The sequence below is a fragment of the Cetorhinus maximus genome, chromosome 2 (genome assembly GCF_964194155.1).
Source record: "Cetorhinus maximus chromosome 2, sCetMax3.hap1.1, whole genome shotgun sequence".
Classification (NCBI taxonomy): Eukaryota; Metazoa; Chordata; class Chondrichthyes; order Lamniformes; family Cetorhinidae; genus Cetorhinus; species Cetorhinus maximus.
Genome location: NC_135880.1, coordinates 115,317,637 through 115,605,994, shown reverse-complemented (window position 1 = coordinate 115,605,994; position 288,358 = coordinate 115,317,637). Strand labels below are relative to the sequence as shown.

The 288,358-nt window shown below is 44.2% G+C and overlaps 1 protein-coding gene and 1 pseudogene across 4 annotated transcripts; one reads left to right on the top strand and one right to left on the bottom strand.

Annotated features, from left to right (window-relative positions):
• Nucleotides 1-62,281: 62,281 nt before the first annotated feature.
• On the bottom strand, nucleotides 62,282-240,278 carry syk (spleen tyrosine kinase). Of its 4 annotated transcripts, none has more exons than XM_078568677.1 (14): nucleotides 239,954-240,278; nucleotides 176,678-177,143; nucleotides 150,935-151,095; nucleotides 139,325-139,463; nucleotides 132,586-132,667; nucleotides 128,121-128,170; nucleotides 115,923-115,991; nucleotides 100,400-100,490; nucleotides 91,814-91,991; nucleotides 90,915-91,118; nucleotides 87,846-88,035; nucleotides 86,583-86,723; nucleotides 80,543-80,655; nucleotides 62,282-62,737 (listed from the first exon to the last, which is right to left on the bottom strand). In XM_078568677.1, the coding sequence occupies exons 2-14, from the start codon at nucleotides 177,077-177,079 to the stop codon at nucleotides 62,662-62,664; spliced, it is 1,896 nt and encodes a 631-aa protein (XP_078424803.1). In that variant the 5' UTR covers nucleotides 177,080-177,143; nucleotides 239,954-240,278; the 3' UTR covers nucleotides 62,282-62,661. The 4 variants fall into 4 exon arrangements, with proteins under 4 accessions (XP_078424803.1, XP_078424819.1, XP_078424811.1 ...); XM_078568693.1 differs by lacking the exon at nucleotides 239,954-240,278 and adding an exon at nucleotides 225,060-225,140; XM_078568685.1 differs by lacking the exon at nucleotides 239,954-240,278 and adding an exon at nucleotides 203,646-203,736.
• On the top strand, nucleotides 146,252-146,741 carry LOC144696997 (small ribosomal subunit protein eS10 pseudogene; annotated as a pseudogene).
• Nucleotides 240,279-288,358: the final 48,080 nt, after the last annotated feature.

Here is a 288,358-nt window from a genome sequence, read left to right as displayed (position 1 = left end):
TCCCCTTGGCATTCAACATCACAATCACTGATAACTCCACCATCAACATACTGGGGCATACCTTTGTACAGAAATGTAATTGGACCAGCTACATAAATACTGCAACTACAATAGCAGGCCAAAGGGAATTCGGCAGTGAGTAACTCACCTCTTGATTTCTTAAAGTTTGCCTACTATTTGTAAAAATAAAAGTCAGAACTGTGAATACTCCCCACTTGCCTGCACAAGTGCAGCTCCATCAACACCCAAGAAGCTTGACACCATCTAGGTTAAAGCAACCCACTTGATTGGCACCCTGTCCACCACCTTAAACATTCACTCCCTGCACCATTGGTGCATAGTGGCAGCAGTGTGTACCATCTACAAGATACACCACAGCAAATCGCCAAGGAACCTTCGACACCAACTTGCAAACTTGTGACCTCTACCACCTGTTACATTCTTCTTCCCTTCAATGTAAACATGCCAACCATACACAAGGATTTGTGAAACAATAATGTGGGTTCTTTATTTGAAAATAAGACTATATACAGACAATCTTAACTGGGAGAATGTGAGTCACACATCTGACCTCAACCACTGCTGATGGAAGACTGACCACAAGTCATGGGATTAATACATCACATCCTGTCGCGGTTGTAATAATTGACAGCAATTTAAGATACTCCCCCTTAAAAGTGCATGTCATCATATCACAACATTCCCCCCCTTTTTTCTTACTAAAGTTTTACCCATAAAGAATCAAACTATTTACATTATTATGGCCTAGTAGCTGGTAAATGCTGAGTTGTTCAAATCCCAGAGGGAAATTTGAAACAACTGCCACAACTATTCTACAATTTGTATTTATTTTGAGATGCATGTCTTGAATTCAGTAGTAATAAGACCACTGAGTCTTATAGGTTTCTTACAAAATTAAATTAAACCTTTATTAATCAAAAAATTATTTTAAGCATATACATAGGTTTACAAATTATTACTATGATAACTCTTAGCTCCCTAGTTAATCTAACTCCCAGTTACACCTCTGTTAATGCGACAGTAAAACACATAGATTTAAACAGACTCAGGAAAAGCACACACCCTGGACCGTTGAATTCAAAATCAGTTTTTCTCAGCTTCAGTTTCTTGTAGACAGCAGCTTGAGGCTTAAGTGCTGGAGGCTTTTCACATTTGGGTTAGATCTTAAAATGCCTTCTTCCCTTACACATAACCTCATCGCCTTTATACAAATTTCTCCCTTTAAATTGTAAATCCCATTGTTTTGATATGTCTTTTCAACTCTGCTTTTCTAATAATAAAAATCTTTCATAGTACCAAATTTATCAGTAAGCTTTGGGAAAAATAAACACACTGTTTAGCTTAGCCTCTGTTGGCTAGTTGTAACACCTTACCACCTTGTTGAAATTCACTACTCTAATTTATCTAAATATTCCCTTTACACCTCACATTCTAAAACTCCAGTCATGTTTACCTATTTAACATTTCAAACCGAGCTTCTCTTCTTGATACATCAAAGCCTTCAGACCAGCTATCTCTAATTCAATTAAACCACACACACAAACACACACACACACACACACACACACACAATTTCTACTTTACAATAAATTCCAATAACATTATGAAAATTATTGTATTTTCATGACAACATGAAAGCAAAAGAAAATAACATTGTGTCTGAATTTATTTTAACACAGGGCAATTAATTTACGTGTCTGAAATGTAGCGGTAGTTTGTTTATCCATCCAGCTTTAGTCACAGTGATCTTTGCTGGTGGCTGCTGTAGTTGTCAGAATGCTGGTTAGGGTTACTTTGTTTGTGTTGCCTCTTAGTCCATGTTCTAGTTGTAATTGGACTGCTTGGTATTTCTGGTTGTGGTATTGTTCAGATTTGGCATCTGTTGTGTTACACTGATATGCCACTTGATGTTCTTACTTAATATGATACTTGTTTGGGCCATATCCTGTTTATTTCTGCTGGATTCCATGTACCATCAGTTGGTGTTGTTCTCGAACTTTCTGTCCAATGTTCAGATTGGGTAGTTACCTATATGCTGGTCATGGGCATCTTTCATCTTCTCCTGCTTTTTGAGTAATGCATCACATACTCCTGGGAGTCTTGATGAGTGGTGACTGGGGAGGTTTGTCTGTCAAATAGTAATACTGCAGGTGAGGGAACGGTCACACGGAGTGGTGTCACTCTAAGATACAACAAAGCCATGTGCAGATTGTGTTTTGTTTGATGGCACATCATGATTAGGGATTTTACAGTTTGAACCATACACTCTGCCATTCCATTGGTCCTGGGGTAATGTGGTGACGAAGTGGAATGGTTGACTCCCCACTTTCTACACATCGCTTTAAAGGGTCGTCCAGTGTATTGGGGTCCATTGTCGGAAATAACCTCCTGTGGTGTCCTGTAGGGACTAAAAGTCAAACGTTATGTGTCTGCAATGGTTTCACTAGATGTGTTGTGTAATTGATGGACAATGCAAAATTTGGAGAAGTAATCCATTACAATCAAGAAATCACCTCCATGGATGCTAAAGAGGTCAGTTCTGAGTCTGGTCCATGAAGGTATAAGCATCTCATGAGGCAATAGTGGTTCTTCCTGGTTGCCAGGTATGAAAGTTTGACATGCCTCACATTCCCTCACAGCCTTTTCGATGTCTTGGTGTATTCCTGACCAATATACCATCTCTCTGGCCAATCTTCTGGTTCGATCAATTCCTATGTGTGTCTGATATCCTATTAAAGAATATCAAGTCTCATGGGCCCTGGGATGACAACTTGATTTTTCTTAAAGATGACTCCTTGAGATATTCTGAGTTCAACTCTGTAGTGGCAAAATGGTCTTATAGTCTCTGGAATGTCCTGGAAGGACTCTGGCCATCCACTAGTCACTGTCTTCCATAGTTGCTGTAGTACAGAATCATCAGATGTTTCCTGCACTTGGATTGGCCAAAATACATAAGGTCATCGTGCAGAACATCTTCCACTTCAATGTCCACAATGTCCAGTTTTTGATGGCTTAGGTAGACGACTTAGAGTGTCAGATGTGACAATGGATTTGCTCGGCTTGTAGCATGCATCACAATCATAATCTTGTAGTTTTACCAGTAGGCACTGTAACCTTGGTGGTGCATGAGTTAGGGGTTTGTACCCGATCATTTCATGTGGCTTATAATCGGTTTCCACAAAAAACTTATTTCCAATTAGGTACGTGTGAAACCACTGGATGCCAAATAACAGTGCCAAGGTTTTGAGTTCTATATTTGAATAATTAGCCTGGGCAGTGGACAAACTCTTGGAGGCAAAAGCATTAGGCTTCCCTTTCTGGTGAAAACATGCTCCAGATCCTTTTTGGGATCCATCAACCTCAAGTGTAGTTTCCTCAGTTGGGTTGTATAACTGAGGAGTCAACAGCCCTTCAGTTAATAACTTTTAAGGTAATTAAAAACATGTTGATGGTCCTCCTGCCAAATAAAAGGTTCTTCTTTCTTCAGAAGTTCCTGAAGAGACGAGGTTTTCTGTTGGTAGCACTGTGCCACTACATTCTTTGATGTACATTCTTTGAATGTTGGCTCACTTTGTGTGTCAATGTGCTGGTCATCCTCATCATCTGACTGTATAGCTTGTGGATCTTGTCTTTATGCTGTTTGGTATGAGCTCTTGGATGGTTAGAATGCTGTACCTGTTTGGCCTCTGTTTGTGGCTTCTCATGACATTAAAGCACTTTTCCCTGCTTTTGCTTTCTGTATTGGCACTTCCAATGTCCTCAGCTGCCACACATCTTACATACAGCATTAAAAGCTAGGCAAGTTCTAGGTGCATGTGTGAGGCTGCAACACCCACATTGCTTTCTAGGCTTGCCTGCATTGGCAATCATGCCAATCGTGGATGAATTATGCATGGCCTGTAGATTTTGTCTACCTATTAGTAAGGCTGAAGGCTTGCATCCGCTTTGCTTCCATGCTGCAACATTTGGGTGGGTCCAAGGCGTCTTTTTGGAATGTTTCCATTGTAGATATCATGACAAGCTTGGTTATTCTACCAGCTAGCTCTGCTGTCATGAAGTCACAGTCATACCCCTTGTCTCTGCATAACTTATGAGTTGGTCAATGGTTGCCGTTGGTTGTTGCTGAAAGAGATGAATTCCAGATGGTGTATTCTGAAGTTGAGCTTCACTCATATTTGATCTTCGAGTATTGACCATATTTTTTCTGGATTTTTTAAGATTGTCACAGGACAGACTTAACATGTTCAGTATGTGGAGGCCTTTATCACCTATAGGAATTTTAATTTTACTGGCTTGTTTATCTAGTTTGGAAATATTAAGTTCCCAAAAACATAGTCCGACGCTTTGTAGGAACACGGTAAATTCAGACAGGAGATCAGTTGCTTTCCAGTTGAGCATTGGAAGCTTTGTGGTCATCTTTTCACTTTTTCTAGAATTTTTAATGCTATCTGGAGCTGTTTACAACTATCTGGATCCTCCACTTTTTTAGGGTTAATTTAGCTTTGAGTTGCAATACCTTTAGTGGCCCCTGTCTTAGCTGGGCAAAGGTTATTGCTTGACTGCAATGGTGGCACTGTTGAGCTCTTTCTGATTTTTTTGCAGGTTAAGCTCCTCTCCATGATTTAGGCAGGAAAATGTCTGCAGGACTACAGTGAAAAAACTTTTTTCCTTCTGTCTGATAGGAGCTGTCAGTGGCTGGATTCTTCTTCTCCCCAGAATCATGGGATGTGGGCATTACTGGCTGGGACAGCATTTAGTGCCCATCCCCAATTGCCCTTGCTCAGAGGGCATTTTAAAGAATCAACTACATTACTGTTGGTTGTTGCTGAAAAAGATGAATTTCTGATTATGTATTCTGAAATTGAGCTTCACTCATATTTGGGTCTGGAGTTGCATATAGTCCACACCAGGTGAGGACAGCAGATTTCCTTCCCTAAAGGGCATTAGTGAACCAGATGGGTTTTTATGACAATTGTCCCATAGTCACCATTCAACTTTTAATTCCAGATATGCCATGGTGGGATTTGAATGCTGGGTCCCTAGATTACCAGTCCAGTGACAATACCACTATGCCACCGCCTCCCCTTAACAATAGGTCCTCGCTTCTGCTTACAGTAAGACCCTCCAGGCTCCGCTATTTAATTTCTGTTCCTGCTTGGACTTCACAACAGATTTGAACATTCTTACTGGGACCCAATGCCTGCTGGCTGGAGTGAGGCCCAATCCCAGAATGGAGGTAAGGTGTGTGGAATTCCTACAAAGCTGCAGAATCCTGACACATGGTAAGTCTTGATAGCTATTTAACTTTCACACTGGCTCTTTTTATTCTGTTGGATGTGAAGCATTTGAGGCTTGTATCCTGCTCAGCCAAGTCTTCACAAACACACTGCCACCGTGTTTGACGTAAATGTACCAACCATACACAAAGAAAACAATAATGTGGGCTCTTTATTTGAAGACTATATATAGACAATATTAACTGAGAGAATGTGAGGCACATGTCTGACCTCAAGTACTGCTGCTTGCAGACTGACTACAAGTCGTAGGACTAATACATCACATCCTGTCGAAGTAGCAACGATTGACAGCTGTGTAAGATACGCTCCCTTAGAGGTGCATGTTGTTATATTACAACACCACCTAGATGGACAAGGGTATCAGGGGGATGGGAACATCAAAACCTGCAATTTTCCTGCCAAGTCACACACAGAATCACAGAAGCTTTACAGGCAGAAGGAGGCCATTCTGCCCATCGAGTTTGCACCGGCTCTCTGAAAGAGCATTCTACCTAGTCCCACTGCACTGCCTTATCCCTGTAGCCTTGCATGTTCTTTCTTTTCATTTAGCAATCCAATTTCCTTTTGAATTTCTCGATCAAACCTGTCTCCACCACCCTTTCGGGAAGTTTGTTCGAGACTCCAACCACCCTCTGGGTGAAAAAGGTTTTCCTCACATCACTTTTACTCCTTTTGCCAATTATTTTGAAACTGTGCCCTCTAGTTCTTGATGCTGTCTTGAGTGGGAACAGTTTCTCACTATTTACCCTGTCCATACCCCTCAGGGTCTTGAATACCTCTATCCCATCCAGAAGACAGCAAGGAAAATACATGTCCACATCAACCTGGCTACTTTATAAAATTATTATTTATTTTCAAAATGGACAAAGACTTTACCCTGACATGCCTGACTATCCATAACTCATGCCAGAGGAAATTCTAACCTTCAGAAACAAGCAGGAACCTCATTACCTTTAAAGAGGCACTAATGTGTCCTGTGACTGCAGAAAATCAAATTCCAAAGAAATGAACCAGCAACCTTTACATTTCTGAGGCAGAGCTGTGGTCAATGGAGTCGGTATGCCTGCAAGGACAAAAGGAACCCATGACTCATCTATTAAACCTCTAAAGATTCCAAACCTGGAAAAATACATTCTTTGTCCAAAATCCAGCAGAAGTGGGAGATTTGTCACATGACCTCCCCTCAAGCTGCTAGAACTTGTAACATTGCCATGTGGAACTGAGCCCAGGGCTGTCTACCATTTTACCACCTAACAGGTAACAGCAGAAAGAGCTCTGTCCAGGTAAATTGCCTAGTCCTAATCTACGCTGTAAACTACTGGACAATTGGAACTCCTGTATCTGGGCCTAGAAGGCTAATTCATCTCTACATGTCCTCTGCCATCAGGGAAGTCTTCGGTTCTGCAAAGATGGATCACCCTGCAACAGTTTCAGCCTGGTAACCTCTGAAGGAATATACCATTGGACTTTTGATTCTGGACTCTGGGACTCAAGTGGAACCATAACTCTTATTTTATCATAGTGTTGCCCCGTATCTCTTTCTTTTCATTATCCCTCTTTTATTGTATGAGTGCAAAAGGGGTGGATGGTGCGAAACCCCTTCCTGCGTTTTGTGTGTGTGTAAAATAAGCCAACCCTCTTATTTTATCTTATCTCGAGTATGCTGTGGGGATTATTAATAGAGGATTGGATCACTTAAAAATTGAAAAGGGTTGAGGAAAATATGCCACCACTTATAAAGCGGGAAATCAGAAATCAAAAGCATCTTCCTGTTTATGGACAGGTAGTGAGAGGAAAAATCAGAGCTGTTTAAATTAATCCCCCTCCTGTCCATAACACCTCTATCAAGCCTCCTCTCAGCCTTCTTTTCTCCAAAGAAAACAGTCCAAACTCTCCAATCTATCCTAATAGCTACAGTTCTTCATCCCGGGAATCATTTTTGTGAATCTCCACTGTACTCTCTCCAATGCCTTCACATCCTTCCTCAAGTATGGTGCCCAGAACTGGACGCAGTACTCCAGATGATGCCTAACTAGTGTCTTATACAAGTTCAACATGACCTCCTTACTCTTGTACTCAATGCCCTTATTAATAAAGCCTAAGATACTATATGCTTTATTAACTGCTCTCTCAACCTGCCCTGTCATCTTCAATGACTTATATACATATACACCAAGGTCCCTCTGTTCCTGCACTTCCTTAAGAGTTTCTCCCTTTATTTCATACTGTCTCACCATATTCTTCCTGCCAAAATGAATCACCTCACACACTTCCCTGCTTTGAACTTCATCTGCCATTTGTCTGACCAATCCCCCAACATGTCTATGACCTTTTGAAGTTCAAGACTATCTCATCACAGTTGACAATGTTTCCAATCTTCGTATCATCTGAAAATTTTGAAATCATGCCCTGAACACCACAGCCTAGGCCATTGATATATATCAGGAAGAGCAAAGGTCCCAACAGTGACCCCAGGGGAATTCCACTACAAACCTTCCTCCCATCTGAAAAGCATCCATTAACCATTACTCTCTGTTCCCTGGAAATGTATTGCCGCTCCTTCATTGTCAATGGATCAAAATACTGGAAATCCCTCCCTAATAGCACTGTGAGTGTATCCTCACCATAAGCACTGCAGCAGTTCAAGAAGGCAGCACAATGCCACCTTTTCAAGGGCAGTTGGGGATGGTCAATAAATACTGCCCTTGTCAGTGATGTCCACATCCCATAAACATAAAAATGAATCAGGGTCAAGTACAGTTCTGACTTTGTGAACAGTCTGGCTCATCCTGACATTATTGCTGGGGAGAGGGAAAGAAATGGTGGCAAGGGTACAGAACTTGTGATACAGAACCAATTTATATGCCTAAGGGGCAAAAGCTCTACTTGTCAAAAAGAAACAGCCATGAACGACTAAAAAAATAAGAGACAACATAAAACTAAAAAGAACGTTTACAAAATGTAAGAAGTATCACAGATCCCAATGAAAGGGAAAGATACAAAGAACAGCAAAGGGTGACAAATCAGGTAGTAAGAGCTACATCAAGAGAATAAGAAAAGAAACTTGCAAAGGAGGTCAACATTAGCATAAAAAGATTTTTACAATTATATTAGGAAAAATAATTGCCAGGAGCAATGAAGTTGCCTAGAAAACTGATAACATTGATATTGTCAATGAAAATAAGGGAATGGTGAACACGCTGAATAATTACTTTGCATCAGTATTTACACAAGAGGAGGTGAATAACATGCTGGACATCCTAAAGAAATTAATGTTTAATTAGGGCTAGGGATTCTCCAAAAATTATGGAAGCAAAATAGTGTGAGGAAAACAATGGCACCAAAGAGTGACAAATCCCTGGGCCAGGTGCTTTCCATCCCGGGTTTTAAAGAAAGTAAATGTTGCCCTAACTACATTGTCTTATGAGGAAAAACTGAGAAGGTTGGGCCTATACTCACTGAAGTTTAGAAGAATGAGAGGCAATCTTATTGAAACATATAAGATTCTGAGGAGGCTTGACAGGGTAAATGCTGAGAGGATGTTTTACCTCATAGGGGAATCTAGAACTAGGGAGCATAGTTTCAAAATAAGGGTTCTCCCATTGAAGGCAGAGATGAGGAGGAATTTCTTCTCTCAGAGGGTCATTAATCTTTGGAATTCTCTTCCTCAGAGAGCATTGGAGGCTGGGTCATTGAATATATTCAAGGCTGAGTTAGATAGATTTTTGGTCCACAAGGTGGTCAATGGTTATGGAGGGCAAGCAGGAAAGTGGAGTTAAGGCCACAATTGGTATAGCCATGATCTTTTTGAATGGCGGAGTGACCTCAATGGGCCGAATGATCTGCTCCTATTTCTTATGTTTCTTATAATCTTCCAAAGTCCTGCTGATTCTGGAACTGTTCCTTTAGGTTGGAAAATAACACATGCCGCTCTACTATTTAAAAACGGTGAGGGGTGAAACCAGGGAATTACAGAGCAATTAGGCTAACATCAGAAGTTGGGAAATTACTAGAGTCTATTATTAAGAAGAGAATGACGGAACAACTTGAACATTTTCAGCTGATCTGAGAAAGCCAGTGTGGATTTGTAAAGGTCATGTCTGGTATCCCTGATGGAATTTTTTAAAGAGGTGACTAAAGTAGTGAACCGGGGCTGTCTACAGATGTTATCTACATGGATATTCAAAAGACACTTAATAAAGTTCCTCATAATAGATAGTTGAAATTGAAATTCACGAAATTGTAGGCAAATTATTGAGCTGGCAGGAGAAAGAGAGAAGGGATAACAGGTAGTTAATTGAAATTGCAGGATGTAATTAGTGTGTCCCACAAGAACCTGTGTTGGGTTCTCAATTATTCACTTTATTTATTAATTACTTAGGTGATGGGATAGAAAGCCACATGGAGTCATTTCAGCACAGAAGGCCATTTGGCCCATCAATTCCATGCCGAGTCTCATAATCCAATCAGTCCCATTTCCCCACTCACCCTTGGAACCATTCTGGTGAATCTACTCTGCACCTTCTGAAAGATCCTCACATCCTTCTTAAAGTGTGGTGACCATAACTGGGTGCAATGCTCTAGTTGTGGCCTAACCAGAGCTCTATAAAGATTCAACATAAAGTCTCTATTTTTGTACTCAATAATTCTAATTATGAAACATAAGATCGCATATGCTTTGCTAACTACCCTCTCAATGTGACCTAACACCTTCAAAGGTCGATGCACACAAATGTCCAGGTTGTTCTGTCCCTGCACAGCATTTAAAACTGTGCCAGTAGGTCCATATTGCCGCTTCCTATCCTTTCTGCCAAAATTCAACACCTCATAATTTTTTGTATTAAATTTAATCTGCCATTTATCTGCCCATTCTGCTAGCCTATCTATGCCCTGTCAAAGTCCATTTGTAACATCCACGCTGAGTGCCACACATCTACATTTGGTATCATCAGCAAATTTTGAAATTTTACTCTGCATTCAAAAATCCAAGTCATTTATATACATCAGAAAATCAGTAGTCCTAGCACTGAACCTTGGGGGACACCACTGTCTACCATCTTCCAGTCTGGAGAATTCATTGTTTCCTGTCCTTAAGCCAATATTTTATCCAAGCTGGCACTTGCCCTCCTATTGCATGAGGCTCAGTTTTGTTGACTAGCCTTTTATGTGGTCCTTTGTCAAATGTTTTCTTAAAATCCACATAGACAATATCCATTACTTTCCCTTCATCAACCTTCACTATAACATCACCAAAAAATGCAACTAGATTAATCAAGCAGGGTTTGCCCTTTACAAATCTGTGCTGCCTCTCCTTAATTAACTCAAATTTCTCTCAGCACCTGTTGATTTTTTTCTCTGTTTATTCTTTCTAAAACCTTACCCATCACAGATGTTAAAGTGACCAACCTAGTCACTAGAAATGTCCTTATGCCTTTGTTGGATAGATTGGACAAACCAAACTAGCAATAATACTGTGGAGGAGGATTTTCTGGTGTGTGAACATGATGGGTTTTTTTTAGACCAATACATTGAGGAATGAGCTAGAGAGCAGGCTATCCTAGACTGGGTATTGTGCAATGAGAAAGCATTAATTAACAATCTTGCTGTGCACGGTCCCTTGGGGAAGAGCGACCATAAAATGATAGAATTGTTCATTAAGATGGAGAGTGAAGAAGTTGAATCCAAAACTAGGGTCCTGAATCTAAATAAAGGGAACTACGAGGGTATGAGGTGCGAGTTGGCAATGATGGATTGGGGAACCTTATTAAAAAGGTTGACAGTGGATCGGCAATGGTTAATATTTAAGGAATATATACGTGAATTACAACAATTATTCATTCCTGTCTGGTGCAAAAATACAACAGAAAAGGTGGCTCAACCTTGGATTATAAAATAAATTAGGGATAATATTAGATCCAAAGGGGAGACATATAAAATTGCCAGAAAAAGCAGCAAGCCGACGGATTGGGAGCAGTTTAGAATTCAGCAAAAGTGGGCAAAAAGATTGACCAAGGGGAAAATGGAATATGAGAGTAAACTTGCAGGGAACATAAACACTGACTGTAAAAGCTTCTATAAATATATGAAGAGAAAAAGATTAGCAAAGGCAAATGTAGGTCCCTTACAGTCAGAAATGGGGAGAATTATAATGGGGAATAAAGAAGCGGCAGAAATATTGAACACGTTTGGTTCTGTCTTCACAAAAGAGGACATAAATAATTTCCCAGATATGTTAGGGAACCAAGGGTCTGCTGAGAGGGAGGAATTAAAGAAAATCAGTATTAGTAAAAAAAATGGTGCTAGAGAAATTAATGGCTGAAAAATCCCCAGGGCCTGATAATCTACATCCCAGAGTACTAAAGGAAGTGGCCCTGGAAATATTGGATGCATTGGTGGTCATCTTCCAAAATTCTATAGACTCTGGAGCAGTTCCTACAGATTGGAGGGTGGCAAAATGTAACTCGACTATTTAAAAAAGGAGGGAGAGGAAAAACAGAGAATTATAGACCAGTTAGCCTAACATCAGTAGTGGGGAATATGCTAGAGTCTATTATAAAAGACATGGTAACAGAACAGTTGGAAAGCATTAACGGATTAGACAAAGTCAGCATGGGTTTATGAAAGGGAAATCATGCTTAACTAATCTACTAGAGTTTTTTGAGGATGTTAACTAGTAGAATAGATAAGAGACCAGTGGATGTGGTGTATTTGGATTTCAAGAAGGCTTTTGATAAGGTCCCACACAAGAGGCTAGTGGGCAAAATTAAAGCTCATTGGATCTAGGGTAATATATTGGCATGGATTGAGAGTCGGTTGACAGACTGGAAACAGACTGGGAATAAATGGGTCTTTTTCCGGATGGCAGGCGGTAACTAGTGTTATATCGCAGGGATCTGTGCTTGGGCCCCAGCTATTCACGGTATATATAAATGACTTCGATGAGGAAACCAAATGCAATATTTCCAAGTTTGCTGATGACACAAAACTGGACAGGGTTGGGAGTTGTGAGGAAGATGCAAGGAGGCTTCAGGATGACTTCGACAAATTGTGTGTGTGGGCAAACACATGGCAGATGCAGTATAATGTGGATAAATGGGAAGTTATATGCTTCGGTGTGAAAAACAGAAAGGCAGAGTATTATTTAAATGGTGGTATATTGGGAAATGTGGATGTACAAAGGGATCTGGGTGTCCTTGTACACCAGTCAATGAAAGTAAACAGGCAGACGCAGCAAGCAATTAGGAAGGCAAATGGTATGTTGGCCTTCATTGCAAGAGGATTTGAGTTCAGAAGTAGGGGTATCTTACTGCAGTTATACAGTGCCTTGGTGAGACTGCACCTGGAGTATTGCATGCATTTTTGGTCTCCCTGCCTAAGAAAGGATATACTTGCCATAGAGGGAGTGCAGCAAAGGTTCACTAGGCTGATACCGGGGATGGCAAGACTGTTGTATGAGGAGAGATTGGTTCAACTGGGCCTGTATTCACTAGAGTTTAGAAGAATGAGAGGGGATCTGATTGAAACTAATACAATTCTAACAGGGCTAGACAGACTAGATACAGGGAGGATGTTTCTCCTGGTTGGGGAGTCTAGAACCAGGGGCCACAGTCTCAAGATACGGGGCAGGCTATTTCGGACTGAGATGAGGAAAAATTTCTTCACTCAGAGGACGGTCAACCTTTGGAATTCTCTACCACAGAAGGCTGTGGAGGCCGGGTCCCTGAGTGTATTTAAGAAAGAAACTGATAATTTTTTGGATATGAGGGACATCAAGGGGATGGAGACAAAATGGGAATATGGCGTTGAGATAGAGGATCAGCCATGATCATATTGAATGGCGGAGCAGGTTCGAAGGGCCAAATGGCTCTAGTCCTGCTCCTAGTTTCTATGTGCCACATCTGTCACCCTCCAATTCTTTGGCACCTCCCCCTATCTAGGGAAAATTTGAAGATTATGGCAAGCACTTCCACTATCTCCATCCCTTTTTAATTAGTTGTAAGATCCAAGTTTGCACAATTGTGGAATGGCAGAAGATTAGCCTACATGGATTTGCATCCAATTTTTCCATGCTTGCTCCATTCTGCTATTAACAATAATGATGGCCAGAAGCTTTTCCCCTTAATTGGAACTTTTGTTTTTGTGAAGGCATGTAAGAAAAATGATTCAGAGAATACGTGATCCAGGTTCTTAAATACTGAAGCATAGAAGCAAAACTTTGACTGCAGTTACAGAATTAGATGGTAGGAGTACAAAATTGGCAAACTCCAAATAAAACAAGAGGTTAGAGGGATTTTTCAACTACATCCATAATTCTGAAGACAGATTTCCAAACAAAACTGTTAGCGTGTCATCAATCAACAGCTTTGATGTGCTTCTTAATTGCAAAGCATTCTCATCTATGTAATGCTGCAACTACCGATTGAGATTATTCTCCTGATCTTACAATATTTAGCAAATAATAGCACTATAATATTCAGTGCTATATGTGTTAAGGTAACTCTACAGAATTTTACTGTACATCAATGCAACATCTGATGGCTGATATCCAAAACCTGATTTAATTCTGGTACACTTCATACAAATAAAATGAAGAGTAAGTTGTGTCATGTCCAGTAGAGGCGTGTCCTATCCATAACTTTTAAAACATGAACTGTAATCCATTTGGAATCTTCTGGAACTGGCTTTTCTTTTAAAAATGGACACTAAAATGCTGCAAAAGATGGCTGCCGAGAGTCATCTGACTGGTTCATGGATTCAAATTGCCACTTTGTCTCAAAAGGACAAAAGGACACCTCCCAGACTCAGAAGTGTCATTACCCAATTACCCCCCATCCTGAGACCACCCAGAAGGGATTTCCTGACCTGAATGGGTCTTTTTCAGAAACAAAGACAGTGAATGTCTCAGATCCCCCAGGGTGAATGTCCACATACAAAGACCCAGGTTGTGGCTAATTAACTTAAGCCCAACACCATATTTGGTAGGGAGCTGTGTAGGACACAGGTAAGGCAGCCATGTTGGTTGCCCTTTTTAAAAAAAACCTTAAGTGCTGTCTCAGAACACAGAACAACATCTGCAGAGACAGCAACAGAAAGGGCATCAACATTCACACCTTCAAGAACTGAAGACTGCAGCATGGTAAGGTCTCCAAGTCTATTCTCTTTTAAGTTCACCAGTACAGAAAACCAACCTCCCAGTAATGACACTACAAGTAACTAACTTTGTGACCTGCTGAAAATCCATTTCTTTAATGGGACTCTGTAATAATCCTGATATATGACTCGAGCTATTGAATTCACCTATACTACCCTTTAGAAGTGAAAACACCTTTTCTTCTTGACCTACAATGCATGTTTTCTCCAAGACGAATCAAAGATGTGAATTGCAAATTATTCCTTTGTTTATAACTTGTAAAAGGGCACTATTCTCTTTAACTGTATTTTTCCTCGAGTATGTGTGTGTGTAAATGGTGAGTGAGTGACATAGCATTAGATTTTCGGGGTGAATGCATGAATAAATAATCATCTTCATTTAAACCCACGAAAAGCTTGCTGCTGGTTACTCAAATTGTCCACGCACTCAAGCGTTAAGAAATACACACACCCTCCTTTTCAAAAAACATACTGATCACAGACAGCAAGGGAAGGGAGCAGGAGTTTCAGTTCTCCTTCATCCTTGTTTGTAACAGCTGTAAAAGAATAATTCAGTTTACATACCCTGAAGCATAAGCTGCATTTTCACAAAGACTGCCATGTTCTATTGCTAATATCGAAAAGCTTTCTTGTCCTTGAACGCCTTCATATTAATAAAAAAGTGTTGTGGCCATCCATTTCAAAAACTGCAGAATTTCCATTTCCATTGAAAACAAAAAGGGAGAAAGGCAAAGGGTAGGGAGAAAGAGGGAGAGAGAAAAAGGAAGATGGTAGAGAGAAAAGAAGGCTGTATAGAGCGGAGAGAGACAGGGAGAGGGGATGAGGGGAGGAAGAGAAAGAAAAAAAGAGATAGGCAACAATGGAAATGAGGACATAGTCAGAATGAAAGTAGCCAGTAGGTAAAGGTGTACAAGTGATTCAGTAAGAGAGAGGAGGAAAGGAAGTTGCTGAAGACCACATTTTCCCCCTAAACCCATTCAAAGGCCTACAGCTTATGGCACCACACCACCACATACCAAAAAGATATAAGAAGAGGGCCAAGAGAGAAACAAAATTATTTTTTTATTATTTGTTCATGGGCTGTGGTGTCACTGGCTAGGCCAACATTTATTGCCCATCCCCAATTATCCTTGTTCAGAGGGCATTTAAAATCAACCACATTGCTATGGGTCTGGAGTCACATGTAGGCCAGACTTCCATCCCTAAAAGACATTAGTGAACAAGATGGGTTTTTACAACAATTGGGTGTTAGGCTTTTTGATTCCAGATTTTTATTGAATTCAAATTTCACCATCTGCCATGGTTGGATTCAAACCCCTGTCCCCAGAGCATTACCCTGGGTCTCTGGACTACTCATCTCATGATAATACCACTAGACCATCGCCTCAAAAGACAATCAAAAGGGAATAAGAAGGGCGGAAGCAGAACAGGAGAATCAACAACACAAAGGAGTCGATGTCAACATGTCCCGGTGATGGGCAGGAGATGGTTGGATTGGCTGGGGGGTACGTGTGGGCATGTGTGTGACAAATGTTAATCAACTAAGAGCACATCAACTGCAAGATATTTCATTAATGTTCATCTGGTTTGCGCTCAGGAAAAGGTTCATGCAGGTCTGCTCCAGATTTCGTGGAAGCTCCAATGATGTTTTTGTACTGTGGTAGTCCAACAACCCCCATCTGTTCACATCTGGGATTAGCCTTATGGGATAGTTGCTAGGTGAAAAAGGATAAGGATAACCCCTTCAAACCTAGCTGATGATACCGCCAAGGAGCCCCACCAACAAGCACAAAGAGCGTTACCATATGAGAAGCAGATGCGTTATGGACCAAGCTATGGGCATGCTCGAGATGCACTTCAGGTGCTTGGACAGGTCGTGGAGAAGGTCTGTACTTGCCAAGGATACCCATGATGCTCTGCATTTTGCACAAAGCACAGCAGCAAAGACTAGAGGTGCAGAAGGAACAACCCGCTCAGCGCTCCTGCTCTGATGAAAATTGGAGAGGATGAAGATGAAGGCAGGAACCCTAATACTAAATCAACCGATTGCATTGGTGCTCAGGATACTCTAATAGCCAAGGTTTCAGTTAGCCACTCATACTGGGCAAAAATAACAAACACAACCCCCATCTCCACCTCCACAAATCTATCCTGTAACCAACTACTGGCCCATTGCACATGCACCAATTGGTTTCAGTCAATTTATGTCTTCACATTCATCAGCAATTAACTGAAAACCCAAATTGGCATTCCCCAAGCTACAGTAATGAACACAGGAAAGTGGTGCAAATTAATATATTTTATGTTATCCAAGTTAGCCAATGGCAGAAAGAAAGGCAGCATTGTAAGCAGTGTAAATGGAAGAATAACTACAAAGAGATAGTAACAGATTACGTGCAATGGACCTAAAAAGGATAGAAAAGAATATTTTTTAAATGGTGAAAGCTAGAAACAGTGGAAGTCCAAAGAAACTTGGAGATCCAGGTACGTAGATTTTTTAAAATTCATTCATGGGATATGGGTGTTGCTGGCTGGCCAGCATTTATTGCCCATCCCGAGTTGCCCTCATTCAGGGGGCATTTAAGAATCAACCACATTGCTGTGTGTTTGGAGTCACATGTAGGCCAGGCCAGGTAAGGATGGCAGATTTCCTTCCCTAAAAGACATCAGTGAACCAGATGGGTTTTCCCAACAATAGTTTCATGGCCATTAGAATTTTTAATTCTAGGTATTTTATTAAATTCAAATTTTACCATCCGCCATGGTGGATTCAAACCCAGGCCCCAGAACATTACCCTGGGTCTGTGGAATACTAGTCTAGTGACAATACCACTATGCCACCACCACCCCATGGATATATCATGATGAGGTACAGAAAACAATCAAAATGACTGATGGAGTGTCTGTCTTTGTATCTAGAGGACTAGAACACAAGGAGGTAGAAGTTATACTACAGCTGTTTAAAGCCTTCATTAGACTATACCTGGAGTACTGTGAACAATTCTGAATACCACACCTTAGGAAGGATATATATATACTTTAGAAAGATAGGGCATAGATTTACCAGATGCAACTGCGCTCTAAGAGTTAAATTATGAGGAGTGTTCACATAAACTATGTTTGCATCCCCTGAAAATTAGAAGATGAAGTAGTGATTTTATCAAAGTTTTCCAAATATTAAGGGTGACTGATAGATTAGAAAAAGCTATTTCCACTGGTTATAGATCTAGAACCTGGGGACATGGTCTAAAAATTAGGGCCAGACTTTTTGGGAGTGATATTAGAGTACACATGTGATGGGGGCCTGAAACATTAGCTTCATCTTCCCAATGTTTAACTGAAGGAAATTATCCCTCATCCAAGACTGAACTCTGGACAGGCTGAAAATAGAAAGGCAGTGCAGAAGTCAACACAGGTGGTGGAGAGGTAAAGCTGGCTATCATCGGAGCACATGACTCTGGGTGATGTTGCATGTAGTTGATGAAGAGAAATAAATAAGGATAGATCCCCGGGAGACCCCAGACGTTATGGTATGAGGGTGGGAAGAGAAGTCATTGATGAAAATGGTTTGGCTATGATTGAATAGATAAGAGTGGAAGCGTCGAGTGTAGTTGCAATAGCACAGATGTGTTGGAGGACAATGTTGTTGTGAAACATGCCAAATTCTTCAGACAGAATGTTATTTGTGACTTTGATTTGGGCGTTTTTGGTGCTGGAGCATGGATAGATGGATGGATTGGAGATTTGGGCCAGGATTTTACATTCGGCGTGCGGGGTCGGGCCCGACATGATGGAACATAAAATGACGTGCGATAACGTCAGGCATGTGTCCCGACAACATCGAGCAGTCTCGCAATGTTTCGTTCAGTGGGCGCGCAGCCAACTCCAGCACGCGCCTGCCAATAATTAAAAGGCCCATTAAGGCCATTTGCAACCTTATTAACCTGAAATTTATGCTGCCAGTCCAACCTAACGGTTGGTGGACAGGCGAAAAGGCCAAGCGGTCTTTACGTTTTTTAGGAAACCTCATCCACGAGGTTTCCTAAAGCTTTTACAAATTGAATAAAAACTTTTTTTTAAAAAATAAGAACATGTCCCATCTCATGTGACACAGTCACGTGTCACACATGGGACATATTTCATTCAATTTTTAATGTTTTTAATAATTTCTTCAAAAAGTGCTTCAATCTCCCTGAGGCAGATCCACAGTGGACGGGCCTTAATTGACCCGCCTGCATGAAATTGCAGTGCCGAACAGATCGTAGGCGACCACCCCTGCCTGCTCTCGCTGAGCCTGCCCGACGTGGGAAAAATCAGGCCATGGAGTTGTAGAAAAGATAGGAATGGATTTTGGGTAACAGACTCAGGGACTTTGGAGAGTAAAGGAGTAATGGCATGGTAGTTTTGAAGTTCAGAATGGATGATTATGGGTTTGTGAGAGGGGGAGATGATGGCAGTTTGGAATGAGAGATGGAATGTACCTGAGAATAGAGAACCATTTATAATATCAGCTAGCATGGGAACCAGGAAGGAAATTTAAGTGGTCAGTTATTTAGTGGGAATAGTATCAAAGGCGGGTCTCATGACAAAACATAGGCATGAAACTTGAAAAAGATGCAAGTTTATTGTGTGTATGTGGCGGGGGTGGGTAGTGTCCATAAAGCGGTTTGTCTTTTTGTACAAGTGGAAGGAAGGGTGGTGAGGGGCATCAGCAGCTGAGCAAACAGAATGGGTGATCTCAATCTTAGTGACAATGATGTCCATGAGCTCTTTGCTCATGTAGGAGGTGTGGATAGAAGGAGCAGGGGAGAGGGATTTATTAAAACAGGGGGCAATGCAGTAAAGAAAGCAAGGATTGTTTTTCCAGGATGATCCTGAAATAGTGGGTGGTTTTGGCAGGGGAAGCAAGGCCTAACAACATCCAGCAGATCTGGTAATGGATAACTAAACAGTTTTGCACAAGGTATGCTGATGTTTGCACCCCTTGGAGCTTGAGAAAGTGAAAATAGGGGTTGTACAAGGGAGTAACTGGGATGGGAGAAAAGAAAGGTTTACTGGGGCCAATGACATCAAGGTGAAGGTGTGGGAGAGATTGAGCAAATTGATGACTGCTGAAGTTTGGTAAATGTGGGTAGCAGTTGGCTTATTCAAAGGGATTCAAGCCCAGGGTGGTGACATGGTAGTAAAGGGCAGAGGAATAAAAATTGATTAAGATGGGGATTTGGAGGCAAAGCACTCAAGAGAGTAGAAATGATAGGTAGGTTGGAGAGAGGAGAGAATAGTCTAAATGGAGCCAAGAGAGAAAAGAAAAAATGAGACATAAGCCAGGAGCAAAAGTCAAACAGGCAAATGGATAAACATGGGTTTCTGGTTACATAGGAATGTCAGAGAATGTCAGAAGTCTTGGTCCTCCCTCTTCCAGCAGCTTGTCTTGCTCTGTGTTGCTTCTGTTCAATCTCCAATTCATGCTGTAGTCTAAGTGGAATCCATACTCCTGCACCGATAAATGGGAGCACATGTTCTGTGCAGAATCCTTGAAGCCAGGACAAAATTCTTCAGCACATGTCATTCTCCCTGTAGTCTTTAAGCAAATTTAAATAACTGCAGAAACCACCAACCACAGCACTTATATGGATTCAATAATGGCTTGTAGAAATCAAGTTGTAACTAACCTGAACTTAGTTGATGATCCCTTTAAATACTGGTTACTGATAATGTTTCCATCTCCCCAGTTGACAATACATCCAGTCTCTTTTGTCACTTCTTTCTGATCTCTGATCTCTGTACATTTACCAGAAAATAGGCAGGCCCAGGCATTTCAGGCAGCTGTAGAGGTAGCAGAACCGTTAGTTGGGCCCACTCAGAATCCAGTTACAGAGGTCAAGGCCCACCTAGTCCAAGAGCCTCTCATAAGCACACAGCAGCCAGTCACCTTGTTGTAGGGCGGCTGAGTTGTACTATTAATGATAGAGTTGATCTGCAGACACTTCTTGAGTTGAAACTTTAAATTTATTTACAATATACTCAGCAGCAACTACTCATGTGCTTTTAACTCCAACTCTATCTCTACACTGATTGCTGAGGTAGCCCACGCTACTCTCCTTTGGTTACTACAGATCATGTGATCTCGCCTAACAACCATTATTCTTAAAGGTATATTACACACTAAATAAAACCATAATTACTACATTTCTCCTCCTTTAACTCAGTTATACATATCATATTCACAAGTACATACCTTTCAAGATACATGATATTTACACTGGATAAGAAATTTACAAGTTCAGTCTTTCAGGTGGTTTCCTGGTACGTGTAGAGCGTCACAGCTCCACAATTTCAGATTCTTTGCCAAGAATCTCCTTTTCCAGAGTTGCCTGAACATCAAGTGCTTCGGTGGGCACTTGCAGTTCTGTATCCTCAACTCTTACAGGAACATCAGACATGTCAGTCCTGGGCTGAGCATCCTCAACAGGAAACGCAGACCCGGGCATGGTCACTGGTGGAACCAAATCTTGGTGATTTATCTCTCTTCCTTAAATGGTCCACATGTTTACAGATGATCTGACCTTCCACCTCCACGTGATAAGATAGAGGTCCAGTCACTGCACTTATTTCACCCGGTAACCACATTTAGGTCCTTCCTTCCCCGAAGTTTTTCACATATACCGGCTCTCCCAAGGTAAATTTCCTCTCGTGACTATGCCAGTCATGCCTAATTTTCTGGCTTTCCTGACTCCTTTCCACTTTCCCCCCCTAAATTCGGCATTATTAAGCTCAATCTCGTCCTGAGACGGCGTTTCAACAATAACTCTGCAGGTGTGACACCTGTTGTTGCGTGAGGGGTAGTCCTGTAATTAAAAAGAAAGTGTGCTAGCTTGGTTGCCAAGGAATTGCCAGTTAGCTTTTTCATGCCTGTCTTGAACGTCTGAGCCGCCCTGTCGGCCAGTCCATTTGAAGAAGGGTGGTACAGTGCAGTTTTCACATGAATGATAACATTGAGGCTGATAAGCCCTTGAAACTCAGCACTCGTAAATGCCGTGTCGTTATTACATCTGGTAGCCTGTGAATGGCAAAACTCTGACGTAGTTTCTCAATTGTAGTGGCTGACATTGCTGACTTCACCTCATATACATTCAACCATTTTGAATGGGCATCGACAATGAGCAGAAACATTGTTCCCAGGAAAGGTCCAATGTAGTCAATATGTAACCGCACCCAGGGACTACCTGGCCACTCCTATGGGTGTAACGGAGCTGCCGCTGGCAACTTTTGCAGTTGCTGACATTGCACACAGTGCCTTACTAAACTCTCTATTTCGCCATCCATCCCAAGCCACCATAGATAGCTGTGTGCTATGGTCTTCATTCGGGAAATTTCTGGGTGGGCACTTTGTAGTTCAATTAAAAGTGGCTCCTTTCCTTTTGGAGGAAATGGCTGGCTATTTCATTGTTGAAGTACAGTATCATTTAGTCAGCTATGGGCTCCTGTGACCAACCATGTAGCACTTGTTCTCGTACCTGAGATAGGACTGGGTCCTGACTTGTCCAGTCTCTGATCTGTCGAGCACACTGGCGAGGAATCTAAGAAATTTAACAGTAAATCATTGTATTCTTGCTGAGGCTATGGGTGGTATAGCCTTGACCTCACTAAACAATCCTAGCAATGGTTTGTGGTCTGAAACATTTATAAAATGACAGCCATGTACGTAATGGTGAAATTTCTTGACACCAAAAATGATGGACAGGCCTTCTTTTTCTATCTGCGAGTATCCCTGTTCCACTGTGGTGAGCGTTCATGATACTTAACCTATTGGCCGTTCTGTGCTGTTGTCCAGCCGATGAGAGAGGACTGCTTCCACTCCGTAGGAAGATGCGTCACATGTCAGCACCAACTCTTTCGTCTGGTCATAATGCACTGATAGATTGGACGAGTGCAACAATTGTTTCACCTTTACATAAACCTCTTTCAGGGCGCTTCCCAAGTCCAACTTTTTGAGTAGAGAATGCAGGGGGGCCAGCAATGTAGACAAATTGGGTAAGAACACCCCATAACCTAGGAATGATTTGATCTCTGAGGCGTTCTTTGGCACAAGGGCCTCTCTTATGGCTCTCACTTTCTCCTCAACCAAGTGGAGGCCCTGTGAATCTACCCAGTGACCCAAATAGATTACCTCCCTCACTTGAAACATGCCCCCTTCTTTCTAGCGAAGACTTTGACCTGAGGGAATCTTGTAATGTGTGAAGATCTTGCAATAGTTTTTCTTTTTCCCTTCGAAGGTTGCTCACTTTGTCACGAGCTCTGTCATTGAATAGGGTCTCTTCGAGTTCCTTCTGCAGTTCTTCCAGGTTTTGGCTTAAGAAAGCCTGCATTTCTTCAGGTTGTTGAGTCCTTACACACTCCTTTTTCAAAACAGGAATGCTTCCAGCTTCCTTTTGGAATCTCAGTGGCCAATCAAGGTTCCTTAGCCAGTTTTGCCCTAGAAGGTTTGGTCCTCTGCCTCTAAATACGTCCCTAGTTTTGTAATCTATGCCTTGATTGATAAAGGCAAGTGTCCCATATGCCTTTTTCACCACCCCACTAACATGCCCGTCCGCCTTCAGAGATCTATGGACACACACGCCAAGGGCCCTTTGTTCCTCAGAACCTCTTAGTATCATGCTGTTCATTGAATACTTCCTTGTCAAATTACTGCTTCCAAAGTGTATCACCTCACACTGCCACTTATCTGCTCATTTGACCATCCCGTCTATATCTTTCTGTAGCCGAAGACACTCAACCTCACTGTTAACCACCTGGCCAATCTTTGTGTCATCCGCAAACTTACTAATCCTACCCCCCACATAGTCATCTATGTCATTTGTATAAATGACGAATAATAGGGGACCCAGCACAGACCCCTGTGGTACTCTACTGGACACTGGATTCTAGTCAGTAAAGCATCATCTGTCATCACCCTCTGTCTCCTACAACTAAGCAAATTTGAATCCACCTTATCAAATTACCCTGTATCCCATGTGCATTTGCCTTCTTTATAAGTCTTCCATGTGGGACCTTGTCAAAGGCTTTGCTGAAATCCATATAACCTACATCAACTGCACTACCCTCATCTGCACACCTGGTCACCTCCTCAAAAAATTCAATCATTTGTTAGACATGACCTCCCTCTGACAAAGTCATGCTGACTATCCCTGATCAAACCTTGCCTCTCCAAGTGGAGATAGATTCTCTCCTTCAGAATTTTCTCCAATAGTTTCCCTACCACTGACATGAGACTCACTGGCCTGTAGTTCCCTGGCTTATCACTACAACCCTTCTTAAATAGCGGAGCCACAATAGCTGTTCTCCAGTCCTCTGGCACCTCCCCTGTGGCCAGAGAGCAATTAAAAATTTGGGTCAGAGCCCCTGTGATCTCCTCCCTTGCCTCCCTCAGCAGTCTGGGACACAAATCATCTGGACCTGGAGATTTGTCCACTTTTAAGCCTGCCAACACCTCCAATACCTTGTCACTCCCTCTATCAATTTGCTCAAGAACCTCGCAGTCTCTCTCCCCGAGTTCAATACCTTCATCCTCATTCTCTTGGGTGAAGACGGATGTGAAGTATTCATTCAACACTCCAGCGATGTCCTCTGGCTCCACCCATAGATTGCCCCCTTGATCCCTTATGGGCCCTACTCTTTCCCTGGTTATCCTCTTCCCATTGATATACTTATAGAATATCTTGGGACTTTCCCTACTTTTACCAGCCAGAGCTTTCTCATATCCCCTCTTTGCTCTCCGAATTGCTTTCTTAAGCTCCACCCTGCACTTTCTACTCCACTAATGCCTCCACTGATTTGCTTTCCTTGTACCTGCTAAAAGCCTCTCTTTTCCTTCTCATCATAACCTGAATATCTCTGGTCATCCATGGTTCTCTGGGCTTGTTACTCCTTCCTATCACCCTAGAGGGAACATGTTGAGCCTGTACCCACCCCATTTCATTTTTGAATGCCCCCCACTGCTCCTCTGTAGATTTCCCCACAAGTAGCTGTTCTCAGTCTACCTTGGCCAAATCCTGCCTTATTTTACTAAAATCCACTCTCCCCCAATCCAAAACATTGTTTTGCAACTTGTCTATTTCTTTGTCCATAACAAACTTGAACTGTACCATGTTGTGGTCACTATCACTAAAATGCTCCCCCACCACCACCTCAGCCACCTGTCCGACTTCATTCCCCAGGATTAGGTCCAGTACTGCGCCGTCCCTTGTTGGACCCTCTACATATTGACCTAAAAAGTTCTCCTGTACACATTTCAAGAAATCAACTCCATCCAAGCCCTTAACACTATCTCTATCCCAATTAATGTTGGGAAAGTTGAAATCGCCTAATATTATTACCCTATTGTTATTGTTTTTACACACCTCCGCAAATTGTGCACATACTTGTTCCTCAGTTTCCTGCTGACTATCTGGGGGTCTATAATAAAGACCTAACAATGTGGCTGCCCCTTTTTTATTCCTAAGCTCTACCCACAAATCTTCATTTGATGCCCCCTTCAAGATATCATCTCTTCTTACTGCAGTAACTGACTCCTTAACTAATAATGCAATGCCTCCTCCTCTTTTACCCCCTCCCCTGTCTCGTCTGAAGATTCTATATCCCAAAATGTTGAGCTGCCAATCCTGCCCCTCCCTCAACCACATTTCAGTGATGGCTACTATGTCACAATTCCACGTGCCAATCCTCACCCGTAACTCATCCGTTTTACCTGTAATACTCCTGGCATTAAAGTACAGGCCATCCAGCCTTGCCTTAGTCCCTTGAAACTTAATGCAGCTGTACTCCCTCTGACTTGATTGTTTTACTGTATTATGATATGTCCCTATTCTGCTAACATTCTGTGTCCCCTCCCCCTGCTGAATTAGTTTAAACTCCTCCCAACAGCACTAGCAAACCTGCCCGCAAGGATGTTAGTCCTGCTCTGGTTCAGATGTAGACCGTCCCGCTTGTACAGGTCCCACCTTCCCCAGAAATGGTCCCAGTGATCCAGGAATCTAAAACCCTCCCTCCTGCACCAACTCTTAAGCCACATATTCATCTGCGCCATTCTCCTATTTCTGAGCTCGCTAGCACGTGGCACTGGGAGTAATCCAGAGATTACAAACCGAGAGATCTTGCATTTTAGTCTACTGCCTAAATCCCTGAATTCTTGATGCAAGACCTCACCCCTCTTTCTACCTATGTCATTGGTACCAACATGTACCATGACCTCTGCCTTATCACCCTCCCCCTTCAGGATGCCCTGCAGCCGTTCAGTGACATCCCGGACCCTGGCACCAGGGAAGCAACATACCATCCTGGAGTCACGTTGACGGCCACAGTAGCGCCTATCTGTTCCCCTGACTATAGAATCACCTATTACTATTGTTCTTCTTCCCTTCCTCCCCTCCTGTACAGACAGGCTGCTTATGGTGCCAGAAGCTTGGCTCTGTCCGCACTCCCTGGAGGAACCAGCGCCCTCATCAGCCTCCAAAATGGAATACTAATTTGAGAGCGGGACCCCAGGGGACTCATGAACTACCTGCCTGTTTCTCTTGGACTGCCTGGTGGTCACCCATTCCCTTCCTTCCTCAAGTCCCTTCAGCTGCGGTGTGACCACCTCTCTAAATGTGCTATCCACGATGCTCTCAGACTTGCGGATGCTCCACGGTGTCCCCAGCCGCCGTTCCAGCTCTGAAACCTGAGCTTCCAGGAGCTGCAGCTGGACACACTTCCTGCACACATGCTGGTCCCGGGCACTGGAAATGTCCCCGGCTTCCCACATGGAGCATGAGAAGCACACCACCGCTTTGAGCTCTCCTGCCATGACTTATCCCTTTAAATTAAACCTTTTAAATCAACTACTCTAGGGCCCTTCTTTCCTGATCCTCATTACGATAGAATATACAAACCATAAATCACAAAAAGACCTTAAACTATAAGCGATTAAAGTATATATACTTACCCAACCTTACCCACTACTTACCAGTCATTCCTTTCCCTTGTAGCCTCTAGTGCTGCGGCAGGGCAAGACCACTCTCTGAAGATTTAAGAAGTTGGATAGCAAGGAAAAAATGCAAAGAGTTTCCCTCTGCACCGAATTCCCACTGTACACCAAATTGCCAATACCCACACTCACTCTGGCTGTGTCTCACTCAGGATGAGGTCTCTCCCCTGTTCATGTGCATACCTGAAGGTATGTTCCCCCAATTACTGTAGTGGAAGCTCCTGTGTCCACTTCCATTCTAACAGGTTTGCTATTTACTTTCACTGTGACAAAGTTGGCTCTGTCTTTCCCACTTTCAGATTAAACAAGTAAATGTCTGAATTTGTTGTTTCAGGCTCTTCTATATTGTAGATGTCACTGGGCTGCTTCTTTTGTTTACAAGCCTGCTTGAATCTTTCTGTGCATTGTCTCATCATATGTCCATTTCTGTGACAAAAGTAGCATTCAACTTTTTTAAACTGCCAATCACTAAAAGACTGTTTGTTTCCACCTCCATTAAAATTATTCTTTGATTTTGTTCGTAATTTATTTTTCTTTGGGAAGAATTTTCTCCCCATCAGGCAGGCCGTTCGGGAGCGGGAGTGGGCGGAGCCGATCGCCGCCCGCAATCGGCTCCGTGCCACCATTTTACGCGGGCGGGAAAATTAAGGCCCGGCCAGTGTGAAGCGTGGCTCCTGAGGATAGCGGGAGTGGGCAGGCGGCAGCGGGAGTATAATAACCATTGAGTCCAATGGCGACCCGGCAGCCTGTTTAAATGAAGGGCTGGCAGCCTTGCAAAGGCCAGTAGAAGGGCTCCCCAGAGCACTGCTGGAGAGCAGGCCAGGCGGGAGGGTAGGTCTGTGGGGCACTTAGCCCCTCAGTTTTCTGATGAGTGCCTAGCTGCCCTCCTGGAGGAGGTGGCAGCACAGCGGGAGGTCCTCGTTCTGAGGGATGGGAGGAGGAGGCCCCCCCCACCTGACCAAACGTGCCTGGGAGGAGGTGGCCGAGACAGTCAGCTCCCATGATGTGTTGCGACGCACGTGGGTCCAGTGCCGCAAGCGACTTAACGACCTCTTGTGCTCAGGAAGGGTGAGTACCATGTTGGCAGAGGTCACTTAGTACAGCCAGTAGCCTTTCCCCACAAGCCTCCCCCCCGACCCCACCACCAACTCTGAGTGCAGTTACAACATTGAATCCTTCATGGCATGTTTCCCTCGCTGGGTGGGCCAGCAGATATTGGCCATGCCTAATTCACCCTGAGAGGGTAGTGCTGAGATGGGCACTGCACCCGCAGCATGTGTGACTCTGACACCCAGAGTATAGTTTTAGGGCAAACTCAAGGGTCTGCACCTAGGCAGAGTACTGGAACTGCAAAATATGTCAAAGTCAGGGTGATGACATGCTGGGAGGGGAGCTTCCAGGTGGCGGAGCACCAATCCATCTGCTGGCCTTTGCGTTCCTTGTGCTTGTGCCTCCTTGCTTTGCAAAGTTAGGCCATGTGGTGCCAAATGTGATGGAGGCAGCATTTGGGCAAGGCGGGGGTCAGCCCTGGATTCTGTGTGTGAGGGTGTGGCAGCTGCGGGGTGACGAAGCACTGGATCCCTGCAATGTCCCACTCTGGCTGGGTTGGCAGGGATGTGATGGGAATCCAGGCACAGGCTGGACTAATCAAGGCTCTTCTCTCCTTTTCAGGAGAAGACTACACATAACACCGTCGAGTGTATGCGGACTGGTGGAGGCCAGGCCCAGTTGGCCATTGTGACTAGATATGAGCAGGAAGCGATGGATCTGGAGAGGTGCCATGCGCCCAGGTCCACCGGTGGTGGTGAGGCTGGGGTGCCATGGAGAGGTATGATTGTCGAGCACTGAGGTCACCATGTGTGTCCCAACTGCCATGGCACTGCTGAATACTCAGTGTTTGAAGTTTACAACATGGGTTGACCATTGATTATGAGAGGATGAGCGCATAATGATCCGGGGGACAGTCATGCACATTGACATTGTCTCCACTTTAACTAATCAAATGTCCTTTCAGCGTCACCAGAGCAGGGCCAGGAGGAGGAGGCAGAGGGGCCACCTCTCACACGTGAGGCCCCTGAATAATTGGACTCACCAGCGTCACACCATCTATGCCAGGCAGGCATCAGCATGGATACGAGCACCTCGGTAAGAATTAGATCATCGGCTAATGTTCCGGGGCACAGCGATGAGGGCACTTCACACTTGCTTGAGGTGCAGGCGGAGACAGAGAGTGCCCATGGTGCCGGCAGCCGAGGACCAGGCACATACTTGGTCGGTGGCTGATGATGTGCATCTGGAGTTGTCTGTGAGGCAGCAAATGCTGGAAGTGCAGCAGGGTATGCAGGAGGATCTGGCAGAGATACATGAGACTATGCCTGGCATGGTGTCCATTGCTCAGGGTGACTCCTTACTTCTGCAGGTGGGCAGGAACCCATGATGTTATGAGTGAATTGTGTGACATTGAGCTTTATTGACAGGGCCTTAGTTAATGTTCCTATCCAGGCAGATTTTGCACTCAGATATCGAGGATGGAGCCTGCAGACCTGGCATGTGTTGGAGGTCCATATGTGTTGTGCTAGCTGTAGGTTCTTTGGATTAAAGCCTCCCAGGTGTCCCTGCCTCCCTGGAGTATGCCCGGGTCAGCGTCTACCCCTTCAGCGTTCTCCTGTGTGTGCTTATCCTCGGACTCACTGCTGGACTCATTGTGTGCAGCCGGAGCAACTGCGTCTACATCTCCTTCATCCACTGCGTCCCCCCTTTCCAGCGCCAGATTGTGGAGAGCGCAGCATGCAACCACTATCAGCGACACACGATTGGGATGTACGGGAGTGTGCCCCCTGACTGGTCCAGGCACCGGAAGCACATCTTGAGAAGACCGATGTTTCTCTCCACCACAGCCCTTGTGGTGCTGTGGCTCCTATTGTACCGCTGCTCAGCCTCTGTTCTTGGATGGTGGAGAGGCATCATGAGCCACCTTCTGAGGGGATAGACCTTGTCACCCAGCAGCTATCCATCAAGCTGAGCCGGAGCACTGAAGAGCCCCAGCACCTGGGAGTGTCTGAGGATGTAGGCGTCGTGGGAGCTGCCTGGGTACCTTGCACAGACTTGCGGAATCTGCATCCTGTGATCACACACTATCTGCACGTTCATGGAGTGGAAGCCCTTCCTGTTGACGAAGGCACCGGGTTCACCTGCTGGCACCTTGATGGCCACATGTGTACAGTCTATAGCACCCTGGACGTGGGGGAAGCCAGCAATGGCCGCGAAGCCTTTGGCTCGCTGTGTCTGGCTGGCCTCATCCCAGTGGTAGTGGATGCAAGTCAATGTACACCTGAATAGAGCGTCTGTCACCTGCTTGACACAAGTGTGGACAGCTGATTGGGAGACACCGCAAAGATCACCCACCGAGCCCTGGAAAGAGTCAGAGGCATAGATGTTGAGGGCAGCCATGACCTTCAGCGCCACTGGCATGGGGTGTCCACCCACACAGTTGGCACAGATCTCAGGGCCTATCATCTGACAAATGGAGGTGACTGTCTCCCTTGAGAGATGGGGCCTACTTTGGCACTGTACCTCAGACATATTGAGGTAGCTGCTTCGCCGCCTGTAAACCCTGGCAGCAGGATAGTGGCATCTTCTGCGGCTCCTTCTGCATTAGACTTCCTGTTGGCCCTGCACCCCTTGTGCCTGCGCCTGTCCTCCCAAAGGTTGCTCCCCTGGAGGCTGAATGTGGACTTCTGGCCTCCTCCCCCTTCTGGCCCTCCCTTCCTCCTCAGAGGAGGTGCCTCCAGTGGAGAACACAATTCCCATTCCCATGCTAAGGGAAGGCTTCTTGAAACCAGCAAGGCCCCAGAAATGATCTTTACTGTAGAGTCCTGACCTGAAGGCTGTTACTCCTGTCCAAGCACCTGTGAGGAGTTTTGAAGTATTCCTACTCACACAGGCAAGTATCAGTAACTTTAAGTATTAAATGTTTGACAAATAACACTCGTGACCCCACTCACCCCTCTTATCCCGCCCGTGGATGAAGTTTGTACAAATGTGGCCTACCCGTCTGCCCGTTGCATCCATGCGGCATCCTGAAGGTCTCACAGGCCCCGAAAAATCCCCAAACATTGCTGCCTCAAGGGCCTTAAATGGATCATTAATTAATGGCGGGCACACATCCGAGAACATGGCACGCCCGCCCACCTAAATATCGCGATGGTGCACGTTGACGCTCGCCTGACAACACCGTGCGTCTTTTTACCCACCGGCGCGCAGGGCCCACCCCCGCATGCCAATGAGAAAATTCTGGCCTTTATTCTTTGGCTAGCAGGGGCTGTTTCCTGCTTCTCAGTGGAGTCTCACTTTCTCGCGTCTCTTTTGGCTGAGGTTTCCCCCCCGATGTGGAAGACGGCGCCATTTTGCGCACCCTGTATTGCTTTTAAATCTCTTACTGGACTTTCCATGGCCAGCGCTATCTCTAGCGCCTTCTTGAAATCCAGATTCACTTTGGACAACAATCTTTTCTGAATTGAGTCCTCTTTCACACCACACACTAAACGATCTCTGAGCATGTCTTTCAGAGTCGTATCGAACACACAGTGTTCCGTTAGCTGCTGCAAATTTGCCACGTAGCATGCAATTGTCTCACCCGGGGTTCCATTTTGCGAAGTAAACCTGAACCTCTGTGTTGTGTTATGACCGATGCAGTTGGGGAAGCGGAGTTATTTTTTAAAATCTCAGAGGGAAACTTTAAACAACTGTTGTGACCAATAATTTTAAGTGTTATGTTTGAGATGCAACTCTAAACTCAGGAACCAGACCAGTTCTCAAGATTTTACATTAAACTAAATGAAACATTTTATTAATTTACACAGGTTAAAAATATACATACACATGGCTACAAATTACTACTATAATAATTTTTAACAAATTCCCAAACTAATCTCCATTAAGGCAACAGCAACTCATAGACTTAACCGAACACCAGGCAAAGCATTTTCACCTTACAAATTCAAAATGAGGTTCTTTTCACTGTGGAGCCAGTTGGAGGCTTGCAGCTACCTTTTGATCTTACATTGCCTCTGCCTGCACACCCAAAAACTACTGAAGTTATACCTACCAGCCCCATTGAATGTTAATTCTCATTGTATCAACAACCTCTTTGAACTTCACCTTTTAACAATGAAACCCCATTTACTGTACCAATTTTATTAGTAATATAAACAGATTGCTTGGTAGCTGCTAGAAAGGCATCAATTTTCACCCCACTTCTTGAATGCTCTATTTACAAAATGCAAGTGCACTCTATGTCTCTGTTTACATCTCAAACTGATACATCAAAGCACCCAAACTAGCTGGCTTTAATCCAATTAAGACATACCCGCAGACTTAACCTCAATTTTAAAGGAAAAATGTTTTCCAAAATATTATATACATAATAGCCTCATGACAATTGTGACTGAGGGCTTGGGTTGAAAGTGACCCATCATGAGGTCCACCAATTCATCGAAATTCTTCGAATCGGGGGCGCCAGGTGCCATCAAACTTTGAATCAGACTGTAGGTTTTGCTCCGGCAAGTACTCAAGAGGATCACTTGCCTCTTCTCTTCCCTTGTAATCTTGTTTGCTTGAAAGAAGAATGTGAGGTATTCTATGTATTGAGACCAATCATCTGTGGCAGGTTCAAAAGGATCAATTCTCCCAAATTGTGGCATTTTGAGAGACGATAACTTCATCAATTCTAACGGAGCTTGCTACTTAGAATCACTGGGTGAGATACAGTGCTAATTTCTTTCTAAATTGATTTCTTCTGTTCAATCCTGTTTTATCGTTATCGCCAGTTTGTTGTAGGGTGACTGAGTTGTGCCATTAATGATAGAGTCGATCTGCAGACATTTCTTGGATGGAAATTTTAAGTTTAGTTACAATATACTCAGCAGCAACTACACCAGTGCTTTCAACTCCAAATCTATCTCTACACTGACTGCTGAGGCAGCCCGCACTACTCTCCGATTGGTTACTATAGATCATGTGATCTTGCCTAACAAGTATTATTCTTAAAGGCACATAATCCACTAAATAAAACCATAATTACTACACACTTCATATAGTACTGACATTGAAATTCCTGGGATTATTCTCAATGTCCCCAGACACAGCCCCTTGACTCAGGAAGGGGCTTGATGGGAAAATCATCCATTGGCCCCCTACTAGAATTTAAAGGCCTCAGACAATGAGACAGATTCCCAATGTAACATCCAAAATCCCTGTTCCCGTACCCCCCAACCTCGCCACCCCCTGATGGAAGCTTCAGGAATTTTTGCATCCAAATGCTGTGCCTGGTGCAATCTGAGCCAGGAATTTTCCCGTTGGTGTGCAGAGGCAGGGCCCGCACATCCGCGCGTAAAATGACGTGCGGTGATATTGGCCGAGTGTCCCGACGTCACTGCGTGCCAACGCAATATTTCGTTGGGCGGGTGTGCGATGATATCCGATGTGTGACCGCCATTAATTACTGCGCCACTTAAGGCCCTTGAGGCGCCAATCGACAATGGTATTTTGGCGCCCATGCAATCTTCCGGTCGGGTGGGTAGGACACATTTGTATAAGCGTCATCCACTGGCAGGATTAGAGGGTTCAGTGGGGGTGCGAGTGTGCTCTGTGAAATATTGTTCTTTCAAAGTTACTGATACTTGCCTGTGTGATCTGCAATACTTCAAAACACATACCAGCTGCTTGGTCTGGGCTCACAACCTTCAGCTCAGCACTCTGCAGTGAGGAATCTTTTTTGGGCCTGCAGGTTTTAGGAAACCTTCCCTTAGCCTGGGAATGGGAGCTGAACTCTCAACTGGAGGCAGCTCCTCTGAAGAGGAAGGGAAGGCTAGAAGGGGGAGGAGGCCAGGAGTCCATATTCATCCTCCAGGGGAGCCATCTTTAGGAGGACAGGTGCAGGCACAAGGGGCGCAGGGCCAAGAGGTAGACCAAGGCGGAAGGGGTCGCAGAAGATGCCACTATCCTGCTGCCAGGGTATACAGACGGCGAAGCAGCTACCTCAATATGTCTGGGGTGCAGTGCCAAAGGAGGCTCCGTCTCTCAAAGGAGACAGTCAACTATATCTGTCAGATGATAGGGCCTGAGATCTCCGCTAACCGTGTGGGTGGACACCCCATACCAATGGCTCTAAAGGTCACATCTGCCCTCAACGTCTACGCCTCTGGCTCCTTCCAGGGCTCAGTCAGTGATCTTTGCGGTGTCTCCCAATCAGCTGTCCACACTTGTGTCAAGCAGGTGACAGACGCTCTGTTCAGGTGTGCATTGACCTTCACCCACTGCCGTTGGGACCAGGCAAGCCAGACAGAGCAAGCCAGAGACTTCGCGGCCATTGCTGGCTTCCCCCGTGTCCAGGGTGCTATATACTGTACACATGTGGCCATCAAGGCGCCAGCAGGTGAGCCCGGTGCCTTCGTCAACAGGAAGGGCTTCCACTCCATGAACGTGCAGATAGTGTGTGATCACAGGATGCAGATTCTACAAGTCTCTGCAAGGTACCCAGGCAGCTCCCATGACATTCCCAAGTACCGAGGCTCTTCAGTGCTCCGGCCTGGCTTGATGGATGGCTCCTGGATGACAAGAGCTATCCCCTCAGAAGGTGTCTCATGATGCCTCTCTGCAATCCAAGAACAGAAGCTGTACAATAGGAGCCACGCCTTCACAGGAGCTGCAGTGGAGAGAGCCATTGGTCTTCTCAAAATGTGCTTTTGATGCCTGGACCACTCAGGGGGCGCACTCCAGTATACCCCAGATCGTATGTTGCTGATAGTGGTTGCATGCTGCGCTCTCCACCATCTGGCGCTGGGAAGTGGGGACGCAGTGGATGATGAAGATGTAGACGCAGTGGCTGCGGCTGCACACGATGAGTCCAGCAGTGATTCCGAGGATGAGCACGCACAAGGAAATGCTGAGGGGGTAGACGCTGACCTGGGCATACTCCAGGGAGGCAGGGGCACTCAAGAAGCTTTAATCCAATGAACCTTCAGCTAGCACAACACATGTGAACCTCCAGGACAAGCCTGGGCTGCAGGCTCCATACTCGATACCTAAGTGCAAAATCTGCCTGGATAGGAACATTAACTAAGGGCCTTGTTAATAAAGCTGAGTGTCCCACAAGTCACTCATAACATTATTGGAAACCAGCCACCTGCAGAAGAAAAGAGGCACCCTCAGCCATGGTGACCTGTCTGAATTTAATATTACAACCAAAGGAACTGAAGAAAACAAAATGACAAAGGTGTTAAAAATCACACCAACTCATAAAGACCTCATTGCGGCCAACACAAAAGCACCAGTGACAAATCTGTGGTGTGTCTAAGGTGCCTTATCTTTACGTTTCTGGGTGCTATGTCTTGGTGCTGCCCCATCACTCGGAGTGGCATCTGAGACAGCCTACTGACTCTGCTGTCCTGTTGGCCTCGATGATCTTGGCAGTCATCCTCTGGCCCGTGGAGCCTATGCTGGCCCCGCCTGGGAGGGAGCTGCCAGTTCCACAGCTGGCATCTCCCCAGTCGTCGCAGCCTCACAGGATGCAACGGTCACTGGCAGCGGGGCGGAGGAGCTGCCGCCCTCATCCAGAGCACCCTGAGAGGTGCCCGCAGAGATGACAGGCAGTTGCTGCGCCGACATGAGGTCGCTTCGGACTTCCCTGCTCACTATGGATGGATGGGCACCGAGCTGGGAAACTTGGTGCCCACACCATCTCCCACACTGGCATTGACTAGCTGAGGTCAATGTCGATGTGAGGGCTTGCTGGTCTGAGCGCAACCCCAGGAAGCCCTGATGGGTCTCCTGGAGGAGCCTCTCCACGGGAGTCACCATTCTCTCCATGGAGGACGCATGGCGCTCGGACATGAGGCTCATTGCTTCGTCGATAGACCATGTAGACTCCTCCACCGTGGACACTAAGCCAAGCATAGCCTCATGTATCACCGCCAGATGCCCCCACATACCCTGCTACATTTCTTGCGCTTGCTGCGTCGTGGACGACTCCAGAGGCACATCATCAGGCACCGACTGAGCATGTGCCTCGTCCCCTACAGTCCTCCGACTGCTGGCCCCATCAGCACCCTTGTCTCTGCCAGCTCCTCCAGTGACTGTGAAGTGCCCTCACCGCTGTGCCCTGGGACACTAGCTGATGTTCTAATTGCCGCCGAGGTGCTAGTATCTGTGCTGGTGCCTGCCTGGCAGAGATGGTGTAACGCTGGTGAGTTCGAGACTCCAGGGTCCTCAGGTATGAGAGGGGGCCTCTGCTGCTCCTCCTCCTGGCCTTGCTCCGCTGATGCTGAAAGGAAGAACAAGGACATTGGAACAGTTAATGTGGAGACAATGTCAATGTGTATCCCTGTCCCCTGGAGCATTATGCACTCATCCTTCCATAAGCAATGGTCAAGACATGTTGTAAACTTCAATCACTGAACATTCAGCAGTGCCATGGCTGTTGGGAGAACAATGGTGACCTCACTGCTGGGCAAACATACCTGCCCATGGCACCCCAGCTTCACCGACACTGGTGGACCTGGGCGCATGGTGACTCTCCAAATCTAGGGCCTCCTGCTTGAAGCAGCTGAGAATCGCCACCTGGGCCGGCCCTCCACCAGTCCTCACCCGCTCGGTGGCATTATGTGCATTCTTCTCCTGAAAAGGAGAGAAGGGCATTGATTAGCGCTACTTGTACCTGGATTCTCTTTGCGGATGGCCCACTCCAACCAGAGTGGGACATTGCAGGGCTCTAGTGTCTCCTCACCCTGCTGCTGCCGAACACTCTCACACAGATGCTAGGCCTGTCCCCACTGTAACCCCCTTGGCCACATGCTGCCTACATCACATTAGGCACCACACGGTCTAAATTTCCATAGCAAAGAGGCACAAGCACGTGGAGCGCAGAGGGCAGCAGCTCCTCTCCCAGTATGTCATCACCCTGACTTTGACATGTCCTGGAGTTCCAGCACTGCACCTAGGTGCAGCTCCTCCAGGTTGCCCCCAAAACAGTAATGTGGGTCTCAGTGTACCACATGCTGTGGGGGCAGAATCCACCTCTTCACCACCCTCTCAGGGTGACCTCGGCATGGGTAACATCTGCTGGCCCACCCAGCGAAGGACACATGCCGTCAATGAGTTAATGCAGTCACTACACTCAGACTTGGCGGGGAGGGGCACCAGAGGGGAAAGGCTACCTGCTGGGTTAAGCAACCAATGCCGACATGGCACTCACCCTTCCTGAGCGCAACAGGTCATTGAAGCGTTTGCGACACTGGATCCAGGTGCGCCGCACCACATTGTGGGAGCTCACCACCTCCGCCACCTCCTCCCAGGCACGTTTGGTCGTTCAGGGGGGCCTCCTCCTCACATCCACACCCTGGGGTACCAGGACCTCTCGCCATGCTGCCACCTCCTCGAGAAGGGCAGCAAAGCAATCGTCTGAGAGACGAGGGGCACAGTGGCCCCCTGTCCTGCCCTCCTGCCTGGCCTGCTCACCAGCAGCGCTCAGGGAAGCCCTTCCACTGGCCGTGATTCACAGCCTTTGAAAGGCTGCAGCAGCTTTTTAAAACAGGCCACCGGGTCGCCATTGGACCCGGCAGTCAGTGCAGTCCCACCGCCGCCCACCCACTCCCGTGGTCCTCGGGATCCGCGATTCACGCTGGCTGGGCCTTAATTGGCCTGTCTGTGTAAAATGGTGGCGCGGACCCAATCGTGGGCGACGATTGGGTCCGCGCCCGTCTGTGCCCGCACCCACACTGCCCACCCGACAGGCAGAAAATTCTGCCCCTGGAGCTCCATGCACAATGGAATATTTCAGATGTCAGTCATAATTATGACCATCATCAATTCTGAGGGTATTTTATTAAAAGAAAATAAGAAAGTCTTGCATTTATATAGCAGCTTCCATGGAAGTCTCAAAGCACTTTACAGCCAATGAAGAACTTTTTGAATTGTAGTCATTGTTGTAACATAGAGAACACAGCAGTCAATTTGTGTACAGCAAGCTCCCACAAACCAGATAATCTGTTTTTGTGATGTTGATTTAGGGATAAATATTGTCCAAGACTCTCACGATATCTCCTTTATACTTCTTCGTAATAGTGCCATTGGATCTTTTGTATCCACCTGAGAGGGCAGACAGGACCTCAGTTTAACATCTCATAGGAAATACAGCATCTCCAACAGTACAGCACACCCTCAGCACTGCACTGGAAAGTCAGCCTTGATTTTCATGCTCAAGTCCTGCAGGATGGAATTCGAGTCCTGACCTAGAGGTGGGAATGGTACCAACTGAGGCCATGGCTGACATTTTATCCAATAGTTCAACAAATGCCATGCTATCTGTTTTGATATGTGCGATAATTTTTTTTATATGCACGTTCATAATTTTTTTTCCGCTGGTGCTTTGATTGTTGCAGAATTCACAGCTCTGTGCCAACGTTTCTCAGTTTGCCAACCTTGTGATTGGCAACCTCGAATGGAAAAATGGTAATTGCCCGTTTCCGTGGGGAGCCACATTAATGCAAAACACAACTGACATCCTTAGGGGATCTCCCAGGACAGTCTGGAAACACAAAATGCTCTGTTTCTATTTAGCTGGAGAAAAATCTTTCATGTTCAAACAAAGGGAACGGGCTTACATGTTTTGGTTTTACTTCCCGAGTTTTTGTATTTTATCTGGAAAACATTTCAATGGAATGTAAATTGGGAGAGTAGCATCTTCATGAGATGGACTATATGGAATAAAATACCTTATAATTAGAGAAAAGGAGATTAAGAGGAGACATGACCTAGAAATGTGAAAAGCTGAGAGGAATGAATAATGCAGATGTCATCTTTATATTTAATTTGAAGCGCAAGTTTAAATCTGAGGGATGGATTTAAAATGAACTTGTTTCAACTATGAAATTAGATTGGGTGAAAATTGTATTTCCTTTGAAGAGTGAGAGTGTGCAACAGATCCCTAGCTAAAGCAGTTAAAACTGTCTCAATTAACAATTAAAACAAATCTGGACAAATGCCTGTTAGATGCAGGATAAAGGGTTTGAGAATTAATGCAAGACTCATAATGAAATGCTTTGTGGGACATCAGCTGCTATAGTTATGAAATGTTGTATCAAGAAAGCTAATTGGTCAAGAATAAATAATGTGAAAAAGCTAACATCATTTTGGGTTTTATAACGAGGTGCATTAAGTACAAGAATTCACCAGGCTCAGGAATTCAGCTGAAAATCACCAAGACTCCTTCGATAGCACCTTCCAAATCCATGACCACTACCATATAGAAGTATAAGGGCAGCAGATAGATGGGAACACCAACACCTGGAAGTTCCCCTCCAAGTCACTCACCGTCCTGACTTGGAAATATATCACCGTTCCTTCACTGTCGCTGGGTCAAAACCCTAGAACTCCCTCCCTAACAGCACTATGGGTGTACCTACACCACCCACATGGACTGCAGAGGTTCAAGAAGGCAGCTCATCACTACCTTCTCAAGGGCAGCTAGGGAAGGGCAATAAATGCTGGCCCAGTCAGCGAAGCCCACATCCCATGAGTGAATAAAAAAAAAAGAGTAAAGAACTAGCGGTAGAATTGTAAAAGGCATTACTTTGGTCACAGTTAAGAGCACTTTGCGTAGTTTTGTGAATACCATTTTAGAAAGGGTGTGAAAGCAATAGACAGTGTTGTGCTATGCTTATAGTGCTGATATCCCACCACTGCTAATCATGTTGTATTGTGGTGGTATTTCAATGATGAAATCTTGAGATTTTTATATTTAAATGTGTACTGTTTATTGTTAATCTTTAACTATTTACAGATCCCAGGTTACTGTCATGCATGGTGCTGTTACCTCCATGTAGGCTCGTCCTAGAGTGTTTTCTGTAGTCTGTTCCCTCAGTCTATTACTATGTGACTCTATGCATCATACCATGGGTGGTGCTATTCTCCAGGCCCATGTTAACCCTTACTCTGCTGAGCACCTTTACAGTATAATGGCATGCAGGTACATATAACATCATTCAACAGACAGCACTTATAAAATAACGTTACTGTCTCAGGATGACCTAAAACACTCGCAGCTAATGGAGTACTTTCAAAATCTAATCACTGCTGGGCAAAGATTTAGGCAAACATGACAGCCAATTTGTGCACTGCAAAGTTCCACAAACAGCAATGAGAAAAATAGCCAGATTTTTAATATGGTTTATTGAGGAATAAAACATGGCCAGGTAATTGGAAAACTACCTTGCACTTCTTCAAATAGGACCCTGGGACCTTTACATCTACCTTAGAGGAGCCTTGGTTAACTTCTCATCCCAAAGACTCTCTGAAGTGTCAACATAAATGATATGCCTGAGCTGATTGGGTGCAGCTTGAGCCCACAATCTTCTGACCCGTAAATTCACCAAGCAAAATGAAGCACGAGTGTCTCATATCACTTCATTTGATACCAGCTGGCACATGGTGTGGAACTGAGGTCGGGATTTACCGCTCCAGGCCTAAGTCCCATGGCAGGCGTGAGAAGCGAGAATGTTGTTCACTGGGGAGCCCAGTGGAAAATCGTGCCAAATTGCGTGATGCTGGGCTCATTAATCATGCAACCCGCAGTTTCCTGATGTTGTTTGTGGCAGGGTGGGCAAGAAGTTGCGTGCCCCACCCTCTTATCTGGGCACTATATTGAAAAGGTGCCCAGAAAGATACAGCTTTATCGCGCTCTTAACTATGGACCAGGACATGGAATGCAGAACCCAAGGAGCACCAGCACACAGATTCAGCAATGCTTCGCTGGAAGTGCTACTGAATGCACTGGAATAGAGGAGGGATGTCCTTTATCTGAGGGCTGGAAGGAGGAGGTTTGCCTGACTCACTAGCCCTGCATGGGAGGCAGTTACCAGCGTGGTGAGTGCCAACTGCATTCACCAGGGGACAGCCCTGCAGTGCAGGAAATGGATGAATGACCTCATCTGCACTGCTAGGGTAAGCGAACCCTCTACTCCACATATCACCTCACTGAATGGGAACTGGGACTTGGGCCTCGTGGCAAGACCACCATCCGTGCTGCCCATGCATAAAAGAGCATCTCAGCCATCTCATAGTCCCACTGCAGTCCATATAGTCTGCAGGTAGAGAGGCGGCTGCGGGTCTTTGACCATGCCACTCAGAGAGCTCATATTGTGTTGTGGGGGATGGGTGTTGGCGTAGAGGGCGGCAGCATTCACTGCTAATACCATACCTCTGACAGCCTTATCCTTCTACCTGCATGAGCTCACCACTCTGGAGGGTGCTGCCAAAGAACCCTTGTGGACCAGCTGCAGTGCATCTTTCACATAGCACACAATAGCCAATGGAAATAATAAAGAGGGAGAAAATAAACTTTGAGGGTAAACTAACAAGTAATGTAATAATGGACAGTAAGAGATTCTTTAAATATATAAAAAGGAAGAGTGAGGCCAAAGTCATTATAGGCCCCTTAGAGAATGAGGCTGGGGAAATAATAATGGGAAACCAGGAAATGGCAGAGGAGTTGAATAAATATTTTGCATCGGCCTTCACAGTAGAAGACATTAATAGCATACCAAAAATACTAAATAACCATGGGGTAAAAGTGGGGTGAGGAAATAAATACAATAATTATCACTAGAGAAAACTAGGGAAACTAATGGGGCCAAAGGCTGATAAGTCACCTGGGCCTGATGGTTTGCATCCTGGGATATTAAAGGAAGTAGCTACAGACGACGAACCTCAGGAAGTCGTCCTAGACAAGATGCTGGAGATGCAGTGAGAGGTGGGGGAACATTAGGCAGAAGTGTCAGAGTGGCAACAGAGTGGCACATGAGGCAGAGGAGTCCTTCCGCCTGCTGGCTGATGAAGCCATAGAAAAGTTATGGCACAGAAAGAGGCCATTCAGCCCATCGTGTCTGTGCCTGCCAAAAAAGGGGAAAAAAAAGAAACTAGCCACTCAATTTTAATCCCACTTTCCAGCACCCGCTCTGTAGCCTTGCAGGTTACAGCACTTCAGGTGCAGATCCAAGTATTCTTTAAATGAGTTGAGCGTTTCACCCTCAACCACCTATTTAGGCAACGAATTCCAGATGCCCACCACCCTCTGGGTGAAAAAGTTTTTCCTCATGTACCTTCTAATCTTTCTACTAATCACCTTAAATCTATGCCCCCTGGTAATTGGCCCCTCAGCTAGTGGAAACAGATCTTTCCCGTCTACCCTATCTAGGCCCCTCATAATTTTGTACACCTCAATTAGATCGCCCCTCAGCCTCCTTTGTTCTAAGGAGAACAACCCTAGCCTTTCCAATCTCCCCTCATAGCTGCAATATTCAGGCCCTGGCAACGTTCTTGTAAATCTCCTCTGTACTCTTTCCAGGGCAATTATGTCCTTCCTGTAACGTGATGACCAAAACTGTACACAAAATTCCAGCTGTGGCCTAACCAGCATTTTATGCAGTTCCATTATTACATCCCTGCTCTTGGATTCAATAGCTCATCCAATGAAGGAAAGCATTCCATATGCTTTCTTTACCACCTTATCCACCTTTCCTGCCACATTCGGGGACCTGGGGACATGCGTGTCAAGGTCTTTCACTTCCTCAACCCCTCTCAATATCCTCCCATTTATTCAGTATTCCCTTGCTTTGTTTGCCCTCTCCAAATGCATTACCTCACATTTCTCTGGATTGAATTCCATTTGCCACTTTTCCGCCCACTCAAATAACCCATCGATATAATTCTGGAGACAACAGCTATTCTCTTCATTATCAACTACACGGCCCATTTTTGTGTCATCTACAAATTTCCCAATTGTGCCTCCCATTAGAACATTTAAGGTCAAAACATTAATATAAAGGACAAACAGCAAGGGCCCTAACAATGAGCCCTGTGGAACACCACTGGAAACTATTTTCCACTCGCAAAAACTTCCATCAACCATTACCCTTTTTTCCTGTCACTGAGCCAATTTTGGATCTAACTTGCCACCTTCCCATGTATCCCATGGGATCTCACTTTTTTGACCAGTCTGCCATGTGGGTACTTGTCAAATGCGTTACTGAAATCCATGTAGACAACATCCATTACACGGCCATCATCAATCCTCCTTGTTACTTCCTCAAATGGGGGAGGTGGCATTGTCACTGGACTAGTACTACAGACGACCCAGGGTAGTTCTCCGGGGACCTGGGTTCGAATCCCACCATGGCAGATGGTGAAATTTGAATCCAATAAAAATCTAGAATTAAAAGTCTGATGATGACCATGAAACCATTGCCGGTTGACATAAAAACCCATCTGGTTCACTAATGTCCCAAGGGTAGGAGACCAGCTTTCCTTACCTGGTCTGGCCTACATGTGACTCCAGAACCACAGCAATGTGGTTGACTCTTAAATGCCCTCTGAACACAGCAATTAGTGATGGGTAATAAATGCTGGCCTAGCCAGTGATGCCCACATCGCATGAACAAATTTTTAAAAATTGATTAAGTTAGAAAGGCACGATATTCCCAACAAAATCTAACAAAATCCATGCCTTTCTAAGTGACAGTTTATCTTGTCTCTCAGAACTGATTCTAATAATTTTCCCACTGCTGAAGTCAGACTGACTGGCCTATAAATTTCTGGCCTGCCCCTTGCACCCGTTTAAAATAATGGTGCAACGTTCGCAGACCTCCAATCCTCTGGTACCTCACTTGTACCAAGTGAGGATTGGAAAATGATCCCCAGAGCATCCACTATTTCTTCCCTGGCTTCCTTTGACAACCTGGGATACAATCCATCCGGCCCAGCTGATTTATCCACCTTCAAGGATTCCAGTCCCTCCAGTACTTCCTCTCTCATTAAACTTATTGTATCTAATATTTTGCACTCTTCCTCTTTAACTAGAATGGCTGCATAATTCCTCTCCTTAGTGAAGACAGAGACAAGGTACTCATTGAGAACCCTGCCAACATCTTCAGCATCAACGTACAAGTTACACTGTAAATCTCTGGTAGGCCCTACCTTTTCCTTAGTTATTCTCTTGCACTTAATCTACTGGTAAAACATCTTTGGGCTTTCTTTGATTTTACCTGCCAATGTTTTTTCGTATCCTCTCTTTTCTTTCCTAATTTCCTTTTTTAATTCACCCCTTTATGATCTATACTCCTCTAGGCTTTCTACAATATTAAATATTTTGTGACTTTCATAAATTCTCTTTTTCTGCTTTATCTTACCCCGTATGCTTCTGGACAACCAGGGGGCTCTAGATTTGACAGTACCACCCTTTTTCTTTGTGGGCACATGTCTGCACTGTGACTGTAGAATTTCGCTTTTGAACACCTCCCACTGATTTGACACTGCTTTCCCTTCTAATAGCTGTATCCAGTCCACTCTCGCCAGTTCACCTCTCAGCTTTGTAAAATTTGTCTTCCCCCAATTTAGAACTTTTACTCCTGTTCTATCTTTGTCCTTTTCCATAATGATGCTAAATCTAACTATATTATGGTCACTATCTCCAAAATGGTTCCCTGCTGCTACTTCATCCATTTGCCCAGCTTCATTTCCTAAGACTAAGAGCGGAATCATCTCAGATTTGCATTAAGTGCAATAGAGGGTGGGAAAAAGAATGTTTTACCTGTCAGCCACAATGGCAGCATTTCGTGCCATATTGTCCCATTCCCGCTTCATTAATTATGCAGCCACAGGAAACACGCGGTCTCGTTGTGGGCGGCCTCCAATTTGCCCACCACACCATTAACTTGCTGCTTCCTCATGCAGGGCGCCATATTTAAACTGCAGCCCCACGCACACTCCTTGATGCTTGCAGCCCAGGAGGGCAATGATGAAGACATGGCCTCAAAAGCCAACAGTGCAGCCTCCAGATTCAGTGACACATCCCCTGGACACCTACTGGACACCGTGAAGGCCCCGCCGTGATGTCCTCTACCCCTGCTCTGACCACAGGAGACCCATCAGTCTCACCACTCTGGCTTGGTAGGCAGTGGCAGAGGTTGTCAGTGCCAATGCTGCACACAAGATGTTGGCAATCCAGTGCAGAAAACGAATGAATGATCTCATCCGTGCTGCCAGGGTAAGGCAACCGTCTCATCACTCTAAACTCACACACTCACAAGGCCATTGCACATTTGCTGGCATCTCACTCACTGCCAGCTCAAGGGAACCTCACATCACCACTCACTCTCTCACACACACCCTCACATCATCATCCGGCCTCATCTCCTCTGGAGGCTGCCTCCTCAGTCCTCACCATCTTGAGGCCACTTACACAGGTCAACATGTGCCCCCACACACAATGGGATACCCCCTTCCCCAGTGCAGTCCTCCCCCTGCAGCTTCTTCCCTTGCCTGAGGCCACTTCTCCCCCTTCCCCAGACGGCCAAAAATCAGTTTTATGCCGCCATGAAACCAGTTTGTGATCGTCCACTTCGCCCCTCAATGGTGGGCCGCCCTTCCCGCTGCGGCACATCAAGAACCTAATGTCAATACTTTAGCTTCTCATTATCAGCCCTGCTCGCTGGATATCATCCCCCCCATGCTGGCCCTGCAGCCATTGAACTCGGTGTGGAGGGATGATCGGGGCGTGGGAGGGTGATCCCGGTGTTGGGGGGGTGGGGATGATCTCGGCATGGGAGGGATGATTCCGGCGTGGGGAGGGGGGAGATGATCCCGGCATGGGGGGGGAATGATCCCGGCGTTGGGGGGGGGAATGATCCCGGCGTGGGGGGGGGAATGATCCCAGCGCGGGGTGGGGGGATGATCCCGGCCCCGGTGTGGGGGGGGGGTGGTGGAGGTGATGATCCCGGCGTGGTGGGGGAATGATCTCGGCATGGGAGGGATGATTCTGGCGTGGGGAGGGGGGAGATGATCCCGGCATGGGGGGGGGGAATGATCCCGGCGCGTGGGGGGGATGATCCCGCCGCAGGGGGTGCGGGGGGATGATTCCGGCATGAGTGGATGATCCCGGCGAGCAGGGTTAATAATGAGATGCTGAATTATTGAAATTAGTTTCCTGACGTGTGGCAGCAGGAAAGGTGGCCCACCATTGATGGATGGAGCGGACGATCGCAAACTGGTTTCTCAACAGTGTAAAACTGATTTTTGGCCTTCTCGCCATATTGTCCGCTCCCACCCACCATGATGCCCAACGCCAAAGGGGCAGAAAATTCCGGCCTAAATCTAGAATTGTGCCCCCTCTCATTGGGCTTGTTACATGCTGGCTGAAAAAGTCCTGTTGAATGCAGTTCAAGAATGTTGTGCCCTCTGTGCCCTTCACACTGTCGTATCCAAATTGATATTAGGGTAATTGAAGTCTCCAACTATTACTGCTCTATTGTTTTTGCACCCAGAAATTTGCCTACATCTTTGCCCTTCTAACTCCCTTCTACTATTCAGGGGTCTATTGTACACTCCTGGAAGTGTGAGCTCAACCCATATGGCCTCATTTGGTGCTTCATTTAGTATATCATCCCTTCTCACAGTTTCTGCCGGAGATGCGCGCAGGTGTGCACTCCATCATCCTGGCCATGAGCAAGCTTTCACAGTGGCTACATTGGCGGGTGGGGGGGGGGCTGCGGTTGCAGGGCACCTTGATCCCCCTCCAGTGCCCCATTCCCTCAAGGAGTCAGGGAGGGGCCCTCGGGAGCATCAGGCAGACACCCCTGTGGCCTCCACTCAGGACTCTTTGATGTTGTCTGGCCATTCAGATTCCCCATTGTCTGGGACCCCATCAGCTCCATCCTCTGGGACTGCAGAGGGTGCACCTGCCCCAGAGCAGGAGAGCCAAACTATGCCGGGGCCCTCCAGGCCTCGAGGCTCCAGAGGACGCCCACCAAAGTCATCAAAGACAACAGGGCATAGTGGTGAGCAGGCTGCCTTCAACCCTGCTGTGGATGTCAGGGGAGCAACTAGACGCAGTGGCAGAAAACATAAAATAAAGAAATACTGATCACACGATGGTAGCGCGGGTGCACTCTCATTGTTCATTATTGATGCACACTTGTTACTATATGTACAGTTGCACTTTAAGGAGGTCTGGTGTCTTTTCATTGTGTCTGTTTGATTTAAAGCCTGTGCACACCCCCTATATTCAAGGGGACAACCCTGCCTGGATCTATGGATCATGCGAGCGCAGGGAGGCATCGATCTTTGCCAGGACCCTAGCGAGCCATGTGCGAGAAGCCTCCCACGCACGCTGCTCCTCTCCCCTTCACAGCCTTTGCGATACAATCGCTTTTGCCCAGTCAGATTGACAAGCTGGTCTTCTCCTTCAGTTGTCCAGTTGAGTAAACCTGCAGCTCCACTCACTCGATGACCCAACTCCATCCAGCATTTCCGTATCAAGCCTTCAAGTCTCTGGGTAGGTCTGGAGCAGCCATGGTGCACATGTCCTTTGAGGCTCACTCAAGTACCTTTTACCCTCCCCTCCATTACGCACATGTTCCCCCCATCACCATTGACAACACCCCCCCCCATTCCGTGTGTGACTATGAACCTCCCCACGATCACCCTTGAACCCCACCCCCATCACCCCTAGGTCCATTACAGTGAATGTCCACGTCCCCTTACTCCCCAACAAGCCGACCACAGCCACTGTTCCAATGCCCCCCCTTGTTCTTCCCACTCCAACAACCCCTTCACCTGTCATCACAGGACCCTCACCCTCCCACCCTACAATCTACCATTGTCCCCTTTAACTGTACCTATTCCATCATGTTACCAATTCCCTTGCTTTGCCCCCCCCACCAGGATTCTTCAATTAATACCATAGGCCCCTCCCTCTGAACCCTCCCCACTCCCCCCTGAACCCTCCCTCCCACCCCAGCACCCCCCCCCCACCCATTAGTTTAAAATTTTAATTCGCTCACCAAAATGGCCAATTATTTACCTTCGCTACTGTTACCCAGAATGAAAGAGACTTTAACCAGGCTTCTTGCCAGGGGAAAGCAGAGCATGTGCACAGGTCTGACTTGTCAGCAATTAACAGCCTAAATTATAATCTAATGCTTGATGACAGTGTTTTGCAGTTTAAAGCTTCTGATCTTAGACCAGCGGTGCTGGTGACTGCAGCCTTTGGTAAGATGGATACTCGGGAATTTAGCCTTATTTATTTTATGGAGACAAATAGATGTGAGCTGGTGGAGTCCACATTTCCTTTTTAGTAAAAGGCAAATCAGATAGTCTTCCTGGGACTGAGATCAGCAGCAGAGGTGACCCCAGACCCAAGATCAAGAATGGAGATGTTCTTGGTAGAGGTTGGTAGGGCAATCAGACCTGTTGTTGAGCCCTGAGAGAACAGGCATTTCTGGGGAAAATTGTAAAAGCATTCCTGGGACCTTTGACAGCAACAGAAGTATTCTTAGGGCTGAGGCAGTGAATGCAGGCTGATGGGCAATGACTTGGATAGGGCATTGTGAAACATCCAAGATGGATGGTTAGTTAAGTCCTTGAAGAAGTAGCAAAATGTTTGGAGTGAGGGGGTGGTAAAAGCACTTGGGTAAGTGGCACAGGATGTGGGGTAAATAAAACTCAGCCCCTGATGACCAGGATGCTATATCCTCTTAGAAAAGTCTAATTTATATTTGATTGTTTTCTGAGCCAATATAGGAGGCCTTCCTAACCACTCCTTAACAGGTTCGTAGCCCACTGAATTATTCTGTTGCATGAACATTAGCTTGTTACTAGAGGACGGCATTGGTTGAGGAGATGACAGCCAAATTTTTATATGTCTGGAATTCAGTGCCTTGGAATCTAATTTGAGCTAGTTAGCAAGGTCAGGCCCAGAAAGTTTGTTACTTCAGACAGACTTCATATTCTGTAAAACATGGCACAAGAGGGCAGCCCTTAATTGGAGCTTGCCCCACTACACTTGATTTTCCAGTGCTAGGGTCTGCATGGCCCATGCATCCGTAGAATCTGGTGCCTGTCCATTATTTCAGGGCAGGAGAGGGGGCTCAGGCCTCACTTTGAGACACATTAGTATCCCATTTTGACTCCCGAAACAACGTTTTTTAAACTTCCCTTTACTTTGAGGGTCCAGGCCACACTCTCACTCTGACCCATCCATGGCGGGGTCCATCCTGACATCACTGCAGTGACCAGGCAGACATTCTGTCTGTTAGAGCAGGAAATCCTGGAATCAGCTGAAACCCCACAAAACCTGCTCCCTGTTTACAAAGATGGCTGGTGGAGTTACAGCAAGAATTTGGCACAACTTCCATGGAAATTTGAGTCCGGTATTTACATCTAATTTGTAGCACAGGAACAGGCCGTTTGGCCTCAATAGGTCCATGCTGGGATTTATGTTCCACACAAGCCTAAACTTCAAATGAGTGCAGAACAAATAAATTGAACTGGACAATATCCGAGTAGCAACAGGATTGGAGTACAAATAGAGATACTGGGGATAATTTTCATCCATATTCCTATCTTAGCTCAACTTTAGTGAGGCAAAACTTGGCCACTTCACACTATGCCCTGACTCTGACTGATTTCCTGGGTCCTGGCTCATATTGCCAACATGTTCACTCATATTTAGGTCATCACCTTGAACACTTCAAATCACTTTCAGTAGGAAATCCAGCTGGAGGTGGCACTGAACCATTCCTAATTTTATGCCCTATTTCTGGAATTATGCCAGGGAGCTAGCCTAAATTCAGAGGAAAATCTACCCCACCGTGTGTAATTTGATGAGACCATGGGCAGAATTTTATGTATGATGTGCGGGTGGCGGGCCCCGCACGTCAGCGCGCAACATCACAATATTTAGGTGGGCGGACGCGTTATGAAGCGCGATGCGTGCCCGCCATTAATTAAAGGCCTTGTTAAGGCCCTTAACTCAGCAATCGACACTGATTTTGAGGAGCCTGTGCGATCTTCGGCTCGGCGCATGGGACCAACGGGCAGGCGGGTAACTGATTTTTTAACAAACCTTATCCACGGGTGGGATATGTGGACTCAGGGGGGTTGTTAATGTTTTATCTGAAGTATTTAATGCAGAAAGTGTTTTAAACTTGCCGGTGTGATTGTTATCGGTTCAGATCGATTTCCAATAGCTTTCTCTTCAGCTTGGCAGTCTGCAGACAGTAATCTTTATCGGGCCTGCAGCTTTCCAGAGGCCTCCATTTAGCCTGGGTATGGGTTCTGACATCTCCATTGGAGGCGGCTCCTCTGAGGAGGAAGGGAAGGATAGAATAAGGAGGAGGCAAGGAGTGGACAATCAGCCTCCAGGGAGGCCAGGCGCAGGCACAAGGGGCGCAGGGCCAAGAGGTTGTCCAAGGTACAAGGGGCCGCAGAAGACGCCACTATCCTGCTGCCAGGGTATACAGGCGGCGAAGCAGCTACCACAATATGACTGAGGTGCAGTGCCGAAGGAGGCTCCGACTGTCAAGGGGGACAGTCAACTATATCTGTCAGATGATTGGCCCTAAGATCTCCCCTAACTGTGTGGGTGGACAGCCCATGCTAGCGGCTCTGAAGGTCACAGTTGCCCTCCACTTCTATGCCTCTGGCTCCTTCCAGGGTTCGGTGGGTGATCTTTGCGGTATCTCCCAATCAGCTGTCCACATTTGTGTCAAGCAGGTTACAGATGCTCTGTTCAGTCGGGCAATGCCCTTCATCCACTTCCGATGTGACCAGGCAACTCAGGCACAGCGAGCCAGAGGCTTTGCGGCCATTGCTGGCTTCCCCCGCGTCCAGGGTGCAATAGACTGCACACATGTGGCCATAAAGGCGCCAGCAGGTGAACCCGATGCCTTCATCAACAGGAAGGGTTTCCACTCCATGAACGTGCAGATAGTGTGTGATCACAGGATACAGATTCCACAAGTCTGTGCAAGGTACCCAGGCAGCTCCCACAATGCCTACATCCTCAGACACTCCCAGGTGCTGGGGTCTTCAGTGCTCCGGCTCGGCTAGATGGTTGGCTGCTGGGTGACAAGGGCTATCCCCTCAGAAGGTGGCTCATGACGCCTCTCCGCCATCCAAGAACAGAAGCTGAGGAGCGCGACAATAGGAGCCACGGCACCACATGGGCTGTGGTGGAGACAGCCATCGGTCTTCTCAAGATGCACTTCCGTTGTCTGGACCACTCAGGAGGCACACTCCAGTACCCCCCAGACCGTGTCTCTCTGATAGTGGTAGCATGCTGCGCTCTGCGCGGGAAAGGGGGGATGCAGTTGACGATGAAGACCTTGACGCAGTGGATGAGGCTGCACATGATGAATCCAGCAGTGGCTCAGAGGATGAGGAAGCACAGGGCAATGATGAGGGGCAGTACGCCACCCGCAACTACACCAAGGAGGCAGAGACATCCGGGACACTTTAATCCAATGAACCTTCAGCTAGCTCCACACACATGGATCAGCAAGACCAGCATTGCCTAGCACTTCCACACGTGGCACTTATCTTCCACCTCATCAGCTGCAACTAAGAGCTTAGTAAAGGAACATCAATGTCCACTCAAACACTCATGATATGTCTGTGAAACATACAAATGCAGCACAAAGGAAACACCCTCAGCAATGGTTAGAAAAGTGGACTTTATTCCCACCAAAATAAACAACAAACGTCGCTCTGACGTACATAATGATATATTCCCTAATCTAGAGCCAACACAAAATCACCAGTGACAAACCCATTGAGTGCCTAACGTGTCTTGTTCTTACGTTTTCGGGTGCTATGTCTTGGTGCCGCCCCATTGCTCGGAGTGGCTTGTGAGACAGCCTGCTGACTCTGCTGTCCTGTTGGCCTCGATGACCTTGGCGGCTGTCCTCTGGCCCGTGGAGCCTGTGCTGGCTCCGCCTGGGAGGGAGTGGCCAGTTCTAGAACTGGCACCTCCCCAGTTGTCACAGCCTCAATGGATGCAACGGTCACTGGCAGAGGGGCGGAGGAGCTGCTGCCCTCACCCGGAGCGCCCTGAGAGGAGCTCGCAGCGACGACAGGCAGCTGCTGTGCCAATGTGAGATCACAGTGGACCTCCCTGCTCACCGCAGATGGATGGGCAGTGAGCGGCGACACTTGGTGCCCAGAACATCTCCCACATTGCGAATGACCACCTGTGGCCATTAGCGCTGTGAGGGCTTGCAGGTCAGAGCGTAACCCAATCAGATGATTCTCAATCTGCTGGAAGCCCCTCTCCATGAGAGTCGCCAATCTCTCAATGGAGGAAGCCTGAAGCTCTGTCCTGAGGTTCATGCCATCACTGACACTCTGTCTGGATTCCTCCACCACAGAGACCAACTGAAGCACACCCCTCATGTAACCCTGCCAGATGCTCCCACACACCCGGCCGCTTGTCCTGCAGCTGTTGCATGGCTGACATCTCCAGAGGCACATCATCACTGCCTGTCTCAGCATGTGCCTGGTCCCTTGCAGTCCTCCGACTGCTGGCGCCATTGGCACTCTCTGTCTGTGCCATCTCCTCCAGCGATTGTGAAGTGCCCTCTCCACTGTGCCCCAGGACACTAGCCGGCGTTATAATCCCCACTGATGAGTTTGTCGCTGCGCTGGTGCCTGGCTCGCTGAAAGGATGTAACGCAAGTTGCAAGTGTTGGCCCTCAGGTGTGGAGGGGGGGCTCTGGACTTATTCCTGGCGGCCATGCGGTGGTGATGCTGAAATTAACAACAAGGATGGTGCATCAGTTAGCGTTCAGTCAGTAACGCCTTTATTCCCTTCCCCCCCAGCCTCATAAGTCGCTCATCCATCAAGAACCTAAGGAGACGAACATTGGTGGGGTGGTAAATAGTCAAGAGGAGGCCCAAACATTATATGCGCATACAGACAGGCTGGTCAGATGGCCTAAGGAATGCCACAAGGAATGTTATGTGGATAAGTGCGAGGTTAAGCACGTGGGCAAGATAAACAAGGTACGGGAATACGAGTAATGGTAGGACCGTGGGAAGTCACGACGATTACAGGAACCTTGCTGGGCAGACCCGTTAAGGTAGCAGAACAGGAACATAAGGCGTTTAACAAGGTCACAGCCAAACTTGCCTTTATTAGCCGAGGAATAGAATGTAGGAAAAGGAAGGTCATGTTGCAAGTGCAGAAAACGCTGTCGAGGCCACAGCTACACTTCTGCGTTCAGTTGTGACCTGCGCTTCATGGGAGGGATGGCATTGGAGTGGGGAGAGTGCAGAGGTTCCTGACCTGGATGCATGCTGGCCTGGAGAATTGGAGTTATGAGGAAACATTGCATACACTTGTGACACCGTGGAGCACAGGAGATTGACAGGTCACATTATTGATCTTCATACCGTTATGAGGGGCATAGAACGGGTGGATAGAAGGCAACATTTCCCCTTGGCGCAGGGATGACTAACGTGGTGGCATTTATTTAATTTGAGTGCCATGAGGTTGACAGGTGAAGTGCTGAGGACCTTTTGGACAGAGTAATGTGGGATGCACTGGCTGAAAGGGTGGTGGAGGTACAAACCCTCCTAAGATGCAATAAGTCTTTGGATGTGCAGCAGCGATGCCATGGCATGTTAGGCCACGGGGATAGTGGTCAGAAATGGGATAAGGCGACTTTGGAAGGTGCTAGAGATGCGCATCCTCAAGGGGCCGAGGGACCTTTGTGTATGACCCACATGTCTGACTGTATCAGCCTGTGAATGAGCAGTGTTGTTGCATTAACGATTGCAGCACTTCATCAGTGCTTTGGATGGTGGGGAGACAGAGTGGATGGGACTGTGGCCCTCAAATACCTGACCGCTGCACCCCAGCCTTGTCGACACCTGCCGACCTGGCCGCCTGCCTCCTCCCCAGCTCCATGGCCTGCTCCTCATACGTGGTGAGGTGCTGCAGCCTGGCATGCCCATCACCAGTCCACTTCGCTCCCGCATATTGCTCTCAGTTTTTGCCTGCAGAACAGAGAAGAGCATTTATTAGGGATGATCGCTCATGTACACTGCACGTGCACGCCGCACCCCAACCACAGTGGCCCATCTGAGGCCTCCAGCGGCTCCTGTGCACACTACTGGTGATCAGTCACCAGAAGATGGTACGGCTGCTCTCACCCCCTCCCCCAACGGCCACCTTGGACACATTCAGGGTCCATCACTTTGAATAACACGCGGGTCTTAGTGCCCATGGCAAGGAGGCGCAACTAGGTGCGGCGCCGAGGCCAGCAGGTGGCTCTTAGCCACCTGGAGGTCCCCCTTCCACCATCTCATCACCATCAATAAGACATGAGTTGGAGTCCTGAGTATGTGTCTAGCTGCCTCCCCTGCAGGTTGCACCCAGGCTACTCAAATGCGACAAACACCAACATATGCTGCGGGGATAATCCATCTTCTCCTCACCCACTAAGGCTGATGTAAGCATGGTCACCATCTGTTTGCCCACTCAGCGTGCACCAAATGCCCAATGCAGTAACGACACTAAGACATGGGGGGTGGAGGGGGGGCCTCAAAGGCTAAAGCTACCTGCTGGGTAAAATGGCCAAGGCCGACATGGTACTCACCCTTCCAGAGTGCAACAAATCATTGAAGCACTTGCGGCACTGGGTTCCTGTGCACCACACAGCATCATGAGAACTAACAGCCTCCGCCACCTCCTGCCACACCTGCCTGGTCACGTGGGGGGCCCTCCTCCTCCCATCCTCCAGAAACGACACCTCCCGCTGGTTTGACACCTCTTCCAGGAGGACAGCAAGGCAGGCATCGGAGAACCGAGGGGCACATTGGACCCCCGCTGGCCTTCCCTGCAGCCTGCCCCCCTCCTCCTCCTCTGCCCTCACCTCTTGTGGTGCCCGGTCGCTGGCCATGGTCAACAGCCTAAAGGAGGCTGTCTGGCTGTTCTTTATTCAGACTCCCGGTTCCGCATTGGAACTGGCGGTCTGAACATGCCCGCTGCCGATTTGAATTTCCTGCTGAACACGGGAGTCTGAAATACGCTGGGCAGGCCTTAATTTGCCCGTCCGTGCAAAATGGCGGTGCGGCCTGTTTCGCCGGTGGAGATCGGCTCCGCACCCGCCGCCAATTGGGTCGGGCCCGCCCGTCTGACAAACACAAAATTCAACCCCATGAATTGATGAGATCCTGGAAATCCTGGACCAAATAGAAAGCTAAATAGTTTGTCACCACTGCATTGTGTACTTCAAAAGTACTAGTCATCAATAAATTCATCTTCAACAAGCCTGTTAGTAGAATAGCTTCCTGTAAGGTCAATGAAGCGTTAATTATGAAACAGACCAAACGTATCGATTCAAATGACACATTTTTAATTAAACAAGTTTTGCAAATTGAATCCACACTCATTTTTTCTGCACTTTGTTATAGCAAAATGTTTCAATGAACATAGCAAATATAATCATTAAAAAGTCACATTGCAGTAGGCTAGGAACTCATTAAAGAAAATAGATTCCACTCCTCTGCCAGCGAAATTGTCTGAGTCTTTTCCAAGTCATACAAAGAAACCTAGCTTTTAATTTTACATTGTTACACAATCAGATGTTATTACTTCTTTTGTAAAATACATTCTGGTTTGATGACATCTCTTTTGCTAGCTTGTGCTTAAACAGCTATGGGAGCACCTTTGTACAATTGCACACCTGTTGTGCAACCCCATTGCTGGGAGAATGGGTCGGAAAATGGGGTTCCAAACTCTCAATGTTCCACAAATTAATTTCAATCCGGAGTTGTGTCCCCTGTAGGCGAGGCTCTCTGCCAAGTGCACGCCTCAGTCAATTGCCCAGTTTAATTTGCTTAGATTTTTGACTTATACAGGGAATCAATATTCATCGTCACATCAAGTCCTTACCCACGTTTTTAAACTTGGCAAAATCTGTCAATCGCAGAATAATTTCAAGGCTGGGATTTTCTGGCCCCACCCCCGGTGGGAATCAATATGCGCAGGATCAGAAAATCCCTGCAATGAAGATCAAAAAAGTATAGCATGTAGATGGCAGGTCTACTTATGATTTTCTGACATGCAGTAGCAGCAGCCAAGGTTCCACACTGTTAATATAAGACTAGGAGTGTTTACTTCCTAACGTCACTTTTTCTAGAATGCACGAGATAACAGTGAAACTCCTGTGTTAACAAAATGCAGTGTTGAATTATTTCTGAGCACAACACAATTTGGATCTCCTGAAGGTGGACTTGGTTTTAAATAGAAAAATGAATCTCCTTTAATAACACCATACATTTACAAAAATAAAAAGCATATTTTTATAGTATTTGTGTTGTCTAAAGAACAATTGGGTCATAAAATTAAAATATCTTCTTTGTCAGAATTATGCTCCCTAATTATCAAACATTTCCTGTTATATTCTCCTTGCATATTGTCTGTATTTCCTTGGTGATTTTGTTTATGGACATAATCTTCCATTCTCGACAAGTGTCTCACAAGCTGCCTGAAAAAGCAGCAGTACACTTGCGCTGACTCTGAGGAGGAAGGCCCACCATATCTTCTGCCCATTTGGCCGTTAAGTGGACAGTGGCGGGCCTCCCTCCACACTCAGAACCTTGGAAGACAACATCCTGCCTGCCAAGTGTTGCTGGCCAATCAGGGGCCAATAGCTCTTGCACTTGGCAGCATCATGGAGGTGGTCATGGCTGCTGCTGGAACAACACACCCTGCAGTCCCAGGATTGTGTAGCGACCCAGAAAAAAGCTGTTTGGGGCAGGTCTTGTGGGAGGGGTATCGTGAGGAGAGGGCAGGGGGTGGTGGGGGGGGGGAGGGGGAACGGAGGGCCATGGTGGTCAGCAGCAAGGGCATGGGGGTTACTGTCAGCAGCCATTCCCTCTGCCCCATGTCCAAGCCTTTTATCATGTGCAGGTTAGTGCAGATTGAGGGACCTACTCAATCTACTCCAGCTGACAGGCAGCTTGCACTGTTTTATCAGATGTGCAGGCCACATGTTGGCAGGCCTGCCTGAAGCTGGGAAGATTGCAGCAGAGGTGGTAAAAGGCCCTTGTGTCATCATTAATTGGCCACTTAAGGGGCTCAACCAAGGGTCGACCAAGAGCCTTCCCACCCAGAACTTACTTCCAGTGAAGGCGGGAAGGCGTAGGGTATCAGTTCTGACCCCAACCCGCTAAATTCTCAGGCCCACCTGCCTCCTTCCTCACCTCCTCCAGAGGCAGAGGATTCTGGCTTTTATCTTTTCGTATACGCTTGTGGGCAAGACTGCATCAAAAATATGTGGAAATAGTGAAAATATTAACATGATTTAATCAAGCGATTACATTGTAACGTTTTAAAATCCAATGTCCAATGCCCTTTTAAGCTGACACTGAGTCTTCTCTGCAATGCAACTCTGGCATCAGCAAACAGGAGACAGAGTTATAGGAACAGGGGTAGGCCATTCAAGGAGATCATGGCTAATTTGTACCTCAATGCCATTTATTTGTCCTTGACCCATATTCCTTGATGCCCTCACCTAACAAATCTCTATCAATCTGTCTTGAAAATTACAACTGACCTCGTAGTCACAGCCTTTTGTGGGCGGAAGTTCCGAATTTCCCTTTGTGTGGAAAGTGCTAAATAGCCAAACTCAAATTTTAATTTTGTGTGCCCTTGAATGGGATTTCAACACCTTAGAGGAAATTGCTTCTCTGTATCTAATCCCACTTTCATTTTAAAGACCTCATTGGATCATCCTACAACCTTCTAAACTCAAGGTTGAGGGGCAATGCAATCTGGGATCCATCAAACCTTCATTCATTTGCCTCTAAATCTTACTCACTCTATCTCTTTGCATTTCCTCTCACAATCCTCTTTTTTTTAAGCTGTTTGATTCAGTCGTTGTTCTCTCCCTATTTCACTTCAGTGTGCCTTAACTGTGGCTTAAGCTTTCCAACACCTCCATCCACCCAACCCTCCACCCATGGCCCCATAGATTATTTGGTGGAACCATGGTGGACAGAGGTGGTGAGGTGCTTTGGGTTAACTCCTTGCTTTCCTCACCAATGTTTCTGGATTTCAGGCCCATCAGAGATGTCCACCCAATTGTGGGTATGATTATTACTAAATGATGTTGTAAGTCACATTTTTTGTCACAATCTTCTTAGAGCCACTGGGATGCTAGAAGTAGTAGAAGCACACAGGCATTCAACATTGTTAAGCAAGACACAATGGGTATAAAAATGCAAACACACACAGCAATCATTGCAAGAAATAAGAGCAATCTTGCCAACCTTATCAGTGTCTCTGGGTTTCCTTGCTCGTTGAGGCTCCATGTTCCTTCAAGTTGTTGGAGGTTAGAATCCTGCAACAGAGGCCATTTTCCTCCATCGTTCCTGTTTTCTGAGCTCCCGATCGCTGGCAGAAATCCAACTGGAGCACGTCAAGAAAATTAAATATGGCTGATACTGGAAACGTGACTGCAGGCCAGTTCCAGGTTAGCTGGGTGGGAAGGTCAACTGACCTGGCACTGATGCCACTGAGCCCACTTCACTACTCCAACGCAACAGAGGGAAACCCTACCCTATTAAAGAAAGTTGCACAATTTCATTTGAGAATTTGGGTAAGGTTTTAAAACCGATTGTAAACTTCTTGTGGAGTTTGTTTCTTTACCCCCTCCTATCTATCGGACGATTGTGGACATGAATTTTCCATTATGGTAGTTCCAAATGATTTGTAATTCCAGCCTTAAAAAGCACAACTTTATTGGAAAAAGCTTTGTAAACATTTTCAATTTGTTATAGGCACACACATGGCATCAATTGTATGGAGGCATCACAATGACATCAATTGTATGGAGGCACATGATTACATCATTTTCACATGACATCATTGTAATGACATTTCTCAGGAATTCTAAGAGAGATCTTGACTAATTCTTGACTAAGGCAGAACTCTCATCAAAAAGAAGTGTATTTACTTAGCCCATGTGATTGCCTAAACTGCTCTCAATCCCCAAGGTGGTCGGAAAGGAGTTTTCAAGAGTATGTTTTCCCTAATGGGCCGTGATTTGTTTTTCTGTTTTTTTAAGTCGTTCTCACAAGATTACATGGCTGCAGATGGCCGGGAGGGGTTGTGTGTTTTGTTGTGGTGCTCTGGCGAACATGATGTGGGGCAGACTTAATGGACCAGCTGGTTCCTTCCTGCCCATCGATTTTATATGCTCATGTGACTCAAGAGATGAACCATTTAGGCATTCCTCCTTTGAGGAAAGAAAATAAACAATCAGAAACAAATGCGATAAATAGAATAATTCTTGGAGAGCCATGTAATGTGTTCTAATCAGTTTTGAATCTTGTATATAACTCCATTTGAAACTAAACACTACAAGTAAATGGACCCCAGCGAAAAATCCTTTATAACTGTCCATAAGTGAAAACAGTAATGACTCCTTTAAGTTTTAAATGTTTCATGCCTTTTCTTTTAAAAATGTTTGATTGATATATGTAGTGCATAAAGCACAACCTCACCAACTAAATTGGTGAACTATTGGATTCCACCAGAGATTTAAAAAAAATCTCAGTGCTTCAAACAATCCAATTTAATAAATTATAGCAAAATAGCTGAAGGCAATGGTAACCACATGCAATTAGCGAGGATGCTGCAGGAAGAATCACAGCATCTGCTGTAGTTATACTGGAGTCAGATGAGTGGATCTTCTATTTAAATATTTAAAGATGACCCGCATGGTTGCTTTGTCAATTATGATGCATTTTGTGCGTATTCCTGAGTATGGATAGGATATATATCTATTCATAGTCAATGGACAGAAAATCTAATCCAAAAATAACCAGGCACAATACAAATCAGTAATTTTTTGGATATTAATGCCTGAACATTTGACCAAAATTAGATTGTGAATTTGTAATAGTCGCACTTCTGGTATTATTAATAAAGCTCTATTTTATAATATCTATAAATTTCGAAATAAAATGCTGGATCTTCAGGCCTCTGTCTTCTGTCAGAATGGAGGCAGGTGGAATTTTAAAATGGTGGGCGGGACCTGATTCTGGGATCCTGCCCCCATTCCTGTCGCTCGGAAATTTTAGCGGCACTGGATAAGGATGTGTGCAGTAAGCCTTCACACAGCACTCCCACCCTTGCTGGCTTCATTATGTTGGTGGGCATTTTAGACCCCTGGAGTCAGGGCTGTTTTAGTAGGCAAAGTTGCTCATGGTGTCTCAGAGGAATTAGGAACCATGGTGGAACCCTAGCCAGAAGTCAGGAGCTTGTTGACAGGTAAGTTCCAAGGTGTTGACAATTTCAAATGTCGTAAAGTAATTTTGTATGGTAAGTTAAATATGCTTTTAATAGAGTGATTAATGATAGGACTTTGGCCTTAAAAGGTAAATGAATATTAAATTGACGAGCATTATCAAAGTGGAAAAGTGTTCAGGTGAATTAGGGTACATTATCCAATGGATAAAGTGCTCTTCTGCATTGTAAAGTATTGAGATTCAGATTTACCTGTGCCAATCGACCCTATGGTTTGTTCTTTTCATTGATTGTCAAGTTAGCCAACTGTTTAGCCTTTGACACAGCGGAACAGGTGGCCATATGCTTTAATGTATTCAGCACTGGAAGCTTTGTTAACACAGTTATGCAATGAAGTTTCATTATGAATGCTTGGTGGATCTCGAAAATCCATTAATGGATTTGGCTTAGTAGGGATTGTTGATACAGTTTTCAAGGGGACTGTGAACTTTATTTTGAATGACAGTTTTATGAGCTCCTAACAGGATTAGTTCTTTTTGAAGTGGAGCTTGAATAGCTGTGTGTCTACTTTGACAGTTTCATGAGCATCTCAAAGTCTTGCCAATGTTATTATAGTGCTCATTAATTATGTCCATAGTGGATATAATGTGTGGGCATGGGGAGATATGGAGGGGGAACGGGGGCATTGAGGGGCCATGAGCATATGGAGGGGGCAGGGGTTATGGAGAGAGAACAGGGGTTATGGAGAGAGAACAGGGGTTATGGAGGGTGTGTGGTTGGGTAGGGGGGGTTGAAGCGGGTGAGAGGCAAAGGCTAGGGCACCTAAAACTCATGTACAAAACTAGGCCGATGTCCCAAAAAATGCAGATTGGCCTTCTAACCTGCCCGCCTCGGCATTGCCCACCTCCGTTCCCACCTCGGGCCTTCTTCAGGTGGTGATGGCCCCAACTCTATTTCATCCCCACCATCTCACTAATAAAATTGTGTGGGCAGGCACTGACCGGCTGGAGGTGGGACACCAGGAAATATCCCGACTTGCGATTCAAGCCTTAAAGATGAAAATCCGTGCCAAAGTCTCCATTCAGAGCATACTTAAGAACATACAAACTCCTTGATCACATCTCTCAGAAATCACTCAAAAGCATTTCACAAATTATCTACTTTGAACTGACTGTTGTTACGTAAGAAAATAGAGGTCATTTTTCACATAGCAAGATCCTGCAAGCCACAATGAGGTTAATCTGTTTTTGGTGGTGTTAATTGAGGGAAGAGTGTATGCCAACACATTGGAAAAATTCCTTCCTCCTCTTTAAATGATGTCATGGGATTTTTAATGTCCATCTGAACCACTGATACAAGCAGCAGGTCCTCAATTTAACAACTGACCCGAAAGACAGCACCCTTCAACAATGTAGCATTCCTTCACTACTGCAGTGGAGTGTCAAACTAGGTTATCTGTTTAAGCCTTGAAATGGGACTTCAACACACAGCCTTCTGACTAAGAAGCAAAAATGCTTTCAAATGCTTTGAATCATGATAAATTAAGATATAAGGATCATTCCACTAAATCCCTCAGATTTCTGGAGGCCACTCAGCCAGTGCAAATGTGGCAGAATGCCATTATCCTAGCCCCAAGTTATGACCCTCTCCCAAATTCCAATTGTTTTTCCCTAGCAAAGGTTCTGAACTTCTTGAAATCTGCAGTTGGCAGATGATACACTGAGGACTATGGAGAGGATAAAGGCCAAATTCCCTCAATAACTTGGGTCGGAATTATTCTGAAAGGTAAGTAGTTCCTCTGCTGGGACCGAAAGCGTGACCCAGACCCTTGCAGGCAGGCAACAGGACCCTGGTGACATTTTACCAGCAGTGGCCAAGGAAGAGGTGGAGGTGGTCATTGCTGAGGCTGCAGGAAGAAGAAGAGGGCTTGTCCATGCTGGTTTATCCTGGAAGGCAAGGCGAGATTTGTTATTTACCATGCTGGCAGGTCAGGCAGGCACACCCTCCACAGCTGCAGTGCCATAGCCAGAGGGGCAGTTTTTGTCCCTGGGGGGGCGCCTTTGGAGGTTATAAAGGAGGACCATCACCCGGCAACTCGTTGGGAGGCGGCCAGAGTTTACCTGGCGGTCTCCCCACATGACAGTAACCCCTCCTGACACTGGTAAAATGCTGACAGAGGATGGGAAATACCTGTTAATTGGCCAATTAATTGGCTTACTTGGTCACTTGCCTCTAGTCGGAACGTGGTCACCCTGCTGAGGTTCCCGTCCCTGTATCCCATGGCAGTGGGAAGACATTGGGCTCCCCTCCCAGTGATTGGAATTTGGGAGAGGATCTCTGGCTTGGGGCTAGGATGATGGCATTCTGCCACGTCTGTGCTAGCTGAGTGACCTCCAGAAATCTGTGGGATTTAGTGGAATGATCCTTATATATTAATTTATCATGGTACGAAACATTTGAAAGCACTTTCACTTCTAGTCAGAAGGCTGTGCGTTGAAGTCTCACCCTAGGGCTTGAAATTCCAGCACAGCGGGTGGCAGCAATCGGTGGGTCCGGGAGAGGTTGGGAAATGGACCACCGACTGCAATCGGCCCCCGAGCGTGATTTAATGCTGAAAAGCTCAGCGCTGCCTGGGGTGGGGGCAGTCTTTTGTGCCTTCTGCCACAATTTTGCAAGGCCCAGCTCCAGAGGGCTGGTAAAATCCAGCTCTTGGGACCATCTAATCAAACAGTCCTCGTAACATGGCTGGAAGATCATGGTCCCACCAATTAAAATTTAAAGAGCAACAGCAAATAGGCAGGATCCTGGCACCTAAATTCCTGATCTCCAAGATGTAAACAGAGCATTCCACCCTTTGCAGCTACCAAAATTTTGGCCACTTTTAAATCACATATATAGAAAATATAATGAGGCAGTTTCATGTTGATCAATGAGCATAAGTTGCATATGAATAGCATAGAAAATCCAAATCTTTTTAAGTCCTGTTTAAAAGTTTCTCAGTGAGATTATTATTAAGCATTCTACTCCTTTGAAACAGTGTAGTAGTATTCACGTAGCCTGTGCTCCACAGTGACAAATCCTGGTCGCTCATTAGCTCTGGAGAGACAAAAGAGAAAGTGCACAATGATTACGTTTTGCAGCAAGCTAACCTGGAAGTAGACCTGACACATCCTTTACATAAAACCTTCCCCACCTGTAAGACCTACCTCCTTCTGCTATTTGTAGATTGACTAGTAGATGACATCAAATTACAATTTGTGTTAGGTTTTTGGACCAATAGTAATAAGTAGTCACTCTTAGCAGTTCAATTCTTTGACCTGGTCACAGTGATAAGCGCTAGCAATAAAAAGTCTTTTTCTCTTTGGTGGCTGCTGCTGGAGGGAGTGAAGATCAGCTTTCAGTTGGAAACTCTTTTTAGCTGTACACCATCTAAAAGATGGGGAGATCCAATCACTGCAGAGCTCAGCTGGGTCTCTCACTCACTGCTAAAATAGGAGCTGATGCTCCTGATTTTTACTTGATTATATTCCTGTGAAGTACCATGGAAATGTTTTCTCCATTGAAGGTGATAATTAAATATATGTTGTTGATGCTGCTTTTCTACAACAGAGTAAGTATATGGAAGCAGAGAGGGAACATAAGGTAACAGTGGTAGTAACAGATACTGGTATTTGAAACATGGGGAATAAGGGCGGAGCAAATTCCTTCTTGCTGTAGGAATAGGCTGGAGAGAAGATTAGGAATATCTACAGTGTTCATGCCGTCACTGTTAAAAAGAAACATTTGTATTCTTATAGCACCTTTCACAACTTCAGGACATCCCAAGGCACTTTACAGCTATTGAAGTGCATTTGAATTGTAAACTTTATTGTAATGCAGGTAAAATAGCAGCCAATTTGCATACAGCAAAGTCCCACAACTAGCAATGACATAAAGACCAAACAATTTGTTTCAGTGGGCAAGAGATAAATATTGGCCAGGGAAGAACTCCCCCGCTGTTCTTCGAGTACTGTCATGGGATCTTTCATGTACACCTGAGAGGGCAGATGGGCCGTAATTTAATGGCTCATCCAAAAGATGATACTTCTAACAGTACAACACTCCCTTGTTACTGCATTGGAGTGCCAGCCTAGCTTTTGTGCTAAAGTTCCAGGAGTGGAACTTCTGACTTAGAGATGATGGGCTGAATCTAATGCCCTCACTAGAGGCAGGTTTGGCGGTGGTGGGATGGGCATCAGGTGGGACGGTGGGTTGGTGGGTTGGGAAGCTGCCACCTTCCCGCCAATGCTCCAATTATGTCCGGACTGGGGAAGGCCCGTGAAATGGCCTTTCTTCCCTGCCGTCAATTAATGCCCACTTAAGGGTCTCATCCACTGGTGTTCACCCAGCAGCGGATGGGGGACTTGCCATATGGGGAGCCTGACAAGCAAACCTTGTCAGAGTTGCTTGCAGGGGTAGAGAAGGAGCCCTCATTCAAAGACACTCAGTGCCTGATCAAAGGACATGGCATCAGAAAGACAGGGGCCCACTGAGAGCCACCCTCCTGCACTTGCTGTTGACCTCCTTCTCCATCCCTCCCCCTCCCTCCATCACTCAACTGTGCCTGGATCCATTGTTTATCCTTGGCCTCAGGTGGTTGTAGTACCAGCAGCAGCCTCTGCCTTCCCAATGGGGCTGCTGAGCAACAAATAGCTATCAGCCTCTGATTGACTGGCAGCTCCTGTCAGGTGGAACTTCCACCCCCAGTGTCCTCGATTCCAGCAAAGGCCCACCGTTGCTCCTTTAAGTGCCTAACTCAGCAGGCCTTACCAAAACGAGGTGGCGTAGGGCTCTCACCAGCTCTCCAACCCCCGTCATCTCCATGAATCACTGCCCCATGTTCCTGCCACTGAGCCACGGCTGACTATAGAATCTTGCAAAATGCCCATTGAAGCATTTGGATGATTGGCGGGGGGGTTGGAAGAATGACATGCAATTACCCGTGTGTAAAATCTACAATATATGCTGCAAATATAAGAACATAAATCCTATTTCAGGAGCTTTAATTTGAACAAGAAAGATTATTCTTTGGTGAATTGAATAGGGGCAGAATCTTTGGGTCGGTGTGCGGGGGCGGACCCCGCTCGCCAACGCGTAAAATGACGCATGGTGATGTCGGATGTGCGTCCTCTGACGTCACTGCGCATCATTTTGATCCTCAGTCCGGCGTGCAGCAGAGTTGGTTGCGAGTCTGTCAAACTATCAAAGGCCTATTAAGGCCATTTAAAAACTAATCAAAGTAATTAATTGAGCTGCCCGTCCAGTCTTAAGGTTGGCGGGCAGGCGGAGAGCCCAGGCAGTCTTCGCATTTATCATGAAACCTCATCCATGGGCGGGATGAGGTTTCACGAAGGGTTTATAAATTAAATATTTTTTTTTAAGTTCATTGACATGTCCCAGCTCATGTGACACTGTCACATGAGGGGACGCGCCTTAAAATGTTGTTTTCTTTATTAAAATTTTAAAAAATCACACTAATCTCCCTGAGGCAGCTCTGTGCCTCGGAGATTTCTGCGCTCTTTCATGTGCATCCGACTCTCCCTCTTCCCCCTGCCCACTCAGCGCTTCAGGTTGCGCGTCACGCTGGGCGGGCCCTAACTGGCCAGCCCATGCAAAATGGCGGCGCCCAGCCAATTGCAGGCGGCGATCAGCTCCCCTAGAAAATTCTCCCCTAGGATTCTATTGCATGGTTAGTCACATGCTCAGTTAGTTAGTTGCTTCTGCACCACCACAAAAAAGAGTTCAATAAAGATTCCAATCATCATTATTTCAAATCTTCCCAGCTTTAATAATAAAAAGACAAGTTATTACAAGGTGTAGAAAAGTGCCTTACAGATAAACAACTGGAGCAGAAAGAATGCTAACAGATTAGTCAAAGCAGATATTAAGTGGAGTGTATAAAAATGGGCTCATTCTGCTTAAACCCTCATCTATGCCTTTGTTACTGCCAGATTCAACAATCCAGTGCTCTCCTGGCCAGCATCCCACCCATAGACTTGCGCTCATTCAAAACTCTGCTACTCATATTCTAACTCTTAGCAAGTTCTGTTCACCCATCATCAATGTTCTTGCTGACCTACATTGGTTCACAGTCCAAGACTGCCTCAATTTTAAAATCTCAGCCTTTTTTCAAATCCCTCCATGGCCTCACCACACCCCATATCTCTGAGAGCCACTCTCCGGCACGCCTACAATACCACACTGAGATCTCTGCACTCCTCCAATTTTGGCCTCTTGTCCATCTCTTATTTTAACTTCCCCATCATTGCACCTTCAGCTACCTAGGCTCTAAGATTTGGAATTCCCTCCCGAAATACTCTGCCACCCCAGCCCACTCCTCTCCTTTAAGTTACTGCTTAAAACCTACCTTTTTGGCCAAGCTTTTGATCATCTCTCTGAATATCTCCTTAAGAGGCACATAGCCAAATTTTGTCTGATAATCACTCGTGTGAAGTGCCTTGGGATGTTTTAAGTTAAAGGTACTATATATAATGCAAGTTGTTGTTGTAAGGTATAAGAGACACATTGGGCAGAAAATTCCCCCCGTCCGGGGCGTTGTGCAGGGGCGCGCTGGAGTGAGTGCTGTGCGCTCCCTGTGCGGGCGGGGGGAATCCCTGAGTCGGGGCCTGCGCATGCGCGCGAAAGTCTCCCTGAGGGAGATTAGTTTAAGTTCTGCAAAATTTAATAGAGGTAAAAAAAAATTTTAAGGACATGTCCCCTCATGTGAAACTGTCACATGTCAATTAATTTTTTCAAAAAAATTTATTTAATTTATAAACCCTTCATGAAACCTCATCCCGCCCAATGGTTGAGGTTTCATGAAAAATGCGAAGGCCGCCTGGGCTCTTCGCCTGCCCAGCAACCTTAAGGTTGGACGGGCAGCATTCTTAACAGCTTTAATTACTTTGTTAATGGCTTTAACAGGCGTTTGACAGTTTGGCGGGTGTGTAGCCAACGTGGCTGCGCGCCCGCCGAACTGACAATCTCAATGACGCCTGCCAAACGTCACCACACGTCATTTTACGCGTCAGCGAGCGGGCCCCACCCCCGCTCGCTGACAGGAAAATTCTTCCCCTTATTTGTATTATCTGTGAGAATGATCATGGCTGATGTTTGCCAGTTTTCTCTGCATCTGCTGGTAAGAGCAGTTGGTGCTTGAACAGCTGACTCAAATCTCCCCTGCACCCCATGTGATTGCAGCTGCTGAACCCAAAAGACATGGGGAAGAATTTTCCCATCGGTGAGCGGGGGCGGGGGCAGGGCCCGTTCGCCAAGGTGTAAAATGACACGTGGTGACCTTGGGCAGGTGTCCCAATGTCACCGCGCGTCATTTAGATTATCAGTTCGGCAGATTGTTAAGGCCATTAACAAAGTAATTAAAGCTGTTAAGAATGCTGCCCATTCAACCTTAATGTTGGTGGGCAGGCGAAGAGCCCAGGCGGCCTTTGCATTTTTCATGAAACCTCATCCATGGGCAGGATGAGGTTTCATGAAGAGTTTGTTAATTAAATAAATTTTTTTGAAAAAATTAATAGACATGTCCCAGCTCATTTGACAGTTTTACATGAGGGTACATGTCCTTAAAATTTTTTTTTTACCTTTATTAAATTTTGCAGAACTTAAACTAATCTCTCTGAAGAACCTCCGTGCCTCAGGGAGATTTCTGCGCTCTTTCGTGTGGATGTGCGAAAGGGCACAGGCCCCAACTCAGGGAATCCCCCCTGTCCACTTTGGGAGTGTACAGTGCTTCTGGGTGTACGTCACGCTGGGCGGGCCTTAATCGGCCTCCCCACGTAAAATGGCCGTGCGCACCCGATTGGGGGCACCGATCGGGCTCGCACTCGCTCCCGCCCGCCCCCGCACAACCCCCTGGACAGGGGGAAATTTCTGCCCGTGACCAAATAGTGTACACAATTGAAACAAAGACATCAAGTCGAAAATTATTTTCTGCCACATCTAGTCGTGAATGCTGGTGGACAATTAAGCAACTAACAGGAAGACAAGGCTCCACAAGTATCTCCATACTGAATAATGGGGGAGCCCAGCACATCGGTGCAAAAGAAAAGACTGAAGCAGTTGTAACAATCCTCGGCCAGAAATGACAAGCGGTGATCGATCTTGACCTCCTCTGGAGGTCCCCAGCATCACAGATGCCAGTCTTCAGCCAATTCAATTCACTCCACATGGTATCTCTAAATGGCTGAAGGCACTGGATACTGCAAAGGCTATGGGCCCTGACAATGTTCCGGCAACAGTACTGAAGACTTGTGCTCCAGAACTTGCTGCGCCCCTAGCCAAGCTGTTCCAGTACAGCTGCGACACTGGCATCTACCTAGCTATGTGGAAAATTGCCACAAAAAGCAGGACAGATCTGATCCAGCCAATTACCGCCCCATCAGTCTACTCTCCAGCATCAGTAAAATAATGGAAGGGGTCAACAACAGTACTATTGAGCGGCACTTGCTCAGCAATAACCTGCTCACTCACACTTAGTTTGGGTTCCACCAGGGCCACTCAGCTCCTGACCTCATTGCAGCCTTCATTCCAAACATGGACAAAAAAGCTCATGAACTCAAGATCTGAGGTGAGAGTGATTGCCCTGTACATTAAGGCAACCTTTTACTGAGTGTGGCATCAGGGATCCCTAGCAAAACTGAAGCCAATGGGAATCAGGGTGAAAACTCTCCACTGGTTGGAGTCATACCTAGCATAAAGGAAGCTGGTTGTGGATTTTAGAGTTCGACCACCTCAGTCCCAGGGCATCACTGCAGAAGTTCCTCAGAGTAGTGTCCTAGGCCCAACCATCTTCAGCTGCTTCTTAAATGACCTTCCCTCCATCATAAGGTCAAAAGTGGGGATGTTCACTGATGATTCTACAATGTTCAGCGCTATTCATGCCTCCTTATATACTGAAGCAGTCTGTGCCCATATGCAACAAGACCTGGACAACTTTCAGGCTTGAATTGATAATTGACAATAACATTTGCGCCACACAAGTGCCAGGTAATGACCATCTCCAACAAGAGAGAATCTAACCTTCTCCCTTTGGCATTCACTGGTATTACCATCACTGAATCCCCCATTATCAACTGCAAGTTACCATGAACCAGAAACTGAACTGGACCAAAAAGATAAATACTGTGGCTACAAGAGCAGGTCAGAGGCTAAGAATTCTGTGGTGAGTAATTCACCTCCTGACTCCCCAAAGCCTGTCCACCATCTACAAGGCACAAGTCAGGAGTGTGATGGAATATTCTCCACTTGCCTGGATGAGTGCAGCTCCCACAACACTCAAGAAGCTCAACACCATGCAGGACAAAGCAGCCTGCTTAATTGGCACCCCACCCACCACCTTAAACATTAACACCCTCCACCACCAACGCACAGTGGCAGCAGTGTGTGCCATCTACAAGATACACTGCAGCAGCTCACCAAAGCTCCTTCGACAGCACCTTCCAATTCCACAACCCCCCACCAATTAGAAGGGCAAGAGCAGCAGGCACATGGGAATGCCACCACCTGCAGGTTCCCCTCCAAGCCACACACCACACTGACTTGAAAATATATCCTTCACTGTCATTGCATCAAAATCCTGGAACTCCCTTCCTAACAGCACTGTGGGTGTACCTACACCACATGGACTGCAGTGGTTAAAGAAGGAGCCTCACCACTGCCTTCTCAAGGGTAATTAGGGATGGGCAATAAATGCTGGCTTAGACAGCGATGCCCACATTATTCGACAGAATTAAAAAAAAATCTCATAGAATGTGAGGTGAAGAATTGTAGAAACCCCAGAAAGGCAACTTAGACAGTGGTCACAATGTTTTCCAATCTCTTCCACCAGACGTAAGGTGCGATGAACGGGAGGACCGCTAAAGAAATTCGTCCCCTGTCCAAGAAGAGTTGTTAGAAGGATTCTCAAATACTTCTTTGTGCCTTTGTTTCTTCTTCTAAGATTTTACTACTTCCTAATTGGTGCTCAGTGGAGTAAAGGGATGCACGGAGAGAAGGCTATGCCTAACTGCGATGTAGACCAAGTGCAAAGTCAGGAATTTGCTTTGTGTGGGAATTCATTGTGGAGGCGGAAAGAGGTGTTCATTTTTCTACCTTTTTTCAGCCTCTAGTAGATGTAAAAGAGGCAACTTGCATACCAGCAATACAGGGTAACTTGGAGACAGTGGTGAGGGTTTGAAGAGCTGAGGTTTGGGAGGGGCAGGGTGAGTCCGTGGGTTCAAAGCATTCTAAAGATGATTGAAGTCTGACATCACAAGAAAGAAGGTGATTGGTTGTTGAGTATTTTTTCTTTTCTAGGCTAGGGAATTTTAATCGGGGTAAGTATAACATTAATTGAAATAATAAAAATAATAACAATATGAGCACAAGCAGGACGACTTCTTCTTCTGTTCTCTGTCCGAAAGCAGGTCTGACCCACAGCACCATGACCTCCACTGCAGGGCAAGGAGGCAGGTCCTGTATCCATCTCAGCCAGAATGGGGATTGAATCCAATGCTGTTGGCACCAATCTGATCCGCACCGGCTGTCCAGCCAACTGCCAACCAGCCCCCAAGAAGTTCAAGTTGCCCAGACAACATACACTTTTACATGCATGTTATACACTGGAACTGGATGGTGATGGTAGGGGCTCCAATTTCTTTACATCACATGGCTAACCAGGAATCTCTCCCACTCTTACTGCCTGCCATTGGTATACATTGGAAATATGTACAACTTGATACTCAACCTGTTTGGCTGTGTTATGAATGTATCTTCCTTGGCCATCAATTCCTGGGTGGAACTTGAACCCAGAGCTTCTGGCTCAGAGGCAGGGTGCTACTCACTGCGCCTCAAGACATCCGAGCAGGACTAAAAGTATTAATTAAAAGATAACAAATAAAATAATTAACTAATTAGTTAATTAAAACAAAATAAGGATGGCAGGGCAAGCGATATGTTGCAGCTGTAGAATGTGGGTTCTGGTGGGCACCAGTGTGATCCATGGCAACCACATCTGCAGCAAATGTCTGTAGCTTGAGGAACTTCAGCTTAAAGTTAATGAGTTGGAGGCTGAGCTTCTGATATTATGATGCATCAGGGAGGAGGAATGTTACCTGGACACTTTGTTCCAGAAGGCAGTCACACCCCTTAGGTTAGGTACTTTAGATATGGTCCCTGATCATGGACAGGAGGGTGTGACTGTGAGTGAGGCAGGTACGGGGATCCAGAAATTAGAAGCGGAGGATCCTCAGCCCTTGCAATTGCCAAACAGTTTCAAGATAACTTGTACAGATGAGAGCGGGGGCTGCAGGGTGGATGAATGAACTGACCATGGCATTGTTGTGCAGGGTGCCATTCAATTGGAGTGTGTAAATAGCAAAATAATGGTAGTAGGGGACAGCATAGTCAGGGGGATAGACACAGTTCTCTGCAGCAACGTGAGTTCAGAAGGTTGTGTTGCCTGCCTGGTGCCAGAGTTCTGGACATCTGCTCAGGGCTGGATTCAGGGGGGATCCAGTTGACGTGGTCCACATGGGTACTAATTACATAGATAGAAGGAAGAAAGAGGTTCTGCTAAGGGATTATGAACAGCTAGGGGCTAAATTAAAAAGAACCACAAAGGTAATAATCTCTGGATTACTACTGGAACCATGAGCGAATTAGGGTATATAAGATTAGAGAGTTGAATGCGCAGCTCAAAGATTGGTGTGGGAGAAATGGATTTCAATTCATGGGGCACCGGCAGCAGTACTGGGGAAAACAGGAGCTGCACCGTTGGGACAGACTTCACCTGAACCATGCTGGGACCAGTGTTCTGGTACGTCGTATAACTTTGGCGGTAGAGAGAGCTTTAAATTAAATAGCGGGTGAGAGAGATTGTATGAGGGAAGATGCAGTAAATTAAAGAGAAAGGACAAGGCAATAGAGCAGGGCAGCGATATGGGTAATGGTAACCAGAGCATGGGGGAAAGGACAGAGTGTACAAACTTAAAAGTGCAACAGCAGATAAGGCCAGATTTTGCAAGAATGGTAAAGAGACAGAATTAAAAGCCCTGTATCTGAATGAGCACAGCATTCATAACAAAATGGATGAATTGATAGCACAAATAGAAATAAACATGTATGACCTGGTAGCCATTTCAGAGACATTGTTGCAAGAATACACCAAGGCTGGGACTTAAATATTCAAGGGTATTTGACATTTTGGAAACTTAGAAAGCTAGGGAAGGTTGGTGGGGTATCTCTGTTAATTAAGTAGCATTAGTACAGTGGAGCGAGATGGCCGTGGTTCAGAAGATCAAGATATATAATCAGTTTGGGTGGAGAGAAGAAACAGCAAAGGGAAGAAGTCCCTTGTAGTAGTTTATAGATCCACTAACAGCATGCGCAGAATTTTATATTTGTCGGGCGGGCGGGCCCGGCCCAATCGGTGGTGGGCGCGAAGCTGATCTCCGCCAGCGAAATGGGCCGTGCTGCCATTTTGCATGGGCAGGTGGGCGGGCCAATTAAGGCCCGCCCAGCGCGTTGCAGAGTCCCGTGGACAGCGGGATTTTCAAATTTGAAGTGGCCGTGCACAGACCGCCAGTTCCAATTGGGAACCGGCAGTCTGTATAAAGAAAGACCAGGCAGCCTCCTTTAGGCTGTTCACCATGGCCAGCGACCCGTGCGGGGGGTCTGCACAGCGGGCTCCGGAGGAGGGCAGGGCAGAGGAGGAGGACAGGTTACAGGGTAGGCCAGTGGGGGGCCAATGTGCCCCTCGCTTCTCTGATGCCTGCCTTGCTGCCCTCCTCGAAAAGGTGGCAGAATGTCGGGTGGTCTTATTTCCAGAGGATGGGAGGAGGAGGGTCCCCCACGTAACAAAGCAGGCGTGGCAGGAGGTGATGGAGGTAGTAAGCTCCCAAGATGCTGTCCAGCATACAGGGACCCAGTGCCGCAAGCGCTTCAATGATTTGTTGCGCTCTGGAAGGGTGAGTACCATGTCGGCCTTGGCCATTTAACCCAGCAGGTAGCCTTAGTGTTGTTACTGTATTGGGCATTTGGTGCACGCTGGGTGGGCAAACAGATAGTGACCATGCTTACATCAGCCTTAGTGGTTGATGAGACGATGGGTTTTCCCCGCAGCATATGTTGGTGTTTGTCGCATTTCAGTAGTCTGGGGACAACCTGTAGGGGACGCAGCTAGACACATACTCAGGACTCCAAAACATGTCTTATTGATGGTAATGAGATGGTGGAAAGGGAGCCTCAAGCTGTCGTGGCCAAGAGCCATCTGCGAGGTGCACCTAGTTGCGCCTCCTTGCCATGGGCACTAAGACCCGTGTGTTATTGAAAGTGATGGACGTCGAATGTGTCCAAGGTGGCCGTTGGGGGAGGGGGTTGGGAGCAGCCGTACTATCTTCTGGTGACTGATCACCAGTAGTGTGCACAGGAGGCACTGGAGGCCTCAGATGGGCCACTGTGGTTGGGGTGCGGCGTGCACGTGCAGAGTACATGAGCGATCAGCCCCAATAAATGGACTTCTCTGTTCTGCAGGCAAAAACCGAACACAACAACCAGGAGCGTTTGTGCACTGGTGGTGGCCAGGCCATACTGCACCACTTCACCCACTTCAAGGAACAGGCCATGGAGCTGGGGAGGAGGCAGGCGGCCAGGTCGGCAGGTGTCGGTGAGGCTGGGGTGCAGCGGCCATTGCCATCCACTCTGTCTCCCCACCATCCAAAGCACTGATGAAGTGCTGCAATCATTAATGCAGCAACACTGCTCACTCACAGACTGATACAGTCAGATGTGTGGGTCATACACAAAGGTCCCTCGGCCCCTTGAGGATGCGCGTCTCTAGCACCTTCCAAAGTCGCCTTATCCCATTTCTGACCACTATCCCCATGGCCTAACATGCCAAGGCATCGCTGCTGCACATCCAAAGACTTATTGCATCTTAGAAGGGTTTGTACCTCCACCACCCTTTCAGCCAGTGCATCCCACATTACTGTCCAAAAGGTCCTCAGCACCTCACCTGTCAACCCCATGGCACTCAAATTAAATAAATGCCACCACGTTAGTCATCCCTCCGCCAAGGGGAAATGTTGCCTTCTGTCCACCCGGTCTATGCCCCTCATAACAATATGAAGGTCAATAATGTGACCTGTCAATCTCCTGTGCTCCACGGCAAATGTCACAAGTGTTTGCAATGTTTCCTCATAACTCCAACTCTCCAGGCCAGCATGCATCCAGGTCAGGAACCTCTGCACTCTCCCCACTCCAATGCCATCCCTCCCATGAAGCGCAGGTCACAACTGAACGCAGAGGTGTAGCTGTGGCCTCGACAGCGTTTTCTGCACTTGCAACATGACCTTCCTTTTCCTACATTCTATTCCTCGGCTAATAAAGGCAAGTCTGGCTTCGACCTTGTTAAACGCCTTATGTTCCTGTTCTGCTACCTTAACAGGCCCAGCAAGGTCCCTGCAATCGTCGTGACTTCCCACCGTCCTACCATTGCTCGTATTCCCGTACCTTGTTTGTCTTGCCCAAGTGCTTAACCGTACACTTATCCACATAACATTCCATGTGGCGTTCCTTAGGCCATCTGACCAGCCTGTCTGCATGCGCGTGTAATGTTTGGGCCTCCTCTTGGCTATTTACCACCCCACCAATGTTTGTCTCCTTAGGTTCTTGAAGGATGAGTGACTTATGAGGCTGCAGGGGAAAGGGATGAAAGGTGTTACTGACTGAACGCTAACTGATGCACTGTGTTGTTAATTTCAGCATCACCACCGCATGGCCGCCAGCACGAAGCCCAGAGCACCCCCTTCACACCGGAGGGGCATCACTTGGCACTTGCATCACATCATTTCAGCGAGCCAGGCACCAGCGCAGCGACTACCACATCGGTGGGGATTATAACGTCGGCTAGTGTCCCGGGGCACAGTGGTGAGGGCACTTCACTATCGCTGGAGGAGATGGCACGGACAGAGAGTGCCGATGGTGCCAACAGCTGGAGGACTGCAGGGGACCAGGCACATGCTGAGTCGGGCAGTGATGATGTGCCTCTGGAGATGTCAGCCATGCAACAGCTGCAGGACAAGTGGCCGGGTGCGTGGCAGCATCTAGCAGGGTTGCATGAGGGTGTGCTTCACTTGGAATCTGTGGTGGAGGAATCCAGGCAGAGTGTCAGTGATGGCATGAACCTCAGGACAGAGCTTCAGGCTTCCTCCATTGAGAGATTGGCGACTCTCATGGAGAGGGGCTTCCAGCAGATTGAGAATCTTCTGATTGGGTTACGCTCTGACCTGCAAACCCTCACAGCGCTAATGGCCACAGGTCAATGGCAATGTGGGAGATGTTCTGGGCACCAAGTGTCCCAGCTCGGTGCCCATCTATCTGCGGTGAGCAGGGAGGTCCACTGTGACCTCACGTTGGTGCAGCAGCTGCCTGTCGTCGCTGCGAGCTCCTCTCAGGGCGTTCCGGGTGAGGGCAGCAGCTCCTCCGCCCCTCTGCCAGTGACCGTTGCATCTGTTGAGGCTGCAACAACTTGGGAGGTGCCAGTTCTGGAACTGGCCACTCCCTCCCAGTCGGGGCCAGCACAGGCTCCACGGGCCAGAGAGACGTCCGCCAAGGTCATTGAGGCCAACAGGACAGCAGAGTCAGCAGGCTGTCTCACAAGCCACTCCGAGCGATGGGGCGGCACCAAGACATAGTACCCGCAAACGAAAGCATAAGGCACGTTAGGCACTCCACGGGTATGTCACTGGTGATTTTCTGTTGGCCCTAGATTAGGGAATTTTTGTTTGCGAACGTCATAGCTACGTTTTTTCATGTTTTTGGTGGCAATAAAGTCCACATATGTGACCATGGCTGAGGGTGTTTCCTTTGTGCTGCATTTGTCTGTTTCACAGACATATCATGAGTGTTTGAGTGGACATTGATGTTTCTGTACAGTTACAGCTGATGAGGTGGAAGATGTAGCACTTAAGTGCCGCATATGGATGTGTCACGCAATGCTGGTCCTGCTGATCCATGTGTGTGGAGCTAGCTGAATGTTTGGATTAAAGTGTCCCGGATGTCCCTGCCTCCTTGGTGTAGTTGCGGGTGGCGTACTGCCCCTCATCATTGACCTGTGCTTCCTCATCCTCTGAGCCACTGCTGGATTCATCATGTGCAGCCGCATCCACTGTGTCAAGGTCTTCATCGTCAACCCCTTTCCAGCGCAAGGTTGTGCAGAGCGCAGCATGTTACCATTATCACAGAGATGCGATCTGGGGGGTACTGGAGTGCGCCCCCTGAGCGGTCCAGGCATCAGAAGCGCATCTTGAGAAGACCGATGGCTCTCTCCACCACAGCCCTTGTGGAGGCGTGGCTCCTATTGTAGCACTCCTCAGCTTCTGTTCTTGGATGGCGGAGAGGCATCATGAGCCACCTTCTGAGGGGATAGCCCTTGTCATCCACCAACCATCCATCCAGCCGAGCTGGAGCACTGAAGAGCCCCGGCACCTGGGAGTGTCTGAGGATGTAGGTGTCCTGGGTACCTTGCACAGACTTGTAGAATCAGCATCCCGTGATCACACACTATCTGAACGTTCATGGAGTGGAAGCCCTTCCTGTTGATAAAGGCACTGGCCTCACCTGCTGGTGCCTTGATGTGTGCAGTCTATAGCACCCTGGACACGGGGGATGCCAGGAATAGCCACAAAGCCTCTGGCTCGCTGTGCCTGACTTGCCTGATCGCAGTGGAAGTGGATGAAGATCAATGCACGCCTGAACAGAGCGTCTGTAACCTGTTTGACACAAGTGTGGACAGCTGATTGGGAGACACCACAAAGATCACCCGCCGAGCCCTGGAAGGAGCCAGATGCTTAGAAGTGGAGGGCAACTGTGACCCTCAGAGCTGCTGGCATGGGGTGTCTGCCCACACAGTTAGTACAGATCTCAGGGCCAATCATCTGACAGATGTAGTTGATTGTTTCCCTTGACAGTCGGAGCCTCCTTCGGCACTGCACCTCAGTCATATTGAGGTAGCTGCTTCACCGCCTGTATAGCCTGGCAGCAGGATAGTGGCGACTTCTTCGGCCCCTTCCACCTTGGACTACCTCTTGGACCTGCGCCCCTTGTTCCTGTGCCTGGCCGCCCAAAGGTGGCTCCCCTGGAGGTTGATTGTCCACTTCTGGCCTCCTCCTTATTCTAGCCCTCCCTTCCTCTTCAGAGCAGTTGCCTCCAGTGGAGATGTCAGAACCCATACCCAGGCTAAATGGAGGCCTCCGGAAAGCTGCAGGCCCGATAAAGATCACTGTCTGCAGACTGCTGAGCCGAAGCTTCAAAGTACAGAGAAAGCTGTTGGAAATTGACTTGAACTGCTAACAATCACACAGGCAAGTTTAAAACACTTTCTGCAATAAATACTTCACATAAAACATTAACAACCCCTCTGAGAAGTGTGAGCCTAAGATTAATATCTTAAACTTAAATAAAGGCAATTATAAGGGTATAAGGAAAGCTTTGGCTGAACTGAACTGAGAAAATAGGTTAAATGATAGGACAGTAGAAAAGCAGTGTCAGATATTTGAGGAGATATTTTATGACTCTCAGCAAAGATATATTCCATCGAGAAAGAAAGACTCAATGAGAAGGATGCACACTCTGTGGCTAACTAAGGAAGTTAAGGATAGTATCAAATTGAATGAAATAGTGTACAATGCTGAGAAGATTAGTGGTAGGTCAGGAGTTTGAACAGATTTTAGAAACCAGCAAAGAATGACTAAAAAAAAAGAGGGCAAAATTAGAGTATAAGAGAAAGCTAGCTAGAAACATAAAAACAGATAGTAAGAGTTTCTGCAAGTATTTAAAATGGAAAAGAGTATTATAGTGAGCACTGGTCCCTTAGAGGGTGAGACTGGGAAATTAATAATGGGAAACAAAGAAATGGTGGAACAGGTTTTTTATATCTGTCTTCACTGTTGAAGACACAACAAGAATAATTGAAAGTCAAGAGATAAAAGGGAGGAAGGAACTTAAAACAATCACACTTGCTAGTGAAAAGGTGTTGGGAAAACTATTAGAACTAAAGAAGTCCGCTAGAGCTGATAGCTTGCATCCTAGGGTCTTAAAAGAAGTGGCTGCAAAGATAGTAGATGTATGGGTTGTGATCTTCCAAAATTCCCTAGATTGTGGAAAGATCCCAGCAGATTAGAAAATTGCTAAATTAACACCTCTATTCAAGAAAGGAGGGGGTCAGAAAGTAGAAATCCATAGGTCAGTTAGCCTAACATCTGTTTTAGGGAAAATGCTTGAGTTCATTATTAAATAGGTTGTCACAGGACATTTAGAAATCCATAATACAATCAGGAAGAGTTAACATGGTTTTGTGAAAGAGAAATCATGTTTGACTAATTTGTTAGAGTTCTTTGAGGAATTAACAAGCAAGATGGATAATGGGAGACCAGTGGATGTGGTGTATGTAAACTTCCAAAAGACATTCAACAAAGTGCCACATCAAAGGTTACTATGCAAATAAGAGCTCATGGTGTAAGGGGTAACATATCAGCATGGATAGTGGGTTGGTTAGCTAACAGGAAGCAGACAGTAGAGATAAATGGGTAATTTTTGGGTTGGCAAACTGTTAATAATGGAATTATTAACAATGATCAGTGCTGTGGCCTCAACTATTTACAAGCTATATCAATGACTTAGATGAAGGGACCGAATAAATGATCGCTATAGATGCCACAAAGATAAGTAGGAAAGTAAGTTGTCAAGAGGACATAAAAGATCAACAAATAAATTTAGATAGGCTAAGTCAGTGGGCAAAAATTTGCCAGATGGAGTATAATGTGGGAAAATGTGAATGTGTCCACTTTGGCAGGATGGATAGCAGTATATTATTTGAATGGAGAGAGACTGCAGAATGCTGTGGTACAGAGGGATCTGGATGTCCTGGTACATGAATCACAAAGTTATGCAGGTATAGCAAGTGATTCATTAGGCAAGTGGAATGTTGGTGTTTATTGCAAGGGGGTGTTGAGTATAAAAATAGGGAAGTGTTGCCCTCAGCTGTACAAGGCCTTAGTTAGACCACTTCTGGTGTATTTTGTACAGTTTGGTCTCCTTGCAAAAGAAAGAAAGTTCACTCGACTTATTCCTGGAATGATGCGGTTATCTTTTGAGGAAAATTTGAGCAGGTTGGGCCTATGCTCATTGAAGTTTAGAAGAATGACAGGTGATCTTATTGAAATATATAAGATCCTGAGAGTACTTGACAGGGTAGTTGCTGAGAGGATGTTTCCTCTTGTAGAGGAGCCTAGAACTAGGGAACACAGTTTAAAAATTAAGGGTCTCCCATCTAAGACTGAGATGTGGAGCTTTTTTTCTCTCTCAGTGGGTCATTAGTCTGTGGAATTCTCTTTCCCTGGGGGCAGTGGAGGCTGCGTCATTGAATATGATCAAGGCTGAGTAAGGAAGAATTTTGATTGATAAGGGAGTTGAGGGCTATGGAAAGCACACAGGGAAGTGGAGTTGAGGTCACAATCAGATCAGCCGTGATCTTATTGAACGGCCTACTCCTGCTCCTAATTCTTGTGCTGTGTTCCACTGCTCTCTCTGCAAAGTAACTTGTCCTGCTTTGCTACATGAAAGGTGCCATGTAGAGATGTTGAATTGAACATTGATTGATGCAGCTTTACTAGAGATGGGTTCATGCTGCCTTGCTTCTTTGCCAGTGAACGGTCTGGGGAGCATTTCTGACCAACTCTCTTAGGCCTAGTGTCTGCGGCCATAGGTGGCCACATGAGGAAACTTTGAGCTGATAGAACAGTTAATCTAGCAGTTGTTCCACCAGCAGCTGATCTAGGCCATCTTAATCAGCCACCAATTTCCAGTATGGTTTGGGCCCATGCCCACTGAGATCTGTGTTGAGATTATAGAGTCATTTCACAAAGGAATTCACAAGCAACAAATAAAACTTTCCATTTAATTTTTCTATGGAAAATTCCCACTGGCAGCTTAGCGTACAATTTCTTCATTTTCCTGTTTTTTTTGAGAGATTTGAGGTTCAAAATTGGACTGAACGTTCAATACGCAGTGGACAGAATTTTCACCTCAGCAGGCAGGCGTGTGCCCGACCCACTCGAGCATGAAATGGCGCACGGTGACGTCAGGCGAGTGTCCCAGTGTCAACGCACAATTGCGTGATAGTTCAGTTGGCGGGCGTGCGTGGGAATCGGCAACGCGCCCGCTGACAATTAGAAGGCCTATTAATGGTATTAAAGTATTAATTAACTTAAAATTTTCACTGCCCGTCCAACTTTACGGTTGGCCTTAATTGGCCCGCCAGTGTGAAATTGCGGTCCAGCCCTAATCGCGGGCAGTAGTCGGCTTCCTGACCGCCCCCGCTGAGCCTGCCCAACAAGGGCAAAATTTTGCCCAGTGAGTTAGAGATTCTTCTCCTCATTACTAACATTCAGGTGAAACCTATCTTTTAATAAAATCAATAACCCGTTTATTCCAAATGCGTTATTGACTTTAAAATGGCAAAGGAATTTGACCTGAACACTTTAGCTATTATTCTAAACATCACACAGGAAAATGTGTGTAACTATGAATAAACCCTTTGAGTGATTAACTTTTGAAAATTTAACCTCCTCATGAGTTCAGAATATGCTTAAGTTTTGTATCATGCAACCAATTCCACCAATTCCATAAATCAAATCAGAGGATAAAGGAGAAGCATTTCATCCTACTTAATCAGCAACGTCTAAAACAACTTGATTTAAAGCGAAGGTTGTGTAATATCCCGCCAAAAGTCTGAATAACATTGCTTTAAAAAAGGTAACATTTTATTCTGTATTAAAAATTCAACTGAAACAAGGGGAAAGGACTTACTTGTACGTCCAACATTCTCGCATCAATTCATACATTTCAGCAGGACATCTGGTTGGAGCATCCAGTCGTCCACCCGATTCGATCATTTGTACAACTTCTTGGCCTTTCATTCCCTTTGCAGACAAATCAAAGACGTACACAGGCTCTTTAGTTGCAAGCAAATACATTGAACAAACAAACCTGTTTATGGTATTCAATCTTAAGGTGTGGAAGAAGGTTCACTAGATGACACCAAGTCTGGTATTCATGCTCGATCATCGGCAGATCATTGTTTTCTCAATAATTCCTAGTTTTTGGGGGAGAAAATTGTTTGTGTAACTCCCAGTGGCACTGCCAGTACTGCAGAGATGCCAGCGTCTGATTGGACAGCATGCAGCTCTCGGGGACAGGGTATCCAGCAGCGCAGCAATTAAATGACTTCGGGGCAGCCAGGATCCCTGGCAACAGGGTACCTGCTGTTAATTAGGAACTTTATTCCATCGAGGCTCCCAGAGATTGGGTCGGCAGGGGTGCCACCAGATTTTGCTGCGCCCACATTAAATTCTGCCTTTTGTATCAGTTTTCACAGTGGAGGTAGCGAACAAAATGCTAGTTTTACACATGAACCTAAAGATAAGTTAAGGGGAAGAACTTAATAGATTTAATATGAGCAGAAAATGGTAATGGAGAAAAATGAATTTAAGATAGATAAAGCACCAGCATTTGATAGTTTCAAGCCCAGAATTAGTGAGGAAAGCACATTCATAATTTTCCAAAGTTCTCTAAATTCAGGGACAGTGCCCTTGGATTGGAAAACTGCAAATATTACTCAATTTATTTACAAAGGGAGGAAGAGAGAAACCAGGAATCCTGTCAGTTTAACATCAGTTGTGGAGAAGTTATTGAAATCTATTATCAGAGTAAATGAATATATGTAAAAGTATGAGCTGATCTAAGAAGGGTAGGCCATATCTGAGTAACCTAGCTGATTTTTCAGGAGGTCACGATCATGGTGGATAGGGGATTGTTCATGGATGTTGTCTAAATGGACCTCCAAGGTATTTGATAAGATTCCCCAGAAATTATCATTTGAAAAACTGAAAGTGCCTGGAATTAGAAATAACTTTGTGACATGAGTTGGTAATTGGTGGCTGTTAGGAGGTAGAGTAGGGATAAGGGACTGCTCTCTGATTTGGTGGGATGTGACAAGAGGCATTTCCTAGGGATTTGTACTAGATGCTCAGCTTGGGACCATATATATGGATTTAGTTGAAGGAATAGAGAATTGCATAGGAGGCTGTAAGTTGTTTAGGGTGAGAGCAGGAATTTGCAAAAGGAAATAGACATATACCAGGTCAGTCGAAAGACAACAGCAAATGAAGTTTGATGTCAAAAAGTGTGAGGCGATCGACTTTGGATCTCAGAGAGAAAAATCAGAATATTTTCTTAATGGCGAGAATCTAGGAGTTTTTTTTATTCTTTCCTCGATGTGGGTGGCACTGGCAAGGCCAACATTTGTTGCCCATCCCTAATTGCCCTTGAACTGAGTGACTCGCTAGGCCATTTCAGAGGGCAGTTAAGAGTCAATAACATTGCTTTGGGTCTGGAGTCACATGTAGGCCAGGCCAGATAATTATGGCAGATTTCTATCCCTAAAAGACATTGGCGAACCAGATGGGCTTTTAATAACAACTGATGATAGTTGTCATGGTCACCATTACTGAACCTAGCTTTATATTCCAGATTTATTAACTGATTTTAGATTCCACCAGCTGACATGGGGAGGGATTTGAACCCAAGTCCCAGAGCAATAGTCTGGATTGTTGTATTACTAGTCCAGTGACAACACCATCTCTCACTATGTGCAGTGGAGTAAGGAGATTGAGGTGTGTAAATACAAAAAATAATCACGAAAATAGAATGCACAGTAACAAAAAGTAATTAAATCCTTTCCCATATCTGGTGAAAAGTCACAGACCTGAAATGTTAACTCTGTTCCTCTCTGCACAGATGCTGCCAAACTTGCTGGGGAGGATCTTCCCCATGTCAGGTGGGCTGGTCGGGAGCGGGTGTGGAGCCGATCGCCGTCCGTGATTGGCTCCGTGCCGCCATTTTATGTGGACTGGCCTTAATTGGCCCGCCCAGTGTGACGCACAGACAGTAGTGCTCAGCGCTACCTGTGTGGTCGGGGGGGGAAGAGAGAGAGTTGGAGCCTGCGCTCTGTGCGAAAGGGCGCAGAAATTTCCCTGAGTTGTACCTCAGGGAGATTAAGTACATATTGAAATTTTGAACAAAGAAAAATAAAAATTATTTGCTCGTGTCCCCACATATGACAGTGTCACATGAGCTGGGACATGTTTATGAATTGTGCAAAAATTATTTATTTATTTAATTAAACCTTCAGGAAACCTCTTCCCACCCATGGATGAGGTTTCCTGAAAAACGCGAAGGCCACTTGGGCTCTTCGCCTGCCCGACAACCTTAAGGTTGGACGGGCAGTGTTGTTAATTACTTTAATTGGCTTTTTAATGGCCTTAACAGGCCTTTGACAATTCGGTGGGCACACAGCTGCCTCCAGCTGAACGAAAGATCTAAGTGACGCACGGTGATTTCGGGGCGCACGCCCAACGTCACCGCGTGTCATTTTACATGTCGGCGTGTCGGGCCCATCCCCGCTCGCCAACGTCAAAATTCTGGCCGCTGAGTATTTCCAGCAATTTCTCTTTTTATTAAAATAGCTAATAGAATGTTGGATTTTATCTCAAAGGAGTTGGAACACAAATGTGAAGAATTGATGTTTCAGTTGTGTAGAGCCTTGGTCAGACTCCATCTGGAGTACGGTGTTCAGTGTTGGGTACTAAACCTCAGGAAAAATAAATTGGCCATGGAAAAGATACAGTGCAAATTCGCCAGAATAGTACCAGGACTGAAAAGTTTAAATTATGAGGACACTGTGCATCAACTTGGTGGGTATTCCCTTGAGTTCAGAAAATTGAGTGGTTACCTAATTGAGGCCCTTAAAGTGATAAAAGGATTCTGTAGGGTAAATACAGAGAAAATAATTCCTCTGGTGGGGGAATCCAGAAAAAGGGGGCATAACCTTCAAATTAGGCCAATTAGGAGTGAAGTCAGGGAGTATGTTTGCACACGCATAGTGGAAGTCTAAAACTCTATCCCCCAAAAGGTCCTGGATGCTGGATGAATTGAAATTCTCAAGACTGAAATCAATATTATTTATATTAGCACATCCCAAAGACTGGCGGATCATATCAAACAGCATGTCCCTTCCGCTGCTCGCAGCAGGCAAGGTACAGGTCATACCCAACTAGCCTGTGCTTGCAAAACTCAAAACACAGTGTCCAATATTTGATGTGATTCCACGATTGGACAACATTTGCTAAACAATGCTCAGTGTGCTAAGAATTACGCTAACAGCCAATTTAAGATTGACAGTTGGGCTTGTAGGGTGGTGCATTTGTGAGTACTGGAAGCTACATATATTGATACACAGGACCCTGTTCTTCGCAGACAGAAAGAACATGTACACACATTGTGCCTGTTTCAGCTAAACAAAATAAGTGATAGCCATTTGCTGGTTCATTCCCCAAGGCAATGTCTTGACCAATCAGGGTCAAGCTGCCTGGTTTAAATTTCAAACGATACTTGGCAGTTAACTGTCAGTCATTTTCCACTGGCGCACTCTCATGGCAATACCTCTACCAATCAGAGTCTACTTGTCAACCAATCAGCACTCTCGTCTCATAGAGTGTAAATACGTTGTTTTCCCTGATATTGCTATTTTCTTGAGAATTGTCCTGATGAATCCAAGATGGAAAGCTTTGACAAAAAATGGCTCTTTTTTCAGCAATACTCAAGTTCTGTACTACCAAATAACTATTCATGTTAGATCAGGCAATCGAGGGATATGTTGCAAAAGTGATTAAATGGAGTTGAGGAACAGGTCAGCTGAGATCAAATTGAATAGTGAAACAGACTTGTGTTATAAAGCAATGCTTTATATTTACTGGGCTGAAATGACTGATTGAGTTTTAAAAGACTGAACAACACCATTGCAGTGACTTAAAACAGCAGCTTCACAGATGATAAAACATTTGCATAGTTGTACCTTACAAATTCCAAAGTCATTAAACACAGAGTTAGCATGTCTAGAAGAACCCAACAAAGACAATCACCTTGGAGGAACGTGAAAGACCATATCTCCTGACCCTTTCACAAAATACCCAGGCCGCACCTCTGTATTCAGCCACGTGGGGAAAAAGCCATCAGATGCAATTACTTGGGACAATGGACCCTGAATGAGAAATGAACTTGTCCAGCCAGGATCTATTTATGTCTAAACCATGGACCTGGAATCAACTTGCTGTGACCATATACAGGTAACTGATCAGTTGGTGAGAGAGGTCATGTGATGAGCCAACTAACACTCCTTTGTGTTTTAAAAACTGCTTTTCTCCAGCTAACAGAACAGAAGAAACAGGGTATTAGAAAAAGAAGGTCCTTAAGTAGGCACACTACTCCTGTTCCTATGATGAACTGTGATCACCGAATAGAGGAGGACAAAAGCACAAGAAACCTGGCCTTTGGGCAAAAAGCAGCAGAACTTGGTGGAACCCTAAGTTTCATCCCCCATCTGAATTACATATCAGAAGTGCCAGCACAGTGGCCTCCTAGGCAGGTAGACACCCAAAATGTACCACTGTGTACATGATACCTATTTTTCATCTGCCAACCCAGCTCTCAGGGGGGTGAGCTGCTAAGTCATCTTGTATGAAACCAACCACTAAAAAAAGTTATTTAACAGTTCTGCTTGAGGCATTGCTAACAGATTGTTTATATAACAGCACTTCTGTGTTTTCACTATTTACATATTTACTACACCATTAGTTTTGTGTGATAAAGAAACATAGATACAGAATAATTTTACGAAAAGGATGTCTATAATTAATACGTTGACATCAACTGATGATGCTTGATATTTTATATATTTTGACAAAAAGGAAACGTCAATTGGGTTTATGTGAAAATGATGTCAGTCTCTTTTTGAAGAAGTGCTTTAAACCTTTAATAATGCTAACAGTTAATTTTGCCTAAACTATAGCATTAGAAAGATGCGGGAGACTGTGCAGTGAATCTGACAAAACAAATATTTTCACAAAAGCAATGGGATCAAGAACAATTGGCCTTTCAAGCCATCACTCACATGACAGTATAACACAAGGGCCTCAAACAAGGCCTAGGAATTTCTTTTGGCTTATGTTTGGGGCGGGGGTAGAACCCACACTCACCCAAATGAGGCTAATGATATAGAGGTTGTGACCTTAAAGCAAGGGCACTAAAGCCCAAGAGTTTCCATTACCTTGGTCTGGCAAATGCCAATCAAGGGAATGGTGGCTAATAGTGCTCTGAAGGGTAATACGTACTGGTTTTAGGATTATTGGGGCCCACATAGGGAACCCACTCCTGGATTGTGACATGGACCCTGAAGGTGTGAATTTATATGTTTTGGTGGAGGGGAAGTGCTCTTGGCAAAGTGCCACGGGATGCACAGCCTGGAGATTTGAGGGCAGAAGGGCCTAACATCACCCCAGCCTAGCCACCATCAGTGGTACAAGTGTGGAATTCTCTCCCACAAAAACCAGTAGATGCTAGTTTAATCACTAATTTTAAATCTGAGACTGACAGGTTTTTTTCCAGTCATCTGTATTAATAGACATGGAGCTAAGGTGGATAGACGGAGTTATGACACAGATCAACCATGATCTCATTGAGTGGTGGAACACACTTGAGGGGTTGAATTATCTAGTCCCAATTGTATGTTCCTACATTGTTCATGTGTGTGAACCTTACATAAAAAGGCTAAAGAATAATTCAATTTATTACAATATTTGTTATAAATAGCAACACCGATTTTGATAATACTACGACAACCCAGTATTCTATGACACCTTTGATTTCAGGACCACACTGCAGTTGGTGGAGGTGTGCACTGGCATGACAGTGGCAACAATATTATATTGTATTAGAGGGAAAGGAAACTTACTTTGTATGGCTTCATGCCATAGGAAAATGCTTCCCACATCATCACACCAAAACTCCAGACATCACTTTTGCTGGAAAACTTGAAGTAGTTAATGGATTCTGGTGAGTACCACTTAATTGGCCATTTGCCTGTACTTTTGGCCTATAATGAATTTAAAAGGAAAAGAAGAACTGTTTTGATTTTGTAGCATTCAATATTCTTACCAAAATAAAACGCAGTATCATAATATTCACTTATTTTTCTATGCTGCATTTTATTGCTGCATAACATTGTTCCTGGGCACCAATTATTTTGAATGGGATGTTCTTCGCATTGCCGCTGTTTAACCTGAGAAATGAAGATGGTAGCAGTGTGTGCTCAGGGACTCAACTGATCAGGAGTATAGAATAAGATTATCATTAGCCCATATGAGACACGTTGATGTTCGTGAATGGAACATATTACATTTAGTGACTAGATGAACTCTTAATCCAATGTGCCTTCATTAGAAACTTAAAAGTGGGCTCACTTTCACCACGAGACTAAGATGAGTATTTCATTTCCTTTATTGGTTATTCCTTGTGGTCTTTTTCAATCTCCCATTATACCCCATTTTTACAATCTGAATTGGGTTGAACACAAAATCAACAGCCTAAGCACCCAAGGCAAAGTAGATACTGAGCAGTGGTAGGAGAAGAGCTGGGAAAGTGCTTGAAGGCAAGGTCAAAAGAATAGGTTCAGAGGAGGTCTTCGTAGATTGGTAAAAAGCTAGCAAATCACAGATTTGGAGAATTGTTACAGCGCAGAAAGCAGAAGAGTTTTAGAAGAGGGTAGAAGAATGTTAAGATCAAGCCAGTTGAAAGCTTCATCACTAAAAATGGAGTTGGAGGAAGTTGGATTTAGGGGTGGTGCAGGGACGCAAATGAAGTTATAGCAGGAGGTGCAGGCTGTGTACGCTAGAATATAGGGCTTGGGCAAACTGCAAAGCCACATGGGGCATAACTGTGGAGGAATTGCAAATATAAACTCAAAACATTCAAATGCATATATATAGACAGGCATGCTTCTTTAAAGGTGACTGATCCATTACACAAGTGAGAAATACCTCAGTTTGCAGAATATAAAAGTTTTCTCCAAGAATTGATAAACTTTCAAACCAGCCAGAAGCTACTGTAGGTTTCACATTATGCCACACAGAGATTTGAATTCAAGTCAGTGAAATGAGTAATCATCAATGATATTTAGGAATGGTTGAAATCAGAAAAGGATTTGCTTATGACTTACCTTGTAGTAATTCTCCTCAGAGTTTATGGCCTTCGACAGGCCAAAGTCACTGATTTTAGCATAATGCTGAGTTACAAGAAGAACATTCCTCGCAGCCAAATCCCTGTGAACATAGTTTTTCTCTTCCAAGTACTTCATACCCATGGACACTTGATGTACTAATTCAACTATGTTGGTTACGCTAACATCTCTGAAAATGTAAGATATTTTTATTAAAATGTTGTTTGAGTAGCTAAAACAAAATAGCTTCATCATCAAAGAATTACATAAATTACAAGGATTACAGCACTCAGATCCTAACAGCAGATTTTCCTACTTGTGCACCTCAGATTTTCTATTTTTATTGCTAGTTTCTTGATTTTTTTTTTGCTTTTGTGCAAAGGTGATGTATGAGTAGGATATGGTGCAGGAGAAGATCAGGTAACAGAGTTTTAGATATGGTGGAAGTTTTACTGATGTTGGAAAGTTATGATTTTGGATAGGATAACTTTGGAATAGTTGAATAGGGAGGTGACAAAGGCAAGGAGGGGGCTGAAACAGGAGCTGAGGTGTGCCATGTTATGAAAGTGGAAGTGGGCTCAGTTTATGAGGTCAGCAATACAGCTCTGAGTTGAACTGGAGATCAAGATTAAAAGCAATCATTTTCAGTCTGGAGAAATGCCAGGACAGGCAATGGATTTGGTAGGGAACAGAGTTTATAGTGGGGGCCACTATAATGTCACAGTAAAAGGACAATTGTTAATCCTGTGGCTTGTTGCCCACAATCAAGGCACACATAAGAATACAGGTTCCAAATTGTGGCAAATGAAGGCCTACCTATGGCAACTGTCATTTGCTTTGAACACAAATAGAGTTGGGAGAGAGTCTGAACTTGTTTTTAAATGCAGTCTTTAAGCCCATAATGTATCAGGACCTGCAATAATCAACGTAACTAGTTACTGTGATCTGTTTGTTAACAATGTGTGCTCTTCTGCTTTGTTCTTTAAATAGCTGAGCAGTGCATCAGGAGGAGGGTGCGCAGAGTTGACTTGTCAAAATACCTAATTTTTCAGAAGTGTCGTTTTGTACTTTGCTAAGTACTACTTAGGTTCTCTCTAATTTTTCTTTGTTTTGCATGGTTTGTTTGTTGCATTTCGGGATCCCCTTAAGATTGTTGTATGGTCGTGCAAGAGCACATCTTAACGACAGCAATATAGTGCCTTTAACAAAATAAAATGTCCCAACACATTACACAGGAGCATTATAAAACAAAATTTGACACCAAAGCACCTAAGGAGTATTAGGGCAGGTGACCAAAGCTTTGTCAATTAGATAGGTTTTAACAAGAGTCTTAAAGGAGGAAAGAGGGGTAGCAACGTTTAAGAAGAAAATTCCAGAGCTTAGGACCTAAGCAGCTGAAGGCACAGCCACCAATGGTAGTGTGATTAAAATCGAGGGTGATCAAGATGCCACAGATATCTTGAACTGCCACAGATATCTTGGGGGCTTGTGGAACTGGAGGAGATCAGAGAGATCGACAAGAGAGGGATTTGGAAACAATGCTTAACTGGGAGCCAATGTAGGTCAGTGAGCAAAGGTTAATGGTTCATCAGAACTTCGTGAAAGGGTAACTTGGTGAGAGTAAAGAAATGGGAACCAGAGTTTTGAGTGACCTCAGGTTTATGAAGGGTAGAAAGCAGGAGGCCTGCTAGGCATGTGTTAGATTGTCAAGGCTAGAAGTAATAAACACACGGGGGAGGATTTTCCCCTAATCGGGCGGGCACGGCGGGCGAGCCCGGGAACGGCCGCGAGACTGACCGCCGTCCGTGATTGGCTGGTTGGCCAATTAATGGCCAGCCAGCGTAAAAGGCACGCTAAGAGCTTCAGCGTAGGGATGGGGGCGGGAGAAGCGTGTGCGCTAAAGTGTGCACATGCGCGGGGCGGCGCACACTGACAGCTCCCTGAAGGCACAGAGCTGCTTCAGGGAGCTGAGCGGTTTTAAATACGAAAATAAACTTTTTAAATGTGAGATAAACATGTTCCCACATGTGGCTCAGTCACATGAAGAGGGACGCGTAAAAAAGGATGTTCAAAAATTTTATTGATTTTTTAGTAAGCGTTGGAAACCTCATCCTGCCCGTGGATGAGGTTTCGTTAAAAATGCAAAGGCCGAATGGTTGAGAGAGCAGTGAAAAATGCAGCTTAATTATTTACTTAAGGGCCTTAATTGGCCTCTTAATTGTCAGTGGGTGTGCTGCCGCTTCTCGCGCACGTCCGCCGACCAAAGGATCGTGAGAGTGTGAGATGACGTCAGGACGCTCGCCCAATGTCACCGTGCACTATTTCTCTCCCGTTCGGGTCGGGCACGCGCCTGCCTGTGGGACAAAAAGTTCGGCCCATGGGTAAGGGTTTCAGCAGAAGAGGAGCTGAGGCAGAGGTGGGGTTGGACGACTTTACCAATGTTGAAATAGGTGGTCTTAGTAATGGTGTGGATGAGTTATTGGAAGCCCACCTCAGGGTCAAATATGACACCAGGGTTGCAAACAGCCTCGTTCAGCCTCAGACAGTTGTCAGAGAGAGGGACGGAGTTGGAGGCCAGGGAACAGAGCTTATGGTGGGAACTGAAGACGATTGCTTTGATCATCCCAATATTTAATTAGAAAAAATTTCTGCATATCCAGTACTGGAAGTAGGACAAGCAGTCCGGATAATTTAATAACAGTGGGGTCGTCAAGAGAAGTGGTATCATCTTAAAGGCATCTTAAAGGGAACTTTGATTATACATGGCCTGTTTGTTGCACTGCATGATATATTCAGGATTGCTGTGTGAATACTATTTGGCTATTCAATAATAACATTCCTTACAAGGAACAAATGTAATAGGGTTTGATATTTGGGATTCATTTTATTCAGATTCAGAAGCAGAGTAATCCAGATTAACCATGTGAAATTAATGACATTGCAGATCTGCAAAATACTGCACTTGAATATGTGATTGAAAACCTTCATGCTGCCAAACCTGCAGGCAACTATTTGAGTGACTTATTATAAACTGAAACAGCACAACATACAAAGAAAAATTGGACTCACCTGTGAGCCTGTAGAAATTTGTTCAGTTGGCCTTGTTCTGCGAGTTCCATCACCAGCATCAAACACTCCCATTCACATATGCCAATCATGCGGACAATGTAAGGGTTATCAAGCTGATGCATGAAGTTTGCCTCCTTCATCAGCTCATCCTTTACTGCAGGATCATCACTCTTCAACACTTTTACTGCTACACTTATATTTTTCCTGTTAAAACAAATCAAAAAACAATGAGGTGAAATTTAACTTGTAGAGGCATGTGGTCTTGGGAACAGGTGGTGGGGGGAGGTGGGGTTAAAAGGGTGGAAATTGACAAGGTATCAGAAAGCGTGTTGCAACTTGTCAACATTTAATTGCAGTGAATAAGGTTGCAAACTCCTTGGGATAGATGTGTTGCCAATTTTGATCTATTTGATCTCCATAAACCAATCACCCTAATAATGACATTATTAAGATAATGCAATATTGAATTTTCCTTTTTAATCATGAAAATATGATTTAAAATAATTTATTACCTATTGTAATAAATTATTGGATTAACCCTACTTAGTGCTTATATGCTTTACTTGTTAATTTAAAAGCAAAATACTGCGGATGCTGGAAATCTGAAACAAAAACAAAAATTGCTGGAAAAACTCAACAAGTCTGACAGCATCTGTGGAGAGGAATACAGAGTTAACATTTCGAGTCCGTATGACTCTTTTTCCAGCAATTTTTGTTTTTGTTACTTGTTAATTTGATTTGCAGAGGAGACATCTGACAGATCTTGAGAATTAAGTGATCTAGTGACAGCCCTTTAGCTAGTTAAAATATAACCATTAGGAATCTGGAGATATCTTTTATCTTGCATTCTTTGTATTTATCTCATGTCAGCACGTTTCATCTAAATCAGAAATACTTACTTCCTCATTTTGTAGACTCCTTTCTTTACTGTACCAAAGTTACCAGACCCAAGCTCCTTTTCTTCCAATATAAGGCAATCATTTTTCAAGTATAGCGTCTTTTCCTGCAGCTCATCAGGGTCGGCATATGGACTTTCATAGACATTGGTATCCATTGGCATGGCATCTCTTTGAGTACCTGCATTATGACAGAGATGTATTCAATGCTAACTGTTATTATGTTAACCCAGTGTACTTATACTGCAGTTATTAGTTTGGCATGAACAGCATTTTTACAGTAGGGTGATTTGGCAGCACCAGGTTATAATGCTCACATGATGGTCTCTGATGCCTTTGAATATGTACATGCTATGCTTTAATTGTTGGGTTTTTGACAAACAGTGCAATTTCTAAGGTTAAAAAAGAGCTGATTGGTTAGTTGACTGTGAAAGTGAATTTCAAACCATTTGACTTCATCAGAAAAGTCAGGTCTCTTTGGGTCTTCTACTGAAGTTATAATGGACAATCAGGAAATCATGGAAATTCCATCCCCCAAGTGTGTTTAGTATCAGAAATGTCTTGCTGGTTCAAGTCACCACTTAACCATCATTTCTGAGGATAAAACAGAAATATTACAGGCAGGTAACTTCCTCCTTTACTTATTTTTAAACTATTTGTCTAGCAAGCATAAAACAATACCATGGAATGTGGGTTGTGATTTATGCTCATAATTCTCCTTTCAGCAAGTTCTTAATACCAGGCAGCACAGTTAGTGGAGGTGCAGACTAGAGAAAAAATACTCACCCATGGTTGCTGGGGCTGCAGATGGGAATAGGGGCATTGGGAGAAAAACCACTGGGTGCTTTACTTGAAGAAAGAATGGTATTGACAAACCCATGATCCCAATTTCAAAGCTGTGTAAGTGGGTGGGTTTTGAATAAGCTAAAATCCCATCACATTTTTCTGATTCCCCTTCTATGGACATGTTGCAGAGACACAAAAAAAATGGAACATTTTAATTTAAATCAGGATATTTTGTAAATAAAAAAAAATAATTATAAAATCCCTGTCTTGCCAAGAATGATAATTTAATCCATGCAATGGAAGGCTTGAATCAAATCAAATCAATGCAGCATATGTAGTAACCTGACACCTGAGGCTAGCAGGATGCAATATTCTAGTACATGACTAAGATTGACTAGTCAACCAGCTCATCGATAGGAACCTTTTATTCTTTCAAGGGATGTGAGTATCACTGGGAAGGCCAGCTTTTGTTGCCCATTCCTAATTGCAATTTAGGAGGTGGTGGTGAGTCATCTTCTTGAACTATTGCATTCCATCAGAACATAAGGTCATCATAAGAAATGGGAGGAGGACACCATTTGACCACTTGAGCCTGCTCCGGCATTCAATAAGATCATGACTGATCTGATTATGACCTTAAGTTCACTTTCCTGCCTGACCGGATACCCTCGACTCCCTTACAGATCAAAAATCTAACTCAGCCTTGAATATATTCAATGACCCAGCCTCCACTGCTCTCTGTAGAAGGGAATTCCAAACACTAATGACCCTCAGAGAGAAAATTCCTCTTCATCTCTGTCTTAAATGGAAGACCCTGTATTTTTAAACTGTGCCCCCTAGATCTAGATTCTCCCACAATGGGAGACATCCTCAGAGCATCTACCCTGCCACGCCCCATCAGAATCTTCTATGTTTCAATAGGATCACCTCTCATTCTTCTAAATTCTAATGAATATAGGCCAAACCTGCTCAAATTATCCTCATAAGTTCATCCCAGGAATCAGCCCAGTGAACTTTCTGTAAACTGCTTCCAATGCAAGTACATCCTTCCTGAAGAAAGGAGACTAAAGTTGTATACAGTACTCCAGGTGTGGTCTCACCAATGCCCTGGCAGTTTTGTAGCAAGACTTCACTGCTTTTAAGCTCCCTTGCAATAAAGGTGGAAGGGGTCATCAACAGTGCTATCAAGTGGCACTTGCTTAGCAATAACCTGCTCACTGACGCTCAGTTTGGATTACACCAGGGACACTCAGCTTCTGACCTCAGCCTTGGTTCAAAATGGACAAAAGAGCTGAACATCTGAGGTGAGGATGACTGCCCTTGACATCAAGGTAGCATTGTACTGAGTGTGGCATCAAGAAGCGCTAGCAAAACTGGAGTCAATGGGAATCAGGGGTAAACTCTCCGCTGGTTGGAATCATACCTAGCACAAAGGAAGATGGTTGTGGTTGTTGGAGGCCAGTCACCTCAGTTCCAGGATATCACTGCAAGAGTTCCTCAAGGTAGTGTCCTAGGCCCAACTATCTTCAGCTGCTTCATCAATGACCTTCCTTCTATCATAAGGTCAGACGTGGGAATGATTGCATAATGTTCAGCACCATTTGCGGCTCTTCAGATACTGAAGCAGGCCATGTGCAAATGCAGCAAGACCTGGACAATATCCAGGCTTGGGCTGACAAGTGGCAAGTAACGTTCATGCCACACAAATGCCAGGCAATGACCATCTCCAACAAGAGAGAATCTAACCATCGCCCCTTGACATTCAATGGCATTGCCATCACTGAATCCTCCACTATCAACATCCTGGGGGTTACCATTGACCAGAAACTGAACTAGACTAGCCGTATAAATACTGTGGCTACGAGAGCAGGTCAGAGGCTGGGAATCCTGCAGTGAGTAACTCCTGACTACCCAGAGCCTGTCCACCATCTACAAGGCACAAGCCAGGGGTGTGATGGAATACTCTCCACTTGCCTGGATGAGTGCAGCTCCAACAACACTCAAGAAGTGTGATACCTGGGCAAAGCAGCCCGCTTGTTTGGCACACCTTCCACAAACATTCACTCCCTCCACCGCCGTTGCACAGTGGCAGCAGTGTGTACCATCTACAAGATACACTACAGAAACTCACCAAGATTCCTTAGGCAGCACCTTCCAAACCCATGACCATTACCATCTAGAAGATGCAGCAGATACATGAGAACATGACCCCATGCAAGTTCCCCTCTAAGCCACTCACCATCCTGACTTAGAAATATATTGCTGTTCCTTCACTGTCACTAGGTCAACTTCTGGAACTCTCTCCCTAACAGCACTGTGGGTGTGTCTACACCACATGGACTGTAGTGGTTCAAAAAGGCAGCTCACCTTCCCAAGGGCAACTAGGGATGAGCAATAAATGCTGGCTTCACCAGTGATGCCCACATCCCGTAAATGAATTAAAAAAGTCAACATTCCATTTGCCTTCCTAATTACTTGATGTACCTGCAAGCTAACGTTTTGTGATTTATGTACAAGGACACCCCGATCCCTCTGTACCTCAGCATTATGCAATCTCTCTCCGTTTAAATAATATTTTGCTTTTCTATTCTTCATGTCAAAGTGGTCAACCACACATCTTCCCACATTATACTACATCTTCCAAACTTTTTCCCACTCACTTAACCTATCTAAATCCTTTGCAGACTCTTTGTATCCTTCTCACAACTTGCTTTCCTACCTATCTTTGTATCATCAGCAAATTGAGCTACAATACAGTCAGTCCCTTCATCCAAGTCAGTAATATACATCATAAATAGTTGAGGCCCCAGCACTGATCCCTGTGGCATTCCACTAGTAACAGTTTGGGCAGGATCTTCCAGTCGGCGAACAGGGGCGGGGTCCGCTTGCTGACGCGTAAAATGACACAGGATGGTGTCGGGTGGAACTCCCGACGTCACTCCGCGTTATTTCCATTTTCCGGTCAGCAGGGGCGCAGCCGAGTCAGCTGCGCACCTGCTGACCTGTCAACAGCCTATTGAGGCCATTGAAAAACTAATTAACCTCATTAATGGACCTGCCCGTCCAACCTTAAAGTTGGCGGGCAGGCCGGGAGCCCTGATGGGCTTCGGAAAAAGCATGAAACCTCATCCAAGGGCGGTATGAGATATCATGAGGTTATTTAAATTTTTATTAAAGGTTTCAATAAAAGTTATGGACATGTCCCAACTAATGTGACAGTGTCACATGAGAAGGCATGTCAGGGAAATTTTTTTTATCATTTGTGTTACAAATTTTAATTCCAAGCCGATCTCCCTGAGGCAGCACTTGGCCTCAGGGAGGTCAGTGTGCTCTTTCACGCGCACATGCGAAAGAGCATACTCCCGGCTGAGGGAATCCCACCCTGCCTACATAGGGAGCACATAGCGCTTCTGAATGGACGTCACACTGGGTGGGTTTTAATTGGCCCGCCCACGTAAAATGGCGGCGGGTCCCCAATCAGGGGCACTAATCGGAGGCACGCCCGCTCCCGCACTTCTCCCCTGACGGGGGGAAAAGTTTTCCCTTTGTCAACCTGAAAATAACCAATTTATCTTGACTTTGTTTCCTGTAAGATCCTCTGTCCATAATATATTGGCCCAAACCATGCATTCTTATCCTATGTCATCACCTTATGTGGAACCTTTAAAAATGCCTTGAGAAATCGAAATACACTACATCTGGTACCTGCTCATACACTCTGTTTATTACATCCTCAAAGTACTCTATTATATTTGTCAAACATGATCTCCCTTTCACAAAATCATGTTGACTCTGCCTGATTGTATTGTGGTATTGTAAATGTTCTGCTACTACTTCCTTAATAATGGATTCTAGCATTTTCCCAGTGGTAGACGTTAGACTAACCGGTCTGTAGTTTCCTGCTTTCAGGCACTCTCCTTTCTTGAATCGAATGTCGCATTTGCTGTTTACCAATCCACTGGGCCTTTCCAGAATCTAGGGACTTTTGGAAGATTACAACTAATGCATCCACTATCTCTGCAGCCATTTCTGTTAAGACCTTAGGTTGCAGGCCATCAGGTCAGAAAACTTGTCAACCTTTAGTCCCATTAGTTTTCTTAGTATTTTTTCTCCAGTGTTTGTGCTTGTTTTAAGTTCCTCCCTCCCTTTTGCCTCTTGATTTTCTACTATTCTTGAAATGCTTTTTATGTCTTCTACAGTGATGGCAAATACAAAATACTTGTTCAAAGTCTCTGCCTTCCCCAGTCTCACCCTCTAAGGGCCTAACACTTAGCTACTCTTTTCCTTTTTATAAACTTAGAGAAGCTTTTACTTTCTGTTTTTATATTTCTTATTAGTATTCTCCAATACCCTAATTTCTCCCTCTATTATGTTTTAAGTCATCCTTTGCTGGTTTCTCATTTTTTTCTCGATCTTCTGGCCTACAGCTAATCTTCTACATCTTTTCTTTGAATTTGATACTATCCTTAACTTCCTCTGTTAGCCACAGATGGTGGATCCTTCTCATAGAGTCTTTCTTTCTCAATGGAATATATCTTTGTGGAAAGTTATGAACTATCTCCTTAAATGCCTGTCACTGCATTTCCACCATCTTATCTTTTAGCCTATTTTCCCAGTTCACTTTAGCTAACTCTGTCTTCATACTCTTGTAATTGCTTTTATTTAGGTTTAATGATTACTGCAGCATCTTTTTCACAGGCCTCCATTAGTTCTTCATTTATACTCTATCCTACAGTGTAGCTACTGTTAGGCGGTCTATAAGCTACTCCCAGCAGTGACTTATTTTCTTTGCTATTTCTCATCTCCATCCAAACTGATTCTTCATCTTGACTTTCTGAGCCAAGGTCATTTCTCACTCCTGTACTGATCTCATCCTTTATTAAGACAGCCACCCTACTTCTTTTCTCCTTCTTCCTGTTCTTCTGGAATGTCAAATACTCCTGAATATTCAGGTCTCAGCCGTGTTCACTTTGTAACCATGCCTCTGTAATAGCTGTCATATCATACTCATTTATTTCTATTTGTGCTATAAATTCATCCATCCTGTTATGAATGCTGTGTGCATTCAGATAAAGAGCCTTTAATTCTGTCTTTTTACCATTTTTCCCTACACTAACCTTATCTGCTGGTGCATTCTTATGTTTGTAAGTTCTGTCCCTTCCTGTCACACTATGGTTACCATTATCCTTATCAATACTCTGCACTATTGCTTTGTCCTTTCTTTTTAACTTTCCAAATCTCCCCTCATGTGAACCCTCCCATCCCCTTCGTACCCCCCCACCACTGACCCACACCTCCAAACCTCTCCCCCCCCGCCCCCCCCCAACCCCCCACGCCCCCACAGCACTGTTGGGAAGGGAGTTCCAGGATTTTGACCCAACAACAGTGAAGACACAGTGATATAGTTCCAACTCAGGATGGTGTGTGGTTTGGAGGGGAACTTGCAGGTGATGGTGTTACCATGCATCTACTACCCTTGTTCTTCTAGGGGTAGAGGCCCCAGAATCACACAGTGCAGAAGAGGTCCTCCGGCCCATCGAGTCTGCACCGACTACGTGAGAAACACCTGACCTACCTTCCTAACCCCATTTACCAGCACTTGGCCCATAGCCTTGAACGTTATGACGTGCCAAGTGCTCATCCAGGTACTTTTTAAAGGATGTGAGGCAACCCACCTCCACCACCCTCCCAGGCAGCGCATTCCAGACCGTAACCACCCTCTGGGTAAAAAAGCTTTTCCTCACATCCCCCCTAAACCTCCTACCCTTCACCTTGAACTTATGTCCCCTTGTGACTGACCCTTCAACTAAGGGGAACAGCTGCTCCCTATCCACCCTGTCCATGTCCCTCATAATCTTGTACACCTTGATCAGGTCGCCCCTCAGTCTTCTCTGCTCCAACGAAAACAACCCAAGTCTATCCAACCTCTCTTCATAACTTAAATGTTTCATCCCAGGCAACATCCTGGTGAATCTCCTCTGCACCCCCTCCAGTGCAATCACATCCTTCCTATAATGTGGCGACCAGAACTGCACACAGTACTCCAGCTGTGGCCTCACTAAGGTTCTATACAACTCCAACATGACCTCCCTACTTTTGTAAAGTTTGGGAGTTACAGTCAAAGCAGGATTGGTAAGTTGCTGCATTTCATCTTTTATGTGGTACACACTGCTGCCACTGTGCGTTGGTGGTGCAGGGAGTGGACATTTAAGGTTTTGGATGGGGTGCTGATCAAATGGGCTGCTTTGTTCTAGAGCTTCTTGAATGCTGTTGGGACCACAAACATCCAGGCAAGTGCAGAGTATTCCATCACACTCCTGAATCAGATGGTGGGCAGTCTTAGGGGAATCAGGAGGTGGGTTACTTGCTGCAGAATTCCCAGCCTCTGACCTGCTATTGTAGTGACATTATTTATTTATTTCCCTTGCCAGACAAACAGCAAGAAGATTATTAATGATCTTTGCTGATATATTGTTCTATTTTAGCTGGTTAAACTCCAGTATCACTGTGCACCAATGCAGGTCCCTGAGTATTGATGCTCCCAACTTGTGCCTGTTCTCTCCCTTTAGGTAAGTGCGTCATGGTCACTGCAGGAAGAGAATGGCCTATAACTTCTGTGTTCCCCAGCGTTGGATATGGGGGCTATCACAAAAATACACTGGGGAATCCCTATGGTACGTTCCTGGTTAAGGGTTTGTACAGCAAATGCCCAGAAGTGCACACTTTCCCTGGACAAGTGTGTTGCGCTCGGAACCATCCAAAAATGCGGTTTAAATCACAAACTTCAGATAGTTCTGCCGGGGTTATACCAATAGTTACCCCAGAAAGAGTTAGAAGAATTAAAACCTCTTCTAACTTCTGAGTAACTATTGTAAAGAACCAAACCAACCCCACGGAACTCTCCCACACCCTGGCCCTGACACCCCCCACCCCCAAACCTCCAACACCCTCCACCCTCCGACCTCCAACATCACCGCCCCCCAGCATCCGACACACCCGGAACTCCGACTGCCACCCACCCCCTTCAGACCTCGGACCCCCCACCAACCCCCAGCTTCCCCCGACCTCAGGCCCCATCTCACCCCCCATGGACTTCCGACACCCCCCGGGCTTCCAACCGACTCCATCCCACCCTCCCCAGACACTGCCAACCCTCAAATCCTATCCAGTTACCTTAGACACTTACCTTCCCCTGGCCTGCCAATTTCCCTGGCCCTTTAAACTTACCTGCTTTATGGTAGCTAGTGCCATAAAAAAGGGGCATGGTCTCCTTGAATCCGTTGGAGCTACACTTCGCTGGGGCCTGTGAGGTGTCTTTCGCTGCAGGCCCCAAGCAGCTCCAGCAAGCGGAAGTGGCCACGCAATTTTCAAGATCAGGCAAGTAGGTATTTATTTCTTCTAATTCATGTGGGCCAGCACTTTCCAACTCTCGTTGGAGGTTACGGCCCAATATGTTCTCCATATCAGGCAAATAACCTTGAATAGATTTTTCAGTACTGCGAATTGGAAATTCTTATGTAAACTGATGGATTTTCACATGTGTTAGACAAAAAAAAGGATTTATAACGTAGTTAGATAGGCGTTTTTTTCCTTCTGGTTAGGGTAAAGCCTAAGCAGTGCTGCAGCCTGGCACATCCCTTCTGAAAACCTATTATGATAGCCAATGTCAAACCAGCCAAGAGGGTGAAAACAGCCTCATTTGCATCTTTTTGCAAGTGTGCTTTTTCAGTCATTTATTTTCTTCTATTACAGCAGAATAAATAGTTGTAATGGTCAATAATTGAAAACAATATCATGGCTTACCTGCTCCTGCTCTTCCAGCCAGTCTATTGGGCCTGGTCATGTATGGGTTAAGGTTTGCTGCACTAGCAGAGCGATCAGCCATGGATGACTTCTAAACGAATATAAACAATAATAAGGAGGGCATATTTCAATTTATTTATTTGTTAGTGAGAGGTTTATTGTTATTAACACAGTTAACAAAGGGGAAAGAAATCTCACAACTGTTCTACTCTAAGCATGTAAATAAAGCATGTGCCACAATTCTTGTCAGTGCCTGATATGCCAGCTCAGTGTAGAGAAGTGGATGAAAGCAGAAGTGGAATAACTAAAAAGTGGAAGAATCAGTGAAACGTCACCCAGAGCATAATTAAAAGAACAAATACTAGATTATTTTGAGAAGAGCTTTACTACGATGTAATTTAGTTCTGTTTCATTTTATTGATCTGAAATGTTAAATCTGAAAATCAGGTTCAAAATAATGGACCAGAACTTCCACAGAATGGCAGTCGGAGTCAGGTTGCCACTCCGTTCCTACATTCCTCCCTGAATTTTTTTTTGATTCTGTTTTGCCCAACTTTCTGACTCAGGCTGGGTGTGATCTGGGCAGTGCAGCATGTGCCTGGGGCCTAGGATCGAGGGCAGATGGGGGGCGGGGGGGGGGGAGGTTGCGGTGGGGATGGTCAGGTTGGGCCTCATGGGTGTGGGGTCAGGTTGGGCCTCGGTGTGGATGTCGGGTCAGGTTGGGCCTTGGTGGCGGGGCAGTGAAAGTCAGGAGTCGAGCCTTGTGAGGGGAATCCCAATTGGGGGGGGTCATTGGTGGGGAGGGGAGGAAGAGTCCCAAGGAGAGGGAATCCCATGGAGAAGGGGGAATCCCATGGGGAGTCTTTGTGGGGGAAGTCCCGTGGGGAAGTCAGTGTGGGTCCGTACAATATTTACCCAGATGTTAGAAGTGATTTTAATCCTTCTAACTTCTCCTGAGTAACTATTGATGTGGAACAGTCGGAACCATCCGAAGTTTGCAATTTAAATCACATTTTCGTATGGTTCCCAGTGCAAAGCAATTGCCCAGGGGAAGTTTGCACTTCCCAGGCAATTGGTCATGTAAACCTTACCTGGGAACCTCTGGGATTGAGAGGGTGGTTCCCCAGTGCATCTTTGGGGTAACCCTCCAGATACACTGCCCTGGAACCAGAAGTTACAGCCCAACATAAATGGGGAAGTCTTCACTGTGACTAGGGTTGCACCTGAATTTCTTGGTGGACTAGTAGAAGCTGGTGGAGTACTGCTCTGGCAGGGATATATTACAGTGAGGAATGGATCTTCCTAGCATCTTCCCAACTCACCCTCACCCCTGTGTACTCTGCAATTTCTCCCTGAGCCCTCATCAAATTTATTTCCCACAAAATAAAATATATGATATTCAGAAACTGTCCCACCATCTGCTCCTTCAACCTTATTCTTATTCAGTCCTGACCACCAAAGTTCCATATTGGTCTCATCCCACCTTTCCTTTTCTTCAAATATTATTCCCATCCCTTTAAAACCCCTTTTGTGCTATTCAACTCTCAATCCAACAAGTAGTTCTGGATTAGTTGAAACCTCTTACACCACATTATTGACTAAACTATCCTGTTCATCTCCCAAAAATACATGCATCTCTGACACCAAACGTATAATGCTTCTGAGTACTCAATCTGGTTGCAACATTCAACGTTCAACCTCATTTGTCTCTTTTACTCATAGCTAAGTGTTCTCTGTCACATTGAGCTCGTTATCATGATTGGATGTTACCACTCACTTCTCTATCTCATCTCTTCATGATGAAATCTTTGTCCACATGATTATCATCCACTGGGATAAATTTTCAAATGTTTTCCTTAACGGTTTCCCCATTTTCACCCTCCACAAAATTCAGCTAATCCAGAGCACTGCTGTCCCAATATTTCCACACCCATTTGTTCCCTCTACCCTAGTAAACCAACATTAAGATCCTGTTGGATCCAGTGCCCTTTGGTTTGCTGAGGCAAAAGGATCCGGGCTGCACGCTTGTACTGGGGTGACCAAGTTGATACAGACACAGAGAACATCAGGAGATAATTGTTAGAATAAGCACATGTTGTTTATTTACAAACTAAACTCAGCAGCTACACTCGTGTGATCACGACTCCAAACTCTGTCTTCGCTCTTCAGTGTCTAACTCAAGACTCTGCCACAGAGGTAGCCCACGCTACTCTGCTATTGGGTGTTAAGATCATGTGATCTTACATTACAACACTTGTCTTAAAGGTATATTACATATCAGATTACTATATCCCTCCGCCTTTACTGAAAAATACATTTTACAATTTTTTTCAATACATCAAGTTATTTATACAGATCAATTATTTACAAAGTCAGTCTCTTTGGGGATTTCCTTATGAGTGCAGAACGTCTCAGCTCTACAGCTTCTGAAGTTTGATTTGGAACCTCCTTTACTGGAGTCATCTGAGCATCTGGTTCTTCAGTGGGTACCTGTAAATCTGTTCCTTCAACTCTTCAGGTACAGTCGGCCCTTCAAACACATTTGCACTCGGTTGAGTTCTTTCAACAGGAGATGTCAATTCAGTCTCGAACACTGGTGGAATAATCTCTGTATATTTGGTTTCTCCTTTTCTTATGGCATCCACATGTCTCCTAATTACTTGGTCTACAAATTTCATGTGGTAGGAAAGAGGTCCCGTTACAGCACTTATTTCATTGAACAACATGCTGGTCCTTCTCTAAAATTTTTCACAAATACTCTCTCTCCTACATTAAATGTTCTTTTCTGACTGTGACAATCATGTCGCATTTTCTGACTTTGCTGCCTTCTTTCTACCTTCCCCCAAGTTTGACATAATTAGGCTCAGTCTCATTTGGAGATGGCACTTCAACAATTCCGCTGTGACACCTGTTGTCAAATGAGGGGTGGTTCTATAATGGAAAACAAATCGTGCTAATTTAGTTGCTAATAAATCTCAAGTCAATTTCTTTTACCAGATTTGAATGTCTGAACTGCTCTTTTGGCGAGTCCATTTTAAGAAGAGTGCTATAGAGATGTTTTCACATGAACAGTACCATTGAGGCTTGTAAATCGGTTAAATTCAGCTCTTGTGAATACTGTTCCATTATCTGATACTAGCACTTCAGGTCGTCCATTAATTGCGAAGCTTTGTCGTTGCTTGTCTATCGTCGCTGAAGATGTGAGTGACCTCACTTCGTATATGCCCATCCATTTTGAATGAGCGTCTATGATAAGTAGAAACATTGTTCCCATAAAAGGTCCCACATAATCGATGTGTCCTCATACCCATGGTCTTTCTGGCCACTTCTAGGGGTATAACTGGGCTTCTTTAATGGCTTCCACTTCATCTTCAAGTGGATGTAGGTCTTGTGACCTAGGTAAGTTACCTCTTTTGCCTGGAATGTGCACTTTTCCTTTTTCAATCTCACCCCCACCTGTGAAAAACGTTTCATAACTTTTTCCAAGTTCATCAAATGTTCCTTTCCAGTGAGTCCAGTCACAAGAACGTCATCCAAATAAACTACAACATGGGGCAATCCCTGTAGTAAACTTTCCATGGTTCTTTGAAATATACGCCAAAAGGTAAACAGGTGTATTGGTACAATTCCTTATGTGTATTTATGGTGACAAACTTCCGGGATGCCTTCTCTAATTCCAGTTGCTGGTAGGCAAGACTCACATCCAACTTCGTGTAAGTCTTTCCACCTGCCAGTTTAGCATCAATTTTAGGGTTGGGGTGTCTATCCAATTTTGCTACTTTATTGACTTATTATTAATTTATAGTCCCCACATATTCGAATGCTTCGGTCAGGTTTGAGAACAGGTACAATTGGAGCTGCCCACTCTGAAAATTGTACTGGTTGTATCACTCCCAGCTTTTCTAATCTGTCCAGTTTGATGTCTACCTTATCCTTGTCTTCTCTTCTTGGAGTTGCCTCTGGATCTACATGAATTTTTGCTTGTAGACCCTCAATTTTTCCAAGTTCTTCCTTGAAAACTGAGACATATTTTTGTAGTAGCTCTGATAACCCATTAGTTCTCAGTTGGAAGATTTCTGACCATTCCAATTTAATTTCTTTCAGGAGGTTTCGTCCGAGGAGACTAGGTCCCTCGCCTGCTATTACCATCAAAGGTAATCTCACTGTTTGAGCTTCATAATGTACTGTGATTTTACAAACGCCCTTGACTTGTGTGTCTTCTCCTGTATAAGTTCTTAATTTGTCATCAGTTTCTTCTAAATTCAGCTTACGTTCTCCATGGTATGTAAAAGTATGCTCACCGATCATGTAGTGGCTGCACTAGTTTCCACCTCCATTCTGATAGGTTTCTCATTCACTCTTATGGTTACATAGATAGGCTCCGTTCTTCCTACCTTTAAATTATATAATGAACAGATATCAGGATCTATTACTTCAGGCTTTTCAATGCTGTTTTGCTTTTGTCTGCAAGTCTGCCTGATTCTATCTTTACAATGTCTCATGAGATGTCCATATTGATGGGAGAAGAAACATTCGAGCTTTTTAAACTGTGGTTCATGACAAGATTGTCTGCTTCCACCTCTGTTACTATAATGCCATGTTTTTGCTGCTAAGTTATCCCTTTAAATTTGTCTGTTAGCGGTGGCTGCTTCCTGCTTCTGAGTAAAGCTCTACATTTTCACGATCTTTCTGATTGAGGCTTCCCGCCCAACGTGGAGGACGGCACCATTTTGTGCTCCTCATGTGGCTTCTGAGTCTCGCACTGCACCTTCCATTGCCAGGGTGATTTCTAATGCCTTCGGAAAATCTAAGTTTGTTTCAGCCAGTAATCTCTTCTGAACCACATTGTCGTTTATACCGTACACCAAGTGATCCCGATCCATATCATTGATGGATGTACCAAACTTGCAATATTCAGTTAATTGTTTCAGACTTGCCACATAACAAACAACTGTCTCCCCCGCAGCTCTGTTTCTTGAGTTAAATTTAAATTGTTGCATCGTCACTGATGGCTTGGGCTGGTAATGATTCTTTACGAGGTTCACTAAGTCATCAAATCTTTTTGAGTCTGGGGCATTGAGAACCAACAGATTTTGAATTAGTCCATATGTTTTACTCCCATACATGGGCAGAAAGATCGTGCGCCTCTTCTCCTCCCCCACAGTGTCGTTTGCCTGGAAGAAGAACACTAGACGTTCACCATAGTGAGGCCAGTCGTCCGAGGTTGGGTGGAAAGGCTCCTCTCCTCCAAATTGCGGCGTGCTCTGAGGGGATTACTTCAACGATCAAGAAGGAAATTTTCTTTTACTTACAACTGCTGTGCGAGGTACGGCCCGAATTCGGTTCTTCTGATTTCCTTCCTTCTTCCTTGCTTTTTACCTTGGTTTTTTTCGTGGCTTTTCATGCTTGTCGCCAGTTTTTTGGATCCAGTGCCCTTTGGTTTGTTGAGGCTAAGGGATCCGGGTTGCACGTTTGATGTGGAGTGTCCAAGTTGGTACACAGACAGAGAACATCAGGAGATTGTTATTAGCATAAGCACACGCTGTTTATTTATGAACTAAACTCAGCAGCTACACTCGTGTGCTCACAACTCAAAACTCTGTCTTCACTCTTCAGTGTCTAACTCAAGACTCTCCCACAGAGGTAGCTCGTGCTACTCAGCTATTGGGTATTAAGATCATGTGATCTTACATCACAACACTTGTCTTAAAGGTATATTTACTATTCTTCTTTCCGTCTCTCGCTCATTCCACATTGGAAGCTGATATTTTAGTCTTTGTGCCTGCTCTCTTTCATTGAAGGCTCATACATTCTTCTATGTGAGATGTTTTGTTTTAATGCAAGCTCTTGTGCTCTATTAGACTTGTGGCACTGATTCTTTTCTCAGTAGTTTGGAATTATGCCATCTGAATTTTTAATGGAGGTAAGTATCTGAATCTTGTCCAAATTCATCCTGAGCACACGCCTATAATATTAGAATTAGTAACAAAATAACTACTGCCCTCTCCAGCGGTCATTTATTTTGTCATGTATGTTATATTTATGAGACAAGGAGTGCAAGGGCAGTTCTAGTGGCAGGTTAGTATATACAGTAGAATAGGATTTTATTGACCGTCAGCTTTCAGTTCAGTACTGAAGTGAAGTCTCGTACTCCCGCACTGTGGAGCAGCACTTTGAAAATATGCATGGAATTGGTATAATTATCACATTTGTATTGATAAGCAGAAAGACTGTTCTTGGACTAAAAAGTTAAAAATCAAAAGCATATATGTTTAATGCACTATCTTTAACATCTGAAACAATGGAGGGCAGCACACGACCAGTTCCTTCTGAGTCACCATTTTTATCTAACCACTAGGGAGCTCCCTCTTCATATTAATAACTACTCAAGGCTACATCTTTGCCAGAGATGTCTCCGAAGCCTGATTCTATGATTTTCATGCTTACCAAATAAAAATAGAAAATTGTGGCGAGTGTCATTCACAAAAAAATGCCAGCAAAAATCAATCAAGAATGAAATAAACAGTGTTGCCATTTTTCTAAGCAGAGGCCTACATCACCATATTTGTACCTCAACAGCAATATACTCCAGTAAAGCAGCACTTGGAGGCTCACATTGGACTGCCGAATCTAAGAGTCGCAGCATTGTTACCCCACCCAACCCACAGACTGCAGTCAGGTGTAATCCTATCCTTTTGCACAAGAACATTAGTGGGAGATAAGGGATGAGGAGAGAGTAAACTATCCAAGAATAAATGATTAAATTAGTTGAATCTACACTTTGCATCCCGTTAGGTGAGATTCCTTGTTGGAATGCAAGGTTATAAAATTATTCCTATTGTGTACTCCTTTAAATTCTCCCTCCTAGAAATTCTGGGTGTTTTGATTTGCTTTGCATCACTTTATAGTATAACTGAAATTGTTACCACGTGTTTATGATTTTTTGCTATGACTTCCATGGCTTTGGACAATTTACCTCCAAAATTTACCAAACAAAATCAAGGGCAGAGTTTTTGCCTCGTCGGGCGGGTGCGACGGGCCGGCCCTGGAGTGGCCGCCAAACCGACCGCTACCAGCCCCGAACACGATTTCACGCTGGTCAATTAACGGCCAGCCAGCATGAAAGGCGCAATCCGAGCCTCAGCGCTGCCGGGGTGGGGGCGGGAAGAGTGTGAGCATGGAAGTCAGTGCATATACGGTGGTGCACTCACAGAAAGCTCTCTGAAGACACAGAATTGCCTCAGGGAGCTGAAGATTTTTAACATTAAAAATAAACAATCGAAAGAAAAGGAAAATATGTCCCCTCAGGTGACTCTGTCACATAAGCAGGGACATGTTAAAAATTAGTTTTAAAAGTTTTTTTTTAATCATTGGTCAAAACCTCAACACACCTGTGGATGAAGTTTAGCAAAAAATGCAAAGGCCACTTGGCCTATTCGCCTGCCCGTCAACTGAACGGCTGGACGGGCTGTGAAAAATTCAATTTAATTAATTGATTAAGGGCCTTAATAGGCCTCTTAATTGTCGGTGGACTTGCTGCTGTCTCTCGCACGCGCCTGCCAAGCGAAACTTCGCGAGAATGCGCAATGACGTCGGGACGCTCGCCCAGTGTCACTGTGCACTATTTCATTCCCGTTCAGGTCAGGCGCGCGCCCACCCGACGAGGGAAAAATTCTGCCCCAAGGCCCTAAGTGCAATTTACAGTTGTCAACTGATCTGTTCCCATCTGCAATGTCCCATAGTTATACCAATGAACAATTATCACTGTATAAATCCACTTGCTCCCAGGAATCTCCCTATGCTGCACCCAATGAGCCAAATGCCAGGATTACTTGCTAAAGGGCTGCCAACACTGGGGAATGTTTGGAGTGACATTCATCATCAAAAAGACTGAGGCAGATTGGAAGTAAAACAGAAAATGCAACCGGTCTGACAGCATCTGTGAAGAGAAAAACAGAGTTGACGTTTCAAGTCCGTATGACCCATCTTCAGATCGGAAACCCATTAAACAACTGAAGATGGTTATTTTTTAAAAGAGTGCCATGTTAAATTAATGACGGTTTTAAGACAAATGCAGTGAGTCTTACAACAAAAACAGTTCTGGATCTGTGAAGGTAACTTTCATTTTTGGCAGTGATGTAAAATGGGCATTATCAGATCACCATCAATCGGATAAAAATTGGGTAGTATTGCCAATTTATGCCACCAAAGTTAAAATTACCCAGTGAATAACTCACCCTCTGATTTCCTTCTCCCCAGTGAAGAACAAACTATCCTCCATTTGGCCCAGTTCACCTTGTGAGAATTGAGGATGACCCATAAGCTAGACTCTGTGGCAGTTTGTTGCTGCATCAATTAGATGCACCATTATGCTCTTTCAGTGCCTGGAATCTTTCAGCTATTAGTGACACTTGACATCAATATTAAGGACCAGAATATCTGAAGCTCAGCAAACATGGCAGTATGTGGAGACCACGCTCACTGGTAATGTCCACCACTGATTCTATGGGCTGGATTTTCACAGAATCAGGACAACTTCAGAGCCATTTAAAAATGACAGGCAGGACCCAATTCTGGGATTCTCGCCCCTATTCCCGGCACTGACAATTTTTGGCAGCGCGGGATAAGGGTACAGGTATACTCCCAACCTGGCTGCCTCCACTGGTTCCATTGTGGGTTAGACATCACATAGCCATCCACCCCGCCCCCACTCCAAAATTTTTGTGGAGCTGGGCCAGCTTCTCCATGACTTTGGGTTTCTACCTGTCCTCATTATGCATGCCTTGCTGAGACCCCAGATCAATAAAAGCTTTAGCTCAGCTGGGGATCTAGTCTGGTAAGTGAATTGTTGGCTTCGCTTGATTGACATCTTTAAATGGTTATAGTAAGCTGTTCTTCCCGTGATCTCATTTGTCAATGTCTCAATGTTTATTTGCATTAGGTTTAGAGGTGTGAAGTGTTTGAAGCCTCTATTAATGATAGTTAAATGGTCTCTCAGATTGACACCTTTATTGATTGCAGGAACAGCAGATTTTTTTTCAAAGAGCATTTCTGAATGGGTGTTTTCTTTTCTCAGCAGTTCCACACTTGCCATAATTACTATTTGGCTCATTGGTTATGTACATAGTGCATACTTGGTGAATAAGCACGGAAGGGGCATGAGTTAGCATTGAGTTGGAATGGAAGGTCTGAGGGGCCATGGGGAGTGGCCAGAGGGCATGAGTTGGCATTGAAATGGTATGGAGAGTATGAGGGGCCAGGAGGAGTGGGTGCAGGCAATGAGGTGGTGTGAGGGATGAGGGCTAGAGGACCCTGGAATGAAGTCCCAGAGGTCTAAGACAGGTCTTCTAAACAGACCGCCTCAGCATATGATGCCTAGGATCTGCTTCTGGGGTTGGTTAGCCTGACTTCACACCGCACCCAACACCACCACCATCTGCCACCACCCCCCCCGCCCCCCAACCTCCCCAAAACACCGGCTTCTGCCCTCTGAGGAGTGAAAATACCAGGCTCAAGGTACTCATCTCACTAGCAAAAATCCGACCCCATGAGTCTCTCACTATTAGTATTGACACTATTAGCATACCGTGGGCAGGCAACAATGCACAAAGGGAGAATCTTAGGAAACCACCTGTCCCAAAGTATCAGAAATTTTGTGAATTCTGCTAAGTTGTGGTCTCAAGTTGGAATCGCATAGGGGCTGTTGAGAACAAGTATGCCGATTACCAAATGATGGAAGCAGGGCCCACTTGAGGGTTCAGGTCATGATGCAGGTGTAGGTCCACAAAGAGGAAATAGGAAAATAGAAACACAGGGGCAGGAGTAGGTCCATTCAGCCCTTCCAGCTTGTTCCGCCATTCAATAGATCATGGCTTGTCATCCACTTCAATGCCCTTTCCCACACTATCCCCATATCCCTTTACATCATTGGCACTTAGAAATCTGTAATCTCTACTTTAAACATACTCAATGACTGATCTTCCACAGCCCTCTGGGGTAGAGAATTCCAAAAATTCTGAATAAAAACATTTCTCCTCATCTCAGTTCTAAGTTCTCTCAGTTCTCTTCCCCTTTATTTTGAAATTGTGTCCCCTGGTTCTAGACTCCCCAGCCAGGGGAAACATCTTACCTGCATCGATCCTGTCTATCCATTTAAGTATTTTGTAGGTTTCAATTAGACCTCCTCTCATTCTTCAAAACTGTAGAGACTACAGGCCCAGTTTCCCCAATCTCTCTTCATAGGACAGTCGCGCCATCCTGGCAACAAGTCTGGTGAACCTTCGTTGCACTCCCTCTATGGCAATAATATCCTTCTTAAGGTAAGGGGATCTAACTGCACATAATACTCCAGGTGCGGTCTAACTAAGGTTCTATATAATTGAAGCAAGGCTTCACTATTCCAGTACTCAAATCCTCTTGCAATAAAGGTTAACATACCATTAGTCTTCCTAATTGCTTGTTGCACCTGTATGTTAGCTTTCAGTGACTTATTGATGAAGACACCCAGGTCCCTTTGTACACCTACACTTTCTAATCTTTTTCCAATTAAGAAATGCCCTGCACATCTGTTCCTCCTACCAAAGTAGATAACCTCACATTTTTCCACATTATATTCCATCTTCCCTCACACAGAGAATGATGGAACTCTGTGATGCCTGCCCACGACATTCTGGCAGCAATGACAAGCACCACCAAGGTGCAGGCATCAGTAATGTGTCCAGCAGCTATGAGACCAGACCATCACTTTGGTCTGAAGGCTGCACAAACACAGGGAAGAGGCCCTGGACTGAGACACCTGCCTTTATCTTGTGCAGAAAGGTTTCACATCTGAGTGATACGAACACTGCTCATCAGAACAAGGAGCCATTGGCAGGGAGACATTCTTGGGAGTTTATTGACAATAGTGAACACTAGGTACAAGTGATTAACACCCATGCCCAGGCTGTGCAACTAATTCTCTTTAACTTTTGTAACCCGGCCGCTATGTCTTGGTGCTCCCCGGTCATCTACAGCAGAGGTGGAGGTAGCCTGCTGACTGTGATGCCCTGTCTGCGATGACCTTGGCGACGTCCTGTGGAGGGACGAGACTTGGTGGGCCCCGGCCCACTTTCGAGGTCCTGCTGTGTGGCAGTGGCACCCTCCTTGGCCTGTGGAGCTGGAGCTGCTGGCCACTTCCCTCGTACATCCTACCCCCCACCCCGAATGCTTATGCGTTATATTCAACGGCTGGGCTTTCCTTGCACCCCCGCCCCCCCCCCTCACAAGTCGCCTCAACAGCAACAGTAAAACTGACCATGCCATATTGTCCGTCCATGCCACCGATTATGCCTGATGACGGCGAGCATGGAAAATTCCATCCATTGACTGTGTTTTTCTCTTAACAGATACTGCCACACTTGCGTGTATTTCCAGTATTTTCTGTTTTCACAGAATCACAGAATTGTTAAGGTGCAGAAGGAAGACATTCAGCCCAAAGTGACTGCGCCAGCTCTCTGAATGAGCATCTCACCTAGTGCCATTCCCCACCTCCTCCCTGTAACCCTGCACATTCTTCCTTTTCAGATAACAGTCTAATTCCCTTTTGAATGTTTCAACTGAATCCATCACATCCTCAGGCAAAGCATTCCAAACCCTAACCACTCACTGTGTAAAAATGTTTTTCCTCATATCACTTTTGCTTCTTTTATTAATTACTTTAAATCTGTGCTCTCTCATTCTCGATCCTTTCACGGAACAGATTCTCCCTATCTACTCTGTGCAGACTCTTCATGATTTTGAATACCTCTGTCAAATCTCCTCTCAACCTACTTTTCTCTAAAGAAAACAGTCCTAATTTCTCCAGTCTATCTTCATAACTAAAGTTCCTCATCCCTGGAACAATTCTCCTGAATCTTTTCTGCACCCTCTCTAGTGTGTTCACATCCTTCCTAAAGTGTGGCACCCAAAACTGGACAAAGTACTCTAACTGAGGTTGAACTATTGACTTGTACAGATTCAATGTATGTAACCTGCTTACTCTTGTACTCCATGCCCCAATTAATAAAGCCTAGGATACCATATCCTTTATTAACTGCTCTCAATCTGCCCTACCACCTTCAATGATTTATGCTCCCTCTGCTCCTACACTCTCCTTTAGATTTGTACCCTTTATTTTATACTGTCTCTCCATATCTTCCTACTAAAATGAATCACTTCACATTTCTCTGCATTGAATTTCATTTGCCACTTATCCGTCCATTCCACTAACTTGTCCATGTCCTTTTGAAGTACTACACTATCTTCCTCTCAGTTCACAATGCTTCCAAGTTTTGCATCATTTGCAAACTTTGAAATTGTGCCATGTATGCCAAGATCTAGGTCATTCATATATGTCAGGAAAAGCATGGGTCCCAACACTGACCCCTGGGGAACTCCACTATAAACCTCCCTCCAGCACAAGAAACATCCATTGCTATCTGTTACCTGTTGCTGAGCCAATTCCATATCCATGTTGCTACCATCCCATTTACTCCATGAGCTATAACTTTGCTCAAAGGCCTGTTGTGTGACACAGTATCAAACACCTTTTGGGAGTCCATGTACACCACATCAACAGCATTACTTTCATCAACCCTCTCTGTTACCTCTTAAAAAGTTAGTTAAACATGATTTTTTTCTTAAGAAACCCATGCTGGCTTTCCTTTGTTAGCTCGATTTGTCCATGTGACTCTTAATTTTGTCTCGAATGATTGTTTCTAGAAAATTCCACACCACTGAAGTTAAACTGACAGTAGTTGCTGGGCTTATCTTTACACCCTTTCTGGAACAAGGATGTACTGTTTGCAATTCTCCAGTCCTCCGGGGCCACCCCTGAATCTAAGGAAGACTGAAAAATTATTGCCAGTACCTCTGCAATTTCCACTCTCACTTCCCTCAGTATCCACGGATGCATCTCATCCGATCCTGGTGCCTTATCAACTTAAAGTACAGATAACCTAAACAATACTACCTCCTTTTCAATTTTAAACTCATCTAGTATCTGAATTACCTCATCTTTTACCATGGCCTGGGCAGCAGCTCCTTCTCTTGTAAAGACAGATGCAAAATATTCATTTAGTATTTCAACTATACCTCCATGTGTAAATCCCCTTTTGGTTCCTAATCCATCCGACTGTTCTTTTTAACCACCCTTTTACCATTTATATGCCTATAGAAGACTTTGGGATTCCTTTTTATGTTAGCTGCCGGTCTCTTCACATACTCTCTCTTTGCTTCTCTTATTTGTTTCTTCACCTCTCACCTGAACCTTCTATATTCAGCTTGGGTTTTAATTGTATTTTCTACCTGACACCTGACAAAAGCACACTTTTTCTTCTTTATCTTAATTTCAATCTCCTTTGTCATCCAGGGAGCTCTGAATTTGTTTGTCCTACCTTTCCCTTTCGAGGGAATATACCTTGACTGTGCCCAACTCATCTCTTCTTTGAAGGTAGCCCATTGTTCAGCCACTGTTATTCCTGCCAGCCTTTGACTCCAATGTATTTGGCTCAGATCCATTTTTAGCCCATTGAAGTTAGCTTTCCTTCAGTTAATTTTTCTTACTCTGGATTGTTCTTTGTCCTTTTCCATAGTCAGCCCAAACCTTATGATACAATGATCACTATCCCCTAAATGTTCTCCTACTGACACTCGATCTACTTGACCCACCTCATTTTCAAGAAGCAGGTCTAGCAGAGCCCCCTACCTCATTGGACTAGAAACATACTGAAGAAAATTTTCCTGAACACACTGTCAGAACTCTTGCCCCTCTCTGCCCTTTAAACTACTAATATCCCTGTCTATATTTGGATACTTAAAGCCCCCCCATTAAGAGTACTATATAATTTTGCACCTCTCTGTAATTTCCTTGCAAATTTGTTACTCGACACCCTTCCAACTCGTTAGTGGCCCATAGATACACCAAGCAATGTAATTGCACCTTTTTTGTTCCTTAGCACTAGCCAAATAGATTCTGCCCTTGATCTCTCTGGGACATCCTCTTTGTCTAGCACCACCATGCTCTCCTTTATCAGTACTGCCACCCCTCCCACTTTTCTTCCTTTCCTAACTTTCCTGAACACCTCATATCTAGCAATGTTTAATACCTAGTCCTGCCCTTGTTTGAACCAGGTCTCTATTATAGCCACATCATCATATTTCCACATGACAATCTGCACCTGTAACTCATCAACCTTATTTACCACACTCCATGCATTCATCCACATGTACAGTAACCCTGATTTGGACTATTATTTTCTCCTTTACTCTGACCCCACCTTTTAACTTATTATTCTTTACTCTAGTACTATCTATCTCTCCCAATATTCTATGCCCTTTGGTATTCCTCTCTAATATTTTCTCCTGGTTCCCACACCCCTGCCGAGTTAGTTTAAACCCTCCCCAACAACACTAGCAAAAATGCCCCACGAAGAACTCTGTCCCAGCTCTGTTCAGGTGCAACCTGTCCAGCCTGTACAGGCCCCATCTCCCCCAGAGTCCCAAGAATTTAAAGCCCTCCCTCCTACACCAGCTTTCCAGCCACGGTCTTGTTAATTGTTTTATCCTCTTATTTCTGTACTCACTTGCACATGGCACTGGGGGTAATCCGGAGATTACTACTTTTGAGGTCTTGCTTGCTAATTTTCTACCTAGCTACCTAAATTCAGACTCCAGGACCACATCCCTCTTTCTACCTATGTCATTGGCACCGATGTGGACCACGACTGCTCGCTGTTCACCCTCTCCCTTCAGGGTGCTCTGCAGCCACTTAATTTTTATCGTTAATTTTATAGTTTGACTCCTCAATGTCTTGAGCTCTTTCAATGGCAATGATCACATTCAGTATATGAGTTAGGATCACGCTGAAAATTTTTATGTGGCATGGTTGAATAATAATGGGAGGCACACAAGCAATATTCTAGTTGTGAGGTTGTTGCCAATCTTGACAAATTGTCTTTGCAACATTAAAACACTGCTTAAAAGAGCATTTCAGTAAATCATTGGCAACTTTCTAAATTTGAATTTTTGGCTTTTTTGGGTCTAAGACTTTGGCAATGTCCAGACCTTTGTCACGGAATGATAACCTGAGAGGCATTCGTTGCTCTACAACATTGATCGGGGACTTATTGTTGCAGACTGGAGTTCACAAATTTTATACAAAAAGAAAGGATCAGTGATATTTCATACCAGCATAGCAAGCTCTGTGTCATTAAATTCCCAGGCACTTGATCAACTTTTAATAAATATGAGACCAAAATCAGTAAGTGTAAGAGCAAATAATAATGTTTAAAAAGAATCATTAAGCTTTATTAATTCATAGCAGGTGGGAATGTATTTGCATGCTTTAATTTCTGCACATTCTTAATGGTTAGTACTGAGTGCAGAGAGAAAGAAACCTTAGAGATTTTATTAGTAGCACAACCAAACATTAGTTGAGCTCATGCAGAAATCATGTTAGGGATTCAACAGCCTTTTGAAAACTGAAATAGTTACATGAGTCAAGCACCTTTTTGAAACCAGACTTTGGAAAGGATGAGGATTTGATCCTTGAGAATATTCCATCTTTGCCCTCTTGCTGGAAACCACAATGTCAAAGAGGAAAATTTAATTTTTATTCAAAGCATCATAGTTAATCTCTCTTTATTCTAAAATTTTTGATAGATTCTTCAAAGAAGGACTTCAGTGTAATTTATTTTGGATTTCAGACCAATGTTGCAGCTCTTGACCGTTCCAAAAACTTAATCTACTGTAATTCTTTAAATGAAGCAAAACTAATGGTAACATGCCAATGATGTCAAAAGTAGAATGATTGGTAATGGCACAGCATGGTAAGGTATATAACAGAGGAGAGAGATCTGAACTGGTTCGTCATGGAACGACATTCTGGAAGTGCACGTCACTTTAGTCTTCCTACTACTTTTGGAATGGAAACGCTGATGAACATGATTTTATATGTAGGGGATTTATAAACTGCTCAGTCCAAAAAGAAGTCTCTTTCCTTAGCAAGGATGTTTGAATATGCAGGCATATTTCTGTACACAAATGAACTGGCCTGACATGGTCAACCATTGCATATTTTTGTGATGCTCTGGGCATGGCCCTCATGATATGCCTGTGATACTAAAGGCACATTATTGTTTACTAATAGCTGCTGTTTGCCTGGGACAGACTGGGTAACTGTCCAGCAAAAGGGAAGAGCGTAATCCAAGGTGTGGCGGAAGGGGGGGATGGTGGAGAAGACTCTGTTTCCAAGGGATGGTGGTGCCCATAGTTTGTTTGACAGCTTTTAATGGCTAGCTTTCTTTCAGTGCCAAATACAAATGGGTGCTGTGTAATTGGAGCAGTGCCCAGGAGCATTAGCTAAATTATCAGTGGCTGTTCAATTTAAATGGAACTCAAGGTCACAATGACTTCAGGCATCCAGATCTCTTTACACTTACCACCTTCATGGAGGTATGCTGGACCTCGGCCCTCTGTGTCTGATTTTTACACATAGTATTATTCATTTAATGTTAAAGCAGGAAATGTAATACCACAACCCACTTTTAACTGAATCATATTTTACACTAATTAGACTTCTCACCATTGTCTCCCTGTATCACCTCTGGAAACCTCCACACTGGTGGGGAAACTTTCATTAAGTTGTTGATTAAAGGAGGAAGGTATGTTTTTTTTCTCTTTCTTTCTTTCTGTCTCTCCACATCACAGCAGTTTGACCATAAACAGAGAAAAGTCATTAAGAAGGACTAAAGTGATAAGTTACACCTTGTATACAGTTCCACAACTGCTGTGTCCTCAAATATCTTATCGTACAATGCCATAACACGGTAGCATTTAAACTTATTAGTTGTCACTTTCCATTAGCTTCACTTGAAATTAAAAGGAAAATGTCATAATCTGGAGGAGGTTTAGAACAGAATTATTCCTGAGATGGTCCAATTAGACATCTAAGCAAATTTGCACCACAGTAGGTACATTCGCTACAGAATCAACAGTTTCTTCCAACATGCTTTTAAATTATTTTTTTTCAATCATTACATTAACAATTGTTCAATTACTTATTCATGCTTACAGACCCATTAGAACTACACGTAAGTCTCTATAACTGTATCTTCCAAGGGAAAATGATGTTTGCAGATATACCAATTAAAATACTCAAGTTAATACTCTATTTTTTGTGAGAATACTGATTGGCTGTTTATAGATGGTTCTGCTGCTTAATATTTACTTGTGCTACCGACAGTAGCCACCTTGGAACTGCAGTTATGAACTCAAACTGAACTGATTGCCATATTGAGCAATAGGTGACTTCATTCATAGTTTCACTGCATGGGTTTTGAGTAGCAGAAGTAATTTTACACAAGATAAATGTCCAAGTTTAAAGAACATAAAAATTCTTAAATAGTTGTAACAAAATAGAACAAACAGTAATCCTTCATTATTTCATTTTCTAGTTATGAAACGGAAAACAGAATGAAAATTCAAAGTAGAGCTTAAAAACCATCTCACAGAAAAAAGGAAACCAAAAACTTTGTTTACAAAAATTAAGCAAAAAAATTGGATGAAATAGTCATAAAACTAGTGCTCAGAAAAGTGGTGGGTGGGGCAAGGGGAAAGAGTTGTGAAAAATATCCTTGAAACTGTCATCCAAGTACATGCCTGGAAAATAAAGCAAAGTCCTCAGTTGTAGTACAACAACAAATTATAATCATATAATGCCTTTAACATAATTAAATGTCACAAGGCTCTGTGGGTGGAGTCACAAACAGGACAGATCAGGTGGGACAATTGATTTCCAACACTAAAGGACATTAGGGAACCAGATGGGTTTTTACAACAATCCACAATTTCACAGTCGCCATCACTGATATTCACTTTTAGTTCCAGATTTCATTAATTCACTGAATTTGAATTGCCCAGCCGCCATCATGGGATTTGAACTCATATCTCTGAAGCATTAACCCTAGCCTCTGGATTATTGGTCCAGTAATATAACCACTTTTCTACTGTACCCCTATTCTGAACATTTTGGTTGCTGTTAATTAAGAAGCAACCATCAGCAAAGTTATGAAAGGAAAATTCCCCAAACTCCCAGAACTGTAAATGCAATATTAAACTGTTAATCACATCTTTAAGAATCAAACTTTCAAAGACCACCGCAGGAAATCCCAGTAGTTCCTGTTTTATATGTGTGAACAGTGTTGATAGATGAATAGATGTAAAAGATCATTGACAGAATTTTGCCATCAGCAAGCAGGGGGCGGGGCCCGCTCGCCAACGCATAAAATGACGCAGGATGACGTCAGGCGGAACCCCCAACGTCATCCTGGCCCATTTAAATTTTCAGGAAGGCGGGGGCGCAGCAAAATCAGCTGCAGGCCCTTCAACCTGACAATGGCCAATTGAGGCCATTGACAGAATCAATTATACAATTAAAGACCCTGCCCATCCAACCTTAAGGTTGGTGGGCAGGCCAGGAGCCCCAGCGGGCTTCTGAAAAAACATGAAACCTCATCCACCGGCGGGATGAGGTTTCATGTAGGGTTTTAAAAAGTTTAATAAAATTATATAAATTATGAACATGTCTCATCTCATGTGACATGAGGGGGGCATATTAGGGAATTTTTTTCTTCTATTTTTAATGTTTTTAAAACTGTCAGCAATCTCCCTGAGGCAGCACTTAGCCTCAGGGAGATGTGCGCTCTTTCATGCACATGCGTAAAAGAACGCATTCTCGCTTTTGGGGAATCCCCCTCCCCCCGCCCGCACAGGAAGTGCATAGCGCTTCCCGGCAGACGTCACGCTGGGCGGGTCTTAATTGGCCCGCCCACGTAAAATGGCAGCTGGGCCCGCTTCTCCGGCGGGGATTGGAGGCCCGATGGCCTGACAGGCAGAAAATTCTGCCCCATGAATTTGGGATGGGTCTATTACAATTAGGATCGTTTAAGATTCTGAGGGAAATAAGGCTCCCACCTATGTTGTGAAAGGCCTCCAAAAATTAGCATAGACTCATAGATGTCTACAACACAGGACGAGGCCATTTGGCCCATCGTGTCCACGCCGGTCAACAAAGATCTGACTACACTAATCCTATTTTCCAGCGCTTGGCCCATAGCCCTGGAGGCTGTGGCAACGCAAGTACTAAATACTTTTTAAATGTTACAAGAGTTTCTGACTCAACCAACCTTTCAGGCAGTGAGTTCCAGGCTCCCACCACCCTCTGGGTGAAAAAATTTCTCCTCAGCTCCTCTCTTAGCCTTCTACTTCTTACCTTAAATCTATGCCCCCTGGTTGTTGACCCCTCTACTAATGGAAAAGTGCCTTCCTATCCACCCTATCTATGCCCCTAATAATCTTATACACCTCTATCAGGTCCCCTCTCAACCTTCGTTGCTCCAAGGAAAACAAGGCCAGCCTATCTAATCTTTCTTCATAGCTTAGGCCCTCCAGCCCAGGCAGCATCCTAGTAAATCTCCTCTGCACCCTCTCCAGTATAATCACATCCTTCCTAAAATGTGGTGACCAGAACTGAAAGCAGTACTCCAGTTGTGGCCTAACCAGCGTTTTATACAGTTCCAGCATAACCTCCCTGCTCTTATATTCTATGCCTCAGCTAATAAAGGCAAGTATCCCATATACCACCTTATCTATCTGCCCTGCTACCTTCAGGGATCTATGGATATGCACACCAAGGTCCCTCTGATCTTCAATGCTTTTCAGGGTCCTACCATTCATAGTGTAATCCCTTGCCTCGTTAGTCCTCCCCAAGTGCATTACCTCACACTTTTCCGGGTTGAATTCCATTTGCCACTTCTCTACCCACCTGACCAGTCCATTGATATCCTCCTGCAGTTTACGGCTATCCTCCTCACAATTTACACCCCAGCAATTTTCATGTCATCTGCGAACTTCCAGATCATACCCCCTACATTTAAGTACAAATCATTTATGTACACCATAAACAGCAAGGGCCCCAGCACCGAGCCCTGTGGAACCTCACTGGAAACAGACTCCCAGTCAAAGAAACATCCCTCTATCATCACCCTCTGCCTCCTGCCTCTTAGCCAATTTTGGATCCAACGTGCCACTTTGCCTTGGATCCCATGGGCTCTTTCCTTCTTGACCAGTCTTCCATGAGGGACCTTATCAAAAGCCTTGCTAAAGTCCACGTGGACCACATCAAATGCATTATCCTCGTCAACACTCCAGGTTACCTCCTCAAAAAATTTGATCAAATTTGTCAAACACGACCTTTCTTTAACAAATCCATGCTGACTATCTCTGATTAATCTGTGTCTCTCCAAGTGCAGATATATTCGGTCCCTCACAATTTTTTCTAGTAACTTCCCCACCGCTGAGGTTAGACTGACTAGTCTAATTTCCTGATCTATCCCTTCCTCCCTCTTTTAATAATGGGACAACTTTAGCAGTCCTCCAGTCCTCTGGCATCTCACCTGTGGCCAGAGAGGATTTGAAAATTACTGCCAGGGCCCCTGATATCTCTTCCCTTGCCTCCCTCAACAGCCTGGGATACATCTCATCTGGGTCTGTGGATTTATCCACTTTTAAGGCCACTAAACCCGGTAGTACCTCCTCCCTCTCTACATTGATTTCATCTAATATTTCACAGTCCTCCACCCTGATGTCTATACCTGCATCATCCTTTTCCATTGTGAAGACCGATGCAAAGTATTCATTGAGGACTGCACCCACGTCTTCCGGATCCATGCACAGATTACCTCTAATTAGCCCTACTCTTTCCTTAATTATTCTCTTGCTCTTCATATATTTAAAAAACCCCTTTGGGTTTTCCGTTATTCTAACTACTATTGCTTTCTCATGCACTCTCTTAGCTTTCCCAATTTCCTTTTTAAGATCCCCTCTGCACTTTTTATACTCCTCTAAGGACTCTGCCGTATTGAGCCCTCGGTATCTCCCATAAGCTTCTCTTTTTCTTAGTCGTAACCTTTATGTCCCTTGACATCCAGGCTTCTCCAGAATTCTCCTGTACTCTCAGTATTTCCTCCTTGAATGCCTCCCAGTGCTCTGACACAGACTTATCTGCAAGTAGCTGCTCCCAGTCCACTTGGGCCAAATCATTTCTCATCTTAGTAAAATTAGCCTTTCCTCAGTTTATAACTTTTATTCCCAGCCCAACATTATCCTTTTCCACAACTACCCAAATCTAAGTGAGTTATGGTCACTATCTCCAAAATGCTCCCCTACTGAGACACCTTCCAGCTGCCCGGACTCATTTCCGAATATTAGATCCAGAACTGCCCCCTTCCTTGTTGGGCTTTCTACGTACTGGCTAAAAAAGTTCTCCTGGATGCAAGTTAAGAATTTTGCTCCTTCCCTATGTTGCACACTAGAACTTCCCAGTTAATATTTGGGTAGTTAAAATTCCCTACTATAGTAATATTATTATTACTATAATAATATAATAATAATAATAAGCCTTATTATTCTTACACTTCTCTGAAATGTGATTGCATATCTGATCCTCTATCTCTCCCTGACTGTTTGGGGGCCTATACTACACACCCAACAGCGTGTTTGCCCCTTTTGTGTTTTTTTACTTTAACCCAAATGGCTTCATTTGATGATCCTTCCAAAATATCATCCCTCCTTGCTGCTATAATTCATTCCTTGATCAATATTGCAACGGCACCCCCCGCCCCCCCACCTTCTATTCCCCTCTCTATCTCATCTATAGTCTGGAGTCACATCTATGACTGCAGAAGCACCCGTCTGCTCCCCTCACTAACAAATCCCCTACCACTATTGCCCTTCCACACTTCTTCCTCCTGCCCTGAGCAGCAAGACCACCCACAGTGCCATGGCCTTTGCTCTGGTTGGCCTCCACAGAGGAACTGTTACTTTCACCATTTTCCAAGGCTGAAAAACAGTTTGCGAGCGAGATGCACTCAGGGGATTCCCTCGCTACCTGCCTGGTCCCCTTGTGTCTGGCGGTCACCCATTCCCACTCTGCTTGCATTTTCTTAAGCAATTCACTGAATCTTCCTGTAAGTCAAGAGTTTGGGTCTAATTGTCAAATTCAATGGGGTAAGCTTGCAGAATGCCCTTGGCTGTTAACTGATTAAATTTTTGAAACCAGAAGTTTTATCTCACGGTTTTTCAAAACTGTGAAAAACACCGGAATTCAACTGAAACGCTGCTGCAAGCCAACAAATTCATGCTGATAAAGGGTTGGCAACAGTGGATGTGTGATTTAAAATCTGTAGCAACAGAGCAGTTCATCTAAACCAAAAAGATATGTTGTTGATATTTTCTGATCAATACAATTACCCATTTACAAATCTCTCTTTGTTGTGACACAGTTTAACTAAACTAGAGAATGCAAAATAAAAAATAAAAATAGCGAAGGGGGGGCAGTGGCATAGTGGTAATGACACTGGGCTAGTAATCCAGAGGCCCAGGCTAATAGAAAAATACAAACATAGAAAATAGGAGGAGTAGGCCATTCGGCCCTTCTAGCCTGCTCCACCATTCATTATGATCACGGCTGATCATCCAACTCAATAGCCTACTCCCACTTTCTCACCATACCCTTTGATCCCTTTTGCCCCAAGAGCTATATCTAACTCCTTCTTGAAAACATACAATGTTTTGGCCTCAACTACTTTCTGTGGGGCAAATTCCACAGGCTCACCACTCTCTGGGTGAAGAAATTTCTCCTCATCTCAGTCCTAAATGGTCTACCCCGTATCCTCACACCGTGACCCCTGGTTCTGGACTCCCCCACATCCTTCCTGCATCTACCCTGTCTAGTCCTGTTAGAATTTTATAGGTTTCTATGAGATCCCCCCTCATTCTTCTGAACTCCAGCGAATATAATCCTAACCAACTCAATCTCTCCTCATATGTCAGTCCTGCCATCCCAGGAATCAGTCTGGTAAATCTTCACTGCACTCCCTCTATAGCAAGAACATCCTTCCTCAGATAAGGAGACCAAAACTGCATTCAATATTCCAGGTGTGGTCTCACCAAGGCCCTGTATAATTGCAGCAAGGCATCCCTGCTCCTGTACTCGAATCCTCTCGCTATGAAGGCCAACATACCATTTGCCTTCTTTACCACCTGCTGCACCTGCATGCCTACCTTCAGCGACTGGTATACAAGAACACCCAGGTTTCATTGCACATTCCCCTCTCTCAATTTATAGCTATTCAGATAATAATCTGCCTTCCTGTTTTTGCTACCAAAGTGGATAACCTCACATTTATCCACATTATACTGCATTTGCCATGCATTTGTCCATTCACTCAGCTTGTCCAAATCACACTGAAGCATCTCTACATCCTCCTCACAGCTCACCCTCCCACCCAGCTTTGTGTCATCTGCACATTTGGAGATATTACATTTAATTCCCTCATCTAAATCATTAATATATATTGCGGATAGCTGGGGTCCCAGCACCAATCCCTGCGGTACCCCACTAGTCACTGCCTGCCACTCGGAAAAAGACCCGTTTATTCCTACTCTTTGAGTAGAAAGAAACATAGAAAATAGGAGCAGGGGAAGGTAATTCGGCCCTTCGAGCCTACTCTACCATTCAATATGATCATGGCTGATCCTCTATCTCAACACCATACCCCTGCTCTCTCTCCATAGCTCTCTCCCCATACCCCTTGACACCTTTAGAGTCCAGGAATCTATCTATTTCCTTCTTAAATGTATTCAATAACTTAGCCTCTACAGCTTTCTGTGGTGGAGAATTCCACAGGCTTATCATCCTCTGAGTGAAGAAGTTTCTCCTCATCTCAGTCCTAAATGGCCTACTCCGTATCCTGAGATTGTGACCCCTTGTTCTAGATACCCCAGCCAGAGAAAACCTCATCTCTACATCCAGTCTGCCCAGCTCTGTCAGAATTTTATACGTTGCAATGAGATCTTTTCCTACTATTCTTCTAAACTCCAGTGAATACAGGCCTAGTCGGTCCAATCTCTCCTCATACGACAATTCTGCCATCCCAGGAATCAGTCTGGTGAACCTTCATTGCACTCCCTCTATGGCAAGTATATCCTTTCTGGGGACACTGTTTCAAATCCCACATTTTAAATTCAATCAATAAATCTGGAATTGAAAGTTCTAATAGGTGACCACAGAACTATTGTTGATTGACATAAAAACCCAGCTGGTTCACTAATGCCCTTTATGGAAGGAAACCTGCCATCCTCATCTGGAATGGCCTACATGTGACTCCAGACCCACAACAATTTGGTGACTCTTAAATGCCCTCTGAAATGACCTCCAAGCCACTCAGCTGTATGAAACTACTACAAAGTCTAAAAGGAATGAAATCAGACAGACTGCCCAGAAGGAAAAAACAGTTCGGACCCATACTCTTCTTTCCCAGTTTTTACTGGTATTCCATTTTAAAGTATACAAGACCAGTTTGGACCAGTATTTTTATTTCCCAGTTTTTACTGTTTTTTCCTTCTGGGTGCCTGACATCGATCTAGGCACTGGAAACGAGAATGGCAATCTCAGCCCTGTTGACCCTGCAAAGTCCTCCTTACTAATATCTGGGGGCTAGTGCCAAAATGGGGAGAGCTGTCTCACAGACTAGTCAAACAACAGCCTGACATAGTCATCCTCATGGAATCATACCTTACAGGTAATGTCCCAGACACCATCTTCACCATCCCACCAACAGGACATACCCAGAGGTGGTGGCACAGTGGTATACAGCCCGGAGGGAGTTGCCCTGAGAGTTCTCAGCATCGACTCTGGACCCCATGAAATCTCATGGCGTTAATTCAAACATGGGCAACCTTCTGCTGGTTACCACCTATCATCCACCCTCAACTAGTGAATCAATACTCCTCCATGTAGAACTTGGAGGAAGCGCCAAGGGTGGCAAGGGTGCAGAATGTATTCTGGGTGGGGGACTTCAATGTTCACCACCAAGAGTGGCTCAGTAGCACCACCACTGACCCAGCTGACCATGTCCTAAATGACATAGCTGCTCGACTGGGACTTCGGCAGGTGGTGAGGGAACCAGGTGGAAAAGCCTACTTGTACTCACCCTCACTGATCCACCTGTCGGAGATGCATCTGTCCACGACAGTATTGGTAGGAGTGACAAACGCACAATTCTTGCGGAAGGGGACGAAGTCCTATCTTCACTTCGAAGATACCCTCCATCAACACGATGGTGTGGCACTACCACTGTGCTAACTGGGATAGATTTCAAACAGATCTAGCAACTCAAAACTGGGCATCCATGAGGTGCTGTGGGCCAGCAGCAGCAAAAAAACTATACATTTGTAACCTCTTGGCCGGCATATCGCCCACTCTACCATTACCAAGGGGATCAAACCTGCTTCAATGAAGAGTGCAGGAGGGCATGCCAGGAGCAGCGCCAGGCATACCTAAAAATGAGGCATCAACCAGGTGAAGCTACAATACAAGGCTACTTGCATGCCAAACATTGGAAACAGCATGCAATAGACAGAGCTAAGCGATCCCACAACCAACGGATCAGATCTAAGCTCTGCTGTCCTGCTGCATCCAGTCATGAATGGTGGTGAACAATTGAACAACTAACTGAAGGAGGAGGAGGAGGAGTCTCCACAAGTATCCTCATCCTCAATGATGGGGGAATCCAGGACATCAGGGCAAAAGATAAGGCTGAAGTATGTGCAACCATCTTTAGCCATAAGTGCCAAGTGGATGATCCACCCAATCGATGGCTGGCAACTCCGTAGTCCTAGCAGTGCCACCGGGAGTGGCACACACCAAGGTGCCCAAACAGATAAAAAAACAAAAATAAAAATACCTGGAAAAACTCAGCAGGTCTGACAGCATCTGCGGAGAGGAACACAGTTAACGTTCCGAGCTCGTATGACTCTTCAACAGAACTAAGGACAAATAGAAGAGAGGTGAAATATAATCTGGTTTAAGGGGAGGGTGGGACAAGTAGAGCTGGATAGAGGGCCAGTGATAGGTGGAGATTGCCAAAAGATGTCATAGACAAAAGGACAAAGAGGTGTTGATGGTGGTGATATTAGCTAAGAAATGTGCTAATAGGTGACATTAAGGGTAGAAAGCAGGACGAGCAAGGTACAGATAGCCCTAGTGGGGGTGGGGTGGGAGGAAGGGATCGAAATAGGCTAAAAGGCAGAGATAAAACAATGGATGGAAATACATTTAAAAATAATGGAAATAGGTGGGAAAAGAAAAATATATATAAATAATTGGGAAAAAGGGGAATCGGAAAGTGGGTGGGGATGGAGGAGAGAGTTCATGATCTAAAGTTGTTGAACTCAATATTCAGTCCGGAAGGCTGGAAAGTGCTTAGTCAGAAGATGAGGTGCTGTTCCTCCAGTTCCTAATGAGTGAGTTGCTGCATTAGGAGCACAAGCTCACAAAATGCTCCCTATAATCCTGTGGTTCCTTTGTGCTAAATGACACAATTTGAACCTTTCAGATAGCCACTAATAAAAAAGCAAAATACTGCGGATGCTGGAAATCTGAAATAAAAACTAAAACTGCATCTGTGGAGAGAAACCAGAGTTAATGTTTCAGGTCAATGACCTTTCACCAGAAAAGATTTCAGGCCTTCAGTTAGTGATCATCTGGGGTAGAAATTGGTATGCGTGTACCTGATTTCCTTGGTTCAGAGATGCTGTAGCCAAGCAGCACTCAATCTGGGCACATTAGTGTACGAGCCTCATGCCTGTTGCAGGCAGAGATTCTGATACTAGAATCAAGATCTATCTGAAAATCAGAATGGATGGGAACTCACCAGTAACTCCGCACTTTGTCCAGTCATGAAACCTGCATTCCACTGCTGCTCTTCTCTTGTGCAAATATGGGAGGCAGCAAGATGGAAATCACCCTCCTGCCCCCAAAACCCATATATGTTATGGTAATGTTTAGTCTTACGTAACAGCTCAACAAAGTTCAAGATTTTACTGCACAATTTAAATATAACTATCCAAATTAGCAAGCTTCTTTCAACCAAGTTACTTCTATGAAGTGTTCGCCACCCATTGGATGCTGTTCCTGTTTCAGACAAAATATCTTTATTTAATACACTTATTAGCCTTTGACTGGAGGTGGCCACACTGAAGGATCTGGTATGTGCAAATCAAAGTTTGTCGGTGCAGGGTAAGGAATCTGCTGTGAAATCCCAAACTGTATGCCTATTCCATGGAAGCAGTAGGTTGACCTGCTTAATTGATCAAAAAAAATCAAGCGCTATTGAATTATAATGGTCTGATAGTCTGGTGTATTTGGCCCAGTAAAGCACTTACAGAACTTGAATTCATCCCTGCAGCTCCCCACGCAGCAAATCTCTGGTTTCGTCAGCATATTTGTGGGAAGAGCCAAGAAAAGACAAGATCCTTCCCCAGAGAGAAGGTTAAAAAGAACCAGTGGGCAAGTCACCCTGCTGCACTCGAATGGGTCATCAAAGAAGCCATGAAAAGCAAATAGTAAATAATAAATATTTGAATAACCTGTATGTTAAACTAAAATTTTACTTCACACAAGGACTAACACTGTGTACTATTTTCCTAGGAATTTTATTTCCAGAGATTCTAATGCGTTAAGACAACATCAAGGTTTACCATAGTCAGATGTGTTTAGTTAAGACAATGAGCAGTAGAGTTGTTTTATAGAATCTGAAAGCTGTTCAGTTCTTTACCACATTGGTGTTAAATACATTCTTACCTGAGGATGGTTACTTGGAACTGGTGGTGCAGGGGTTAACCCAAAGGCGTCTAGAAAACAAAATCATAGTAATGGGACACAATTAGGAATCATATAATCTGTATATCAAGTAGTCCTTTATATGGACTTTCAATACTTCTTGACTTAAGACTGTGGGGTAAACTAATTCTGCAAACAGAGTGTAATATTGCTTCATTTGAATTGATGGACATGATTTTCAAAACAGGTCACACTTATAGCATAACTTTGCACGAACAGTTGCAGGCATGTTATTTTCAGCAAACTTGTGACGTAAATAACAGGCTGAAAGTTTACTACATAAGGTGCAAATGTCACAGGAATTAACAGTTATGCTAGTTCCACAGCACATTGCAAAATTCACAAGGATGGAGGGTAGTTGAAAGAGATGCTCAGTATACCAGGATTGAGTGAGTTCCTTTCCTTCTCTAAATTCTTGAATCGCCTCTTGTCATACCATTCAAGAGTGGTTTGAAAATACAGTGTGAATGTAATATTGTTGCAATTGACCCCATACACATTGTAATCCCATTTATCAATCCCAAAATTATTTTATAGTTCTTCAAAAGACATACATTTTCACCCTTAGTGCAAGTAGCTACTGAGTGAGTAAACTATTAATATACTGTGGAAAGTGTTCGTTGATAGTAGCAACATTGTACCAGCCCCGCAGCAGCATTACTATTATCAGCACCATGTTAAAAGCTGTGTAGTGATGATACCATGCAAGCATTCTTAGAACTAAAGAAACTGGTTTTGCAGCACCAAGTCAAACAAGTGAGTAAAATCCCAGGTATTGAGTGTATGTTGAGTTAATTGATCTCAGTCAGTCCCTTTGGACTATGGGTGGACAAAAGTAAAAACAGCCTTCTCCTGGTTTGCTGAAAGGTGCAATTCTACAGCTGTCAGGTGGATACAGGGACAGGCTAGGTTGTTACATCCCTTGTAGTTAAATAGCTTGCTGAAATCATTGTCTGAGCTGTAGATGCATGAAGAAAGACCACATGGAAAAGACATCCAGGTAGAAATGATGCCTGCAAATTTGTACCCCAAGAAGAGTCAGCACCTTCAGGCGAAGAGAGGTAAATGGGGAAAAAAACTGGGGATAGAAAGAAAATAAATATTTGATGTATTTCTTTTAAAAAAAACCCCTATTGGGGCCATTTTCTAAGTAAATTTCCTCAAGAACAGTTTCACAGATGTCAAGTCATAGTCATTACACCATGAAGGAGGACATTTTGCCCATTGACTTCATCTGTGAAGAGTAATCCAATCAGTCCCATTCCCTTTGCTCTATCCCCACAGCCCTGCAAGCTTGTTTCCCTCAAGTGCTCATCCAATTTCCTTTTGAAATCATTGAACATCTCCACTTTCACCACCCTCAAAGGCAGTGATTTCCATTGACTTTTTAATATGTACAAATTACTTGGATATTGGAACACAAGGCAAAATTTGCCAATTAGCACTCGCTGCGCAAAAAGGTTCTTCCTCACATTCCCTCTGCATCTTATGTCCAAAACCTTAAATTTATGTCCCTTAGTCCTTGTACCATCAGCTAATGGGAGCAGGTTTTCTATGTTTACCTTATATAAAGCTGTCATTATCTTGTACACCTCTTTCAAATCTCCCCTCCATTTTCTTTGCTCCAAAGAGAACAACCCCAGCTTCACCAGCCTAACCTTGTAACTAAACTCCCCACAACCCTAGAACTATTCTGGATAATCTCCTCTGCACCCTCTCAAGGACCTTCACATTCTTCCCAAAGTGTGATGATCAGAAATCTATTTGTAGCCGAACCAGAACTTTCAAAGGTTCAGCGTAATTTCCCTGATTTTGTACTCAGTGCCTCAATTTATGAAGCACAAGGTCCTTATGTTTTGATAATTACTCTATCAATATGTTTTACCATGTTCAAAGGTCTATGGACATGCACCCCAGTTCCCTCTGTCCCTCCACACTCTTAGAACTGCCATTAAGTCTATATTGTCTCTCCCTATTGCTTCTTTCAAAATGCATCACCTCACACTTCTCTGTATTAAATTAGATTTGGCACCTGTCTACCCATTCTTTTAGCCTCTCTGTCCTGTTGCAGTCTTTTGGTATCATCCTCACTGTTTGCCATACCTCATTGTTTGGTATCATTGGCAAATTTTGAAATTTTACTTTGCGTTCCAATATCCAAGTCATTTGTGTATTTTAAAAAGTCAGTGGACTTAGCATTGACCCTTGGGGAAAACCCACTGTCTACCATCCTCCAGTCTGAAAATCAACCATTTACCACAACTTACAGTTTTTCTGTCCTTAAGCCATTTTTTTTAACCAAGCTAACATTGACCCTCCTATTCCATAAGCCTCAATTTTGTTGACCAGTCTTTTTTGCAGTATTTTGTCAAATGCTTTTTAAAAATCCATATAAGCACCATCCATTGTATTCCCTTCATTGACATTCTCTGTTACTTCATCAACAAATTCAATTAGATTAGTCAAGCATGATTTGCCTTCTACAAATCAGTGCTGGTTCTCTTTAATTAAGTCAAACACCTGCAACTGTCTGTTCATTTTTTCCTTGATTATTGTTTCTAAAACCTTACCCACCACTGATGCTAGACAGACTAGGTTGCAGTTATTAGGAATGTCCTTACTCCCTTTCTTGAATAAGGGTGTCCTATTTGCACTCTCTAATCCTCTGGTACCTCTCCCATATCTAGGGAAGAATTGAAGATTACAAGCCATTCTGCTATCTCCACCCACGCTCTCTTTACCATCCTGAAATTCAAGCCAGCTGGACCAGGTGACTTATCCATTCTAAGCATACCCAGCCTTAATACAACCTAGCAATTTTCATTCCATCTATTATCGCTACCATTTCCTCTTCCACTGATATTTTGTCAGCATTTTCTTCCTTAGTAAATACAAATCTAAAGTATTTATTTAGTATCCTATCCTTGCCCTGTGCCTCTAAGCATATATCACCCTCCTTGTCTCTAATAGGACCTACATTGCCTTTTATGACCTGCTTACCATTTACAGGCCAATAAAAGATTTTTGGGTCGCTCTTTGTATTAACTGCCATTCTATTCTCATATTCTCTCATCAATCTTATTGTTTTTCTCTTCAATTCCCCTATCAATGTATTATATTTGGTCTGGTTCTCACTTAAAGAATTTACCTGACATCCTCTAGTTTTTGTTTGACCATATTCTGTATTTCCTTTGTCATCCAACAAGGCCTGGCTTTGGTTTCCCCACCTTCTGCCCTTGTTGAAATATACCTAGCCTATACCTGAAACATCTCCTCCTTAAAGACCTGTTACAGTTTTTTTCTGTCAGTGGTGTTTGGTTCCATTTTACCCTGGCTAGATCCCTTCTCCTCCCACTTAAGTTAGCCCTCTTCCAATTTAGAAGTTCCCAAGTGTTCTTGTAAGACACAGGGTCCACTTGGCCCACCTCATTCCCCAGCACCAGATCCGGCAATGCCTCCTTCCTAGTTGGAATGAGAAACATACTCTATTTCCAACATGACAATGTCTTCCATAATCAGTACTGTCACACCAATTCTCTTTCTTCCTTCCATATCTTTTATGAACACTTTGTATCCATGAATATTAAGCACCCAGGACTCTATTTTAAAACTATGTTTCTGTTATTGCCACTACATCTATTTGTGCTTGTAGCTCACCAACCTTATTCACCACGCTTTGTGAGTTTATGAACATACACTGTAAACCTATCTTTGTATTCCCTTAGTCTGCTGCTATCTAATATGGTAGTACTTCCTTCTCTAGTGCTATCCAGCACTCACTTTATGCACCTTATTTGCCTTTCTACTACTTCCTTCGCTATACCTCGCATCTTATGTACCTTGTTCCCATTTTGTACCATATACACTGGTGTCCACTCCCTTGTCAATTTAGTTTAAATCCTCACCAACCACACTGGTGAACGTCTCTGCGAGAACATTGATCCCATTCCTGTGCAATCTATCCCTTTTGAATAGGTACCTCCTGACCCAGAACAAACCCCAATGCCAGAGGAATCTGAAGACCTCCCTCCTGCACCATGCCCCAAGTCAGGTATTGATCCTCCTTATATTCTTATTTCTACTTTCACTAGCATGCACCACTGGGAGTAATCCAGAGATACTATACGTGGTCCTACATTTGAACCTCTATAGCTCCTAAAAATCTGTCCGTAGGACATCAATACCTGCTCTCTTTCTGCCATTGGTATCAACATGTAACACAACTTCTGGCTCATTCCCTTTCCCCTGCAGAAGGTATTGCAACCTCTTCATGATGTCCTTTTCCCTGACGCCATTTTGCCGAAATTTGAACTCTCACAGTTCTTTGCTTGTGTTACTCTTCTTCAACAAGAAATGTTAGCTCCCTTGCTTCCACCTCCCCCCATCTATCTCAATAATAAATAGCAATGGAAGTGTGGCAACATACCAACTGGATGATCAGGATTTGGACATGGTTCAGTGAGAACTTGAAGAAGACCGTCAGACTTGTAATAGTAATGGTCAACCATCTAGAGAGAAGATTTTCCATATTAAAATTAAAATTAAAAATACATATAACAATGCTTTAGATTGAAACATTTGTCAGACTTTATTTCAACATCTCTTTTCTGCAGTTATAAGACATAACCATTTATTTCTAACCTATTCTTCACCTGCTATAGGTAGGGACTATCATATTAGAGTTTTTAATTTTTCTCTGCACTGTTTTGTTCTGCAAATGAGTTGATAAATGCACAAAAATTTTGAAGGAAACAAGTTAATCAGTGCAACAATGAAAGAAATGAAAATGATCTCTTTTCCTATAATGATGTCTCTTCCTCCTATCTAATTTTTTTCTCTCTTCCTTTCTTTTTCTCTTCCTTTTGCCATTTATAAATAATATTCTTTTTAAAGATCATGGAAACTCAATTTTTAGTCGACATAATTTGCACTTAAATTTCCTTAATCGTTTGCACCGATTAAGCCAATTTTCAAATTGCACTGAAAAACCAACAGGACCGTGTGGAAACTCAAAGCTGGTGTGTTATTCTTCATCCAAATATTCAATTTTTGGAAATTCAAGATGGACCAACTTTTTTCTTTTAATATCTATCATTTTTGTGGTTTTCCCCAAACTCACGTGTACAGGTATCCAACTGTAATTGGTTTCTGCAGAAACTCACTTCTCTGGCTTTCATGCTCCCTGACATTGAAAAGAGCACAATTGAAGGTGAGAAAGAAATTAAGGCTATTTTTAGAAAATTAACAGGGAAGCTGTCATGCAGAAATCGACTGCTACAGTCTACAGATAATTGAGAAGATTCCAATTAGAGGGCAAGAAGTCACAATCAAATTAATCTTGGGCTGATTGGATATTCCAGTTAGGGTTGGAATTGGACAAGTCAGAATGATGGGGAAGGGGTCAGTTTTAATCAAGTAGAAAAGCTTGGTTCTACGTAGATGTTGAGCATGCAGGTTTCAGTCAGAAGAGGGACGAAATTTGGGTCAGGGAGAAGAGGGACTGACCAGGTGATTTACCTGACCTCAGGGAAAGAAAAAATGTAAAAAGAGAAGTAAGCTTTTAAAAAAATTAAAAACTAAAAGTTAAAATTAGAGATCATCTTGTTTTTAAAAATAAATGCCTTATGTGGTAACGAGTGGTTCATGGTTTCTTGTGGTTGGAGGAGACAACTGTTAGGATCTGACTAGTTATGGTGTCGTTTAGCTAGCATTGTTGAATCAAAACGGCTTTAGTTACGTTTTTACAATATCACAAACATACAATATTACATTACAAACATGTTTTTTTTAATAGATATGTATATATGAATAAAAGAGAAGAGCTAACTATTGCTGCTGTTTGAGAATTCAATAAAGCACTGAGCAATAGATCAAAGCAGAGAACACATGGAATTTTTTGATAAATGTTTACTGTAGGGATTTACTATAAAACTGAAATCTGCTTTGGGTTTCAATTACAGCATTCCTTTCTAAACTAACACAACCAGAAACAGATGAGCTGCTTGTTCATCTCATCACTGGCTGTAGAATCTACAGTGTGTGATAAAATAGCTGCTGCACATGCACAAAAAAACACTAAAAACTTTATAAGTCCCAAAATGAATGTAGGTCTTTCTTTCTCAAACTAGGATCTCTGGCTTTAGCAGATTTAATACAATTCCAGAGTTTGCTGATATTCCAACATTTTTGTTGTAACAATTGGCAAAATACGTGCTGGGGATTTGCTCAGAGATTCTCCCGATCGGCAACTGAAACGTCTTAGGAAGCTCTGTATCTGGAATTTCTGATGAGGTTACAGTGCCGATTGGAAGAATTCCTGAGGGCATTCCTGGTGACATTCTGTGCCTTGCCACATGTCTCAAAATATCGCAAAGCACTTTTAAACAACCAATTCCTTTGAAGTTATTGATGGGCAAGATATTACAAGAAGAAAATATTCATTGGCATCCATCATATTCAAATGAAGTGGAAATGATTTGTCTACAGCAAAGAAGTTATGTGGATTTCTGGTTCTGTTGTACAATCAATCAGTCGTATCTCTTCCACTGCACATATGTCACACTCAGCATTCTGTTGTTTTTTATTATATTAACGACACAGGCAATTTTTAGTGCCTTAGGGCCATCTCATTTTTAAAATACTGTCTGTACTCTGAAAGTTAAATGACATTTCATACCCCATCACCCGTACGGTATTTCTCAAATGAGATGTGAGTATTTTTCAAGTTTATTTTTATCTTTTCACCTATCACTTCCCATTGACAGTGTGCCAGCCAGTAGAATCAAGAAACTGTATTCAATCAAGCATCAAATCCATTGAGAATTACGCTAGTCTCTGTTTCATTGCTGAGAAACCAGCTTCTTTTCAATTTTTTTTGTTTAAATGTAATTCTGAAAAGACGCAAAGTTGAGTTTTATGCCATGCAATAAGAAGAGGTTTAGGCATAAATTTGCAATAATGAGCAAATTTAAAACTAATCTAATATAGGTGAAAGGACACGCTCCATTCTTAAAAACGGTCTTTCCATATTTTCCAGTTCCACACCAACCAACCTTGTGGTTTCTCGGAATAAATTGGAAATCTAGTAATAACTTGTACTAAATTAAGGACAGTTCTTTGTTGTACACCTGTGTCTACAAGAAGCTAATTTCAGACTACCCAAAATAAACACCCCATAGACTGATACAGCTAGCACAATTAGGAGACGCATTCCATCAGATTGAGCTAGACTTGCTCACCTATGATACCAACAAATCCTACTTAAATGATTTTTATTTTATTCCAATTTCCTTCCAGTGCCTGCGGGATGTGCTGAATTTCTGGCCTCGCCCACTGCCGGGATTGTTTAACCCTATTGAAAGTCAATGGACTTTGGATGGGCCGTCGAATCTCCCGCAACAGATCCCACCACGACAGAGTTGGAAAATCCCAGTCTATGGGCAGAATTTTGCCGTTGGTTGGCGGGCGGGCCTCACCAGCTCGGTGGCGGGCGGGCAGCCGATCGCCGCTGCCGAAACGGGCCCCGCCGCCATTTTGAGTGCACAGGCCAATTAAGGCCCGCCCAGCGGGCTACCCGACGGGAAGCGCACAGTGTGGGGTGGGGGGGAGGGATATACCCCAACTGTCAAAGTGCGCACAGCTCCCTGAGACTAAGAGCTGTCTCAGGGAGAGCGTTGAAAGTTTTATAAACTTAACAAATAGAAAAATAAAAAAATTATTAACATGTCCCCCTCATGTGACAATGTCACACGAGATGGGACATGTTAATAAATATCACAATGTTTATTAAAGTTTTTTAAAACAGATATGAAACCTCATCCCGCCACTGGATGAGGTTCTATGTTTTTTTAGAAGCCCGCTGGGGGTCCTGGCCTGCCTGCCAGCCTTAAGGTTGGACGGGCAGGGCCTTTAATTGGCTTAATTATCCTGTCAATGGCCTCAATTGACCACTGACAGGTTGGCGGGCAGACAGCGAAATCAGCTGTCCGCCCGCCTTCCTCAATATTTAAATGAAGCAGGATGAAGTCGGGGGTTCCTCCCGACATCATCCCACGTCATTTTCGTGTCAGCAAGCGGACCCCGCCCCCAACTCGCCGACAGAAAAATTCTGGCCTATGTCTCTGTGAAGGGTGGGCAAAAAAGTAATTTTTCTCAAATGATTTTGCATTTAAAATAGTTCAATATTTACTATCCTAGTGTTGCACTTTTTGATGGAATGTTACCTTAAAGCAATATTAAAATATTATCCCTCCCATCAATGGTCCAGTAATAGTTTGGAGAAAATTTAACGAAACAATCAAAGGGAAATAATCTAATTATTCAAGTCCAACCTATTAAACTGATTTAAATTGTCACTGCAGCAGAAACCAAAACAATAATACAAGAGATGGCAATGTTTCGGTTGGTGTATGAACCTACCATGAACTTGGTGCAATTGGAATAGACCCACCCAGCCAAATAAGGGTTGATTCTGCCAAGACTTCCAGGGAGGCAGCAAAAGGTCCAAGTTCACAAAATTGCACAACCCACAACAGCATGTAAACTCATAAAAAGAAATGAAACGAGCAAATGTACAATTAGAAGGAAATAAAGAGATTGATATAATGAGATAGACTGAAGTTTAGAAAGAGGGTATTGAATTTTTCCAAAAGAAGTGAAAACTGCTTAAAGGGTTTATTCAGCTATTGTTGATATAAATCGAACAAAAGTTCAGTTACTATCCATGCAAGGGCCTTGAAAATTAGTTCTTCCACAGCATATAGGAAAGGATTAGGAGCAATTAAAAGTGAAAAACTCGCAAGGAACCCTTAATACATCACGCATGCACCAAGATGCTACATCATGTTGGGTTCTACTGTTGTACTGTGGAGAGTGGGACACTGAACGAACATTTTTAAATTGGGTTTACACAGTGTAGGTGGCCCAAATTTAAAATATACAATTGCTACACATGTTCCCCAGGGGTTGGGAAACTTGGCAGTGAAAGGTAGGTGGGAGCTACCAGCTCCATGGGTTAGGTGCCTCTATCAGCACTTGTAGGCCAAGAGGAGCAGGGGTGCTCCCCTCAGCCCCTCAAGGAAGCTTTTGGCCTGCCCAAGCCCCAGTTGCTGACTTCTCCCCACTTCCCCCATCCTACTGATCCCTGACCCAGTCCTGATTGGGAGGACTGAGGAGAGGTTGCCAATCATGAGCCTCTGTCCTGCTAATTGCCACAGACGGTCCCTAGGCGTTCTCAACCTTGGTCTCCTACCATTAGTGTACCCTCCTGTCCACTATCTAGAAGGTTCATTTGAACGGATGTCATTTGGGACTAAGAGCTAAAAAATATTATGGGGAGATGATGGTGTAGTGGTATTGTTGCTGGACTAGTAATCCAGAAACCCAGGGTAATGCTCTGGGGAGCCAGATTTGAATCCTGCCACGGCAGATGGTGGAATTTGAATTCAATACAAATCTGGAACTAAAAGTCTAATGATGACTATGAAACCAATGCTGATTATTGTAAAAACCTATCTGGTTCACTAATGTCCTTTAGGGAAGGAAATCTGCCATCCTTGACTGGTCTGGCCTACATGTGACTCCAGACCCACAGCAATGTGTTTGACTCTTAAATGCCCTCTGAACAAGGGCAATTAGGGATGGGCAATAAATGCTGCCCTAGCCAGCGAAGCCCACATCCCATGAATTAATATTCTGAAATTAAGATTGGCAGAAGCTCCACACCACTGGTCTTGCCGGGTTCTTTGGCTGTTTACGGCCTTACCTGCACCCTCCTCACCTCTCCGTAAATATCAAGGCTAAGGTGTTAAAAGGTTTGGATTCATGCTATGGAATGGGCTAACAGATTGGTATCCCAGTGCCCTGACCCGTGCAGATACATGCAGTTTCATTTTTTAGAAACCAAAGTGTAGGGTAACAGCAAGATTGAAAAAAAAGATAAATGACAAGGAAGTAGTGTTTGGTTTTTAAAAGCCTGAAGATTGCAGAAAGGAAAGACTGATAGAGGTGAAGAGCTCCACAGTTTTGAGTTTCCAGGGAAGAATGCGTTAGGAGCAGGAGGCCATATGATCTGTCTTGGTTTCAACAGACAATTTCTCGCCCAGGAGTTCCAAATATAGATTGTGCAGCTGGAGTATGCATCAAATGGATAATAGGCTCCTTCTCATGGGCATGGTGAAAAAGTTGAAGGGTGAGTTTGTAGACTTGTTATTAGAATCCTAATACAGATCAGATTCTTGCTCCGTCAACCAAGTAACAGTGTATAAGGTAATTTAAGTTTAAGCATAATGGCTCAGCTGGCAAATGTATCACCTGCTCTGGTACTGAGCCATATAGACCAGCAAGTGCTAGATTTAAACCCTAACAAATTATCTAAGAACCGTCAGAATAGTGATGGGGCTTCATGAAATTGGCTTTAGTGTCCTTAGGGTAGAAAAGGTTAAATTTAACCACAATCCCAATCCCAGTCATGAGCTATAATCTCTGCTGAAAAGTGTGCACATGTGGATACTGTCTCAGGACATGATAGAGTTCAGCTGGGAAACTTCCCTTGGTCAAATAATATGACCACATCCAATGCCTAGAAATCAGAAAAGAGGAAAGGCTCCTTACTGCAGGTACTTGTGGAACTGTCATGACATAAATCACTGCCTTCAGAATGGGAGGAGCAAAGAAAAACAAAATTAAGAAATGATCAGTGTGTCAGTGAAAGTTAAGCTATGCTTACATATTAAATTCTGACAAAGTATGTCAATCTAATACTTAAACCAAAAAAGATGTGGCAGATTGAAGGACTTAATTTTTGGTATCTATTTTTAGGACATTGGCTGAGAGGTTCATATTAAATTGCTGCATTAATTTAAATAGGTTATCATAATAAAACAGGGCAGGCAGGAATTTAGTGGAAATGTGTTAACCACTGTGTTAAAAATAATGCCCAGAGAAAATTAAAGCCTTATGTAAATGAAACAGGACAAAATTGGATCTTAGGGCACAAGTATAGAAATTATAAGAGTCTGTAAAATAACCCCACTTTTATTAACTAATTCAATTAAACAGGTCAGAAGAGTGCTGTGCATTTTGCACTGAACAAACTGAGTAAAAGAACAGCATTGCGAAATATATTCGGCTGATCAACAAAACCTTTGAACACTAGGTTACTCTACCTGCCAGAGGGTGTCAAATTTTTTCCCATCTGAAATGGATAGTTTCCCTGTTTTGTCCCTGTCAATTCGGTAATGATATGTTTTACCCTCATGAATTAAGCAGAGAGCATACGATCCCTTGTCATCACGATCTCTTATTCTGAAAAGTAAAAATTGCAGTGATTATTCAGGCAAAGTCACTATGTCAATGTACTATTCAGGCTGGTTCCATTAACAAATTCAATTACACCAGTTCTCTGTATGACTCTTGTGGCGCTATAAGCAACCAGATATCAGTCAAAACCATTTATTGCATGACTATTTTGAGACTCATGGTCCAGCTATGTTTTTGACTGCACAATGCAACAAGTCTGATGCAACTGCTGCTTGAAATAACTGGCTGCTTAATGCAATATATTTAGTGCCTTTGTAATTGACTTCAGTGGAAACGGCCTAAGTGGACTGTTCCTTTGTAGTGAATTTATTGCCCATTTTAATTTTTAAAAATTCTTTCATGGAATGAGAGTTCCGCTGGCAAGGCAAGCATTGATTGCCCATTCTTATGGCCCTTGAAAAGGTGGTGGTGAGCTGCCCTCTTGAAAAGCTGCAGTCCATGTGGTTTGAGGTACACCTGCAGCACTTTCAGGGAGTTCCAGGTTTTTGACCCAGTGAAGGAGCGACAATATAGTTCCAAGTCAGATGGTGTGTGGTTTGGAGGGGAACTTGTAGGAAGTGGTGGTGTTCCAATGAATCTTCTACTCTTGTTCTTCTAGTTGCAAGAGGTTGCAGGTTTGGCAGATGCTGTCAACAGAGGCTTGGTGAGTTGCTGCAGTGCACCTTGTAGATGGAACAAATTCTGATGTAGTTCTATGTAAATTGTTAACAATTCACATTATTAATAGCTTTATATTAGATGGGCAAAACCAAAGCCCAATAATTCCTAGATTTCTGTTCATGTGACCAACTCTGAGTACAATCTCAATAATTCTAGAGGTATGCAAATGCTCAAGGCCTTTTGTCTCCTCATGTCATACGATTGGTTAATATATATAGATTCCTTGAGTGGCTCAATACCCCCAAGACAGTAATATGTTTCTTATCAATATAATTATTTGGTGGCCAGAGAAAAATATTTCATACGTCTCTGCAGATCAAAGTCTGTTTTGATACTCAATATCAGAATATCACATGGTTTACAAGCCGACAAATTGGAATAAACCAAAGAGCCTTCATGCTTCCATTAACTTCTCTAATGCATGCCAAGTTTCTAACAGTGGAACTGTAATAGGGTATAATATGGAAAGTGCATAATATTTGACGGTCTTTCTTTGAATTAGTTAATCATAAAACAGAAATTACGAACAAAGTTTGTATTTTTACATTATGCGGTAGGTTATTCCTAAGTGACAATACTAAGCATGGAATCATTGTATTTCCCTTTTCTAAGGGCATAAATATTGGCACAATAGCTTCACCATTAGCCAGGGCCGGGGCCAAACACTTCCTCTGCAATGAAAAAATTCTAATATTTAGGAAAGAATCTGTTAAAACACCATCTTCCTGCCACCATTTATTTGAAACATATTTCACATTTTTCTGCTTGGGTCAATTTTGAAGTATGTGTTTTGTCTATTGATGTTAGTGACATCTGTTCTTCACAGCCGAGTTCCTGCTGACCACAGGGCCAGAACCCAGGTGCAAAAGGCGAAAGCAAGAGATTTGACTATACAAACCAGATATGACTATATGTTGAGACCCTGCTCTCCACTTCACCAAAGTGAGGTAGATTTGCTGAGATTAGTGCTGCAAGAAAAACCTTGTGGCAGATATGCAGATCTATCTCTTGTATGACAATGCACTGAATATGGAAGCACACTTCACATCAACCAAAAAAGTACAAGGACAGGACGATAAGGTAAGATACACAACTTAGATAGGGATTTCAATTATCATGAATTGCACACAATGCGACAAACTTATTACTAGTAGACATTAGTCAAATATGACCCAAACTGCTATATTTTTAAAGTTGGTGTTCCATGGCGAATTTTATGTCTAGTTACTCCATCACTTCGCCAATATTAAAAGTTTGAGAGAAAACTGTAAACATACATTGATATCCTTTAAGTAAAATATGGCACTGACGATGAAAGTGAGCCAAATCCCTAAAGGGCTGCCTTGTCTAACAAATGCAGCAGTAGTAAGCCATCTCACACACATTCCATTGTATTTGCTGGTCTACAATTTCTTTATGCTTGTGCCAAAACAACCAAAGTCTTTCAGTGCCAATCAAATGTCCCTACATTGCAATTACAGGTAGCATTACTATCGCAGTCCCTTGACAGGGAGCTGGTACTACCGTGGTCACTATCCTGGGCACCAATGGAGGAGCTGAGGTTTTTCTCTTAGCTCCACCTGATTTTGATCATAAAAACATATGAACATACGAATTAGGAGCGGGAGTTGGTCACTCGGCCCCTTGAGCCTGCTCCACATTCAATAAGATCATGGCTGGTCTGATTGTGATTGTAACCTCCTGACTACGCCCGATAACCTTTCATCCCCTTGCTTATCATGAATCTACCTACATCTGCCTTAAAAATAATCAAAGGCTGGAATTTTCCACTCACGTTGGCAGTGGGTGTCATGACAATATGGCGAGAAGGCCAAAAATCAGATTTACCCATCATGAAATCAGTTTACAATCATCTGCTCCACCCATTAATGGCAGGCCGCATTTCCTGCCACCGCATGTCAGGAACCTAATTTCAATAATTTGGTATCACATTATAAGCTCTGCTAGTCAGAATCATCCTCCAACGCTGGACCATCCGGGCACCACGCTGATGGGTTTCAGAACTGTACATAAGCGATGTGCACCTGATGAACTGCACTTCACTCGGGACTTTGAAGTTTCTTTGCCTACCTTGCTTCGGCCAGCGCTTGCAGTCATCGGTGTCAGGCTTCACAGGCAGCACCACATCACTTTTAGGGTGTCTCATGAGCAGGTCTCTACCCACCAGACCAACTGTAAGGTGGGGGTGGCTTTTCAAGGACTACAAGGCTAGGGCTTGCTTGGGGAAGGGAGAGAAGTGACTTCAGGTAAGGGAAGAGGCTGCAGAGTGAGGGCTTTATTGGGGAAGGGGGGCATCCCAGGGTGTGTGAGGGGCACACATTGATCTGTGCAAATGGTCTCAAGATGGTGATGCATCAGGAGGCATTCTCCAGAGGACGTAAGGCCAGATGGAGATGTGAGGGTACGTGTGAGAGAGTGAGTGGTGATGTCCCTTGAGCTGACAGTGAGTGAAATGCCAGTGAATGTGTGATGGCCTTGTGAGTGTGTGAGTTTAGAGTGATGAGATGGTTGCCTTACCCTGGTAGCACAGATGAGATCATTCATACGTTTTCTGCACTGGATGGCTGACCTCTTGTGTACAGATTGGCACTGGCAACCTCTGCCACCCCCCTCTTAAGCCAGAGTGTTGAGACTGATGGGTCTCCTGTGGCCAAAACAGGGGTAGAGGACATCGCAGTGGGGCCTTCATGGTATCCAGTAGGTATCTCGGGGATGCATCACTGAATTGGGGGGTCGGGGGCGGGGCTGCACTGTTCTTGGCTTTTGAGGCTATGTCTTCACCTGAGCCATCCTGGGCTGTACTGGGAAGTGTTCACACTGCTGCAGTTTAAATGTGACACCCTGCGTGAGGTAACGGCGTGGCAGGCAAATAGGAGGCCACCTGCCAGTGAGACGCTGTGCTGCCTGTGGTTGCATAGTTAATGAGGCGGGAAGGGGATGATAAGGCGCAAAAACCTGCCATTGCGGCCGGCGGGTAAAAAGCCTTTTTTCCCATCCGCTACCAAATTTAATGCAAGTCTGGGATGATTCCGCACAAAGACTCTGCTTCCAATGCCTTTTGAGGAAGAGAGTTCCAAATACTCACGACCCTCTCTGAGAAAAAATTTCTCCTCATCTCTGTCTTAATTGAGCAACCCCTTATTTTTAAACAGTGACTTTTAGTTCTAGAAAAGAATTCAAATGAATTCCTGATTACCGTTGCATAGGTTCAACATCCACAGCCATATAGCAGAAATTTGTTCTGACAAAGAGCGGAATTGTCCCACATTTGCACTAAGTGCAATAGCGGGCGGGAAAAAGGACGTCTTACCCACCGGCCACAATGGCCGTCTTTCACACCGTATCACCCCAATCCTGGGTCATTAATCACGCCATCTCTCTGATGGGCAGCCTCCGATTCACCCGCCACGCCGTCACCTCACCGTTTCCTCATGCCGGGCGCCGTATTTAAAGTGCAGCCGTGCGCTCACCTCTCAGTGCTTCCAGCCCAGGACTGCTGCACGGAAGACATAGCCCAAAAAGACAAGAAGACTGCAGTCCCCCGATTTTGGATGCATCCATGGAACACCTTTTGGATGCCATGGAGGCCCACCATGATGTCCTGTGCTCCCCCTGCTCTGGCTGCAGGAGGGACAGCAATATCATCAATCCGGCAGTGTTGGTCAGCGCCGACCTCCTTCAAAAGAGGACAGCCACCCGGTGCCAAAAGAGGATGAATGAAATCCTCTATTCTGCCAGGGTAAGTCACTCTTCTCATCACTAAACTCACACACTCACAAACCCATCAAACATCCACAGGGATCTTACTCACTGCTGGCTCAAGGCACATCACCATTCACTCTCTCACGCACACCATCATTGTCCTCATCCTGTCCATGGGACCACTCAGCACCCACACAGGCCAGGCACAGTTATCACCTGGCCTGGCAGGCATCCCGCTTACATTCTCTCCATCTGTCTTCATGCAGGACAAGCTGGGACACAACAAGAGGGAGAGGTCGCAGACTGGTGGAGGAATGTCTCAAATCAAAGTCTGGAATCATCCAGCTGGCTGGTGATGACCAGGACCGGTCCTGTGCTGACGGTGAGGTCAGCGGTGCTCAAACAAGTGAGGATCCAGCAGTGCAACATCTGCCAGACAATCATGCTATGAGTAATGTGTCCTGTTTCACAGGCCACTGCCATGCACTAATTATCCCTCCTTGCTTTCACAGGCACATCTGGGAAACAGCTGAGGGAGTCCATGTCCCAGGTCCTCAAGCCCCGAAGGCAACTCAGAAGAGGAGTCTGCTGAAACCCTCATTGAAGGCCCATCACAGCGCTCACCCACAACCTCCACCAGCACAGAGACACACACCTCGTTGGGACCAAGCTTCAGAGTAGCCTCGGGATCACAATCTGGTGAGCCACTCACCATCCTGACTTGGAAATATATCGCCGTTCCTGCACTGTCGCTGTGTCAAAATCCTGGAACTCCCTCCCTAACATCACTGTGGGTGCACGTACATTACATAGACTGCAGCAGTTCAAGCTCACCACCACCTTCTCAAGGGCAATTAGGGATAAGCAATAAATTCTGGTCCAACCAGCGAAGACCACATCCCTTAAATGAATTTTTTAAAAATCGCACTGCCTGATCCACAGCAGGCGGCGGCAGGGACTTCCCAGGTTTTCACCCCTCCACACCACACATGCTTATGCACTGCCACCAACTGCAGTGCAGACCTTGCACTCTCCTCCCCAACCAACTTGCCTCAACTGCAGTGCAGCCCTTGCCCTGGCACCATACTGTCAGCCAGCCAGGAAAATGTGACTCACCTGAATGCCTCAACCTTGAGGTCCAACAGGCAACCCTTGTGAGCACTGTGCAACATTACTATGCACTCACCTCCAAGATCCCCTCTAAGTGCAGCTTGCCAGGTGCACACCTTTAAAATGTTACCGTGAACACACCAGCATGATTGCCCAGATGATCCAGCGTGAGGTGATGGTACCGGCAAGCAGGGCTTATAATGATATGCAGGTGTATTAAAGTGAAGTTCTCGATGTGTGGCAGTGGGAAACGCAGCTTGCCATTAATGCCTGGAGCGGACAATTAAAAACTGGTTTCATGACATCTTAAAACTGATTTTTGGCCTTCCTGTCTTATTGCCTGCTCACACCCACCACCACACCCGATTACATTGGGCATAGAAAATTCCACCCAGAGAGTTTGATGGACTGCCATGAAAGATCAAGGAAACTTTGGAATATTGTAGTTATGTGGGTAAGTCAACCCAAAATTGTGCAAACATTTAAACCGCATAATTGGTTAAGCCCAAATTACATCTGTATCTGAGTGCAAATGCAGAGGACACTCCAGGACACAATCTTTTTAACACTGTGCTTGGGAACATGGGTGAACCTGGACCTGACTGTAGTGCAAAAAATACAGGCTCAGTTGAAGGATTTTCAAATGAATTAGGCAGTATTAGATGAAAAATCGGCTCTGCTGTTACATAAGTAAAAGATTCTGCACCATACTATATAGTCGTATATGAGACTATTGAATTCAAGCTACAGTGGATAGGTGAAGGAGATCTTCAATCTTTTGCACATATCATAGTTGTTTGCTGATAAGTCCAGTGGAAATGAGGAATGGACTGGACATATTTAAGATGACAGATTCTGAATAGCTGCAGCTAAATTTGAACTGGCCTAAAACCTACCCTAAAGACAAGTTTATTTTATGCTGAGATGGTCTCAAAGCTCAAAACTCAGTGAGTTTACGCTGGCAACCATTAGATGACTCAAGGCTTGCTTGATTTTCCCCCCTCTGTTTTATTTCATTTTTCTTAATATTGTTACAAATATGAAGTTATAAGATTTTTATGCTTTGGGACTGTCTTTAATTTAGGGTAAAATGGAGGAGTCATGTAACCTGCTCTGAAGTCTGCCTGACAGTGGTGTAGTGGTATTATCACTGAACTAATAATCCAGAGGCCTAGGCTAACACTTGGGGACATGGGTTCAAATCCCACTATGGTAGTTTATGGTTTCATAAATACTTAGCTTTTCTTGCTTTAGCACCATTATAAGAGCTCAAGACGCTGATGCCCAAGAAGAACTGTACTGCTATCTATGAGCTCCTCTTCAAGGGGTGGTGGTGGGGGGGGTAACGGTAACCAAGAAGGATGTGCATATGCCAAAACATCCAGAGCTGGCAGACAAAAATGTCCCTAACCTGCACCTAATGAAGGCCGTGCAGTCTATGAAATCTCGTGATTACGTAAAGGAGTTCGTTTGGCGACACTTCTACTAGTACTTGACAAACGAGGGCATCCAGTACCTATGTGACTAACTTCACCTTCCTCCAGAAATTGCTCCTGGTACTCTAAGTTATCAGACCCGTCCTGAGACAGTCAGGCCAAGACTTAAAAGGTCTGGGTGAGGACCGTCCAGCACGTCTTCGCCGTGAAACTGACAGAGATAGTTATAGGCAGACTGCTCCCTTTGGTTCAGACAAGAAGGCTGAAGCTGGTGCTGGTGCAGCTACAGAATTCCAGTTTAGGCCGTGGCCGTGGTCGTGGACAACCTCAATAAATGCATACAATTTGTCTTGCAAAATAGAATCAATTGAAAAACATATAAAAAAAACAAGCTTGAGCGCCTTGGTTGTAAAAGATCAAAGGGAGGCCTAGTTGTTTTACTGGGAAGAAGATGCAAGATATTCACACCTATAAGCAATGATCAGGACAGTTGTGCTGGGACCGTGAATAAATTGTTCATCTCCAAAGCCCAGGGAGGTGTTAGGAATTTCAGGTTTTGTAAGCAGTTATACCTTAAGCTGTCTATTTAATTCCAAGATAAGTTGGGGGTCTAGAGGACAACTAATTATCATTCCTACCTGAATACAACGTCCATGTGATTCATGTTGCTATGGAGATGGATTTTGAGATGGGAAGAGTCCACAGGAAGCCATTGTAGGATTGGGTGCAGGTTTTCCTAAATATATCATTGGACCTCATAGACAGGGTCAGTCTACAAGATTCTTAGAGAAAGGGATAGAGAGAGAGCAGAGAGAAAGAGACAGCAAGTTTCTATTGTTCACCACGCAGGATACAGGTGGGTGCTGATGCTTGGATTGAAGAGACAAAGTTTGTAAGGGTTTAAACAAAGCTGGAAGATTTGCTTAGCTTTGGCTAGAGAGAGGAATCTCCAATTTGTCCCTCACTGTGAAAGTCAGTTCTGAGAGTAGAAAAAGGAGCTTGTATCAGAAGCACATGATGCTGATGGAATGATGATATAACATCACATGATTGAGTGACAGAGATCCTAATATGTATATAGTAGCTGTAAATAAAGAGTAACGTCCTAACAAACTGCAGTCTTGAGCAGCTTACTTTGGGAGAATAGACAAACTGCAAAAAATTGTGTCTAGACCCTGAACACGAGACAAAGCAGAGCTGAGAGTAGTTTTGGACTGGTTCTTGGAGAATGAAGTATGTACCTAAGGGATAGAATAAAGTATAACAATGGAGGGAGATTTTCAGCTATTTTAAATGTTAAATGGGGAGTCATTTCTGTAGTTTGGAGTATAAGTTGCCTACTGAAATAGTGTTTAGTCAATGTTGTTTTTAGTTAGTTTGTTACAGTAAAAATCTTAGAACTTGAAACCTTTCATTTGTGATCCTTTCAGTCATTCACTGGAAGTTTGAATTGTTTTTCAAAAGTTATTGGTCTCCACAGGTTTGAAACAATATGTCCCGAATGTTTTCTGCATTGGTATGGAGTATTTGTTAATTGTTAATTGAATTGTGGAAGCATAGAACAGTACAGCACAGAGGAAGGCCATTTAGCCCCTCAAGTTTGCACCAGCTCTTTTGAAGAGCAATCCTGTTAATCCTACTCCTCTGCTTTTTCCCCACATTTCTTCACCTTCAAGTACTTATCCAAGTTATTTTTGAAACCACGACTGAACCTGTATTCATCACTCTACAAGGCAGTGCATTCCAAATCCTAATCAGGTGTTGTGTAAAAAAGCTTTTCTTCATGTCACCTCTATTCTTTTTCCAATCACACTAAAGTTGTTCCCTCTTGTTATTAATCCTTGAGCCATTGAACACAACTCCCCTTTATTTATTCTCCCTCACCCTTCATGATTTTCAATGATTAATGGCTACTGATTAATTTTATTTGACGATCTTGTGACATTATACTTGTAGCCTTCCAGGTGGTCTCATGCTGTATCTAAGTTACCAGAAGTCTAAGGTCAATCAGCATCTGATTTCCTGATATTTGGTGACAATCAGATGCCTGGCACTGATGGTGTGGAAGCAGAAGTTGCCCAAGGGCTGAGGAAGGCTTTCTCTAGTTGCACTTTTTTTGCACATAGTATTCACATAAATTGAACACATGAGTTGGGCTCTGCAAGAACTCCTTTGAGAACCATTGCTGAGCTGTTACTGTCAGCATCTGTCTGCCACTTAACCACAGGTCAGTGCAGGAAGCTCATGCACACATTTTTTCATTGAGCTATGAAACCACAAGCTTCCAGTAAATATCTTAACAACACTTTGAGCACAACCAAAGCTTTTTTTTAAAAGTTCCATGGGCCATTTTTAATCTTCTCTTCAGCATTGGGCTGACACTGACAATCACTTGTATAGACTAACCAGTAACGGTTGCTTCCGTTTTCAGACTAACAGACAGCTAAACATTAGAAGTGTTTACTATCAGGCACAAGTGGGTAGATATTCTTAATTTATGCTGTCAGTGCAAAGGTTTGCCTATCCAGTTTTATTCCTTTTAATGTGACTTGCAAGGCCATTTCAGAGGGCTGTGGGCTTGGGTGTCACATGTAGGCCAGATCAGATAAGGACAGCAGATTTCCTTCACTAAAGGGAATGAGTGAATCAGATGGGTGACAATCAACAATGGTTTCATGGTCACCATTACTGAAACTGGCATTTAATTCCACTTAAATTCCACCAGCTGCCATGGCAGGATTTGAACCCATGTCCCCAGAGCATTAGCCAGGACCTTCGGATTACTAGTCCAGTGACATTACCACTATACCACCACCATCACTGCCTCTCCTATTTCAGATCTTCCCTTCCTCAGATGAGTCACATTTGTCTTAAAACATTAACTCTGTTTCCCTTTCCACACATGCTGCCAGACCAGCTAAGTATTTCCAGCACTTTGTTTTTATTGCCAATTTGGTAGCGCGATTGCAAAATATGGATTCCAAAGTCTGCACATTTCCCCTTAAAAATCAGTTTGGAAGGCTTAAGTTTGTAACACCTATCCGAAACCTTATCAGTTAGGCTACTGGTTCCAACCTGCATGACTACAGGATTCTCAGGCTGTAGCAGCAGCCACAACTCTGAGACCTGGGGCACCCATGTATAACCTGGGTTATTATTGTGCCTACATGGAGGTCAAAACATGCTAATTAACTGGACTCAGACATTTATCTGGGCTCAACTGCTCCAGTTAGGCACAGTGCAACAGTGCACTATCTGACTTATACCCATGTAGGAAGCAGAAGAAAATCAAACTCTTTTCTTTCATGTCTGGGGCTTGTGACATCCCTAAAATCAAATTTGAACTCCATTAGTTTCACATTACTAAGTCAACAATGCATATTTTTCAGGAAGGCTATATATGAAGGTTATGGCATAGATTTTTGTGACCCAATTCTAGAATTCAGTGTGCCGTCCCTGCCCAGTCACAGAGCCACCAGTATTTCTTGTCCAGGGCAACTCCATTGTTGGCCTTTTTCCTGTCAGGACCCAACACCAGAAAAAGGGGAAGGAAATTCAAACTTATTTGCAGGTCTCTAGACCTGTAGGTATGTTCTTGGCTGCTGCCCCACAGGCTCTCTGTTAGCTATTGGACAAGAGCAGCTAGAAGGCCCCAAAACCTCAAAGATTTTCATTGTGAATGGAATGAGAAAAGACTTAACCTGTGAGTCCCTCTTCAACTTAGTGTCAAGGCCTCTCAAACCTTCTAGTCTAATGAGGGCTCCCAGCATAGGCTCACACCAGCTTTAGGGGATGCTCCTGCATCTGGGAACCTCATGGTCACACTTGCAGGTTGTCTCTTTAGTAAACTTTTTTGAGCCTATGCCTACTACAGGCAGAGGGCCAGCTTGCCTCCACTATCATTCCCCTTCCCTCCCACTGAGAGAAACCTGAAAATTGAATGGATGTTTATCTTGAGGGAAAACATTAGAGAAATCAGTCCCAATGTTTAAACATTTTAAGGCTTACGGTCTCTGGTTTTAACTTTTACATTAGCTCCTCATCAAGTAATCCTATTTAATAAAACTATTAACAATATAGTACATTGTAGCTCACACATAACTTCCTTCTTTAAATTTACATAATTGAATTAAGAGGGGTTCCATTGATGAAAATCTAATAACTAACAGACCCTACCTCACATTGTATACCCAAAAATTGCTAAGTGATTAATCAAGGCTTCAGCATTTTGAAATGTTTTGGGAAGCTGCAAGAATGAACTGTATCACAATGCAACACAATCAAAACATTCAAGCGGTAATTGAGATTTACTACTGGATTTTTACAATAATCAAATACAGAAATATTGAGTTCTTATTGACAACTAACAACTTGTCTCACTTGAAAAATCATTTTGATTTGAGTTAGTTCATTTACTTCAAAATAAAGGTAAAAGGTTAGTGAACATTTAGAGACATTTGTTGAAATTTCCAATAAATGGAGTTGAGAATAGTGTGCTTTTTAAAATATGTACAAATTTTTACTCACAAAAATTTTCCATTGGTCCGTGGGCCTCTGAGAATGCAACGCTCGGCATTATCTCGCGATTTCTTCCCATGGAACCAAGGCATTCGCTCATGAGCTGTTGTCACAATTAGTTTCTCCAGTTGAGGCTTTTGACTAATAATCGCCTGTTCAAGAGCATCTCCCTATACACAGAAATGAGAAGATCCATGTTTTACAGATTATAGTGACGCATAACTTCAACCACAATCGTGATTATTATAAAAAGTCATGTTTTATATCAAAAATGGCTTTATTTATTTATTGGGCTGAAACCATTGGTTGAGTTTTAAAAGACTGAACAACAGCATTTAAGTGACTTAAAACAGTTGCTTCTAAGATGGCCGAACATTTGCATAACTGTACCCTACAAATTCCAAAGCCATTAAAACAGAGACAGGCTTTCTCAAAGAACCTTTCAGAGACAATCACCTTAGAGGAATGTGGATGACCCCACTCCCTGAACCATTCACAAAACATCACCTACGTATTCAATTGGTTGTGGAACAGGCCAGTTGACCCAATCATTTTAGACAATAGACACTGGCAGAGAAGGGAGCTTTTCCAGCCTTAATCATGTCTAAATCATGGATCTGGAATTAACTTGCTATGACCATGTCTGGGTAACTGGTCAGTTGGAAACTGCTTTTCTCAAGGCCAGAAGGATAGAAGAACAACAGACACAGAGAAGCAGGACCCTGAGTGGGTACTCTTGCACTCTCTGCATCCATCCTGCAAGCATGAGCCTTGCCTGTTGTTTGACCAGCTATATGCCATGGGTTGCGTCTAAAAACCAACCCAGCTGCTGCTGACTCCAGAAAATCAAATAGAAATCATTCATCAACGCCTTTAAATCATCATGTTGCAGAATTTGGAGAGACCATTGAGTCCAGTCTGAAACCATCCAAGGCATCAATCTACTGAATCCATGTACAACTGGGATTTTTCTTTGGACTTTTAAACTACTGAATATATATTCCCCCGCTCTGTAACTTACTTGCGTGTGCATGTGTGAACCCTTGAATGTATGTGTGTGAGAATTGGAGCATTTTTTTTGTTTTTCTTTTAGATCGGGTGTTAAGTACAATAAATAATCTATTATTTTCTTTTAAAAGCTTACAAGGAAACTTGCATAGTCACAGCACTTAAACAGTTAAACATTCACTGAATTTGCAAGTGTGCTCTTCTTGTTGCGGTCAGATGAGGAGTTGGAAAAGAGAGTAGCCATTTTACCCCTTCTCACCTGACGATAACAGTGATAAAAATAGAAACTGGAATACATATCAGATTCATCAGCACCAGAGTAAAGATCCTTCATTGGAAGATATGTCAACTTTAACTGAAAGATCTGTGAGCCCCTAAATAGAGCTGAAGAAAGTAACAACATCATGAACAAAATAAAATTCAGCAGCTGAAAATGGTACTAAGGGATACACTTGTTGGCAGCAAAATGGCAGATATATGTTTGTTTATTTATTCCTTCACGGGACGTGGGCATCAGTGGCTAGACCAGCATTTATTGTTGTATATGGATCCAGTAGATTGATGCCTTAGATGGTTTCAGACTGGGCTCAATGATCTCTCCAAAGTCTGCAACATGATGATTCCCTAATTTCCTTCAAGAAGATGGTGGTGAGTCACATTCTTGAACCGCTGCAGTCCATGTGGTGAAGGTGCACCCACAGTGCTGTTAGAAAGGAAGGGAGTTCCAGGATTTTGACCCAGTGACAGTAAAGGAATGGCAATATAGGTGCAGGTGGTGGTGTTCCCATGCATCTGCTGCCCTTGTCCTTCTAGGTGCGAGAGATCGTGGCTTTGGAAGATGCTATCGAAAGAGCCTTAGTGAGTTGGTGCAGGGCATCCTGTATATGGCACACACTGCTGCCACTGTTTGATGGTGGTACAGGGAGTGAATGTTTAAGGTGGTGGGTGGGGTGGCAAATGGGCTGCTTTGTCCTGGATGTTGTTGAGTTTCTTGAGTGTTGTTGGAGATGCATTCATCTAGGGAAGCGGAAAGTATTCTATCTTACTTCTGACTTGTGCCTTGTACATGGTGGACAGGCTTTGGGGAGTCAGGAGGTGAGTTACTCATCGCAGGATTCCTAGCCTCTGACCTGCTCTTGTAGCTACAGAATTTGTATGCCTGGTCCAGTTCAGTTTAGGTCAATGGTAACCGCCAGGATGTTGATAGTGGGGGAGTTAACAATGTTAATGCCATTGAATGTCAAGGGGATGCGATTAGACTCTCTCATGTTGGAAATGGCCATTGCTGGGCACTTGTGTGGCACAAATGTTACTTGCTGCTTATCAGTCCAAGCCTGGATATTTTCCAGGATTTGCTGCATTTGGACATAGACTGCTTCAGTATCTGAGGAGTCGCGAATGGTGCTGAACATTGTGCAGTCATCAGCAAACATCCCCACTTCTGACCTTATGCTGGAGGGAAGGTCATTGATGAAGCAACTGAAGATGGTTGGGCCGAGGAAACTACCCTGAGGAACTCCTGCGGCGAAGCCCTCAGACTAGGGCTAGGCATGACTCCAACCAGTAGAGAGATTTCCCCCCCGATTCCCATTCACTTCAGTTTTGCTAGGACTCCTTGATGTCACATTCGGTCAAATGTTGCCTTGATGACAAGGGCAGTCACTGTCACCTCACCTCTTGAATTAAGCTCTTTTGTCTATGTTTGGATCAAGGCTGTATTGAGATCAGGAACAGAGTGGCCCTGGCAGAACCCAAACTGAGTATCAATGAGCAGGTTATTACTGATTAAGTGCCGCTTGACAGCAGTGTCAACGGCATCTTCCATCACTTTCTTGATGATCGAGAGTACGCTTATGAGGCAGTAATTGGCCGGGTTGTATTTGTCCTGCTTTTTGGGAACAGAACATAACAGGGCAATTTACCACATTTTCAGATAGATGCCAGTGTTGTAGCTATATAGGAATAGCTTTGGCCAGGGATGAAACTAGTTCTGGCGCACAAGTCTTCAGTATCATTGCTGGAATATTGTCAGCGCCCATAGCCTTCGGAGTATCCAGTGCCTTCAGCCATTTCTTGACATCACATGGAGTGAATTGAATTGACTGAAAACTGACATTTGTGATGCTGGAGACCTCAGGAGGAGGCTGAGATTGATCATCCATTCGGCACTTCTGGCTGAAGGTGGTTGCAAATGTTTCAGCCTTTTCTTTTACACTAACATGCTGGGGTCCCCCATCCTTGACAATGGGGATATTTGAGGAGCCTCCTCCTCTTGTTAGTTGTTTAATTGTCCACCACCATTCACAACTGAACATGGAAGGACTGCAGAGCTTAGGTCTGATCTGTTGCTTGTGGGATCTCTTAGCTCTGTCTATTGCTGTTTGGCATGCAAGTAGCCCTGTGTTGTGGCTTTACCAGGTTGACACCTCATTTTTAAGTATGCCTGGTGCTGCTCCTGCCATGCCTTGTTGCATCCTTCATTGAACTAGGATTGATCTCCTGGCTTGATGGTAATGGTAGAGTGGGGGATATGCTGGGCCATGAGGTTACAGATTATGGTTGAATACAATTCTGCTTCTGCTGATAGCCCATAGCATCTCATAGATGCCCAGTTTCAAGTTGCTAGATCTGTTCGAAATCTATCCCATTTAACACAGTAGTAGTGCCGCAAAACATGATGGAGGGTATCTTCAATGTGAAGACGGGACTCTGCCCCCGCAACGACTGTGCAGTGGTCACTCCTACTAATACTGTCATGGAAAGATGCATCTACGACAGGTAGATTGGTGAGGACAAGGTCAAGGAGATTGGTTCCTTCACCACCCGCTGTGGACCCAGTCTAGCAGCTATGTACTTTAGTACCCAGCCAACCCAGAGTTTTGCTACTGACACTCTCGGTGATAGACACTGACGGACATCCCACCCAGAGTACATTCTGTGTCCTTGCCACCATCATTGCTTCTTCCAGTGGCGTTCAACATGGAGGAGTACTGATTCATCAGCTCAGGGCAGTGGGGTGAAGGGTTGGATGGGCAGTTTTTGCAGGGAGGCACTAGTTTGTAATCAGCCCATGTTTAACCTGATGCTATGTTTGCCTCCCTGATAAATAATGAGACAATACAATTATTTAATTAGGAATGAAGCCAGACAGATCACCCAGCATCAACCTAGGCACTGGAAAAGACAACAGCAAACCCAGCCCTGATTACCCTGCAATGTCTTCCTCACTAACACCTGGACACTTGTGCCAAAATTGGAAGAGCTGTCCCACAAGATGTCAAGCAACAGCCTGACATATTCATACCCACCAAATCATACCTTGAAATGTCTCAGAAGTCACCATCACCATCCATGGATTTGTCCTGTCTCACCGACAAGAAAGACCCAACATAGGTGTCGGCACAGTGGTATGCTGTCAAGAGGGAGTTCCTCTCGGGGTCCTCAACATTGACTCTGGACCTCATGAAGAGATCAAAACAGATTTAAAGACATTAAAATAGAAAAGGTGGGCAATAGCTGATGTATTAATTCATCTTAGAGAGGACAAAACCTCCATTCAAATTTGGATTGTATCCATGCATACTAAGTTAGCAAAGTAATGGAGAGAAAGGAAAGAAAGAGGGAAAGGGAGAGAGTGGGAGAGGGGGGGAGGGAGAGAGAGAGAGAAAGAGAGAGAGAGAGAGAGAGAAAGAGGGAGGGAGAGAAACGGAGAGAAGGAAAGAAAGAGGGAATGAGGGGGTGAAAAGAAAGAGAAAGACAGAGAAAGAGAGAGGAGAAAAGAGTGTGGAGAAGAGAGGGAGAAAGAGGGAGAAAAAAAGAGAGGGAGAAAGAGAGAGAGAGAGAAAAAAAGAGAGGGAGAAAGAGAGAAAAAATGAGAGGAAGACAGAGACAGAAAGAGAGAGAGAGAAAGAAAGAGAGGAAAAAAGGAAAAGAAAGAGACAAAGAGGAAGGGAAGGGGAGGCAAAGAAAGGAGGACAGAAAGAGTGAGAAAGAGAGAGAGGGAGTGAGGGGGCTGAAAAGAAAGATATGGAGAGAATGAGAGAGAGAAAGAGAGACAGAGAAAGAGAGGGAAAGAGAAAGCACGAGCAGAGAGAGAAAGCGAGAGAGCAAGAGAGAGGAAAAAAAAGAAACAGAGAGAGAACAAGGGAGAGAGGAAAAAGAGAAAGAGGACGAGAGAGTGAAATTGAGACAAGGAGAGAGAGGAGGGAGAGAGAAAAGAAGAGGGAAAAAGAGAGAGAAAGAGTTAGAGAGAAACCGAGAGGGAGAGAGAGTGAGGAACGGAAAAAGAGAGAAAGAGATAGAGGAAAAGAGAGAAAAAGAGAATGAGAGAGAGAAAGAGGAAGAGAGAGAAAGAGGGATAGATAGGAGCGAGAAAGAGAGAGGGATAGAAAGAGAGAGAGAAAAAAGAGGAAAGAAAGAAGGGAAAAAAGAATGAAATAAAGAAAGATTGATAGAAAGAAAAAGGAAAGAAGGAAATAGGGGAACAAAAGTAAGTGTTGTAATAGCATGCCAGCTTGCCAAGTTTGTGCCTTGCTTCACTAGTGCCTCCCTAGGTTGAATGCTATGGTCTGTAAGATAGATACTCTTCCCTGTCAACGCTAGGAGGAAGTCTGCCACATAGAACATAAAGGCGTGGCTGGGGATTGGTTAGGAAGTGAGCAAATTCTGAATCTAGTACTGCAAGTTGTTTAATGGCCTAAGCAGGCTAAGAAAGATGAGTAGCGTGACACATGCAACCACATTTTGATTTGTGTATCATCCCAACTCCACCTTACTCTGCCATCTCAAGCCTACTGCAGCACATCACACCTCACACCATCTTACCTTGCATGTGCATCCAGCCTCTCTATCTATGCACCTCCTCACATCCCTATCTTAGTTTCTATCCCTGACACTCAATGTCAATGTAACACAATGCCACCACTCTCACTCATAATCACCCTCAACAAATGTTGTCCAACCACTTGTACAACATTTTCCATTAATCCTGCTCATAGAGCTCTTCTTTTGCTCCTTGCAGGAGAAGAGAGTACAGAATATAAAGGAGAGGCATAGAACCAGAGGTAGTCCTCCACCAATCTCAGTACCAATACCTACAGAGGAGGCAGTGCTGGACATCGGTGAAGTCTTGGCGTTCCATGCCATCAGAGATGGGGAGATTGGGGCCTTTCAGCTACCTGGTGACATAATTAACTATCACACAGTCACATGGCATACAACACTCACTCATGTTGATTTGATGTCAACAGCCAGTGAAGTATGATCATGTGCACAATGATCACCAGAAATATTTATCCTTGATAGCTCCAATTCATGTCTTTTATCTCCTTTAGGGCCTTCAAACGTCCCTCAGGATGTGGTGCACAATGGGCCCCTCAGAGGAGGCCACTCACCTTGGGTGCAGACCATGCACCAGTTCAGATACTCACATCTGGTATCAGTAAGGAAGATATCTGAGTTTTCACACATCTGAATCACACATCACAAATGAGCTAAAGCAGACGGTGGAGACAGGGAAACATGGAGAGACCATATTAGAGTGCACAAGTTTCTTCAAGCTCCACTCAGCTAGACAAATGTGGAACCTGCTGGCAGGCTTTCCAGCCGCATTGTGAACACTGCAGAGAGATTGGAGGAGCCCATCTCGAGCATGGGAGGCATGGTGTCGCAGGCCTTTCTGATGATGGCATCAGCCATGGAAAGAGTGGTTACCTGCACGGAGCATCAAATGTGGCAAATAAAACGAGTACGTGAAAGCCCTCAACAATGACTTGCACACTATGAATCCCACCTTACGTGGCATTCATGAAATCCTAGCCTTGGCCATTCATTGGCCCACTGATGTGTTGCAAAGTGCTCTCCAACTCAATGCAAACATAGGAGTGGGCCAAGGGAGGGATAAAGGTGAAAGGGGACATTGAAGTAGGATTCTGCTTGAAATGCTACCACTTCTCAGCTATTTCACACCCTACTCCTGGCTCATCACCCCATCATCAGTACCCAACACACTGCCTCCTGTCCAGTTAGCCATCTACTGTTGCACAGGTGTAGGCTGGGCAGTCTTTGGTGGGACCCTCATGATCTCTGAGATCCAGAGGATATCTAGTAAAAGCATCTCAGCTGTTAGAACAGGATTTGAAAAGTTTGGTTCTTTCTCTGCTGAAACCACAGATCTTGCAGCACATGGAAGTGCTAGGAAGAAGAATAAAGATTTATCGTTGTGCCAAGAGTATGCACGAGTGTGTTACACAATATTAAACTGTTAAGTTTACGTTTCACTTATAAACTAGATAAATGTTATTTGTTTGCACTATTTTCCCCCTTTTTTCCTTTTTGCCTGCTCCCTGCCAATTGGCCTTCCTATTTGATGAAGGCAGGACAGCAATGGGTGGCTGTGAATGCGTTTCTTGGTTGATTGCAAGACAGTTGGGGAAAGAGCATGGTGCAGTCAGGTTGAGGGGAGTGGGTTTAGCATGTGGCTGCCAGATCGATGCATTGGTGCTACCTCACTGAACCTCACCATTATAAGGGCATCACAGATAGTAATGTATGCCATTGCTAGTGCTTTTGCCATGTGACATCGTTCCTCCTCCTCCTCTTCTGAAGAGGCTCTGTGCTGTAGTGCAGCACAGTGCAACCATTCTGGAGACCCTGCCTGGTGTGTATTGAAGAGTGCCTCCAGGTCTATTCAAGCACCTGAAGTGCATCTTCAGCATCCCGCTTGCTTGCTGAATGTCACATCTTGTTGTCAAATGGCTTTCTTTGTAATGTTCCCAAGTGTCATTACTTCGGTGCCTTCGGTTATACTTTAAGTGGGTACCCCTTGTCTCAAAGCAGCCAGCTGGTAAATTTTCAAAAAGATGAGAGAGGGTGCATCATGGCACCTACCTGGAAATCTTTCACCTGCATAAGCGTCTTTTTGTCTTTGTACACCAGCTTCACATCGATGGAATGAAAACCCTGAGAGATCTGTTGGTGCTTTAATTGTCAAATGCATGCAGTCAATGATGCCCTGCTCCTGTGAGAAGCCAATGTCACACACCTGAGTGCCCATTCATTCTGACTGGCATCATCACTGACAATGTGTGTATAATTGCCAGCTCTGGCAAACATGGTACCAATCACTTGTATGATGTATCCGTGGGTGGCCGATTATTGCAAATGGGTCATGGAAGTGTCCCTGGAAGGAGTCTGAGGGAAAGGGGGTGATGGTGCCTTTGACAGCCACTGATAAGGTGTGGCCACCACTTGGCAACAGATCTTCCAGCAAGCTGTGTGTGTCTGCTATTACTTGATGCAAGACCCTGAGCCTCCGCCTGTAGACCAATGTTATCCCGCGAGTGGCACCTCTCTGATCATCCCTTCTCTCCTGAGCAGCAACAGCTCTGAGAGGAGAAGGCTGTTACTGCTCCTGTTGATGTTGCATGTGTTGCTCCTGCTGCTGGGCCCCTTGCTGCTAGTGCTCTTACTGCTGCTGTTGGCCATTTTACTTCTCTTCTGAGATCCTAACTAAAACAACACAGGCAGCACCCATACTGATCTGATAGACCACAGATGCAAAGCGGAGATCAGACACACAAACCTTCCCAGCGAGTCATCAGCAAGGTCGTGAAAATAACCTCCCAAGTAGTAGAAATTGCCTGTAAATGAGTGAAAATAACCTGTGATGTAGTGAAAGTAAATTCTCAGAACATGCTAATTTTTTTGTTCTTCAGGTATAAGCATTGCTGACAGGACCAGCATTTATTGCTCATCCCTAAATGCTCTTCAGAAGGTATTGGTGAGCTTCCTTCTTGAACTGCTGCAGTCCATGTGGTTAGGTACACCCACAATTCTGTTAGGGAGATCCAGGATTTTGACCCAGTGACAGTGAAGGAATGGCAACATATTTCCAAGTCAGGATGGTGAGTGCCTTGGAGGGGATCTTGCAGATGGTTGCATTCCCATGGGTCTGCTGTCCTTGTCCTTCAAGGCAGTAGAGGTCACAGGTTTGGAAGGTGCTCTTGAAGGAACCTTGGTGAGTTGCTGCAGATGGCACACGCTGCTGCCACTGTGCGCTGGTGGTGGAGGGACTGAATGTTTAAGTTGGTGGATGGGGTGCCTATCAAGCGGGCTGATTTGTCTTGATAACTATTATGTGCAAAACCCTATCATGCAGTTAGGCAAGGGAGCGGCTGTGAGGTTTCAGTACAGGGGAATTTTTGCCTGTCTTTTCTTCAGCCCCCTCAATTGCAACTGTGCTCTCACCTTGCTTTCATTGGTAAGTTCCTGGAAGCCCAGGAAACTAATGCACTCACAGTTGAATCCCAAGCCCCCTGTTAAGGTTGCTCTTAATGAACTATTAATATATTTAAATTGCCAACCCATCTCTCCCAAGCGGATTGACCACATGCAGCCTACCATGCTGCAGTTAAATGCGGAAGTCAAGTTGGAGCCAGTTATCTGACAAGTTGTCAATTTTAGCGCTTGTTACTGTCACCTTCCCCTGCCCCCACTCACTGACCTGCTCCCACTGACTTTTGGAAGTTAAAATTTCCCCCTATGTGTATAAGTGGAGTACAGGTATACAAATTGTGAAAAAGAGCAACGCAGATGAAAAGGCCATAAAACTCCACTGGAGTTTGCTTCCAGAGCATTATAAAAAGAGAAAAAGAGGGAAGTTGTTAAACTTTTATAGAACATTGGTTAGACCAGACCTGGAGTCCTGTGAACATTTCTGTTCTCCATATTATAAAAAAATTATGAAGAGGCACTAGAGAAGGGAAAAAGAAGGTACGTTACAAATATACCAAAATAGAGGTTATGCCTATTAGGAAAGATTGAACAGGCTGGAACTCCTTTCTTTAGAAAGAAAACTGAAGGATGGCCTAATAGAATATTTTAGGATTGTTGATGTGTTTGGCAGGGTAGATGCAGAGAAGATTGTCGCACCTACAGAGGAGAGCAATTACTGAAGTTTGCTGGGTGCAAGCCCCAACAAATTTGGAGTTCTGTACAGGGGGATTGTTTCTACACATTAAAGAGGAATAAAAGAAAAAGAAGATTTTCACTGGGCTACCCTGGTTGATGGTAGTGGTTGCAGGGTGGTGGCGGTGGCCCGGGCTGGGGGTGGTGCGGAAGATAACACTGATTCCAGGGAAACGGACAAGCCTCAGTGGCTGGAAGGAAGTGCTCCTGCTACTCCTGGTCCACAAGCCGTGCTGCAAGGGCAGACACTTACCCTTTCCCTGAATGAGGTCTTCACCTTCCTTGAGCTGCCAAGTTTGAAAAACCAGGCAAGCCAGGGTTAAGCCTATAATGAAAGTTAAATTTGAAGCTCCAAGCCTCATTATAACATTTAAATGGTCAACCCACCCTGTGTCTCACCTCAGTTATACCCAGAAGTAGATGGGTTTGAGGTGGGCTTGAGACTTTTAAAATTTTTACATCTTAATCGATCCCAAACCATGTATTCTGGGAGGGGTGGATAAAATTCACCCCTTAACATTCAAATACAGGCAACAGGATGAAGTTGTGATAGATCCTCATTAAACCCAGGAAAATTTGCAAAAAAGCTTTGACATGTCTCTTTTTCAGCAACACTCAAGTTCCGTATTACCAAACGACTATTTACTAAATTTGAAATAGGTTGTGCAATACTAAATATAGAAACGAGTGTGGAATTTGGTGGAAATGTTTCAGAGCATTAGTACTCCATCATTCTACACTGGTACAGAATTATTCTCCTCAGTTACCTGCAGAGTAATTTCTTGATCTTGACCATACTGTTGCAGAGGCACTGAGCAACAGCCAGGTGTTTACCCCTTTGCTTCAGTCACTCTTCTATACCTCCTAGCAGCTGCTTTTAAGATCAGGATTGGTAAAAGCTTATGGTAACATGCAGTGCATTTCTAGTGGGGGACGAAGGGGAGAAATTTGCGGCCATGCTTCCTGGAAAAGTTTAGTTTTATATTAAAAATAGTGTACACTGGTTAGTTTTTGTTTCACAATTTATTTTTGCTTTTTTAGATTAAACATCTAAGTGATATTTTAGACCAACTAGACCATCACTTCCCCAAAAGCTACAGTCATTCTCTCATGACCAATTCCTTCTTCTTCCACAATCCCAGCTCAAAAAGGCTCTTTCATTCAGCTCCTCCTTCAAAGGCTTCTATTCTCTAAAAAACTGGTTTCCTTCTAAAAACTTATTCCTTCTCCCCTCCCAAAGAGGCATTACCGGCTTCTCTTCAAAACCCTTCCCCACCACTCCCCCAAATAACTTCCTCCTTTTTCAATTTCTCTCTCCTCCAAATTTTGCTGCTTCACTCTACCCCCTCCACTCATGAAACATTATGTCAAATTAAATCATGACAATAGAACAAGGGGACACAAGTTTAAGCTAGTAAAAGACAAGCTTAGGACTGATAGCAGAAAGACCTTTTGCACGTGAGTGGTCAACACATTGAATAAACTTTTAAACTGGGCTGGATAGTGGAGGAAATAAGCAGGGATCACTCAGGAAAACAGCTGGATGCCACAATGGGGAAATTTTGTACGTCTGCCCCTTTGTCCATTCATCCAGCTATCACAGAAATTAAACTGGCTGTCAGTAATGGCTGACAGTTATCTTTTCTCCTTTTCTTTGCGTTGACCTTTTGCAACTCTAGCCTGTGAACCAGCTGCCTGGTGTAGACTGATGGCTTTTTAATTGCATCATCTGCAGAAGTTTCCAGAATAGTTTTCATTTGACTTGCTAAGGAAGATGGGAATAATTAAATGCAGGATGCATTCACAGTCATGTGCTGGCAGCAATACAGCTACATCAATAAAAATAGAACATCCTGTGGGGAATTAAGTAACGCAATTTTTCTTCTGACAAGTGCACTGAATCATTTATGAATGATGTACAGCTAGTTTTTCAGAATTACTTTTAACCACAAATATCCTCCTTCTGTCATGAGGGCACTGAGTTATCCTGGGGAGTGACTCCATGAGTGAAAGCCACCTTCTGGTACTGTGGTATAATTTGATTGCTTGAATATTTCGTCACAGATCTAGTATATAGTGGATACATGTTGGGTGATAAAATTTACACCCCATTGACACATAGACCAGTCAAAACCATGATTGTGATACAGAGTTATAGTTCTATATGTTGTATTCTCTTTATATCACAGTTTAAGTAATTAAGGTTACTATTGTCTTAGAGCAGGCACCTATGTTTCACCCATAGCAAATGTATGAGGTCAAAATGTCTATTCTCTATTGGTCTTGTGGATCACATGTGAAGTAAATTTAAATAAATTCTTATGCCTGATTATATGTATACAGGGCTTTTGCCAATTGTTAGAACTTCATTGTTAGCAAACTTGTAGTATCAACAATCATCAGAGGCATCTGTAATCTCCTAGAACTTGCTGCCAAACTGGGGCTTGTGGTAAATATAAGCAATATTACAATAGCAGCATGTAGGTTCCAACTGCCAATTTGGAGCCTGGCAGATTTGAATGGGACTTTAAAATCCTTACTTGCACCAAGTCCGTTCACCCATGCCGCCTGTATTCTCTGGTCTACATTGGCTCTCAGTTAATCAATGCCTCAAATTGAAAATTCTCACCCTTGTTTTCAAATTTCTTCTTGGCCTTGCACCTCTCCATCTCTGTAATCTCCTCCAGCCCTACAACCTTCCGATATATCTGCTCATTTAATTCTGGCCCCTTGAACGCCCCAGAATTAATTTGCTCCACCTTCGGCTACTGAGGTCCCAGGATCTGGAATGCCCTCCCCCTCCCTAAATCTTGTTATATTAAAGATGCTATATAAATACTAGTTATTTTTGTTACTCAACGTTGAGAAACTGCCACTGCCACCAGTACAGATTTGCATTGTATCCAAGATTTACCCTTTGGTACAACATCTGTTAAATTGGTAATGTATCAAAAATAAGCATCAAATTTATGACTGAAGAGTGTTTTTTTTAATTCGTTCTCAGGTTATGGTCATACTTCCAAGGTCCCAATTAAATATACTTCCACAGTTGTTGCTCTGAGAAGATGGAGGTGGCTTGTTAGACTACTTCAGAGGGAAATTAAAAGTTAGCAATGTTGGAGGGACAGCAAGTTCCCTTTCCTTGAAGGACATGAGTGAATCAGTTACCTTTTTATGACAGTCTGGTAACTTGATAGTCACTTTTAATGATACCAAAGTTTTTATTTTCAGATTTTTAAAACTGAATTCAAATTCTCAAATTTAATGGTGGGATTTGAACTCTTTATTAGCCCAGACTTCTCATTACTAGTCCAGTAACATAACCACTACAAGGCCATGCCTACCTGAAAAAGCTATGTGAATGGCTTCCATTAAAACTTATCCTTCAACCAAAACATAGAACAGATGAACTGATCATTTAATTCATTGTTGTTTGTGGGAGCTTGTTCTGTGCAAAATTGGTTGCTGCATTGCCTGCAATACAAAAGAGCCTACACTTCAAAAGTGCTTCATTGCTCTTTGGAAATCCCTGAGGTCATAAAAGGCACTACATAAATGTGGGTCTTTCTTCTTTTCTTTAATGTAAGTCATGGACAGTTGCCCTAGATGGCACGTAATAATGCCTTGTAGAAATGATGCCATCAAAAATGTAGAAAATACCAGTCTTAAAACTTTGTACATAGTGGGCACGTAATTTAAATACCCTCATAATTGGATAAAACTGGTTCTCATATGAAACTATTTCACTCTCATTGCTAACTATGATATTTAAGGAATTACTGCAGGACTTCCAATCCACTGGTGTAACTTTGGTGCAAACCCCAGGGAAATGGTGCAAATGGCCTTTTATACCGCTTTGGTAAATTTCCATCAAAGTTATGTCAGGAATTGGGAAAACTCCAAGGGAATTCTACCCCTTTATTTCTAATTTAGGGCAGTATTTTACAGTCCCGCCATGGCAGGGGCGGGTCCGTAAAATGTGACGAGCCAGTCAAAACCCCATTGACTTCAGCGGGAGCGTAAAATTCCACCCTTAGAATATTTCCTGTATTTTCTCACTGGAAATGTATTGGCCCAGAATGTGCTCGAGTGGGTCAATTCACAGTGTGCCCTGATGTTAGATTTGTCCTGCATATTTAGGTTTTAAAAATGTTGACCATTAGGGCAGGATTTTCCCCTCGTCGGGCAGGTGGGCTCGGGAGTGGCTGCGAAACCCACCGCCGACCGCAATCGGGCCCCGACATCGATTTCACGCTGGCTGGCCAATTAACGGCCAACGAAGGTGAAATGCACAATGCAGCGGTCAGCGCACAGAGCTACCTCAAGGAACTGAAGATTTTAAAAGTCAGAAATTGGAAACTTAACAATGTTAAAAACATGTCTCCTCATGTGGGTTGGTGTTATAAACGAAATTTTAAAAACTTTATTTAAATTTTAATTACTGTTAGAAACCTCATCCTGCCTGTGGGTGTGGTTTCCTAAAAAATCCAAAGGCCGCTTGGCCTTTTTGCCTGCCGGCGTACTGTAAGGTTGGACGTGCAGCGAAAAATTTAATTCAATTATAATTTTAATGGCCTTAATAGTCTTGTTAATTGACAGCGGGCGTGCTGCTGACTCCCACACGTGCCTGCCAATTGAAATATCGCACGAGTGCGCGATGACCTCGGGGCGCTCACCAGGTGTCATTGCACATCATTTTACGCTCGAGTGGGTTGGGCGCAGCGGTCGCCCGCTCAGCGCAAATTTCTGCCCTTAAAGTTGCTAGAAGTGCAAGCTGATAACGGCACATTGAGGGCAACAAGGCATTTTGGACCTCGACGTTCCATTGTTCAAACTACATATATCCTTAACCAATTCAATAAAAGGATGAAGGTCTAAACAGAGGAAGGGCTGAGAGCGAATTCAATACTAAATCACTAACGGAAAGAGAACTAAACAGAAGGAAAGGAAGATTGGATGAATAGTTTGGGGGAAAAAAGAGGCAAAGGAAAAATAAGCAAAAAATGTAAATAATTTAAAATTTAACATTTTTGAAATTTCTAACAAGCACAGACAGAGGTCTTGCAGCTGAGATGGAGAACAGGCCCCATCCACCATCTCAGATGGATGTAATGGTGATGTGTCAGCCTATAGATTTTGTGCTCGAGTTCATGGAGTGGAACTTGAGCCCACAACCTTCTGGCTCAGGTGACACATTCCAAATTATTACAAAGAAGATTGTCTGGAATCGTTGGCATACAATTAGCCTCTGCCAAGGGTAATACATGACAGGGTCCTCACATTACAGTAAGTGCAAGCAGACCATGCCATTTTTATTATCACTACTCACTTACTGCCCATGGCATTGTCCAGATAGTCTGGGTCAGAATGTGCTATTGTGCTGCCAATCTGTCCTGTTTGCTTAAGGCCATTGCTCAGCAATTCTCTCCAACAATAGCTATGAGATCATCTCATCTCCACAAAATGTTTTAAATATTCATTGAAGACAATGTCATAATCGAAATGACCAACAATGAGAAAAAGCTAATTATCACACATCTAGCACATGGTGAAAGGGTTCCTATCCAACATAGCGGGTTATCAGTGAGATCCACAATTCCAATTTTTTTTTTTAATTGTAAAGAATATATGATCAGCCCTGCATATAAAAAATGCAATTCTTTATCTGTACATCTAACAATTCAGAGAATATGAGCTCTAATCTAATCACTTTGAGAATTTGGATTCAGTTCTAAAAATGTAGAAATAAAGCCATTGGGGATAGTTGTAAAAACCCAGCTGGTTCACTAATGATTTTTGGGGAATGCAACCTGCTGTCCTTACTCAAATTGCCCTATATATGACTCCAGTTCCAAGCCAATGTGATAGACTCTTGATGTCCTCTGATGTGCCCTAGCAAACTATTCAGTTGTATCAAGCCACAAATATGGCCCACCACCATCTTCTCAGAATAATTAGGGATATGCAGTAAATGCCGGCCTTGTCAGCAACACTCAAATTGTGAGGATGGATTAAAGAAACAGGCAGCACAGCTCCACGGCAGGTGTGGTTTCCACTCTAAAGCCAGAACAAGCTTCTTATGAACTCTATCAGTCCTGCGCAAAGATGTTATTTTGTTGAGGTTTGTGGAGGAAGTAGGAGGCGATGCTGACAATCCACAAATGGTAAACCAGAGCGATCCAGGCCATGCAGTACGATGTATTACAAAGTGCATAGTATTACAAAGTATTTGCAGCTCAGAAGCAGGCTCAACATGTCCATGCCAGTGTTTATGCTCCACCCCTCTTCATCTGAACTCATTAACATATCCTTTGATAACTTTCTCCTTCATATGCTTTTCTAGCTTGCCCTTGAATGCATTCTGCTGTTAGCCTCAATAACTCCCTGTAGTAAGGGGTTCCATATTCTAATTATTCTCTGGGTAAAGAAGATTTTCCTGAATTTCTGATTGGATGTATCAGTGACTATCTTTATCTATGGTCCCGAGTTCTGGTCTTGCCCACAAGTGGGAACATCTTTTCTACGGCCAGGATTTTAAGACCCCGCTGCAGTGCGTCTCCCCCTGGCAGATGAGACAAACCATTTAAATCTCCACTCAGTTCGGCAGGACCATAATATCCCACTGGCGGGAAGGGCCGTAAAATATAGGGGCCTGGCCTATACGTATTGTTACGGACAGGAGGTGGATTAATTTAAATAGCCCTGATTTCTCCACTCCATGGCTCTGCTCACCATACAAACATTCCATGCAGTGCCATGTGTCCTGCTCACACTCTCTTCATCTGTTTCCATGCAGGAGAAACCTGTTCACTTCAGCAGGGAGCAGTCCCAGACTGGGGGTGGAGTGGCCCACATTAGGCCCCTCACTCACTTTGAGATGTGTGCCATCGTACTGACAGGGGAGGGCATGAACCATGCCTGCGGTAACGGTGAGGTCGGCAGCGAACACCCACAAAAGGCTCCTTCAGCACATCATCCCTCTCCCAATGCAAGTGTGAGTGCTCTTTCTCCCGCTTTTGACTCTGTTGCCATGCTCTACTTATCTCTACTTCAGTCCACAGGGAGCTCTGCCAAGCGACCATCACCCTCAGCCAGCCACATCTTCACCTCAAGCCAAGAGGACACCTCCTCCATTGAAGAGCTGGAAATAAGCAGCCTGGAAAACCCGTCACAGCGCATACCCAAACCCTGCACCAGCGCAGGGGCACACACCTCGGTAGAACCTAGATCTTAGAGCAGGCTCGGGTTCACAATCTGGTGGTCACTGCATTGACACTTGTCCGCAGCAGGAGGCAGGTTCGTGCGAGCTCCCTGGCACTCGGAGGACTGCTAGGGATCAGGCAACTGTGAGGTCCGAGTCAGATGACGAGCCTCTGGCCTTGGCCTTCCAGCTCATCCTTAAGAGACAGCAGAGCTGTTGGAAGCCCTCAGCAGAGTGGCACGCGAGTCGGAGGAGAGCATCTGACTGCCCTCTGATGAAGTGGTGCCCACATGTGCGTGTACGTAGGTCTCCATGGGGAGGATGGTGGATGCCATGGAGACCCTGGTCCAGCAGAACGTGGAGATGTGTGCAGACCTGCATTTCATTGCGGGAGCCATGGGTGAGTTCCTGCAGTGGCAACACGAGAGGGAAACGGGTACCTCAACGTCCCTCCAGGTGTTCCTTCCCCTCAAGGAATCAGGCTGGTGCCCCTGGGCACCGAAAGGGAGGAGCAGCAGCTGAACACCCTGGGCCAGCTACACAGGAATCTGAGGCTGTCCTCTTCCTCCGAGTCCCCTTTGCCTCTGACCCCTTCGACCTCATCCTCTGTCACTGCAGAGGGCGCAGCTGGCCAATGAGAGATTCTGGAGGGAGAAGTGTGAGTGTAGCAGGCCTTTTGGAGCCTCATGCGAGCACTCCCCCACGCATACGGATCCTTCACGTATCACACTCACCTCAATGTCCTGAGCATTTTGAATACTGCCTACTGGGGTTTGCTTTCAGTTGTCCATCTGAGCCAACCTGCATCTCCAGCCGCCCAATGATCACACTCCCAAGCAGTGTCTGATTTCACCCACCATGACTGTCATTTCACTTCTGATTTAGACAGCATGGTCTGGATTCAGTTTCTCGTGCACTCCCCCATCTTTTCCCCTCCCCAAGTCACTCATTTCCTTCCCCCCCATCACTGTTGACCTTCCACCTCCCTTCCGTGACCTACCAGCCACAACCCTTTTCCTTCGGGGATGTCTAGGTGAACATGCACATTCCCTTCCTTACAGAAAATCCCAGCCCCACCCACATTCACCTCCCCGCCCTCCTCCTTTCCATCCCCAGGTTTCATGCCTGCCTCCGATTCCCCACCAACCACCCTCGCCATCTCTTCTACAGCTACCATCGAAACCTCACCCTCCCGCCCTACCATCTCACTTTGCCCTCGGTTATTCTTACCATTCCCTCATACCACGCCCACACTCAGTTCACTCCCCAGGAAGCAGTCATGGGCCCAACAGACCCCTCCCTGGCACATTCCCTGTACCCCCTCCAGATCCCTTCCCCCCAGAACCCCTTACCCCCACTTAGTCCTCCCACCACTCCAGACTCCCCCCCTGCTTAGACCCTCCCCCTTCCCAAATACCTCAGACACCTTTACTTCTTCCGCCACCTTTAGTCCTTACCACCCCCCCAACTCTTCCTCCAGTCTTATCTCTTCCTCCAAGTGTCCTCCTGACTCCCTCAGCCACCCTCACTTTCCCCCCTACCCCCACCTCTCCGCACTCCTTCCTACCCCCGGACGCACTCCTGTCTCCGCACTCCTTCCCCCCACCCGAATTCCTTCCCTTACAGCTACCACCCCAATTGCCATGTGCTCACACATTACCCCCTCCTCCCCCATACTCCCTCCCCACCTCACCCCCCTGACACATTCAGTAACCCCCAACCACACGCCCAGACACCTCCATTCCCTCCCACAACCTCAACCGCCCGACAACTTCATTCCCCCCCTCCCAATCTTACCCACCTGACACCTTCATTCCCCCCCTCCCGACCTCAACGCTGCAGACACCTCTTCCTCCCCCTAGATCTACCCCTCCCACCCCCTTGACCATCATCCATTGTGAAAATCAACGGTGACTTTCCAACTTCTGTGAGCTGCTTCACAGCAGAGCCATGTCCATGAGAATCCACCCAGTATGCCATAGACATTCCTCCAGGATCCCATTGCCATCGGGCTCCAGCATCTTGTGCGCCTCGGATGTCCACGATGTGAGCAAGGCCCAGGCGCTAAGTTCTGGTTTCTGCACGTCACACTCATCAAGATGTATTCTGCACTGGTGTGTTTCCTCGCCGATGTGGGCGGGGCGATCCAGTGCGGGGGGGTAAGGGGGGGATGAGTCCGGCAGGCTGGCCTTGTAATGACATGCTGATGTATTACAATGAGGTTCCCGATGTCCGATGGCGGGGAACACAGCCCGCAATCGACAGGTGGACCGGATGATTGCAAACTGGTTTCACGACATCATGAAACTGATTTTTGGCCTTCTCGCCATATTGCCCACTCAGGCCATTGGACATGCCCGATAACAGTGGGCATGGAAAATCATTGCTGCTCCCTGCACCGATCCTTGAAGTATATCAATTCCCACTATTTGCTAATCTGAATAACTATATTTAACCTGTATTCTTTGTTTTCCATCTTGTAGCCAACTTGATATTCATTCTGCTATATGTCCTCTGATTCCATAAGTTCTGACCTTAGTCATGAATTCATAATGCAGTACCTTATTGTACACCTTGTGGAAATCCAAATATATTGGGGCGAATCTTTACTCACCTGACCTGCAATTTACCTATTTAGTCAGAAAGTTGTCAGGAATCCCCTTACACTTTGGAGTTGAAACAATGACGTCAGACATGTTCCCTGCTGAGAGGCTCAGCTTGATAAACAGACTTGGTCCTCTAGTCAGGCGGGGAGCAGTCAGAGATGGCTGCAGCAGCCGGCAAATCTGTACCAGTAAAGTGGGGGTGTTGATGTGGTTGATCAGAAGATGGTCAATCAGGTACTGCAGGTACTGCAGGTAGGTGAGAGTTGATCAGTGGGAGGTAGGGGTTATTGATCAGGAGAGGAAGGAGGCAGGAGGTCAATAGGGAGTGCAGGGGTTTTGATCATGGTTCCAGATGCCTGCCAATCCCAGCACAAGATCAGTGACCTCATGAAGAGAAAGGATCAGATGCCTGGGGTGGTGGGGGGTGGGTAAGCAGACATCTCAGTTTGGGGGAGCAGTTGGAAGCCTTGTGGTGTTTGGGTGGGGTGATATTGGAGGCCAGAGGCCTTGTGGGGAAACTGGGGTCTGGTGGTCATACGGGGAGGCCGGGAGGGAGACCTTCAGATGGGGATGGATCAAAGGCCTCATGGGTGGGTTGAGGGGGCAATCAGGGCCCTGCTTATTGCGGGGAAGAAGTCAAAGGACTTGTGGTGGGATCAAGGCCTCTAAGCAAAAGGTCGTTGGGGAGCGCCTGCTCATTTGCGGAGTTTTCTCAGACATGCATCCAGGAGGTAGGTGTGAAGCCACTTACCTCCTGAGTCCACTAAGCCCTTGTCTGGATGAAGTTGCCAGGATTCCAATGCTTGGAAAATCTGGCTGTGACAGGTAAAGTCAAAAACTGTTCCCAGGTAAAGGCAAACACTACTCCCAGCCTCATTATTATATTCAAAGTTCCAACCTGCTTCCTTGTAGTGAGCTGACTGTCTATGTAACTTCTGATCTCAGCTAAAGCCAGAAATGGACAGGTTAGAGGCAGGTGTGCATCAGGAAGCAGATTTATCAGACTTGAACCCCGTACCTGACCCCAAACCTACATTTTTTCTTCTTTATCTACCAAGAATTCAATAAAGTTGTTCAATCATGTTCTGTCTTTTTGGAATCCGTGTTGATTACACTTTATTGTATTTTCAGTACCTTTTCAGATGTCTTATCTATTACATCTTTTATTAAGGAATTATCTTTCCTACCACTGATGTTAAGCTAATTGATCTGTAATTCCATGAAATTGTTCTATCTCTCTTTTAAATATAGGAATCACATTGGCTCGTCAGTCCTCTGGCACTATTCCTTTTTGTAATGAAGTTTTTTCAACTGTGCTACTGATATTGCTTTCCTAACTTCTTTTAGTATTTTCAGTTTTAGAAGTTGTAGATAAGCCATCAATTACTGTACCTGTGCAGCACGAAAGTGAAAATCTGCTGTTATAAAACAGCTGAATGCAGTACACATGCTAAGATAGAGCAATCATCAATTGTGATGTTATACTGTGTGTTAAACATCCTGTTACTGGTCCAGATTTTGCTGGAGGTGGATATCTCACAGCATGCTCTGCTATTTAGACTTTTTCCCTCACCCTTCAGCTTGAAAAGGTTTTTTATGCAAGTTGCTGGAGGTGTGAGCTGATAACATCGTGGCAAGGGTAACAGGCAGCCGGGACTTGGTGATTGATGGTGCCACTTTAAACAATGAAATTTAAAATTGAAAAAGAAGTTGGGGAATGATATCAGGAACCTGTTTTTGAAAAATTTGAAGGATATTGAATTTTGGACATTCTTCCTCCTGAGTTATTTTTAAAAGTTTGCAATATTAATTCAAGGCTGTGAATATGACATTCTTCAAAAAAAAAGCCACAGGTCAAGATAGATGTCCAGCGGGAAACACCTGGAAAAAGGGAAGAGATACTTAGTGTATCTAAGTTAACAAAAAACTGCTGTTGCCAGGCTAAAGACTCTTGCTGATTTGTTAAAAACACCTGGCCTAAGAGAAGTATCTTTTTGAACATCTTGGTCTTAACAAATTCTCAGTCTGAGAGTGTGTGCGCCTTAGAGGCAGGCTGCAAGAAAAAGCCTCTTTCCCTCTCTCTGCCCACCTGTGTGTTAAACCATCCTCTGAAGCATCTCATCAGCATAACTCATCTGTTTTTTTTTTGAGAGTTCACAAAGTTGTGATAAGTAGGAGTCATCAAGGACAGTTTCACCAAAGAGTCAATCAGAAGGAGCTTCCGGACCTATTGTGACCAGAATTCTGTTAGATCAACAGCATTGAGATCTCTTTGAAATTTATCCTTTTGAAAGGAAAGCTCCCATACTCCAGCCTCAGCAGGGGATTATATGTTTTATCCTGATTTATGTTTGCGTGTGAGTGTATGGGGGTTCGAATATCTCTTTTTTTTAAAAAAGGGGAAAATCATTACACTTCAAAATTACAACTTATATGTTAGCCACTTTATTAACTTGTTTTTAAAAAGTATTTTATCATAAATTAATTTTTTTGGGTTTCCTGAAATAAGCCTGGTTAGAGCATTTTTATGCTGGGAATAATAGTGTCAAAGGCAACAGTTTGTCAATTTTGTGGGTGGATTAAACATTTAAGCTATTGTTACGACCTGTGGAGAAGTGGGGCTAGAATTAACTGTGCACTCCTCCCACTTCAATCCATAACAATGGGGAGAAGGAAAAATGGTGAAATATGGTGAGTCAAATCAGATATAGAAAGACAAGGAAAGAAAAGTTGGAAGAAAGAAAGGAAACAGAAAAATCACTAAGGCCAATTGTCTACCTGTAGAAATGAGACTTCACAGTTCCCGTTCTGGGCTGAAAAGATTGAGTGGCATTACAGGAACATAAAATCTCATCATTAAAAAAGTACTTACACTGCTAAGTACTAACCCTAACTTTCTGTGACAAGTTTACTAGGCAAGTCATGTGAAAATGCAGCACCTTCTTGAAACACATGGGAAAGTTCAGGGTAAGCTGCTATATTTGCAAGGCTAATGACAGAACAGCACAAATTATCCTGCAACTTGTGGCAATTTGAAATTCATGGGGTAACTCTCCCTCACCAGAAACTGCTGGACAATTCTTAAGATGTGACCATCAGTGGAAAGTCCAGCATTTATTACCAATCCCTAATTACCCTTGAGCAGGTGGTTTTGAGCTACTTTCTTGAACCGCTGCAGGTTAGGGAGGGAACTCTAGGATTTGACCCAGTGACAGTAAAGGAACGGCAATATCATTCCAAGTCAGGATGGTGTGCGACGTTGACCATCGACAGCATCTTCTAAACCTGTGACTTCTATCGCCTAGAAGAACAAGGGCAGCAGATGTATGGGAATATCACCACTTCCAAGTTCCCTTCCAAGTATGGATTTGGATGGCACTGTTGAAGGAGCCTTGGCGAGTTGCTGTCATGCATCCTGTAGATGGTGCGCATTGCTGCCACTGTGCAGCGGTGGTGGAGGGAGTAAATGTCTAAGGTGGTGGATTGGGTGCCAATCAAGTGGGCTGCTTTAGCTTGGATGGTGCTGAACTTCTTGAGTGTGACAGGAATTATACTCATCCAGGCAAGCGGAGAGTATTTCATCACACTCCAACTTGTGCCTTGTAGATGGTGCACAGGCTTTGCGGAATCAGGAGGCGGGTTACTCACCACATGAATTCCCAGCCTTTGACCAACACCTGTAGCCACAGTATTTATATGGCTGACTTTAAGTTCCTGGTCAATGGTAACCCCAGGATTTTGATAGTAGGGGATTTAGTGATGATAATGCCGTTGAATGTCAGGGGAGATGGTTAGATTCTCTCTTGTTGGAAATGGTCATTGCCTGGCACTTAAGTGGCAAGTAACATTCCCACCACACATCCGCCCATGCTTGAATGTTGTCCAGGTTTTGCTGCATGTGGGTAACTGCTTCAGTATCTGAGAAGTCACGGATGATACTGAGCACTGTGCAATCATCAGTGAATACCCCCACTTCTTAACTTACAATGGACAGAAGGTCTTTGATGAAGCGGCTGAAGATGGTTGGGCCTAGGACACTACCCTGAGGAACTCCTGCAGCGATGTCCTGGAGCTGAAATGATTGGTCTCCAGCTTCCTCATGTGCTGGGTATGACTCTAATCAGTGGAGAGATTTCCCTGATTCCCATTGATTTCAATTTTGCTTGAACTCCTTGATGCCACACTCAGTCAAATGCTGCATTGGTGTCAAGGGCAGTCACCCTCGACCTCTTGAATTCAGCATTTTTGTCCATGTTTGGACCAAGGATGTAATGAAATAAAAGCAAAATACTGTGGGGATGCTGGAAATCTGAAATAAAACCGAAAATGATGGAAGAACTCAGCAAGTCTGGCAGCATCTATGGAGAGAGAAACAGAGTTAACGTTTTGAGTCCACATAACTCTTCTTCAGAGGATGTAATGAATTTTGGAGGTGAGTGGCCCTGGCTGAACCCAAACTGAGCATTGGTGAGCAGGTTATTGGTGATTAAGTGCTGCTTGATAGCACTGTTGATGACAACTTCTATCACTTTGTTGATGAATGAGAGTAGACTGATGGAGCAGTATTTGACTGAATTAGATTTGTCCTGGAAATTTGTGATTTGTGGACTGGTCAAATGTGGAGAATTTTCCACATTGTCAGGTAGATATCAATTTTGTGGCTGTACTGGAACAGCTTGGCTAAGGGTGAGGGTAGTTCTGGAGCCCAAATCGTCGGTACTACAACCAGGATAGTTTCAAGGCCCATAACCTTAGCTGTATCCAGTGCTGCTTCCAGACAGTTCTTGATATCATGTGAAGTGAATTGAATTGGCTGAAGACTGGCATCTATGATGGTGGCAATCTCAGGAGGAGGCTGAGGTGGATCATCCACTCAGCACTTGTGCCTAAAAGTGGTTGCAAACACTTCAGTCGTGTCTTTGCATTCTTGTGCTGGGCTCTGCTGTCATTAAAGAAAGGAATGTTTATGTAGCCTCCTCCTCCAGTTAGTTGTTTAATTGCCCACCATCATTCATAACTGGATGTGGCAGGACTGCAGAGTTTTGATCTGATCTATTGGTTGTGTGATTGCCTAGCTCTGTCTATCACTGTTTAGTATGCATATAGTCCTGTTTTATATCTTCACTGGGTTGATACCTCATTTTTCAACATGCCCAAGCTACTCCTTGCATGCTCTCCTACACTGTCATTGTACCAGTATTGGTCCTTTTGCTTAACGGTAATGGTGGAGTGAGGGATCTGCCAGGCCATGCGGTTACAGATTTTTAAACAACAATGGTGTATGATGAAACTCCCATTATTTTGGCAACAAAATCTGGGCCAATTACTTTATTTAAAAGAGAACTTATCAAAAACAACTCATAAATTATGGTTTTGTGATATCCTTTTTAGCTTATACTTCTAGACCAAATCAAATCTATGTATCATCCTTTATAACAATAGTCCACCTTGCTTTTTTCTTCTTTGACTTCTTTCCTTTTTATGTAGTGAAAAAAATACTTTCTGGATCCATTGAAATGTCAAAGGCTGCGATCAATAGATATTTATTACGTAAATGTATCCAAAGATATGGAGCAAATGTGGGCAAATGGAGTTGAGGTACAAATAAGCTATGATCAAGTTCAATGGCAGCACAAGCTCATGGGGCTGAATGACCTACTTTTGCACCAAATTCTTTCTTATTTCCTTTATTTTTCTTTCCTTGCAAGATGCATGATTATTCCTAATCCAGATGGGAGGGCGGAGTGAGCTGAACATTACCCAATCACTAATAAGATGATTAGCCTACAGGATATGAAAAGTAGAGGTCAAATGTAGCAGATCAACTTATTGCTGTAAAGAAGCTTGTCTCCATAGATAACATCCCAACCTGTGAGAAACCAATGAGGTTCACACTGAATCCTATTTCGGTACACAACGCAAACACACATACTTCTGTTAAAAAAGAAGCCAACAAGATGTCTTTACTACCTGTAAGTTCCATGTCTGTTGAACGTATTCCCTGATCAGATGGTCCTTCAGGTCTTCAAATGGCCCACTCTTTGGTCTGATTCCCTTTGGTCGATTACATGGTTTTTTCAGAAGACAAATGAGACCATCTGTCTCTTCGGTATGGTACTCAACAATATCTACAGGACTCTTGTGGGACTTTCCTCCAGTTATGAGATAACTTCCACTTAATTCTTTTTCTATTGTATAGTGATAACACTTATGATTATATGCTATCGACAATGCAAAGCCCCCTAGGTAGTTACGACTCTGACGCAAAAGGTAGAGGCCATCAGCCATTCCAGCCTGCTTCAGAAAGTCCTCCGCTTCATCCCGTGTGATGCTGCCATAGAAATAGGGTAGATGATTCACCCTCTCAGCCATTATATTAGTTGAAACTTATATCTGGCACAAGTGTTCCTTTGATCTTCTCAATTCTGACTCTTCCCTTGAAAGAAGAACAAGAACAGGTTGTTGTGATTAGTGGTCACTGTCTTCTTAAAAGCTGAAGCATTCAAACTTTTATGCTTAAAATTACAATGAACCACATACCTTAAACTATTATTTTAATATAAAAATTACAGAAATCATGAAACCAAATTTGTAATGGGATGTTTTGTTCGCAATGTTTTGTTCATAAAATGCAGCACATTGACTATCCAAATTGAATGCCTATAAAACAAAAAATGGTTTTTTCTTATTGTTTTTGCAACTAACTACACTGGTTGTACCAGCACTTCATGTATAAGGAGTGAAATCATTATCATTGTAACACATCAGAATTCTGCCACAAATGCCAGCGTCAAGTCAAAATTTCAGATATTCATGAAATTGAACTGAAACTCTGGCCTGGATTTTCATTCTCATGTTGGGAGCGCAGAGTTGGAGAAAACTCAACTTGGGAGAAAGTTGATGGAATAAAAGACTAAATCTGCTTTCATAGAAAATCTTAATTATGAGAATTCGAAAAAGTTAATTGCAAGGCAGTTGCTGAGATGGATTTCAATGCAGGCAAATGTGAGGTTATCCATTTAGGACCAGAAAAGGATAGACCTAAGAACGTTTCCTGAAAGTTCCTTGAAATTACCATCAAGGCATCTTTTAAATTTTTCCTGCAGATTTCCCACCTGTCTGCAAATCAGATTGACAGTCTGGCCAACTGTTGGATGGGAGAAGTCTGGGGAGGAGATGCCATGGAAATTGGAGATTATGAGATTGTTTGGTTGGAGTCAGAGATTGTGGGGAATGAGGGGAGTTGGAAATCATTGGGATTGAGGGGAGCTGAACATCATCCGAGAAACGTGTGGAGGAGTGGGAGATTGTGGGGGTGGAGGAGTTGAAGACCTTGGAGTGATCGAGTGGGGGGAGTTGCGGGTCGAAGAGCAGTGGCCTGGAGTCAAAGATCGTGGGGGCAAAGGGACTTGGATATCCTGGGGACTGGGGGGAGCTGGAGATCATTGGGGAATAGGTGGGGAGTCAGAGATTGTGGGTCGGTGGGGCAGTCAGAGATCACAGGGTTAAGGGGCAGCTGGAGATTGTGGATGGGTTGTGGAGGAGTTGAAGATTGTGCAAGCGATTGTGGGATTGTGGGAATCGGAGAACATGGTGAGATCAATTGAGAGGGAGTCAAAGATAGGGGTGAGGAGAGTCAGAGATTATGGGAGCAAGTGAGAGATTGGGTGGGGAAGTCAGAGATTGTAGAGTGATTGAATTGGGATAGTTGAAGATCAGTGGTTTGGGGAACTCGGAGATCAATTAGGATGTTCTCTTGAAAGGTTAAAATTCTGAAACTTTAACACTTTTTCTCTGAGTATTTCCAGCATTTTCTGTTTTTATTACAGGAAATGTTTTCATGGGGAATAAGGAAATGGCAGAGATATTAAACAAATATTTTGTGTCTGTCTTGACAGTAGAAGAGACAACTTACATGCATGTTCTAAATTTAGTTCCGGGGGACCGGGGGGGGCAGTGGGTGGGCGGGGGGGGGGGGTGTTGGTGGTGTGTTGGGCCCCTGGAAACAGTGTGGAGGCAGCCACGGGGGCTACCAGATGTGGAGGCAGGCTGTGTGAAAGGCCAGCTTCAATACTCCACGACTTTAAAAAAGAGAATAAAATGAAAAACAGCCCTCTAGCTAGCCTTCGCTCCTCACACCAGCTCACCCCCCAAGCTCCCTATGGTCCATCCATGCCAACCCATGCCATCTCATGCCCCACCCACCCCCATGGTTCCTTATACCCCCATGCCAACATGTGCCCCTCTACTCATACCCCATGACCCCATAACGCCATGCCAATTTAAGTCCCTCTACCCATCCCCCCTGGCCCCTCATACACCCCATGCCAACCTGTGCCTTTCTACCCATCCCTCATGGCCCTTTATTACCCTTGCACCAATTTAGTGCCAGCTCATTCCAACCCATGCCCCCCACCCACCACCTTTTGCCCTTACACCCTTAATGCCAACTCATCCAATATCTACCATGGGTAGACCTCAGGAACTATGCTAAGATGAAATAAAATAAAGTTCTAAGTGTCTATTGATGACCACTATTGTAAAAAAAACTCTCACATTGATAAAAAGCCATTCACTACATTTAACTTCCTTCAACTACTTAATCCCATATTAAAGCAAACATTTTGGTCAGGTACTTAATCCCTTATAAAAACAAGCATTAGTATTCATAGCCCTACATAAAAGGTTTTATAACCACTTGGAGCTGTCAATCAAAATGTGAACTGACAGACAACCCACTGTGATGGGTTATGAATCTAGTCATGCAGCATAAATTCTATAATGAAGCCCTTGGACAGAGAGAAATAAGAGAAAAGCAAGTCCTGATTTTTTTTTTAATTGAAGATTTTTTAAATTTAAAGGGCATGAGATCTAAATGCCTTTACAGCTTGACAGTTCCAATGCATTTACCCACTTTTTATTCACATTCATGTCTACTTTTAACAACCCCAAATTGCACTTGATCCCTCCAAAATGGGTCCCTGGACCTACCCAAATGAGTCCCTTGAGTGAGGGTACCCTCACTCTCCAAAGAACTGTGGTAAGTTTAGATCATCTCCTGAAAATTGTAAAGCCCATGAGTTGTACCTCAGGAACCTGGATGATGAAAAACACATCAGACTGAAGGCAACTCCACTTTTATATGTGCAGCAGCCTCCATGAACTAGGGACGTGCAAACTACAACTTGCCTACCACCCCTCCTCCCCCCAACCCCCCACACCACCCAGTGAAAATGGTGGGTGCCGGGTTCGGGAGCAGGACTTCCGGAATCGGGGTTCTGGCGCCATTTTTGCTATGCCAAGTTAGTCCACTGGGTCCCTCCTACTCCTCAAGGCATCTTACACATTTGCCACTACTGTCAGCTCAATTCACAACATTTTGGGCTATCAAAGATTGGACAGAAACCAGAACAAAACTGCATTTCCTTCCACAATGGAACACAAGGTATGAAGTGTATTCTCTACCATGCGTTGAATATTTACCCTAATCCATTATCATGCGCACAGAAGGGTATTTTGTGTTTTTAGTCTGCATGCAGACAATCATTAAACACAATTTACTCCTGTTAATTCCACGTGTTTCATTTGAATTATCTGTTCATTCGATTTTCTTAATGTGCATTAAAAACTTATTTACATTATTAATTCAAACGATTGCATTGTTCAATTTCCTTCAGTGCCCAACAGTTTCAAATTAACAGGTGTACACTGTACAGGGCTGATAATCCATGACAAGTCTGTGGAATTTTGGCCCCCATGTGACTCCCTTCAACATAAAAGCATTGAAGTCAGCAATGAGAACAGTGCATTTGGCCTATCAAAGCAAATTCCTCCAATATTCTAGTTGTGCCATTAAAACATGACATGAAATGATCAGTTGAACTCTTGATGAGTGACTAACAAAATATAATTCAGGAGCCATTATTTTTACCGAACATATGCCCAGCTAGTGTTCAAACCGCAAAATTGTGCAAGTTCCAATGCAAATGATATAAAACAGAGAATTGCACTGCAAATGGTCAAACATCTGATTGCAAATACCTTTGTAGCTTTTTAAGCACATAATGCATGTGAGCTTCACATAAGCTTCAGTTGTGAACAGAGATGAAGGACACTCAGGGCGGGATTTTCTTGCCCCGCCCACTGCCAGGATCATCCAGTCCTGTCGCAAATCAGTGAACTTTTGGCTGGGCCACCGAATCTCCCATGGTGCTTAAGGTTGGTGGGCAGGCCAGGAGCCCTGGCGGGCATTAGAAAAAGCATGAAACCTCAACCACGTGCGGGATGAGGTTTCATGTAGGTTTTAAAAAATGTAATTAAAGTGTATTTAAAAGTGATGGACATGTCCCAACTCATGTGACAATGTCATGTCAGGGAAATTTTTTTTTTCTATTTTTCAGATTTTTTACTAAAGAGGTGATCTCCCTGAGGCAGCACTTAGCCTCAGGGAGATGAGTGCGCTCTTTCGTGCGCGTGCGCGAAAGAGTGCACTCTCGGCTCAGGGAATTCCACCCCGCCCCCCCCTCCCCCTCCCCCCCCCGCCTGTACAGGGAGCGCATAGCGCTTCCGTGCGGGGGTCACGCTGGGCGGGTCTTAATTGGCCCACCCATGTAAAATGGCGGCGCGCCCCCAAGAGGGGGGCACTGATTAGAGGCGCCCCTCTGTGTGCCCACTTTTAAACATCTCCCCCGACAGGGGGAAAATTCTGCCCCATGACTCCCAGCCAGGTGTTAAAATTGGGGCTAAATTATCAAATACAAAGTGCAAGGAAGTAAAGAAAGATTTACCAATCAGAGAGAAAGGAATAAAGACTTGAGCTTAAATATTGTACCTTTCATAAACACATATATCCCAAAGCATTTACTACCAATTAAATATTTTTGAAGGATAGTCATCGTAAGACATGCAGCCACAAATTGTGCACAGCAAGCTTTCACAAACAGCTAAATTGGGCTATCCTTCTCACAACCATATCTCCATTTAATCATGAATCAAGCAGGTTTGTCAGTGTTGTTCCACCACATCAGTTTCTTGACTTGGCATTGGGTTTTCATTCAATTCATTTATGTCTGCCATTTCTCCCCCTGCCTTACCAAACATTGAATAATACGTGAAATAGATTTTAAAGGTTCATATAATTTTTGTCCCCATTAGCGGACAATTAATCTTTTTGTGCCCATTTCTTTAATTTGGGCATGCACCCAGAAATTCCAGGCATTTCTTTGCCCATTAAGAATGTCTGGTGATTATCCTTTTCAATACAAAATGCCTTAGTACACCATATTCAGAACTTTGTGACATGTCACACTTTAGTGTCAGTGAAATTGTACACTCGTATTTTTTGTTTATGCAACGATTTAGATTTATTTCCTTCTATTTAATTCTTCATTAAAGAAACAGGTTTACTTATAAATTCTTGGCTTGTGCTGTAAATGCATCCAACTGAGGCAAGAGAACATGCCATTTTTTGTCCCATAACGACCATTATGTCAATGATGGACACATGCTCATAATGAAGCAGCAAACTTCCGCCAGCATTGAGCACCCGCAGTCAGCACTTCAAACCCTATATGACTAAATGGATTGAGAGAAGATAGATGTATTTACCAATTCAATATTAATGGGGTAGTAGCATAAAAGCAAAAAACTGCGGATGCTGGAAATCCAAAACAAAAACAAAAATAAAAATACCTGGAAAAACTCAGCAGGTATGTTCTGTTGAAGAGTCATACGGACTTGGAACGTTAACTGTATTCCTCTCCGCTGATGCTGTCAGACCTGCTGAGTTTTTCCAGGTATTTTTATTTTTGTTTTTGTTAATGGGGTAGTGTTTGTCCGCAAGGATAATGTGCAACAAACCAGACAAGGGACCACAGATCTCAGCCAAGTGAATAAGCTGCTTCTTCTACAAATGGTGAAAAGAGGTCTTGTCACTTTCACTATGCGTGTAACTAATGGTAACTAATAGTAATTATGGTTTTGTTTGGTGTGTACTGTACCTTTAAGAGTAATACTTGTTAAGGAAGATCACATGATCTGTAGGAACCAATAGGAGAGTAGCACAGGCTACCTCATCAGTCAATGCAGAGATGAAGTTGAAGTTGAAAGTACATGTATAGTTGCTGTTGAATTATTGTTAATAAACTTAATGTTTCTACCCAAGAAGTGTCTGCGGATCAACTCTATCTATAGTACCAACTCAGCCACCACTCAACAAATAGGCGACGAGGATCTGCGGGACCCAACAGTGACATGTTGGACAAATGTGAGAAACTTGTTCATAGATAAAGTGGAAGTTATTACAGTACTGGCACCTTTAAAGTGGCTTTTAAAGAACTTACCAAATTAAGGCATGCATAAAACTAATTAAGCAGCTCAAGTTGTGCTATACCGGATGTAAATTCTGTTTGCTGCTTTATTCCACATCACACCAGTTAAAAAATTGTGAATTAGGGAAAACTCACACACACCTTATGCGAATCATATAACATGGTCAGTAAGCTCTTTCAGCATTATCAAACAAGTACCAAAGAAACATTTCTTAAATGGAAGAAAGAAAATTGGTATTTGTTAAGGGTGTAGAAATCCTGGGTCTGAAATTCCACTACAATTGAGATGATTACATTGTTAACCCAATGTCGGTGAACAGTGGACTGCTTTAAATTTTCTGCTTGAATTTGAATAATTATTCATACTTGTCACTGCAGCTTTCTCTTTGTACTTCTATTTGCACAGCACCTTTTTTTAAAATATCTGGGCTGACTTACAAAAAGCTTGGAGAATACCTGAAGGTCTTCAGGTTTGTACAAAGAGAACCTTCTGCTGGCTCTCATGTGCCAGAAATGCTTGGATACACAGAGTCCCACAGTTCTGTAGGCCAGCTATCCCACAGAGTCTAGATGCAGGCAAAGCAGCTTGCAGGGAGTGTGTATTGGAACTTGTGTGTTGTCACCAAAGCATACTTGGGCAAACAATGTTAGCTTGCCTCAGCATTGAGAATAGATCTTATCTGGATTGTGCCTTTAGTAGTCACAGTCTTTCCAAGGGTGATGCAACCTGCTTGCCTTTGCTTTTCACACTCTCACAACATCACTTAAATAATCATACTTTGGCCCAAATTTTCACCATGACAGAGAGGCTCTCTGTCATGGTAAAAAGTAGTGGAAATGCCTGAAAATCCTAAGACCTGCCCTGAACACAGCGCTTCCCATATTTGCGGGGGGTGGAGTACGTTTCATGCATGCCCTGCTTACGAGGCAGCTGGTTATTTAAATCATCAGCTGCCATGACTGAAGTGGGATTTTGGTAGGCCAGGAGTGTGAAATCCGAAGTGTGCAGATTAGATCAGATAAGAGTAGGTTTTAACTTGGTGGATTAGATTGAATAGCCAGGGTACCCCTTTGGATCTGGTCCCAGGACACCTTTAGGGGAGATCAGGTGCCCTTTAGGGTAGGTCAGGTGTCCTTTGGGGTTGTTAAAAATAGGCATATATGTGTGTAAAAAGTGCATAAACTCATTACTCTCAAGCTCTGTGGAACTGTCAACAGACCTGCCAAATTCAACTGTCAAAACTGTCAGAAACACCTGTCAAAGGGGCCTTTTAAAACTGACAGAAGCACCTTTCAAATGGACCTGACAATGGGAGCTGTCAGGCTGTCAAGACATGTAAAAGCCCTGCCCTTTAAATCTTTGAAAAATATGTCTGGAATATTAAAAAGAATGATTGCTTGCTATTTCACTCCATTGATATAAGCCTAAGGGTTTCTTTTACTGGATTAGTGCTGCATGGTTGACTTCACAACCATTCATTATTGTAATAGGGTGTCTGCCATTTCACAGTTTGATTGACAACTACAAGTAGTTTTAAACCCTTTGATAAGGGACTATGACTTCCAATGCTTGTTGTTTTAAGGATTGGGCACTCGAATGAAACATTTGTTATTATATGGCTTCATTTCGTTAAAGGACTGGAAATGTAGTAAATGAGTTTTTATGAATGAGAATTTTTTTTCAATATATGAAGTTTGCAATGGATACTTGGGGCTGAATTTTGCCCTTGACGGGCGGGCGGGCCCAACCGACTTGGCGGCAGCAGGCAGCCGATCGCCGCCGCCAAAATGGGCCCCACCGCCATTTTGAGTGGGTGGGCCAATTAAGGCCCGTCCAGCGTGACACCCGACGGGAAGCACTTTGCGTTTCCTGTGCAGGTGGGGGGGGCGTGGGATTCCCCAAATGAGACTAAGTGCTGCCTTAGGGAGATCGCTCACTGAAAGTTTTTGAAAACTCTAAAAATAGAAAAATAAAAAAATCATTAACATGTCCCCCTCATGTGACAATATCACACAAGACAGTACATGTTAATAAATTTCACAAAAAATTTAATAAACTTTTTTAAAACCGACATGAAACCTCATCCCGCCAGTGGATGAGGTTTCATGTTTTTTCAGAAGCCCGCTGGGGCTCCTGGCCTGCCCACCAACTTTAAGGTTGGACGGGCAGGGCCTTTAATTGTCTTAATTATCCAGTCAATGGCCTCAATTGGCCATTGACAGGTCAGCGGGCACACAGCTGCTTTCGCTGTGCCCCCTCCTTCCTGAAAATTTAAATGGGGTGGGATGACGTCGGGGATTCCCCCCCCCGGCGTCATCCCGCGTCATTTTTGCGTCGGCGAGCGGGCCCCGCCCCCTTCTCGCCGACGGAAAAATTCAGCCCTTGAACTTTAATATATAGAACTTTATTTTATCTTATCTTATCTCTGTATGGGTCCCAAGATCTGCCCATGGTGGATACTAGGTGAGTTGGTATAGTAGGTGTAAGGGCAAAGGGTGGTGTGTGGAGAGGCATGGGTTGGTATGAGTTAGCACTAAATAAAGACTATGGGGAGTGGGTAGGGGGCATAGGTTGGCATGGAGGGTATGAGGGCTAATGGGGTGGGTTGGGGACATATGCTAGCATATGGGGGGTATTGGGTTATAGGGCTGGAGGGCATGGGGAGTGTCTGGCGGGGGGGTGCGGCGGGGGGGGCTGGAGGGATGTTTCATGTTCTCATCTTTATTTTTAAACTTTGGACACAATGCCGGAGCCCTGAGGCAGGCCTTCTGCCCAGCCCAACTCCATACCTGGCATCCTCCTCAGCTCTTCATGCGTCGTCCTTCTGACTTCGAATCCATCCCGTCCCCCCAGACTGAAAATCTGAAGTCCGGGCAACTAAGTTGGGAATTCTGGACATCCAACCCCAGAGCAAAAATCTGGGCTTTGTGCTTTTATACCATACTTTATAGAGAATCTAACCACCACCAACACCCCCCCCCCCCCCCCCCCCCCCCCACCTTTTACATTCAATGGCATTATCATCACTGAATCCCCCATTATCAACATCCTGGTGGTTACCATTGAACAGAAACTGAACTAGGCCAGCCATATAAATACTGTGGCTGCAAGAGCAGGTCAGAGGCTGGGAATCCTGCCAGGAGTAACTCACCTTCTGATTTCCCCAAAGCCTGTCCACCATCTACAAGGCAATAGTCAGGAGTGTGATGGAATACTGTCCACTTGCCTGGATGAGTGCAGCTCCAACAACACTTAAGAAGCTTGACACCACCCAGGACAAAGCAGCCTGCTTGATTCGCAGCCTATCCACTACCTTAAACATTCACTCCCTCCACCATGGACACACAGTGACAACAGTATGTGCCATCTACAAGGTGCAATGCAGCAACTCAACAAGGCTCCTTGAGCAGCACCTTCCAAACCCGTGGCCTCCACCACCTAGAAGGGCAGGGGCAGCAGATGCATAAGATCACCAACAAATTCCCCTCCAAGCCACACACTATTCTGACTTGGAACTGTATCACTGTTCCTTCACTGTTGCTGGGTCAAAAACCTGGAACTCCTTTCCTAACAGCAGTGGATGTACCTATGCTACATGGACTTCAGCGGTTAAGGCGGCAGCTCACCACCACCTTCTCGAGGGTAATTAGTGATAGGCAATAAATGCTGGCCCAGCCAGCGACGTCCACATTCTGTCAAAGAATGAAAAAAAAACATGCAAACACTGAAAATAGCACAGATTATTTTTCAAAGAAAGCTGGAAGAGCAGACTGATGGTATTAAATTCCTGTTTACGGGTCGTTTTATGCAGTTCTTCATGTGTTTAAATGAAATGAGTTAAGTATTAAATATGAGTTAAGATAGCTCAGACAAAAAATTAATGGAACATTTGAACAGTGTACTAAAAATTATTAAAAACGAGGATTAAACTCGCTTGAGTCAGTCACTGGTTGCTAGAAATTTACTTTCATTTTCAAAATATCAAAGCAAACACAAAATTAATTGCAAACACGGATAGCATTGGAAAGGATTTGGAAAAATACAGCACACGGTCACAAAAGTATTTTTCCAGAGAGAAAATTACAGGGTCAATTATAACCTGCTGAAATTAGCATTTGATGAAACAGTAACAGTCTTAAAATGGGGTCAGTAAATTTAACTCAGATCGGCCTGCTGCAACTTTCACAGTGGGTTACCACTATCTGACTGAAGCAGCTTCCTGTTTCAGGCAGTAAGCATCCTTCAATATGCAAATTGAACATATTGCTTACTTTTGTTTCCATGTAGCCAGGAAAAAGCAGGAGTGCACCTCTGGGCCCCACAAGGAAATTTTCAGCTCTCTATGCCCTCGGCTTCCCTCGTCCTCCCCTCCATGGGAATGATCTATTGACCACTGCTCAAAAACATTTACCTGAATACTAGAGACCAATCCTTGGGTCCCCATGGTTGACCTTCTGACACCCAAAAACCCTTTCTGCCCACCAGCCAGTTAATTCTTTCTGCTGGATTTGGGCAGGACCATTGCTGGAGATTGTAGTTTAAAATCTTCAAGACCTTGTGCAGTTAGGGATCATAGCGTTTCCATCCACCTCAACCCTTGACTGTAGGACTTTCTAGCTGGAAGTTAGAATTAACCCTAGAACTTAGTGTTGCAGTGTATATTTTTGTGTGTGAAACTTTAGTGTCAAAAAGCACCAAAAAAAAGAATAAACTGAAAGAAGCAAATGTAGGAAACACCCAGCACAACAACAAGTTGATAAAATAAACAGGATCTTGCCAATAGAAGTGCAAGCATAATATGATTTTCAGAAACTGTCAGTAATTTCCTTATCTATAACATTTTGTGGTTAAGGTGAGTGATATCAATACTTTGCAGAAACGAATGCTTTTGCATAGAATTTACCGGCCACTGCAGTGGGCCCATCCACCAGCCAGAAAGCCGGTGGCAACCCCGCCATGGCCATTTCCAGGAGCCTTGACGGGATTAAATATCAGGTGGTGCCTTTAAAAGGTGAAGAGACCGCCCTTTGTCTGATCGGCAGCTCTTCAGTCCCAACCACTGGGAACAGTAGTGACTCCTGGGGCTGCAGGAGGCTCAGAGCAGCAATATGAAGGAGGCCCAAGAAGACAGGTGAGTGGGATGGGCTCACCAGGGCCAGTCAGGCAGGCAGCATTGTTGTGTAGGGTGTAGACCTCTTTCAGCAAGCAGCTCTTGTTTCCAGGGATGCCCTCCATGGGACAGTGGGCACCCAATCAAGATGACCATCCCCAAACCTGCAAGCAAACCATCAAGGTATATCCACATGACATGCAGCACCCCCACCCCCCAACTCCCGCCCCCCCACTCCCAGCCATGGTAGAATACCAGTGGTGACAGCAGAATGAGGCCCTTAAGAGCTTCAATTGACCTCTGAGCTGGAATACCATCTCGATTTTCCTCGCCTCACTTAATCGGGGTTGGGGGGGGCGGGGGTAAACATCAGACGTTTAATTCCAGATTTTTATTGAATTCAAATTTCACTACCTGTGTTGGGATTCAAACCCGGGTCTCTGGAATACTCATCCAGTGATAATACAACTACACCACCATCACCTATGCCTACCACCTCCCAGGGAGGGAAATGCAAATTAAATTCCACCCTTTTGGGACTCAATGTCAGCATCAAGCACTCCCAGGTCAGGCATTGCACAGATCGGTTGCAAAACAAAGCGTCCTTTACCTTAATTCAAATATAACCCATTTCCACCTCCTACTCAACCAGTGATACTTTTCATCTCCCACACCAGTAATCTCCTCTCTCAAGTGAGATTGCCAATTTAAATGGTAAGTTTTGCATGGCTGTACACCTGGCATGAGGTCATGCCAGACAGCATGGATCAGAGTGTTAGCCCTGGAGGTTAAAGCATCCAATTAGCCATATAATAACCCAGTGTCACAACAATTATTCTTTAATGCCAATTATTTGCTGCATCATGGGCTTACAAACACTAGAAGCTGGTCCTGAACTGCTGAAACTCATTTCAAATAAGGAACTGCAGTTGCTCGACAGAAAAGACTTTCATTCATCAGTTTTAACTAAGTTCAAGTCTCGGTACCATAACTGAAAGGACAGTGTGTTGACCACTTTAATATTGAATTGTTTAGCACGCAGCTTAGGGTCAGCTGTCCAATTCGAGTCTTCCCATGTTGCAGTCACAATTCAACCACAAGGCAAGTAATTTGTGAAAGCTTTCATGATTCACACGGGAAGTTCACATGAAACTGGCTACATTTCTCAGTTGCAAGAGTCACAATAGTTCCAGCTAAATTGCCTGTCCTGGAATTTGATTAGAAGAATTTTTTTGCAATTTGTGAACTGAAATATTGGGCTTCCGGTGGCAGCTGCTTACTGTGAAGACTGTAGTTTCCAAAGTGGCAGGGATGTGGTGATATTAACATGCGACAGTTGGCCCTTAGAAGATGTGACAGTGCCCATCACAAATTGCTGGTGGAAAATCAAAACTTCATCGTACCATTTTAGGGGTGGGAGACAGATGGTAAAAACACATAATGAGCTGGAGAAGAGATAGAAAAAAAATGTGGAACAACCACACAAAGTACTCAGTGAAATAAAGCCTTGAGTATGGTGAGAGCCATGATCCATATCTTTACATTCATAAGGCCTCTCTGACATATTGCCCATCATGGATCATGTTATAACTCATGGGCATTTGCAAGAGTAAAAGTTATAAATTCAGCCTATTTGCTACAAATCTTCCAACTGCTTCTCTAGGTGCATTGGACGTGAATAAGAGTCTATAAGAGGCTCACTCGTCCAGCATCAATTTGTTGAGGGATTGGTTGAAGAGAGCTATAATGCAGGGCTTAATCCATATATATATCACTGGCCATGTTGAGAATATGCCTATCAGGTAAGAGGTAGACACGAATAAGGCTGTTTTCTTTTCAGGTGATCGCACAACCAGCCCATCCTATCACCATCTCTCCCTTCACTATGCAAATGACAGTAGGCATGCCAGAAATCAGGCATGGCCGGACAGCCACAGTGGAAAAGGGCATAGCAGAAGCCGAAGCACGGTTATCTTAGACACCAACACAAAGAGAAACAGGACCACCCCAATCCCAAGTGACATCTCCTGAGGTTGAGTCCAGCCAGCAAACTTACTTGAGTATCACTTGGAAGTCAGATTAAGATTTTAAAAAATGCACAAAATGTGCTAACAGGAAGGAAATCATTTATACACAGTATCAAGTAGGGAAATAAATTGGTTGCACTTTATTTGATCTTTTTCCTGAATGTTTTTTTGTGATGGTGCAGAATAAGGGGACAGCTCAGCAACTGATTGGCATAGATGGTAGTTGACACTGCAAAGCACAATGTTGTGTATGGTATTTTGGGTCACTTGGTTAAAAGCATGGGGACAGGTGCGTTTGTTCTAGGGTGGCTCAGTTACTTAGCTGAATGTGTTCTGTATGGCATTATAGTTATCCTGTCTGCAAATGTGTTTCTGTGGTGACAGTTTTGTTATCATAAGGGTCTCCAGGTTCAGCCTTGACTAAAACTGGGCCTCCTGTTCCTCTTCCATCTCCATATGATTAGGCTGCATTGTATTGGAAACATAATGCATCAGATAGCAATTATTTTGGAGATATTTGCTTGAAACATAAAAAGTGGAAGGGTGTAGAGCAATAGTCTCATTTGCATCATTATGAATGAATTATGAGGTTCTGCAAATTCTGGTTAAGCTACAAATGCCAAATAGAATAGTTTAGTGTGAATTATGAGTGGGATCCTTGCAATTTCAGTTAGCGATAATTGTCCAGTCCCTGGTTGGATGATGAGCCATCTGGAAAATAAGTTAGGCCAAATAGGATTTCTTCTCATACCGTGAAGACTTGTGTCATAAGTGTCAAAGGCCAAGGAATACTGTTTGGTTTGGCCTTTTGTGGACTATTTTTGTGAGCTATATTTCAGCAGATTTCATCTTAAAGGCAGCCCAAATTCGAGAACATTTTATGATGATAATAGTCTTATATGAAGGTTGAATCAAATTGGTTGGAAAATTGGGTGCCTAGAAGTTCTGTGTTGTCACAAGTCCTTAATTTATTCTGTTTGATGCAACAGTAAACTATGCAATGTAATAATTTTGGCACTGTGGGCAACTGTTCAGAAATGAAGCCACCGGCTTTGATAAGAGAATGAATTGGAAGCTGGGTAAAAGTATTACATTTTTATTGTACTTTATTAGGTTTTTCTTCCTGCCCTGTGGGTTCTGTCTTATTTAAGCACAACACATTTACAATGGAACAGGTGGTGAATCCACATGATTTCCTGTATTGTGGGTTTCTCGACAGTCAGAACTGTCAAGTCCAGATGCCTTAACTTTCAGCACTATTGCTTTTTACAGTCTATTTAAACCTTCTGACAAGTCAGTGGCTATTCGGAGTTTACAAATTATGATGAGCCATTGACATTATGCTTAGTAACTGAAACACCTTTGTAAAAATTTACAGCACGGAAAAGCATCTTGCCTATAATGGTCAACAAGTAGCCACCCAGCCTAATCCCACTTTCCTGCTCTTGATTTGTAGCCTTCTCGGTTGAGGCACTTCAAGTGCATATCCAAGTACTTTTTTTTTTAAAGTTGAGGGTTTCTGCCTCTGCTACCCTCTCAGGCAGTGAATTCCAGATTCTCACCACCTTCTGGGTAAAAAACATTCCCCTTGAATCCCTCTAAACCTCATATCTCCTTCCCCTCCCCCTTTATGGACCTTTTAATCAAGGAGAATACGGCTTTCTTATCCACTCTATCGGGACACCTCAATTTTATACGCTTCAGTTAGGTTTCCCCTCAGCCTCCTGTCTGGTTTTGTTTCATTTATTGATGGGCATTAGTGCCTTACATTCAGCTGACGCAGGCTATCAAAGGGATCACTAATACTGCCTGTATCCAATTTTATATTCCCAGTGTAAACACAGCAACGACTATTTTCTGAATTTCTCCTAGTACATTGCTGGGTAGGTTTTATTCCAGCAATATTTGATAGTAGCACAATGTAAACTTTTTGTAGGTTCAGCATGAGGGAGGTGGTGGCATAGGACTGGTAATGCTCTGGGGATCTGCGTTTGAATCCCACCACAGCAGGTGGTAGAATTTGAATTCAATAAAAATCTGGAATTAAAATGTTGATTGTCATAAAAACTCAGCTGGTTCACTAATGCCCTTTAGGGAAGGAAATTTGCCATGCTCACCTGGTCGGCCTACATGTGCCTCCAGATCTGCAGTAATGTGGGTGACTCTTAAATGCCCTCTGAAATGACTGAACAAGTCACTCAGTCATATCAAACCACTAAAAAGCAAAATGAAAAAAAAGGAATGAAACCGGACAGAGCACCTGGCATTAACCTAGGCACCAGAAACAACAATGGCAAACTCAGCCCTGTCGGCCCTGCAAAGTCCTCTTGTGCCAAAATTGGGAGAGCTGTCTCACGGATTCATACCTTACGGATAATGTCCCAGACACGATCACCACCATCCCTGTGTATATCCTGTCCCCACCACCAGGACGGACCCAGCAGAGGTGGCAGCAGAGTGGTACACAGTCAGGAGGCAGTTACCCTGGGAGTCCTCAACATTGACTCCAGACCCCATGATGTCTGATGGCATCAGGTCAAATGTGGACAAGGAAATGTACCCCCCACACATCAGCATGTTGAACACTGAAGGACTTGGAGGAAGCACTGAAGGTGGCAAGTGTGCAGAATGTACTCTGGGTGGGGACTTCAATGTCCATCAACATGAGTGGTATCAGCACCACAGACTGTGCTGACCGAGTCCTAACGGAGACAGCTGCTAGACTGGGTTTGCGGCAGATGGTGAGGGAGCCAACAAGAAGTAAAAACATACTTGACCTCATCCTCACCAACCTGCCTGCCACAGATGCATCTGTCCATGACAGTATCAGTAGGAGGGATCACCGCGCAATCCTTGTGGAGACAAAGTCCTGTCTTCACATTGAGGATACCCTCCATTTTGCTGCGTGGCAACAACCACCTTGCTAAATGGGATAAATTTTGAACAGATCTAGCAACTCAAGACTGGGCATCCATGAGGCGCTGTGGGCCACCAGCAGCAGAACAGTGCTCAACCACAATCTGTAACCCCATGGCCCCCCATATCCCCCACTCTACCAATACCAGAAAGCCAGGGGATCAGCCCTGGTTCAATGAAGAGTGCAGGAGGACATGCCAGGAGCAGCACCAGGCATACCTAAAAATGAGGTGTCAGCCTGGTGAAGCTACAACACAGGACAAACAGCATAAGCAGCGAGTGATAGACAGAGCTAAGTGATCCTACAACCAACGAATCAGATCTAAGCTCTGCAGTCCTGCCACATCCAGCTGTGAATGGTGACGGACAATTAAACAACTCACTGGAGAAGGCGGCTCCACAAATATCCCCATCCTCAATGACGGAGGAGCCCAGAACATCAGTGCAAAAGATAAGGCTAAAGCATTTGCTACAATCTTCAGCCAGAACTCCCGACTGGATCGGCCTCCTCCAGAGGTCCCAAGCATCACAGATGCAAGTCTTCAGCCAATTCGATTCACTCCATGTGACATCAAGAAATGTCTGAAGGCACTGGATACTGCAAAGGCTATGGGCCCTGACAATATTCTGGCAATAGTACTGAAGATTGTGCTCCAGAACTTGCCGTGCCCCTAGCCAAGCTGTCTCAGTACAGCTACAACACTGGCATCTACCCAGCTGCATGGAAAATTGCCCAGGTATGTCCTGTGCAGAAAAAGCAGGGCAAATCCAACCTGGCCAATTACCGCCCCATCAGTCTACTCTCCATCATCAGTAAAGGGATGGAAAGTGTCATCAACAGTGCTATCAAGCTTCACTTGCTTAGCAATAACCTGCTCACCGGTTTGGGTTCCACCAGGATCACTCAGCTTCTGACCTCATTACGGTCTTGTATCAAACATGGACAAAAGAGCTGAACTCCCGAGGGGAGGTAAGATTGACTGCCCTTGACTTAAAAGCAGCATTTGACCGAGTGTGGCATCAAGGAGCCCCAGCAAAACTGGAGTCAATGGGAATCAGGGGGGAAACTCTCCGCTGATTGGAATCATACCTAGCACAAAGGAAGAAGCTGTTGGAGGTCAATCATCTCAGTTCCAGGACATCATTGCAGGAGTTCCCCAGGGTGGTGTCCTAGGCCCAACCATCTTCAGCTGCTTCAACAAGGACCTTCCTTCCATCATAAGGTCACAAGTGGGGATATTCATTGATGATTGCACATTGTTCAGCACCATTTGCAACTCCTCAGGTACTGAAACAGTCCATGTCAAAATGCAGCAAGACCTGGACAATATCCAGGCTTGGGCTGACAAGTGGCAAGTAGCATTTGCGCCACACAAGTGCCAAGCAATGACCATCTCCAACAAGAGAGAATCTAAACATCGCCCCTTTACATTCAATGGCATTACCATTGCTGAATCCTCCACTATCAAAATCTTGGGGATTACCATTGACCAGAAACTGAACTGGACTAGCCATATAAATACTGTGGCTATAAGAGCAGGTCAGGGGCTAGGAATCCTGTGGCGAGTAACTCACCTCCTGACTCCCAAAAGCTGCCCACCATCTACAAGGCACAAGTCAGAAGTATGATGGAATACACTCCACTTGCCTGGGTGAGTGCAGCTCCAACAACACTCAAGAAGTTTGATACCATCCAGGACAAAACAGCCCGCTTGACTGGCCGCATCCACGAACATTCACTACCTTCACCACCAAAGCACAGAGGCAGCAGTGTGTACCATCTACAAGATACACTGCAAAAATTCAACAAGGCTCCTTAGGCAGCACCTTCCAAGCCCACAACCATTACCATCTAGGACAAGGGCAGCAGATAGATGGGAACATCACCACCTGGATGTACCCCACCCCCAAGCCACTCAGCGTCCTGACTTGGAAATATACCACTGTTCCTTCACTGTTGCTGGGTCAAAATCCTGGAACTCCCTTCCTAACAGCACTGTAGGTGTACCTACACCACAGGGACTGCAGCAATTCAAAAAGGCAGCTCACCACCACCGTCTCAAGGGCAATTAGGGATGGGCAATAAATGCCGGCCTAGCCAGCGACGCCCACTTTCCATAAACGAAATGGCAGTCTTCTTTTTCAGTCCTTTGCCTGACAGCAGGTCCGACCCACAACACTGCAATCTGCATCACAGGGTAGGGCAAGGAGGCAGGTCCTGAATCCATCCCAGCCAGAATGGGGATTGAAACCTGTGCTGTTGGCACAAGTCTGATTTCCCCCCACTCCCAAGGAGTCTTAGTTGCTATGGCAATACATACACTTTTGCATGCAAATTGTAGCCTGGAGCTATGGAACATGGCTGACTAGAAATCTCTCCCACTCTTAACCATGTGCCATTAGCATATGTTGGAAGGATTTACAAATCTGGCCACATGATGAACACACCTTCCTTGGCCATCAAGCCCTAGAGTGGGACTTGAACCCAGAGCTTCTGGCTTAGAAGCAGGAATGCTACCCACTACACCACAAGACTTCCTAGCAAAACCATATCTATGTATACTACATTGATTCTATGCTATCTTCAGAATATTTGAACTGAAACTTGATTCTGCTTCCCCTTTCCACAATAAACACAATTAGGTCTTAAGGACAACACACTCGTGGGACAGGAAAATAAATTAAAGATCAAACAAACCGAATGTTCCTTTCAAGTTTTGCCATCTGATGCTAGTGGCTCAAAGAATCATAAATTGTTACGAAAGCTTCCAATGCATTCAAAATCTGAATGATCCAAACTGAGGCCAATTTTTGTTTTTAATTTCCAAACATCTAAATTGTGTCCTGGATGCCGATAAAGTGCTGGCATGACTGATGTGTAGCATCAGAGTAGAAGTCAGCCACATTGTCAAAACTCTACAGAGTCCCTAAATGACACAGTGGCTGCAGAAAGCTGGATTGCAGCATCTGTCTTGGAGATTGCAATATCAATGTGGCTAGCACGTACTGCATAGACTATTCCATTAAACAGAAGAGAAACATCACTTAGGAGTTGAGAAAACTTTCAAGCTGCAGAGATCTGGGACCGATCATCCAGGATTTGGTGTTTATATATTGATTGGCTTGAAGAGAGACAAGCAGTGCTGCTGACACTTTGTTCCTCCAAAAGTATTCTAAGTAATGCTGCTAACATGGCACAACTTACCAATGGTAAGTTTACTGGTGTATTCCAGCTCAAACTTTCGAACTTTGGTTTGCAGGATTACTGGAACTCTTTGGGAAGAATTCCAAATCCCAGTGACAGGTTCATATTTCATAAATAAACCAATTTACCTGAGCAACCATCAACATTGCGAGAGTACTGCAGACCGGGCGACTGATAATTTGCTATGTAGAGGATCTTAGGTGTGAGCACACATCCTATGAGTCCACACAAAGGACACTGGTGTTCCACAGCATTGCATGATTTGACTACATATATTGTTGCCAAAGTGGAAAAGAAAATAATCGGTCAGGTGGACATGCTGAATACTAGGCCCTATGGGATGAATTTTCGGGCCCCGTTGAGGTCGGAAACGGAGGTGGATTCAGCCTGAAAATACCGGCACAGGCTGGCATGTTCATTTCCAAACTCCATTCCCAGTGCAGCCATTTTTGTTGAGGTGACTTCAGGACCGGCTGGGCTACCTGGCCCCTTGAGTGGGTAGCCAATTCAGCTCATTAAGAGCTTTGTTAAGCACAGTTAAAGGCAGCCAGTTGGAAATTCCCAGTCAGGCTCCAGTTTCCCAGCACAATGGGGGACGGGTGGAGTGGGAGTTTAGCTTCCTGCAGGCAGGCACCATGCGGCAGGCTGGCAGGGGGGGGGGGGGGGGGGGTGGGATCAGGTGTGGGGGAGGCAGCAACGGTCCAGGTTGACCTGTCCGAAAGGCTCTTCTTATCTGCCAGGGTGCAGCTGTAGCCAAAGGCTCCCGTGTACAGGGATTTCTGCATGCCCCCGCCAGCTCAACTCCACCAGCCATCCTCCCCACCCCCTCCCCCACAATGGTGGCCTGGCTGCTTTTTCTGTTTTTATTTAAAGTTATAAAAAAAGTTGATAAGATGGCACTTCCACGTTGAAGCAGTCCCTCTGCTATTTATCCTCTAATGCAGCCTGCTGGAAGGCCTCCAATTGGCCCTCCAGCTTCAAAAGCCTGCCTGCTGCCCTAAATTGGTCAAGGAACCTGTCTCCTTGCTAATTAATGGGGTGCTTCTGTAAAAATCCCAAATAATTTCTGTTTCGCCCCGGGGAAGGTACAGAAACACTGCCGACTCCTATACGTTAATGTTATTTCTATTCACCTGTTCTGTGAAAATGTTAGAAGTTAGACTAAAACAATGGGTGGAATCATCTGTGCGCGCTGGCGTTGGGCATGCTCAGCGGTATGAGCTGACAATATGGTGAGAAGGCCAAAAATTGGTTTCACGACGTCGTGAAACCAGTTTGTGATTGATGGCAGCCCGCATTACCCGCCATTGGACATCGGGAACCTCACTGTAATACATCTGCATATCATTATAAGGCCAGTCCGCCGGAATCATCCCCCCCTGCTGGATCGTCCATCTATGTTTTTTACAACTACACATAAGTGACATTCATCTGGTGAGCTGCACTTTGCTTGGGACTTCGAGGTGTGTTTGCCTATCTTGGTTCGGGCGGCACTCACAGTCAGTACCAGGCTTCGCATACAGCATCACAGCACTTTTAGGGGGGCTCACAGGCAAGTCTCTACCTACCAGACCAGCCATAAAGCGGGGGTGGTTTTGTACAGCAGCAGGGCTAAGGCTTGCTTGGGCTACAGGGTGAGGGCTGTACTGAGGAAGGGGGTATCCTAGGGTTTGTTTGGGGCACATGTCGATCTGTGCAAGTAGCCTCAAGATGGTGAGGGCTGAGGGGGCAGTCTCCAGAGAAGATGAGGCCAGATGGAGATGTGGGGATGTGAGTGAGTGAGGCCAGATGAATATGTGGGGATGTGAGTGAGTGAGGCCAGATGGAGATGTGGGGATGTGAGTGAGTGAGGCCAGATGGAGATGTGGGGATGTGAGTGAGTGAGGCCAGATGGAGATGTGGGGATGTGAGTGAGTGAGGCCAGATGGAGATGTGGGGATGTGAGTGAGTGAGGCCAGATGGAGATGTGGGGATGTGAGTGAGTGAGGCCAGATGGAGATGTGGGGATGTGAGTGAGTGAGGCCAGATGGAGATGTGGGGATGTGAGTGAGTGAGGCCAGATGGAGATGTGGGGATGTGAGTGAGTGAGGCCAGATGGAGATGCGGGGATGTGAGTGAGGCCAGATGGAGATGTGGGGATGTGAGTGAGTGAGGCCAGATGGAGACGTGGGGATGTGAGTGAGTGAGGCCAGATGGAGATGTGGGGATGTGAGTGAGTGAGGCCTGATGGAGATGTGGGGATGTGAGTGAGTGAGGCCAGATGGAGATGGGGGGATGTGAGTGAGTGAGGCCAGATGGAGACGTGGGGATGTGAGTGAGTGAGGCCAGATGGAGATGTGGGGATGTGAGGCCAGATGGAGATGTGGGGATGTGAGTGAGTGAGGTCAGATGGAGATGTGAGTGAGTGAGTGAGTGAGTGAGTGAGTGAGTGAGTGAGTGAGTGAGTGAGTGAGTGAGTGAGGTGATGTCCCTACAGTGAGTGAGGTGCCAATGAATGTGTGGTGGGCTTGAGTGTGTGAGTTTAGAGTGATGAGATGTTTGCCATGCCCTGGCAGCACAGATAAGATCATTTATCCTCTATCTGCATTGGATGGCCAACCTGTTCTGTGCAGCACTGGCACTGATCACCACAGCCATTGTCTACCAATGTTGCTGCCCCTCCTGTGGCCAGATCGGGGGTTGAGGACTTCACGGCGGGCCTCCACAGCATTCAAAAGGCGCTCGATGGACGTACCACTAAACCTCGGGGCTGCAGTCTTCCTGCCTTTTGGGGCCTTGTCTTATTTGCAGCAGTCCTGGGCTGGAAGCACTGAGAGGTGTGCACACGGCTGTACTTTAAATGTGGCGCCTGGCATGAAGAAGCAGTGAGGTGACGGCGTGGCAGGTGAATCAGAGCCCTCTCACCATAATTAATGCAGTGGGTTTGGGATGATACTGCGAAAAAAGCTGGCATCGCGGCCAGCAGATAAAATGTCATTTTACCTGTCCACTACCACTCAGTGCAAATTTGGGATGATTCTGTCCAATGTTTAGCATTAAAAATTTTTGTAGAACACCACCTTCATGTTTCTAAAAAAAGATTTTTTGTTACATTGGCAAGTATTTCTAAGTTACCTTTAAAAAAACTCTAAGCTAAACGAGGAATCATATCATCCAATTGTTACTCTATAATGAGTCAGCTGCAGTATGGTTGAAGCACTGTAACTGGTCCCAGTGCCCCTAGATTAGGAAGAAAGGGGATTCCCACTCCTGATGGATCTTTACTGTAAATATCAGGATGATGTCAGAACTACATTCAGTTGTGATGTTGCACAATGTTTGATAAAATAGCCAATGCTCAGGCCTGGATTTTCCTGGACAAAGCTGCTCAAATTTGAGCAATACAGAGATAGTCTGGTAAAGGAAATTGCACAGGGAGGCCTTCGCTGATACCCTTCACTAAGGAATGGTTGCTCCAACTCTCCTCCACTGACCTCATTATCCGATTTTACTAAGCCTGCCTCATGACTTGTAGGGATATCGCTTCGTAGTCTCAAGTATTTTTTTCTCGGGGTGCCCAGTTCCCACTCCTAGAATGCACCAACAGCATAAACGAGGCTGTGCTGGGATCAGCCATATGAACCAGAGGCAGGTTGTGAAGGGCAGAGGTTACTGAACACAACAGCTCTTGAAAAGATTGTGAAGTATGGAACTACATAAGAAATAGGAGCTGGAGTAAAGCCCCTCCTACATTCAATACGATCAGGGCTGATCTTCTGCCTTAACTCCCTTTTCCCACCCGCTTCCCATATCCCTTGATGCACTGAGTGACCACAAATTTGTCTCTCTCAGCCTTAAATATATTAAACGCTGAAGCATCTACAACCCTCTGGGGTGAAGAATTCCAAAGATTCACATCCCTTTGAGTGCAGAAATTCCCATCTCAGTCCTAAATGATTGACCCCTTATCCTGAGACTCTGCCCTTGTGTTCTAGATTCCCCAGCACACCTCTCAGTCTCTAGCCTGATGGACCCCTTCAGAATGTTTCATTAGACCCTAAAACCAGGTGATCACTGTTTTTAAAAGGTATTACCTGCTATTTCCAAAGAACTTAAAGCCAGAATGACAAGGTGGGGGGAAACCTAGCGAATCCAGCATTATACACACAGGCACCACGTGGCATTAGGTACCCAACATTAGGCCACCTACAGCCAAGGAGGTTATACATGGAGCTCCCTCAAAGGCAGTGTATGAAAAGGCTGTGGTTTCCTCCAGAATCACTGAGCAAATTATGCCAGCTGTTGGCACCAGATTCTTTCTACCAAGGGCAAAGCCTTGTTGATGGCTGTAAAGGTTACTGCAGCTCTGAACACATGCCACTGGACCGTTCCAGGCTGCCTTATTTAAAAAAAGGCAATCCGCTGTGCATCATTACATTGAGTAGGTGCTGGATACCCTCTTCAGGCAGGTTCAAAATTTCATGGAAGGATGTCTCCACTTTGGACCAAAGATCTGGTGGGGCAGAACATGCGTCCAGTGCTCTGCCCCAGTGCTGGGATTCATTCTGTATGCTCAAGGGGCAATCAGCAGGATTCCCACCATCAAAAAGCAGATGACCAGGCTGTGCAGGGATGGAAAATTTCACCAGTGCTTCAGCGGGAACTGACAGAAAGGGATCTTACTGGGGCAACAGTAACCTGGAGATGGTAGAATTATTCTCACTGAGGGCCTCAGCCAAGATCAAAGTCATCATTAATTAAGTGCTGGGAGCAACCTGGAGGGACATGATACCCTTTCCCTTCATTCAGGGAAACTCAGATTCTTTACAACTGCATCCTGGAGCCCAATGTCGCCTTCCACGTGGCAGCTCTGGGAAGTGGTGTCAACTGGGCCAGCCAGTAGGGAAGTTTCTGAGACATGGGCCCTGACCCCAGCCTCGATTTGCATGTGGCAGGTGGGGAAGAAATGGTCAGTATTAGTCCTGGGAAGAAAATTCCAATCATAGTAGGGAGACAGCAGTATAGCACGCTACACACCATTCTCATCCATAATCTTACCTGAAAACTGGAGATCAGTAATTGCATTACCAACCTGAACCTTCCCCATCCTCCTTCAATTTTCCTATTTCTCACTACCTCTCTGGTGTGTCTTCCCAGGAGCTGTACAGCATCCTCCCCATACTTAAGAATCTGATGACTGCCCTTCTAACTCTCATGACACTTTGTTCTTGCTGATTATGGGCAACTTTTTCTGATGCTAAGAACAAGAATATACAAAGCGGCAAGTAATTAACTTAAATCTGAATGGTACCAAGGTTTCTGCATTTTGATTATATTTACTGGTGCAGGCAACACAGCAATCTCTTCACTTTACACTCAAAATCACCACCCTTGGTTTCATAAAGTAATATAAAGAATGCTGGAATGGTGGGGGATGTGTGGCTGTGAAGTAGGGGGGAGTGGGGTGGGGGCAGGATTATTTTAATAAGTATTTTGTGCATAATACCTGTCCTCATTTCTTTATTTACATTGTGTGGACAGGGATGCTATTTAACTGAGCCATAATTTAATATATGCCTGGATACTTGTGCCTTCACTTACTTTGGCCAACCTAATGCAGCCATTAAAACATTTCCAGCACTGAAAAGTCCATCAGAGAAGTGAAAAGTGGGTGAAAAGAACATTTTGAGTGAAAAGTTAAGAGATGGCTGTGTTGCCTGCACCAATAAACATAATCAGAATGGATTGCCTGCAGAAACCTTGATGCCATTCAGATTTAAGCTAATTACTTGCCAACCACCATGATGGCCGGGAGTTTACTGGAATCGGCATCAACCTCCTAGTGTCTATTGAAAGCAATCTGGGAGATTTTAAAACAATATTTCAAGCAAATAAATTAATATAATGCACATAATTAGCACGGAAGCTCATCATTCATTGTGAAACGGTGATCTGATTGTGTACTTGGCAGCGTGATGACATAAAACATAAACTGGTATTGATGCACACGTGTACTGTACTCATGAACGTTTGTTGCCTGTTATTTTCCCACCGAGTGACTTGAGACAAAAGTGAGCGCTGCTGCGAGATAAATTATTCAAGCCGAGAAATCTTTTTTCCCGCCTAGACTCGAGGTAAAAGGAGCACTGCTGCTAGCAAGAGGTAGGTTGAAAGCTGGATGGATTTAGTCCTAGCTGATTTTTAAAAAAAAATAAAACAATTGTGTGAGCTGCTGAGAATCCATACCGGAAGTTTTAGCTGGTATGAAATAGACTTTTGCGATGGGTTCGATTGAAGCCTACGTATGTTTTTCTCTCTTGCGCTCCCTTAGAAAACTCTTTTGAGCTATCAACAGTCACAGATTGCAACTCTTTTCGAGTACAATCACAGTTCTTGGTTTCCGGGAGTGGGACATGAACCCACAACCCTCTGATTCAAAGGCGAGGGTGCTATGAACTGAGCCACAGCTGAACCTGCACATACTGCGCCGCCGGCTTTCTGTGATGTACAGAACATGTCCAGGCAGAGTTAGCAACCCTACTTGGGTGAGGTAGAGCAGGCTGGCTGAGGAACGTTATCCCACCAACAGTCAGTACCTTTAGGGAAGATCAGCAGAAAAATGAAAAAGAGCAGAGCTAAGCATAACTATGCATTTTTAAAAAATATCAATTATTTAATTGCTATGTCTCATAGTGATTGAGATAGCCCTTGTCAATCCATGGTAGCAGAATTATATCTGTCAAACAAGTTATGGTTTTACAAACAAAAAGTTTTGATAAATTTTTCATAATGTATAATTACCCACCTGGTTGCAAAAGGCAACCAGCATTCGCCTCCCTTGTGAATGCTATTCTACTGAACTGAATATGATTCTATTACTGGTAAAAACATCTAGATTACCAGTTTCACTTCTCTTTGGTTTAAAGTAATATGATTGCAAAATTTGCATAAAATTGTAATATTGGGCTTAAAGATAGTACTTAGTAGGTGTTGTGCAAAAGAGCTGTGGGTCATGATTCCACTTAAGACAATTCTAATATATTGTACATTTGTTATATCATCTTTTACAGCCATGTGCTAATACTTTATTCAGTACACTTTCCTGTCTTAACACCAAGCTAATTTATCATAAAGAAATAAAATGCATTAGCTAATGTGTGTGTCTCTCACAAAACATGGAGTGGAATACATGTCATTATACTATCGTAAGCAAGCTACGCACAGGTGTGATGCTGGCTGTTAAGAAATGTAATAATCAGCACAGAGAGTAATTTAGATTTTGCTCAACTTATTAACTCTGAGTGTGGTCATAGAAAAAATTACTATTTTTTCTGCACTTGAAGTTCAGCTTTCTTTTAAAACTCTGCATACCTTTCACTGTGCCTTGCTTTTGCTTCCTTCAGGCCCCAAGTTTTCTGGTATAAGTTCAGACATATGCCTTCCAGAATCTTTGTTGCTGATCCTACCTAAGTCCATGGATCTGGGGAGTTCCCTTAACTTACAATAACTGGCACCCACAACAGTGGGCACACCTAGGTTGCCCAACACTGAACACAGACTGAAAATTGGGCAGAGTTCCAGGAAACAATGGTGAGCCTCTCTATTACAAAGGGGCCATTTTGGGAGTCAAGGATACAATCCTGGTCTGGACCCCCAGGTGGTCCCAACATGGACCAATTGCCTGAGAGGAATGCCAGATCTAGTTTTTTTTTAAAAAAGTGTTGATTAATCACTTTGAAACTCTGGAATGTGCCTTGGCCCGACTCCCTTTACGATGGTCTTGTTTAAGGCAGGAAGAAGCTCCACCCCACAAAATAGTCTAAATACTTTGGGTCAAAGCCTGAACCCAAAGCCTGGATTCCAGCTGCTCCAGGGGACTCTTGCAAATGTTGCAGCAGGAATGCACTGGAACGACGATAGATTTTCAGGATCATTGCATTAATGGAAGTTTTAACAGTACGAAAATAAGGATAGGGGAGTTGAAGCACAAAGACTGACAGTAAGTGAAACAGGTCTAACCGGACGCTACCACAGTGTCACAATAGATTCAATGAATTGACAGGAGCAGTAAAGGTAGATGGTAAAGCAGTCTTGTGTCAAGACTAATTAATAACCTGGAATCATAGAAACTAGCGTGCACTGCAGGTCACAAGTATTTCAGCATCATCATTGTGGGGTGCCATGATGACTAAGAAATTAAAAACTGCAGTTATTCACATGCATCCAGGTCTTGTGAAATGTCTCCATTCGAGTTACAGTTCTCAGCAGGAAAAGGTGTACAGGCCATTAAAACTATTCACTCTTGAAGTATGAGAGTAAAGAAGTTTAGTACAATTATATAGGGCCTTGGGGAAACTACAAATGGAGTACTGTTTACAGTTTTGGTCTCCTTACATTGGAGGGAGTGCACTGACCATTCAATAGACTGATTACTGGGAAGAGGAGATTATCTGATGAGGAGAGATTGAGTAGACTAGGCCAATATACCCTGGATCTTAGAAGACCGAGAGGTGATCTCATTGAAACATTTAGAATTCTTAGCTTTGATAGGCTTGATACTGGAAGAATGTTTCCTCTGGCTGGGGAGTCTGGAACCCAGGGTCACAATCTCAGAATAAGGAGTTGGCCATTTAGACCTGAGATGAGGAGAGATTTCTTCACTCAGTGTTATGAGGCTTTGGAATTCTCTACCTCAGGGATGCTGAATCATTGAACATATTAAAAACATAATTTGATAGATTTTTTGGATATTAAGGGGAATCAAAGGACATAGGGGATAGAATGGGATAGTGGAGTTGAGGTTGAAGATCAATCATGTTCTTACTGAATAGCATAGCTGACTCGGAGGTCTGTATGGCCTATTTCTAATCCCATTTCTAATGTTCTGTTTGTGATGACGGATGTATATTTTTATATGTTTGTGATTGTTTTCTGTGTAGAGAGCTGTGGGTGTGTGTATGTGTCCAGGGTTAATTAAACAGGGGGAAGGTTACTAGAGACAGGTTGTCTGTGAAGTCTAAGAGATGAAAGGTTGAAGATGTTAGGTTTGTGCATTTGTAATGAGAGGTTATGGTGGTTTTTGTTACAAGTAAATAGGTTGGAAATTTGCATTTTGAGGTAAGCATTTTGGGGAAATTGGTTTTTCAGCTGGTGACAAGGAACATTTGTATTTTACAAGGGTTCCGTGAGTAAACAAGGGAAGGCATGTTAAATTTTATGACCAGAAATTAGAGGCAAAATAGAAAACATGAAAGTTTTTTATATTTGGAGTAGTTGAATTTTGAAGAGATGTTTGAGGACAAAGGAACCTGAGATGAAAGGGAAAAAGATATTTAAGGAAAGGGATGTTTATCTGTTGAGTTGCTGTGGGGAGCAACTCCCCAAAAGCAGAAGACAAAAGTTGGATAGCCTGCAGCCCAAGTGAGTTTGTAGAGGCCAATTGAATGCTTAAGAATTTAAAGATACCTTATATGCAGCATATCTATGCAGGACCCCAATAAGGCAGAAAAAAATTGTTAACAATTACCTCATATCTATAAAAGCTCTTTGTTAATTTTATCTCAATAGAAACAAAAAAATCAAATTGACAGAAGATGCCCCAGAAGAGAGTCTAGGGCCATCATTTTCTGGCCTTGTCGCAGCTGGACCTGCTGCAGGAGATTCAGCGGCCCAGCCAAAAGACCATTGACTTTCAGCGGGACTGGACGATCTCAGCGGTGGGCAGGGCGGAAAATCCCATCCTAGGACTATCATCACTGAGACACACCACCAGAAATTCCTCTGTTCCGTCATCCATGACTAGCAATCACCAGCCCAGAAACAGATACTCTGAGTGAAAGAAATAATGTTGGTAATGAATTTTGTCTGAATGAGTCACATGCACAAGGAAACCAGAGGGTGTGGTAGGGGAAGCGAAAACCTAATGTTCCTCAGTGAAGGCTAAAGAAATGTCATTTATAAAGCAGATAACAACAACTTGTATTTATATAGTTCCTTTAAAATAATGAAACAACCCAAGGCTCCTCACAGGAGTGTTATCAAACAAAATTTGACACCAAGTTACTTAAGAAGATATTAGGTTAAATGATGAAAAGCTTGGTCAAATAGGTATGTTTTAAGGAGGAAAGAGAGGTTGTGGGAAAGAATTCCAGAATTTAGGGCCTCGGCAGCTGAAGGCATGGCCACGAGCAGTGGAGAGATCAAAATCATGGATCAGCAAGAGGCCAGAATTAGAGGGGTGCAGATGTCTCTCAAGGGTTGTAGGGCTAGAGAAGATTATAGTGATAGGGAGGGACAAGGTCATGGAGGGATTTGAAAGAAAAGATGAGAATTTAAAAATCAAGGTGTTGCTTAACTGGGGGCTGGTATAGGAGCGAGCTTGGGAATGATGGCCAAATGGGACTTGGTGGTCTGGATTTTTGTGGCATCATAGAGACTCTGCGGTGATTCCAAAGTGGCAGACAGACTCCAGATCAGGCAGAAACCATTATCGCTGGGGGGGAGGGAGTGTCTCCCACATGTGGGAACTCAGAGGTCCTTTTGAATTCAGTGCTGAGTTCAAACAAACCTCATTTTTGCAGCAACAAGGGTCTTATTCCACAGTGTGGGAATTACAAATCTTTAGAGTAGTCTTAATTTCTCTTGAAGGGTGGATAGGTCTGTAAAACTGTCAAGCTGTCAAGTTATTAAATGCCCAGCCCTTTAAAAATTGAAAATAGCAGCCTGCCTGTGTCTGTGAGAGTTTAAAAAAAACCTGTTCCAGTAGTTTCAATTGTGTTTTTATTTCAAAGGTGAAATAACCTTAACTGCTACCATTATAGCATTATTAATGCTTGGTTGCTTTCCACACCTATCATCTCTGTAGAAGAATGGAAGTTCACAGTTTGATTGACAGCTCAAAAAGGTCTTTGATGTGGGGCTATGGATACAACTGTTTGTTTTGATAAAGGATTAAGATTAAGTAATAGAGCTAAGGGATCTCACAACCAACAGATCAGATCTAAGCTCTGCAGTCCTGCCACATCCAGTCATGAATGGTGGTGGACAATTAAACAACCAACCACAGGAGGAAGCTTAACAAATATCTCCATCCTCAATGATGGGGGAGCCCAGCACATCAGAGCAAAAAACAAGGTTGAAGCATTTGCAACAATCTTCAGCCAGAAGTGCTGAGTGGATGAACCATCTCAGCCTCCTCATGAGGTCCCCAGCATCACAGATGCCAGTCTTCAGCCAATTCGATTCACTCCACATGATATCAAGAAAAGTCTGAAGGCTATGGATACTGCATAGGTTATGGGTCCTGACAATAGTATTGAAGACTTGTGCTCCAGAATTAGCCTTGCCCCTAGCCAAGCTGTTCCGGTACAGCTACAACACTAGCATCTACCCGACAATGTGGAAAATTGCCCAGTATGTCCTGTCAACAAAAAGCAGGGCAAACCAACCCGACCAATTGCCATCATATCAGTCTACTCTTGATCATCAAAAAAGTGATGGAAGATGTTGTCAACAGTGCTATCGAGTGACACTTAGCAATAACCCGCTCACTGACACTCAGTTTGGCTCCTCAGCTCCTGACTTCATTACAGCCTTGGTCCAAACATGGACAAAAGAGCTGAATTCAAAAAGTGAGATGAGAGCGACTGTTCTTGACATCAAGGCAGCATGACCCAGTGTGGCGCCAAGGAGCCCTAGAAAAACTGAAGTCAATAGGAATCAGGGAAAACTCTCCATTGGTTGGAGGCATACCTAGCACAAAGGAAGATGGGTGGAGGACATTCATCTTCGTACCGGGACATCACTGCAGGAGTTCCTCAGGGTAGTATCTTCAGCTGCTTATTTAATAACCTTCCCTGCAACACAAGGTCAGAAGTGGGGATGTTCGCTAATGATTGCACAATTTTCAGCACCATTTGCTATTCCTCAGATACTGAAGCAGTCTGTGTCCATAAGCAGCAAGACCTGGACAACATTCAGGCTTGGGCTCGTAAGTGGCAAGTAACATTCATGCCACACAAGTGCCAGGCAATGACCATCTCTAACAAGAGAGAATCTAATAATCTTCCCTTGACATTCAACAGCATTACCATCGCTGAATCCCCCACGATCAACATCCTGGAGTCTACTGTTGACCAGAAGCTGAACTGGACCAACCAGTTAAATACTGTGGCTACAAGTGCAGGTCAGTGGCTGGGAATTCTGAGGGGAGTAACTCACCGCCTGACTCCCAAAGCCTGTCCAACATCTACAAGTTACAAGTTAGGAGTGTGATGGAATACTCTCCGCCTGCCTGGATGAGCACAGCTCCCACAACACAAGAAGCTGAACACCATCGAGGACAAAGCAACCCACTTGGCACCTCAGCCATCATCTACAGTGGCAGCAGTCTGTATCATTTACAAGATGCAATGCAGCAACCCACCAAGACTCCTTCAACAGCCCCTTGCAAAACAGCAACCTCTACAAACTGGCAGACACATGGGAACACCACCACCCACAAGTACCCCTCCAAGCCACACACCGTCCTGACTTGGCATCATATCGCCATTTCTTCACTGTCACTGGATCAAAATCCTAGAACTCCCTCCCTAACAGCACTCTGGGTGTACCTCCACCACATAGGCTTTAGTGGTTCAAGAAAGCCTTCTCAACCACCCCTTCTTGAGGGCAATTAGGAATGTGCAACAAATGCCAGCCAAGCCAGCAACACCCAAATCCTGTGAAAGAAAGTACTTGAGGGGATTTAAATGTATGGAACGGGCTTTTAGGAATGGGAGTTTTTTAATATATATATCTAGTGAAGGCTGCAAAAGATATTTAGAACTTTATTTTGTTTCATCTCAGCATGGCACCTGTGGTCTGCCCATGGTGGATATTGAGTGAGTTGGCATGAAGGATGTAAAGGCAAAGGGTGGTGGGTGTGGGAACATGAATTGGCATGAGTTGGCACTAAGTTGACTTAGGGGATATAAGGGACCTTGGGGTGGATGAGTCGGCATGAGTTGGCTCTAAGGTGGCATGAGGACTATAAGGGGCCTGTATTGATGGGTGGGACATGAGTTAGCATGTGTGGATATAGGGAGTGGATGGGGGATGTGAGGGGTGAGGACTAGAGGGCCTAATGTTTTACAAAGCAACTGGGACAAAGTCCCAGAGAACCAAGGCGGGCCTTTCAAACAGCCCACCTTGTCACTCAGCAGCCTCTCTGGCCACTTCCAATCTCCATCTGGTGGTGGTGGGCCTGACTCGATCCCATTCCATCCCCCGGAACAAATATCCTGCCACTCAAGGCACTTTCTCCCAAGGTGGGTGCGGTCACCCAGGAAATTTCCCAGCTCCTGCTACCTGCCTCAAAAGCAAAAGTCCAGGCCGGTATTTCAGCAGTGCTGGCTTGAAGAAAAGGATAGTCAAGGAGCATTACGCTTTGAGTACCATCTCACATGGAATGGAAATTTGATGTGTTCCAAAGGGGCTCCATCATATTGCCACCCAGGCAGTGAATAATCTACCTATGGTGTTCCCAGGCTTAACCTGCTTTCTCACCCTTGTATTTGTCAATACTGTCAGCTGATTAAATGGATGGTTCCATAATAAATCTTCTAAGACTGAAGTGTATTATTTAGTTGCTAGGTTTCTGCACAGAACAAAACAGATTTTCAGCATAATCCAATGTGTATCTAATCGCTTGGACTAGGAATGTAAAATCTAGTAATGGCAAAGTCATTAGCCCAGCCAGCAAATTTCACTACCTTGTACAATCAGGAATGGGCAAACAGTTCAGATATCCAGCTGATTTTGAATTTGAGTTGCATGGGGTTTCATCCAAACTAAGTCACAATTTTTGAATCTTAGCACTACACCCAAAAAATAAGGGCCAGCTTGAAATTTGAATTTTGCGGCCCATTTTAAAATGTTAAATAGTGGAAAAGGAACCTGTGGAGCTGACTTAACCTTGAATGTTCACCCATTCAGGTTTTTAAGTGGATTTTGATTTAGGTGGCTAGCTCTCCAGCTGGAAAAAGGCACTGGTCTAATTAAAATATTCAAATAGGGGTTAACTGACATTTTCAGAACCCACAATGTGATTTTCAATTAGCATTACGACCACTACTCAACCTGCTGCAAAACCATGGTCAGTACAAGTTGGGTGGCATCCATTTACAGCACCATTTAAAGAAATCATTCGCTGCAGTAAGGAAAAGCTGGTCACACTCACACTTTCTACAATTGGTTGAGAATTTGGAGCTTTAAAGCCTTCGCTCAATTTATGTCCTTGCTGTTGGATGTGCTCATTAAGCTTCCCACACGTAAAATATGCTTTTTCCTGTGTACCCCATGATGTTTCTGTCTCCCCTGAAGATGATGCTGGCCATAATCAGCAACCGCCCCACTGGGTTTACTGCTGTCCCAAATAGTGAGATTAATAGTGGGAAATAGTGAGAGAAATAGAGATTGCTGCTTGCTGCTCAACTCTTCTGCAAATGAAACTCGTCCACTAAAATTGATTGGGCCTTCTGCTGACATCACCAGGTGGCAAAGCAGCTGCCCTGCCCACAGCCAATGAACATGTCAAAGTCAACATATTTAAGCCATGTATTTTCTATCAGGAAATGGAAAAGATCCTGGATCCCTTCACCAAAATTATATTATATTTAACTGTAAACAAACAGCGTTCTGGATGGCAGAAATTTGTGCACTTGTTAATTGAAAAATGTTAATTTAAAACTCAACATAAATTCACAAGAAAATAACTTTATACTATAATAAATTTTTAGGTATCATCAATAAGGATTGCAAAGAGGAAATTCATAAAATTAATTGTTAAAAGCATCATTGTATGGAGAACAAATAGAGATTCCAAAAACAGGGATATGCAAATTAGTGATGGTAAACTGGTATACAAGTGATCTTTAAGTAAGATCTCCTTAGCATTTGTGACAGTGGATTGCTGCAATAACCTTACCATTGCAATCGTTGTTTAACACAATGAAAATACGCAACAAATATGAGGAAGGAAATGGTTATTAGGAAACCAAACTAACTGAAGCCAAATAAAGCAGCAAAATATTAAAAATTAGCGAACAAAAGATGAAGTACACTTATAGCGATCCTCTAAACATGTATTTAAAATATTTCCTCCCCTTAAATAAGTTTGTGATTGGATCCAAGGGCAGGAATGAATTGGATGAACACGTTCCTTGGTGATAGTGCACTGCTGCAAATGGTTAAAATGCATATTGTGACCAGGAAGTCCCCTGACTTGATATTCTGCGACGGGTTAGCTAATCTCATCTGGGGAAACTGTTGGATTGATACAACTGGTCTCAGCACCCTGAGGGTAGACAAAAAGGAAGAAAATAAGCCTGGGTATTTGTTCCTACCCAGTTCTAATAAGCCCCGTAAATAATAAAGAACTTTAATTGACTTATAGCACCTTTCACATCCTCAAGATCTCTCAAAGTGTTTTACAACAAAGTATAGATAATGTGCTTAAATCCATCACGGGGCTTGAAACCACAATCTTCTAACAGGAGCCTGAATTTTTAGCTCGGCGGGCAGGTGCGATCAGTGGGTCTGGGATCAGCCAGGAAACCGTTATCGGCCCCCGACCGCGATTTCACACTGGCTGGTCAATTAACTAATAATCAACAGACAATTGTGCCATTAATGGGCTTAATTGCCCTCTTAATTGTCGGCCGGCGCCAGTGCGCGATGAGGTTGGGACATTCCCCCGTCATCTCTTGCGATTTCACGCCCGATCCATGTAAAATTCAGCCCAGAGAGGTGAAAGTGCTATTAAAAGAACCAAGCTGAATCTTTAAAACTAAATCCTAAAAATAAGCATTTTCATAATAATACAAAAAGATGGAACTAGTAAAGGGGAAAGTTTCATAAAAACTACCAAAGGGAGGCTTTAATTGTTGTTAGGAAAATAATCTCTCACTAGGAGAAAAACCAAGTGAAAGCAGAGTGGGGAAAACCGTGGAATTGGGCCATAACTTCCCAGCTCCAGGCTTGTGTAACTGGGGCTACCTCAAAAGTGCATTGGGGAACACCCCCCAGCTCCCACCCTGGAAATTCCCAGGCAAGAATTGCACAGCAATAGCATGGGAAGTGCAAATTTCGATTTAAATCACAAACTTCGGTGGTTCAGATTGTCATACAGCAATAGTTACCCAGAAATTTAAAATAATTAAAACCACTTCGAACTTCTGGGTAACTATTGTACAGACCCACACTGAGCCCCCATGGGACTCCTCCCACACCTCCTAACCCTCAGGTGACTCTCCCTACTCCCCAGCTACGCCCCCTCCCACGGGACTGCCCCCCAATGGGACTCCCCCCCCCCCCCCTCCCCCCTGCCCAACAATGGGACTCCCCTCCCCACGCCACCTTCTCTCTGGCTTGAATGTGGCTGGACCTTTAAACTCGCCTGATTTATGGCAGCTGGTGCTGTAAAAAAGGGGCATGGTCTCCTTGCCTTTGATTGAGCAGCGCTCGGCAGAAGGCCCTGGGAGCATGCTGCCCTGTATAGTTCTCACCTGGCCTGAGTCAGAAGATTGGGTGAGGCAGGATCGAAAAAATTTAAGGTAAGGAAGGAGTGGAGTGGCAATATGATTCTGATTGCCACTCTGTGCAAGCTCAAGCCCAAAGAATTAGTCAACAAGACGAGGGCTAATTTTAAAATATACAATTCTTCAGACCCACCTAAGAGGGTATTGTTAATTCAAGTGCACGGAATGATCAACACATTCAGGTGTCTTTTAAGTTTAGATTGTATGCAAAATACAATCTATAAGTCACATTTATCTTAAAGTGACCATGTGGTCATCTAGACACGTTACCAGACAGAAACCTCAAGCATGTGAACCTTCACTTGAGGCTTATTGGTGATAGTGGGTTAGCTGAAATGTTGATAGAAAGGCAAACCACCAGCATAATAAGACCAACGGGGGAATCATCCCAGATTTGCCCAAAGTGCAGTAGTGGGTGGGAAAAAGTCATTTTACCTGCTGGCCGCAATGGCGGGTTTTTGCATGACATTGTCCCATTTCTGCCTCATTAATTATGCAGCCACAGGAAACATGCCATCTCACTGGCGGACGGCCTCTGATTTGCCCGCCACGCCGTTACCTCACTGCTTCCTCATGCAGGATGCCATATTTAAACTGCAGCCGCGCACACACTTCTCAATGCTTGCAGCCCAGGAGGGCACCAGTGACAATAATGGCCCCAAAAGCCAAGGAGAGTGCAACCTCCAGATTTGGTGACGCATCCCTGGGACACATTCTGGAGGCCCCCGGCAATGTCCTCTACCTCACTCTGGCCGCAGGAGGCCCATCGGTCTCACCAATCCGGCTTGGGAGGTGGTGGCAGAGGCAGTCAGTGCCAATGCTGGACACAAGACATCAGCCATCTAATGCAGATGAATGATCCATTCATGCCACCAGGGTAAGGCATCCATCTCATCACTCTAAACTCACATATTCACAAGCCCATCACACATTCACTTGCATCTCACTCATTACTAGCTCAAGGGACATCACCACTCACTCCCTCACACACACACTCACATCTCCATCTGGCCTCAACTCCTCTGGAGACTGCCTCCTCAGCCTTCACCATCTTGAGGCCACTTGTACAAACCAACATGTGCCTCCACGCACACCCTGGGATATCCCCTTCCCTAGTACAGCCCTCGCCCTGCAGCATCTTCCCTTGCCTGAGGCCACTTCTCCCCCTTCCCCAAGCAAGATCTAGCCCTGCAGCCATTGAAAAGCCACCCCCACCTTACAACTGGTCTGGTAGGTAGAGACCTGCCCATGAGCACCCCCTAAAAGTGATGTGGTGCTGCCTGTGAAGCCTGGCGCTGATGACTGCGAGTGCTGCCCGAAGCAAGGTAGGCAAACCAACCTCAAAGTCTAGAGTGGAGTGCAGCTCACCAGGTGCTCGTCACTTATGTACAGTTGTGAAACACGTTGACATGCAACAACACTGATGTGCACGATGATCCAGCGTGGGGGGATGGTTCCGGCAAGCAGGGCTTATAATGAGATGCTAAAGTATTGAAAGTAGGTTCCTGACGTGGGGTGGTGGGAAACATGGCCCACCATTGAAGGGTGGAGCGGACGATAGCAAACTGGTTTCACGATGGCGTGAAACTGATTTTTGGAATTTTTACCAAATTGTCCCCCCATCCCCACCTGCCATGACGCCCAATGCCAACAGGGCTGGAAAATTCTGGCCCAAGGCTAGATTCCAGCCATTCATAACTAAATGAGTAAAACAAATCTTCTGGGTTCATTGCTCCTTTAAAGTGCACTTCAAGCCAGCAAGAAAACAGTGAGAAGCAACAAATCAGTGAGAAGCAACAAATACATAGTTTTGAATATAAATCATATCAACTTCTCAGCTCTGCATAATATTGCATTTTGCCCTTAGATTCTGGAAAATATCAAACATAGCTAAGAATTGGAATAATACCAGCATTTAATGCTTAAGTTGTTTTCCCTCTATCATATTGTATTAATGTTATTTCAATTATTGAAATGCTGCGTGAAAAAATTTTCCTCATTGCTTTTACCAAGGTATCTTCATAAGATTGTTTCAATTGAAATGCATGAATGAATCCTGGAAGCGCCCATTACGACAGAATACAAAACAGTGCTCAGTAACCAACTGAAAATGAATCCACATGCAACATTAGAATGAAGAATTCATCAGCACAAAGACATTGGGCAGGATTTTCCTCCTGTCAGGGGCGAAGTTGAAATGCGGGCGTGCACAGGTGTGCCTCCGATCGCTGCCCCCAATTGGGGGCGCAACGCCAATTAAGGCCCGCCCAGCATGACATCCGCACGGAAGTGCTATGCGTTGCCTGTCCGGGCGGGGGAGATTCCCTCAGCCAAGAATGCGCTCTTTCGCGCACGCGCACAAAAGAGCGCACTCATCTCCCTGAGGCTAAGTGCTGCCTTAGGGAGATCGGCTGTACTGTCAAAAATATTAAAAATGGAAAAGAAAATTCCCTGACATGTCCCCTCATGTGACACTGTCACATGAGTTGGGACATGTCCATAATTTTTTTAAAAACTTTAATAAAATTTTAAAAAATCTATATGAAACCTCATCCCACCCGTGGATGAGGATTCATGCCTTTTCTGAAGCCCGCCAGGGTTCCTGGCCTGCCCGCCAACCTTAAGTTTGGACGGGCAGGTCCATTAATTAGTTAAATGGCTCTGTCAACGGCGTCAATTGGCCATTGACAGGTCAGCAGGCCCGCAGCTGACTTTGCTGCGCCCCCGCCTACCTGAAAATTTAAATGGGGTGCGGTGACCTCGGGAGTTCCGCCCAACGTCATCTTGCGTCATTTTACACGTCAGCGAGCGGGGGGCGGGGCCCACTCACTGACGGGAAAATCCTGCCCATTGACTTACATCAGTGCACTGAGTATCTTATTTATGCATCAACGGTTTAGAAAATACATACAATTTTACATCTACTCTTATTATGAGTTTTATTTTAGTTATTTGCTTGCCTACGCAGAGAAGAAATAATTATCAATGCAAATAATGTATGCCACTATTGAATTCAGGAAGTCCTTGGCATTTACTCATAATAAATCTCTTGCACATAAATATAGGTTTCTAATTTGTCTAAAATTTAAATAAATGTTGTTGAGTTATCAATTCATTTATTAATTTAAAGCTTTAATAATTTTCACAGATGTGCTGCATCTTCTTTGTCCTTTGATCAAATTTAATTATTAATCTTGATCTTTTATACTTATAGTGAAATGCAGTGGGTTAGAATACTACACTTACACATCTGGGCCAGGATTTTCCAGTCATCGGGTGGGCACGGTGGGAGCGGTTGCTGAGCCGACCACCACCCGCGATTAGCTCCGCACCGCAATTTCACACAGGCGGGCCAATTAAGGCCCGCCCTGCGTGGATCATGAGCAGTGAGCGCTACCTGTGCGGGCCGGGGGAGGAGAGAGAGTCGGGTCCAGCGCGCAGTTTGTACATGCGCGTGAAAGAGCGCTTCAATCTCCCTGAGGCACAGAGCTGCTTCAGGGAGTTTGAAGTGCTTTTTAAAAAAATAACTAAAGACATTAAAAATTTAATGAAACATCCCACCTCAGTTGACACTCACATGAGGGGACATGTTTTTATTTTCAAAAGAAAGTTTTTATTTAATTAGTATTAGCTTTAGGAAACCTCATCCCGCTCGTGGATGAGGTTTCCTAAAAAACGTAAAGGCCGCTTGGCCTTTTTGCCTGGGCAGCGTAGAATTCTACACAATTACCTTGTTAATGGCCTTAATAGGTCTTTCAATTATTGGCGGGCGCACAGCCGACTCCAACATGGGCCCGCCGAATGAAATATCGCGCAAGTTCGCGATAACATCGGGATGCATGCCTGACATCATCGCGTGTCATTTTACGTTCCAGCATGTCGGGCACGCGCCCGCATGCCGAATGTATAATTCTGCCCCTAGAATCAACATTTTATTTTTTCTCTGCCAGCCAAATAACAAATCCTCAAGACTAGAGGGTTTCCATCCCAGGGTTTTAAAAGAAATAGGTGAGAAAACTGAAGATGCCCTAACTACAAACTTTCGAGGCTCTCTCAATTCAGATATTGTTGATTTAGATTAGAAAACAGCGCATGTCACTCTGCTATTTACTAAAGGCGACAGAGGGAAACCAAAGAATTATGGGCCAATTAGCCTAACATTTGATATCGGCAAATTACCAGAGTCTACAATTAAGCATAGGGTGACTGAGCACCTTGAAAATTTTCAGTGTTCAGAGAGCGCCAGCATAGAGTTATAAAAAGGGTAGGTCATGTCTGAAAAATCTAATGACATTTTTTGAAGAGGTAACTAAAGCAGTGGAGAGAGGAATACCTTTGAATGTAATTTATATTGACTTCCAGAAAATATTTGATAAAGTCCCTCATAAGAGATAATGGGGGGGATATTGAAGTTCATGGAATTAAAGGGAAATTATTGACCTGTTTAGGAAGTTGGCTGAGTGGCAGCAGACAGTGGGCAGGTGCTCCAACTGACGGGGTGTACCAAGTGGTGCCCTGCAAAGATCTGAGTTTGGACCTCAGCTATTTATTGTATTTATTAACAACTTAGATGATGGGATAGAAAGCCGCATATCCAAATTTTCCGATGACACAAAGCTAGGCAGCATTGTAAGCAGTATAAAATTATCAAGTGATACTGATAGGTTAAGTGAATGGCAAAACTGTGGCAAAGGGTAAATTTGAAGTTATCTGATTTGTATGTAAAAATAATAAAAAGGTACCAAGTTGTGAAAAGCTAGAAACAGTAGCGGTCCACAGAGATGTGGGGCTCCAGGTACACAGATCATTAAAATTTCATGAGCAAATATAGAAAATATTCAGAAAAGCTAACTGATTGCTGGCCTTTATATCTTGACGCATAGAATACATGGGAGTAGAAGTCATCCTTCAGCTTTACAAAGCCCTTGTCAGACTTCACCTGGATTACTCTGAGCAGTTCAGGAGGAAGGATATATTGGCCTTGAAAGGAGTGCAACTTAGATTTACTAGAATGATAACTGGAGTTCAAGGGTTAAGTTACAAGGAGATATTATACAAACTAGGATTGTATTCCCTAGAATTTAGATGGTTAAGGGGTGATTTGATTGAAGTTTTCAAGATATTAAGAGGAACGGATGGTGTAAAGAGAGAAACTATTTCCTCTGGTAAGGGAGTTTAGGACTAGGGGACATGGTCTAAAAGTTGAGCCAGATCTTTCAGGAGTGAAATTAGATAACATTTGTAGGTGCAAAGTGTGGTAGAAGTTTGGAACTCTCTTTCACAAATGGTAATTGATTCTTGATCAATTGCTAAATTTAAAACTCAGATTGATAGATTTTTGTTAACTAAAATGTATCAAGGGATATGGGACAAAGGCTGGCAAATGGAGTTAGGTCACAGGTCAGCCAAATTTGAGAGGAAAAATGGCCCAACTTTTCAAGCTTTTTCCCATAATTACAACCTTTCATTCCTTGTTTCCTTTGAATAAATCTTTGTACAGTTTGTATGGTTTTAATTTCTTACTGGAATGACATTTTAGAACTCTACATCATACTCCTATTGTGACCTAACCATTGTCCCATACAAACTCAACATTACTTCTTTGCTTCAATACACCCCCAATATAATATAATATACAATATAAAACCAAAATACTATTTGTATCTTTTAATGGACATTTCCACTCTACACTCACACTTATAAAGACCCATTTTCTGTATCCTAGCTCTCTCTTCTCTATGTCATTAATGGTGCCTTTTAGGATATATTTCCTTCCACTGGTCTTCTCAAAATCTACCATTTCCCTGCACTGAGCTGCATCTGCCATTTCTTTACATACTGTACTAACCTGTCCACGTCCAACCTACCACACTTTTCTCCATGACTTGCCATGTCCCTTAATTTGGGGTCATTGGCAAACTTCAATATCATTTATCTGTATTGATTTCCAAATCATGTCCACAAATAGAAAGACAAAAGAGGTCAGACATCTCTGAATCACTCCTCATCAATTCAAAAACATTCATTTCACCCTATTTTCTGCTTGCAATACCCTAGGGTGGGATTTTCCAGCCGCACCCACTGCCGCAATCGTACAGTCCCGCCGAAAGTCAACGGACTTTTGGCTGGGCCGCTGAATCTCCCACAGTGGGTCCTGCCAGGACGGGCCCAGAAATTCCCAACCCTAATCATTTTTCCTTTTCTTCTCCTTGAATGGTGTGCGTGTGTGACCTCAGGACATCTCGACTCCCAGATAATGAAGTTCCTTTAAAATTACAGTCACTCCTGAATGCTGAATTGATATCAGGGAAGGCTGTGGCCTCCAATGAGTGCAGGTGATGTGCCCTTCTGCCCTTACCCCCATCGTAAAGGGGTTCTTTAGCACTGAGACCCATCATAATTATCTGAGGTTATGGGTTCAAATCCCACCACAGTAGTTGGTGGAATTTGAATTCCATTAATAAATCTGGAATTAGAAAGCTAGTCTCAGTGATGGTGACCATGGCAAATATCATCCCATTTGATTCACCGATGTCCTTTTCAGAAGGAAATCTGCCATCCTTACCTGGTCTGGCCTACACATGATTCCAGATCCACAGCAATGTGGTTGGCTCTTAACTGCCCTCTGAAATGGCCTAGTAAGCAACCTTCAAGGGCAATTTGGGATGGGCAACAGTTGCTGCCCTTGCCAGTGATGCCCATAGCCATCAAAGAAAAAAAATACTCTAAAACTCTCATGTGGGAATTGAGTTAGGACCTGCCCAAAGGCACAAAACAATGGATGAACTGATTGCAGTAATGTAAGGAAATTCAGCCAGCTATTTGAGCAAGCAATATGATAGACAACTATAGAATTTCTTTTGGTGGAGCTTATTGATGAATATTGGTCAGGAAAACTGCCCTTTGTCTTCTCCATATTGTACCATGCCTCACTTTAACAGCATTAACTAAAAGTAAGTAAGCATCTCCAACAGTACAGCAATCTCTCAATACCGCACTGGAGTGTTAGTTTACAAATGTATAAACTTTATTTATGGGGTATTCTAGTAGAGTGGTTAGTGGTTATGTTACTGAATTAGTAACCCAGAGATCTGGATAATAATCTAGAGAATGTGAATTAAAATACCATCATGGCAGTTTGAGAATTTAAACTCAGTTAAAAAAAATCCTGGAAACATTTCTGAACCACTCCCTGTATTTAGGCTTGATAAAGAATCATAAAAATTATGCACAGCAGAAGGTCATTCCCAGTGCTGACACGCTGTTCTGGAATGCCAGATTTTAAAAAAATACTTTTTCTTTTCAAATATTTATCCCAATCCTTTTGAAATGAAGTTTTACGGAATTGTCGTTCGGTAGTGCAGAGTTTGAGTATTGCAGAAAAAAGAGGCATGCTGTCAAAGCTTCCCATCTTGCACTCATTAGGACAGATGTAAAAATGCCAAATTTCAAAGGGAGCAACCTCATGGGGTACTATGGGGGACAAATGCTCCCTTTGAAATTTGGCATTCTTGTGTCTGTTCCAATGAGCGCAAGACGAAAAGCTTTAACAGCATGTCTATTTTTTTCAGCAATACCTTTATAGAGTGATTGAATAATACAGCACAAAGAGGCCATTCGGCCCAAGTGCCCCATTGCATTCCAGATCACTAACAACTCACTGTGTAAAAATGTGTTTTTCTCACATCACCCCTGTTTCTTTGGTTACCAACCTTTCTACCATTGGAAGCAATTTCTTCTTATGTACACCATCAAAACTATTCATGATTTTGAATACATCTATCAAATCTCTTCTTAACCTTCTCTACTCCAGGGAGAACAACCTCAGGACTACAGTCTCTTCACATAACTGAAGCACCTGATCCATAGTACCAGTCTAGTAAATCAGTTCTTCACCCTCTCAGAGGACTCAGCATCCTTCCTAAAGTATCATGTTGAAACACAGAGCCAGGGATAGATTTTCCAATCAGTCAAGCTTTTGGTCATATTATGGGTATGACCAACTGTGAAGTTGGGTGATCAGTAATGTTTGATTTCCATCCATTGGGATTGGAGTTCCTGATGGCTCCCTGAAACATGCAGCAGTTTTGGGGGCTGATGAATGTAAATGAATACACAATTATGTCATTCACATGATTTTCAGTAATTTATTTTAATTTAATGTTATTTTCTTTATCCCCATATAACTTGAGCGTTCATAATTACTAGGATCTAAGTTCAAAAGAGATCAGTAGTTCCAATGCTGAGGCTAGGGGGATGCCAGGTTTGCCTGACTGCACCATCTAGTGCCTTGCACCAATATACAAGCACATGTTTACAGTTGTTTGAAAAGCAAAGGCTGTGAAAGCTTTAATTTACTATGGAAGCTGTGACAGAGCCATGCCACATGTTACAAGCAGATCTGCAGCCAAATTCCACTATAGGTATGGCAATGCCAGTGACTGTAATAGTTTTAGGCCAGGATTTTCCGGCCCCGTGGTGGGCAGGACCCGCCGTGGGCGAGGTGGCACCCCAGCCAGAAGTCCATTGACTTGTGGCGGGACCGGAAGATCCTGGCGGCGGGCGGGTGTGGAAAATCGCCCCTTAATCTCTACCTCAATAGCCACATGTGGTAAAATGTCCCTCAATCTATTGGACCTCAATTCAAGAATCTTCTTCCTCTCTTCCAACTAGTTTCTTTCAGGAAGAATCCTTGGATTCTGTTCCCTGGTTTCACATTTGCTCACCATGGTAAGGTCCCCAAGTTTCACTCACCCTTTAAATGACTGATCCCCTCAGTGCTGCCAACACTAAAACCTTGCAGTTGCTGCTCCTGGCTTTGTGGGAAATATTGGTCCCCACACCTACCCGCCACATTCGTAAGTCTACCCCTGAACTCCCATACTGAAGTCTCCGTCTCCCCAATGATCCCTCATCCCCAGTCATCCTTTCTTCAAGTCCTCACTCACTCATCCCCATCTCTCTCCCTGTCCCCATTCCCTTGTTTCCCTTTTCCTTCCCATACTTGAGCCCCCCCTGAATTCAGAGATCTCCCCACAATTTCAGATACAGCACAATTTCAGAAATCCACCTTTGATTTCAGACACCTCCTGATTAAAGAGCTTACACCACCATTCCCAATTTCAGAGACATCTCCTCCTCCAATCCTCAATTTCTACCCCAGTTCCCAATTATTCTAGCTCTCTATAGGTGACAGTGATGAGCTCCAGGGAAAAGGCAGGGAAGTGATTCTGTTTAAAATGAATGCAATTTAACCTTGTTTCAATTCTTGATAGCACACTGACAGTTAGTAATTAGTACAATATGTCACATAAGTGTCTGTGGTTTTGTAGATGAATTGTAGCAGGAAAATTAAATTGCTGATCTTCCAGGCTAGAGGCAGCATTTGGGATAAAAACTCTCCATTTTGGGAAACTCCACATCATTGTGGGAATGTTGGGAATTCTACAAACCTCCCAATACCAGCTGCTATTGCTGTCCCTCCAAAGTCCATCTCCCAGGTCTGTTCATCCAGATGGTACTAAATTTTATTTTAATTCATTAGCTTCTTATTAGGCCTCATCTGCTATATCCCACCACAAGGCCTGCTCTCCCTGAGCCCAGAAGGGCTGGATTTTTGCAGAGTCATGGAGACTCCACAGACTTTTAAAATACTGGATGAGACCCAGATGTGGAGGCCCTCCCAAATTTCTAAAAGATCCCATTTCACCAGGAGGGGAAAGGGGGCAGAGCATAACTCACACAGGTGGGAAACCTGAACTCAGCTGAGACAATTTGAACTCAGTGCTGAATTCAAAACAGACCCCATTTTTGTTGTAGCAGTGGCTATATTCCCCAGTGTAGGAGCCACAAATTTATAGAGATGTAAATGCTTATGTAGGGTGGATAAGGTATATAGAACTGTCAAGCCATTTAAATCCCCAACCCTTTAAAAAAATTTTAAAACAGCCTGCCTCCGTCAGAGTGAGTTAAAAAATACTCAAGCTGTGATTTTTAAAAAATCCACAGCCCTTTAAAAATTTGGGGGGAAAAAAAAGCCTGCCTGTATCAGTGGGAGTTGAAAAGAATCTGTGCTAGCAGTTACAATAGCTGTTTGTTGACATTACCCCAAGGGCTATCATTATATCATTATTAAAGTTGTGCTACTTTCCACAACCTACAATTATATCAATGGGGGGGTTTGTAAGTTCACAGTTTGGCAGCTCAAATAAGTTATTAAAGGATTTGCTGTCTTTAATCAGGGCTTATGAATAGAAGTCTGTTTGTTTTGATAAGGGATTAAGTACTTGAGAGGCTTTTAAAATTTTGAATGGGATCTCATGAATAGGAGTGTTTTGTTTATTATACTGACAGCTGTGGTAGATATTTAGATGTTTATTTTAGTTCCTGAGGTCTGCCCATGGTGGATACTGGGCGAGTGGCATGGAGGGTGTAGGGGAAAGGGTGGTGGTTGAGGGGCATGAGTTGGCATTAATTTGGCATGGGGATGATAAGGGACCATGGGGGTGGGTAGTGGGCATGAATTGGCATTAAGTTGGCATGGAGGCTATAAGGGGCCATGAGGTGGGTGAGGGGCATGAGGTGACATGGATGGGGATTGGGGAGTGGATGGGGGAGATGATGGGGTAGGAGGGCTAAGGGCTAGAGAGCCTAATATTTAATAATATAACTCAGATGAAGTCCCAGAAAACCAAGGTGTGCCTTTTAAATGGCCCATCTTGGCACTCAGCAGCTCCTCTGGCTGCCTCTTATCTGCATCCGGGGACGTCAGGCCCAACTCCATCTCACACCCGACATTCCAGAGAAAAAAAGCACGCTATTCTGGGCACTTTTCCACCCAAGGTGGGTATGTTGAGCTGGAAAATTTCCAAACTCGAGCTTCCTACCTCAGGAGCGAAAATTCGGCTTACAGGGCTAAATAACCGCCCAGAGACAACGTTGGTATGGAGTTGGTATGCTCCACGCCGACCCACCCTGCAACCATAAAGCATGCTTGATTGGACTAATGAGGGATGAGTGGGACTTCCACCTCATTGGGGCCCTCTGGAACTGCCGACCAACCCGATTGGCCAGTAGCTCCATCAGTCCCAGCAGCAACAGAGAGGCATCAATGGCCATTGGCAGGACTGCAGAAGGAAAAGAAGATCAAGGCCCATGTATCACCTGAGCAGGTAAGTCCAGGGTCTTGGGCCGGGAGGGTGGGTAGTTTAGGGAGCGAGGCGGGGGGGGGAAAGAGTGGGTTTAAAGCAGCGAGTGGGTAGGAAGGAAGGTGGGGGAGGGTTGATCTAAGGGAGGGCCATCCTGGGATCGACAAAGGACAGCCCCCAAAGAATGACTCCCCCCCTGCCCACCTTCCTTCCCACCCTTTAAATGTTTAAGTTAAAAAAAAATCAGATTTCCCGCTCCCACCCGACATATTATCAAGGTCAATTGGTTTGATAACAAGCCTAATTGACCCTTAATTATTCATTTAAATCTGGCGGGCGAGCTGCCGATTTCACTGCCTGCCCGCCCTGTATTATGGGGGTAGGCGGGAAGGTGGTGGGATGGTAACCCACCCTATTTTACGAATTCCTCCCCCCACCCACCCCCAGGAAACACACCTGCTGGGGGCACATAAAATTCAGCCAACAGTGTCTTCACCCAATTCGAAGGCCTTAAGCCTCTTGCCCTACATTTGGTTCTTTACTGAGCCTATGCTCTCCCACCCCCATGCTCGCTGAATAAACTTTGCAGGTTGCAAAAATAGCTTGGATCACTGCCTCTTGTCTCTGCAGTCTAATCTATACCATTTTCACACACCAGAACCTTCATTTTCAAAGGCCAATCATAATATATTTACCACTCTCCAATCCACTGTTAATGTTGTTTGGCCTACACATTTAAATCAAAATCATTTAGCACTCACAACTCAGCACTCTGAAACTACAATCCAAGTAGGCTGTCAGTCATTACAGAATCCAGTGCCAGGTTTCAGCTCAGCCTGATTGTTCTGACTTGAATAACTGGAAGTCTCAGGTGAACTCATCTGGCTTTGAGCAAGCATAACAATAATCACAATCACTGCAGATAAATAAATGTCTGCTGATTTCCAACACATTTGTTTTATTTTAGATGAAGATTTGGACAGTGCTTAATTGCTTCATATGATTCATGGATAGTTTGCAAATGTATAACAACTTGGTAAGATCATCTGCATTCTACTTACTGTTTCAAAATCTTGGCAGCAAAATCAGCTCATTGAGCTGTCTGAATGTGAGACCCTGGAACATTTTGCGACTGCTCTTTCATTAAGCAGCTTCATATAAAGAGGAAAAGAATGTGAATGTAAAATCATCAATTCAGACATGATAAGTTATAAGTCTGTGAGGAATAAGTTGATTAATCTTTAACCTGAGTTGAGAAGAGAGTGTTTGCTGGCAAACAAAGATTATGGCCCAAAATTCATTGACTGAAACAAGGAAGAAGATTTAAATGTACTGTTATCTTTTCTCCTGGGATCTTCAATGCAAGGAAACAGAATGATATTTAGCTTCGAAGAATATTAGCTGAAATAGCAGCTGAGATAATCTATAGGAGAGTGTAATGAACATCACTCAAAGTTACTCAGACCTTGGAACAAATGTTTTTAAATTATAGATGTCAGGGTTGTTGGTGAAACTTGCTTTTACATATTGGTCACAGGTTACCTTCCATGGGAATAAAAACAGCTTGACTGAGATCATCCTATGCAATAAAATAACTATACATTTAGCTCTTAAAGAAGAAAGATCATTATGATAAATTAACTGTGAAAACATGAGTTTATCAGAGTACTAATGGATTTCCACACAGTGATTCAAGTGCCAATTAAGTTAATTGTTATGGGATGATCTGTCTAAAATACACCAACTTGCAAATTTTTTGCATAGTAAAGTGATGTTCTCTAATTTACAATTCATGTTGAATTTAATATCCATGTTAGGCAAACGTTGTGGCCCTTCTTAATCCAGATTCATCTTAATTAATTTTAGATGCAAAGAGTGGAGTGGGAAAAACATATCTTGTGATAAATCCTTAACATGTTGAATTCAAAGTGAAGTACAACACAACTGTTGTATCAAATAAAATATTCAAAGTAAAATGTTATACAAGGGCTTTAAATTGTGGGATACGAATTACGACTGTTTGGATGTTATCGTATTCCAAAACACAGAAAATTTGAAGAACTTTTGATAGTTCCCAGACTTAAACGCTATGAGGGTAATCCTGATGTGATTAATTTATGCACATCAAGTCCCTTAATCCAAAGTTACTGTATATTTGAAATGTGTGTCCTCATTTTATTAATATTTAATATATTGAATGGGGGGGGGTGTTGGTAGGGACAATTAGCTCAGCTGGTTAGGTGGCTGGCGTGTGATTCAGAATAGCACCAATAGCTATTCCGTGGTTAAATTCCCATTCCAGCTGAGGTAGACTTGGGGCCTGCTTCCTTGCCCTGCCCTTTGGCAAAATCACAACAAAAGCCGTGGCTTGGTGACCCTCAAATAAATCGAGGATGTTACCTGGAAAAGAATACATTGGCTAGAATTTTCCATGCCCACCAGCATCGGGCATGTTCGGTGCCGTGAGCGGGCAATATGGTGAGTTTGGTTTCACGACAGTGTGAAACCAGTTTGCAATCGTCCGCCCAGCCCAATGGCTGGCCACATTTCCTGCCATCAGAAGTGGGGAACCTCATTGTAATACATTGGCATATCATTGTAATGCCAGCCCGCCAGAGTCATCACCCCCCCACGGGATCGTCCGCCTACTCGGCAGGAAAACATGCCGACATGTTTCACAACAGTACATAAGCGACATGCACCTGGCGGGCTGCACTTCGCTCAGGACTTCAAGGTTTGTTTGCCTCGGTCAACACTCGCAGTCATCAGCGCCAGGCTTCACAGACAGCACCACATCACTTTTAGGGGGGGGGCTCATGGGTAGGTCTCTACCTGCCAGATCAACCATATGTCAGTGACTTTTCAACAGCTACAGGTCATGGCCTTGCTTGGGGAAGGGCGAGAAGTGGCCTCAGGCAAAGGAAGAGGTTGCAGGACGAGAGCTGTACTGGGGAAGGAGGGTAACCCAAGGTGTGTGTGGGGGCACATGTTGATCTGTGCATGAGGCCTCAAGATGCTGAGGACTGAGGAGGCAGTCTCCAGAGGAGATGAGGCCAGATGGATATGTGAGGGTAAGTGTGTGAGAATGGGTGGTGATGTCCCTTGAGCTGGCAGTGAGTGAGATGCTATTGAATCTGTGATAGGCTTGAGTGTGTAAGTTTAGAATGGTAAGATGGTTGCCTTACACTGGCAGCACGGATGAGATCATTCGTCCTCTATCTGCATTGGATGGCCAACCTCTTCTGTGCAGCATTGGCACTGATCATCACTGCCATCGGCTGCCATGCTGGATTGGTGCACCACTGCCTGCCCTACAGCCAGAGCAGGGGTAGAAGACATCATGGCAGGCCTCCACAGCGTCAAAGTGGCATTCCAATGACACATCATTAAACCTGGGGGCTGCAGTCCTTTTGCCTTTCATGGACACCTTCCCTGCAGTAGTCATGGACTGGAAGCACTGAGATGTATGCGTGCAGCTAGATTTTAAATATGCCACTCCGTGTGATGAAGCGGTGAAGTGATGGCGTGGCAGGCAAATGAGAGGCCGCCTGCCATGGAAGCGGCGTGTTTCCTGGGAATGCATAAGTAATGCAGCGGGTTTGGGACGATATGGTGTGAAAACCAGCCATCGTGGCCAGTGGGCAAAACGGCGCATAAAATGACATTTTACCTGTCCACTACCGTGCTTAGTGCAAATCTGAGATGATTTCACCCATTGGCTCAGTTGCATTATTCACAATCTAAATGCAAATGATCTGCAGATCCAATGTGATTGCATAAATCTTAAGCCACAAAACCCAGTAAAGTGGACAAACAACTTCAAAAAAAGCTGACAGTTCTCAAAAATCTAACAACTCAAGAAACAGTGTGCGAGTGAAAAACAGCTAGGATTAAAGGCAAGCCAAACCAAGTCCACTATTTTAAGGTGACAAAGCTCCTTTCTATAACTTTGAATTTCATGGTTTTGATTAATGTCTTTGCATCACATTTCACAATTCAATTCATTTTCTTTTACGAAAACAGAAATTCTGTCAAATTTGCTGCTGAGTTTCGAAGCTCCTGAAAACCAAACTAAATGCTTTTGATGTGCGTACAACTGCACTGAGCAGTAAAAGATATTGACAGCAGCCTGCTCAGCCGACACTCTGTACAGTGTCTGTAGAAACAAGTTGCCCAGATGAAATAAAATGCCACTGAACATGTTACATCCACAGTCCTAAATATGCTTTCCACATCACTGTAAAACCATCACTTCAAGTAACCAAACACAGACAAATCACACAATGAAGTCATCATGCTTCGCACATACATTTAAACTTTGCAATTTTACATTTCTAGCAGTGCATTACAGTAAATGCTAATTTTGTTGTCATATTCTTTCTACTTACTCAGTTCAACACAAACAATAAATTCCTTCCTATCCAAAACCTGGCTTTCATTGTAAAAAAAAAATGGAGCAAATTTTGCTACATTCTGATTTGGAATTGATTAGGCAATGATAATACGATAAGCATTGATCATCAGAGACAATTATTTTATGAGTATCCACCTTGTGAATTTTACAACAAATGTGTGAATTACTATCCCTGAGAACCTTACAATAAATTTGCAAGGTTACACATTGTGCCAAGGCAAGAGTAGCCACAGGCTTGTATTCTGTACAAGCAATGCTATCTGGTTGAGTGCCCCTATTTCAGATCTTGATAATGATGTGGAAGTTTTACATTTTCTCATGCTTTGGGTGTCCTGTTGCATCAGTGAGCCTGCATTAACTATTACATAAATCTTCACTTCTGAGCAAGATACATCGGATTCATATGTGCTGTTCCCAACACTGGCCAGGTTGGCAAAGATACCATAAACACATTACTAATTTCCATTACTAATATATGACTTCACCAAAGCTGTGCTGCAATGCATGCTGCCTGTTCTGGTCTCCTCTAAAATTCAGAGCATCACTATATACTTGTGTAATTTACTACTATGATCATCTATTTTGAGTATGTGCCCAAGTTTCAAAGGGAACCAGAGCACCTAATCTATTGTGTAGCTTGCTTCACTTACCTACCATTGAGAGTCTTTGTCCTAACGTGGGCTCAGCTTTATGCTGGTATATAAAAAAGACAGTTTAAATGTTATTACAACATCTATTGGTTTGGTTCCAGCTACACAGCTGAAGCTGGCATTCAGAGGGTTTCAGTAAAAGCAAAGCAACTGATTCAGAGTGCAATTTGCATGTTTGCCACTACTATTTCTGAGTTGAATATACACTGGTAACCTGGTTTATTTACAATAATCAGCTCTCTCTTGGAAGTATGCAGAAAGGATACTAGTCATAACTTCAGCTTGGAAACTGTTACATACGCGTTTAAAATTCAAAGATCTTAATTTAACTATGTAAGTATAAATAAATGAAAACAGCAATGCAATTTTTTGAAATTCTAGCAGTATTGTTTTCAAACAGGGAGAAAATAGTTTTGTGAGAATAGGTAATAACTGTGTGAATGGGGAAAGAGGGAATAACTGGCTCTTTGAATGGAGAGCCTTCGTAAATGGGGAAAGAAAGCCTCCGAATGGCTGAAAGGGGGAGTGTATGTGAATGCGGAAGAGGCAAGGAATAACTGAGAATAGGGAAAATTAATATATATTGTAAATAGAGGAGAGGCAAAGAATGTGTCTGTGAATAGGGGGAAAGAGGAAGGAGAGTTTCTGTGAATGAAGGAAGAGAAAGGGGGCAGAATTGTCAGGCACTGCTGCTGTCAGGGACGGAGACCTGAATATACTGGCCTGGGCCGGCATGCATGTTTCACGACACCATTCCAGACACCGGTCATTTTAGGGGAGGTGCATTTGGGACCCAGCAGGGCCGCTCACCACTACCAGGCAGACAGCCAGTTAGGGTCATTAAGAGCCTTGTTAAGGGCACTGACAGAACGCTCACTGGGATTTTCCAGTCAGCCTCCAGTTTCTGACTTGATGGGGTGGGGGTGTTGGCAGTTCAACTGCCTGGAGGCGGACACCCAGTGACAGGCCACGGTCCCAGCGCTTCAGGCAGGCCTCAAGGCTCTCACTGCCGGCTTGAGTGAGGGTACTGCAAAAAGACCACCCTAGAGAGGAGATCCCGTCCCACAATGATTGCCTGGCTGTTTTTTTCTGTTTCTATTTAAATTTTTTTAAAAGTTGTTGAAAGAGTACCTTCCTGTTGAAGCACCCTCTTGATTACTTACACTTCACTGCAGCCTGCTGCACATTTCAAGCTGGAAGGCCTCTAACTGGCCCTCAAGCTTTGAGAACACACCTGTCACCCTTAATTGGACAGGGAACCTTCCTCCAAGCCAATTAAGACGACGCCTCCATAAAAAATCTCCTGTCAGTGACTGTTCCCCCAGGGGCAGGTTTGAGACCCCGAAACAGTCCTGGCTCTTGTTTCCTGTCCCCAAAGTGAACATTTAGCCTGACTGACTCTGCAAATGGGCAGAGAGGAGAAGGAATGCTTTCAGATTAATAAAATATAAAATAAAAAGTTAACCAGAATGCAAATACAAAATTCAAAATTGAGGACACTATGGGTGGAATTTTATGGCTCCGTGGCAGTGGGGGTGGGGTCGTAAAATGCGGCAACCCATTCAAAACTCTATTGACTTTGGTGGGAACGGAAGATCCCGCTGGAGGGAGGGGCCGTAAAATTGTGCCCTATAAGCCCCAGACTCCCTGAAAATGCATATTTCATTATGTCTGAGAAGAGTGGACTGGCTTTTGGAAAAAGTGTATAAAATTCACCATTTACCGCCTACACTTGTTTGTTCATCAATGTACCATCATGGTTGAGTAACTGTCATCTTTGAAATATTTCGGCCAGTAATATGCTGTTGAAATAACAGCAAAGCTGTAGGAGTTTGCTGTTATTTTTGTACAAATGTTACTGGAACTTCAGGAAAGGACAAATGCATAGCTAAACACGGAAATCCAAATATTAGCTATGAACTAAATTTGTCACAAGTTGTTAAATCTTGTTCATTTCAGCGCAACTATCCTTTTAACAAAATTATGTGTTAATTAATGACAAAATCTCTGACACTGATAATGAGCTACTAAAAGTGCATTCCTTCAGGTTTTCCTTTCTGGAGATAGTTAAAATATCAAATTTGTTTATTTTAAATTTTCTTTTCCCTCTAAAAATCAAGCTTTATCCCCTCTCTTTATTTTGAGTGTCAGCCATGGCTCAACTGATAACACTCTCGCCTCTTGAGTCACAAGATCGTGTGTTTGAGTGCCACTTCAGGCTTGAACACAAATAATCAAGCTGACGCTGTGTAGTAGAGGGAGTGCTGCACTGTCGGTGGTTCTTTTTTTTGGATAAAATGTTAGATCAAGGCCCCATCTGCCTGCTCAGGTGGATGTAAAACGTCTCATGGTACTACTTTGAAGAAGAGCAGGAAATTTATCACCAGCTCTATACAATATTTATTCTCAATCAAAATCATTCAAAAACAGATTATCTGATCATTAACACATTGTTGATTGTGGGAGTCTGCTGTGCACAAATTGGCTGCCACATTTCCTACATTACAACAGTGACTACATATCAAAAGCATTACATTGTTTGTAAAGTGCTTTGAGGTGCCCGGTGGTCATGAATGCTGCTATATAAATGCAAGTCTTTCTTTTTGTTTCTTCATTTCTCTTTTTGTACCTGATTTCACATTGAATTCACCCACTCTAATTTACGCTTCCTTCTCTTTATGCTGTTAATTTCACAATCCTTCCATTTGATTGGTTATAAGGACATGCACAATTGCTTATATATTTCTCATGAGAACTGACTGGCTTGAAACATTAACATGGTACCTGTCTCCACAGATGCTGCCTGACATGCTGGGTACTTCCAGCATTTTCTGTTTCTATTACAGATTTCCAGCATCTGCAATATGTTGCTTTTGTACACAATGCTTGCCCCACATATGAACATACAAAATAGCAGAAGTAGGCCATTTGGCCCTTCAAGCCTGCTCCACTATTCAATATGATCATGACTGATCTGTTTGTGTTTGGAATTCCACATTTCCATCTACCTCTGATGATCTTTGATTCTCTTGCTTAACAAGGACCTATCTACCTCTACCTTAAAGATATCCAATGGCCCCGCCTCCACCGCCTTCAGAGCCAGAGAGTTCCAAAGTCACCCAAACCTCAGAAAAAATTTCTCCTCATCTCTGTCCTGTTCACTCATATCTCGGGTTTCCCTTGCTGTCCCGTTATTAACTAATCATGCAAACAGTTTAAAAACCTAAAATGTGCAAGGGCAAATCTAACCAACAGCAGACGCCATAAGATGCCCTGCCACAACAATTATGGCCCTTTATTTTTATTGGTCATATTTTTTATATATTTTAAACTTTGTTACATGGAAATATGGAAATAAAGGCATCAACTGGTTAAGACAATCAGCATTCAGAAATCTACTCTAAGTGCCACCAAAGCCAAGATGTGTCACTCACCTTCATGCTACGGCTCTTTGCGCACATGCAGACTACGGCCTACACATATTTTCTTATCAGTGGTATCAATAAATCACCAAAATTCCCAGGCAGCCAATCACAGATAAAGGTGCTTTCAAGCTTTAACAACTTCCTTTGTATTTTTGCAGAAAGACAAACTAGAAGGTAATCATGAGGTCTAACAGTAATCTTGTGTCCCTTTTTCATTTTGAATCATTTGGATCACAATGAATTAACCTTGTTCATCTAAGAAAGAAATAAAAACCTAAGTGCATAACCAAAATACCATTTTCCCACGCACAAAAAATAGTTCAAGTTTGACTACATTTGATTTAATGGAAGTCTTGCTCCACATTTTCTCCAAGTAATTGAATTTTGGGGAACATTTGCTACAGCTCATATTGTTATTTACATACTCATTTCATTACCATTAGTAGAAATGTACCTTATGCAGGAAGGGCTTTCAACAAAAATAACTATTAAGCTTTGTTAAAATTATATTATATATTTAAGGACATCTAGTTTGAAATCACTAATTCTACAATATCAAAAATATAATTTTCTGTGTTATTAACGTTTTAGATTTTTTTATTATGCAATTATTTGATCACTGAATGAAATCCAGTTGCTTTTAATTCAAAGTAACATTAACTTTTTAGAATGGTTAACAGACATAAATTCAAAACATACTCATTCATCATGTAATGGGACTGAAAATAAAATAAAATATAAGCAAGCTGAATTCCACAGAACTAATTCCTCAGTCGCATATCTGACATGGATGGAAACCCAATTCCATTTTTATTTCAGCAGTCAAAGCGCTTGAGATTTTATTTGTACTTATATATTTTTTTAAAAGTGTGTTTCTGCTGCTGTAAAGATATATATAAATATGCTACGCCAGAGGTCCTAATTGTGAATGCTCACAGTAAAATGTCATTTTTATAACAAAATATACTTTCCAATCACAAGCATAAATGTACACAATATGATTGTCATTGATCCATCATGAATTAGTATTGAAGATGACTGATTTTTCTGGTACTAAAGTTGCACAGTTGTCCCCAATTCTAAGTCACTATCATGAGGTGAGTCATAAATCTTTCACCGGGGTAAGTCTCGAGCTTTCTATTTTGACTAACAGTGTCCTTAGACATTGCTAATTATAATTGTAAAAATAAATTAATTAATTTTGTTTCATAGCCAACAATCAAATATAATTAATTTGTAATTGAATATTAATAAATTGTCTAATATTAGTAACCATAATGTTCATCAACATTTTTATTTTCAATTGAGGACTCAGCCAATAATTCCTAACTATAATGGCAATAATCATTTGGTGATATTAATTATTAATTGGTTGTGGAATTAGACAATAAAATTAAACAAACAATATTTCTAAATCTATTGTAGGATCTGATGGAGACTGCTTCAACATATTGTTTGTTTAAAAAATTGCCTTTTTAACCTCTGTATTGTACTCATGCGATATATTTAAATAACAAATCCCATTCCACCAGTAGCAAACACAACTAAATCAAAAACTGATCACATTTGCATCACTCATAAAAGGCTCAGTGCTCTGCATCTTACCAAAAGCCAGTTACAAAAAGTATTATATATGGATAGCTTAGGTACCATTTCTTAACATTCCAATTTCCATTACCAATTATGTCACCCACAGGGTGGAAACTCTCCAATGCACACAAGGCATCCCTAGGGTTTTGTCTAACGTAATATATCAGAAAGAGTGACTAAATTACTGGTAGTGAATAATGTACATCAAGTTCTGTATATTCAAACAGATTTTGGTCACATGGTTTCTATTCACTGAGAAGAACTGTTAGCTTGCAGCTTCATCATGCAAATGTATTTTCTATGCAAATTGTAAAACATAGATTACATGCGTCAACCTAGTTGTCATCTAATATAAATAAAAACAGAAAATGTTGGAAATACTCAGCAGTTCAGGCAGTAAACTAATGTTGTTTATCATGTGAATAGAAACAGTGGAACAAATTTATGTTGCTCTTTAGGTCAATATTCAGTATGTAAGTATTAGTTATCTATCCTCCATCCACCTACTAACATTTTTTTAAAATTCTGGACAAGATAGTAGAAAATCACACCAAATTTATTTTATATTAGCCAAGCATACTCTTTCATGAAATGTACAAAGATCATTATGTATATTAATTTCTAATCTCTGAATATTTATACCACACATATTCATTTTGAAGCATAATTTGTTACCAAACACTATGAACTTTATTTTCTAAAATTTTCTTTAATGTTGTCATTCAACTGTAACCAAAGCAGCCAAGTTATGTTACTTAAGGGTGAGGTACTTGAAAATCAATTGCCCTTTATGTGCCAAAAATCCTTTATTTTTCTCTGACAAAATTTGATTTTAAAATAAGTATAAATAAATGCAAAAGAGAATGTTGCTGGGACTGAACCTGTGTCTCTTCTTCATATGCTACTTTTGTTCCCATTTTAGGTAATAATCTTGGTTTAAGAATTCTAAATGGTCAACCCAATCCATTATATTTTCTTTTTCTTAAGGAAATCACAAGAATCTGTGGAAGTGAATCAGTTATCAATTAGCGTAATGTATATAAAGTGGGAGAGAGAGGCGATGGATAGCTATCAAAGTTAATTTATTTATGCAAGCTTTATGGAGACATATTTGCATTTTGTGAGCAGGGTGGTGCCACACCTAGTCTGAAGGCAGGGACACAAGGCTTGCAACAATACTATGAGAGTCAATTTCCCTCAGCAGTAATTGACATTTCATTATTTCATTAATTATCTTCACAAAAATAAATCAAAAACTTGGAATGATATGGATTTGGCTTCACATTGCTGCAACTTGTTTAGGCCTGGTAGGTACAATCAGTCTGGTTTGCAATCAGTAACAGTCTTGCTTAAGAGAGAAACATGTGCCTGATGAATACAGACATGGGAAAAGCTTCCTCCCAACAATTACCAATTTGGAAAGCACAAAGGTGATAATTTCCACTCTCTAAACATTTAAATTAAGGTTTGATGTATTTACAAAGTGCTCAGGTGGTTGAACAGATTCCCTTGTTTCAAAGCATATACATTTTACACCCTATAGCAGCAAACTGAAGTATTGTGTAATTAATAATAAATAAAAGCAGAAAATGCTGGAAATACTCAGCAGGTCAGGCAACGTGTGTGGAGAGAAGCAGAATTAACATTTCAGGGCAAATGACCAATTTTTCCAACGTCTGAAGTGTTTTACTTTTGCATCTGTGTGAGATTAATCCCTTCAAAGAGTCTTGCTACATTCTCTCAAAGTCAGGGACATGTTTGGACTCAAATTTGCACTTCTAGTAGCATTGGTGAAAACTGCTGCTAGACTGGCACTGTGAATTTGACCTAGGTTTTAACTTGTTAATTATTATGTTGGGACTATATTGCTGTTCCTTCGCTGTCACTGGGTCAAAATCTTGGAACTCCCTTCCTAATAGCACTGTAGGTGTAGCTACACCACATGGACTGCAGAGGTTCAAGAAGGCAGTCACCAATACATTCTCAAGGGCAATTAGGGATGAGCAACAAATGCTGACCTACCAGCGACATTCACAACCCAAGAAGGAATTTTATAAATTTGTCCGACATGACTGAGAGAAATAACTTGCATTTACATAGTATGTTTCACAATCTGAGGATGTCCCTAAGTACTTCACAGCCAATGGGGTCCTTTGAAAGTGTAAATACTGTTGTAGTGGCCAACTTGCACAGTCCATAGTACCACAAGCAATAAGGTAATTGACCAGATAATTTGCCTGTGTTGGTTGAGCGATGACTGTTGGCAAGCACAAATCCCTTGCATATCTTTGAAATGTTGGAGAAATATCCGTAAGGATGATGCAACATGAGAAATGTATTCATCGATCTAGAGAAGGCTTATGACTGAGTGTCTAAAGACGAAGTCTGGAGATGTGCTAGAATTCATGGAATTCCTGAGAAGCACACAAGGCTATTACGGGACATCTACAAGGAATGTCAGACAAGAATAAGAAGCAATGTGTGTGCATGGCGGGGGGGAGGGGCCAAGAGTTTTGCCAAAGTTGGATTGCACCTAGGATCAGCCCTGTCCTTTCCTCTTCCTCATTGTCGTGGATGTTCTAACCAAACAAATGAGACAGGAAAGTGCCATGGGCAATGATATTTGCAGATGACATTGAGCAATGTGGTGGGGTTGATGAGAACATGACCGAGGATCTGAAGAACTGGAGAAGCACTGGGAGACAGGGTTATGAAGGTCAAGAGACAAGAGACCCAATTTATGGACAGTGAGTTTGATTGAAGGTGGAAAGATTATTGGTAAAGACTTGGAGAAAGTGAATAGTTTCAAGTACTTGGAGTTGGTGGTGGCAGAAGATGGAAGTATGGAATTGAAAATTAAGCAATAGATTAGCTCTGGTTGGAGTAATTGAAAGAAATGCAATGGAATGCTAGATGATTGAAAAGCATTACTGAAACGGAGGGGAAGAACCTACAAGACAGTTGTGAGACTGGCCTTGTTATATAGTGCAGAAACATGAGTAACATCGAAAAGAGTGGAACAATAACTGGATATTAATGAAATACCAGTGCTGAGATGAATGTATGGAGTATTGAGAGAGGACACAATCAGGAAGTAGAACATCAGTGAAGAATGTAGGAGCTTTGAAAAAAGTAGCTAAGAAAAGATTAAAATGGCATTGTCAGCTGTCGGAAATGTGGTGAGACGAATGATGGAGATGGGACTGCAGGAAGAAGAAGAGGAAGGACTAAGGCCAGGTGGTGAGAGACTTAAACATAGTGAGATTGGGTGAGGTGTGGCTAACTGATAGGAGATGAATGGTGATCAAGCAACATTGTGGTGACCCCCAAGTAAAATGGGAGAAGACAAAAGTAATGTGCCATGAGGGCTTTCAAATCCACCTGATAGAATGTCAATATAACATCTCAGCTGAAGCACTCTCTCAGTACTACAGGGAAGTGTCAGCTTAGATAAGGTTCTGGGGCTTCGACCTACAGTGTTTTGTGTTTAAGATAAGAAAGCTGCGACTGACCCAAGTCTGCCAACAAAAGAGGCATTGGTTTGTTTCTATGTACATACCTCAAATTGAATATTTGTAGAATTAAACTGCATTTTGGTATTATAAACTGTGTCTAGATGCACTGGGATATATTGACCAAAGAAAGACTTGCATTTATATATTTCACAGCCTCAGGACGTCTCAAAGCGCTTTTCAATCAATGAAATATTGTGCTTTATAAGTACCGCCAGTATTTTCTCTTTGAATTCGCACGAGGAGGAGCGATGCATACAGATTGAAGTCAGGGAGAGAGAAGGTTTGAAGAAAATTAGCTTTAGAGTTTTTCAGCTTCTGCTGTGGCGGCTAGCATGTGTGTTTTACCTGTTCTCAAACTGGTAATCCCAAATCACATTTCGCGCTTGTGTGAGCGGCTGGGGAACTTTCTTTTGCATCCATGGGTTTGGTCACAAATTGCTTCGGGGCCGATGTGAATTATATCTGCATGTGTTTAAAACTTGCTACAGAGGGTGTTTATAACATTCTTCTTCAACTTTAGGAAACTTTGGATGTATTCATGATATAATCTGACAAACGTCATATGAGAACATAATTCATGATGTTTTTAGATTAACGCGATGTTGACGATTGTGATTGAAAATGACAGTCGCACAAGAGGTGAACAGTTGGAAAATTGGAAACAAAAACAGAATTACCTGGAAAAACTCAGCAGGTCTGGCAGCATCGGCGGAGAAGAAATCAGTTAACGTTTCGAGCCTTCATGGCCCTTCGGCAGAATTGGATTGATTTATGCATCACAAAAGATAGCGGATATGCTGAAGTCTAGGAATTTGTATATGGTGTTAAAGTTTAATGGGTTATGCTTTCATGTGCCGTTTACAGTTTGTTTCTATGTCCAAAGTTAGTAAAATTTAAAGTTGCACAAAGGATTTATAAATGCCATGCATATATGTGTATATATGTGTATGTACATACACACAAATATATATATAACCCAAATCGCTCACAACCTATCTGCAGCCAATGACTCCTATATTGGGTCGTTTCTGGTTATAAAGTCAGTCAACACAGAACAGGTTTTACAAACCCATAGTGGGAGGAAAAACTCACAAATCATACATCCGAATGAAATGCAAACGTTTTAACATCAGATCTTTCTGCATCACCAGAATAAGGTAACATTCAGATTAGTTCCATTTAAACGAGCTGTGTTTTTGCATCTGAAATAAAATGTTCTGACAAAACCTCATCGGCCTGAAACGTTGACTATCTCCCTCTCCACACTTGCTGTCAGACCCACTGAGTATTTGCAACATCCGCAGTATTTTGTTTTGAGCGAGTTTTGGATGTGTTTCTATGTACTGAATGTCTACCACCCCACCCCCCACCCCTCCAAAAAAAAAATCTAAGTATGATGAGCACTAAAGCAAGTTTGAAATGAAAGGAGAACGTTGAGTGATACCGAGGCGTCTAAAACTGAATTCCCTTGTCCTGGTTTCCCGCAGATTTATTTAATAAACATTCTGTCATGGAATGAGGTTAACAGTTGCCTAAAACACCCAGTTAAAGGAATGAACACAGGAAGCTGCAAACACACAGCAGGGTTACACTCCGGGTATGGATCCTTTGGGTCTAGGACTAGGTATCCTCAGTCGCCGAAAAGGTCAATTTATCTTTTTCTCTTCAAAGATACTGATGACCCTTTTCTGCTTTTAATTTCAGATTTTCAACACTTTGTAAAAGAAAATGAAGAGGACAGTAAGATAAATAAAGGCATTTTAATGCTAAAGAAGTGATAAGCCCAAGTATTTAACTCCAAACTGATCGATCTGGTGTCACTGCCACACCTGTGCTCAGTCTTATAAAAAATTTGCATGCGCGTTGAAATTTGCCCCGGCTGAATTGTCAACATTCCTGATAACAGTGTCATAAACCCCGCTCCGGTCAGTGAACGAAACTGACTGTCGATTGTACCACAAACAACTTCAGAATTCATTCGTAGTCAAAAAAAACTACAAGTTAATCTAGGCCATGCAAACAGTATCCGGGACAAGTCTTTGTAACAAGGCAACTTCCCCCTTTCCTACCGTTGCAGAATTGCCTGGAGCAACATGGGTGTAAATGGCATGTTCTAAAAGACTCAACGGAGACCATTCTAAGCCGCTACCCTGGGAAGTGTAGACTAAAAGAAATGCAATTTTAAAACCAGGTAAAGGAGAACATACATCCTTATTAGAATAAAGAGAAACACGTTTTCATTTTTAAATGATAATTTGTTTCCTGGGCTACATTACTATTATACGGCGCGGCGATAGTGCATGACAAGCGAGTCATATTAAAATCCGCAATTTCCAATGATCTATTCTACAACGTCCTTACCTGTGCGACTTTTTCTGATTGAATCTACTTGCCGCTCTCACTGGCCGATCCGCTCATATTAAAATGCAATTAATAAAAGATATTAATACAAATTACAGAATGACCTTGCAAATCGCAACATAAAAAGGGGCTGGGGAAGGCCACGCTACATTCAACGACGCTACAGAGAGGGTTGAAAGAAAAATAGCCCACACTATTTTTTGATCCCCAAATGGGTGCTTAACTGTTTTGGACACTCGATGCTAGTCGAGAGCGTGAACTGTAGAAAGGGGCAGTTACTTCCTCTTTCTATACAGAGTCCAGTCCCCATTCTGACTTCCTCGAATCACTTTGTTCCGAAAACTTCCTCCTTTCACAGGTCAGTAACTGACAAAACAAACATTGCCATAAAATGCTCCCACTTACTAATTCACAACTTTTACAATTACCCAAGGGGGGTGGGGGGTAGTTTTTCTCAAAAAAATGTAAATACAGTTGTTACTTAATCCAACTGGTTGAATGAATAAACAAAATATCTATTACCAACATATTTATCTTAACAAATCATACTCATGGCCTTCTGGGAAGATTCCCTTCAAGCAACAACCTTAAAGTAGCGTTGTTTACGTTTGAGGGGATTTATATCTTAACGGCATTAATTGCTTTTTCTGTTAGCATGTAACTTTTAACTGCACGCTGCAATAATGATAATATTCAATACATCTCATCTTTGCAACAGCCGTGAAGAGGGCTTTTCAGTTGCTGGGTGATTCTCATAAAGCCACATTTTATTGTCCATGTTGAGGTGGCGGGAGGCAATAGTTTAAATTGCCCTGAACACACCAATATGATGTCAAGAGTTGCATCGAGTGCATGCCCTTAATGTGTTGGAAAAGTAATTCACACATCAAAAAAACACACTTGAAAGTATCAAATTTAAAAATCTTACATTTGAAAGTGACACATGTTTAAATTGTATGCCTGACTTGTATCTCAGTGACTCAATAACCAATATCTCTTATGTTACCCAGGTTGATTGCCCAATTATGGCCTAGACAGGAGGGGGCGGCTGGCACGAAAACCTTGGGTCGGCGTGAGCCGTTCTGCGCACGCGTACCTCTGGGGGCGGGGCTAAACTCTCGCCGGCACAAACGGCCCCGCCCCCGAAGTACCGCTGGCTGAGCATGCAAACCACTCGTCGAAATAAATGCAGCCGACTGTTCTACTTGCAACCAGCTTTCCCTTCACGTATCTTTATCAGGTGTTGCATCTTTACACAGATTGGCAACGCACTTTCTCATGCACAAGCAGTGGGAGCCGAAGGGTGGGAATTTAAATTCCACTTTAATGAAACATTCATGACTAGGATGTACCCAGACTGCATTCGTTCAAATACTACCAATTCTAAAGTCTTTTGTGAGTGCTGTCAGATCCAATCCCCCCAAATTGTAAGACTGATGTCCTTTTGCAAAAAAGCTGCAGATCCCAAACCTCAACCCCCTCCGTTGTAATGGTGTTGGTTACAGAAGGTATCTGACAAAGAAGTCTTCGTAGTCTTCTGTATGTTAATAGCAAGTCTTTATTAACTACTTGTAACTATGTACATATATACAGTAAAGGGTACAATCTCCATGCCTAGGGCTTAGCATGTCTCTGTTCAACACCACACTGGCTCTAGGCCTGGGTCATGTGTCTTTACTGTATGGGTGATACTGTGCTCAGTCCCACATTAACCCTGTATGTGCCAGATCCTTATACTACACTCTCTATTGCTGTCAGACCCCAATCAGGTTAAATACTGACAGATCCCAGCCTTCCCCCCAGTTCTGCCAAGCTCCAGAACTTAAATGCTGCCAGTTATTCCCCAAAAGCTTCCAAATGTCATCAACTCACCCCCAACCCCCACTGCCCCCCCCCACCCCACTTCCCAAATCCCAAACATGATTAGAGCCCATTCTTGGACCCCTTAAATGTTGCAAAACTACAAATTTTACCGTGAGTTCTGTTTCCTCCTACTCCCTGCACACTGGTTAGTTGCAGCTCCAACTCCTTCCCTCCTCCAACAGGCCACCCGCTTTCCTGTTCTCAGTTCACTCCAAATGCTTTCTCCCTTGCATGTGTTGCCCTAATGCCCAGAGAGACTGGCCCCAATAATTCTTAGGACTCATCTATTGCTCAGCATGTATTGATTGCCATGTTGGTGAGCACACTGCCCTTTACCAAAAGTAAAATGTAGAAATTTAATGCAGTTCTGGTCTCCAGATTACAAAAAAGGATATTGAAATACTGAAGTACGTACAGAAAAAAAACTTACAATGTTATTACCAGAATTGAGAGGATGTAATTATCAGGAAAGATTGAGCAGGCTGGAGCCCTTTTCAATTTAAAGGAAACTATTAAGAGAAAACCTAATAAAGGTCTTGAAATTTATGAACAGGCTTGATATAGAGAAATTGTTTCCATTTGTGGTTGAGTCCAGAACAAGGCGGCATGAATATAAGATAGCCATTTGCAGATCAAGAATAAGACTTAGGAGGAAGTTTGTTACACTGAGTGCAGAAGTTGCTGCCCTGAGCAGAGATAGCATCATGCATTTGAGAGAAGGCTTGATGCATACATGAAGGCAAAGGGATATGGAGAAAGGGTGATCAAAGTTGGCAGAGACTTATGTGAAATATAAACACCAGCATAAACCAGTTAGGCCAAATGACCTGTTTCTGTGCTTTTGAATATGTAATTTGATTTGAATCCCATGAATTTCACACATTAGCCATTTGGTTGGTTTGCAGAAGCCAGATACTTGCAGAAACCAGTCACCTGGACGTCAGAGGAATCTTGACCAGATGCAAGGTAACAAAACACCACCCCCTTCCAGTATGTAGAAACATGATTGCATCCCCTTCCTCCAATGCCCAATGCAGCAATACAACAGACATTGCATTAATGGATGTCACCCAACAACCTAAAGCAAGGTAAATTTGCTGATGACACAAAGAAAGATAGGAGAGTAGTTTGTGAAGTGGACATAAGGGGCCTGCAAAGGGATATAGACAGGTTAAGTGAGTTGGAAAGAAATGGCAGATGGAGTATAATGTGGGAAAATGTGAACTTGTCCACTTTGGCAGGAACAATAGAAAAGCAGCATTTTATTTAAATGGAGAGAGATTGCAGAACTCTGTGACATAGAGGAATCTGAGTGTCCGAGTACATGAGTCATAAAGAGTTAGTATCCAGGTACAACAAATGATTCAGAAGGCAAATGGAATGTTGTCATTTATTGTAAATGGAATGGAATATAAAAGTAGGGAAGTTTTGTTACAGTTGTACAGGGTGTTGGTGAGACCACATCTGGAGTACTGTATACAGTGTCAGTGTCCTTACTTAATAAATAATTTGGTTGCATTAGAAGCAGTTCAGAGAAAGTTCACACGACTGATTGCTGGGATGAAGGGGTTACCTTATGAGGAAAGATTGGACAGGCTGTGTATCCGTTGGAGTTTACAAGAATGAGAGGCGATGTTATTAAACATATAAGATCCTGAGGAGACATGACAGGGTGGATGCTGTGAGGATGTTTCCCCTGGTGGGAGAGACTAGAACTAGGGGACACAGTTTAAAAATAAAGGGCCTTCCATTTAAGATGGAGATCAGGAGAATTTTTTTTCTCTCAGAGAGTCATTAGTATGTGGAATTCCCTTCCCCAGAGAGCGGTGGAGGCAGGGTCATTGAATATTTTTAGGGTTGAGTTAGATAGATCCTTGATTAATAAAGGAGTCAAAGGTTATAGTGCTTGTCAAATGATGGAAGAGGCTCAAGGGGCCAAAAGACCTACTCCTGCTCTTTATTCATATGTTCATATGCTTGTATGTTCGTATATAACCATCCGGGCCCTTCCATTGCTGTTGACGTAGAGCTAAGACACTTGACAGATGAATTATAAAATCATAATTAAAGTCCCTAGTATGTTGTGAATTCATGTACAAATACTTTGTCATCAAAAATGAACTATACATTTAGTGAACGGAAGTCTTTGGAGTTCAAATAAGTATGGGGAATTACATGTGGGACATATAATACCAAATCCAAGCAATAACGAGCCTTAATAACCCAGGGGAAGTCTGAAAAAATTGATAGTCCTCACAGTTATCTGCGTGGGAGCATTGTCAATTTGTATAAATTGAGATACCCTAGCAAACAGGGAACTGGTGATTTGCCTAATAGAGGAATGCCAGCAAATGACTGATCTGGCAAAAATCCTGAATGGCTCTCTAGAGGTAATAAAACCGTGTAATAAAACTTGAGAACTATGGTCCCTTTCTGTAACAAAATGAGAGCTGTCTGTGCCATGGATCTGTACTGCAGATCTGGCTGCAGCAAGGAATAAAGCTCCATCACTGAAGTGCTGTCTCCTGGGATAACAATCCTGTAAAAAGTGTCAGACTGAGCATGGGCCTGCGATTGCTGCTGGATGGTTAGTACTACAATAAACTGGTTCTGCATAATTAATCTGGTTATATTTACAGCCTCTTTCTGCACCTCTTCCACCTGCGTATAGAAACAAGAGTAGACCATTCAGCCTCTAGGGCCTGTTGTAGTAATGTTATCACATCCTAACTCAGTAATTGTCCTGAAATACATGCTTTCAAGGTCAATAAAAATGTAGTGAAACATAGAAACATAGAAAATAGGAGCAGGAGTAGGCCATTCGGCCCTTCGAGCCTGCTCCACCATTCATTATGATCATGGCTGATCATCCAACTCAATAGCCTGCTCCTGCTTTCTCCCCATATCCTTTGATCCCTTTCGCCCCAAGAGCTATATCTAACTCCTTCTTGAAAACATACAATGTTTTAGACTCAACTATTTGTGGTGGTAGTGAATTCCACAGGCTCACCACTCTCTGGGTGAAGAAATTTCTCCTGATCTCAGTCCTAAATGGTCTACCCTGTATCCTCAGACTGTGACCCCTGGTTCTGGACTCCCCCACCATCGGGAACATCCTTCCTGCATCTACCCTGTCTAATCCTGTTAGAATTTTATAGGTTTCTATGAGATCCCCCCTCATTCTTCTGAACTCCAGCGAATATAATCCTAACCGACTCAATCTCTCCTCATATGTCAGTCCCGCCATCCCAGGAATCAGTCTGGTAAACCTTTGCTGCACTCCCTCCATAGCAACAACATCCTTCCTCAGATAAGGAGACCAAAACTGCACACAATATTCCAAGTGTGGTCTCACCAAGGCCCTGTATAATTACAGCAAGACATCCCTGTTCCTGTACTCGAATCCTCTCGCTATGAAGGCCAACATACCATTTGCCTTCTTTACCACCTTCTACAACTGCATGCTTACCTTCAGCGACTGGTGTACAAGGACACCCAGGTCTCATTGGACATTCCCTTCTCTCAAGTTATAGCCATTCAGATAATAATCTGCCTTCCTGTTTTTGCTATCAAAGTGGATAACCTCACATTTATCCACATTATACTACATCTGCCATGCATTTGCGCACTCACTCAGCTTGTCCAAATTACACTGAAGCATCACTGCATCCTCCTCACAGCTCACCCTCCCACCCAGCTTTATGTCATCTGCAAATCTGGAGATATTACATTTAGTTCCCTCATCTAAATCATTAATATATATTGTGAATAGCTGGGGTCCCAGCACCGATCCCTACGGTACCCCACTAGTCACTGCCTGCCATTCGGAAAAAGACCCGTTTATTCCTACTCTTTGTTTCCTGTCTGCCAACCAGTTTTCTATCCATCTCAAAACACTACCCCCAATCCCATGTGCTTTAATTTTACACGCTAATCTCTTATGTGGGACTTTGTCAAAAGCCTTCTGAAAGTCCAAATAAACCACATCCACTGCCTCCGCCTCATCAACTCTACTGGTTACATTCTCGAAAAATTCCAGTAGATTTGTCAAGCATGATTTCCCTTTCCTAAATCCATGCTGACTCTGTCTGATTCGGCCACTGTTTTCCAAGTGCTCAGCTATTAAATCATTTATAATGGACTCTAGAATTTTCTCCACTACCGACGTCAGGCTGACTGGTCTATAGTTCCCTGTTTTCTCTCTACCTCCCTTTTTAAATAGTGGGGTTACATTAGCTACCCTCCAATCTGTCGGAACTATTCCAGAGCAGTGAAAGAATTCCTGAGTGTAAGAGGGAAAATATTTTGCAATGCCTGTAGTGAGTCCCAGAATAGGGCCAAAAATTTCACAAGCAATCTCAGTGAGCAGTATCCATTTAACAAAGCAGTAAGAATACAATAAATAGGAGCAGGAGTAGGCCATATGGCCACCTAAGCCTGCTCCATCATTCAATAAGATCATGGCTGATCTTTGACCTCGACTCTATTGCCCCTGTGACCCCCCTATTCCTTTATAGTTCAAAAATCTGTCAATCCCAGCCTTGAATATACTCAACAATTGAATATCCACAGTCCTCTAGGCTAGATAATTCCAAAATTTTTCAGTCCTGCGAATGGAGAAATTTCTCCTCATCTTAGTCATAAATGGCTGACCCCTTATCCTGAGTCTATGCCCTGCTCTTTCTAGATTCTCCAGTCAGGGGAATTTGTCTCTCAGCATTTACCCTATCAAGTCCTACCAGAATGTCATGTTTCAATGAGATCACCTCTCATTCTTTTAAACGCCAGAGCGTATAGGCCCACTGTGCTCAATCTCCCTGTACGAGGTTTCAAGACCAGGCAATAAATTTCGGCCAAAGAGACACTGAATGTGGAAGTATCTCAATAATTTATTAGCAACAGAAGTTATGCTTAACAAATGAAGATAGTCAATATCCTAGAGTTTAAATGTTTCTTGCTTCCCACTAACTCCAGAGGTACCAGTTGACTTGTGACTTTTCCCTCTTTCTCTTCCTATGTCTTCAAATATGCATATAGAAGCTCTTCGAGTAAGTTATTTTATCCTCTGAAGCCAATGGTCTTGCTGTGTTCTAACATTGCTGTTGTGCTTTGATCCTATTATTCAATTTGTCAATAGTCATGGACTCGTGAAGAGGATATCTATCCTCAGAACTTAAACAGCCCATCGTTAACTTTTTCTTGTATAGCCATTTGTTGGACTAAATAACCCTTACACTCATGTACTCAAAATGCATTGATCTACATTTCAAAGCACATCCTTTACTCACAACTGGTAACAGTTTGGAACATCTGTCCTACTTGCCTTTTCCTAGCCTTGGCCAATATTATCTCTTCAGCACTAACCAGGTCTCTTTAAGTTCTGGATAAGGCATCTGCAATCACTTTTAATTTCCCTGCAATGTGGGTGAGCTTTGGTGGTACGGTTGGAGAAACAATTCCGATGGAATAACCTTACATTCTGTGTTTCAACTTTGCCACAAAGGTTACATTCATTTATAGTTTAGCTTGGTATCAAGGTTTCAAAGTTGCTTTATCTTAAAGACATCACTCGTCAGTAGCCCTGAGTCAGTCCCTTGCTGTGACGCTGGGTTAAGTATCATCAATAGGGTTTGGGTGTTTTACCTGACTTTTAGTTCCCAGATTGCTAACAACAGCCTAACTGCTCTGGAACAGACTATGTTTTTTCTTGGGACTAACCTCATGCTTTTTTCACAAAGACTTACTATGCAAATTTGTTTGGTTGTTGAGCTATTCTTATCAGGTTTAATTTTCTTCTTTCCTCTGTAACCCACGAATTTGCTGGCTCAAACCCAGGCACTTTGACAGGTCTAACTGTCAGGAGGTCAGAGGGTGGTGCTGCGACTTCCACCTCCTGGAGGGATTCTGGTTCCGGGGTTCCACTGCCTGGGTTTCCCTGCTATTCTGCTGGTGATTGCCACATGATTTGCCTACTTTAGGGTAGACTCTCCTCTCTTCCTCTCTTGTTTCAGGAGGGGACCTCCCCGAACCTGTCCCATGTGCTCGGGAACACTGCTGCCCTCAGGTGGAGGTTCAGCTCTTGCTGCACTGCTCTGCAGGTCATCAACTAGGCGAGGCATCCCCCTCACCATCTGCATGTCTATTTGGGACCCTCCCTGTTCTTCCTCTAAAGTTGGAAAAATGGTGTGGACTAGCCAGGCCTCCTGCTCATCCAACAGATGTGCAGACTTCTTTCTTTTTGTTTTGCTGGCCAGGTCTGGGGACTTTCTGTGTCGCTATTTATCTCCAGGGAGAAGGATTTTACTAGCCCCTTGTTGGTTGCATTCTTCCAACCTTTGTCATTCCCATCCCAGCCTTTTTCCTTCCACCAGGCTCTTCACTGTCCACCCGTTTTCAATGCCTGGGAGTTAACTGGAACACTTAATCTGCCTTCTGGGTGCTGGCAAGCGTGGGTTTGCTCACAGGGTAATGACTTCCTCAATGTCCCATGTCCTCTGGTACACCCTGGTCCACATGGGGATGGCTAGCTTTTACTGTTCTGCCATGTGGCTCTTTGACTGTGTGAGGCAGCTCCCTCACTATTAGTTCCTCTGTTTGGGAACTTCCCTCATCCAAGTGGATGTTCGGCTCCTATCATACTCCTTTGTGGCTCTTAAACCAGGTGAGGCACCTCCCTCACTATCTGCTTATCTGTTTGGGAATTCCCCTCATCCCCATTCAAATATGCCTTGAAGCTGTTTGCCAAACAGATCATTGGCCTATTCCTACCTGCTTTTTTAACCTTTACAGGTCTGTCATGGACCTCTTTTATTATTGCTGGTCTAACTTTGATCCTTTCAACTTGCTCAGGTTCTACCTTGTTTCTTTGTACTTCTGCAGGCCTGTCCTTGGCCCTTTTAACTTCCAGTAACTCTGCAGCTGGGTGTGGCACCCTTCTCACTGTCTCCTCGCTTGTCTTGGAATCCCCTGGTCCCTGTTTAATTTGGCAAAAAATGTACTGACTAACCCCATTTCCAGATCATCCCCTTTGCCTGCTTTAAATTCCATCGATATTTTCTGGATCCTTGTTAACTCTACAGATCTAACCTTGGCTTTTTAAATTCAAGAAGCTTACTCTAACCCTTACTGGCCTCCTTTTGGGCCCCTGAAGACTCTCAAGCTCTCTGCATCTTGTCACGACTCACTGCGGATAGTGAGCTGTAATATCAAGCCCCACTGTTCCCCGAGCTGAGACTAATGTGAAAAGTTTGATTAAACCACCAGATTGCCCCAATTCTACCTAAGTGTTTAATTTAGGTTAACAGAATATGAGCACCAGGTTTGTAAACTCAACAAGTAAATAACTGTTTATTAAACAAATTGTCTTTAACCATTGGCAAAAGAAAGAAACATGAACTTCTAACTTTTAACTCTATAACATAAATTCTACCCCTTCTTAACCCCTATATACAATCACACACACACACACATACATAAGACATACAAAACATGGACTTTGAGGGTGGGATAGAACAGTTCAGTAGCACCAATCTAGATGGGTTGATTTTGATTAATGTCTTCCCAAATTCCTTGCGGTTCATTGTTAATGACATGAGATGGTCTTCCAGCACTTTCAGTCTTTAGTTCACTGGTTCAAAACTTGCTTTTCAATGTCTCTGCTGGTGATTTTCTCCCTTACCTCTTGACAGGGGTTTTTCAGAGAGAGCAGGTTACAGAGATATGAAGAAAAAACCAGCTAGCTGGCTTTGTAGATTTACTGGAATCTTACATACACAGGAGAGAGAGGTTTTAGGTGTGTTTTCTTTGCAGGCTAGGATCTCTCTGCTCACTGCTATCACATAAAACCTTGGTCACCTAGTCATGAACCAATTAAAATGCTGCCATTAGGCAGTTCCCCCGGGTCCAGAACGCCTTTCCAGCACCATCCTGTTCTCTTATGGCACTCTATGTTCCAGGATAACAATATCGTAGATACTTCTCATCCTGTTCCAGCGAACATGTCTTTCAACTGCAGCCATGGTATTTTTTAAAGCCGCAATCCAATTTTAAAGCCACAGTCCAAGAAAATAAAAAGATATGTTCTTTACAACAGTCCAACAGGAATAAAAAGATATGTTCCTTACACTCTTTGCAGACTTTGGCTGCATGTTCCCTGCCCCTTCAATTGTAAGTAGCCCTTGCCTAACTATCTCAACCCTTATAGGCTCTATTGCCCCCTTTAAGGTCTCTGGGCCATCCTGGGTTCCCTGTATCCCTAAAAGGCTTCCTTCTGCCTTTTCAGCTTCTTTTGACTCAAATGATTTTTCCTGACTGCTCAGGAGTAATATTTTATGGGATGTCTTGGAGACCTCTATCTCCCTTTCCAGTTCATGCAGTCTTCTTTGGAAAGCTTCGTCCTTTTCCCTTTTTCTTTCCTGTCTCTCTTTCCATTCTCTTTGGAAAGATTCCTTTTCTTCCCTTCTCTCTCTTTCTCTTTCCTTTTTCTTTCTTTCCCTTTTCTCTTCTCTCTCCTGAAACTCTAATTCAAGCTGCCCCAATTTTAATCTCTCTACCACTACTCTATCCATTTCATCGTCCACAATTTCCACCTGTAGACCATTGGCCACCCCTTTTAAAATTTCAGGATTTCTGTCTTTTGGGTGAAATTTTAATCCTAAGTGCCTTGTTAACTCTTTTAACTGTTTGAGGGACAGAACTGTTAAATTTTCATAACTAATGTCCCTTCCATCTGTAAAAATACTGGTATAAAATGTAGACATTTTTACACTTTAGTTGGGCAGATTCAAGAAAGCCTTTTTGCATTTTTAAAAAATTGGTTGCAAAGGAACAATTTACTTTCCCCGCCCTAACTCTTTCATTGTGTCTGTGGGAACTATTCTGGCACCAAGCCCCCAATTTGTTACGACCGGTCCCCAGGCAAGGCCCCCCAATTTGTTACCTTCCCGAATGGGACCCTAACTTTATGCTCCCAGGCGAGGAGGAATGTGCTGGATCCCCTTTTTAATTAACTCCCTCAGTTGATCACAACAAGGTTAATTTAAGGGGGCTCCCCTCTCCCCATGGATACCTTTTCTCAGTCCAAATATATTTATGTTTTAGAAGGAGCCATATTAACCAGGCTTTCTTGAGTCAAAGAAAGAGTAAGTTTTTTAGGTACTAAAACTGGAGAAAAAAATAAAAAGATCACAACACACATACAGACAGATCAGAAATGAGAAGTTAAGTCCAAATAAAAATTTTAAAAGACATACAAATCAGTCTTTGGCTTGTCCGTGAGGCATAGATGGCGAAACGCTGAGGCTGTTCAGTTGGGTGATTCCAGTAGAGCTGACTAGCAGTTTAGCAGTTGGTTTGGGAACACTTGGTTCTGCTAGGTTGGCTGAAGAAGGTGTCCTATTTCCTTTTTGATTGTGGCTTTGCTGACTTGCCTGCAGCAACAGGGAGAGGGAGATAGAATTTGCCTACAAGCAGCAGGGGTGCCTAGTTGATCTGCTGTCACTGTCACAGCACACTAGCACACTAACGCACACAGATCAGGTGTGCAGCTAGCTTTTTAACCCATTTCTTTGTGTATTCCCGGAAGGGAAACAAACAAACATGTTTTTTGCCCAGAGTCCGTTTTCTTTCAACTCCGACAATTTCCTCATTCTGGACATAACTCAACAGGAGATGGGCTTTGGATGTCAGCTGAGATGTGGCAGTCAGTCTCCATTGTCTCCATCATATGCAAAATACTCCAAGACCCTTACACAGTGCAGCTGAGAGGTTCAGGCTTTACACAGCTCAACAATTGCAGCCATTATATTAGTGCAATGTTGGGCTCTAGTCTACTCCAAAGGAGGCAGCGTAACCTTACCCTGACTAAGGCTGGTAGTTCCTGGCTATACTCATCCAGATCCAACTCCCTTTGTGAATGCACTGTCATGCCTGGGTGTTTGGGGACTTTTCTTTTGGTGTTCAGCTTCCAGTTATCCTCAGGGCTGTGCTGCAGCTGCAAGGAAGGATCTAGGGATGGAATGCCTGGAATGAGGGCAGCTCAAGGGCTTCACAATGACTCCCTAGCTTCGTGATGGAAGGTGATTATTGCTGGGTAAGATTCAATCATGTCTCTGTTCAATCATCAAACAGAGACAAGAGGGAGGGCAGTATGGAGGCAGCAGACAATGCTGCTTTTTTCATGGTTCTCATGCAACTGAAGAGGAGAAGAAGGGCTCATTTCCATCAGGCAGGGCAAAGGGAAGAGCCTCGCCCTGAGGAACATGGGCCAGGGGACCCCATGAAGACCCAGAAGCTGAGGCAGAGAGACCAATTCCATGGAAGCTTTTGGCACGACCCAGGGCTTGCCGAAGATGCCTCTCATACTTGCAGATGAACAAGAGACAGTGTTGAAGATTCCTTCACTTGTCAAGGTATGTGCTGGCTCACATTGGCCACTTTCTTCAGGAGGATCTGATGCCACACAGGCTGGGAGGCCATCCATTGCCAGTGGCTCTAAAGATAACCACCACACTCAACTTTTTTGCGAGTGGCTTTGTTCCAGGGCTCCAATGGGGATCTCTGCAGAATATCACAATCCTCCATTCATAAATGCATCCGAGAGGTCACTGATGTCCTATTCAGCAAGGCACACAATTACATGCAGTTCTCCCTGGATGAAGCCAGCCAGGTTACCAGAACAGCGGAAGTTACAGCGATCCCCAGCTTCCCACTGGTGCCATCAACTGCACACATGTGGCATTAAGGGCACCTTGACAGGAGCCACACTGATTCATCAATAGAAAAGCTTTCAATCTAAGTGCAGCTAATCTGTTATCACCAAAAGCAGATTATGCAGGTCTGTATGAGGCACTTGAGTCACTCGCAGGTGCCACAGATCTTTGAGGGCCCTCAGAGCTTTTGAGGTTGGCTCATCAGACGAAGGCTACCCCCAAAAGATGTAGCTAATGTTGCCTGTTTGGCAGCCACAGAGTGCTTCAGAGGAGAGGTACAACTCGGCTCATTCCACGACATGCTCCTTGATCGAGCAGACCACTGGCATGCTGAAGATGTGTTTCAGATGTCCGCTTGAAGATGGCCTCATCTATGGAAGGCTAGGCAGCCTCTGGAGCAGGTGGCCATTCTGTTATGGGATAAGAGCTCCACCAGCACGCACTGTGGAAAAATGAGATATTTTGCAGTCTTTTCAAGCATTTCACCAACATTTCACTGCCTATGGCAGCCTTCATTAGGTAGGAGCAGCACTGCAAACCTCAATGCATCACTGCAGTATGCCTGGAGCATTGTAAGGTGCCTCAAGGAGGATAATCATCAATCACTGGTTCTGACCCGAAAGCCTGAGGCCTGATCTGAATCTGGATTGTGGCCACAGGCTATCCCTCATGCTCTGGCCTCATCCTCATACTGAGCCCCCAGCATGAGATTGCTCTTTAGGACTTTGTGATCTGTCACTCTCAATCATTAATGTGAGCCTGTGAGTCAGGTCACCTTTGCGTGCATAGAGAAAGCTTCAGTAGCACAATCGTCTGATCATTGACATCCACCCATGACCCAGCCTTCGTCTGAAGCTTCCCAAGTTCATGTTCAGCATTGCCTTGCCATCTGTGACCCAGAAAATGTCGAGGCTGCATTTAGCCGTTACTTAGTAACATCATTGATCATAAAGAGCACACATCAGATGTTGTGGAGCTTCACTCTCATCCTATTTGAGGCCTCCACATTTTCATTCTAGCAGTTTCAGATAGACACAAGTAAACCTGACACACTTTTGCCATTGCCACGATCAGGTAACCATGCCGATTTCCCATCGGAGAGCTGGCTCAGGGATGATGTTAAGCCACGCTAGCTAGACCTTCAGTCTAAAGCGGCATCCTCACATTTAATAGTCTGGCATCTAGAGCCTTGACCCATACCTCTAATCTTGCAGAGTCGTGCAGGATGTGACAAGAGGTGATGTCCCTTGTGCTGGTGGTGTTTGAGACCCCTGTGGACTGTAACCCTGCAAATGCCTGATGGATTTATAGGAGTGTGAGTTGACAGGAGGAGAAGGCTGACTTACCCTGGTGGAGCGAATGAGATCATTCATTCTCCTCCTGCACTGGCGAGCAGTCTTCTCCCGAGGACCATTGGCGCTGAACACGACCCCCCACCCCCACCGCCCCACCGCCCCCCCCCGCCGCCCCCCAGTGACCTGCTCCCATACCTTGTTGGTAAAGTTGGTGGACCTGCGGCTCCAATCACAGGCTAAAGGATCTCCTGTGGTCTTTAGCTGCTCGGAGGAATGTTGCCAGTGCCTTGTCACAGAACTTGGGTGCATAGCGTTTGTCTCTTCTCGGGGCCGCCACAGACTGCGACAGGTCCGGGGCCACAGAGAGCGACTGAGAGAGCAGGTGTCGTTTACATGTGGTGCTCAGAACTATGAGCTGATGAGGTAATGGCTTGGCAGATGAATCACAGTCTGCCCTGCCATGAGAAACGATGTGCTGCTCATTTATGTATATGTAATGAGCTGAAAAGCGGACGATCTGACATGGAAACACGCCACGCCGGGAATTTCGACGCCTTTCACACCCACCACCAAACTTAGAGTAGAATTGTCCTAAATTTGCACTAGGTGCAGTAGTGGGCAGGAGAAAGGGTGTTTTATCTGCCGGCCACAATGGCAGCTTTTCGCGCCATATCGTCCCAATACTGCGTCATTAATTATGCATTCCCAGGAAACACACTGTTTCGATGGCAGACGGGCTCTCATTCGCCTGCCGCAGCATCACCTCCCCGCTTCAGCATGCCAGGCGCCATATTTAAAGTGCGGCCACGTAGCACACCTCTAGTGCTTCCAGACCAGAACTGCTGCACAGAAGACATGGCACAGAAAGGCGAACAGACTGCAGACCTCCAGTTTAATGATGTGGCTATGAGTGCCTTTTGGATGCAGTGGATGTCCTGAACCCCAGCTCTGGGTGAAGCAAGCAAGGACACCAATCTAGCCCTGGAGGTGGTGGCAGCGGTGGTCAACGCCAATGCCCTGCAAAAGAGGACAGCCACCTAGTGCCGAAAGAGGATGAATGGTCTCATCCAGTCCACCAGGGTAAGTCACTCTTCTCATCACTCTCAACTCACACACTCACAAACCCATCACACATCCACAGGGATCTCACACCTCAAGAGACAACACCACTAACTCTCACGCACATCATCACATCTCCATCAGGCTCATATCCTCTGGAGCTCATGTCCTCTAGCAGCTACTTTCAACCAACTTTAGCTTGGATCTGGCTATCTGTCCCTTCTAGGCTGCTTCCCTGGCAGCTACCTTCAAAACCAGTTGAACTCCAACAGCTTCTAAAACAAAACTGCCATCTTTCTTCTTCTGTGTGTGTCTGAGGGAGGGGTCTGCTTCTCTGGACCCCTGTTGCTAGGCAGCTGCCCAATTCTTCTACTCTTGTTTGTTTAATCTAGCTGCAACAGTCATAAAAAAAACCTCATTAGAAATGCGGGTATCTTTTTAAAGTAAAACTAAAACTCAATTTGACCTTTTCTTAACACACTGATACAGAAATACAAATCAAACATTAAAGCTAAAACTTGTTCCTAACCCCCAAAAATACCAAAATAACTTACTTAAACTATCTCTCTTTCCTAACACCAGGGTCTCTCCCTTTGGAGGAAAGGAAGCTTCACAACAGTAAAGCTTATTACATATTATACATATAAGTTTTCCACTCCAATTCATAACTACACATCATATTGTACAATTACAAAAATGTACTTAAACAAAGTCAATAAATGTAACAAGATTAGTAGAATTTGCACATCATAGTATTATCATCACTCAACTCTTTATGTTTCTTTTCTTATTCCCAGTCTTTAACTCAGCAAAGAACGTTTCATTTAAGTCTACAACCCAATTGTCCTTCTCATTTGCTGTAGGTGTAATTCCACCCTCCAGCCCATTTCCTGAAATCAAATGTGGTAAATTCTTATTTCGACTTAGCAAAGTCAAAATAGCACGTTGTGAGTTAACAGCTCATTTCTTCTCTGATCAAAATCACTTTTTGCCATTTCAAGGATGTTATTGAGATGCTTTTTATGTTCACACAAAAGGGTTTCATACTCCTGCTTGGTTTAATCATTAAACTTTTATGATATTGTTGTTTCTCCAGATGCCATTTTGAAGAGGTCTTTTCCACTTCTTTTTGAGCAATGTCAATTATGTTCTCCCTGTGGAGTTTGATAGTTCGTTCCAACCCTTCAATTCTTTTGCATAATCCATGAGCTATATCATTCCACTCCTTTCCAGATTTTAGATGGTCTTTTGCAAACTTTCCACTTGCCTGGATTCCAACTGCTGTACCTTGTATATTAGCACCAGCAATCATTTGTAAATCAGTGTCTCTGGCCATTGACTTTTCCAGGCCATCTTGCACTTTCAGTCCTTTTTGTTGGCAATTCTTGATTTCCAGTTCTGCAGGCACTTTAGTTGCTTTCATATTGTCCAATACTGAAGTTGATTTTACTTGGATCAGTTCTTTGCTCAACTGGACCACAATTCAGCAAAAGGTTTTTATTCACAGGAACAACTTTGGAACGTGACATTCTCTATCACACATCTCTTTCCTTTCTTCCAGTTTGCTATGAAGTTCGAGAATCTCATTGCCCTTTTCACGGCAAATATCTAACAGTTTGTTAGTTTTGGTTTTTAATTCTGCATTTAACCAATTATTCTGATTTACCAACAATTCCTTTTCTTGAGCAAGGTATTTTCCCTGATATTTCGTAACAACTATTGATGCTTGAAGTTCATCAAGTTTTAACTGAAGATTAACCTTTGTTTAGTTTGCTTCTACAAGTTTATCATTTAGACATTTCAAGCCCTCAGTCAAGTGTTTTCATTTCTGTGACTTTCTCAATTGATCTCACCAATTCTCTTCTTTCATTGGCAAACTCCTCTTTTATATGCAAAAGTTGATTATCTATGTTAATCAGGTTTTTTTCAATTGCTTGTTATCGGCATCAGCATCTCATTTTTGGCCACAGTAGTTTTCTGAAGTTGGCTAAGATACACATAGTCAACTGCCTGCTGCAATACAGTTGTTGCCACATTACTGCTTCCACTAGCCAACTCATTACGCAGAATAAAATCCACCCTTTCAATAGGTGATTTAGGAATAATTTCCACCGTAACAATTCAATTTGCAAAGTGACTTTTTAAGTTAACTTTACACAAAGGAACAGGCTCATAAATTCCATTAATACCCCTTATCATTACTTTTTCCTTCATAAAACTACCTGGAACACAAATTGTATCATCAGCCACCATCAATGATTGATCTGCCCCTGTATCCCTCAAAATCTGTTTACTTATTTTGTTGGAACAGTAAGGGAACACTTCTCCCTTTGAAACAAAATATCCAGACCCTCCAATAACCTGACTTCCTCCACCAGTAATCAAAGAAGAATTCTCTGGACTATCCTGAACCATACCCCCCTTTCCCGTATGTTCTGATGGAACACGTTTCACCTGTACTGCTGCTACATTTTAATAGCCATTTTCTTTTCTGAAGATCCCTTTCCTGAGGGTCACTTAGGTGCTCCTACTACTGCAATATGACTGCCATGTAATCTCCAGCAATCTGCCCTAACATGTCCCACCTTGTTACAATGAAAACACTTAGGCTTCCAAATCTCACTTCCACCCTCAGCACCTTCCTTTCTGGTCTGAGGAGAAATTTCATGAGAATCCCCAACTGTCTCTTTTCTCCCCTGGCTACTTGCCTTCTTTTTACATTCCCATCTTCTATCCCTCTCGGGTATATGGGGATTATGGAAAAAAGGTTTAGATTCATAGCAAAAACAGAATTACCTGGAAAAACTCAGCAGGTCTGGCAGCATTGGTGGAGAAGAAAAGAGTTGATGTTTCGAGTCCTCATGACCCTTCAACAGAACTGAGTAATATTAGGAGAGGGGTGAAATATAAGCTGGTTTAAGGTGGTGGCGGGTGGGTGGGGGGGGGTGGGTAGAGAAGTTGGGGGGGGTGTGGTTGTGGGGACAAGCAAGCAGTGATAGGAGCAGATAATCAAAAGATGTCACAGACGAGGGAACAAAGAGATATTGAAGGTGGTGATGTTATCTAAGAGAATGTGCTAATTAAGAATGGATGGCAGGACACACAAGGTACAGCTCTAGTGGGGGTGGGGTGGAAAGACTGACAGGGCATTACAGGTATAGATTTAAAAATAATGGAAATAGGTGGGAAAAGAAAAATCTATATAAATTATTGGGAAAAAAAAGGGAGGGGGAAGAAACGGAAAGGGGGTGGGGATGGAGGAGGGAGTTCAAGATCTAAAGTTGTTGAATTCAATATTCAGTCCGGAAGGCTGTAAAGTGCCTAGTCGGAAGATGAGGTGCTGTTCCTCCAGTTTGCGTTGGACTTCACTGGAACAATGCAGCAAGCCAAGGACAGACATGTGGGCAAGAGAGCAGGGTGGAGTGTTAAAATGGCAAGCGACAGGGAGGTTTGGGTCTTTCTTGCGGACAGACCGCAGGTGTTCTGCAAAGCGGTTGCCCAGTTTACGTTTGGTCTCTCCAATGTAGAGGAGACCGCATTGGGAGCAACGAATGCAGTAGACTAAGTTAGGGGAAATGCAAGTGAAATGCTGCTTCACTTGAAAGGAGTGTTTGGGCCCTTGGACGGTGAGGAGAGAGGAAGTGAAGGGGCAGGTGTTGCATCTTCTGCGTAGGCATGGGGAGGTGCCATAGGTGGGGGTTGAGGAGTAGGGGGTGATGGAGGAGTGGACCAGGGTGTCCCGGAGGGAACGATCCCTACGGAATGCCGCCAGGGTTGGGTGAAGGGAAGATGTGTTTGGTGGTGACATCATGCTGGAGTTGGCGGAAATGGCGGAGGATGATCCTTTGAAAGCGGAGGCTGGTGGGGTGATAAGTGAGGACAAGGGGGTCCCTATCAAGTTTCTGGGAGGGAGGAGAAGGCGTGAGGGCGGATGCGCAGGAGATGGGCTGGACACGGTTGAGGGCCCTGTCAACGACCGTGGGTGGAAAACCTCGGTTAAGGAAGAAGGAGGACATGTCAGAGGAACTGTTTTTGAAGGTAGCATCATCAGAACAGATGCGACGGAGGCGAAGGAACTGAGAGAATGGGATGGAGTCCTTACAGGAAGCGGGGTGTGAGGAGCTGTAGTCAAGGTAGCTGTGGGAGTCGGTAGGCTTGTAATGGATATTGGTGGACAGTCTATCACCAGAAATTGAGACAGAGGGGTCAAGGAAGGGAAGGGAAGTGTCAAAGATGGACCATGTGAAAATGATGGAGGGGTGGAGATTGGAAGCAAAATTAATAAATTTTTCCAGGTCCCGACGAGAGCATGAAGCAGCACCGAAGTAATCATCGATGTACCGGAGAAAGAGTTGTGGGAGGGGGCCGGAGTAGGACTGGAACAAGGAATGTTCCACATACCCTATAAAGAGACAGGCATAGCTGGGGCCCATGCGGGTACCCATAGCCACACCTTTTATTTGGAGGAAGTGAGAGGAGTTAAAGGAGAATTTTCACATGGTCCATCTCTGACACTTCCCTTCCCTTCCTTGACCTCTCTGTCTCAATTTCTGGTGATAGACTGTCCACCAATATCCATTACAAGCCTACCGACTCCCACAGCTACCTTGATTACAGCTCCTCACACCCCACTTCCTGTAAGGACTCCATCCCATTCTCTCAGTTCCTTCGCCTCCGTCGCATCTGTTCTGATGATGCTACCTTCAAAAACAGTTCCTCTGACATGTCCTCCTTCTTCCTTAACCGAGGTTTTCCACCCACGGTCGTTGACAGGGCCCTCAACCGTGTCCAGCCCATCTCCTGCGCATCCGCCCTCACGCCTTCTCCTCCCTCCCAGAAACATGATAGGGTCCCCCTTGTCCACACTTATCACCCCACCAGCCTCCGCATTCAAAGGATCATCCTCCGCCATTTCCACCAACTCCAGCATGATGCCACCAAACACATCTTCCCTTCACCCCCCCGGCAGCATTCCGTAGGGATCATTCCCTCCAGGACACCCTGGTCCACTCCTCCATCACCCCATACTCCTCAACCCCCACCTATGGCACCTCCCCATGCCCACGCAGAAGATGTAATACCTGCCCCTTCACTTCCTCTCTCCTCACCGTCCAAGGGCCCAAACACTCCTTTCAAGTGAAGCAGCAGTTCACTTGCATTTCCCCTAACCTGGTCTACTGCATTCGTTGCTCCCAATGCGGTCTCCTCTACATTGGAGAGACCAAACGTAAACTGGGCAACCGCTTTGCAGAACACCTGCGGTCTGTCCGCAAGAAAGACCCAAACCTCCCTGTCGCTTGCCATTTACCCTGCTCTCTTGCCCACATGTCTGTCCTTGGCTTGCTGCATTGTTCCAGTGAAGCCCAACGCAAACTGGAGGAACAGCACCTCATCTTCTGACTAGGCACTTTACAGCCTTCCGGACTGAATATTAAATTCAACAACTTTAGATCTTGAACTCCCTCCTCCATCCCCACCCCCTTTCCATTTCTTCCCCATCCCTTTTGTTTTTTCCAATAATTTATATAGATTTTTCTTTTCCCACTTATTTCCATTATTTTTAAATCTATACCTGTAATGCCCTGTCAGTCTTTCCACCCCACCCCCACTAGAGCTGTACCTTGAGTGTCCTGCATCCATTCTTAATTAGCACATTCTCTTAGATAATATCACCACCTTCTACACCTCTTTGTTCCCTTGTCTGTGACATCTTTTGATTATCTGCTCCTATCACTGCTTGCTTGTCCCTACAACCACCGGCCCCCCCTCAACTTCTCTCCCCACCCCCCCCACCTTAAACCAGCTTAAATTTCACCCCTCTCCTAATATTACTCAGTTCTGTTGAAGTCATGAGGACTCGATACATCAACTCTTTTCTTCTCCACCGATGCTGCCAGACCTGCTGAGTTTTACCAGGTAATTCTGTTTTTGTTTTGGATTTCCAGCATCCACAGTAGTTTTTTGTTATCAGATTCATAGACCAGTTTATAATCATCAGTTTTCTCCGTTGCCTGTCTAGCTGTTTTAACCATCTGGTCTTCAGCATGGGTTCTAACTACAAGAGGAAGTGAACCTTTAAATTCTTCCAAGAGAATTATTTCCCTAAGAGCTTCATACGTCATCTCTACCTTTAATGCCCATATCCAATGGTCAAAATTACTTTGTTTTTATCCTTTTAAATTCAATATAGGTCTGCCCAGACTGTTTCCTTATACTCTGAAATTTCTGCCTGTATGCTTCGGAGACTAATTCATACACACTCAGAATAGGCTTTTTTACTGCATCATAATCCATCAATACTTCTTCTGAAAGTGAAGCTTAAACCTCATGAGATCTACCTACCAACCTAGACTGTAAAAGTAATGTCCAGATTTCTTTGGGGCACTTCATTTGCTTAGCCACCTTTTCAAATGAAATAAGGAATGCCTCCACATTCCTTTCCTCAAACTTTAGAAGAGCTTGCATAAATTTAAACATCTCACCACAAGGTTTTGGGTTGAAGGCTTTTTCAACATCAGAACTTTCCTCAGCATCTGAGATTTTTTTTAAGGTCCAGCCTTTTAAGCCAGTATTCTCTTTCTCGATACTTCTCTCTTTCCTCCATTGCTAAATTCTCCCTCTGAAGGTCGAGTTTTCACATTTCCATTTTTCTTTGAAATACTCTCTTTTTCTTTTTTTTTTTCCTTTGCCTCAAATTCAAATTTTTTTCAGTTCCTTTGCTTGTTCAAGTTCAGGCTTCGTCATTTTAACTGAAATCTCACTACCTCCAGCTGTGACTCACGCCCTGGAGAATGCAGTCTCCCTGTTGTCCCTTCCAGTTTCAAATGCTGTGCTATTAGCTTATCCGCCAACTCCATTAGCTTACTCTTGGTTAATTTCTGTAAACCAGTCAGAGTTACATTTTCCATCCATAAAAAAGCCTTAGCAACTTCCAAAGCCATTTTAAATTCCAACCTGTATAATATACCTCACAGCAACTCCAATTCCTATGTCCATGACCTCATTACCTCCATGTACTTGTTAAAAGGATTCACAGATCCCACCAGTGTTCAAGGATTTCCAACCCCACCTTATAATGATAATCCCGAACCAATTATTATTCCACGCCCAATCGCCCACTGTCCACATTTCAAATCCTGCAAGAGCCCCCACTTTGTTACGATCCCAGTTGAGGTTACCCTTGGACAAGCCTGATCCAAGAATGGAACTCAGCTTGATAGATCCTAACTTTTATTTCTTTGTTTAGATACGTGGAGAGGGGCTACTGAACAGAGTCACAGGAGTCAGCTGATGAACTTGTAATGAAAGAATAAGGATAACACATATGTTAAGTAATAGAGACAGCTTAAGTAAGTCATACTGGTATTTTTGAGTGTTAGGAATGAGTTTTAGCTTTAATGTTTAAGTTTGATTTGTATTTCTGTATCAGTGTGTTAAGAAAAGGTTATATTGAGTTTTAGTTTCACTTTAAAAAGGTGCCTGCATTTATAATGAGGTTTTTTACGACTGTTGCAACTAGGTTAAACAAACAAGAGTAGAAGAATTGGGCTGTTGCCTAGCAACAGGGGTCCAGAGAGGCAGGTCCCTCCCAAACAGTGCCTATTGGTACATGGACTGTGTACTTACTGTGGACATTAGAGTATAAGATAGCTTTTGTAACTTGGGTTATCCTTACAAATCTGTATATATATCTGTAAAGGTATAGTTGTGGGTGAGGGAGTACTGTAATATAGTTCATCTTTTCTTGTTAAATAAATGTTTTCTTCTTTTGTTACAAGTTCATCAGCTGACTCCAGTGACTCTGTTCAGTAGCCACTCTTCACGTATCCAAACAAACAAATAAAAGTTAGGATCTATCGAGCTGGGTTCCACTGTCGGATCAGGCATGTCCAGAGTTATCCTCAGCTGGGATCATAACACTGTTCCAGCAGAATGTGGAGATGTGTGCAGAATTGTGGTAGCCATGGGTGAGTTTCTGCTGTGGCAATGTGAGAGGGAAAAGGGGCACCATGAAGTCCCCCCAGGTGCCCTTTCTCCTCAAGGAGTCAGGCCGGGACCCTCGGACACCCTAAGGGAAGAGGAGGGGCAGCTGGACATCACTGAGTTATCCACTCAGGAATCTCAGAGGCTGTCCTCTCCCTCTGAGTCCCCTTTGCCTGTGACCTCCTCAACCTTGTCCTCTGTCACTGCAGAGGGAGCAGCTGGCCCACACGAGAACAGCCAAAGCAATCTGGGGCCCCCAAGGCCTTGGTTCTCCATAGGACCCATGCCAAACTCATCAGAGGCAATGGGGCCAACCATTGCACAGGCTGTCTCCACTCCTGTTGCAGATGTCAGGGCAGCACCTAGAAGTCTAAGGCATTCAAAAGTTAAGAAATTCTGATCACAGTTGGTTATACAGGTGAACACATTTTGTCACTTTACAATCTGAAAATATATTCACTTCCACTAAATAATGTGTAATGGTATCTTTCAGCTTCATTGACAGGCTTCGCGAGTCCTCCCACTGCATCTCCCTGCTCCCCCCACTAGCAGTTCAGCTGCATGCAGCTGGACCACGAGTGATTCTGGAGGGAAAGGTGTGTCTGTGGCAGGGTCTTATGCAGCCTCATGCAAGCACTCTCCCACGCGTACGGATCGTTCACGTTTCACACTCATCCCAATGTCCTGAGCATTTTGAATGCTGCCTGCTGGGGTTTGCTTTCAGTTGCCCTTCTGAGCTGACATGCATCTCCTCCCAACCATTGATCACACACCTACACAGCACCTGTTCTCGCCCACCACAACTCTTGTTTCACTTTCAATTTAGCAAGCATGGTGCATCTAACATTTTTCTCCAGTTCCCCCATCCTTTCCCCTCCCCCCCATCACCCATTTCCTTTCCCCCATCACTGTCGACCATCCTGGGATCAGCTTCCACCCCCCTACCATGACTTACCAGCCACAACCCTTTTCTTCCGGGGATGTCCAGGTGAACATGCACCTTCCCTTCCTTCCCAAAAATACCACCCCTATCCACATTAACCTCCCTGACCTCCTCCTTCCCACCCCCAGGGTCAGTATATGCCTCTGAGTCCCCACCAGCCATCTTCGCCGTCCCATCTACCGATACCGTCGATCCCTAACCTTCCCACCCTACCGCTTCACTCTGCCCACAGTCATTCTCACCATTCCTCGTACCACACCCACCCTCAGTTCGCTCCCCAGGAGGCAGTCATGGACTCAACAGAGCTCTTCTTTGCACATTCACCTGGATATCCCCCTCTCCGGACCCCTTCCCCTCTTGGAACTCCTTCCCCCCCACCGGAAATCTTCCCCCTCTTGGAACTCCTTCTCCCTTCAGGATCCCCCACCCCTGCTTTGGAACTCCTACCTCTCCCCCCAACCCAGAAGACTCCACACCACCCGCCCCCCCCCCCCCCCCCCCCCCCCCCACCGCCCACCACCTTGAGTCCTTCCCCACTCGTCACTCCTTCCTCCACCCTTACTCCTTCCCCTCTCTGGACTCCTTCCCCCACCCTTACTTCTTCCTCCAGTCTTACTCCTTCCCCCTTCCTGACTCCTTCCTCCACTCTTACTTCATCCTCCACCCTTACTCCTTCCTCCCCCTGGACTCCTTCCCCTCCCTGGACTCCTTCCCTTACACCTTCCTCCCCCGCCTTGCACCAACTCCCCAGTTGCCGTATTCTCCCCGATTACCCCCTCCTCCCCTGTACTCCCTCCCACCCCTCCCAACATCACCCCACTGATTCCTTCATTGCTCCCTCCCAACCTCACCCCCCCTCAACACCTTAATTTCCCCCCCTCCCAGCCTCATCCCCCTGACACTTTTGTTCCCCCACAGCGTCACCCCACTGCCATCTTCGTTCCCCGCTTCCAACCTCACTCCACCCAACACCTTTGTTCCCCCTCTCCCAACCTCACCCCCACCCCCGACACACCATCCTCTCCTAGTGGATCCTAGACCTGCCTCTCCCACACCACCCCAGTAAATTTTCCTCTCCCAACCATAGCTGGACCTTCCTCTCCACCCCCTCAATAACCATCCGTTGTGAGCAGACCTTCAATGGTTACTTTCCGTCTTCCATAAGCTGCTTCGTGGCAGAGCCATGCCCATGAGAATCCACCCAGCATACGTTAGACATTCCTCCAGTGCCCCTTTGCTGTTGAACTCCAGCAGCTTCTGCTCCTCGGATGCCCACGTTATGAGCAAGGCCCTGATTGTCCATCCTGACTGCTGCATGTCACACTTGTCAAGACGTGTTCTGCACTAGCATGTTTTCCCGCCGACATGGGCAGATGATCCAGCGTGGGGGGATGATTCTGGCCCGCTGGGCTTATAATAATATGCAGATGTATTGCAATGAGGTTCCTGACATCCAACGGCGGGAAACGCAGCCCGCCATTGACGGACAGAGCAGACGTTTGCAAACTGGTTTCACAACATTGCGAAACCACCATATTGTCCCCTCACGCCACCGAACACGCCCAACACCAGTGGGCATGGAAAATTCTGCTGCTAGTCTCCGGAGCGGAAAATTCCGTCAGATAATTCAGGACAAAATTAACAGTGACTTGGACAAATGTGGATTAATTAAGGAAATGCAGCATGGATTTGTCCAGGGCAAATCATGTGTAACTAACTTGCTTGAGTTTTTTGATGATGTGACAGAGAGTTGATGATATGCTTGGTGTGGTGTACATGGACTTCCAAAGGGCATTTAATAAAGTACCACATAGCAGACTTGTGAGCAAAATTGAAGCCCATGGATTTAAAAAAATCAGTGGTAGCAAGGTTACAAAGCTGGCTGAGGGACAGGAAACAGTAAATAGTAGTGAACGGTTGTTCTTTGAACTGGAGGGAGATATATAGTGGGGCTCCCCATGGTTTAGTGATAGGACCACTGCTTTTTTTGATCTCTATTAATGACCTAGACTTTGATATAAAGGGTAGAATTTCAAAATTTGCAGATGAAACAAAACTTGGAATTGTTGTGAACTGTGAGAGGATAGTAATAAACTTCAAGAGGACTTAGATAGGCTGGTGGAATGGGTAGACAAGTTTCAGATGAAATTTAATGCCAAAATGTTGACATGAGGCTATGCCCCTTTATTTTAGAAAATATGATCTTTCAACTGACTGGAAATTTTTCAATTTGAACTGACATAGCAAACTGCTTAAAATGCAGGGTCACATTCCAAGGTGAAGGTGAGAAACAAACAAATCACCCTCAGGGAAGTGTGAAGAGCGAGACATTTCCTATAATCCGTGCACCCATCGAAACTTGTAACTGTCTAAGGAAGAGACATTAAAAATGGAAAGCTCTGGATCTTGAAACAATGGCTGCCATAGACAGATACATCCAAAACCTCTTAGAAATACACAATGTGTGAAGTATTTCAAGGCAAGGCTGCTCAGCCACTTGAGAGAGATTGCAAGTGACACAGGCAGTGTTAAGAAAGTCTTCAGCAGAGGAAACAGGCTGAGGGCTGCTCTCTCTCCCTCTGTTTCTTTTGGAATAAGTGTATCACCCAGTTTGAGAAGCCAGCTCTACCAGAAACCTACCACCGAACCAAGGTCCCATAATAATTGCAAAATCTTCTATATCTAATTGTACCCAAGAAACCAGCTAACCCAATTCGGCCGCAGCATTTAAAATCTATGTCTCAAGGACAATCAAGGACATTTAACCATATACTCTTTTACCTTTTTCTTTATTGGACTCCAACTCCCCTTATTTCTGATGCCTGTGTGTTGTGTGTGTGTGTGTGTGTGCCCTAATGACTGCGTGAGGGCCAAATAAATTTGCCCTATCTTTGACTCAAGAAAACCCTGTTTGATTGGCTCCTGATTGCTCACAGCTTAAATAATTAAATACATTCTGATTTGGAAAAGGCATATCCTTGTGAAAAAGAAACTTAAACCTTTTTTGCGACCAACCGAGGAGGTTGAATAGAGGGGAACCGGTTCACCCCTTCTCACCTGGGCATAACAATGTGTAAACTGATTCACTTTGGTACAAAGAGCGAGGAGAGATAATATAAAGGCTACAATTCTAAAGGAGGTGCAGGAACAAAGGGACATGGGAGTATAAATGCAGAAATCATTGAAAGTGGCGGGGCAGGTTTCTTTTAATTCAGTCATGGGATGTGAGCTTTGCTGGCTGGGCCAGCATTTATTGCCCATCTCTAGTTGCCCTTGAGAAGGTGGTGGTGAGCTGCCTTCTTGAACTGCTGCAGCCCATGTTGTGTAGTTACACCCACAGTGTTGTTAGGAAGGGATTTCTAGGATTTTGACCCAGTGACAGTAAAGAAATGGCAATATATTTCCAAGTCAAGGTGATGTGTGACTTGGAGGGGAACTTACAGTTGGTGGTATTTCCATCTATCTGCTGTCCTTGTCCTTCTAGATGGTAATGGTCATGGGCTTGGAAGGTGCTGTCGAAGGAGCCTTGGTGAATTCCTGAAGTGCATCTTGTAGATGGTATACACTGCTGCAACTGTGCATTGGTGGTGGAGGGAGTGAATGTTTGTGGGTGTGGTGCCAATCAAGCGGGCTGCTTTGTCCTGGACAGTGCCAAGCTTCTTGAGTGTTGTGGGAGCTGCACTCATCCAGGCAAGTGGGGAGCATTTCATCACACTCCTGGCTTGTGCCTTGTAGGCTTTGGGGAGTCAGGAAGTGAGTTACTCGCCACAGGATTCCTAGCCTCTGACCTGCTCTTGTAGCCACGGTATTTATGTAGCTAGTCCAATTCAGTTTCTGGTCAATGGTAACCCCCAGGATGTTGATACTGGGGGATTCAGCGATGGTAATGCCATTGAACATCAGGGGGCGATGGTTGGATTCTCTCTTGTTGGAGATGGCCATTGCCTGACACTTGTGTGGTGCGAATGTAACTTGCCACTTGTGAGCCCAAGCCTGGATATTATCCAGTTCTTGCTGCATTTGGACATGGACTGCTTCAGTATCTGAGGAGTTGCAAAAGGTGCTAAACATTGTGCAATCATCAGCAAACATCCCCACTTCTAACCTTATGATGGAAGGAAGGTCATTGATGAAGCAGCTGAAGATGGTTGGGCCGAGGACACTACCCTGAGGAACTCCTGCAGTGATGTCCTGGAGCTGAGATGACTGACCTCCAGCAACCACAACCATCTTCTTTTGTGCTAGGTATGACACTAACCAGCAGAGAGTTTTCCCCGATTCCCATTGACTTCAGTTTTGCTAGGGCTCCTTGATGCCATACTCGGTCAAATGCGGCCTTGAGGTCAAGGGCAGTTACTCTTACCTCACCTCGGGGGTTCAGCTCTTTTGTCCACGTTTAAACCAGGGCTGGAATGAGGTCAGGAGCTGAGTGGTCCTGGCAGAACCCAAACTGGGCGTCAGTGAGCAAGTTATTGCTAAGCAAGTGCCACCTGATAGCATTGTTGATGACCCTTTCCATTACTTTACTGATGACCGAGAGTAGACTAATGAGGTGGTAATTGGCTGGGTTGGATTTGTCCTGCTTTTTATGTACAGGACATACCTGGGCAATTTTCCAAATATCCTGGTAGATGCCAGTGTTGTAGCTGTACTGGAACAGCTTGGCTAGGGGTGCAGCAAGTTCTGGAGCACAAGTCTTCAGTGCTATTGCCGGAATGTTGTCAGGGCCCATAGCCTTTGCAGTATCCAGTGCCTTCAGACGTTTCCTGATATCACATGGAGAAATTAAGAATTGCGTACATGACCCTGGGCCTTATTAACCATTGGAGCATACAGCACAAAAGCAAGGAAGTTATGATGAACCTTTATAAACTGTAGTTCAGCCACAACTGGATTATTGTACCCAAACCCGGGCACCGCACTTTAGGAAGGATGTGAAGGCATGAGAGGAGTGCAGAAAAATTTCCTGAGAGTGGCTCCAGAGATGAGAAACTTTAATTATATGGATGGATTGGAGAAGCTGGGGCTTCTCCAAGATTAAGATGAGATTTGATAGAGGTTTTGAAAATCATGAGGGGTCTGGACAGAGTAAATAGGAAGAAACTGTTCCTGTTCATGAACCAGAGGACATCGATTTAAGGTGATTGGCGAGAGATGCAACAATGACATGAGGAAGTTGTTTTTACGCAGTGCATGCTGAGCATATGGAATGTTTTGCCTGAGAGTGTGGTGGAGGCAAATTCAGTCAAGGTCTTCAGAAGAGAGTTGGATATTATCTGAAGTGAAAAATTTGCAGGGCTTTGGGGAAAAGGGGAAAGAGTGGGATTAGGTGAGTCGCTCTTCCAGAGAGCCACACAGACATGACAAGCCAAATGGCTTCCTTCTGTAAGCATTCTATGATTTTATGATTCTGTGAATAAAACTGGAAACTTAAAGGAGAAAAATATGATAGCAAACAATTGCAACAGGAAACCTCATTCTACAGAAGCAAATGAAAATGGTTTGCACAATCTGCAATGCTTAATGGTGTTAGTTTATTTGTATCCAAGACTAAAGATTTACATGGGAACAGATTTGAAATGATTGCAGGAAAGTTAAAATGGTTACATAAAATGATTACAAATTTACAGATTGAGAAAAGAAAAGACCATAAAAACACAACACAACAGCCCCTTTGTTACTTCAAGAAAGTGAATGCTTCACTGATATCTAGCTCAAATAGACTATTAACTCTGGTCATACAATCACTTGAAGTGGCTGGCCCCTCTGGTTGTATACTCTTCTCCCGATGATCGGTCGGGCTCTCTTTCTTTCTCTTTGAGACCTCATTCAGCCAATTTGCAGGAACTTCTTTCATCCACTGCAGTACAGGTCTCCAATGTGTTCAATCTTTTTTTTAGCCTTTTTTCAGGAGATGGGGTTAGTTTACTATGAGTATTGCTGAAAAAAACAGACATTTCTTGTTGAAGCTTTTCATCTTCACTCATCAGGACAATAGCAAGAAAATATCAATATCTGGGGAAACAACATATTTATACTGTATGAGAAGAGAGTGCTGATTAGTTAGCAAGTGAACACTGATTAGTAAAGCTGTTGCCATGGAGAATGCACCAGTTGATGGTGACTGACAGTTAATTGCCAAACATTGCTTGAAATTTAAACCAGGCAACTTGACTCTGGTCAAAACATTGCCCTGGGGAATGAACCAACAAATCGATGTCACTTATTTTGTTCAGCTGAAACAAGCATAATTTATGTACATGTTCTGCTAGTTATGTAGGCCATACATCCTGAAGACTGGTGGATCGTATCAAACAGCATGTCTCTTCCACTGTTCGCAATGGGCAAGGTACGGACCGTACCTAACCAGCCCATGCTTGCAAAACTCAAAATACAGTGTCCAACATTAGATGTGATTCTGTGATTTGACAATAATTGCTAAATAATCCTCAGTATGCTAAGAAGTACGCCAACAACAAATTTAATATTGTCAGTTGGGCTTGCAGTGTGGTGCATTTGCATGGACTAGAAGTGTTGGGAAATAGAGATAGCTTAAGTAAGTTATATCAGTATTTGTGGGTGTTTGGAATGAGTTTCAGCTTTAAGTTTGATTTGTATTTCTGTATCTGTGTGTTAAGAAAGGTCAAATTGAGTTTTAGTTTCACTTTAAAAAGGTACTTGCATTTTTAATGAGAGTTTACGACTTAAGAAGTTAAACAAATAGGATTAGAAGAATTGGGCTGTTGCCTAGAAACAGGGGTCCAAAGAGGCAGTCCCTCCCACAGACACACACAGAAAAAGAAAGACAGCAGTTTTGATTTGGAAGCTGTTTGAGTTCAGTTGGTTTTTTGAAAGTCGCTGCCAGGAGAGACTAGAGCAAAGGGGACAGATGGCTGTTCCCAAGCTAAGGAAAATCCCAAAATTCCAGGGGAGTGGAAGAGGGAAAAGCCCAAGAAGACCTTCTAGTGAAAGGAAGGACAGAAACCTAGAAAAGGTCCTGTTAATGAAGTCAGGGGTGAGGGGCAGAGAGAAAGGCTCCAAGCTTTTGGTTTAAAGAGACAAAAGCTGCAGAAAGCAGATTTAAAATGAGAACCACTTGAAAGAGGCAAGAATGTCCAAAGGAGATGACTGAAGGTCTGTAACTCTTTGCTACGGGCATGTGAAACAATGGTGTACTGTTGACAGCTGAGTCAGTGAGAGACAGTGCATAGAAGAAAGCTTGAATGAATGTGGTGACCCAGGGAAGAGGAATATCGGAAGGAGAGTTCAAAACCCTGGAGGTGAACACTTGTGGAAGGCGTGTGAGAGAAAGCATCAGTTTGGGAGAAGATTCCAAGGCGAGGTTTTGGAGTGGAGATTGGAAACCCTCATGTGAAAGATGGAGTTCAGTGAGACCAGTTGGCTCACAGGGTGACAAGCGTCTGGCGGGGGGTGGCGGGGGTGGGATGGGGGAGGGAAGTTGAGGAGTGTTCCATAGTGACATCTGTCACTTGTTTTCAGTGTGTGGTGTGTCTGACCACAGGGTGCCTATTGGTACATGGGCTGTGTACTTACTGTGGACATTAGAGTATAAGATTGCTTTTGTAACTTGTGTTATCCTTGCAAATCTGTATATATCTGTAAAGGTATAGTTGAAGGTGAAGGAGTATTATACTTTAGTTCACCTTTTCTTGTTTAATAAATGTTTTATTCTTTTGTTAAAAGTTCATTTGCAGACTCCTATGACTCTGTACAGTAGCTACCCTCCATGTATCTAAACAAACAAATTAAAAGTTAGGATCTATCGAGCTGGGTTCTACCCTGGGATCAGGCTTGTCCAGTGGTAACTTCAGCTGGGATCATAACAAAAGCTGCATATATGAATACACAGGGCCCTATTCTTTGCAAACAGAAAGAAGATGTACACACATTGTTCCTGCTTGGGCTAAACAAAATAAGTGACATCCATTTGTTGATTCATTCCCCAGGGTTATGTCTTGACCAATCAGTGTCAAGCTTCCTGGTTTAAATTTCAAACAATGTTTAGCAGTTAACTCTCATTCATCATCAACTGGTGCATTCTCTATGGCAACTCTTCTACCAATCAGAGTCCACTTGCCAACCAATCAGCACTCTCTTCTCATATAGTATAAATATGTTGTTTCCCCTGACATTGGTTTTTTCTTGCAAATTGTCCTGATGAGTGCAAGATGAAAAGCTTCAACAATAAAATCTTTTTTCAGCAATACTCGAGTTCTGTATTACCAAACGACTATTTAGTTTACTATATTGACAAGCCATACTATCCTATGAAACGTCTTTTAAAAACACAATACCCAATTATATTCTCCAGGCTTTGTTTAAATCATGATTTGAATTCACCCAGAAAGTCGTTCATCTTTCTTTTGCTTTCTCTAGTAATTTTCCATTCTGTGAAGCCCCTTAAAAATCAATATTCTAGGAAAAGATGGTTATATTTTGCTTGAACACCGTGCTTCACCTCAGCTCAATTCAAAGCCTCGTTTTCATAATGAAAACACTAATGTCTCTCACTGAGCTGCATTATCTCTGTTATTTTTCTTGTTTTGGTCTCTCAGCTTGTTAAGTTCAGCAAGTTCAATTTTAGAAGACTGACAAACAAAAATCTCTTCATCAACGCTTTCCTAGTTTCCCAAGGCATGCTGGTTGGATGACAAGCTTAGAATTATGTCAAAAGGTCTTTTGTTGTCCTACATTCCATATTATGGTCTTGCCCATATCTTCTCCAGCCCCACAACCCTCAGAGATCTTTGTGCTCTTCCAATTCTGGCCTCTTGCGTATCCCTGATTTTCATCGTTGCACCATTGTCAGCTGTGCTCGCAACTGCCTAGGCATTTAGCTCAGGAATTCCCTCCTTAAAACTCTCTATTACTTCTCCTTTAAAATGGTCCATAAAACCTATCTCTTTGACACTTTTTGGCCTCCTGTCCTAATACCTGCTTATGTGACTTGGTGTCAAATTTGATTTTATAACATTCCTGTGAAGAACTTTGGGATGTTTTATTTTGTTAAAGACACTATATAAATACAGGTTGTGATTAACAAGACAATACTAATGAACATTGCAACAGAATTAAGTAACTATTAATAAACTAATAAATTAATAGAATGGCAGTCACCTACTAAATCAATAAATTCACAGATTAACAGGGTCACAAAGGCAGAGGTCAAGGTGTGGAGGCATTAGGCCCAAGGAATCGTGGGATTGGAAGATGCAATTTGCTTAGTTAGGCATGTGAATCAGAAAGTGGCACTGTGAGGTACTATACCTTCTCAATGAAACTATCTTCAAGCCTTTGTCCTCTTCAATTATTGCTCCTGAACATTCAAATGTAGAATCCTACTAAAACACTCTAGAATTGTAACTAAATAAATAAATCAAGAATTCCTTCATAATGAAAGCATCTTTTCCTTTATTCCTTTGGTTACATGAGCATTGCCCAAGTCCCTCACCAATAATATTCTTCATGGGGCAAATTTTTCTTGTTCACTCACTGGTTAAGCACAGTGCTTCTAAAATACCCTTCACCTCGTAAGATCTCTAGGTGCATTATATTGGTAGCTTAGGCTACCACACCTGCCTTTCCTCTCCAAGGCGCTTGAATGTATCGTTGCACCTCTCATAACTCCCTGTCAAATCCCTCCAGTCCAAAGTGTCAAAACAGGCCTAACCAAAGACATGAATATCATACTCTATCTGGCCCTTCAGCTGAAAATGACACAAGCGCAGGCAGACTGCAGATGGGCAAGAGCAAAATTAATAAATGGCATAATTAAGGACAATTTAAGCAACCCCTTTGCTGTTTCTTTAGCTAGATTGCACAATCAATTTGAATCAACAGACACAGTAGGAAAAATCGCAAAAGGTAATACATATTTTCTTAATAATGAAAGAGTACTTGACATGGTGCAATGGTCACTCTTAACAGATTCTGTCTTGGGAAATATTCATTGAATGGACTAACATTTGGCACTCTTCCCTAGGAGAATGCTTCACTCATGACATTAAGTGCCCCTGCTTCAATCTTCAATGAAGATACCACACAGAGTTTCCCACTCATCAGTATTATTCACCATGGTAACTGAGTCACTGGCAGTGAAGAGCTGGTTTACTCCTGACATCAAGGGCACTGTTTGAATGATAGCATAGAGGATAATACTTCCTTGTGTAAATACCCTGTACTTCTCAAATGTACTAAATTCTCTTTTCAATATCTTCAAAGAAATTGACACATTTATTTGTTGGTTAGAAGAACGACAAAATAAATTTTGAGACTTAAAAGGGCAGTGTATCATGAAAAAAAGTTCACAAACTTTGGCTGGTGATGTTCATGCATATGACACAATGATACATTTTGACAGGATCTATATTCTTGCATTGCCTCAATGTCATGTAGTAACATCCATGGGACACCCACTTCCAGGTCAGAGAGTCAGAGGAATTAGATAACAAGCAAACAAAAATTAACAAGGTAAGAGGCTTACCATTTCTTTAGGATCTCAACCTTCTAACTGCTGTTCTCCAGAAGGTCAGCAGTCAGGCCTGTAGCTGCAGGCCTGTCAGCGCTGGGGACAGATCTGTGCCAATAGTGGATCGACAACTTCTTAAGCTACCAATATAATGCACCTAGCAACCTTATCAGGTGAAAGTATTTTAAAAGCACTGTGCTTAACCAGTGCTAAGGCAGAGTGAAAAAGAAAAATTCACCCATCAGGGCTACTATTGGTGAGGAACTTGATGCTCATGTAACCAAAGGAATAAAGGGAAAGATGTTTTTGTTATGAAGAAATGTTTGATTTTTTTTTACAATGCTGGAGTGTTGTAGTAAGGTTCTGTGTTTGAATGTTCAGGCATTTCATCATCTCTAATATGCCACTTTCTTTTTGTAAGCAATGCGAGTTTCATTGCACATGTGAAAGTTATGCCATCTGTTTGCTGTGTGGTTTCTTTGCTCTCCATTTACTTTCATTGCTTTTAGCAGAGCATAAAATTACAAGTTTGCTATTATTGTTTCTGTAGCCATAAGCAACCTTAAGAGAGTTCAATGTATATGTTTTCTAGAACCATCTTGTAGATTTGAGCTCAGACCAAGCTGGGAACTTTGAATAAACCAAATTGAACTACTTTAGATGTGTACATAAAACTGTACATCAATTTGAAATACTTCATGTTTGAATACCTTTTCAGAAAATCACAGGCAATGTGATAAAACATTGTGAATATGTGGGCCTTCATGGTGAAATTGATACTGCCACTTCATTATAATGATCAGACATGTAACCAGCACTACACTTACAACTAATTGGTTGCACAGTGTCTTTGACAGGCAGGAAACCTGTCTTCATTACCGCTACTTGAAGGCAGTCAGTATCCTTTAAATGGGATGCAGGCATGAAGGAAAGTTTCTTAAGAAACAAATGGCTGTAAGTTCTGAAGATGTTCCCCAGTTTTCCAATGCTGCAGTAGAGGCGCTGATCTAGGTAGTGGGGAAGGAGAAGTGGGATTGTGTTTTTCCCCCTGTTAAGGGGAAGAAATCCCTTCATACAACACTTCTGTTACCAGTGGAGGATGTTTCAAATGAACCTAATGCCAGGACCTTAGTTCCTAGGACATGGCTGTAATGTTGAAACAAATTCAACCTCAACAGACTTGACAAGAATCCTAAATCTTGCCTCTCTTATTCTCTGCTCACAACTCCACCATCTGATGCCTCATTATTCACAATACTCACCTCTGCCATTTCCCTTCAGCCTTCTACAATCACCACATCACACTTCACTCTACCTCCTTCTGCTCATACTCACACACTCTGCACCTTCTCCCTATTTCTTGCAGGATAAGGTTGGGCACATTTTGTGGTAACAGGCCATGACTGAAGGAGACTGACCCTGCCTGCATATCCTGTTTTTTATGCTGGCTAGCATGCACAGGGAGAAAGTAATGCTATAGTGAGTGACAGCCCTAGTGAAGACATCCCACGGGGTTTTTTCACACCTTGTCTTCATTTACCCTTTACTCTTTTATCTCATCCTTCAGACTCTTAATGACAAACTTCAATTGCTTTCAGCAGCCCCTCACTGCCCTTGCCTAACACTAAAAACTAACTCTTATCCCTCTCTTTCATTTCAGTTGTTGAAAATGTGGACACCCCTCTGCCATTCAGGAAGAGGAGGTCAACATTCTGAAGATTTAGTGTTGCTCAATATGAACTGCTCAGAGATTGGTACCATGCGTACTTTAGAAACTAGGTTAGGGGAGAGGTCTACGAGTGATGAATCACCAACTACAAGTGTACAGGAACTAAGACAGATGTTGCAATTATGACCTTTATGAGATTATTATATTTTGGAGCTAGCTTTAAATTTAGGGTAAATGAAGGGAGTCATGTGACAGTAAATCTGGGTGGTTTGATTGTTAGAGGTCAAAGGAAACCTTAGATTGTTTTACTGAGATGAAGGTGCAAGGTTTTTGTGCTTGGAAACAATGACAGCAGTCTCTGTGTTTGCAATGAGTAGACTCTGATACTCCTAAAGTCTCAGAAAGGTGTTGGAAGGTACCAGGCTGTAAACAGTTGTGTTGTAAATGGTCCATTTACTTACACAAAGCACACAAAGACGGTGTTTCCCCTCTGTGATGAAAAGGAGTTGGGATCAAGGATAGCTAATTAGCATTTCTACCTAGATACAAGTTTAATATGTTTCACGGTGCCATGGGGAAGAGGGCAGAGGAAGCCATTTTTGAGATCAGATTACATGCTTCCCTACAAATCAATGAATATCACAGACAGGCAGCAGAGGTCATGTGTGGTCAGTTGAGAGAAGAAGCTGCTTGGCTTTGTGGCTACCATAGCTGGGTGCCATAGCCATAGGGGGAAACGGTCTCTAGTCAAAGACACACACCCCACAGCCATGCAAAGATTCCAGAAAATTCGTCCTGGCATGATCAGGGGCGGGAGGAGAATCATTAGAAAAGGCTTTACTGCTGATGATGGATTCAAGGAACTCTTAGAAAACTGATGAAGGTACCTGAAGACGGTTACTTGTGGTTACTACTTGGTGAAGTGGGGTACAGGAGCCCATTGGAAGCTGGGAGCAACTGTGGACCATTTACTAAAAGAACTATATTTCTGTGGAGAGTGCAATGTGTGATAAGTATAAAAGGAACATGTTTCTCTCTATAGTTTAAAGTATATGTTACATGCAAAAAATAGTGTTTAGTCAATAGTGCTTTTAGTCATTTATAACAGTAAAAAATTTAAAACATAAAATCTTGTTGTGTCATTCTTTTAGCTATCAACTGGAAGTTTGAATCTCTTTTTAAAAGTTATAGGTCACTACAGGGATCATAACACAAAGCAATATGATGCCACGTGCCCAGACTGTGTCCCCAGACTGGACACAAACCATCCAACTGCACCCACTGTTTTTCACCCATTTTATGCCTGAAGAAAGGGCACAACACATACTAATTTCTACCCCTTTGGTGATATTTGTTGCTCTCCACTAATTTCAGTGAAAAAAAGTTAACAGGCTATTTGTTCACATTTAGCATTGATCTGAAGATTCTACTCCTCCAAAATGGATAATTAAACATTTTGGAAATAGTGAGAAAAAATTATGATTTTTGTTTGTAAAGGTTGTTAATTGGGTTCTCAAGCAATTTACTTCAGCTGCATTGTATGATTGATAAATGAATATGTTCACACTGGGAGCAAATAGATAGATAGCAGTGGTCTTCAAGTCCTACACTTGAAGCGTATGTTCCTATAACACTTGCATAGTGAGCCAAGCAAACAGAAGACATCAACATTTGGAAAAGTGAGGATCAATCATGTTCCAGTATATGAACTCATTTCCTCCACACTTCAAACTAAAGCGCTGTTACCTGAGGCTATGGATATATGATTGGGAGCTGATGATAAGTCCTATTACACAAGCCTCAAGAAACATTCTCCCATACATCAATGGAAGAAATCTGACAAATATTAAAAAGAACATTGACATAGACTGAAGTTTGGACAACAGCATGAAGCTGACTTTAGGTCTGGTTGAGGAGGAAGAGATTACTGTTACTCACAGTGCCTTGTGGGTCAATTGGAATCTTCCCAATTTTGCTGAAACTATTTAAACATAAAAATTACACTCTTGGATTCAGGAAATGTTAACATTTATGATGGCCTTAGAAATGTGGGTGTTATTCTGAGTTATGTTAATTACCTGGCCTCCCTTGATCCTCTCAAACTTTGTCAGTGCCAACATTAAAGGCACAGGTAGGCACATCTGAGTTCATATACTATGTTGAGCGGCTTTTCAGGCTTTATTTGCCTCACATGTAGACATTTCACCTTTAATTATGCTCATCCCTATAAATTAGTACTGCAGGTTTAATTTTGCACAATTATAATTATGTTATTAACTGGCACAAGGGCAAAGCTCTACAGGGCAAATATGCTAGGACTAATTCCACATTCCAAGTGGACAACAGCATTTGCAGGAAGCATTCTGCAGGAAATCATGGGTGCATAGCCAATGATTTTTCATGATGTGCTCTCCAAGAGGGCCTTCATCGTTGGGTGTGAGAGTACAGAAGTCATCTTGATAACTATCAAAGCCAACCCTGGAACATTGCGCACTGCACCTTGGACTAGCTTGGGTCAAGCAACCAGACGTTTTTGGAAAAATCTGGGCTTTATTGGCAGAATTTTATGTCCTGTGGGTGGGCGCGCGCCAACCCAAAAATCATGCAAGATGACGTCAGGTGATGGTCCCAACATTTCACACAGTGGGCGCGTGCAAAAGTTGGAAGCGTGTCCACCGACAATTAAGAGGGCAATCAAGCCCATTAATGGCGCAATTAACTCTGATTTTTCATGGCTTGCCCAACCTTACGACTGGGGGAATGGGCGACTCGGCCAAGCGGACTTTAGATTCACCAAACCTCATCCAAGGGCGAGATGAAACCTCCGTTATGAAACAAAATGAAAACAAGTAGCTGTGGACGGCATTTTTATGAGGTATATTTTCAGGTGCTTGATTGTGATGCATGGACATTTTTTTGCAGCTTTTTAAACCTTTATTTCATTATTTGCAGGTCTGCAGCTCCCAGAGGCAGCTGTCTGCCTTCAGGGAGCTCTCTCGCAGCGCTCACCCATGCCCGCGGTGACGTCATTGCCCACCCTCTTCCCACCCCTACCCCAGCAGTGCTGAGCTTTTCAGTGAGCATTTCACGCTGGCTGGCCGATAATTGGTCAGCTAGCATGAAATTGCAGTGGGGGGCCCGATTGCGGTCGGCAGTCCGCTTCATGGCCACCGCCAGGCCCGCCAAACGCGCGCGCCCACCAAGGGTAAAATTCAGGTCAGTGCTCCTTAGCATTCTAGAGAGGTTTATATACCACCTTATTTGTCAGTATGTTGGATTGGCTATAGTTTTGAAAATATCCAAGTATTTTGTCTTCTGAAATGAAGAACCTGAAAGCTGACTCCTACACACTGCTGAGTTTTTTTTATCAATGCCTGTGGAGAAGTGCTAAGTGGTGACAGCTGTTCTTCATGGGGAGCAAGAAAAACTCAGAGGGATAGTAATTCTCGCACTGTGTCTGGTTCCGAGTGAGATTGGCAGAGACACTGACGGCGGCCTGCCTGCCTTCTCAGGCATGGCTGATGAATGACATGAGAAGGCCCAACTGGGGAAACAGAGCAAAAAGGAAAAATAAATACAAAACCCCATCAATAAGCTGCAGTTCTGCACAAGGAATTTGATTGCTTTGATATTTCTATTATCTTTCTGGCAATGCTGCTGTTCTGACTCTTTGGATATTTTACTTTAAATTCAATGGTAAAACATTTCTTCTGTCTAACATGGGGCAGAATTTTCTGGATGGCGGGGGGGCGGAGTGGGAGCGGGCGCAGGCGCAGGCCATGATCAGGTCCACGCTGCCTTTTTACACGGGCGGGTCAATTAAGGCCCACCTAGCGTACTTCACGACTCCCGTGCATAGCGAGAGTGGGCGGGTGGCGGTGGGCGCGCTCAGCCGGCTGGGTCCAGTGGCGACCCAGCGGCCTGTATAAAGGGAGGCCTGGCAGCCTTGGAAAGGCTGCTCACAATGGCTGGGTGAAGGGCTCTGCAGAGGGGCAATGGAGGTTATGTCAGTCCGGAGGGTAGGCAATTGGGGCAGGCCAGGCCAGAGGGTAGGCCATCGGGGCAGGCCAGTCCGGAGGGTAGGATATCGGGGCAGGCTAGGCTGGAGGGTAGGCCATCGGGGCAAGCCAGTCCGGAGGGTAGGCCATCAGGGCAAGCCAGTCCGGAGGGTAGAATATCGGGACAGGCTAGGCTGGAGGGTAGGCCATCAGGGCAGGCCAGTCCGGAGGGTAGGATATCGGGGCAGGCTAGGCCGGAGGGTAGGCCATAGGGGCAAGCCAGCCGGAGGGTAGGATATCGGGGCAGGCCAGGCCGGAGAGTAGGGCGGGGGGCCAGTGTGCCCCTCGTTTTTTCTGATGAGTGTCTTGCTGCGCTCCTCGAGGAGGTGGAAGCACGGCGGGAGGTGCTGGTTCCCCAGGACGGGAGGAGGGGGCCCCTCCACATTACAAAATGTGCCTGGAGGTGGTGGTGGAGATGGTGAGCTCCCGCGATGTGGTGCAGCGCACCTGGATCCAGTGTTACAAATGCTTCAATGAGTTATTGCGCTTTTGAAGGATGAGGGCAGTATTGGCATTGGTCACTTAACCCAGCAGGTCAGCTTTCCCCCCTGCAGCCCCCCAGACCTCAAAGTCTGTGTGTAGTGACTGCATTGAATCATGTGTCCTTTGTTGCGTGGGCCAGCAGATATTGCCCATGCCGAGGTCAGACTGAGAGGGTGGTGAAGAGATGGGTTCTGCGCCCGCAGCATGTGGTACACTTATGCCCATATGGCTGTTCTGGGGGCAACCTGGAGGAGCTGTACCTAGGCTCAGTGCTTGAATTGCAGGACATGCCCAAGTCAGGGTGATGACATGCTGGGAGGGGAGCTTCAAGGTGGCGTGGCAATGAACCAACTGCTGCCCTCTGCGCTCCACGTGCTTGCGCCTCCTTGCTATGGAAGGATATACCATGTGGTGCCGAATGTGATGAAGGCAGCATGTGGCCAAGTGGGGGGTAGGGGGTGTGGAGCAGGCCTAGCATCTTTGTGTGAGTGTTCGGCAGCAGGGGAGTGAGGAGGCACCGGAGCCCTGATATGTCCCACTCTGGTTGGGGTGGGCCGTCCGCAAAGAGAATCCATGTGCAATTTGCACAAATCAATGCTCTACTCTCATTTTCAGGAGAAGAATACTCAAAATGCTGCAGAGCGTGTGAGGACTGATGGCGACCAGGCGCAGTTAGGCATTCTCAGCCAGTTTGAGCAGGAGGCCCTGGATCTGGAGAGGCACCATGCGTCCAGGTCACTGGTGTTGGTGAGGCTGGGGTGCCACGGGCAGGTATGTTTGCTCAGCAGTGAGGTCACCATTGTTCTCCCAACAGCCATGGCACTGCTGAATGTTAAGTGATTGAAGTTTGCAACATGGCTTGACCATTGCTTATGGAAGGATGTGCACATAATGATCCGGGGGACAGGGATGCACTTTGTCATTGTCTCCACGTTAACTGGTCCAATGTCCTTGTTCTTCCTGTCAGCATCAGCGGAGCAGGGCTGGGAGGAGGAGCAGCAGGGGCCCCCTCTCACACCTGAGGGGCCTGAAGTCTCACCTGCGTCACACCATCTCTGCCAGGCAGGCACCAGCGCAGATACTAGCACCTCGGTTGGAGTTAGAACATTGGCTAGTGTCCCGGGGCACAGCAGTGAGGGCACTTCACAGTTGCTGGAGGAGCTGGCAGAGACAGAGAGTGCCCACGGCGCCAGCAGTCGGACGACTGTAGGGAACCAGGCACATGCTCAGTTGGTGCCTGATGATGTGCCCCTGGAGTCGTCCAGGACTCAGCAGGTGCAGGAAATGCGGCCGGGTGTGCGGGAGCATCTGGGGGAGATACATGAGGCTGTGCTTCGCTTGGTGTCTGTGGTGGAGGAGTCTACATGGATGATTACTGAAGCAATGAGCCTCATGGCCAAGCGCCATGTGTCCTCCATGGAGAGAGTGGCGATTCTCGTGGAGAGCCTACTCCAGGAGACCAATTAGGGCTTCCTGGGGATGCGTTCTGACCAGCAAGCCCCCACATCGGCATTGACCCCAGATGGTCAGTGCCAGTATGGGAGATGGTGTGGGCACCAAGTTTCCCAGCTTGGTGCCCATCCATCCACGGTAAGCAGGGAGGTCTGAAGTGACCTCATGGTGGCTCAGCAGTTGCCTGTCGTCTCTCCGGGCACCTCTTAGGGTGCTCTGGATGAGGGCGGCAGCTCCTCCGCCTCTCTCTCGGTGACCGTAGCATCTGATGAGGTTGCAACGACTGGGGAGATGCCAGCTGTGGAACTGGCAGCTTCCTCCCAGGCGGGGTCAGCACAGGCTCCACGGGCCAGAGGACAACCGCCAAGGTCACCAAGGCCAACAGGACAGTAGAGTCAGCAGGCTGTCTCAGATGCCAGTCCCAGCAATGGGACAGCACCAAGACATAGCACCTGGAAACATAAACATAATGCACCTTAGGCACTCCATGGGTTTATCACTGCTGCTGTTGTGTTGGCTCGAGATGAGGTCTTTATGATTTGCTTTGAATTGGAACACCATTGTCAATTTTGTTTCATTAAGTTTCTTTGCCTGTGATATATAAATTCAGACATGTGACAATGGCTGAGGGTGCCTCTTATCTTCTGCATGCATATGGTTTCCAAAAATGTTATGAGTGCTTTGTGGGACATTCAGCTTTATTAACAAGGCCCTTAGTTACTGTTCCTAACCTGGAAGATTTGGCACTTAGGTATTGAGGATGGAACCTACAGCCCAGGCTTGTCCTTGAGGTCCATCCGTGGTGTGCTAGCTGAAGGTTTGCTGGATTAAAGCCTCCCAGGTGTCCCTGCCTCCCTGGAGTATGCCAGGGTCAGCGTCTGCCCCTCAGCATTTCCCTGTGCGTGCTCATCCTCGGACTCACTGCTGGACTCACCAACCATGTGCAGCCACAGCCACTGCGTCAACGTCTTCATGGTCCACTGCATCCCCTCTTTCCAGCGCAAGATTGTGGAGAGCGCAGCATGCTACCACTATCACCGACACACGATCTGGGGGGTACTGGAGTGTGCCCCCTGAGTGGTCCAGGCACCGGAAGCGCATCTTAAGAAGACAGATGGTTCTCTCCACCACAGCCCTTGTGGAGACGTGGCTCTTATTGTACCATTGCTTAGCTTCTGTTTCTGGATGGCGGAGAGGCGTCATGAGCCACCTTCTGAGGGGATAGCGCTTGTCACCCAGCAGTCAGCCATCCAGCCGGGCTGGAGCACTGAAGAGCCTCAGCACCTGGGAGCGTCTGAGGATGTAGGCATCGTGGGAGCTGCCAGGGTACCTTGCACAGACTTGTAGAATCAGCATCCTGTGATCAAAACTATCTGCACGTTCATGGAGTGGAAACCCTTCTTGTTGACGAAGGCACCGGGCTCACCTGCTGGCGCCTTGATGGCCACATGTGTACAGTCTATTGCACCCTGGACGTGGGGGAAGCCAGCAATGGCCGCGAAGCCTCTGGCTCGCTGTGCCTGGCTTGCTTGGTCCCAGTGGAAGCGGATGAAGGTCAATGCACGCCTGAACAGAGTGTCTGTGGCCTGCTTGACGCAAGTGTGGACAGCTGATTGGGAGACTCCGCAAAGATCACCCACCGACTCCTGGAAGGAGCCAGAGGCATAGAAGTTGAGGGCAGCTGTAACCTTTAGAGCCGCTGACATGGGGTGTCCACCCACACAGTTAGCAGAGATCTCAGGCCCAATCATCTGAGAAATATAGTTGACTGTCTCCCTTGAGACACGAAGCCTCCTTTGGCACTACACCTCAGACATATTGAGGTAGTTGCTTCGCCGTCTGTAAACCCTGGCAGCAGGATAGTGGCATCTTCTACAGCCCCTTCCACCTTGGACTACCTCTTGGCCCTGCGCCCCTTATGCCTGCACCTGTTCTCCCAGAGGTGGCTTCCCTGGAGGCTGAATGTGCACTCCTGGCCTCCTCCCCCTTCTAGCCCTCCCTTCCTCCTCAGAGGAGGTGCCTCCAGTGGAGAGTTCAGCTCCCATTCCCAGACTGTGGGAAGGCTTCCAGAAAACTGCAGGCCCAAAAAAGATTACTTACTGCAGAGTGCTGACCTGAGTGTTAAGAGTCCAGACCAAGCAGCTGGTATACGTTTTGAAGTATTGCAGATCACACAGGCAAGTTTCAAACACTTTGAAAAATCAATACTTGAGAGAACACACTCGCGGCCCCAGTGAGCCCTCTTATCCCGTCCATGGATGAGGTTTATACAAATGTGTCCTACCTGCCTGCCCATTGCGCCCATGTGCCGACCTGAAGATTGCACAGGCGCGGAAAAATCAGCGTCGATTGATAATTCAAGGGCCTTAAATAGCCCGTTAATTAATGGCGGGCGCGTGATGATATCTGCTGTGCGCCCGCCCAATGAAATATCGCAATGGCGTCACCATGTATCATTTTACGCGCAGACGTGCAGGGCCCAGCATGGCAATGGGAAAATTCTGCCCATGGATACATTTCCAACTCAGCTCCATGTGCAAATATTGGAAAATTGGTACAAACTTGCCAAATCTTTCCATCCATTAATATGAACGTACCACTTTTCTAATATGTTTTTCCAGCTTACAAGGATCTGACAGGATGAAAATTTACCCGTGTATATCATAACATTGTAAACCCATTAACAAGGAATGAGTTTAAGATTTAGTTGCACACAGCACACAAAGGCAGCATTTCCCCTCTGTGATTCTTGTCAGCTCAGAAAAATGAAGCCTGTTCTTTGACAGAAAATAAAATGCAGGGTTCTCTGAAGTAGATTTGTTCAACTGGGGACGGAACAATTCTTTGAGGAAATAGCAAATCTTCAAGCTACCATTGTGCACATGAAGAAGGTAAGTGTGAACGCTGTGGTTACTAGTGACCCTAAGCAACAGCTGACCACATCCTTATCGGGCTTTACTTCTGAATCTATTTTTGTGTACTTGCATGAGGCATTTGGTAGAAATGTTAAAGTTATTTGGTGCTTTATGAAAATTGAAGACGGAATAGGCAACTAATTGATCTTATGTACTCTCATTTGTATCTTGCTGTCTGTTTCAGTCTCTGTCAGTGTAAGCATCATACTGTGCACAGCACTGCTTCTCTTGAAGTTGAAGTGTCTGATGGCTTACTCTGCAAGGTGTGGAAAAGATCACACTGCAGTCAGAGCATAGGTGGCAGCTGAATGGCAGAAGGTCACCAGTTAAGTCATTATATAATCCAACTCCCTCTTATCGGACCATGGATTCATTTATAATGCCTACGTTTTATAGCACACTTTGCTTAAAGAAGGCAGTGGCAGATGAGAAAACAGATACAGAGGCATTAAGATAAACATGCTTCTCTGATGTCAGGGAAGTTCTCATTGGTGTCAGAAACCTTGGATGCAGAGCAGGCTCTTTTTAACCTAAGCATGATCCTCCCACTGCTTCTTCCCCTTGAAATAACACAGTGACCACAGAGTACAAATACTAATTGTGGAAACTGCATGTATTGTCCCTACGTCCTGTCAATCGCAGGCCATGTGATGTACTGTGGGTGCTTCGACCAGTGAGCTCTTAGTGCGGGCAATCCGGTGGGTGGAGCTTTTCGAACGAGAGATCAGGGCTTGCGTGCAAGAGCTCTTAGGTGTCTCTGGAATAAAGTTTTACTGTTTCTTGACGAAACCTATCTGCTCCATCAAGTCATCACATTAATACAACGACAGAGGTTGACACAGACTTAAAATTGGACAACAGCATGAAGCTAAGTTCAGACTTGATTAAGGAGGAAGAGCATCAAATTGCAGATAAATAAATAATGATCTTTAACTATAGTACCCCCTTCTTATAAAAAGGCTAACTCTCAGATAGGAAGGAGGTCTTGTGGTGCATGGGGTAGCATCCCTGCCTCTGATCCAGAGGCTCTGGGTATAAGTCCCACTCCAGGCCAAGGAAGGTGCGTAACAACTTGTAAATCATTGCAACATACACCAATGGCAGGTGGTAAGAGCAGGAGAGATTCCTGGGAGAGATTTTCATCAGCCATGTGATGGAAAGAAATTGGAGCCTCTACCTTCATTATCCATAGCTCCAGGCTTCAACATGCATGTTGTGCCCACGGTGGAGGTTGTGGGTCACTGTGGGTCAGACCTGCTTTCAGGCAGAGGACTCAAGAAAATAATGTAGGGTGCAGCTATGTGCCTGAATACACACAGGGCCTTTTTCCCTGGGTCAAAATTCTGGAACTATGTAACAGTACTGTGGATGTCCCTGCAGCAGTTCAATAAGGGCAACTCTCAAGCACAATCAGGGATGAATAATAAATGTTGACCTAGATAATGGACAATAAAAGATAATTTTAATATCCCGCATGTTTGCAGCAGGGGAGATCCGCAGTGGATCCACGGCCTGGAGGTTTCAGCAGTTCATTTGTTAGTGGCTTTTTAACTCAGCTACAGCATGTGCGTTTGACCTTTGGGATCACTGATCAATTGGGTTAGGCCAGCGTATTCTAACCCACTGCAGTCTGTTTCAGCTGCTATTGAAAGGGACCTTGCAAGGGCCTAAATAGAAGCCATATAGAAGTGCCAGAACTGAGCCAACAACTTGATAAATGGAGGGTCAACATGCACATGGTCCTCAGATGCAGTCCTGGCCATCATGCTGCAGGCTACAAGAGCTTGCAGGGAGGCTCTGTTCCTGTGGATGGGAGAAAGAAGGGAGCCAGAGAGTACAAGCAGGAATGACTGGAAATGGCAGGCGTGATCAGCAGCAGGAATGTGCTACCTCACTCCTGGATATGGTGGCAGAAGAAGATTTATGACCTGATAGGGCAGGAAACTTGAGTGCAATTGGATACTCAAGTGCAAACCCCCAGACTCTGTCTTCCCCAGCCTTCTCCTGCACATCACTTCTCAGATCAGCGCAGCTTGCAGGTTAACTCATCTCTTTCTCTTGAGGTACCTCTTCACATCCCCATCCGACCAGCCGCTCTGACGCTCAGCTTCATCTTATTGCAATGTCACACCCATCCAACCATCCACAAATTTTGTCATTCCATCCGCTCGAAACAATGAACAGCTCACATTTGTAGGCCTCTTCTGCTTGCAAGAGAAGAGAACAAAGAACACTAGAGCACGACAAGATAGTGGGGGGTGGTCCTCCAGCCATCCTGACAGCAATGGAGGAGGTGCTGCTGGGGCTAAACCAGGCCTCAGCATGTCTGGCCATTGGTGATAGAGAGATGGTGTCCCCCAGCTAATGTTGGATGGAGGAGAGCCTCACCTTGGCCATTTTGCACCTCACTGAAGTGCAGCCAAGTGCTCTCCAGCTCTTGGCTAGCAGGGAAGTAAGGGTGGGCCATGAGAGGGAAATTGCTCTGCTCAAAGCACTTCCATTCCTCATCTCTTGGCACAGACCCTAACCCTTTAGTCAGAACCCCGAATGCTGCCTCCTGTCCCAATGACCCAATCTGCCCCTGCACATAAGGTGCAGGTGGGATTGTCTTTGGTGGGGTCCTTACAGACTCCAAAGCCCAGGAATATTAGCCAAGAGCATTTGAGCAGTCAAACCAGGGAAGCCATCAACCCGCCTCTAGCTCTGCTGAAGTTATAGAGGGTGCTCTACGTAGCAGTAATGGGAAAAGGAAGAAAAATAATTTGTAATTGCAGAAGTGTTTCACTTGCATGTTTAAGACTTTATAAATTGTCACATTTCTGTGCAATGTTTATGAAGCATAAGGTTTATTTCAAAACTCCATTTGTCTCATCCCCACCACTTTTGGTGGGCACCTGCCAAGTGGCTTTCTGCCTTGTGTGGAACTGTATAACAAGGGTAAAAGGTGAGCAATGTGTGTCTGTGAGAGGTATAGTTTGTTCATTATGGGGCTGCTTTGTGCTGGAATCTGGGGGACCACAGTGGATTCAGATTTGGTGTACCAGGTGGCTGATCTACTTCAGATTAGTTTAAATGTGTCCGAATCATGGCAGGCACCTCTGGCAGTGAAGTGAGCAGCTAGCAGTGCTATCGTCATATCAGGCTCCTCCTCCTCCTCCTCCTCTGGAGATGCGGAGCAGTCATCACCTTCCTCCTCCTGCAGTTCCAGTCCTTGCTGCAGCACAATAGGGAAGATGGTGGTGTTGTGGTAATGTCACTGGGCTAGGAATCCTGAGGCCCAGGCCAATGCTGTGGGGACATGGCAAATCCCATGGCAGCTGGTGGAATTTCAACCCAATTTTTAAAAATCTGCAATTGAAAAGAAGTCTCATTAATGGTGACCATGACAACAATCATCAATTGTGGGAAAAATCCATCTGGTTCATTAATGACTGTCTAGGGGAAGGAAATCTGTCACCCTTAGCCAGGCTGGCCTACGTGTGACTCC

Bases quoted from the DNA above. Each gene is read 5' to 3' on its own strand.
- syk (XM_078568677.1), bottom strand. From the start codon at position 177,079: ATGGCTGAGAGGGTGAATCATCTACCCTATTTCTATGGCAGCATCACA. The intron at 100,491-115,922 runs GTGCTTGACTCA...ATATTCGTTTAG, and splicing joins CAAAGTCTGGTTTCAAAAAG to AAGTCATCCATGGCTGATCG. The intron at 86,724-87,845 runs GTAAGTCATAAG...AATTCATTATAG, and splicing joins CTGAGGAGAATTACTACAAG to GCCAAAAGTACAGGCAAATG.